The 225,250-nt window shown below is 37.1% G+C and overlaps 1 protein-coding gene and 2 pseudogenes across 5 annotated transcripts; 2 read left to right on the forward strand and 1 right to left on the reverse strand.

The window, feature by feature from the left end:
* Positions 1-20,710: 20,710 nt before the first annotated feature.
* On the reverse strand, positions 20,711-27,320 carry LOC101593455 (annotated as a pseudogene).
* Positions 27,321-28,753: 1,433 nt separating this feature from the next.
* Scn9a (sodium voltage-gated channel alpha subunit 9) lies at positions 28,754-193,973 on the forward strand. 5 transcript variants are annotated; one of them, XM_045147273.1, is made up of 27 exons: positions 28,754-29,029; positions 92,393-92,700; positions 95,717-95,835; positions 96,112-96,201; positions 96,742-96,870; positions 98,357-98,448; positions 99,399-99,608; positions 108,687-108,750; positions 109,903-110,044; positions 112,183-112,389; positions 114,257-114,544; positions 116,955-117,326; positions 120,340-120,469; positions 128,422-128,660; positions 130,227-130,400; positions 131,110-131,466; positions 136,566-137,042; positions 156,085-156,205; positions 161,845-161,999; positions 166,660-166,833; positions 173,051-173,173; positions 177,416-177,697; positions 178,725-178,778; positions 179,571-179,708; positions 186,897-187,001; positions 187,150-187,420; positions 190,349-193,973. In XM_045147273.1, the coding sequence occupies exons 2-27, from the start codon at positions 92,443-92,445 to the stop codon at positions 191,539-191,541; spliced, it is 5,964 nt and encodes a 1,987-aa protein (XP_045003208.1). In that variant the 5' UTR covers positions 28,754-29,029; positions 92,393-92,442; the 3' UTR covers positions 191,542-193,973. The 5 variants fall into 5 exon arrangements, with proteins under 5 accessions (XP_045003208.1, XP_045003210.1, XP_045003209.1 ...); XM_045147275.1 differs by having other exon boundaries at positions 116,955-117,293; XM_045147274.1 differs by lacking the exon at positions 98,357-98,448 and adding an exon at positions 98,564-98,655.
* A 1,527-nt stretch (positions 193,974-195,500) lies between these two features.
* On the forward strand, positions 195,501-201,388 carry LOC101608558 (annotated as a pseudogene).
* Positions 201,389-225,250: the final 23,862 nt, after the last annotated feature.

Here is a 225,250-nt window from a genome sequence, read left to right on the forward strand (position 1 = left end):
TCAAGGTCATTGTTTCTATCCATGGTCTTCAGTGGATAATCTCAAGTGTCCTGTCTATCTTCAAGTACACTTATTCTTTCATGCTCTGGATCACAAAAGTGTTGCAATGGGATGTTGAAGTTCATGCATAAAATTCTTCAGTTCCAATATTCACTTTTAGTCTTTTAAAATATATTTCATCTCAGGGTTGGAGGGATGGATTAGCAATTCAGGCATTTGCCTGCAAAGCCAAAGGACCCAGGTTTGATTCCCCAGGAACCATGCTAGCTAGATGCACAAGGGGTCACACGCATCTGGAGTTCAATTGCAGTGGCTGGAGACCCTGGCATGCCCATTCTGTCCCTCTCTCTCTCTCCCTCTTTCTCTGTCAAATAAAATTACACACACACACACACACACACACACACACACATATATATATGTATATGTATGTATATATCATATAAAATGGAAAGACCATCAGAATCATAGTTCACCATAATACTAAAAGAGAGGCATCCATTTTATCTGAAAGAAAATATTAATGTTCAGTTACTTATCAAGTATGAACAAAACAACTTTGAACAAATAGTGTCTACCAACCTCTGAGCAACAGGCTAATCAAAATGCTGAACAAATAAAAGTGGCACTATCTTTAATATAGTTAACCATTTCACAAGACATGGTTTCAATATCACAATGAAAAGGGAAAGTAGAATACAGGACTATATATCACATAAAATCACGTTTCAGTGACAGAGTTATATACCTATAGTATAGAAATGGGCATCCAGACTAATTATAATACATAAGTCAGCACAAAACAGGCAGTGTAGTATTAGGTACAAGAGAGATGAATTCAACATAGTTTATGAAATGACTCAAAGTATTCATGATTATATAAGTGAGCAAGACCATGGGGATGGAAACACATGCCTGTAATCTCAGCAGTAGGAATGTGGAGGTGGAAGGAACACAGGTTCAAAGCCACCCTGGATAATGTTGTAGTTATCTTTGTGTTGCTAGGAAAAAACATCTCGCCAAAAGCATCCTATGGGCAGAAAATTTTTATTTTGGCTTAAGTCTTGAAGGAAAGCTTCATGGTGGCAGGGGAAAGCATGGCATGAGCAGACGCTGGACATCACCTCTGCCACAATAGGTGGAAAATAGAAGCAATAGCTGAGATCTGACAAGGGGAACCTGAATATAACACTCTCAAGTCCACTCCCAGTAATATACCCCCTCCAGCAAGTCTCCACCTTCTAAATTGTCACCAGTTGAGATTCAAACATTGACAACACATGAGTTTATAGGGGAGCATCTGATTCAAACCACCACATAGTAAGACCTTATAAAGTCAACTAAAATTAACATAATAAAAGTAATATGATATTATAATAATTCCAATTAATGATTTCCGTATTGCTATTGTTGGAACTAGGCCACCTAATCCTAAAATTATATAAATAAGTCTAAGTATAGCAAAGATAATACTGAAAAAAATTAACCAATTATCTAGATATAAAGAATAGCTGTCCTTCCTTCTACATGTTTTTTCTTTCCAACTTCCATAAACTCAACTTATCCTCTCTGTATCTTCCTCATTTTTATCTTTCTTTCCTTGCTTCCATCCTCCCTTACGCCCTGAGTAATTTCCTTCCTTTCTTCCTTTCTCTCTCCCTTCTTTGTTCCTTCTCTCCCTCCCACCTTCCTTCCTTTCCTTCCTTCCTATGTGCCTTCCTTCCATTTTTGCTTGCTGGTGTAATGCAATCCCATAATGGAAAAGAGTGACTTAAGCCAAGGTATTGGAAAACAATCTTCCAAGTAGTAACCCCTCACATACTCCTTCACTGATTTAAATTATAACTTCAGAAATACTTTGCAGAAGCAATCAGTGTTCTTTGGCCAGCCATCAAATGCATTTATATTAAGAATTGTCTCTGAAGTAATACTTTTTAAGTAGTGAGATAGATCCCATGCTGGACTCTTGTTGAACTTATGATATAATGAAGTAGTAGCAATCAGATAGGTATCATTGATTATTAATATATTTGAGATTTAATAAATCATGTGCTAGCTCACTTTCTTGGGATAAACTTTTCTTAAAAATGTTTAATTAATTAATGTATTTGAGAGAGAGGGAAGGAGGCAGATAGAAAGAAAGAATGGGCACACCAGGAACTCAAGCCACTGCAAACTCCAGATGCATGCACCCCTTTTGCATTTGGCTTATGTGGGTACTAGGGAATGGACCCTGGGTCCTTAGGCTTTTCATACAAGTTTTATCCACTAAGCAATCTCTCCAGCCCAAGGAATAAACTTTTCTTATGTTAACCCTGCTTATGGCTTCATTTTATCCAGCCTATATAGTGTGATAAATATGTAAGGAACATATAATTTGTGGGTTATTTTTTATTAACCAAATTATTGACAAAAAGCTGTAGAAACTGTTTAAATAAATCCATACTGAATGCTTTGCATTAGATGTAAAGAATCATTAATACACACCATATTATGAAAACATTATGATTGTTTGAAAGTTGTGTGTTCTACACTCACTCTCATGAATAACCAGCAATAGTATCAATGATTTACTTGGTGTTTCATGTAATTGTAGCATTATGTGAAGAATTCTCCTGTCATTATCTTCCATAACCCTAGCAAAATCTTTGTTAAGTCAGTATTTTTTATGATTATATTAGATGATTCTCAGGCTTATATATTGCTGAACATGATTCAAACACATATAACTAGCAATATAGTGTTTCTAAGCAAAACAAGAAATGTTTCCATACTTGGATCTCTTGAATATGGAAAAACTTATATTTTCATAGATAGTTATTTGTATTCCATATGTTTCTTCTTTCCTGAGCCGAGTCAAGGGGACTTTCTAAAATACTTGAGTGGTGGGCTGCAGTTCTTGTCCCAGCTTTTCTTCACTCCTGGCACTAATGTCCTTAGCCTGTTGGTGCTGCAGCTCGTCTCACTCAAGAGTGAGGCAGGTTCCCATTTCCCCCCTGTCCTTGAGACCGAGCTTTGCTATGTGACTGGCTTTATCCTATATGGCCACCAAAATGGGTAGCCTTCAATACCAGTTTTTTTTTAAGTTATTTATCTGTGAAAGAGAAAGATGTATATAGGGAGAGAGAGAGAGAGAGAGAGAATGGGCAAGCCAGGGCCTCTAGCCAATGAAAATCAACTCCAGATGCCTGTGCCACCTTGTACATCTGGCTTACATGGGCACTGGGGAAACAAACTTGGGTCCTTAAGCTTCACAAATAAGTGCCTTAAACACTATACCATCCCTTCAACTCCTCAACACCATTCGGAGCCTAGGACACAAAAGCCCTTACACATTTGCCAGTCTATATTATTCGTGAGTCATAATCAGTTAACTTCTAGACAAGATTTTAAATCCAGTCCAGTACAAGATAAACATATATTGAGCCTCCAGTACATTGTTGAATGGAACAATAAGCACTAATTATCCTGTTCAGTGAGATTTTTGTGAAAATGCGTTATATATTATTGCTTTATTTACTATCACTTTGAACACTCACTCCATGGCACAGTATGTTAGGTGCTTAGTTATAGAGCTGCTTTAAAAACATAAGATTTCTGGGTGTGGTGGTGCTCGCCTTTAATCCCAGCACTCCGGAGTCAGAGGTAAGAAGATCACCATGAGTTTGAGGCCACCCTGAGAATACAGAATGAATTCCAGTTCAGCCTAGAGTGAAACCCTACCTCAAAGAACCAAAGACACACACACACACACGTGTATATACACATATACATACATATACATACATAGATATACATATACATATATTTATATACATGATTGCTACTCTTTTGGAGACTTTAATGAAACACAGAAAAAAAAATTACATGTGTAGACACAAAATACAGCTATCACTTCAAGGAGAATAAGAGATCACTTTTTCTGAACCAAATATGAGTTGCCATGCTGTAGTAATACAGATTCAGATTACTGAAGATAAGGTGTTCTATTATGGAAGTTGTTATATGAACTTTTATAATTACCAAAAATAAAAACAAATAAAGTCATAAAACAAAACATGTTTCAAATCCATCGGTGAAAGTATCAGCAAGCAGGTTACAGCAAAGTAGATAAAATGCTTCTATAGGTTTAGATGTGATCTGATTACATTCCTGGCTTCTGCGCTGGTGGATGATAGAGATCTGTGAATACATTCCAAAGCTTTTACATGACAGCTGAAAGGATGTTAGAATAATCATAGGGATGGGCAATAAATGGCTATTTTAAATCATTTTATTGAGAACTTTAATACATGAACACACTGTAATTCAAGAGCATTTCCATCCCATTACCCTCTTTTGTCTCCCTCCCCTACCCATTCCATTAAGCATCCTGGTGGGTCTAAGAAGTCCTTCCTCTGTTTTGATATCTTATTCCCTTTATCCTTCTTTGTCCTGCATGTCAAATGTTTATGGTTTCAGAATGGAGAAGATCATGTGAGAGTACCAAAAACCACTGTGCAGTCATTAATGCACTAATCAGTTCATGTCCAGTGGACGACAGTGCCCCAAAGTACTTCTTCCCCCACTGTGTCTCTCACATTTTGTCCACCTCTTTACACAATGCTCCCTGAGTGTTGGGGGTTGTAACAGAGATGTATCCTTTAGCGCTGAGCTATTAATGGCCTCATATGTTCAGTTTTGTTGACTTTTGTGTCTTCCCAGTGTCCACTGTGTTATTCTTGCCACCTCCTCTGCAATGTTCCCTAATCTCTGGAGGGTGTGGTAATGAGGACACTCCCACTGCTAAGCACTGGGCTTTCCCTACTAGACACATTTGTGAGCCTTGGCCATTTTGATAAAAACTAAGAGTTTTTTTTATTTTTTATTTTTATAATTGACCACAAGCTTATGCATTTGGAAGGGAATTTCATGGCTTTGATGTCCCTATTTACCTTCCCTCTAAGGCTTTTGTCCTCCCAAGCCATTGGCTTTTGACTTGATTTTCAGTACCTGGTGTGAATTGCCTGTCACTGAAAGGCTCTCATCTCCAAGTAGAGACAAGTTTTTTTTTTTTTTTTTTTTTTTTTTTTTTCTCATAATTTATGTGCCACTATGGCACCCGTTGACATATCCTGCCTGGCTGGTTGACTATGCCACTTGTAGGATCCACTGCTTGCTGTGACTGTTGATGACTTTTCTTCCCCAGCAGCTTATGCAGGACTTTCCAGCACCTGGCAACTAGCCAGCAGGGGGTGATTACCAGCATGTTTCCAGCGGATTTCTCAGTATCCTGCAACCCCAGCACATGCTGTCTTTAGCAATAGGGTCTTAACATGAAATTCTGGTACACAACCATGAATACTGGAAATTGTTTGGGTAAATTCATGGGCTTCCCTTACCAACAACTCACTGGGGGACATAGTAACCCTTGCCTGGCAACAACCTATGGCTTCAAGGTACTAAAACTAGCCTACCATTTGTCTCTGGACCTGCATTACCTCCCACCCCATACTTCATGATCACAGAATTCTGATCAGCTACTCATCTTTGTAGAATCTTTAACACAGCCATGGCTTTTTATCTAGAAAAAAGTTCACCTTATATGAACTCATATATCTATATGAGATGTCCCAATCTTAGGTATTTATGTAGCTATGATCTTATTTAATCCTCATGCACTCATAAGGCAGGCATTACTGTTTTATAATGAGAGAACTAGAACCCAGAATGTGTCTGTGACTCTTATGTCAAACAGTTGACAAGTGTCATTTAACTCTAGACCTAAGACCTTTTGTACACTATTAATATATGAACTGCTTCATGGGATCATTTTATTCTTCTTTCTTAAAATATTGCTCATTATGCTGGAGGTGTATCTCAGTAATAGTGTGTGCATAGCATTTCAATGGCCCTAAGTTTGATTCTCAGCACTGCAATAACAAAAACTAAGAATAAAAAATGTTCTTTGATAGCAGCCATAATTATATTCAATTTTGTGTAGATATAAGAATTTTGAACCTAAATGTAAAGAAGAAACAAGGTAAATTTGCACTACCTTGAAAATCATCATGAACTGGATTACAAAGTACATTTGCTGGAAAAAAAAAAGACAGCAAGATGATTGGGAAAAGAATGTTAAGGAAACAGTATAAATCAGCTGGTCAAAATTAAGTCCTTCTGTTTGCATTCATGAGTGTGTAAACTATATGTGGTATGGTTTGTGATATAATGTCTGTGTAAATGTGTGCAGATACATGCATCCCCATGCGGCATATGCTGAGACCAGAGCAGAACTCTGGGTCCTCATACAGAACGGGGGTTACATATTTTCATGACCATGCCCTGCGGGGCTCCTTCCAGCACAGGCAGTGCCGAGGGAAGGACCAGGCCTGCTGGTTCCTCCCTAGGGGTTGAGGGGATGATGAGCGTCGGACGACTCAGAAACCTCTCCTGGCCACCGGAGAAAAATCACACTGAGTTGGGAGTCTTTGCAATGCAGGAACAACTCGCTTTATTACTCTGAGCAGTTGCTTGTATCATGTTGGGGACGAAGGCGGGGATTTTAGGGTGGGAGAAGAGGTAAGGGCCAATAGTAAACTTTAACTATTGAAATGGTAATTACAATTACCATGAGGAAGTATCAGGCCAGAAGCCCTTAGGCATCCTGCTGAGTCATAGCTGGCCAGAGACAGGTCGCCAAACTTTAGCTAGGCTCAGGAAGTTCCACTAGGCCTCATGCCTGGGCCTTTCAGGGCCCAACATCTCCCCCTTTTGTTTTTGTAAGAGCATTAGTCACCGTGGCCCCTGTCTTAGGTTGTCCCCCTCTGGGGATCTTACCCGTCATTGAGTACCAGGTGTTTAGCTCACTGAGCTACTCTACGGCCTGTCTTAGGTTGTCCCCTCTGGGGATCTTACCCGTCATTGGTCACATGGAGGGAAGAGGAGGTGGCAGTGGGTCGTCTAAGGAACTTAATTCCTGAGTTGTCAGCCCATGATAATGTATTTCGGCCTGATGAAGTTTTATTGTCTCCAGCTGCTGGTGAATAAATTGTGTAATTTTGTTAATTACACAAGGCCTGACAGTGAGGAGAAGGAGAAGAAGGAGAAGAAGGAGAAGAAGAAGGAGGAGAAGGATGGAGAGGGGTTCAGGTAGAGGGAGGAGGTAGGGTAAGAAGTCATGTAAGCCCGTCTGTAGCAGGTTGTCTTGGGGGTCCCGTCGCCTCCTCTCCATGTCTTCCTGGGGCCTCTTAATCTTGTCCTGGATGATTCCCGATTTACTGGCGTAAAAGCAGCATTTTTCCTGTAAAAACAAACATATGCCTCCCTTTTGGCTGTTAGTAGGTCTAGTCCTCTCCTGTTTTGTAGGATTACCTTAGCCAAGGAATCTAGCTTCCAGAAATGATATCTACATCTGGGATTAAGGTGGCTGGGGCACAAAGGCCCATCCAATTGCTGGGCAGAAAGTTACAGGCCATTTTGCCTCTGCAAACATAAGCCATTCCAGAAAGCGGGCAGCGTTGAGCACTGGGCTCAGTTTTGTTAAAATTACAGAAGGAAGGATGAATGTATCTCACATCTATACTGGAATTATTAGGAGAAGGAAGGGCCCAAATGCCCAGAGGAAACATTGAGAAAAGCTGGACGGGGATGGGGAAGGTGGCTGAGCAGCTTTTTAAGGTCGTATAGACAACTGTACTGCAAGCAGCCAGAGAGGCCCAGATCGGAGGCAAAGCCAGCAATCCTCCGCAAGGGAGGGAGTTATTCAAGTTAGCAGGGTGAAGGACCATTTTAGGAACAGTCCTCAGGGGCGGGACACTCCCTAGAGAAGTGATTGTCAGTGTCCCCTTGTTCAGACAAATATTTTAGGTCCCTCGCTGGTACCCAAATGGGTCTTTTTTCATCTTGAGGGAAGACACATCCAAACCCTCTCCCTGCTGTGAGGAGCGGATCAGGTCCTCTCCAGGCCCCAGTCAATGGGTCCCTCCATCTTACCCAGATAGAACTGTAGGTAACAGATGAGGACCAATGTTTTTGAAACGGGGATAATTGTTTATTTTCTTTAGAAAAGTTTAAAATGTTTAGGGTAAATAATGCCTTTTTTAGTTGGTCATGTGGGGGTAAGGATTCCCCCTTTTGTTTTTGTAATTGAGACTTGAGAGTTTGATTATATCTTTCAACTATAGCTTGGCCCTGGGGGTTGTATGGGATGCCTGTGGAATGTGAAATTTTCCAGGTCTGGAGAAAATCTATAAAGGCCTTGCTTATGAAGCAGGGGCCATTATCTGTTTTTATTTGATCAGGTAGCCCAAGAGTGGCAAAACATTGAAGCATATGACTAACGGCATGTTTAGATTTTTCCCCGGCATGTGCTATAAATACTGCGACCTTACAGTACTTACAAGTCCAGACAATTTTTTTAAGGTTCTTGACTGGTACCTGTGGAAACATGTGCTTGAGACCTCTCCAGTTGACATGGGTCAATAAGTGGAAGCGTGTAGCTTCTATAATAGTATTACATTGAGGCATAGAAGCCATTTTATCAGCCAAATTGTTTCCTTGAGAGAGAAATCCCGGTAAGTTTTGATGACCCCTGAGATGTTGAAGAAAAATGGGATTGATTCTTTGTTTGAGTAGGGAACAAGCTTGAATCATCAAAGGAGATATAGGGTTGGAGTCCATTCTAATATGGGCCTCAACCAGGTTGGGTAATAAATTAACAACATAAAGGCTGTCAGGAAATAAGTTAAATGGCTCTTGAATAGTATCTAAAGCTAGAACGACAGCAAATAGTTCTTTGAATTGTGCTGACCCCTCAACCTCATGGGAGAGTGACTTTATGGGGATAGGCTCTTTTTTCTGTTTTAAAGGAGGATAAATGATTAGGGAAGCCCCCAGGTGCCCTCCATCGGTAAACACGGTAAGAAAGTCAGAGTTAGGTTGAGACAGAAAAAGCCTGGGGGGCTTCCAGTCTAACCTGGAGAAAGAACTCATCCATTTGTGGGGGCCATAATGGCAATCAATTTTACCTAGCAACCCCTCGAGAGCCGTAGCAACTCTGTTATTATTTCTCTGAAGCCAGGTGAAATCAGTTATCTTAAAGGGAGTGACAATAAGGTGAGGTTCTGTGCCAAACAACCGGACAGAGGTGTCTCTGCCCTTGATAATGCAATCAGCAACCTGGTTGGTTTTAGAATAAACTCTGGGGATCCCACCGATTGAGAGGTGGATCCATTGGATGGGCTCACCTTCCTGGGCCAACAGTGCAGTACATAATGTTTCCCCAGAGAAAATGTAGAGGGAGATGGGCAAATTAGGATTGAACCTCTTTAAGGTCACAGTATTTATAGCCTGTTGTACCTTATAAAAAATTTGTTGATGACAAGGGGACAAAATTACCTGAGAGGAGAAGTTAAGATCCTTTAGGAGGTCAAACAAAGGGGACAGTTCTTCAGTAGTTATGGGTATCCAAGGCCTAATCAAGTTAATTTCTCCCAAGAGCTTCTGGAGTTGAGGCAAGGTGTAAGAATCCTGAATATAAAGTTGTGGTTTAACAGGTGAAACTGTATCTAGGGTAAGGGTCAAGCCCAAGATCTTAAAGGGAGGCACAGTTTGAACTTTTTCAGGAGCTACTTTAAAGCCATGAGTATGAAGGATAGTTAGACATTGATGGGTAAGGTCCTGGAGTGTGGAGGAATCTAGGCACCCAAGAATAATATCATCCATGTAGATATAAAACAGGGTATTGGGGAGATTGAAAAGAGAAGAGAAAATGGATGACAGGTAATATTGACAAATGGGTGGGCTGTTAGCCATGCCCTGAGGTAAGACAGTCAATTCAAATCTCCTATCTGGGCCACAAAAGTTAATAGCAGGTACAGAGAATGCAAATTTTTCCATGTCTCCTGGATGGAGAGGGATAGAGAAGAAGCAATCTTTAATGTCAATGATAGTAATATAGTATATATTGGGAATAGCTGGGATCCATGGAAGTCCCCTTTGGGGGGTTCTAAAGGGGATCATGCGTTCATTGATCTTTCTTAAATCATGTAAAAATCTCCAGGACCCATTAGGCTTTTTTATGACAAAGACAGGAGAGTTCCAGGGACTAGTGGAGGGACGGATATGTCCGGCCTCCAACTGTTGATCAATAAGTATGTGGAGTTGGTGTACTTAGAAGAAGGGAGAGGCCACTGCTCAACCCATATAGGGTCCCCCAGTCTCCACTGGATTTTAAATGGGGGGGGGGCTGGGCAGTGGCCCTTAGAATTGGGGGTATTCATTGGAGTAATTAGGATGACATTCCCTCCCTTCCTTAAATCACTGTTGATATATATATTTTTTAATTTAACAAATCATTATAAAAGGCCTTATGGTCAGTAGTAATGAAAGCCTCGGCATCGCCAAGGATGTCTTGCCCTAGTAAGTTAGTGGTGAGTCCAGTCACCACAAGAGGGCGGATGTCTCCCCTGTCCTCATCTGGGTCAGTCCAAGGGGGCCACGTGGCAGTCTCCTAGAAGGTGGATTGTCCGTCATTTCCCAGTAGGGGAAGGTCAGGCACAGGCTGCCAAGTTGGGGGCCATCTATTTAAATTACCAAATTTTGCCCCTGGATCCCAATAGATTTATAATTATTATATATTATAAATTGTACTCAGTTTAATTTTAAAGGTCTCCACAGTCTTGACCAATTTAAGTTATTGAGATTTATAAAATTAAACAAGTTAAACATTTCTAATATATAAAGGCACAGAGTAAACATTTTTTAACTGGTATTAGGTATAGTAAGGAAAGACTAAAACAATGGAAATTGAACCATCATAACCTAAAATTTGTCTCAGCGCCTGTAACTTGCTTGAGGTGTTTTAGATTAAAATCTTAAGTCTCAGCCAGGCATGGTGATGTACACCTTTAATCCCAGTACTCGGGAGGTGGACGTAGGAGGATTACTATGAGTTTTAGGCCACCCTGAGGCTTCTTAGGGAATTCCAGGTCAGCCTGGGCTAGAGTGAAATCCTACCTCGAAAAACCAAAACAAAGAAAAAACAAATATTTAATTTTTTAATCCAGTATCTCGAGTAAAGCATATCAGTCTATTACAAATTTAAACTTGATTAAACTCTTTGGGCCTGGGCAGCAGGCCGTAGTCAGCCCTTATGCCAGTAGCCCAGCTCCAACGGAAGTTCCCTGTAGTCTTTCTTTCCTCTTAGAAAGCTTATAAGCTAAGCCTCGAAGTTTAATGCTGTCTGTACTTAGAATTTTTAAACTTTCATCTGAATAGTCCATAAAATTTGGTTTATCACTCCAGAAGACACATTTAGTTGTAAGCATTAAGTTTATGTCTATTTCTTTAAAATAAAGGCTCCAAAAGATTATCATCCACATGGTCAGGTTCATCTCAGCTCATCAGACAGCTTTAGGTTTGCTGAGATAAACTTCCCGACCAGGTACAGTTATGGAGGAAGGAATATTTACTGAAGGTTACAGATCCAGGGGAAGTTCTGTAATGGCAGAAAAAGCTGGCCTGCCTTCACAGGCCCAAGCAGAGAGAGAGAAGCACAAGCCTTTAGAAATACAAAAGCCACCGGTGAACCGAAGGTGAAGGGGAAGAGAAAGGGAACGAACAGATGTCGACAAGTAAGTACAGGTTATAGAAGTAAAGGTTAGTGCAGTAAATAGGAAGACTACCTCATAACTTATGAGGGTACGCTCACCCGCAAACACCGATTACCTCCTCAACGACTGCCTCTCATGGGGTGCACTAGTCTGTCGGGGTCCCAGAGCCACACGTTAGGCGCCAGATGCGGGGCTCCTTCCTGCACAGGTAGTGCCGAGGGAAGGACCAGGCCTGCTGGTTCCTCCCTAGTTGAGGGGATGATGAGTGTTGGACGACTCAGAAACCTCTCCTGGCCACCGGAGAAAAATCACACTGAGTTGGGAGTCTTTGCAATGCAGGAACAACTCGCTTTATTACTCTGAGCAGTTGCTTATATCATGTTGGGGACAAAGGCGGGGATTTTAGGGTGGGAGAAGAGATAAGGGCCAATAGTAAACTGTAACTATTGAAATGGTAATTACAATTACCATGAGGAAGTATCAGGCCAGAAGCCCTTAGGCATCCTGCTGAGTCATAGCTGGCCAGAGACAGGTCGCCAAACTTTAGCTAGGCTCAGGAAGTTCCACTAGGCCTCACGCCTGGGCCTTTCAGGGCCCAACAATGCCCAGTTATTTACATGGGTTCTGGGGTATCAAATTCAGGCATCCACAGTCTTATACTTTAGTTGCAAGTACTCTTACTCTTGAGCCAAGAATTTGTGTAGGGACCCTTAGAACTGACTGAATCAGTCAAGAAAAGTTCCAAGGCACCAATGACCATCATCTTAGTCTTCTTTCAGCATCAACTCCATTTTCATTCAGTGTGCCCTGTGAGTGTGATGAGTATGATGATATCCTTGATTGTGGAACCACAGCTGAAGAAAGCAGTAAACCAACTGTGTCAATCAGGGCTCAGTCTGCCCATGTCTGATGGCCAGGTTAAATTGGATATACTCCATGCTTTAATTGCATTACAAGGGCTCTTGTAAAGGGTCACATAAAGAGTAACAAGGTCTCCAGATGAGGAGCTGTCCGTGTCAGCCACAAGTGGTACTCAACAGTGAGGCGTTTGCCCTGGGTCTCTGCCTCTGGCTTCCACGCAACGGGGATAAGGACCTCTAGTGTACAGCCTTGCTAGAAACAGCTATCTTCATGACTTCCAGGACTCTCCAGGCCCCTCCCCAAAGTTCCTACAATCCTATCAATTAGCCAACTCTTTCTTTGGCCTGCAATAGTTTTATTTACTTCATTTGATTGAAAATTCAGAATAATAGAGACCATTTTTCTTTTTTTTTAAGTTTAGTTTCCTTTCTTTTTTTTTTTTTAGTTTTTGTTTATTTTTATTTATTTGAGAATGACAGACAAAGAGAAAGAAAGAGAGAGAGAGAGAGAGAGAGAGAGAGAGAGAGAGAGAGAGAATGGGTACAGCAGGGCTTCCAGCCACTGCAAATGAACTCCAGAGGCATGTGCCACCTTGTGCATCTGGCTTACATGGGTACTGGGGAATCAAGCCTCAAACTGGGGTCCTTAGACTTCACAGGCAAGTGCTTAACTGCTAAGCCATCTCTCCAGTCCAAGGATGTTTTACTTAAAACTCCTATAATTTTTCCATGATTTAGCACATTTGAAAGCTGGCTCCATTTTCTTCAACATTGCTATGCAATGTAGATTTGCTTTTGATACAAAGGAGTTGAGAAAGATTTGTATTGAGTTTATGAGAAGTACTCTCTACAATTATAGGTGAAAGGAAGCAAGGCTGGGCAGCAGAGATGAATGTGCAGTACATGTGCAGTAGCTTCCCCCATGGAGTCATGGGTGGGTCGAGCCTACATTCGGGCATAGGGACATTTAAACCCTTACATATATGTGGAGTCCAGAGTGGAAGCCAACCTCCCTTACTGTGCTCCATTTCCTCAAAGGGAAGTCTCTCATCTAACTTGCTGTTATGTCATGCTCACTGACCAACAAGCCTCGGAGATCATGCTGTCTCCATCCTTCCTCCATATTGGGGTACAGTGTGTGCAGCCATGTCTAGCCTCTCATGTGGGTGCTGCAGACCAAACTCAAGTCTTCACGCTTGCATGGAAAATACTTTTACTCATTGAGCTACCTCAGCCGCTTAAAACTGATTTGTCCACAGTGAAGACCAGTAATCCTACTAAGGAGGGTCCTCAGTGGAGTGGGGGTCAGGGAAGAGGGACATGATAGTACCAACATGTGATGTGTCCATACAAAGTTTCTGCTTAATAATAAACTGTGAAAAACTGACGTATATCTCTGTCTCCCCTCCTACATGTATCCAGTTAATTTCTTTTTCATTCTTTGCAATTATGCTTACTCTTTTGGTTCTTCCCATACTGCTTTATTTTCACTTCATTCATTTTTGTAAGTCTTTACTTCTTCCTCACAGCATTTTAAAATTTTTATTTATTTATTTATTTGAGAGAGAGAAAGAGAGAGAGAGAGAGAGAGAAAGAAAGAGAGAGAGAAAGAGAGAGTGAGAATTGGCATACCAGGACTTTCAGCCACTGCAAATGAACTCCAGATGCATGTGCCTCCTTGTGCATTTGGCTTATGTGAGTCCTGGAGAATCAAACCAGGATCCTTTGGCTTTGCAGGAAAACGCTTCAACTGCTAAGCCATCTCTCACAGCCTCCTCACAGCATTTTTGACAGAATAATTTTATTTTTGTCTCTTTGAGACATTATCTCATACCCCTGGCTGGCCTAGAACTCTCTCTGTACCTAGACTGGTCTTAAACTCATGACCTTCCTGCCTCAGCCTCCTGTGTGTCAGGATGATAGATATGTGTGGGTTTCTTCTTTTTTAAGACTTAATTTTATTTAGTTATTAGAGACAGAGAGAAGAGAGATGAGAGATTGAGAATGGGCATGCCAGGACTTCTAGCCACTGCAAATGAACTCCAGACAACTGCACCACCATGTGCATCTGGCTTATGTGAGACCTGAAGAATAGAACCTGCGTCCTTAGGCTTCACAGCCATGCACCTAAGCCATCTTAACCACTAAGCCATATCTCCAGCCCAAATTTCTTCTTCTTCTTTTTTTTTAAACAGGAATGATGCTTCTAAAATTCCTATCTGACAGAGACAATGTATATTTTAAAAATATTTTGTATGCCTTCCTTTCTGATCAAATACAAACAGCTCAGCAGGATACATTCAAGACCTCCTATGACAACATCACTTCATCTCTCTGAGTTGCTCTTCCCCTCTTTCCCAATTGCATTTTTCCTTTCATCTTCAATGAAACGGAAGTGCTCTAAGTTTTCACAAAGGTCTTTGTCATTGCACAATATACTCCTTCTGCCTTGAATTTCTCCATCCTCCAACTCCAGCCACCAAATTCTTGAAACAACTACTCTGGACTAGCTCAAGCATCATTTCTTTTTCTGGGAAGTCTTTGGCACTCAGGCAAGCAATTACAATAAAATGTGATGCATACTTTGATGAGGGGAAGCTTGGGGCATAATAGAAGTATAGAGGATAGGAATCTAACACATCTTTATGGTACAAGAGGGTTCCATAGTCTTACTTCTTACTAATTTCTGATTTTTAGTAAAAGATACATGGTTTGTCATCTTCCACCTCATCTACATTTACTAATCATGAGGTTTCACTTTCTCTTCTTTCTTTCAAGAGCAGAAACTAGTAGAAGTAGGAAAAGTGAGAGGAGAATTAAGGAATATGATTTAAGATTATAACAACTGGAAAGATAATGAGAAAATATACAAAGCCTTGTTACACCCAGGAGTAAACTCATTTTATGATGGCTTAGAATATGCACTGCCAAAGCCCTGCCTTTAGCTAGCCTTTTCTGGAAAGTGGGGAAACACTCCTCTCATGTACTCCTTAAGTGAGGGCTCACCTCTCTCATTACCTCCTTATCTGAAAAATGGGGACACACCTCTCTTATCTCCTTATCTGGAAAGTGGGACACACTTTTCCCATTACCTTATTTTAGATCTCAAATATACTGATTCTGTTCTGTATGTTAACCTTCTTCTATTCCTTGGCTATCTGTCTAAACATTGATTTTACCTAATACCTCTATCCAACCTCATTCTGAATTTCCTCCAATCTGTTTTATTGCAATGGAAGAAGTAAAAATGTTGTCATAAATCAAATTGCATTTGAAATATTTTATTTAATAACTAACTTTTCCTCTTGAAAATTTTATTTGCATTTAGATTTTCAGAAAGAAAATTTAAAAGAAATTTATCCCAATATCTATATCCATTCCTAATATTCACCAGTCATATGTCTCTTCCCAAATTTATGTGTATTTCTGAGATGCTGTACATGCTAGAGAGAGTATAATGATTATATTATTCATGATTATATGGGTCAAGGTAAGTTTTCTTGTATCATGTGTCACACACACACACACAAACCCTGATTTGTATGCAAATGTTTAAATAAAACTGCTGAGAATTCAAAACAAAAGATTCCATATAATAATGATATAATAATTACATGCTGTTGGAAACATCTCAAGGAGACAGGGGAGAGGAAGTCAAATCAGATCTGTGTAATATACTATCTTAAATTAACTTCTAGAAAATTTCTCTTGTCAACTACGTAATTGTTTTCATCTCATCTAAAACTTAATCTCAAGTCTGAACAGCAAAACATGTCTTCCCCTGCTTACAATTCATGCTACACAAGGTTATTTTACAAAACATTCCAATGTTGACCACCAGGGGGCAGTAGATTAAATATTTATCAGAGGAGCGTTTTGAACACTATTATTCAAAGCCCTGTTATATACAGTTTATTGACTAGTAGAATTTGTATTGAGAAGGAAACAACAGAGGTCAAGTGCTATTAGGCAACTTCATATTTCATCCAATGTCCTCGATTCTACTACAAAGTTTCCTTTGAGCATGTCTCTTAAGTTCTATCAAGTAATATGTTTTGACAAAATTCTATTTGATTTTGCTTTGAGTTAGAAACCAAAGTCCGAAAGATGGATACGCCAAAAAGTAATTTAACATACAGTTTCCCATTGTGTAGGAGGAAATTGTAATGCCAAAGGCACCGTAGTAACAGGCAGCTCAGGAAACAGCTTTTGGATTCACTTGTTACAATATAATTTGACTTTTACAACATACCTGACTATGATTACAAGGGTTATTTGAGAACAAATAACCTACTAATAGGTGTATGTATTGGGGAATTATTTTTGTCTTCAGCATATATTAAAATTTATCTTCAGGTAAATGGCCTGGCCAGAAATTTTGAATACTATATGACTTTATAGAATAGGCACTTCCCTATAGCAGCATGGTGATAAGTGCCTGATCCAAGTTATTTATGGGGGCACATGTGTGCTAGAGTGAGTTTCTAACCTCTGCTGTTTTAGGGATCATACAAAAAAAATGGGATGATAGCAAGAGCTGTTGTGTGAATTCATTCATTGGGTTCAGAAAGATTTTTATTAGAATCTTTGTACCCTGAGATAAATATTATGGCAGGCTAGTATTTTGGGATTGACTGCAGGAGGCCCCAACAGAGCAGGTTAAAAGAGAAGATGGAATCATGCACAATAGAGCTTCCACCACTCAGCTCAACTCAGCAGTTTGTGTGATCTCTGTGAGGTAAGGGTTAGAAAAGCAATAGCCAAATCCCCCAAAGAGACTAGCTTCAAGTGCCATGGTAGTCACGTTCTCTCTAAGTGCTGAAGCACCTGATCTTAAAGGATCAGCTATTATTTTCTCTTCCTCTGTCTGTCCCCCTGCCCTTGTCATAGGAGGAAACAGACTTGTTTTAGTGTCTGCGTTCTTCAGCACTTTGGTTTATATAGGAGCCTCCTGCTCTGCTCAGCTTACTGGTACAGCACTTCTGTCACAAAGTCATTCAGCTATCATTTTTATTTGCCAGAAGATATAAATAAAGAAATAATAAAGATATAATAAAGAAAGGGGCTCCACTAACTCTTGTCAGGTCTGGTGCATTTCACCTGTTGGGCAACCAGCAGTTATGCCTTCTGGATTCCAGTGTTTCATGATCTGCTTATTCTCTTCTTTAATTGCTTCAACATATTTTCTTGTACAATGTATCATTGTCATCAGAGCAATAAACACATTGGATAATGCCTTCTTATTCCTCATCATAAGTCTTACCTGTGAGAGATAACAGATATGATATGATCAAAAAATTAGACTATTTTTCATACCTTCTATTTTATAGCTATCCCCTCCTCCTCCATATCTTTTTCCTTTAATTTCTTTTGCTGACTTGTTTTTTTTTTTAATTATTTATTTATTAGAGAGAGTGAGAGAGGAAGAAGCAGAGAGAGAGAGAATGGGCACACCAGGGCCTCCAGTTGCTGCAAACAAACTCCAAATGCATGTGCCCCTTGTGCATCTGCTTATGTGGAACCTGGTGAATTGAACCTGGGTCCTTGGGCTTTGCAGGCAAAAGCCTTAACCGCTAAGCCATATCTCCAGCCCCTGCTGACTTGTTTTTAATCTGCATAACCTCACTCCATAGATATATTTCAGTTTGAAAATATGTCTTTATTCTTGGCACCTAGAATTTTTTATTCCCAGATGACTATCTTCACTGTGTCATATATAAAATATTTGTTCTCAGCCAGTTGGATTTGACTTGCCATTTAGATTGATATTTTCAATGACTATGAAAGGATCAAAAGGGGTTCTAGTCTCCCAGGTCCCCTGTGGTTTTTTCCAGACAGGGCTCCTGATATCCGAAGCTTTTTGTGTTCTCCAATTCATTGTCCTCACTAACTCTGGGGCTCAAGTGGAAGCTGTGGTTAGTCCTCTGTGTCTCAGTTCTCCAAAATATTTGGTGAAATTATCTTTTATATTATCTGTTTCCTGTGATCTGTTTCTCTATAAGAACTAATAGTAAAGTTGAATCTCTATCCTTGATAAAAGATATCTATTGTATACCACCTTCCTTTGTAGAAGGAAACATTACAGAAGGCATGGCCGATTAAATATGAGTGCTGCTCTTGCTTCTAGCCTGAGAACCTCTTCCCAGGAGACGGCAGTAGACAGTGAAGAAACTCAAAACTCATCAAAGCTGAAAATTAGAGGCATCTGAGAGCTCAACACTATAGGAGACTTAAAACATACCCTCCAAAGCTCAGGGAACATTGTGAAAGAGGGTGAGGAAAGAATGGAAGGGTGGGAAAGTACTCTGAAACATTGCCCCCCACATAGACTGACAGTTGCACCCATGACCCCACAGTAAATACTAATATACCCACTTTTCAGGGCCCTCAGCGGAACAAGGGAAAGGGAGAGGAAAGATAAGGTTATGATCCAATGGGAATATAGCCATTAGACAATATGTTCATATAATATCATACTCAACACAAAGTGAAATGGAATAATTCAAATTATCCCCACCATTAACTCTACCAGTAAACTTTCTGTTCTGTTAAACACTGCCAGTATCATTGCAGGATAAACAATAATATATACAACTCATTAACTTTTATATCTACCAACAATGAACTTTTGAAGAAGGAAATTCGGGAAAATAGGCCATTCTCAAGAGATTTAAACAAACAAAATATATAAAAGTAGATATAAACACATTTTGAAAAATCTCTACAATGAAATGGAAAGAATTGACACAAAATCATAAAAAGAATTTCCATGCTCCTGGATACACATGAATAAACCTTATATTGTGGTTGCCTTCATATTGCTGGCACAAAGCACAAGACCAAAAGCATCTGTGGGAGGAAAGGGTTTAATTTGACCTACAGGCTCAAGGGGAAGCTCCATGACTACAGGGGAAATACGGCATGAGCAGAGGCTAGACATCACCTCTGCCACAGCAGGTGGAAGACAGCAGCATGGCAAGGAGAAGCTGGCTATACCACCCTTAAGCCTGCCTCAATTCCCAAGTTGCTACCAGCTGGGGACCTAGTATTCAGAACACATGTGTTTATGGAGGATACCTAATCCAAACCACCACATTCTACCCACCGATCCTGTATACTGATAACCATCCATATTGTAAAATGTAATGCATTCAGTCCAAGTATAAAAGTCCTCGTATCTTTTAAATCAATCCCAGTACTATTCAAACATTGCCATAGTCCAGGGTCTCATAACTGTAAGCCTGTAAAACCAAAAGAACTTGATGGCACAGAATAGACATTCACACTGCAAATGAAGTCACTGGGTATAGCAAGGAAAGATTGAACAAATACAAGATCTAAAACAAGCAGGACAAACATAAAATCCTGTAGCTTCAAGTCAGACTTCTCTAAACAATGATGACTTCTCTGGAGTTCTAATTCTTCCCCAAGCCTAAGGAAAACGCTATTCTGAACTACCAGTTTTCCTTTGCAAGTGCCCCACAGTCCTGGCTGGGGTCCCCACTACAACTCATAATTCATCCTCATGGCTCCATCAGGCATCCACACAGGTATTCCAGCAAGCCACCTCAAATTTCCCAGTGGCCAGTTCCAAAAGAAATAACCCCACATCATAAATCTAATGACCCTCTCTTTCCTGTACTGTTACACTTCCATAGTACCAGGTGGCTGCAAATTTGTTAATTGATCTGAGAATAAAGCTGACTTTGAAGAGCAGGACACTCCTTCAGCACCCTCCCCCCACCCCAATTTCAAAAGAATCATCATTCTTTCTATTGCCCAATACAGCCCAGCTGGCCAATCTCAAGCAATTGCAGCTCAGTGGGTACTATCTCCAGCTTTAATCTTTCTGTTCTTTGTGCCATATCTATCTACTCACACCAGTACAGTCCATTTCCATACAATGTGGCTCTGCATATGTTTTCAGGACACAGGATGATGCAATAAGCCTCTCCCATAAACTGCTACTAGCCCAGTGAAATCTCTTACTTCCCCTCATAAGACAAACCTCACAGTCTACAGTTTTTACTCCACATAGGTCTTTCAACTGCCAATACCTTAATTTTCTATGCAGAAGATTTTCAATTTCATGTAATCCAGTTTGTCAAGTCTTAGGGTTATTGCCTGCTTTGTTAGTGCTTTGTTGAAAAAGTTCTTGCTCATACTTATACTGGCAGTTTCATTGCTTTGGATTTAAATTTAAGCCCATAGGATCCAGTTTTAATGAATTTTTTAACAGGCTTAACTCACTTTTATTTATTTTTCTGTATGAAATCCCTGTGTGGTACCCACAGCTGGAGCCTGGGTCCTCTGCACTGAGACGCTGGAGTGGGTTTTCACAAGGTGGTAAGTGAATTCCTGGTAGGGACACTTGGTGAACAGAGTCTCTTTCCAGAGGTCAGGGGTCAGATAGCTATAGGCCTTAAGAGATGAAGTCAAGTGACCTTAGCAAAGTTGCCCAGGGTGGCAGTGCAGTCCCTGGCTGAAGTGTAGCAGTCATAAATAACAGCCAGAAGCAGCAGCTTCTTGGGCACAGGGGCAGAGACAATGCCAGTGCCCCTGGGGGCAGGGATAAGGCTCACCAGCACAGAACCACAGAGGCCTGTCACTTTATAGGGGACTGTGTGGGGCTTGCCCATCTTGTTCACCCAGTAGCCTCTCCGGACAGGCACAATGAAGCTTGGCCAAGATGATGGCCACTCAGATGGCTGTGGCTACCTCCTTAGAGCACTTGACACCCAGGCCAACATGACTGGTGTAGTCCCCAATGGTGACAAAAGCCTTGAACCTGGTCTGCTGGCCACGCTAGTCTGCTTTTGCACTGGCATGATCTTCAGAACCTCATCCTTAAGGGATGCGCCTAAGGAGAAGTCAGTAATCTCAGACTATCTGATGGGCAGCGAGAACAGATAGATCTTCTCCAGGGACTTGATCTTCATATCCTTGACCAGGCTCCCAGCTTGGTGATAGGGATCCATTCTTGGTCTTCAGCTTTGCCTCCACAAGCTGAGGCCTTGGCCCCAACCACGGCCACTCCCACGACTGTCACCCCAGAGACCACTGCTGAATCTCGCGGAAGCCGCTGTGGCCTCCCAGAACCCAGCCCCTTAGAACCGGTCCGGGACTTCCAGGCCCTCCTGCTGCAACTTCTGCCACTTGGTGTTTACCCCAGGAAGAAGCCAGTTTGAATGAACTTTGTTTAAGGTGAGAGATATGAATCTAGTTTCATTTATTCTTCAGATAGAGATCCAATTTTGCCAGCATCATTTGTTTAGTACACTGGAATTTGTCCCCAGTATATGTGTTTTTACACTTTTGTTCAAGATTAGGTGTCTATAGTTTGTATGTTTCTGGGTCGTTTATTATGTTTCATTAGTCTATTTTTGCACCAAAACCATTTGTCACTATGGTTATATTCTGAAGTTTGAAGTCAACTATTGTTATATTTTTTTAATTTATTTTTTTGAGGGAGTGAGAGAGGGAAAGAGGTAGACACACAGAGAAAGGTGGGGAGGAGAGTGAGAGAGAGGATGGGTGTTCCAGGGCCCAGGGTCTTCAGCCACTGCAAACAAACTCCAGATGCATGTGCCACCTTGTGCATCTAGATTGCATAGGTCCTGGTGAATCTAATAGAGGTCCTTTGTCTTTGCAGGCAAGCGTCTTCACTGTTAAGCCATCTTTCTAGCCTATATTGTTACATCTTTATTATGCTTATGTTTGCTCTGGATATCTATAATCTTTTGTATTTCCATATGAATTTTTGGATTTTTTTTTTCAAGCTTGGTGAGGAATTTTGATGGGCATTACCCTGAATTTGTAGAATGCTTTTGACAGGGTAGCCATTTTCACCATATTATGTTGATACCTAGAAGTAAGGTTGTTTCTACTAAAAACTTGACTGTGGACTTTGGCCTTCTGAACCTGAATTGCAGGAGGAATAATATCAAAGGTTTTGAAGCCTTGGCCTAAGAGAAACCTTACAGTGCTGAAGGCAGAGTTTGCTAAATATTTCTGGTTAGTGTTGAAAGACCTACGTGGAGTAAAAACTGTAGACTGTGAGGTTTGTCTTATGAGGGGAAGAGATTTCACTGGACTAGTAGCAGTTTATGGGAGAGGCTTAATGCATCATCCTGTGCTTCTCTCTTTCAGATAGATGTGGATCCTCATGAGAGAGCCACCCCACCATACCTCAAAAGGGCCCCAGCTGAAACTAGGAATAATTGGCGAAACAAGCAAGGGTACTGTTTTCCTGGTGAACCGGATACCAGCACAAGGGGGAAGGACATCAACAAAGACAAACATCAATTCCTACCAAATCAGAGAGCGAGAGACCCAGAGGTTCCCAACACTCATCACTGAAGCAGACCAAAAATGAACCCAACATGGCTCAGGGAAATTTTGCAGAAGAGGGGGCAGAAAGAATATCAGAGCCACATGTTGGGTCATGACATGCAGAGATATTTATCGTATCCATAACTGTGGGCTAACGCCAAGAAGCACGACCCATATACCTCAACAAAGAGGGGCCAAAGTGGGGGTAGGTTATGGATGAGCCTAATAATGGTACCAAACTGACTGTATTTGCTGAATACCAAACTAATTAATAAAAAAATTAAAAGAATGGCAAAAAAAAAAATGAATGTGCCACTTCACATCTAGCTTTATGTGTGTGCTGGGGCATCCAAATCTGGCTGACAACTGGGCAAGTAAGAACCTTTAATACTGAGGGTCCATCTCTTGGCATGTCAAGATGTTTTAATCAAGAAATACTTCATAGGACATTTATTATGATTAGCAAAAGCCTGTTGTGTGAGGGACCCATCCATGGATGTCTGGTCTTATGGAAAGAATTCTTGATGCACAATTAATGAGCATTTACTATACTCATCACCAAAGAACATTTATTTTTCTTCACATGAGTTTTCTAAAAAAAAAAAAAAAAAAAAACAGAAATTACTAGAAAACGCCCTTATTTTGTTCCTTTCCTTTACCTGATTAGTACATTACTTGTTCATTTTAACATCTACATTTATGTCTGTTAATCTTCATAGAGCTTGATATAAACTGCCTTATAAACATTACTACATGAAATCACCTTATTATATTTGTGAACACTAGTTTCTAGTATGTATATGCAAGCTCAAAATGATTGCCATATGCTAAATAATGGAAAGCAAACATACTCTGGTAATAATCTTTATTAGGAAAAAAATCTCGATGCTGTAATGCTTTAATGTTGATTTAATAGCTGTCTGTCATTCTTCCATGAAAATTCAATAATTCTGAAACTTGGAGTGGCAAATGTGAAAAACATAGAACTGTAGATTTCTGAGTTATAGACAGCCAATTGTGAGTCTACTTAGGAACTTATTGGTCTTTGTATAGTCAGCTAGGTATCTTCTGCCTCTCACAATTCAAACCTCCCTTGAATGTTCTCACAGGCACTCTCTATATATCTACATGAGGTGCCACCCTCACTGTAATGTTCTAAAGAGATTCTGAGCCTTTCTCTGAGTTCAACCTGATAAAAATATCAAGGCTGCTGAAAGAGAAATAAAAGCACAGACAGCATGAACTAAAAGAAATATAGGATGCTCTAGGGACTTAAATGATAGATTATATAAATGTAGGAAATATAAATAAATAGTCGCAAGACAAAGACAACTGATGAAATAAGGATAATATTCATGATGCTTCTCCAGAAAGCTCATGAACAACCTTCTACAACCTATTTCTGACTCACTGAGAAGGTTTTGTACATGAATAACACTAAGAAACTGACATTTACAGCTATTACTGTAAATAGATGGCTAAAGTAGACAACATTTACAGAAAAATAGGTAGCTGATATTTTATATCTGTGTAATCTTAGAGACAAATGAAAAAGGGTACAAAATCTCTTTATTGTCCTCAGGTAGGAAGCACTTTTCTGTCCACTCAATATTAATATTTGTTTTCATTTTTTGATTTTTAATTTTTTTTTAGGTTGGGCCTTGATCTTATACAAGGCTGACTGATAGTTCACTGTGTAGTCTCATGGTAGCCTCCTGAGTACTGGGCTTGAAATCATGTACCACCATGCCCAGCTAATATTAACATTTATGAGAAAAATCATATTGATACCTTTTAAAATGTTTTATTTATTTAGAAAGATACAGACAGAGAGCGTGATGGAAAGAAAAGGAGAGAGGGAGAGACTGTGTGCATCAGGGCCTCTAGCCCCTGCAAATGAACTTCAGATGCATGTACCACTTTGTGCATCTTGCTTTATGTGGGTATTTCAGAATTGAACCTGGGTCATTAGGTTTAGGAGGCCAGAGCCTTAACTGCTGAGCCATTTCTCCAGCTCCAATACTGATATTTTTAAGTTGCTACACAGCATCAAATCATTGGATTATCCACCCCAATATTCTGTCTCTCTCTTAACTGATATTTTCGGAATAATGACATAGTGTTCATTAAATCTGACTCTAACTTTCTGTAATTCCATGTTACTATCAATTAACAATTGATCTTCAACCTATTTTTGTCATTATTATGTATTATTTCACTGAATAGTAAATTAAGAGATTTCATTTTACATCCCATGCATCATATATATGTAATAATTTGGTTTCTTTTGAAATTTGCTTTGATTTCGTGTGTGTGTGTGTGTGTGTGTGTGTGTGTGTGTGTGTGTGTTGGCAGCAAGAGCATATATATGTCACTTCACACATGATGATGTCAGAGGACAACCTTGTGGTTTTGGGTATTGATCTTCTCCTTCAACCTTCTTTGAGACATGGTCTCTTATTGCTGTTTTGCACTGGAAGGGCTAATCTAGCTGGCCTATCAGCTTTTGGGTTCTCCCTTCTCCACTTTCCATTGCCACAGGTATATTGGGATCACAAATGTATGTTATGTTGCATCTGGCCTTATGAGGGTGCTGAGTGCTCAAGTTTGGCTCAAAACTTGGTGGGCAAGCTTGCAAGGTTAACTACTGAGTTCTATAACCAGGCCCTAAATTTTTTTAAACTGTATTATGGGATTTATTGCTAAAATCTTTATCATATTTGTAAGTTTATAATTTTGGAAAGACTATTCATTTTTTTCTTAGTTGTCTTAATCAGGTAGAGTTTTATGTTCTAATTTATTCTTACCTGGATAGAAATAAACAACATAGATTTAAAATTTTGTCAGTTCTAGTTGTCCTAAGTCACATGCCCATTATTCCTTCTTGGAATGCAGATTAGAGATTAGTGAGAGAAAGGACTGATTGTGTGGCTCTTCACTATCGGTGACTGTGTGACATGAGACACTAGCTGCAGAATCTTAAGCAAGGCAGCAAGAACATGGCCACAAAAGTGAACTCAACATGGATCATAGATCCAAATGTAAAAATGCTAAAAAAAATTCTTGCAAGATGAAAAGAAAGAAATTCAGATGAGATTGGGTATGATGATGACTTTTGGGGGATGTCCAGTACCTCACATATGGTAAGCAAGTTATCTAATACATAGATATATTTACAGCCCACATGATGATACTTTTTATTTAACACAAATCAAAATCCCTGGAAGGAAGGAAGGAAGAAAGGAAGGAAGGGAGGGAGGGAGGGAGGGAGGGAGGGAGGGAGGGAGGGAAGGAGGGAGGGAAGGAAGGAAGGAAGGAAGGAAGGAAGGAAGGAAGGAAGGAAGGAAAGAAGGAAGGAAGGAAGGAAGGAAGGAAGGAAGGAAGGAAGGAAGGAAAGAAAGAAAGAAAGAAAGAAAGAAGGAAGGATGGGGAAAGAAAGGAAGAAAGAAAGAAGTTAGACCTTGTTTATATTTCATATTACTCTGTCTTCTGCAAAAAGCAATGGTATTGAGCAGGAGACAATAAGCCTACAGCCTGAAATAAATATTGGCAAAAGTCTTAAAGATATCTCAGGCTATGATGGCTAAAATGTACTGAGAACTCCTAAAATGCATCAAGGCTAAAACAACCTAATTTAAAAATGAGCCAAAGAATTTTCCAACACTCCATGGAAGATAAAGTAATTGACATAAGCATTAGGAAGGTGTGCTGTGCTATAGCATATGTCATTGGGGAAGTGCAAGTCAAAACAATACCTCTGGTGTCAACAATAGGCATGACATGTTACTCCATACCTCTTTGAACAGTCAAAATTCAGAGAACTGACAGCATCAAATGCTGACAGAAATGCTAGGCAGGAGGAGCTAGCCATCCCTGCTAGGAGGACTACAAACATGGCCCAGCCACAGAGGAATGGTGTGTCAGTCTCTCCTTGAATTAATCACTTAGTTTTAAATGAATGTTCATAGAATCTCGAATTCAAGTCACCAAAGCTTAGATGCAATCAAGATGTCCTTTAGTAAGTGAATGAGTAAACTATGGTGTCTCCAGGTAGTGGATCGTTCTTCAGCTTTATAAAGAAATGACATATAAGGCCATTGAAAGTCATTAGAAAGAAAAAAAGAAGAAGTAGAACTTTCTAAGTGAAATAAGTCAATGTGGATAGTCGTTTATTGTATTATTCCAATTATAGGACAGCTTGAGAAAAGCCAAATTATGGAAGCATTAAAAAGAACATGGTTGCAAAGGGCTCTGGGTAGGGCTGGATTACATGGAGTGCAGAACATATTTTGGGTAGCGAAGCGACTCTGTATGATGACATAATGATGGATGGTTCCTTACACATTTCCAAATCCACATCACGTTCACCAACAAGAGTGAGCCCACTCTCTATCATGGACAAGGCTTTTAATGGTGAGTAATGCAGGTTCATCAGGCTTAATAAATGCTCCTCTCTGGTGAAAGATGTTGATAAGGAGGGCATACTGTGCAGGTCTGGACACAAGCGATACTTAGGAAACCTATGAAACTTCATTTCACATTTTGCTGTGATCCTAAACCTGCTCTAAAAAAACAAAGATGCAAAACATAAAAATATGCATTGCTTGTCTAATCAAAGGCCTGTCATCCTTCCTCTAACAATTGAACTCTTGCTGTATGTGAAGTATCAGGGAAGAGACTGGCAAATGATTTGGAGAAATCCTTAAGTAACTACTCCACAGGATCACCTCCGAAACTGACAGTTTACTACCCTGAATAGCACATTTTACAGGTCAAGGATATGAAGTCTAAATACTCTTGGCAAATCTCAGCAGCTCAGAAAGCAGGGCAAGGTTGGAAATGGGGATTCAAGTCCTGAGTATTTAACACTGAGCATCATTTCCATGGCAGTAAATGGGGGCGGGGGCAAGGCAGCTGTAAGTGCCTCGCACTAGTGTTTATCCAGCAGTGCTCTGCCCTTACTTACGGCCCAGTCCTGAAACCCACCCGGGCCCCGGACCCCTCTGGGTGGGTATTTCCTTTTTCCTCAAGCACTGTGACTCCATTCTGTTTGTTATTCTTTCATCACGGTTGCTGTAGAACGCACAAACGCACAATGGAGGCACAATACTCACACGAGCGCGCGCGCGCGCGCACACACACACACACACACACACACACACAATAACATTTTCCCCCCACGTTCAGTCCCAGTCAGCTCTTAAATTTACAGTCCATCTGGTTGATTGTTTCTGGAGAAGAGAGGGTCCCAAGTCTGGGAAAATTTGCTTCTTTCCCTCCCCCCCCCCCCCACACCTGTATTCCTCTCTGCCCAACTTCTGGCTCTCACTCCACCTTCAAAAGAAAAGACATATTGCCTGCCTGGAAGGCTGCAACCAGGTCTATTATAAAATAGCAAAGAAAACATACAGCCTAGAGCTAGGTCTGAAGTGACCCCGCCCAAGTCCTCCCTGGACAAAACCCCAGGGAAGTAGTTAATTCCAGGACCAAGGAAGCAATTGGCGAGTGATGTTTGGCTCCCCACCCAGCCCAGGCCAGGCCGACCCTTTCCCATAGGTCTCCAACTCCTCCTCTTCTTCCTCCTCAGGGTTTTCTGGGGTTTCGTCACCGAGCCACACAAAGTAGCTTCTCGGAAACCTTGGTGGATTCTGCTGAGCAGGGAGGGAGGAAGGGGCGAGTGGGGAGGCGGGGTGAGGTGAGCCAGGGCTCTTCTGGCTGCAGGACACACAGGCGCACACACGCCCACGCCCCACCCAATGAGGTGGCGGTGGATGGTGGCTGCGCGACCCCCTCCCCTGGCGCCCGGTGCAGAGGACAAGGGATCGCCGCCACCGCCGCGTCCCTTCGCGCCGTCCCCGCCCGGAGCGACCTGCGGCAGTGGGAGGAGGGACGTGGGGTGGGGACCCGGGTGTCCGGGGAGCCGCGCTGGAGACGGAGCTGGGCGGGGTTGCCGCCTCCCTGGGCGCGTCTTGGCCGGAGGGGCGCAGTGTCAGTGCAGGCCTCCTCGGCGCTCCAGGGGCGGCTGCCGGCTTTCCAACCCCCTGGGCTCAGCTCCCCGGGCTGGGCTAGCCTGGGTACCAGCGGCTGGCATCCCTCTGAGCTACAGGATCGCGGAGAAAGAGGAGGCGGCCGCGGGAAGGAGACCTGGGGAGAGAGGGCGTGTTCCCTGCGCAGGCTTCTCCCCTGGGCCAGATCCTGCAGGTGCACCCACAGGTTGGGCATGTCCTGCGGGCCAGGTCACAGGTGAGTGCCTTTTCTCTTGCTTCTCTAGGGTGGCGGGCAGGGATGCTACTCGTTGCCTCGGTCTCCGCCTCAGCTGCCACACCCACCTGTGTCCCTTTTCACTGGAGTAGGACTTGGACAGTGGAGTGTGCGTTAGGACACTTGGAGCGCCCAGGAAGGAAAACCTGGCGCGGGTCCTCAAAGGACCAGCTGGAAGACCACTATTTCCATAGCTAGGCTGCTCGTCTGCCCGGTCTCATGGCGTGAGTTTGCTGCCATATTCTGAAAATGCGGAAAGGAAACCAACCTTAGCGTTCACTGTGTCTTTCTATGTACTCCAGCAGAGTTGTTAAATGGGTTTTTGGGTTTTAGTACCGGGACCAGCTCATATTTCTTTACTACCAAACACCATGTGGTGTAATCCGCATGAGCAGAGCCCAGAGCTCAAGACCAGTTTAGAGGACTGGCCCTGTGGGAGACCCGAGATGCAGGCAGGCATTGGCTTAGAGCTCACTGTTGCTAGGAATGGGTCAGCACGATCTCAACACAGTTCCTTTTCCACAAGACGGTAAGCACTTCCTAGTGAAATTCAGATCATGTTTAGATCATTGTGTTTTTGTACGACTGCATCTGAGAGTACCCTGCGCTGTGACAAGAAAACAAACAAACAAAAAAAGCCTTTTGTGTTCTTTGTACGAGGCAAAAGATTAAAACAAAATTTTCAAGTTAAAAACTTTATTGCCAGCTCTTGAGATCATAGTAAATGTGTTACACGTTTTTTAAGTTCTAGTATTCATAGTAAGTTATTATATTCTCTAAGGTAAGAGCAATTTTCATAAGAAGCTTAGAGTTTTTTGACTCTCATTTCAAAAAAGACAAAGACCAAATCAACATAAACTTTTAAACAAAAGATAGATTATGTTTTAGCTGCTAAGTGTTAAACCAGTGTGTGGGGGAGGGTTGTTCATTTCTGTTCAGAAATACTGCTAGTGGTCTGTCCTAGAGCCTCCTCCCATGCATAGGAGAAAAAAATTCTATTTCTATTTTGGTAATATAAATACATTTTCAATATTTTTGTTTTCACTACAATCAAACTTTGTTTCTATGCAAACAAAATTTTAAAGTAACAGTAGTGATTTCAAGGGAAGTTTCCAGTTGGAAGGAATCCAATGTCTAATTATTTTAACTGAGGAGGGGTGTAAAATGTGTGGTGATTCCCGTGTGCAGAGCTGGGCTGACAGTTGACCTGCTGCTTCAGAGCAAAGAAAGCTGAGTCAGATTTGGTTCTCTGCCAGGAGCATCCTGTGCCGCTTGATAACTCAGGGGCTGAAGGTAACCATAGGATCCTGTGATAACTCCTCTGTGTTTTTGCTGCCTGTTGCTGAGCTGAGTTGTGGCAGCCAAAAGAAAGTAAGAAATTCAGAGGAAGAATCAGTGTAGAACTGAGCACTTTATTTATTTATTTGTTTTTGATTGGTTCAATTCATTTCACCATGTCAGGAAAAGAACAACCAAAGTTTGCATTTTCAAAGACCATACAATTTACATTTATCTAATTTGTATTCCTGTTAGATATGCAAATGACTTTAAAGTGACAGAAGCTTTTGTATGGTATTGTTCTAAAACAAATCATGATACTTTAAAGGAGCTATTGTTTATTGAGGTAAAGGGTCAGCTTAGATGTCACAATGGAAGTAATTTGTGATTTCCCCTCAAACTCTACCTCAGATACTGTCTCCAAATCTTCATAAGTGGATCCCCATTCACCAGTGTCAAAATCAGTTATTCTCTTTTCTTCATGGCTCCATTTCAATCTTGTTGTACCTATAGAGACCTGTCAGTCTCCTAACCCAAACATATCGCTGTCCCATTATAATTTCTCATGGATCACAACCACCTTCTTTACAACATCTTCATAGCCACCAAGCTATTTCATGTCATCATCATAATTCCTTGAACTTTGCTGCAGAACTCACACTGGTCATTTTAATTCTGTAATTTGCTCTTTATAGTTCACTCTACCTACACTCAAAGACATACCATTATGTCTGGCCCCAAAAAGACCCACTGCCTGTGACTGCATAAAAAATCCAAAATGTGCACAACACCAAGATTGATTAGTAGTGGCATCAAAGTTCTCCGTTGGCAGGGAGTTTATTTCATGATATTTTTCTCATTTCCATCCTTAATGGAATTCACCTTCTAGTCATTTTCTGCTCTTGCTGCTCAGGTCTTTTAGTACATGGAACACAGGAAGGAATAAAACTCCCCAAGGACTTCTCAATTGCTGTCCTCAATGTTTGGGCTATCTCCCCCCACCCACACACACATGTTCTTTCCATGGCCAACTCTTTCACAAACTTTACACCTTAGATCAATGGTCTCAGTCTCCAAGAGATCATTCTTTCTTTTAATTTTTCCTATGATTCTTATTTTTGACGTTTTGTTTTTATTTTTTTTTATAGATTTTTATTTATTTATTTGAGAGCGACAGACATAGATAGAGAGAGGGAGAGAGAATGGGCACGCCAGGGCCTCCAGCCACTGCAAACCAACTCCAGACGTGCGTGCCCCCTTGTGCATCTGGCTAACATGGGTCCTGGGAAGTCGAGCCTTGAACCGGGGTCCTTAGGCTTCAGAGGCAAGCACTTAACTGCTAAGCCATCTCTCCAGCCCTTGACGTTTTATTAACAGCCTTCATTCACATACACAATGTACCTTGATCTTATAAGCCCCTCCTACCACTCCTTTGTCCCCTATTCCCTGTTCTTCCCCCACTGAACTCCTTGTTCTTTCCAACTAGACCCTCCTCTATTTTGATGTTATCATTATTTTGCCCTTACATTATGTAGGTCTTATGTAGGTAGTTTCAGCAGCTGTGAGGTCTTGAGTGCAATGACTACTTTGTGTCTGGAAGACAGCATTCCAAAGTACTCCAGCCCTTTCTTTGGCTCTTACCTTCTTTCTGCCCCCTTGTCCACAGTGGTCCCTGAGCAAGAGTATCATTTCACTATGTGAAAGCAGGTAGTCTGCACTTCATCTTGGTCTTGATGCTTTGTATTTTCTCTGAAGTGATTATACTATGCAAGGATTTTGCAGACTTGTACACCAAATCATTCAAAGGAAAGCACACACACGTGTGTGTGTGTGTGTGTGTGTGTGTGTGTGTGTGTGTATTCATTGCATCCATTAATATACAAAATTTATATGTCTTATGGTTTAGTATTTTAATTTACTGAATACACATTATGGTACAACTTTGGGCTTTGATTTTGAAAAGGAAAAATTAAAATATCCTGAGATCTATCCCCATATTTCAGCAGTGTAAACAACAATGTGTTCACAGATAAGAAGATTATAATGTATTCTTAGGAAGGCAGTGACCACAAATGGATTAAAATATATTTTAAGGAAAAATTAGAGTATATAAACTAATATGAATATAGTATGAGTGAATCCTAGTCTGCAATTATGACATTATTAGGTTTAAGTTCTCTATAACTATGGATTTGAGGGTCACTGAAATCACCAAGTTTAAAATACTGCTTTGCAATAAGTTCAGAGACCTAAGTGAAATCATGTCATCAAAGTCTAGTGAGAGGTTCCTGAGGCAGAAATTCAAGGTTTAGATTATCTGAGTTGGTGTTCACTCCATCTATAAATGATAACTCCAGTTATCAGTTATCTCATGAATCCAAAGCACTCATTAAGGAATGCTGAGGGAGAGGTGAGTTATAAAGACTCATCACTACTATGTCGGTGGAAATGAGGGCTTCAGCGTTTACACACATAACACATGCATGAGTACATATGACAACAACAAACACCCACACATTTTGTATGGCAATGAGCCTGCTACTACTTTATTTTGCTGAGAATTTAGCTTTGGATGACCAGGTCTAATTATATCATCTATCTCTATCTCTGTCTAATCTATATCTATATCATCTATATCTATATCTGTATCTATATCTATATATATTGCACACTCTGTTTGGTTGATTTTGAGAGACAAACTTTCATGATATCCCTGGGTATCCCTGGATCCTAGGATCCCAGCATATCCTTCAGGATAACCTGAAGCACTCTGTGGCACAGAATAGCTATGAACTCACAATAATCTTCCTACCTCAGTCTTTCTTCTGAGTACTGTGATGTAGGTATGAATCTCCACACCCATCTCCTGTAGATTTTTAAGCTGTTGTCTTGGTTTTGGTTGCATATTTACTTTTCTCTTTCATCATGCAGGACTACATTATTTCATGAGTTTTCACTACATATTTTGTGCAATTTGCAATGCAGATGGTCCTTGTTGGTGCAGTAGAGGGTAGTGTATTATCTGTACTAATTAAAAAAGTTCCTCCCTTTATACATCACAAATTACCTAATTTATTCTTATGTGGGACTGTGGTGATAGTTTCAGAACTATGTAGATTTAGATCATCACTCAAGAATGCCAGGTCATAAAAAAATGGAGCACATCGTCTTTAATCTCAGCACTTGGAGGCAGAGGTAGGAGGATCACTGTGAGTTCAAGGCCAGCCTGAAACTACATAGTAAATTCTAGGTTAGCCTGGGTTACAGTAAGACCCTACCTCAGAAAACCATATAATAAAAGAATTTTACATAATTTTATAACATATTATATATGAGGTGTCGTGGGAGAGCATAAGAGGGTGTATATACATTACTTTTTGGAATATGAGAGAACAGTTTGGGATTGTGCCATCCTCCATCATACAAAATGTAATTTCTTCATTGAAGGTTTTACTTACTCTTTCTCCTCTATATTGTTGGAAGGAAATGGCCTTGAGCAACAGGTAAAGCCATCAGCCTTTGGCAATGAAAGAGGAGAGAAATGTGGAATACTGAAATGCTTATGGTTGGTAAGGATAAATGCCAGGCCATGATAAAGAGGGAAGGAGGAAGGGATGTCTTGAACAGTGCCAGCACAATCAGACATAGATCAACGTGAGATGGCATTATGGATAAAATTGGATTCTGTTACACCTTTTCAGCCCCACAGTGGAAGTTTTCCTTCTTTCTTTAAAATTACAATGATTTTTTTGTAAAATATTTTTCTTGCTTCTTTAATACAGGAAGTGGAGTTCTTTTAAATATTAAAAGTGACATATAAGAAGGACCCACAAATATGATGTATTGTTGGTAAAACACATCATTGAAATTTCATTGCTACTTGTTTTTTATGATTTTTTTTTCTTTTGTATTTATTTATTTATTTATATATGATGTGTCCACGGTTTGAGGTTGCTACATCACAGATACAAGCAGGAAAAAAAAAAAATCAAAAACAAACACCACCAGCCAAACAGAACCACATGCAAGAACAAACTGGACAGTAAAACAGTAGGGGACAGGCAGTAAACACCAGGGACCCAGGCAGAGTTCAGAGCGTTATACATACCTTTAGACTGGAATCAGATCTTTCCCAAACAAACCTTAAGGCTGGAGGACCCCAGGATCCACCACCGCGTGACACCTCTTCCAGCTAGGTGGCTGGAAATCCAAGTTTTAGTAAAACACCTGAGTCTATTTGGGGTACATTCATTCAAAGTACCACAATAGTTAACCTCATTATTTCTGTAAGAGCTTTTACAAACATAACAGAGCTATAATAATCTACATTTGCAATTAAACAGAGCAAGCCATGTAGTTACAATACTAGAGGAAACAAGAAATATTTAATATCATGTAAATTTTCATTTTATAGCTTGATTATGGAGCATGTATTTAAGTTAATCAAAAATGGCAAGTTAGATTGAAATTTGAAAAAAAAAATCTGTGCCTTTTAAGTGTTTTTATGTTATATTAGAAGTTTCTTGGTCTGGGGTACCATTGTAGCACTCTGACTTGATTTTGCAATTATTAGAATATTTTCTTTGCTTTAATATGAAATAATGAAAGCAGAAAAAAGAAAATTCTTAACATAGGCCTGAGTTAAAGATACAAAATAAAGAACAGTTATATTAGGAAGGAGGATATGTATATGAAATGTTTATAGAAAAGTTCCCATGGAGAAGAATTTGGAATGAAGGCACACACAGAAGATATTGGGTAATAAGTGATGTAAAAGTAAAGGAAGCAGAATGATCATGCGGACGAGGGAAGAGGGAAATGGTTTGTTTGAACTATTCCCATGTTCTGAAAATTAAGAATTTAGAATTTTCATTAACAAAGCATAAATATGTATAGTATTATAAAATTGATATATTCAAATGTAGCCCAAACTCACAGGATTTATTCTCAAAGAGTAAGTTATTTGTGTCATTTAATGTTTTGTTAAAATTAGTGTTTTAAGATTACCCTTAAGAGTTTTTAAAGTATTTTTAGAAAATTAATTGATTCTACACTATGGGTATAATAATTATATGTGCAGATTATTTTATTTTGCTGTTAGTACTAGAATTCAAGGTCAGCTAGAGCCTAGGAGTGTGTACTTGTCTCCAACAATATTTTAAAAAGAGAATTGGACTTTTGAATTCAATGATATAGCTCAATCTTTTAGAGTAATTATGGGTTGAGTAGCTTATCTGCCCAGCTACTAAGATTTTACCAAAACCAGGAGGCTGGAGACATGGCTGAGTGGTTAAAGGCACTGACTTGCAAAGCCTGACAGCCTAAGTTTGATTCCCCAGTGTAGACCCAAGGCCAGATGCTCAATGTGACACATGTGTCTAGAGTTTATAGCATTAGGAGTCTCTGGTGCAACCTCATTTTCTCTGTGTCTCTCTTGCATTTTTCTTCCATCTCAAATGAATAAATGAAAATATTATTAAAGGGCTGGAGAGATAGCTTAGCTGTTAAGGTGCTTGATGATGAAACCTAAAGAACCAGGTTTGACTCCCTGGAACCCAAGTTAACCAGACACACAAGGTGACACTTCTGCACAAAGTCACACATGTGCACAAGGTGTTGCACACATCTGGAGCTTGATTGCAGTGGCTGGAGGCCCTGGAACACTAATTCTCTTTCATAAAAAAAAAATTACAAAGGAACAAAAAGAAATATGTCACACATGGTAAGGTAACCACAACAAAATATAGGTGAAGATATGGAGAAATTAAAACCTTTGCATACTATTAAGAGAAATTAAAATGATGTAGCCACCTTGAAACTAAAGTTACTATGTGAAGCCTCCTCAAGAAAGAAGACAGAGACAGGAGGATCCCTGGGACGTGTGGGCAAGCTAACCTAGCTAAATCACTGAACTCTAGTTTCAGTGAGAAAGCTTTTTTCCTGGGTTAGAGTGAGACCATACTTCAAAAAACCAAAATAATAATAATAACAATAAAGCAGAAAACAACTGAGGAAGAAAAAAAATATATAAAATATAACTATTACAATTCAGCACCCCAACCCTGTGTACATATCCAAAGAAATTGAAATCAGGATATCAAGAGATATCCACAGTCCTCTATTCATAAAAATATGTTTTTCACAATAGCACAGTATTAAAAAAAAGTTGTTGAGATAAATGGATAAAGGAGATGTGATATATACATACAAAAACATATTCAATTGAAAAAGGAGAAAATCCTAGTATTTCTGTCAATATGCATGAACTTCAAAGACATTTAAGTGAAATAGGTCAAGCACAGGATAAATACCACATGATTCCCATATACATGGCATATCTAAAATGATGAAAATTAATAGGTACCTAAAATAGAAAGGTGGTTACCATAGAATGGAGCTGGGAAATGATGTGTTAGTTTTTTCAATGGTTATAAAATTACTTACACAAGCTTAAAAGTTCTAGATGTCCACCACACTAATATACATATATTTAATATGGTGTTGCATGTTAAAAGCTGTTTGAAAGCCTATTGAGATGGGACTCGGTGGCTCACTGATTATGTAACAGTTATTAGACCCTATGTTTGATATACAGTATGGAGCAATCAAACCCATAAACCTTTTAATCATGATGTAATGGCACACACTGTCTTGCAAGCTACTCATGAGTCTGAAACATGAGGTTGGCTTCAGACTCTCAAAATTGAGACTAGACTGGGCACTACACTGAGACTTTATCACAAAAAATAATATTCATTAAGAGAGTATATTTATACCAAAATATGCAAGAATGGAAGAGTAAAGTAATAGAAGAAAACTTTTGAGTGTAGTGATGGTATGTTAAAATTGACATGTAAAATAATCTTGTAAATGGTGATGATATTGTAGAATAGAGATCTAAAATGTAGATTGTAAAATGTACATTAAATATGTGTTGCTTTTTCATAGTAATTATAACACAATAATTTTTAAAGGTGACCATACTTTGTTCCTAAGAACATTTCTTATTAAGCCTTACATGTTGTTCTTCACATAATTGTTCACACATAATACATATTTATTGTACAAATGTGTGTGCTCAATTTTTTACTTAAAATCATTTTCTTCACTAAAAGTTACTTTCTAAGAATGAGAGCAAAATATTGACACTAACTTTGTAACTATACTTAGCCCTTTTCCTTGTAAAATCCAGAGGAATTGAGTCATTTCATATTTCATACACAGAACAGGAATAGTGCTCCCTTCTTCATCTTGACTCCGATTATTCCCACCAATCCTGCATAACATTTAGCTTCCTTTGGACAAACATACAGTATATTTTAAAATGCACAGACGTTGGTGAATTAAAAAGCTAAAACACAAATCCTTTCCTAAAAGCAAGGTATTGGTGAGATGCTGAAGAGGTGGGCTAAGGGGTAGGGGAGAAGTGTTAAAATCTTCAGCTTGTCTTGGTCTGTGAACAATCATTAAGCCTCATCTGGTTGGCCTCCGAAATGAGCAGGTCAGGAGTTGGCATCGAGACTGGCACTAGTGCCATTGAGGTTTGTGGGGAAGGAAGCCCTGGCAGGGATCCCAAAGCTGGTGGAGTGCGGAGTCCCAGGCTCCTCAGGACATCCCACGGAAGGTTCAACATTGCTATTCTCAGCATTTTTTGTCCCCCTAGAGTTTAAAATAATCCTCGCCTTCCTTCTTCCTTTATTGCATATCTTTATTCCTTGAGGAAGTTTGTCCTGAGAAGCTAAATGGGCATTATTGTGGGCATGGTAGATAAAGCCAAGAGTAAAATACCAGAAATGATGCTGATTTTGAGAAAGATAAAAAGCACACTGATTCCTCACAGTCATATTATGATAAGTGCTATGAAGGAGAACAAGGCAGGACAAAGAACTGAAGGATGGATTATTATTTTTTTGAAGTAGGGTCTCACTCTAGCTGAGGCTGACCTGGAATTCACTATGTAATCTCAGGGTGGCCTCAAACTCACAGTGATCCTCCTGCCTCTGCCTCCCAAGTGCTGGAGTTAATACGTGTGCTACCACCATGCCTGGCTGAAGGATGGATTATTTAACAAGGTTGGTGTGGTAGTGTGAATGTATGGTGCCATAGACTCAGGCTTACAACTTGTGTCTCCAGTGGACATAGCCTTACTGGGGAAGAGGTGTGTCATTGGGGCAGGTCTTAAGTCCAATTCAAATGTGTGTGGAGCAGTTTGAGCTCTGGAGGTTTTAGTGGCCCTGGCTGTTGGGTGAAGCCTTTCTGCTTGGATCTATGGAAGTGAGCCAGCTTCTTCTGACATTGATGCTGTTCTCCTGGAATTTGTCAGACCAAAATAAACCCTTTCCTCCCATAAGCTGCTTCTGGTCAAGTGTTTGTCCAACAACACAAAGCAGACTATAAACGGGTGGTCAGAAAATCTTTGAGAAAGAACATCTAAGCCAAAGCACTAGGGAGGTGAGGAAGTGAGAGGACTCATTCAGCAACTGGAGAGTTGGCCTCCTCACAGGGAGCATCGATTACAAAACCCGTACAACATGTGTGACCTTTCACCTACTTGCAAGAAAACTAGGGTGGCTGACAGGAAGAGAGCCAACTGAAAATAATAGATGAGAGATTATTATTATTATTATCAATCTTGCATACTTGTTCCTTTGATCAGGCAGTGCTACATTGACAAACATGGGTCAAACCTCAGGAAGCAATGACCATGCCTTATTTTAGTTGAATCCCTTGGCCCTTGCTGGATATATGTAACACAATCAGATCAAATGTTTGATGAACTTCTGACTGTCTAATTATTTTGCTACTTTTTGATGATTCATATACAAATTTTTACCATCTTTTCCCATGTGCAATGGATTCTTTGTATGCTATTGTATGGTATGACAAAGGTTAGAATTACAGTAATCTTTGTTCAAATTCTGGACAGTAAGTGGTAACAGCAGAATGATACTTTGGACTGATTTTTATGACAGTGGCTTCATATACTAATGAAACACTACTGATCAGCAAAGATAAACCAAGAATACACACCTGCGTCTCCTCAGAGATGACCCATTCACAGGTGCAATGACAGGTGTCTTTCTCATACTAAAGATTACTCTCACACACACGTCTATTAATGTATACACATATCATTAAATTTACCATTGTAATCACTACTAATTTCACAGCACATTATTCTACATCATTAATGTCTATCCATCTTCAGACCTTACTCAGCATTCTCAACTAATTCTGTACAATCAAATAATCACTTCCTGTTCTACCCTGTCATCCACACCTAGTACCTTTAAACAGTCACTTTGGCACTTGGTAACCACTATTTTACTATTATTCTAGGTAACTCCTATAGGTGTAACCATACAGTAATTGCTTTGTATAACTGTGTTAGTTTCTTTAGTATCATATTTTCAAGGTTCGATGTGTGGTAGCATGTCTCAGAATCCCATTCACTTTTAAGCTTGGGTAATGTTCTGTTGCATGTACATAGCACATTTTTCTGATTCATCCCTGTTGATGGGCATTTGGGTTGTTTCCAGATTTAGACTATTGTGAACAATGTTGCAACAAACATCTGTGTACACATTTCTGAATGTGACCACATATCTGAATGTTCCTTAAGTTCTTTGAAATTTAAGTTCTTGAAATTTATAATCATATTGTAATTCTAAGTTTACTTTTTTGAAGAGCTATTATACTGTTATCCATAAAAGCTGAGCTGTTTTTCCATTTCCATAAGCAATAAATAAATGTTCCAAATTCTGTTCACTCTCTTAATAGCCATCCTAGTGGGAATGAAGTAGTTTCATCTTGATTTGATTTAGATTTCTCTAAAGACAAGGAATGTTCAGATATTCCCATGTTCTTGTTGATCATAGTTTAAAATATTTTTTGCTTCACGGTGTTTATAATGTAGTATGAGTGTGTATGTGTATATGTGTGGTGTGCAGTGTGTAGTGTGTTTCTGTGTGGTAGGCATGTGGTGTGTGCACATGTGGGTAGCCTTGTGGTGCCCCATGTGCTTGTATGTGGTAGAGTGCACTTACCTGCAGTGGTAGGAGCAGAATGTTAGATGTCCCACTCCATTACCCTTCACATAGTCTTATTTGAGCCAGAGACTCTTATTGATGATAGAGTTTTCCATATTGTCATGAGCTCTGGTGATTCCTGGATCTTTGACCCAATTATGGTATTGGGGCTACAACATGCTTGACATGGGTTCTGAAGATTTGAACTTGGATAGTTTCAGGACCCCACAAGCCTCTCATCATGCTTGTGCATAAAGTGCTCTTAACCACTTAAGCCATCTCTTCAGCTCAATTATTGTTTCTATTCTTTGGAGGAATATTGTTTCAGATACTTTGCTCACTTTCAGTCGAAATTTTTCTTTTAATGTTGTTCAGTTGTAGGAGGGAGTCCTTTGTATGTTGTTTATACTATTTGTTTTTATCAAATTTGCATATATCTTTTCCCTCTGACAGGTTGCCTTTTTACTTTCAGATAATGCAGAAAAGTTTTAATTCTGACAAAGCCAAATTTAGTGAATTGTTATTTGCTCACCAGTAATATTGGTCAAGTCTGAGAAATTATTACCAAATTCATTGGCGTTTTCTACATGTCTTCTTAGTTTTATAGTTGTTCTCTCCTATGTATCTCATTGGCTTGCAGGATTTTTTTTTAAATTCTATGAACATTACATATTCTGTAAATCTCTGATTTCTCCTAACTCAAAACTTCCAAAAGTTCTGGGTTTTAGTCTAAAAGTGTTACTTCCCTTTCAGTTGCATCCATTTCATTTTGTTTTATTTGTTGTAAGATAAGGTAAACATTTAAATTATTTAAAGAACAGGGAGATTCCTAGTCATAAACTCATATCTCATACTCTCCGATGGGGTTCATTCATGTATCTGATTAGTTCTATAAGTGAAATTGTTGGGGTTTGGTTGCATTGTGAGGATCTCTTGGTTCCTTGTCTAACCAGTGGTTTATTAAATGTCATGATTAAGGGAAACACACATTCTGACTTGCTATGGTTAAAATCCCCACAGACCCTAGCAATATGTGGCATTCAATTACATTTGAGTGAGTAAACACATGAGCCAGTTAATGAAAATGAAATACTACTTGTTTCCTTAAGTCTTAGAAAAACCAGTGATTTCTGCCCTTTGTCATCATGTTAGATTCATTGGAACAAAATTAGCACCTTCTTCTCTTTTTCTCTTAAGTCTTAATAACGATACTAATTTTTACCAAGTTTATTTAGAGGTTTTACTTTTTCAGCAAAGTTTACCACTGAGAATTAAAGACTGAATGTTGGAGTTTATACTCACACGTATTTATTGTCATGTTAGTCTTTGTAGAAGTAAAATTCCTCAGGCATTTACTTCCCATTGGCTGGATACTAGTAAATGAAAAATGGTGACTAAAGAAATTCAGCATCATTGGGCTGGAGAGATTGCTTAGTGGTTAAGCACTTGCCTGTGAAGCCTAAGGACCCCGGTTTGAGGCTCGACTCCCCAGGACCCACGTTAGCCAGATGCATAAGGGGGTGCACGCATCTGGAGTTCATTTGCAGTGGCTGGAGGCCCTGGCACGCCCATTCTCTCTCCCTCTCTCTATATGCCTCTTTCTCTCTCTGTCTGTTGCTCTCAAATAAATAAAAATAACAAAAAAAAATTAAAAAAAAAAGAAATTCGGCATCACAAAATTAAGTTTTATAATTTCATGAAAAATGGCTTAGCAATTAAGGCACTTGTTTGTGATGCCTAAGAACACAGGTTTTCCTCCCTAGTACTCAGCCAAATTCACATGATAGTGCATGTGCACAAAGTCACACATTCACACAAGGTGGCACAGGCATATGGAGTTCAGTTGCAGTGGTTGGAGGTCTTGGCATGTCAGTACCCTCTTTCTCTCCCTTTCTGTCTCTCTCTCTCTCTCATGCTCTCTCCTATAAAAATTAAAAATACAATATTAACACCATTTTTAAAATATTTTTATTAATTTGCAAGCAGAGATATAGATGGGCACACCAAGACCTTCAGAAGTTTGCAAATGAACTTGAGACACATGTGCCATTTTGTAGATCTGGCTTTACGTGGGTACTGGGGAATTGAACTCATGTGTCAGGCTTTGTAGACTAACACCTTATTCCATCTGTTCAGTCCCCTGAACACCATTTTTAAATCAACTATCCAATGTGCTAAATACAACAGTGATTAAAAGAAGCTATGTCTGTCTGTGTGGTGCTTACCTTCTCTTGCTGGGACAAAACCCCTGACAAAGATAGCTGGTAAGAGGAAAATTTTTATTTTATCTTACAGTCTTTAGGGGAATCTCCATGATGACAGGGGAAAGCATGGCATTAGCTTAGACATCACCTCTCCCACAGCAGGTGGACAACAGCAACAGCAGAGCAAGCTGAGCTCTAGCAAAGGGGACGTGGTTATAACACCCCTAAGTGTGCAACCAACAACACACTTCCTTCAGCAAAGTTTCACCACTCAAATTGCCACCAGCTGGGGACCAAGCGTTTAAATCACATGAGTTTATGGGGGACATCTGATTCAAACCACCACAACTCCAATCAGAAAGCAGTTGGTTCTTCCCATAACAGTCATGCTACTACAGCACCAGTTGGTACATCTGGCCTGGTTGGCCAGTTGTATAGCTCACAGCAGCCACTGCTGGTTAAAACTGTTCATAACTTTTGTCTCCCAGAAGCCATATAGAATATTGCAGTATTATGGCAGCTAGCCAACAGAGAGGAAGGAGGCTTCCAGCTCAGTTCCAGTTTTAATTTTCAGGGTCCTGCAACCAAAGTATGTGGTACCTTTAGCAATAGTATCATACCACCTAATTCTGGTGGGCCATCAAAAGCATTGGCAAAAACCAGAGCTGAAGCCACAGAGCAATTGGGGAGACCAGTGAGAGTGCTGCTCCCATGCTGATAATCATCACCAAGGTGAAGGAGATAGACCCTGAGGACACTCAGCGCCTAACAAAGCAGAGGTTCAGAGGCTCCTAAGAACTCATCACTGAAGCAAACTTAAAACACACCCACCATGGCTCAGAATTTTGTGAAAGAGGGGGTAGAAAGACTGTAAGAGCCACAGGTTGAGACATCATGCCCAGAAGCATTCCGTTCCCTCCAAAATAATTGACTATTGCTCTCACAATGCATAAACCACAACCCTGTAGGAAATACCTGCAACCCCACTGAGGAGCATCACCAATGGAATGAAGGCAGGGATGAGGGAAAAGAGGATACCAATACATCAAGTACCCATACAAATAATAATAATTTTTCAAAAAGCATTGGCAAGGTTTGTGTGTGTCTACCTGCCCATCAACCCACTAGGAAATATGCCAGTCTTGGCACTAATATTTTCTGTATGGCTTCTAAGAGCAGCATTATCTGCCTCTGCAGGACACTTTAGCCCAAACTCTCACTTTTTTAAGAAATATTTTTTTTATAGTTAGTTAAGAAAGAAGTAGTTTTACATATGGCTTCTAGCCACTACAAATAAACTCCAGATGCATGTGCCACTGTGAGCATCTGGTTTACATGGGCTCTGGAGAGTCAAGCCGGGACTCCTTATACTTGCAGGCAGGTGCCTTAACCACTAATCCATCCCTCCAGCCTTATTTTAGCTTTCTGATCAAACCCTACACTGATTTCTATAATGGCTCTATCCATTTACATTCCCACCAATAATGAATAAGGATTCCTCTTTCCCACACTTTTACCAGCATTTATTGTCATTTGATCTTTTAAAAATTTTTTTTGTCTATTTTTATTTATTTATTTGAGAGCGACAGACACAGAGAGAAAGACAGATAGAGGGAGAGAGAGAGAGAATGGGCGCGCCAGGGCCTCCAGCCACTGCAAATGAACTCCAGATGCGTGCACACCCTTGTGCATCTGGCTAACGTGGGACCTGGGGGACCGAGCCTCGAACCGGGGTCCTTAGGCTTCACAGGCAAGTGCTTAACCGCTAAGCCATCTCTCCAGCCCCATTTGATCTTTTTTTTTTTTAATATTTTTTTGTCATTTTTTATTTATTTATTTGAGAGCGACAGACATAGAGAGAAAGACAGAGGAAGAGGGAGAATGGGCGCACCAGGGCTTCCAGCCCCTGCAAATGAACTCCAGACACGTGCGCCCCCTTGTGCATCTGGCTAACGTGGGACCTGGGGAACCAAGCCTCGAACCGGAGTCCTTAGGCTTCACAGGCAAGCGCTTAACCGCTAAGCCATCTCTCCAGACCCCCCATTTTATCTTTTTAAAGAATTGTTTGGTTGGTTGGGATGTGTGTGTGTGTGTGTGTGTGTGTGTGTGTGTGTGTGTGTATTGTGCACTCACACATGTACCATGGCTACCACAGCCACCACAGCTTTTATGTGGGGTGTAAGAATCCGAACTCAGGTAGTGACAGATGCTAAGCAGGAACTTTATCTCTGAGTCATGAGTCATCTTTCCAGCCCAGTTTTTTTTCTTTAAATTAGAATTATCTTTGTGATGTGGATGATAGAACCCAGAAACTTGTACATGCTAGGCAATGGCTCTACCATTTGAGCTATACCCCAGTTCTTATCAATATTTAAAAAAAAAATTGTTCATTTTTATTTGTTTGAGAGCGACAGAGAGAGAAAGCAGGTAGAGAGAGAGAGAGAGAGAGAGAGAGAGAAAGAGAATAGGTGCGCCAGGGCCTCCAGACACTGCAAACAAACTCCAGACATGTGCACCCCCTTGTGCATCTGGCTAACATGGGTCCTAGGGAATCAAGCCTCGAACCTGGGTCCGTAGGCTTCACAGGCAAGCACTTAGCCGCTAAGTCATCTCTCCAGCCCCTTACCAATTTTTAATGATAGCACTACCAATCTGCATTGTGGTCAGATAAAATAAAAGGAGGTTTTCTTTTTATTCAATTTTCCTAAATTTGTTGAGACTTAGTTTGCATCCTAACATGTAATCTCTTTAAGAAAGTTTATAGGCTGCTGTAAAGAACATGTATTTTGTAGTGTTTGCATGGACTATTCTGTAAATGTTTGTTAGGTCTATTTTGTATATTGTGTAAATTGACTCCGTTTTTTCTCTTTTTTTTTTTTCTGTTAAGATGACCATCTATTGATGGCAATGGGACACTGAAGTCACCCACTATTACTGTCTTGTGATTTATATCTAACTTTAGTAGATTTTGTTTTATAAAATTAAGTGCACCTGTGTTGATACAAATGTGTTTAGAATTGTAATGACCTCTTGTCGAATTTTTCCCTTCATCAGTATGAAGTGACCTTCTTTATATTTTCTGATTAAGTTTGGTTTGAAGTCTATTTTGTCAGATTATTTCCTGGTACCATTTGTTTGGAATATCTTTTTTGATCCTGTAACCCTAAGGCTGTGCATTTCTTCAATGGTGAGGAGAGTTTCATGAAGACAGCAAAATGATAGATCTTGTTTTCTAATCCAATCTGTTGGTCTATGTCTTTGATCAGGGAATTGCGACCATTCATATGAGAAGTTATCATTGAAAGGTGTGAATTAATTCCTGTCATGTTAATGAGTTTATGAATTTTGTTTTTTATGGGTCTTGATTTGCTTGACAACTGTTCCAGCATTGGTATTGTTCTTCTTCTTCCCTTAGCCTGTTGAACATGCTTGTTACTCTCTTGCAAAGTGCTCCATTAAGTCTCTTCTGTAGGGCTGACTTAGTGCTCTTAAATTCCTTTTGTCTGCTTTTATCATGAAAAGTTTTTCTTTCTCCTTCTATTATGAGAGATAATGTGACTGGATATTGTAGTTTGGGTTGTCAATTGTGGCCAACCCAAAGCCCTTCTGGATTTTAGAATTTTCATTCAAAAATAGGCTGCTATTCTAGTTTATCTGCCTTTATATATGACTAGATATTTCTCTCTTTCAGCTTTCAGTGTCTTCTATATGCTTATTGCTTTTACTATTAAGTGACCTGTGGATTTTCTTTTCATGTACATTTGCTGTTATGTATGCTTCATATCTGGATAGGCATAATTTAGCCAATTTGGGGAACATTTTTTTCTACAATTTTATTCAACAAATTTCTATGCCATTAACCTGAATTTCTTCTCCTTCTTCTATGGCCATTATTCAAATATGTGGTCTTTTCAAGTTTTCTCACATCTCTCTCATGTGTATTTTAATTTCTCATTGGCTCTGACTAATCAATCTAATTCCTTTTCCTTGTCTTCAAGGCCTGATGCTGTTTCCCACTTGCCCGATGCCATTGGTGAGGCTGACCATGGAGATTTGTGTTTGACTTTTATTTTCAGGATTTCTATCTCCTTATTAAGTTTCATTTTCATAGCCCAGTTTTATTTCCTCATCTACATGTACTTTTTTTGTACTCTCTTGGAAGTCACATAGGCATTTATTTATGGCAACTTTAAATTTTATCAGGATTTCTTTCATGTGTTTAATCTATGTATGCTTCTAATCAGGTCCCAATCACAATGGTTCTAAATAATTTTTTTTAAAAAGTAATGGTGGTGTTTTATTCAATATTTTAAAAACAAAAACAAAAGGAGTAGATGTTTTGGAGAATAATACAAAGAAAAGCACGTGGGTTTTAGTGTATTCCAGATAAAGGTCAGGGTTCATAGATATTTTGACATGGTGAAAGCCTCTAGTTCAGGGAGGAAGCAGAGAAGTAGAAACATGAGAAATTCTACTCGCTATGGATGTAATAGGATGGAAAAGCCTTCCTTGTGTGTTCAAGTTTTATTCCATATGCTGTACCAACCTTTGATGAATATCCACAATAAACTGCCCCTTGTGAATCATAAAAACAAATTGCCCCTTTCTGCTATTGTTACGTATCTTGAAAGGATGTCTATACCACCAATATCATGAGAAGATGTAAACCACAGATAATACAAAAAAAAAAAAAAGTCCATGGGCAGCCAAGGTTTGCAACGCTTACTTTGACATTGAATATGATTTGAAATGGCCTTGAGTTTGTTGAAACATTTCTGGAATGCCAGGGATGTTTTTACAGCAGTTGTCACAGGTTTGGGTTTCATCTTGTCTCAATACTTTGCCTGCATTAACACTAACTTCTGAAACATTAATTGCTATTAAAAAAAAAAATTCTAGATGGGATGGTGGCCCATGCCTTTAATCCCAGCACTTGGGAGGCAGAGGTAGGAAGGTCACTGTGAGTTTGGGTCAGCCTGAGACTGTTTAATGAATTCTAGATCCATCTGGGCTAGAGTGTGTGTGTGTGTGTGTGTGTATGTGTGTAAATATATACATATAAACATATGTACATTTTTTCAGCAATTCAACTTGCTATGTAATTATGATCATACTATCATGCTATCCTGAGAAATTGTTTCTATTGAAGGATTAGCCATTTATCAACTTGTCATTTATTTTATTATGCATTTATTATTTCATTTTTGTTTTTTTCATATTCCAACACCTTTATATATTAAGCCTTCCAACACTGTTGGCATGTTTGTATTGACTAAGCCTGGCTGATTTAATAGTTTTCACCATTCAAGCCTGATGCATACATGCCCTATGTAGTGCACCTACTAGTAAACCGTGAGTTGGCAAGGACTAAAATGGCTGCATGCAACTTGTCTTGCCATCTGCTGGTAGGAAGTAGCAAAGTCTTGATTTTGCAGTAAGCATGGTTCATTCTTTAAAATAGCCTCATTTGACAGTTTCTTAGCATGCAATCCTAGCTACTGAGGAGAGAGAGGCAATAGAACCCCAACCCAAGTAGCCCAGATTACAGGGTGAGTTAAATCCCAGCCTGGAAAACTTTGTGAGATCTCGTCTTAACATCAGAACTTGAAAAAGAGCTAGCTGGACATCGTGGAACACAACTGTCATCCCCTTAGGGAGACAGAGGAAGGAGGGCCAGATCAAGGTCATCCTTAACTACATAGAGAGTCCATGGTCAGCCTGATTCACATAAGAACCTATCTCAAATAAAATTGGCCATGGATGTAGCCAGTGGTTAATGTTCTTCCCACATAAACATGCAGACTTCTTGGATCCTCAGTTCTGAAGGAAAAGGCTAGATATGGTGGCATGCACCTATAATCTCAGTACTGGAGAGGCAGACACAGGCATGCCCAGTGCTAGACAGCGAGTCACTGGCTAGCTAATTTAGCCTAAGTGCTGAGTTCTAGGTTTAATGAGAGATTCTGTCTCAAAGAATAAGGTAGAAAACAACAGAGGATGTTATCAGATGTAAATCTCTGGTTTCCATACACACATGTGCACCCACATACATATGAACATGCACATAAACAAAAAAGAAAAAGAATTAAAATAAAGAAAGGATTAAGGTATAGTTCAGTGGCAGAATACTTGACTAATATAGCATGGACAGAATCACAGTCTTAACCCCAATTTCCACAGTACCAAACAGAGAGAACAAGAGAGTGGGAGAGAACTGATAGAATGAAAATACTGTCAGCATTTATACAGATGCTCTTCAACTTAAGATGAGGTTAAGTTGTTAAGATCAACATAAATGGAAAGCATCCTAAGTCAAAGAAGTATCAGTGCCTCTGATGTCCTGAATATCACAGGCTGTTATCCCAGCATATCAACTTCGCTTGTTTTCCATCCTGATTGGCTGGCTGGGACGGTAGCTCTCTGCCCCTGCTCAGCATCATATAAGAGTAGGGTATCACATATCTGGAGCTCAGGAAACCAGAAAAAATTTCAAAACAAGATTTCTACTAAATACATGCCACTTTGTACCATCAAAAGTTTAAAAAAATCATAATCAACATTATCAGAACAATTTATTATGTATTGTGACTGACATTGTACCAGGAATTATGCTGTGATTAAAATGTAGTAGTTCCTATTTTTTTTTCATTTTCAGCCCCCTGTTTTGTAATGTATAAACAAAACATTAGGATAGAATTTGAATATAAATTTCCTCTTTGGAGATATATATATATATATATATATATGTATATATATATATATATATATATATATATATATATATATATATATATATATATATATTAACATGGTCTCACTATGCTGCCCTGGCCAGCCTTGAAGTCTCCATTCTCCTGTTCACCTTCATAAATATCAGACATTACAGGTACAAACAATCATGTTCTGTTTGGAGACACCAAGTTCGTACATGCTTTATTTCTTATTTTAGTGCAGATGTATATTTTAAATTATAACAAACAAATTAATTACAAGTAAGTAAAAAATACAAAATAAATAGCTGATATATTCAACTTAAGATTTTACTAATGTTTTACTTTTATTTACTAAGTCTCAGTTTATCATTTAAATATATATATATATATATATATATATATATATATATATATATATATATATATATGATGGATAAAATATTGCTGTATTTTTTCCTAGCTCAAGCACTTTACAAAAAAAAATGCTTCTACATGATAACCTTATAATTTATGTAATTTCTCTATGTAATTTGTGAGGAATCTTAATGATGCCACAGAGCTAGTTATATGGAGTCATCAGAAAATACAATGAGAAATCTATATGGCACAACTACTATTATTTCTAGTTTTCTAAATAATTCTGATGTTTTGGGGAGGGGTGGACACACATTGTAGCAGTTACTTTTTCTCATCAAGGGACAAAACACCTTATGAGAATAAAGGGTTTACTTCAGTTTCAAGGGGATATTTCTTTATGGTTTTAAAGTATGACAGAAACAGGAGGATGGTGACTTCAAGGCTGGCTTTGGACAGCACAGTGAGACCCTGTATAAAAAGAAAATTGCCTCAAGGGAGGACATTTGCATTCAAATTCTATCTTAAAGCTTTGTTTCAGTATTATAAAACAGGGATGAAAATGAGAAAAAAAAAAAGAGAGAGAGAAAGGAACCGTTAAGCTTTAATTGCCGCATAATTCCTGGTACACCAGGTGTCACAAGACATTATAAATGCTCCTGACCCATGACGATTGTGTGGCCCCTCCCAGCTGCTTATGTGGGCTCTGAGGATCAACCTTGAGCAGCCTTATCAAGCTCTCCTGAGTTCTCACATGTTATCTTAAAGACAACATAACCAGAAACATTCCTTGAAGCACAGGGATTAAAGGAAGTATTTTTCTGTCATTCATTGAACACTTTACAATATCATGGTGTATATTTGTGGTAAAAATGTCCAAAACAAATTTCCTGATTAAGGAGGTTGGAATCTAGTGGAAGGTGAAACATTGATGAAAGAAATGAACGATTACAGGAGCTATGGTAAACATCTTTAAGAGGGCCTTATTGGAAACTCAAAGCAGATAGGAGAGATGAGAAAAGAAGATGCTGATGAAGAGCTGAACCTATTAAGTAAAGGAAAGAAGGCAGAAGGCAGAAGGCAAGGTTCAGGTAGAGCTAAGCCCTGAATATGAGTAAAGATGTGGTCAGGACAACTGGCCCTGTTTGTAAGGAGAGCACCATGGAGGTGCAGGGATCCTGGCTGACTGCCCATGGAGGAATGAAATGATGACTCATGCTGCTGGAATTCACTTTGCCAAGTAGAGAAAGGGAGGAGACATCAGGTAGGAAAAGCCTCCTGAGCAGACTGACTAAAGGTATTGCATATTATCCTGTAAAAACTATTCAACCTTAAGTGTTTTTGTTGTTGTTGTTGATGATGATTATGATTATGAGAGAGCAAGAGAAAGAATCAACATGCCAGGACCTCCAGCCACTGCAATTGAACTCTAGACATGTGTGCCACCTTTTTTGCCTACGTGACCTTGTGTGCTTGTGTCAACTTGTGTGTCTGGTTTAAATGAGACCTGAGGAGTCAAACATAGGTCCTTAGGCATTGCAGGCAAATGCCTTAGCTACTAAGCCATCTCTCCAGCCCTATAAGTGATTTTTTTTTTAAATCATAGAAGACTACCAGATTTACCATTGTAGAAATAAGCTCTCTTGTTCATTGAACAAATATTACAAAATTGATTCAGTGTTCCTTGTTACTAGTCGACTAAATGTTATAAAACATCTACTTATAGGTAAATAGTCTACAATGCTATTTTAAATAAAAAACTAAAAAATTTGTAGATTATATTTTCAAGATTTATGTGTATATGTGCATAATTAATATGTCTGTGTATGCATTTGTGTATACATTGTGAGAGTGTGTATGTGTGTGTGTGTGTGTTTGTGTGTGTGTGTGCAGTTGTACCCATGCCACAACAGTGTGTATGTGGAGGTCAGAGGATAATCTTTGGTAGTGGTTCTCACCTGCTACCTTGTTGGAGACAGGTTCTCTTTGTTGTTCCTTGCTATGCTGTTGACACCAGGGTAGCTGGCCCATGAGCCTCTACAGATTCTCATCACTAGTTTCATCTCAGTGTAGGACTGCTGGGCTAACAGATGTGTGCTATTGCATCTGGATTCACATGGGTTTTGTGGATCCAAACCCAAGTCTTCACACTAGCATAGCAAGTCCTTTACCTATCCACTGATACATCTCTTTAGCCTTAAATCAGAATATTTTAATTAGTGCATTACATAAAAAATGTACTTAATGAAAACAAGTTATGGTAGAACTAACAGTTAATAATCTGTTATTAAGAAATTCCTATTTAAAGATATTCCCATGCTCTCATATAGAAATTAAGATGATTACTAGTGAAGTGTAGGGTTTCTTAGTTTCAGTTCTGCTGGAATCTGCATTCTAGTAGGGTTATTTTTAAAATTTATTACCATCATTAATTTGCCATACTATTTTATTTTTTAAAGTAACTTATTTATTTGAGAGAGGAGGGGAGAGAATGAGCATACCAGGGTCTTTAGCCAATGCAGACAACTTTCAGATGCACTTGACACCTTGTGTATCTGGCTTACATGGGTACTGGGGAATTGAACCTGGGCCCTTGGGCTTTGCAGGCAAGTACCTTAACCACTAAGTCATCTCTCTAGCCCTAATTTTGTTTTTAACTTTCCTAAGAGTTGTGGATTTGGGGTAGATTACTTGCTTAGAATACACACACAAAAATACAGAACAAGGGCTGGAGAGATGGCTTAGCGGTTAAGCGCTTGCCTGTGAAGCCTAAGGACCCCGGTTCGAGGCTCGGTTCCCCAGGTCCCATGACAGCCAGATGCACAAGGGGGCGCACGCGTCTGGAGTTCGTTTGCAGAGGCTGGAAGCCCTGGCGCGCCCATTCTCTCTCTCTCCCTCTATCTGTCTTTCTCTCTGTGTCTGTTGCTCTCAAATAAATAAATAATTTAAAAAAATACAGAACAATAATAAAATAAGTACATGAATAAAATATTTATAATAAAATATTATACATGCAACATATACATAGTGCAATGCTATTAAACTTAAAGATTAAGCAGAACTCATCTTTGCAATACATATGAGTGAATCTAGTGAGCATATTAAGCACGAGAAAAGACAAATCCTAAATGACCTCACTAATATAAAAGTCAAATATAGAAAATCAATATAGAAATCAAAATAGGGGCTGAGAAGGTGTCTCTACATTTAATGTTACTTGTTTGCAAAGCCTGCTGGCCAGCTACCATTGTAAGCTGGATATATAAAGAGGGATAAGCATATGATACTATTTTGCAGCAGCAGAAAATCATGGTGTACTCATGTGCATGTATTACATACACACACACACACACACACACACACTGCAATATTTTTTAAAGTTAATCTCAAGTATGGTCAATGTAAAAAGATTTTTATATAAGTGGATTGTTAGGAGGAGATGAGGACATATGTCTCAAAAGACACATAATTGCAATTAGATAGGAGCAATAAGTTTAAGAAATTGTCTAACAGGGCAACCATAGTTAATGACATCATATGGTCTTTTTTGAAAAATTGAGAGTGGCTATATCATTACCAGAAATTGTTCATTAACTACATGTAACCATCCCACAATATATTTATATTTAAAACATATTATTAGTAATTTTATCTGTTAACATACAAAGAAAAGTTATGTGAATTTTACATTTAATTCAAATTATGGTAGAACATTTACAAATATTTCAAGTTCATGGTATTATTTTCATTTTTTTTACATTGTATTAGTCTCTTGAGAGTATGAAGAAAATGAAAGACAATAAGGAAAAACTTATCTTTGTTGCAGCTTAATTTATGTTATATAGTGTTTTTCACTATATTTTATAATACTAAATGTAGTAATGCACTCTACTGGATGTACAGGATTTAAGCTTCTATTTAAGTATGCATTATTTAGCATATGAAAATACTCAAGCATGTCAATGGTCTTCAATGTGGTCATCCCTAACTTTGGAGTGAGATGGGTTCTTGTGCTAATTAAGAATGATAAGACATTTGCAGAAACTCTGCCCTCTGATTATAACATTGAGCCATAAGGGTAATAGGGAATGGGCACCTGTCTGAAGGCTTGGATGTGGAGAATCTGCAAATTCTTCCTGCACAACCCCCTAGCCTGATGACTTGGATGATCTTGTATTTTCTTGTCCACAGCAATGACAGATGGATCAGCCAGGGAATTCTTCAGCAGCACTGCTTCTCTGAAACCACAGTCAGGAAATGTAATGAGAGTGCTCAGCTGAACCAGAGCAAGAGCTTCCCTAATGGGAAGCTGTGACTAGAGAACTCATATCCATTAGATAAAGTGATTAAATATGCATCAGCCATTGGCAAGAGAGTCATGAAGATATTGCAGGAGAGCATCGCCACATAACCATCTATCCTGCTTGAAAAAGAAACATGTTTTTACCTTTGACATATGTCAGCTCTTAGCTCAGATGCTAGAAGCCATTTCTTATGAACAGGGGTGCACAGTTCCTGAAATTCTGTGAACGATAAAGTAGTAGTAATTGTGTGTTGATAAACATTTTAAGGGAAAATTTTCTGACTTGTTCACCACCTAAATATATTGGCCTTTGCTTTAAATTCTCATTGTTTCATTTCTTGAGGCAGAGTTTTACAGCCCAGCTTGGCATCAGATTTTGTTTCTCATGGAGGCTGGCCCCAACCTTCTAAACAGTGGGATTACAGATGTTTGCTACCACACTCAGATTTTCATTCTTGTTCTTTATGTTTTAAGTATTTCATATTCCAAATTATTTTGTTACGTTCTTGTCCTAAAGGCCCTTGTATTTTAAAATTAGTTTTTAAGGTCTTAGAAATAACATGTCTTAAACATTCATATATGAAAGTATAAGTAGCTGCATGAAAATAACTATTAGCTTTCCAGATACATCACTTTTTAAAAAAATAGTGTTTAGAAAATATTCAGTTAAAATGAATATTACCATAAAATTAGCATTTACACTGATGTTGTAATTCCAGAAATTCCTTGCTTACTCTTGTTATATTTTCTTTCAATACATGCTACCCATCCTATGTTAACACTGGCTACTGACCCACCCATGATGGAATACAAGCACTTAGACTCTTATTTCAACTATGAATAACCTTTTATTTTCCCCTCGTAGCCATCCACAAATGACTGTAAAATGACTATCAATGGATATTGATCATTTTCATCCAGAAGATGGCATGATGTTAAAAGTGCCTTCATAAAATACAGTCCCAAACCTTAATTTACAGACAGAGTCTAGGGATTTTAAGTAGATGTGTCTTAGATAATGCTAAATAAGTGATTGAAAATAACTCATTCAAATATGTCATTTGTGAGTTCTTGGAACACAGTCCTATACACAGTAATTCTTTTGATCTAAATCAAAACTTTGCCCCATATTATTGACTGTGTTCATTTTGAAGGCTATGGGAGATGAGGGGACAAGCCATTAACCTCTGAATTTCCTGTGTTTTGTATAACTGAGTTACAAGTAATAATATTTTATTTCATGAGACCAAGCTATGAGGGTATTACACAAGAAGAAGAAGTTGGCAGATACCTATAGCCCCGATAAGATGGAAAATGATAAACCTTCACTAACCTGTTTGGTAATTTCTCTAAATTTATAAATGCTCAACATGTTTGTAATATTTACATCCAGAAAAAATAGAGTCATAAAATTTTATTTGTCAAGTGAACTTATAGATATCCTACCTAAAACTATTCATTCTATGAATGATTTGGTGCCCAGAGATACTTTAGTTTACAGCATTGATCATTATCTGAAGATCAGGAACCAATAATTAAAAAAAGACTTTGACTGAAAGATATAGTAGATGAGATATGTTACCTTTTCTTTTTTTGAAACCATATCTCACTATACCCTTAGCCCAGGCTAGCCTCAAACCATTGATCCATCCTTCTATCTCAGTTTAAGTGTGGGATTACAGGCAGGTGCCATCATGCCAGCCTGAAATATTTCTGTGCGAATTGTAACTCTAGACTCCTACAGTATCCTGTTTCCTTTGTCTATATGTGTTTTTTAATAAAATTAATCCCTAATTTATAATATAGTGAGAGTATTTTAATTTGTAGAATTACTAACATTTTGACTTTCTCTTACAATTAAGGATGCTTTTATATTCTAATTGTAAGATAATGAAAATGTACACAGTAGATTGATAAAGCATATAATTCAATACAGAAATTGAACTTAGTGAAATTACATATTAATCAAAAAAAGTCCAAGAGCAAAAGGATGAATTTCTGAATTGTGTGACTTTAAAAAAAATTTTTTTGTTTATTTATTTATTTGAGAGCGACAGACAAAGAGGCAGAGAGAGAGAGAGAGAGAGAGAATGGCTGCGCCAGGGCCTCCAGCCACTGCAAATGAACTCCAGACGCATGCGACCCCTAGTGCATCTGGCTAATGTGGGTCCTGGAGAATCGAGCCTCGAACCAGGGTCCTTACTCTTCACAGACAAGCGCTTAACCACTAAGCCATCTCTCCAGCCCTGTGTGACTTTTTAACATTTTATTTCCACTTTATTTCATTAGGGTGTTCTGTTTCGAATTCTTACCTTTTCTTTCCCTTATATCTGGAGTAAGAACTGAGGGGAGAAAGAAACCCATGAGGAAGTATTTACTGAGTACCTGCTGTGTATGTGCTTTATGAAGTGAGAAATGGAATAAGATGCTCAGAGGCTGAGAGGTAGGCAGTTCTGTTGGATCATAATGAAAGTAACTGCTTTGGAATCAAGGGAAATGGTCATGGATGACAGAACCTCAGGACTCACCATCTCTGAATAATGAACACCATCCCTATTGAAGCATAGCCATTTTTCCAGGGTCTAGCATACTGTTATAGGTAGGCTGGTGGGAGTTTAGCAGAGCAGGGTTGGGGCCACTGAGAAAAGCCTTTGTGGGTTTTTCTCAAAGCTGTGTGGAGACCACTGCGACTTCTAAACACCGAAGCAGCATGATGAATTTTTAATTGCCACTCTGACAGCAAAATGTATCCAGTGGATAAGAGTAAAAGAGAATGAAAACCTAAAGATGAGAAGACACTGTGAAGTACTGACAAGAAAATAGCTACAGAAAACAGAAGGCATAGATTTGAGGATAACTTAGAAAGGACACTGAACAGGACTCATTGACTAGACAATAGTAATTTTCTTTGGTGCCCAGAGCATCTGTCATTTCTAGAACTGGCCATTAGCAAGTAGCCTAATAAATGAGTGAAGATCTAGAAGTATATGAATTTGATGGGCATATCTGAGCTAAAAGTCAGTCGTTTTCTTATTTTCACTACTGAAAATTCTCAGTTTGCAAGAAATAATCTGTATGACAGTCAATATACAATTATACATGAACAAAGGACAGAAATTAGCTCATTTTAACTGGCTCATGATTGACTGATAATGGTATCCTTTGACGCCATCCTTCCTGACAGTCACAGATTACCAACAGAGGAGTGATAAATATATCTTCTCCAAATATACACTGAGTGTGCATCCATACCATCTTTGCACAGGTGTATAATTTGTTCCCTTTGGACATTACTTATGAAAAGTTGAAAATTTCATTATGTAGCTTCATACTCAAGATTTGAATCAGCACAAAGCAATGAATTATATTTAACAATGGTATCCTGGTTTTCTTAGGTGTTCATGTTTTTCTGTGATTTTATGCTTCCAATATATAAGCTTTAGATTGGAATGTGTCCATACCCTTCAGTTATGGGGCATATGAAGAATAGGGATGGAGAAGAAATTTTACTAATTCCTGTATTGATTTATGGTGTTGTCATTTATTGCTCACTTCTCATAAAGCCTTAATGTGTTTGTAACTCAGGGAGAATGATGGAGTCACAGGTGTGTTTTCAGGATTGGTCAATTATGAAACACTTAGTTGAGAGACATTCTAAATGACACAGAAATCAAAGATTTTCTTCTCAATCAAGGATGCTGTTAAATAGCACTTTACTAAGCCAAGAGAAACAAACACAACTTGTGAATGATATGTACAACTTACTAAGAAGCTGACTTCCCAGAAAGATCACCTGCAAGAAAAATTATTGCCTGGATGTCAAGGGCTTTCTAAGGGCAATGACTTGGCATAATACCTTAACATTATTTTCATCTGTATTTTTAAAAGTTTAGTTTGCATGATTAAATTATTTTATATTTTGAACCAGGAGTTGTAGATGTTAGTATAAACAACAGAATACTCCAGAAATATTAAGATCATAGAGAAGAATCAGAAGGGGAGTTTGGCTGGGCCAGAAAGATAAAGAGAGTGATGGAACACTGCCTGGAGACTTACATTTAGTGTAAATACTATGATATCTATATTCACTTTAACACAACCATCACCATGTACACAAAAAACATTTCACATAAAAAGATCACAGCAAATCAATGTGAAGAAAATTGACAGATATATGGATGACACTGTTCTAGTTCTGATACCTTGTTCTATATTTCATTTGAAATACCCAGCTTTGCAAGAATACTGGGTTCTATTTAGTCCTAAGCTCAAATGATTTGAATGGTTGTCTTTAAACTGTTTCCCAAGGCCTGAGAGTATAGCCCATGGAAAGAAAGCTATCTAGCATAGACATGTCCTGGGTTTGATCCCCAGTGCTGCCAAAATAGCAACAAGAAATTACAGTGCACAGATCAATTGTCCAATATGTTTATGTCAGAATTTTACCTCCCCTGGCCTGTTCAGCTGCTACCAGAAATTATATGCTTTGTTATGTGCTCTTACATATCCCATGCATTTTCAGTGAGCCAGAGTCTCAAATGAACTCAGTCTATAGAGAGAACAATGCTAGGTTTCTCTGCACCTGCATCATGTTTAGTAAGCTTCTAACTCCTTTTGGTGTTGAACAATAGTAGGCATCTCTGTAGTCCCTTAGGTCACTAATGTTCCTGGCTTTGTTGGCATGGTAGCAGCTGAACAATATCTTTCACAAACAGCTGATAATTTTTTTTCCATCTTCAGAGAGCATTCATTAGGAGATTTGCCCCTGGAGGCCATGTAATGATATGGCTCAAGCAGTATATACTTTAAAGTGTCTAATATATTTTCTATTGCTTATTATTGAACTGTTTTAAGGCATGAAAATATTAATAAATCCTACTATGTTTTTGAGATGAATAAAATATCTTCAGATTTCCTTAGGCAAGACTAAAATGATCTGTGAGAAATGCCAATTCATGCTGGACTCATTGTGGCAAAGAAAAACAGCTCTATGACAATACTATGATCTTTGCTATTAGGTTTTAGAATTAAGATTAGCCCGTAATAATAAGATGAGGGTGAGCTATTCAATTTTATTATATCTGTCAACAAAGCCCATGCACCTTTTGAGAAACTGACTATGCTGACAGGGTATGGGGGAGGACATCTCTGACCCTACCTTCCTTGTTCTTCCTTGTTAATTTTCTCTTTTAAAAGTGGCAAGGCAAATTGCCTTTCTCAGTAGGCCATCTGTAGCAGGCAATTCCATAATCCCAGAGGAGTAGGAATATGAGACATTCCTTACCAATATCCTAGGGCAGTGCTGCTTCCCAAGGTGTTTTCAAAAGAGATGACAAAATACCTCATTCTGTAAATCTCAGCAGCAGATCTCAGGATGCAGAACTTTAGGACATTGTATGTGGTAGCTGTTTAAGTGCACACTAATCTTAAGACTCAGGACAGAGGCTGGGATCCCATAATTTTCCAGTAATGTTGGATAGTGATTTATAATGCCTGTGCTCAAACAGTCTATTTGTGTCTATCATGATATAATGTCTAACATAGGAAGATATTCTTTTGACATTCTAAGAAAAACACACAGGATAGACTCCACTCACTTTTCATGGTCAGGGAGATATGGTCGTAGGTAAAAGTATACCCAGTGACATAAGTGTGGTAGCTCACTGTAATCCCTGCACTCTCAGAAGGCCAAGACAATCAAGAGTTCAAAGTCAGCCTAGGATACATAGGGAGACTCTGTTTCAAACAAACAAGGGTACAGTCAATGAGACTATGTTCATTCCTAATTATTCTAACATGAATACTAGAAGCTCAGGAAGAGAAACAACATTCTATGAGCTATTTTGGCAAGTGTGTGTGTGTTCTGTTTATTTTGAAACAAGTATTTTTCATTGCATTTCCTATTATTTGTTTCAGGTCAGCCAACATTCTCTTTTCCCCTAGACTTGTTACTTTTTCAAGAACCAACTGATTTCAGCATGATAAAAATTTCAAAAGAGGCAGAACAGAGTTTAAAGCCAGCTTTTGTTTTCTGTCCAGCAGTAGCCAATGAGAATCTCTGAATTTGATGAATTGAATAAAGATAATAATGTGGGGTTGAGGTGGTGGTCCAGTCAGCAAAATGCATGCCTTACAAGCACAAAGCCCTAGGTTTGATTCCCAAATTCATATAAAAAAAAATGTCAAGCATAGTGGCATAGGTTTATAAGCCCAGGAATGGGGAAACAGAGATAGGAGCATTTCTGGGGCTTTGCCAGCCAATCTAGCCTAATTGGTGAATTCCAGATCTTACAAAACAGAAAAAGAAAAGAAAGAAAGAAAAAAGTAAAAGGTGGACAGAAGTTCTGAAGAACAATGTCTAAGGTTTTCCTCTGGCTTCTACATGCACACATATGCACGTACACATGTACACACACACACACACACACACACACACACACACACACACACGTGCGATAGATAATACCAACTCTGAAAAAATATATTAAGCTGGTATTTATCACAGGATAGTTGGTTTGTAAATATTGATTTTCTTATGGAGCACCAACCACCAAACCCACCTATCTAAGAAATGCCTATGTTCCTCACAATTTTGTAATAGCTCTTTTTCAATGTTCTGTTGTCTAAGCCATTCATACCACAAGACAGTCAAATGTTGTCATAAATATCCTAAACATGTCTTTCAATTAGAAAGTTCACGGATTAACTTTGAAAACAATTAAATCAAGGCCTATATTCTAGGGTAGAGGTTTTCTAACTCTTCTCTCACATTCATGATTAGCTAACAAGTCTATTTAGGCCCCTGAATGCCTCTCTTCCTGGTAGACTGTAATCTTCAAGCTTCTGGAGTAATTGGGGCATATTCACAATAAAATTAACTTAAATCTAATTCATCATTTTATGAAGTCTGAGATGTGATCAAAGCTCCCTTTTGGTGCCTTGAGAAAACATCACTTGCCAAGATAACAAAGGACATGACTCAAATACTTTCGGCCCTGAACTTCTGCTTCTTATCCAAGGCAGGGAATTTTATGTTTAGTGACCTTCTCCTCCCACATAGTTTGGACTTTCTCATCTAAAGGTGCAGCTGTAACATCAGTGATGGAAATTTCCATCTCTGAGGTGATTATCTTGATTTATTTTTTTTGTTCACGCAAATAATTTTAGGTGGCCTTCCATAAAACATACATAAAAATTATCACAAAAAGAGATTCAAAAGAACAGAGATGTGGTGGAGAGAAAAAAACATCATAGCAGTAGGTTTTGTGTCCCCCACAATGGGGAATAGCTACTGTGATGATTCTTTTTTGAAAGTTTTTTATTTGGGATAGGGAGAGAGGGAGGGAGGGAGGGAAGGAGGGAGAGAGGGAGGGAGGGAGGGAGGGAGAGAGAGAGAGAGAGAGAGAAAGAGAGAGAGAGAGAGAGAGAGAGAGAGAGAGAGAGAGAGAGAGATTGAAAATGGGCTCACCAGGGTCTCTGGCCATTGCAAACAAGCTCCAGACACATGTGCCCCTTGTGCATCTGGCTTATTTTGGACCTGGAGAATTGAACTGGGGTCCATAGGCTTCGCAGGCAAGCCCTTTAATCATAAGCCATCTCTTCAGCCCTGTGATGATTCTTTATAAAGCTCGGAATACTTTTACAATTTATTCTCTGGTTGCTTTTGACTGATGGCAGGACTTCTCTAAGACTTAACAGTTCCAATGACAAATTTCTAGAAAGAATTTTCTCTAAGCCAATGTAGAACACATTTTTAAGAAGATATATCTCAAAGGCTCTACTTTATGAATTCTTGTATTTCATATCTGTATTAACTCCTGGTGACAGTTGATATATTTTTGCAATCTATTATTCACTTTAAGCCAATGTGTTTCCTTCTGACTGGTGTAGTATGGTTAGTAATCTCTTCAGCTAAGCACTCTGAATCACTTAAGTTTGGCACAGTGGACTAGTATAATCCGGGAGCTAATGCATTAGGATGGACCCCTCAAGAACACTTGGCGTCTCTCCATGGAAATGTGTGTTCTGCTTCTAGGCAATTTTCCGAGACCCTAACTAGTTATCTTACATGATTAACACCCAGTATTTTAAGGTTTACTGTGTATAGGACATTTCTTACCCTATCTTCTTTAAGCATTTTACATTATGAAATATCTACATGAAGAAGCTTGTTTGTACATTATCTGTTGTAATGCACACAATCATATAAGGAGGACGAACACTATTATCTTCACATTTTAGATGAAGAAATTGAAGTGTAGAGATGCAAAGACATGCTATCACACACACCCAGTTCCTAAACCTGCATTTCATTTTTCAGAGCAAAAAACCTGCTCTCACTGATTTTCAGTTGTATAGAGATATGCTTTTATTTTTCTTCTATGAGCCTTGGAAAATGTATGACAAACCTATATGTTTTTTTTACCTTAACTATGCAAAATAAATAGCCTTGCAATCATTTATATGAATATGAATTTTTAATCTACACTGCATTATTTAATTTTGTAGGTTATGAAAAGGTTATTCAGGAGAAAACACTTCAATAATCTGAGTTTGAAAAATGTGAGTTCTAAAACTGAGTGTTCTCTGTATGCTAAGATGACTTTTCCAGTGGAATATACAAGGGACATGATTACTAGTTTGGTGGTGGATGCATTCTGTGAACTGAGCTGGATTTGATCTGGATATGTGGAAGGCAGTCTTTGATGTCCAGAGTTGAGCATTCACACCTAAGCAGGGTACTTGTACAGTTTCATTCATAATTATTGTCTTTAAAATCTTTGGGTGTTTATATATACTATTTTATATTTGATTCATTATACTTTAAATAACATATAAATTAGTATGTTGGAACATTCTCAATTTAGTATTATTACTACTATCTTCTCTTGAAAGATTAGTGATTAAAATAACTGGTGACTCTAAGCAGTAAGTATACAATCTTTACTAACTCTAACACACCCATTTTTTTAAAAAAGTAAATGAGTCACACTATAATTTAGTGATAAGAATTATTAACACAAGCATGTAATTATTATCAGTTTGAAGGAAAGGCAAGGAAACTAACTTCATTAATCACCCATGGGAAGGATAGGATGGTAACAAGTGACCAAGCTTGTAAAAACGTGAGTGAATTAGAATATGTCTATGTTATTCATTGAAGAGATAATTTTTATGTTTGATTGAAATCATGTGTGTTTCTTGCAAAATATCTAGAAATCAATAATTTTAAATCACTTTAAAAACAATGTATTCTGTGTATACAGTCTTCCATATATGCTCATATTATTTGTGTACTTTCTTTTCCATTTTTATTTGAAGGATGCCATAATTTCCCAGTCAGATACAAGACTTTGGAACAATATGGTGCATACATTCATTACTCAGTAGATGTTTTATCAAATATTTATGACACACACAGGATCGTCTGTGACATTTCCTAGCCATTGACCACATTATTCTCAAGTGTGCTTACCAGGCAGTTAAAGAATTCCTAGTCTTCTCAAAGTTCAGAACTAACTCTCCTCACATTTCCTGAATGAAATTACAGGTTTAATGTTATTGATGAAGTGATTATGGTTGTCTTCCTTGAGACACAAGCTATTAGTAAAAACCAATCAGGAAAATAGTGTATAAATGAAGCCCAAGTTCCTGTCCCTTCTCCACTTTTCCCATTCTTCTGCATTGTATCAGAAGCAAAAGTAATTCAATAGCCATAATTATAAGAAACCTTCCAGACTTCTTGTAATTGGATTGTTTATTTTTTCCCTACAACACCTGTGAACTAAGATTTTATTCACAAAGCAGGAGTAGTTTCTTTGCTTAACAGGTTTCCTTTGTTAGAATCTTAAACAAACTATCTTTTCCTTAGTGCCATTTTACTTTTTTCATTGATGATGATGATGATGATGATGATGATGATGATGATGATGATTAGTTATATACACAATGTGTATACATGTTGGTACCATTGTTAGCCTCCTCCCTGTCCTCCCCCTCTGCAGGAACCCTCCTTATTTTAAACTGTAGTTTTAATCTGTTGTTTCTAGTTATTTCATTTTAAGAATTGTGAAGTGAGAACCACTGGAATTCAAAGCTCACAACCTGACTTCTTGTCATAGTTTCATTTTTTTTTCTTAAAATGGTTTGTTGACCAAAAATGAACTTTTTAAGGTATAAAGATAAATGTTAAAGGCAGAGAGTCTATCTGTTCATTTTGTATTTCAGAGCATTGCTGTCTATAAAGTCCTATTAAAATTATAAGCTGGGAACTAGACTTGGTGGTACACGACTTTAATACCAGCACTCAGGAGGCAGAGGTAGGAGGATTGCTGTGAGTTCAAGGCCGCCTTGAGACTGCATGGTGATTTCCAGGTCAGCCTGAGCTAGAGCAAGACCCTACCTCAAAAAAACATAAACAAAATTATAAGTTGGTATATACCATATCTCATGTAGGTATGATTTTCTGTTATTCATGAATGTAAAATACATATTTTCTGGACAAAATTTCCTTCCATCATATGTATGAACAACAAGCACCTTGTTTTCCATGCTTATCAACATAAATACTAATTGCTGTTTTGAAAATGTAAAATCAATTAAGATGTATTTCCAAAGTAAAATATAATGACATATTCTGCATATGTTACTTAAATGGGAGAGAAATAAGTTTAAAAAAAAATAAATTCCTAGATTTTGTCAGTGTTAGTAGAAGACTTCCCCTTAAGAAATGAGTCTTTTTCACTACATTAGACATCAGAGGGTTTGTGACTACTTGTTCATACCCTTAAGGAAGTTAAGAACAACTTGCTTGTCATGTCAAATTTGATTTTTAAAGAGCAATGTGCCAGAAATTCAGCTTAAACAAAGAGACCAAATGTGGCTCCTTGGTTTGTGATGGGCAGGCATTCCTCAATTACATTTCTAGGGATTGTTTTATTTAATTACAAGGACAGCTCACCAGATAAACTAGTAGGTGATTAAATTTCTAAACTAAGGTCTGCTGAATAAAGGCAAATGAGTCATTGGTAAAAAACTTTGATGACTCAGATGGCAAGATCTTCATTACAGGTACATATATTAAGCAATGCATTTTCCAATGTAAGCTTTTAAATATGCAACCATCAATCTCCTAATGTGATATGTGTAATAGTGAACAAAGGGTCCCACCCTCCAGGAGACAGCTCAGGCTATTTGTGACTTCATTGAAAGGCTTGGTGTTTATTTCCTCTGTGCATAAGCATGGGAGAATGGTGCTTTAAAGCTAGATTCTTTTGGTGATGATATGTGCTTGATACCAGATGCATACCAATGTAAACCACTAGAGTAGAATAGAGAGTGTCAGCAAGCATTATTTGTGATATGACATAAACCCTCTGATGTCTAATGTAGTGCTGAAAAGACTCATTTCCTATGGGGAAGCCTTCTACTACCACTGACATAATCTAGGAATTTAAAAATTATGTTCAGAAAGTCTTGAGAAGAATTATTATAGAATAATAATCAGCATTTTTCCTTCACTTATCAGTAGGTTTACAAATTTTAAAAAATACCATCTGTTTCCATTATAGAATTTTAATTGTTATTGTCTATAAAACACTAAAATTCAAAATATGAACCTTAAAATAAAGTGAATATAAACCAAGATCATTCATGCCTTAGAGAGTAATGATATGGTGATGTTTGATGACCTAACTTATATTAGGACATGGAAAATCAGAAAGGCTTTTAAGGCACTAGTGTTTTCCTTTGAAAGTATTTACTGTGGCTGATGAAATGGCTTAGTGGCTAATGCGTTTGCCTGCAAAGCCTAAGGACCCCAGTTCGATTCCCCAAGACCCACATAAGCTAGATTCACAAGGGGGTGCATGTGTCTGGAGTTTGTTTGCAGTGGCTAAAGGCCTTGGCACACCCATTCTCTCTTTCTCTCTGTCTGCTTCTCTCTCTTTCTCTCTCAAATACATAAATATTTTAAAACTTTGACTGATCTTAAAATGCAGATAATGCTTAAAATTTCTCATGGATTTGTTGCATGTTGTTCCTTTCAGAATGCACAGTTTGAAAAAATTCAGACTGAGATTTGCATATAAAGTCAAGATGATTAATAGCTATTAAACTTCAGTAGGAAGTGACTGATGTAGTCATAAAGCATTTGAATGTTCTTTTCATTTCCATGTGATAAAATAGATTTGAAGGATGTTGATGGAAAATGTCAATTAGGAAGAATTATTTCCTTTAACATAGATATTTGTATACATATAATTTGGACTGTAAACAGTATAATTGCTGGAGTCTCATTCAAAAACTACCTCTTGATGGGTGAGATGGTAAATACCTCTAATGCAAGTATCTGGGAGCTGTAGGAGGGAGAGGAGGAAGGTAAGTTTGTTTCCTGCCTGGGCTCTACAATTGAGGGTTTGCCTCAAAAGCAGAAACTATCTCTGGATTCAGATATATTAATCATAAGTGTCTTACGCATACACAACAGATATGTTCCTGTGCTCTCTTCATACATCACTAAAGTTATAGTTGTGTTTTGCTTTTGGAGACTCTTGAAGTTGCTCAAGCATGGCACTATTTTTATACCCTCTCTACCTCATAACGCCTCTGCTCGTTAAGAGAAACAACCCCCATGGTACATGTTAAATAGTAAGATAACCTTTCACAATTGGGGCTATGAACTCAACTTTGATAACTACAAAGAAAATTTTTCAAATGGGTTTCAGTGCTGTACACAATGCTCTTAAGAATGCTTATATTCAAGGTTAAGTTTCATTTGCCATGGTTCACATAATTAATTATCAGTTAACTTGAAAGTTGTTCAGTATTACTTAACTGTTACTTAGAGGTAGATTCAGTTAGTAATGATAGAGATCCCAGCATTGTATCTTAAATTCTCAGATTTTTTGTGTGAAAGTTGGAGCCCAAAGTGGATATATAGTACTACAGGTGGGGGTGACCCAAGGCCATGGAGTAAACAATCTTTCAATCTGATCTGTTTCGTGTTCTCTAACCTGAGGGGCACACTGTGGTCCAAGATTGTTATTTGACAGCTAATTCCTAAATTAAGGGTAGTAGAAAGAAGAAGGAATTCTTACCTTCTCCCTTTAGGCATCTGTATGGTATTATATGTCATTCTTCTCTCATTCGGGTAACCAGAAGTTGTTGCTGTCCTGCTCAAGAGGAAAACTGATTGACATGGTTTTCTAATTAGCCAGCAAACTAGTCTGGTTGCTGATACAAGAACTAAATCCTTATAGCTAAATACTTTGAAGGAAAATATCTCTTGAGCTCACAGTTTTGGAGGCTGGTTGGTTGGTCTCATCTGTTCAGCCTCTGATGAGGGCCACCTTGGTGAGGGCCCACTCACATGTTCATAATATCTCAGTAAGGGCTACTTGCAAAAGAGCTCTGCTCAGAAATGAAGCCTTGGGTTCAGAGATTTTTTTTTTTCTTTTTGAAGTTATGTGTAGAGTATGTATGGTGTGTGTGTGTGTGTGTGTGTGTGTGTGTGTGTGTGTGTTTGCCAATGCAAGTGCTCCATATTCCTGTTCATGGAGGCCAGAGGAAAATGCTTGGAGCTACAGATGTGTGTGACATACCCATCTTTTTACATGGGTTCTGTCTGTAGCCCAGAAGGCCCACATACTTAAGCAACAAGATCTTTTTATTGCTGAGCCATTTCCCCATATTCTAAGCTGGTTCTTTCATGATAACCCTTTTGTTGTTGCTGATGATGCTTGTTTATATTTTGCTTTCTTTGAGAGAAGTCTTACTATACACTCCAGACTAGCCTGAAACGTGATCCCCAGTGCTGTGATATGCTACTTGTAAAGTAGCCTACTATATAATAACTTAATCTTGTAGGAACTATGTGGGGCCCTCTGTGGCACTTTAATCCTTTCAAAAGCAATGTCCTGATTATCTAATTACCTTTTACTAAGTCCTCTCCTGTTAAGTTTCCATCACCTCTTTTATTGCTATGTAGGTGAGTAAACCTCTAGTACAAGAACCTTTAAGAAACAAACCATATCTAAATCATGGGAGACAGATTACCCAGAATTCTCTTTAAAGAGGACTTCTAGAACATGTAGATTGGCTTCTATGCTAGGTAACAGGCCAAGTTTATGTGTGTTCTTAAATTTTTTAAATGGCAGTCATCTTACCAAATAATACCAAAATTTTATTAATCACTTATAAAAGCATTTATTTTTTTAACTTAATATTTAAACAATCTATAATTTATTTTACTGACTTTTTGTGGGAAGCTTTACACAAGACTTAACCTCTTAACAATTTTTTTAGTGGTTGTTTTTAATTAGTTTTCTATTCAGCAAATACAGGCAGTTTGGTACCATTATTAGGCTCATCCATGACCTACCCCCTCCCCAATGGCCCCTCCTTATTGATGTATATGGGTCATGCATTGTGGAGTTAGCCTACAGTTATTGGTACCATAAATGTCTCTGCATATCATGCCCCAACATGTGGCTCTGACAGTCTTTTCACCTCCTCTTCTGCAAAATTTCCCTGAGCCATGTTGGGTTCATTTTTGGTCTGCTTCAGTGATGAGGTGTTGGGGCCTCTGAAGCTCTGGCTCTCTGATTTGGTAGGAATTGATTTTTCTCTGTGTTGGTCTCCTTCCTCCTTGTGCTGGTATCTGGTTCATCAGGAAAACAGCACCCTTGCTTGTTTCACCAATTTTCCTTAGTTTCAGTCGGGACCCTTTTGAGGTATGATGGGTGGCTCTCTCCTTAGGATCTGCATCTATCTGAAAAAGAGAAGCAGATTCTCTAACGGAGAGAAAGTTAGCACCAGGACAAATGAGATAACCCTTACTTTTTTTTTAAATTATTTATTTATTTATTTATTTGAGAGCGACAGGCACAGAGAGAAAGACAGATAGAGGGAGAGAGGGAGAATGGGCGCGCCAGACCCTCCAGCTTCTGCAAACGAACTCCAGACGCGTGTGCCCCCTTGTGCATCTGGCTAACTGGGACCTGGAGAACCAAGCCTTGAACCGGGGTCCTTAGGCTTCACAGGCAAGCTCTTAACCGCTAAGCCATCTCTCCAGCCCAACCCTTACTTTTTTAATAGAGAGTTTAATAGGTGTAGGCCCTCTTGTAGCCCATGATTGATGGTAGCTTGATATTGGAGAGTGGGCTTATGTTTGGATATGGTTCTGACTTGTTTCCCACATTTATGGAAAGTAAAGTCTGTTATATTATAATTTTTTTTTTTTCGAGGTAGGGTCTCACTCTAGCCCAGGCTGACCTGGAATTCACTATGGAGTCTCAGGGTGGCCTCGAACTCACATCGATCCTCCTACCTCTGCCTCCCGAGTGCTGGGATTAAAGGCGTGCGCCACCACGCCCGGCTTATATTATAATTTTTTAAAGCAGATTGATTTAAATAAACATCTTGGACCAGAAAAGTGCTTCGAAGATCATCATCAAAATTTTACATTTTCTATGTGAGATAACTCACACCAGGGGAAGCAAGGTTACCTGCCCGGGGTCACATAGGTAATGCGAGGAAGAGCCAGGCCCTGAGTACAGATGACCTAAGGTTTGTCCACCACTCTTTCTGCTCCATCAAGGTGTCTTTAGTGACTAAGTGGTGCTGTATTTTGAACTTCGCTTATTTAAAATAAACTTTAGAGCATAAATATTTTAAGGTTGGTTTTAACCAGGTCAGCTAGATTTTTCTTTGTATGCTTCTTCATGGAAAGGAAAAATCTTGTCTGAAACTTAGCAATAGATTGCAGGTGTGGACTTATAAGACACTCAGAATTTAGAAGATATTTTCCTTTAGAATTATGTAGTGTTTCCATTGTTTAACATAAGAAACTGATTTGAACCTACATGTAGGTGATGTAGCATGTAAATAATACTGGTACAAAACCATATTCCCTTTTCTCTCTAATATGTTTTTAATGCCATCAATAGTCTGTTCAGGAATATAGCAAAGATTCAGTTATAGCCTTGTTTGATAAATATGTCAGACATTATAACACTAATACATGGAGAAGAGTTTTCCCCTGAAGAGAACAGGATTCCAAGAAAACATTTTAATAGGAAAAGGTAAGAATGATTGCAGTGGTCTGAGGAGAGCCAGAGAGATAGAAGCAGACCAAATGCAAAACATTACTCTTTCAAAGTTTGCTTTATTCCAGACATTCCTGCTGATTCCTAGAAAGATGGGAACTATCGACATAAAAGAGCTACTGAAAGGAAAAATCATGCAGTATGTCTCTCCCAGCTTAGAATATTTTTTATTAATCTTCTGCACTTTTTAATACACTTTGTTTTGTATGGCACAACTTGCTTTCTAGCTCAAGGAGATTCAAGTCCCTTAGAGGAAAATATTAACCTTACTCTTTTCCATCCCTCCTGACAATTGAATTTTCAGCTTATTTCTTAATTCTGTTTCCTTGGTAATAGGTAATTTCATATGTGGCAAATATATTATAAAGGCACATTGCTTGTGTAATAATTACTTCTGGGATATAGAGGAGAGCCAATAACCAAACACCATAGTAATCAAGAATACAGGAAAAATGGACGGGTAAAGTTAACATGACAGGGAAAATATCTTAGAAGAAGCTGAATTCCCATAGTCTCAGACTATCTTCTCCAAGATAAATAACAATATGGGGAAAGCTAGTAACTTAGTGAAGGAACTTGCCGTGTCCCAATTAAACAACTTGTTACCATAAAACTCTCAAGCAAACAGACTTATAAGACATTACGAGTCACTTCATATAATGCACTGAGTATACATAGTTTTGCAATATTCCTATCAAAAATTCAAAACCTTATTCTGATCATGAAATATCACTGGACAAACATAAATTAATGAGTATTTCACAAAATTAATAGTCTTCAAAAATATCAAGGTCATGGGGAAAAAGACTGAAGAATTGTTTCACCCAAAAGGAAAATAACAAGATCAAATGATTGAGTATGATAGAAAGTTGGTGAAATCCATGTCTGTGGCTTGAATAATAGTGTAGTACTAATTTCCTAAACCTGATAAGTATGCTATAGTTGTATAATAAAGAACTTTATTTGTTTATTTTAGAAAAGGGGAGAGACAGAGAGAGAGAGAGAGAGAGAGAGAGAGAGAGAGAGAAGTACAGAGACAGAGAGAATGGGTGGGTCAGGGCCTCCAGCCACTGCAAATGAACTCCAGATGCATCTGGCTTATGTGAGTATTAGGAAATTCAACCTGCAGGTAAGCATCTTACCACTAGGCATCTCTCTAGCCCAATGAACAGCTTTTAGAAAGGCTACTCCAAGCCTGTTCAATGAGAAGCTCATCTCCTTATCTTCAGATGAGCGGTCGTTGTGTGGATTACTGCAAAATTTTGGAAAACATTCTGGTTGAAAGAAAATACTTGAAACAAACACTCTATGAGCAAACTCTGATTATACTTCAAGTACTTCAGACTCTTTATGGATCATTAATCTCTGTATTCACTTGAGTCCTCTGCCTAGTTAGTAGATGATGACGATGATGATGATGACGAAGATATGTGCTTGATGCGATCATATTGGTTCAAGTTCACTTTTAATGGATTTATATGCATAAATTCATTTAGATCTGTAGTCTCCTTTGGTACCCATTTTTTCAGTTGAGTAAACTGAGTCATACAGTTAAACAACTTAAGATAATATACCTCTTTATTACTGGAAACTGGAAGCAAAAAGAAGGAGGCAGCCTAGCTAGACTAACTTAAGCCTTAAGAAATATTAACCCATTATACTCTGTTGGATTTTGATTCATCTTTTTAATTTTTTTTATTTTTCCATTTATTTATTTGAGAGAGAGAGAGAGAAATAGATAGAAAATGGGCAGGTCGGGGCCTCCAGCCAATGCAAATGAACTCCAGACACATGTGCCACCTTGTGCATCTGGTTTATATGGGTCCTGGGGAGTTGAACCTGGGTCTTTTGGCTTTGCAGGCAAATGCCTTAACTGCTAAGCCATCTCTCCAGCACCTGACTCATCTTTTTTATACTACCTAAACCAGCAGTTATTTTCTCGTGTTTCAAAGATACTTTGAATATCTTCCCATTAAAATTAACATGCTTTATATTATGATCATTTATGTTCAAGTCCTTCTCCCTCCCTTTTTCCTTCCCTTCTTGCTCCTTACTTCCCTTCCTCCTTTCTTCCTTCCTTCCTCCCTTCCTTCTTTCCTTTCTCCCTCTCTCTCTTCCTTTCTTCCCTCCTTCTTTTCCTTTTGTGTGGGTGTGTATAGTACTGTGGATTGAACCTAAGCCTTTTAGTTTCTAGGCAAGCACTGTACGTCAGAGCCACCGAAAGTGTTTTCTGTTTGCCTGGTTTTGAAGTACGGCGTTCCCATGCCATCCAGGCTATCCTACTTACAATCCACCTATAGTTCCCTCTCTAGTGCTTGGTGCACAGGTATTCACCATCATGTCCTGTTAATGTTCAGGTCTTTTTAAAAGAGTATTATACTTTGGGAAATATTCCTGAAATTTTCCTGGTTTATGTCAAATTGATCTTTGTATGTTGGTGACTCCAAAGTCACTTTTATAAAATTCAGACTCCAGTTTTGAGTTTCAGAGCAATATGGCTACTTTAAGCCTGTTTGGAACTATAAAGCTACAGAAGTCAGCAGGAAAGGCCTTCAGATCTAGATATGTTCTAAGCTTGCTTTCTCAGTCAGCATAGCCACCTTCTAAAGCCTTTTAGTTCTTGCTCAGGACAGAAGCAGCTGGCAATTTCTTTTTCTCTCCCCAATGTTCCTATAGAGAAAGGTTGTTAGATGTTCATTCATACATGACACAAGATGCGCTGTGATTATTTTAACCCACACACTGCATTTACTTTTCAGTGTATCCTAAATTTTCTGTGCTTTCATATTATTGCAATAAATTACAAAAATGTGGTAGTTAAATATATTTTTCTGCCTTAGTAGTATTAATTTCAATGGCAATCATTAGTAGCAATATACACTTCCATAAATATGCATATGTCTTTCCTGTAGTTGGGGCTAAGGCATGACCAGAATTTACTAGGTTAGGTTTAGAAATAATTAGGAATTATAAGGACTTATTTTTTTTTTAATATTCAAAGGGAGAAAGTCTCAGTAGGTAAACAATAAATCAACATTTGTCTGGGTCAGTGTTCTTGTGCTAAAACATCAGCCAATCAGTAAGACTTTTATTTCAGTGGTCAAGGTTTGAAAACAAGCCAGTCAATGACAGCTTCATTCCAAATGCTGTGCTTCTGAGAGCGAGTAAATGCAGGTCAACCATCTCCAGCTTCTGAAAGTCTATTAGTGTTGAACCTCTAATGCTAAAGGTCAACCAATCAGTAACAGCCTTCATACTTCCAGAGGTCAGCCAATCAGGAAATGCTTCACTCTGATGACTGTTTCTAACACCTGATAGAACAGTGTCTTACTTTGCTTCTATAACCTTGGAAACATACACTCTCCTTTCTTCCAGGAGCTTGTCCATCACAAGCAAAGCACTTTTGCATAGGCAAAGTTGATACCTATTTGTGCCTTATATTTTCAGTTCAATTCATTTTTAGTCCAAATGTTTAACCTGTTTTAACCAGCTCTACTTTGCATTTGGATTTGACCAAGGCTGTGAGATTATCAAGCTCAGTCTTGTCCACTCCTGCCTCGGTTACTGGATCTGTTTTTATTTATGCATATGTAAATATAAAAATGTAAAATTCTTTCGAGTTAGGGTCTTCCTCTAGCCCAGGCTGACCTGTAATTCACTATGTAATCTCAGGGTGGCCTTGTACTCATGTCAATCCTCCTACTTCTGCCTCCCAAGTGCTTGGATTAAAGATGTGTGTCAAATTATTAAAATACTTTATGACTTTCATGAAGGCTTTTGTGAAAAATGGAACTGTGCTAGGCAAAGAAAAATTCTTGAAGCTTTTTATGCAGTATGATTTTTCATTCAATACTGAAAAAGGTAGGAAATAGAATAAGCCAATATGACCAATAACAAACATCAGATGAGTGAGTTCTTTAAGCTTAAAAAAAAATAAATAAACAGGGTGCAGGGGAAGTAAAATAATGTTTTCATTAAGAGATATCAGATGAAGATAAAATAATCACAGCAAAAGTTACCTTCAACTTTGTAAGTCATCACCAGATGTTAAACTCAAATAAGAGCTGCTACAAGTAATTTTATTCAGGATTTTACATACATCTTCAAGTACCATAGAACAACTTAATACACTAAGGAGAAATGAAAAGCCCCATTTACTGTCACAAATATTGTCATGGGTCTAACGTTTCACCTTTTTATGGTTCAGTCATGAGCACAAATACTGACAATTTGAGAAACAATTCATTCACATATATAATATTTTTTCATGAAAATGTCTTGCTTACAAAGCTATTGTAACTCCCTTCCATATGCATCATCAAAAACAGAAGCAAACATTTTCAGTCTCACAGTGAGTTAGTAATTATAGTCAAAAGAGCAGGTGAGTTCTTTAGAACACCGGCAGTGCTCAATGTTATAGGCCCTCAGGTGAGATGATATTCTAGAAAGATTATCTTTCTCTTTCATAGCAACAATGTAAGTATAAATTTTGTGGTGTGTGCTTAAAATGCAGTGTTTATTTAAAGTCGAAGCCAAGCTTTACTCATTCTACAGTCACTCCTCCCATATTCAGCGTAGAGCTACTCACATAGCATGTGATGTCGTACCCATTTGTATTACTGTAGCAAAGCATCTGAGACTAGGTAACTTGTAAAGAACGTAAGCTCATTTTGGCTCCTAGTTTTGGTGCAAGGTTGAGAAGCTGTCTCTGAGCATGCTTATGTTTGCATGTGCCAAGAGAGAGGGGATGTACGTGTATGTTTATACTGCTCTCTGTTTTTGTCTATATAGCCACTAATATTTAATTATAGGTCTTCATCCTGATGCCCACTCCTGATCCTTGAGCTTCCTAGAGGCTTTACTTCCAAAGACCACAGTAAAATTAACCAGTTGGATACATCACATTACAGGCTACAACACGTTAATTTTTAAGGGACACACTTAATCCATTCCATGCCTATTATTTTGACAATTAAATATTTATGATATAATTTTTCTTTTATCTCAGGATTTATTCTATTCAGCCTGAACTATCAAGGCATGTTTTGTAATTTTGTTTCTCGTTACCATTTTAAGTTCTCGTGCTTTTCAAATATTTTAACTTTTTTAAACAAATATAGTTGAAAGAATTCCCAATTAATTCTGAAATCATACTTTAATGTGAAGAAAATTATCTCACAATGTTTTGTCCACTTTTAAATAACTCCTGGAATGAAGCCTATATATCTTTTAGTACACCTTCAGCCATAGGGCCTTACAAGTTAAAGAGTGGAGGTTATGATCAAAATATCCCTTTATTAAAGGGGAACTAGTAAAAATATCAAGAAAAATAATGGAAATTGTATTTCATAAATGACAACATTGTTTTAGAAGGAGCAGAATTATTTAGGTAGAAAGGAGGGAAAGTGCCTTATGATAGATGATGATTATGAAATATGTCTTGACTACACTTTAAAGTGACTCTTACCCCAGAAGAATTTTTCTTTTATGTGGATTTTATCAAGCACTCTTCATGCAAGGAATAAGTGGGATACTCATATTTAGCTAAAGAAGCAAAGAATACAATTTCACAATAATGTCCTTTTTTCAACAATGAACACTATTTTTTAAATGTTGTAGGGTGCCTGTCAGAGCTATCATGTATATATCAATACATGTTTAAAAACCCAGTTTACAACTATTGTGCATGTTTTTTTATCAATAAATGTTCAATGAGCAAAAGAATGAAATAAATTGAGCATGAGAACTATAAATGTGAGTGTGATATGCACCATAACTTTGATAACTTTTATAGACAAATTCTTAAAAACAAATTTTCAGTGAAAAAGTCAAACCACCAATGAAATATTCACAAGGCTGTATTTCATATAAATAATGAATAAATGAATTTGGGGGTTAAGAAAGCTCAGTACAATTATTCCAAACCAAAATATGTCAGGCAGTTAGAAATGACTCAGATTTATCTGAGTGTGTACTCCTACCTGACAGCTACGGCAAAATTTACTGTGACCCCAGGAAGAAGTACACTCTTGAGAATCATAAGTGCATCAGGATTTGGTGGTACATTCCTTTAGTCTCTGCACTTGGGTGGGAGGCAGAGGTAGAAGACTGCTGAGAGTTTGAGTCAAGCCTGACACTACAAAGTGAGTTCCAAGTCAGTCTGGGCTAGAGCAAGACCCTATCTCAAAAAAAAAAAAAAAAAAAAAAAGAATCACAAGTCCAAGATAGTGGGTAGTGGGATGGCTTAAAGGCTCAGGCTCTTGCCTGCAAAGTCAAATGATCCAGATTCGATTCCATAGGACCCAGATAAACCAGATGCACATGGTAGCACATATGTCTGGAGTTTGTTTGCAGTGGCTGGAGGCCCCAGCCCATTCATTCTTTCTCTCTCTCTCAAATAAGTAAATGCAGGAATGAAAGAGCAGTACATTATCAAAAGACGAACACAATGGGTAATTCACTAAGTAGTGGGTTTGATTTAAGTGAAAGCCAAATTTGAAAGTATGGCATGTCACTTTATCATTTATTACAAGATCTTACCTGCTGAAACAAAGTAGTCCTCATATTTATTGATACTGTAGGAAAACAAAACAGAACATACAAAATTATTTTCAGTAGATATTTTCACTTATACAGAAAACACAATTGAGAAACTATTAGACATAAGAATTAAATAAGATCACTGAATATTAAATCAAATCACTATGAGTCTCCATCCAAAATGTGTATTCCATGGAAGAACAAGGCCAATGGTGAAATAATTTTTGTCTGGAAAATTGCCATACTGGGAACAATTAAATGAGGGACAAACTGAAACAATGATGAGAAATAGTTTCAGGACCATAACCAACTCTAAACAATCTCGTGAACAGTCACAGGAGAAAGAAATGAGAGGCTGTAGAAATAATACAGCCTAGTTAAGTTGACATATCTTCCCCACCCAAGCCCCTGCCCAGGCCCAGGTCTTTCTTTCTGAGTCCAGGTGAGGTGCCTTTCCTGGTTGCTTGCTCTGCTCCCAGATGGCAGGATGGCTGAGATTGTTTACCTGCCCTCACTTCCCAGTAGACTACCAGCCCCAGAGGACAGAACTAAGAGAGCCTGTTTGCATTTGTGTCTCCTGAATCTGGCATTGAGATTGGCACTTAGAAGTCATTTAAAGACTGTATGTGCTGGTTTTCCCCAGGTCCCACATAAGCCAGATGCACAAGGTGGCACATGCATCTGGAGTCCATTTGTAGTGGCTAGAGGTCTGGACGGTCTCTCTTTCATAAATAAAATTAAAATATATAAAAACTAAAATAATAAAGAATAAAATAACTGTTGAAACTTAAATAAATGGAACATGCTAAAGGGTACCAGTATCACATGAGCAAAAACATGTAATAGTTATTTGAATAACTTTTTGGCGAGTGACCTTAATATTGTCTCATCTTGGCAAGGAGCACAATATGGGTCTACCAACCCATGGGTTTTCTTGTTTTGGTCTTTGTAGTTTCATTAAAACCCTCAAAGTTTGCTGTATTTATTTTACTAGCTATTATTATGAGATTTAAATTTTTTAGCAGTAATAATAATGTAAATAATTTAACAGATGAATAGTCATGTAAAATCTTTTAAAATTATTTTAGTTGGTAAAAGCTCTTTAAAAATAAGAATAAAGAATATTTCAAAGACATTCATTTTTCTACTGAATATTACATCAAATTAAATTTTGTACAGTTTTCTACACAACAGAGAAAATTTCCTTTGTAGTTTTTTTTTTTAACTTGTCAGAAATTACTTTAGCAATAGAATTACTGACATGGTATAGACGTAATTCAAAGGCAGAATAACCATAAAGTGATATGTAGCTTGCATGTACACACAATGACAAAGGGGTCAAGAAAGTACACACTGGAACTCATTCATCTTTTCAAAATACATTTTTACAGACACATAGATGTTTACCAAATTAATGCTCTTCATCATTTGGTGTCCTTTCGTTTAAAATCTTTGCCTTCTGCTACAAGAATTTTTTTGTTTGTTTTTTTTTTGTTTGTTTGTTTGTTTTAGTGTATTGTATGTTTTAGAGCAGTAATAAATGCTTCCATGCCAGTTAATGTACATGAAAAGTTTTTTTTTTTTTTTTTGGTGGTGTTTAAGAAAACTGACTACTGTAGCAACTATATATATATATATATAGGTATGGAGATTGTCCATAAGCTGAAAAATAGAATCATATGGTTTACTTGTTCCACTCCTGGATATTTACTCAAAAGAAAATGAATCAGCACACCACATTACCTGCTCATCCATGTTTATTGCTTCACTATTCACAATAGCTAGGTTATGAAGTCTACTGAGATATCCATTAGTATCTAGATGAATGGAGATACACACACACACACACACATACACACACATATGTAACACACCTAAAATGAAGTTTTATTCATCCATAAAGAATGAAATTATGGGGCTGGAGAGATTGCTTAGTGGTTAAATGCTTGCCTGTGAAGCCTAAGGACCCCAGTTCGAACTCAATTCCCCACGTTAACCAGATGCACAAGGGCGCACATATCTGGAGTTTGTTTGCAGTGGCTGATGTCCCTGGCACACCCATTGTCTCTCTCTGTCTCTCTCTCCCTCTTTCACTCTCTGTCTGTCACTCTCAAATAAATAAATGAATAAACAAACAAAAAATTCTAAAAGAATGAAATTATGTTATTTTTAGGACTAAGGATACAACTATGAATCATCATTTTAAGCAAAACAGGCCAAACTCAGAAAAATATGATATGTTTTCACACACACACACACAATCACACACACACACACACACACACCATGAAAATAGAAGAGTGACTATTTGAGAATATCAAGGGGGCCTTCAGAATTGGGAAGAGAGAACAAGAGAGTAATAGGGAATTACTATGAGCAAAGTTACATGGTATGTACAAAGATGTCATAATAAAACCTGTCATTTCGTGAAATAAACATACACTAACAAAATCAAATATTTTTGTACACCTTTTCTATAAAGTATAATACAGAAAAAAATTGAACCTAAATATGTAGTCCACTGAATGCTTCATAAGTAAACCAAGCCTCATAAACAGCTTGGATTAAACACAGGGAATTCGTTCACTCTAGAATACGTTCATCTAATTGTCTGAAGTGTCACAAACCAAAAAGACTATGAGATCAAATAATAAGTCTACTTTGCCTCTTACACTGCTCTCAGAGACATATAATTTGAATGATGGTTTAAGTAAAGCTTCCTAGTATTTGTGGAAGGAAGTTAAATGGCACCATAGAGTGGGGTGTTTATCCTTCATTGGGGGAGAGTTAGGTGTTCATGCTTCATGGCAAAGAGTGGTTTGTCCATTTTTCATAGGGAATGGTCCTTCCAATATTGAGAAAGCGTGAGACATGATTAAAATTTACCAGCCCAAGTAGGCAAGGAAGAGCTACTATGGCTGAAATTAGTTTCCTAGTGTAATATATTAGAAAAATTCATAGTAAAGCTAGCCATTTTCTGATAACAAAGTTATATTATATTGGACCATTAATTTCTGATGCCATTACAAGAAATTGTGTAAGGTTAGACGCAAACTAAAGTAGCATACTGAGGAAAAAGAGGCATGTAGAATTGATTAAAAAATAAATTGGCTTAATTTCAGGCTTCTTACTCCAAACATAAGTTTGGCATAATTTTAGGGTGGGTTTAAGCTAATTTTCAACTTAAAATAACAAATCAGATAGTATGGCCTTCAACTAATTCTCTAAATATACCAGATTATAACTGAGGGATTTGCTGAAGATAGGCTGGGCAAAGGCAACATAAAACATCTGATGGAGAACAACTGGAAATATGAAAATTTGTATAATTTTCAAAAATAATGGGCTCTGTTGAATCTGCCGTATTTTAGCTGTCTATATCTGAATAGATCATATTGTATGCATTTCATAAAAAAGAGCAGAAATTTCAAGACAGCAAATTAAAATGTTAGTCAAGAGGTTCACAGACCTTTCAATACATATTAAATATAATGAAAATCAATACTTGGATATAACCCAAAATCCTTCAAGTCTTTGGCCTGAAGTTGAGAATCTTGTGTTATCCAAACAGACCCAGGCTCTAAGACTCAATTTACACAAGGTAATAATTCTAAACACCAACCAGTGACTTAAGTACGAGTTGAGTTTGTATTCATGCTTGTGCTAATTTTAGCATTGTTATGCATCCACACAGGATAGCTTGTACAAAGTAAATCTTACTTGTGTCATGTCTTGAGGAATATAGTGATCAAAATGGTTAGTTTAATTAATATACTTCCTTAAAAAGAAATGTATTTTGGGGGCAATTTCTCCACAAGGCTCTCAAAAATAAAATGAACATACATTAAGATTGTCCCCAACAGTTTCCATGGATGCTTTATGCCTTCTGTTTTGGTCTTTTTAGTAAAGATTGCTTGTTCTGGACAAAAAAGTCATATATGTATGTATAACTCCAAGGATGCCATCAGATGTTATTGGGTATTCAGATCACAAAAAAATAGGAGAGATATGCATTAATTAATCACAACTCAAGGAGATAGGCTCAAACTCAGTCTTATATTATCTCTGTGCTCCTTATCTAAATTTTTACCTAATCACAGCTTTTTTGAATACTTCAGTTTTACCATATTTGGAAATGAATATGCTATTTTATAATCTTACTTTCACATCTATGTCAGTAGCTGTAGCATTTACAATATCCAGGAAAAGTAATTAGCCAAAATGGATTAAGAAGTGTGACATATACAAAATGGAATTTTAAGTGGCCATAAAAAATACCCAAACATGAAATTTGTAGGAAGATGTACACAACATAAGCTGTTAGGTGTAAGCCAAATAGGGCAGGCTCAGTAAGACAAATAGTGTGTTTTTCTCTCATATGCAAAGGGTCAGTTATTTGAAGATATATGGGTGTTTGCATGTGTGTGTATATCATGAGTGGATCAAGATAGGGAGGACACAAGTTCAAGAGAGGTGGAAAATAGGATAATGGACCATATGTAATAAGAAAGCAAAAGTTGGTACCAACTGGGGAATTACAAGGAACCAGCTTAAGTTAAAGCATGGGGAAGTGGGGCAGTGAGAATAAAGTGTAATGACGCATATGTATCAGGATGCCCTGAGGAAACCCATTACTTTTTATACTAGCCTTAAATTTCCAATAAATGGATATTTAAACAAATTATATAAATAGAAAGATAGAAGGAAGGAAAGAAAGAAGAAATGAAGAGAAAAAAAGAAATTCAATTTAGCAGCAGTTATTCCTAATATTCTGGACACACAAGATGGTGTCACCAAGTTGTCTAACTCCACAGCTCTCTTTCATTGTACCTGCTGTACAGACGTTACTGGTGATTTACCCACACATAACCCAAACAAATATTAGAGTGAGTGGGTGAACCACTTATGTAGCTGTCGCTTTCTTTTCCAACCGGAAACATAAATAGGTAAAGATAAAAAATATATATAATCTTGATATTCTCTTCAGGTGCCTTGGCTTGGCGTATGAAGGAACTGGCTTTTTCCTTTGGTGGAATAAGAACAGAAGAGCTTCAAAATCTGTCTAAAATGTTTTTATTTCATACATTATAAGTGTTCTTTAAAAAAAGAATGTTCCGGGCTGGAGAGATGGCTTAGCGGTTAAGCGCTTGCCTGTGAAGCCTAAGGACCCCGGTTCGAGGCTCGGTTCCCCAGGTCCCATGTTAGCCAGATGCACAAGAGGGCGCACGCGTCTGGAGTTCGTTTGCAGAGGCTGGAAGCCCTGGCGCGCCCATTCTCTCTCTCTCCCTCTATCTGACTTTCTCTCTGTGTCTGTCGCTCTCAAATAAATAAATAAATAAAAAATTTAAAAAAAAAAAGAATGTTCCATTTCTTGCCTTCTGTCATGGTGATTTTTGTCATTGGATTTTAGATATTATGTATAGAAATGATGTAAAGTGGGCATGTAGCAGTTATCTTCTCATTGTTGGGACAAAACACCAAGTCAGAAGCAGAAGGAAAGTGTTTATTTCATACTTATAAGTTAAAGGAAGAATTTCACTAGGCTGGAGATAAGCATGACACCTATGTCATGTCTTCATACATCAAAGGCGGGGTGGAAGCCTCGAGAGTGAACCCACTGTGCACATTCAGTGTGCCTCACTGATAAATCTCAGGGTTCACCCCAGCCATATGTCTGCTCCAGGAAGGCTCCACCTCCAAAAGCTCCACCTGCTGAGGACTAAGTAGAAAATGATAAAACAGGAGGCTATAGGGGACAATTTATATTCAAAGCATTATAGGGTGTCAACAAATATTGGAAAGAATTTTTAAATTCCACATTGACAAAGGGGGCTTTTTGGTAATTAGTATATTTTTGACAGTCAGAGAGGAGATGTCTGTCATTGCTCTGATGATGGTAACAGCTAATTGCAAAATGACAATTTCTGAGTCAAATGGGTTTATATCTACTCGGACTTCACAGTTCCCAGTATCATTAAAATGGCTATGTAATAAAGCTCCAATTTAGCAGCTTGATGTATTAAATATTTACTATTATTGAATGAGTTAAACTGTTTTAATTCCAAAAGAATAAAACACAGAATCCTTTGCAATATAGTTTTTAATGTACTGAGTCATAGTGACTCTCAATATGATTAAGACTCAGACAATATGACTCCAGTGTAGTTCTGCTTATAAGCTGTAAGCTCATTTCTGACCCTAGAGTGTGCATTTATAGAAAATTATCTTCCCAAGAATTATGACTTAAAACGTTGATCAGCATTTCTAATGGTTCTCTTATTGATCAAAGAAATTCTATTTTGTATAACATAAAATATAATTTACTGTATTAATTATAACTCAAATTAATTAAAGCATTTCAAATTATAAGTTAATTATCTGTTATATATCAAATAAATACAATATATGCATTAATAAACCTGATTGTATAAATTTAGTAATTTCAAAGTCACATGGACATTTTTGCTTGCTGTTGTCTTAAGAAAGGGTCTCATGTAGTTCAGGGTGGCCTAAACTTGCTTTATAGCCTTGGTTTGCCTGGAACTCATGAGCTTCCTACTCCACCCTTACAGATGGGCTTATAATCATGTGCCACAATACTGGGACCACTGGAACATTCTCAAATTTATATAATATTACTGGAGTTACACATCTTTATCTTTGTTTAAATAAACTTTTCTATTTGGGGGAAAAATTGCATTAAAATGTATAGATAGTAAGAAAGTCCCTGTATAATCTGTACTCAATTTCCACTACTATTATCAACATGCATTATTATGGTATATTAAGCATAATTAATGGAATCATATTACAGCTTCATTATCATTTACCATTGCCCTTTTGGTATTTAGTTTCTGTTAACATCTATACTGTAACACTTTCTCAAGCTTTCCTTAATTTGAATGATTTTAATAATCTAATACAATGTAAATCTAATACTTTATATAGTGGCCTTGAATGGGGATTAGCAGATTTTTCTTAGATTTTTTATTAGTTATGGACATACTCACTATGTAAACAGCACTTGTTGGTACTATCCTTATCCTCATCCTTATCCTTATCCTCATCCTCATCCTCATCCTCATCCTTATCCTCCTGTACCCCTTCTAAAGGGAGCCTTTTCCTTGGGGATGCCAGTTATCCATGTGGGGATGTGGGTCGTGCATTGTGGGAGTAGCCATTTGTTATGGGGAAGAGGCAATGTCTATGTGTAATGCCCCAGCTTGTGGCTCTAACGATCTTTCCACCCCCATCTTCCACAAAATTCCCTGAACCATGTTGGGTTTAAGTCTACTTCAGTGATGGGCTCTTAGGAGCCTCTGGATCTCTGGTTTGGTAGGGGCTGAGTGTCCTCAGTGTCTATCTCCTTCACCCTTGGGCTGATATCACAGAGAAAGCAGTGCTCCTTCTCATTTCCCCAGTTTCTCTATGATGTTTTTATCATGATCAGATCTAAGTGAAGAGTTCTGTGGGGAGGACCAAACAAATGGTGAACACACCATCACATCATATCAATGTCATGTATTATCCATGCAGGTTAGCATCACTGATGCTGACTGTAGTTTATTAAAGATGCTTAAGAACATTTCATATTGCTTTTAAAATGCTTTAAAAATAAATGATACCTTAGTCAAAATTTCACCTGTGGGGAAAGAACATCACCGTGTTACCAGAGAGGTAATATTTTTGAAGCAATTTTTCATTTGTCAATGCTGAGTGCTGTAGATATTTTCACATTGCTTGTGATGAACTGCAAAGCAGACAGTTCATAGGAGGAAAGGAATTATTTCAAGCTTATAGACACATGGGGAAGTTCCATAAATGGTGGACGAAGCTGCTTCCATGCATATGAGCAGAGAGAAGCAAACAGCCAGAGAACACTAACAAGCAGCAAGCAGAAACACCAAAGCTCAAACCTTTGGACTGGAATTCTGATACACCCCCAGGGACATCTCAGGGCTTGATTCCAGGATCTGCCCCCAGGGACACCTCCTCCAGCTATGCTGCTGCAGGTCCAAGTTAGTTTTAACACGTGAGTCAGTGGGGAATACACATTCAACTACCACACTGAGCTTCAGTAAAACATTTTTTCACTTATAATTTAGAATTGCCCCAACTCTTCAGAGTTTGGAAATTCTTAATATAGTTTATTTTACCACATTTAAGTTAATATAAATAAAAGTTAAGTTACCACAGGTTAAGAGACTCAATGGTGGAATATAAAACATTAGATTATGATGCAATTGTGAACTAATAACTGTTTTTTTTGCTTACTCATTGAAATAAAGGAACTATCATGTCCTAATCCTGTCATACATTCATAAGTATAGAAACAAGAAATATTGGAGGAAGGGTTGGGGTGATAGTTCAGTTGGTAAAGTGCTGCCTTGTAAGCATGGGACATGAGTTTGATCCTCAGACCCATGGAGTTGTTTGTTTGCTTGTTTGTGTACTTTTAAATTAAGCATCGTGGCCCAATTTTGTCATCACAATACTCGGGGTTGCAAAGAGAGGTGGATGCCTGCAGCTTGTTGGCCAGCCATTCTCCCCTACTTGGGACCTCCAGGGCAGTGAGAGATCCTCTCTCTAAAAAGGTGGACCAAGCCTGAGGAACAAAACTCAAGGTTTTCCTGTGGGCTCCCCATGCATATACACACACAGATGAAGTATTGGAACACATATACATATATGAACACATACAGAACTGCGCATACACACAGATGAAGTATTGAAATATAGGCATACATGTGAAAACATTTAGACATGCATATGCACACACACAAATGAAATATTGAAAGTTGTTAATTAAAACTTGTTTAAAGGTATTGAATGGGAAATGTTTTTCAAAGAATAAATTATTGGATCAGATAAATCACTCAGAGTTTCAAGACACTTGCTTGCAAAGCCTGCTGATCCAGGTTCCCCAGTACCCATTTAAAGCCAGCTGCACAAAGTGGTAAATGAGTATGGAGTTCATTTGCTATGGCAAAAGGCCCTGGATTTCTCTCTAAAATTAAGTAAAATATTTTTTAAAAAGAACAAATTTGAAATAAGCAAGTGTGCTGCTTTCTTAGTTAAACTGATATCAGCACAAGGGTGATGGAGAAAAATACTGAGGACACTCAACACCTACCAAACCAGAGATCTAGATGCTCCTAGATACCCATCACTGAAGTAGATTTAAAATGGTCCCAGCATGGCTCGGGGAATTTTGGAGAGAGAGAGCAGAAAGATTGTTAGAGCCACAAGTCAGGACATTTTTCACAGAGATATTGCCCCCCACACAATGCATGACCCACAATCTACATGAGGTTGACCTGCACCTCAATGAGGAAGGCTTCTTCAGAAAAGGGACAGGAAGGAGGAAAAGGATGGTACCAACATGTGATGTTTATATACAAAATATGCCCATATCTAATAATAAAAATACATTTAAAAAGAACAAATTCATTTTAAGATATTGAGTTTTATACATAAAACACTTTTCTGGTATTCATTACAAAAGAAAAATTTCCATTTTAAATTGTATGGCCAGAACATGGATATATCATACCTGAACAACAATACAGTTGGCACTCTGATATCAACAAGTCACTTGGGAATTATAGTTTATGTTTCTATCATTGGGTATCAGCTATTGGCCAAAAGGGTAGTTGGAACTATTGATATGAAAATGGGTACAGTTCAAGTTTTTCTGTTTCAGTCATTAGGGTAAGTATTTGTGTGTGGGATCACTGCTACATTTTCTGGGAAAGTCATAATCTGGATTGCCAACATCCAGGAAGAACCCTCCCCATAGGTGTTCCATAATTGAGCGGTTTACATACAACCCTGGAACTAAAGGAGTTCCTAAAGAAAGTTCCTGAGGGCTGCCTCCAGTATTTGACTTCTGACAGGTTATTGTAAGAACATTATGTTTAGAGCCATTCCAAACACTAAAGTCCCTAAAACTCTCTGGAGATTTGTGATATTTCTAGTTGAAAGGAGTCCTTCTTGTACTGTGTTCAGAGATTCCATTAGTGATACTTAGATGCTTCTCAGAAGGTGAGCCCAAGTGTTGAAATTCATTTCCTTTTGAGTTCAGATATATTGATTCAATTTTAAAATGGAGCCAAAATCTTAATGAAAGTTCCTGAACCACATAACTTTATCTAATTAAAATTGTATTTCCCATCTGTAGGTAAAATAATGGGAATTATAAAAGCAAGCTAAGCCTCTGAAAAATCAACATTAATCCTAAGGATGATTTTGTAGTATATAACAAGGTATTTTATGAACTAGTAAGTTTTGAAGTGCTTCCACATTTTTTAGTCAAAGACAAGTATCATATTTACAATACTGATGTTCACAGAGCCAGTTAGCAGTGAGCCCATGATTCAAATCTCATTCTTCCAAGTGAGCATCTTTAACCACTGAACTATCTTCCCATTTTCAATTTCAATTTCTAGCTCAAAAACTTGCTATGAATAACTACGTTAAATCACATCTATAATTATTATTTTACATAGATGTAGAATATTTTGTGTATTAACAAAACTAACAAACTTGTATAAGTTAAAAGCTCTTAAATTTATGGCTGGAGAGATAATTGTTAAGGTACTTGCTTGTGAAGACTAAGGTCCCATGTTCAACTCTCCTGATCCTACGTAAGCCATGCTCACAAAGGTGAAGCAAGCACAAGGTCTCATGTGCCTACTAGGTGGCACAAGTGTCTGGAGTTGGATTGCAGTGGCTGAGACACTTGGAAACCAATTCTCTCTCTCTCTCTCTCTCTCTCTCTCTGTCTCTCTAAAATAAAAAAATGCTCTTAAGTTTAGCATAGTTCATAGTTTTTGATCATGGAAACATTAATTTTATGAAATAAAGTGAAAATTTCATACAGAAAGGAGAGATGAACTAAGGACTCCATTCGTGCCACTTTGTAAGCTCTACAAACTAACTTCTTGTGCATACTTTTCTACCCAATTGAACCATTATTTGATGTTCAAATTAGTTGTTGAGTTTGAAAGAAATGATGTCCTCTGCATTGAGCCAATGATCACTGGTCACTGAGCTACTGAAACCAATGTGAATGTTCCTGTCTCAAATGCATTCTAAAGTCCACGTTTATCCCTGATGGGTTTTATCCATTTTTATTGAATAAAAGAGAAATTGAGCCATATTTGCATTATTTTAGAAGGACTCAAAATTAAAAGGAAGTTACAGAAAATCATTTAGAGTAAAAATTTATCATTTACAAAGTTATAGAAATTCCATAACTGCTTCTTAAAGACTACAATATGTATCTTCCCTGCTTTAATTCGATGGCCAAATTCATTCCATGTTTTGATTTGTTACCTCTTTGGAAAAACTATCAAAGTGTACAGCTATTGATACTTTTTGGAGAAATTTATTTTCCTATTTTTACACTGTTTGTTAAATACTCTAATTTGAACTCTCTTGTGCTTGATGTACTTTTTAATTTCAAAGTGTTTTTACAAAGAAAACCCAAAGTGGAAATAAATTTTGTGCATCTTTATATCCCAAAAGATATTACATTAGCTATCTCATTTGAACACAGGCAGCATAATATTAGAATTTGATTCAAATAGTTCTAACAGTATGTCAGAGTATCAAGGGTGGTTGGAGAAATTTTAATGGTCACCTGACTGCCTGAGGTTTATTCCTTGGCATTGTCATCAGATTGCTGAAGCTTGCAAAATCTTGTCTTTAATACTGAATTCTTAAGTTTTCAGTAGAATGGGGCTTTTGAATAGATCCTTTGTCCTTTTGACCTGGTAAGTTTAAAATTCTTTTGTATCATTTTTACAATGATTTCCTCTCTCCTTTTCATTGCTCCCCCTATTAACACTCATGTTACTGATGCCAAACACCTTGGACTGGTCTTTGTTGCAGGGAGTTTGAGTTTTTCTTCATACTTCCTCCTCTCCTTTTCAGGAAATAAAGTATACAATTCTGACATGTGTATGTTTCCATGCAGATATAAGACAGATTAAGAGAGAGCACATCCAATACCTGAGTGTTGTTAGCTCATTTTGTTCTACTGAAGATAACTAATTCTAATTTCTTTTTTTTTTTTCTCCAAGAAACATTATACTGTTCTCTGTGTCTGTCTCCTTATATCCAAAGACACAGAGGCACCCAAGTTCTCAACACAGAAGCAGACCTAATATGAACCCAACATGGTTCAGGGAGATTTGCAGAAGAGGGGACAGAAAGAATGTCAAAGCCACACGTTGGGTCATGACACACAGAGACATTTCCTCCTACCCAAAACCTCACAACGCACAACCCATATACCCCAACAAGGAATGTTCCTATGGAGGGGGGAGGATAAGGAGGAGTGTAACAATGGTACCAACTTGACTGTATTCACTGACTACAAAAATAACAAAAAGAAACATTATACTGAAATTCCATTTTTACCATTATGCCTTAAATTATCAAGAATTATGTTTTGGGGCTGGAGAAATGTCTCAGTGGTTAAATGTACTTGCTTGTAAAGCCTGTCTGCACAGATTTGATTCCCCAAACAGCCACATACAACTGGAAGGGCTTTCTTACATATACATACATACATACAGACAGACAGACAGACAGACACACATAGATGCATGCACAAGGAAATAAATTAAAAAAATAAAAAAAGATAGAATTGTGTTCATATTAATGTTGGTTGTGTATTCTATAATAAATTTTCCAATCCCTTAAATTTCTCCACATATCTTTGGATACTTGATATTTGACATTGCTTCAAGTGCTTATTAATATTTTATTTTGAATTTATTTATTTTATTGATAAGTCTTATATTTATATGTGTTATGATTTAACTACCTTTTTTAAGGAAACACTTTCATCTGTCATTTCTATTGAATTTCTTTTTGTTTTATAAACGCTTTCTAATTTTCAAAGATGTGAGATGTGACTTGCTTTTCATTATAGATTCTTCCTTTAATTCAATGCTTACAAGTGCTTCTGGAACATATTGTATGTGTTCATTTCCTTTAGAATTTTTGAGTTTTGTTTTTTATATTTAAATACTTAATCTATCCAGAAATCCCCAATGTTAATCTGGCTGCATGATTAAGCATCTACCAATATAGAGGAAGGAGAAACAGCTACAGTAACAGATGAGCTATACCCTATTTTTGCCACCCAGTCATCTCACTGGATTACTGTACAATAATTCAGATACCAACTAGACCTGCTCATCTTGAAAGATGTCACATTAATAAAACAGAAATCTTGAATTCCCTTATCTAGATGAGAATGATGGAATCCTATCATCATCTCTGATGCCCACTTTCAAGGCCTTTATATAAAATAGATGTTTAGTGTCTTTCAGTTATTTCTAGATATTTTTATCTTTATTTTGTTAATTTACTTATTAGAGAGTAGGGGGAAAATGGGCACATCAAGGCCTCTAGCCACTGCAAATAAACTCTAGACACATGTTCCTCTATGTCCATCTGGCCTACATGGGTACTAGGGAATTAAATCTGGGTCCTTAGGCTTTGTAGGCAAGTGTCTTAACTGCTAAACCATCTCTCCAGCCCAGTCTTTTTTTTTTAATTATAAAAATATTTCTTATGGTACTACAAGCACCAGTACCTAACCTTTCCCTACCATCTCCTCTGCTGGCATTTCCTCTAGTCATTCAGGGGCTACGGCATCAGGGTGCCCATGATATCGTAAGTGGGGCTGGGAGGAGGGAAGGAGATGGGAGTATTGACAGTGGACCTAGAGGCAGGTGTCCGAGGTTGTAGTGCTTACCTTCTCCATGCTGGGAAAAAGCACAACACCTGACCAGAAGCAGCTTATGGAACAAAAGGATTTATTTCAGCTAACAGTTTCAAGAGGATGTCTTATCATGGTGGGGAAATATGCAGAACAAGCAAGTGGAGCGTCATATCTTGCCACAGCAGCAGAAAAGGAAGGACTCCGAGTGAGCCATCTCTGAATAACCAGGAGGCCTGACACTAATAAACTCGGGGTCCATGTATGTCAGCGACACACCTCCTCCAGCAAGGGTCCAATAACTTTCCCAAATTGCTACCAGTTTGGCAGAAAGTATTCAAAATAGATGAACCTGTAGGGATCATCACTTCTATTTACATAGACGTCTGTCAAATCATAAAAGAGGAATAACAGTACACTTTCCTGTTCTCCGCAGAAGGCACAAAAACATTAATTTTTCAGCCATTTGTCCCCATGGGCCCAGGTATGTCTACACTGAAAGTCTATTGAGGTAGGAAACCCAGCTCCTTTGGGTTGTGGGTGGTTTCCACCAGCGCTGAGGAAGCCTCAGTACCGGGTTCTCATAGGCCTAATTCTTGGATTGATTGACTAAAGCACAAGGGCCGCTGACATCTGAAATCAAGACAAGTTTGTAACCAAATTCTCTGCAGCGAAGCAAACCAGCCCAGAGTCAGCAGAGTCAACTTTTCCACTTGTCTTCACAAACAAAGGTAGTATCCAATGCCTGTGCCTAGTAGAGCAGACGTGCTACATTCTTCTTGGTTTGTGATTTGAAAATCCCATCATTCTGAGTGTAATTCCCATGTGTGTCCTTGCCTGCATGACTTTGATGTAATCTCTCCTGTGAAAACCTACTACTTGACTGCCAATTGGTTCTCCAACACTGCAAGTGAATAGAGAAAGTAAACTGTCTTCAGCAGTGTATATCATAAATGCAGAACATTTGTGCAGAGAAAAAAGAGCAATTCACCACTTCTGTTACCCACGATAATCCCCAACACATGCCGACATCTCCATTTCAGTTTCTACACGAGGGTAGAAAAAGAGATGTGAGAAATGCTGATTGTTTTCTTCTTTTACTATAGTGCAACCAGGCTCGTGTAATTCAGCGTGGTGAGTGTCCTTTGTAACAGCGCATTTCCTTGAAGACCACACTGTACTTTACTCCTGCAACCTTAAATACCTGAAACAGGAGTCTTAGTATTTGGTAAACCACTTAATGTAAATGAAGATTGGCTAGTAAACTGAGAAGGAAATGTGAAGATATATAGTGTGTCAAAAGCCATAGAAAACATTTTTTTCAGAGAAGTTGAATTTTTTTCTAAATCTTAAATGTCACTATATTTCAACATTTTTTTTCTTTTAAATGTATAGTCTATCATCTGTTTTTAGCACATAAATATCTGGTAATGGATTCTACTTGTACTGGCCCTCATGTCTCAGGAAAAGTACTCACTGTTATTTAGTTTGATGGTTGAATGAGAGAAATCTGGGGCAAAATTGTTTCAACAATTTCTCTGCTTATATAACTCTTATTTTAACTACTATAATTTATATAATATTTATATTGAGCTTGCAAATAAAAGAGAAGAGTATAGCATGACACCTCCTCTTAATTTACCCTCCCTCTATATGTGAAATATCCTTGTCAATCTGTTCACCATGAGATGGCATATTGGATGGTTGAGTCCCAGGAGCACATTGAACCAAATATTAATTCATATTTAAAATAAAGGGAGCTATTTTTTCTTCAGGAAACTGTCATTTTCACTTTTGAGCAGCAATAGATACAGTTAAAATTTTTTATTAAAAAGTTAGAAATCATGGAAAAATGGTATATATTGTTTAACAAATAGTAGCATTTAATAATTTACAAACACATTGCCTCTTATAATTAAACTTGTGGTTTTATTATTTGTTCTTAGTGCCTTGAAGCCAGAGCCTTGAGCATGCTGGGCTTGTGATATACCACTGAGCATATCCCCTGCCTGCCATTAGTCTTTAACTTGCCTTCCCTACAAGACATATATCTCAGCCTTCATGTCTTTGTTTCTGCATAGGCCTCTTGTATAAGGAGCAAAGGAGGCAATAAAATCTACAGGATGCGAAGATGGCAACACTGCCTCCCCCAGGACCTCAGAGCTTTGTCTACTTCACAAAGCAGTCTCTTGCCCTCATTGAACAACGTATTTCTGAAGAAAAAGCAAAGGAACCCAAAGAAGAGAAAAAGGATGATGAAGAAGAAGGCCCCAAGCCAAGCAGTGACTTGGAAGCAGGCAAACAGCTGCCCTTCATTTATGGAGACATTCCTCCAGGCATGGTGTCAGAGCCCCTGGAGGACCTGGACCCCTACTATGCAGACAAAAAAGTGAGTTATGGGGGCACCTGTGGTGGACCTCTGTGGGCTTCCTTCCACACAATATGTATATTTAAATTGAGATAAATGAATTCAGTGTCTTCACATTGTGAACATAATATTAAGTGGAATAAATATTAAGATGTTCATTATATATATACATATATATATATATATGTATATGTATCATATTTCATTAAAATTGTTTGTGGCATTGGTAGGCTAGATTGATTTAATTAATTTTTTAAGATGTTCAATATATTGCTTTGCCTTTTGAGATGTGGCATACTGACTCCCAAAGTTTCATGGTCATGGTTATAATTAACTCTTGTATGTACAATTTTAAAAATTCCTTAAAAGCGGGCTGGAGAGATGGCATAGCGGTTAAGCACTTGCCTGCAATGCCTAAGGACCCTGGTTCGAGGCTCGATTCTCCAGGACCCACGTTAGCCAGATGCACAAAGGGGCACACGCATCTGGAGTATGTTTGCAGTGGCTGGAAGCCCTGGTGCGCCCATTCTCTCTCTCTCTCTCTGCCTCTTTCTCTCTCTGTCACTCTCAAATAAATAAATAAAAATGAAAAAAAATTCCTTAAAAGTTTTAATGTAAAGAAAAACTGCTAATTTAAATGTTACACCAAACTAATTTTTGTTAGCTATTTTAAAGTTTTAACTACAAGTTAGCTTGATCTGGCTAAGGCTATGTAATAATGTTTGATTTTCATGCTAGTTTAGACTTCATCCATTGCATTTTTTTCCTTTATTTATTTGCTTATTTATTTATTTATTTATTATCAATTAGTTTGTACTCAGTGAAAACAGGCACCATTTTTAGATTCCTCCACGTCCTGCCCCCTCCTCCTGGCCCTCCTTGTTAAGGTATATGGGTCCTGCATTGTGAAGTTAGCCCACAGTTTTGGGTAGGAGGAAATGTCTCTGCATATCATGACACAATGTATGACTCTGACATTCTTTCCACCCCGCCTTCGGCAAAATTTCCCTAAGCCATGTTGGATTCCTTTTGGGTCTGCTTCAGTGATGAGGTGTTGGGAGCCTCTGTGTCTCTGGATATGTGATTTGGTAGGAGTTGCATTTTAGGGCATAATATTTCATTGCATTTTTGAGAAAGAACAGACATGAGTTTTTAAAAGCCCACTTTGTTGAGATTTTTGAATATTTATTGCTTTTATAATAAAGCAGTTGTACCCTTAGATCTTCTTTCCCCCACTATAATTCTGCTGAGGGTCTTGTCCTGGTGACCAAGAGGCCTAATCAGTCTCTGGGGGTGGGGAGGAGACTGCCTCAGGCTATTCTCACACAGCCTAATGCTCTTAGAATCTTTTCATCTCTTCTTGAGTGTTCCCAGAGCCTTGGTGGGCAAGACTGGGATCTGATTTTGTGTTGCATTGTCTTTACCCTCTGGATCTCTGATTTGATGAGGTCTGAGTGACCACAGTGTCTGTTGCTCTCTCCCTGGGACTGGTTTCCAGGGTAGCCATGAGGACTTCTGAGACTGGCTAGATGAGGTGGAGATGACACATCTCATGGTGGACAATCAGCTCTCTCTCCTCTCCTCCATCTGTAAGATAGATTTTTTAAAGTTATTCTTAGGGGCCAAGTATTAATTTTAAAGCTAATTTTCAATTTAAAGTAGATTGTATGTCAAATTACATTAAGACGACACTGGCATAGCCAAGGGAACAGGATAATAGAAGAGGAATTGAACAAAAAGGAGATTCTGGTTTGTTTTCTTGAGGCAATACTTATAAGTATAAATAAAAACACAGACTCCTGAACTTAACTCCCTAATTTGGTTTAAAAAAAAAAGGCTTAATGATCAAAGCCTGTTTATAAACTTATATAAAACTCATATAGCAAAAGGCCAAGGCAACATCCCCTGGGTAGCACAAGTGCTGACTGCTGAAAGCCATGATGTGGCTTCAACTTGTCTTCCTGATTGCCAGCAAAATCTTTGAGTTGTTTAATCATTTGTGGTGACTAGTTTTGCTTAAGTAAATTCCAAAGTCATTGGTGGTGTCGCTAACATACTAGCCAATGTAAAATATTTAATAATATTTAGTACTACTTGTATTATTTAAGAAATTGTCAGGAATATTAGCAAGCAAATAATTTTGTAATCCATTATAGTATTGTACTATGGAAACGTCACAGTTTAGTATTTGTCATAGGATTATAGTGTTTATATGGGATTATAGTATTATTACTATTATAATGCTACAACTAAAATCTGGGAATTATACTGATTAGAAGGATACTTCCAACTCCGCTATTCCTTAAATTAAAAAAAAAAAATTCCTGAAAAATCTCACAAATATTCTGACAATTACTAGCATGTTTTAAAATTCTTCAATGTGTTGTGGTAAAAATTAGAAATCGCTTGTTTCTAGCCAGTTTGCTTAAAATCCAATGTGGAAAAACAGACAGAAGATATTTTTTAAATCAATTTCCATTATCCACCACTGAATAAATATTGTGGAGAGGAAATAATATTTTGGAAACTTCTCACAACATGTGCTTAAAAAATAACACAATTGGGGCTGGAGAGATGGCTAAGTGGTTAAGGTACTTGCTTACAAAGTCTAACAACCAGGGTTTGATTTCCCAGTACCCATTTGAAATAAGATGCACAAAGTGCTGAATGCATATGGAGTTCGTTTGCAATGGCTAGAGGCCCTGGCATGCCCATTTTCTGTCTGTCTCTCTGTCTCTCACACTCTGCTTGCAAAATAAGTAAATGAAAAAATATTTAATTCATTAATGAAGGTGTCAAAAATAAAATTTTAAGTATTTGTAAAAGAAAAAAGCAGTTCAATACTTAAATTATGAAAAAGAATTGAACTTAAGTTCATGGGTCAGAGTGGCTATTAGCAGTATCAACTGTGTTGGACCTGCAGTGCATCAGTATGAACAGATGGTCCAAACATGAGGAGGAGTAAACTGTGGTCAGAGATGTCTGGGTTTGAATATTTGGATTTTGAGCTTCATCCTCTTTTCTCTTCCTCCTGCAGACTTTTATAGTACTAAACAAAGGGAAAGCAATCTTCCGGTTCAATGCTGCACCTGCTTTGTATATGCTATCTCCCTTCAGTCCTCTAAGAAGAATATCTATTAAGATTTTAGTGCATTCATATCCTTCTCAAAATGCTTACCTGAAGCTGTGCTCTAAGTTTTTACTACTGGGTACAATTCTAAATACTGGCTCATTTACATCTTAAAGACTTGGTTTTGGTTTATGGATTTCAACAGAAGTTGGCATAGACTCAGCAGAGAATTAGAAAATGGCATTTTTAACATTTTAGAATACATTCCTCTTATTGCATTTGCTCAAAGAGCCAAGAAAGCAGTGTATAAAATTATTTACATTGCTAACAGTCCCTGTTCTGGTTCCTTGACTCTGAGCTACCTTGTTCAGTATGCTTATAATGTGCACTATCCTGACCAACTGCATCTTCATGACCCTGAGCAACCCTCCGGACTGGACCAAAAATGTAGAGTGAGTGTGTGCCAGTGTATATTTTAATGTTCTTTACATTGACGTTTCCATCTTTTCCTATCAGGAAGTGACCTTCAGGAATAAACACTGTAGTTGATCTTCCCATGCTACCACCCAATTGCTTTTTCACTTCTTGTTTTCTTCTTGTGCTCTTAATCCACTGGGGACAGATCCAAACAATTAGATGTTCAGTGGTTTTGAAGGGGGAACTCATCATATCCTTCCTTGTTCCTAAACTTATCATAAAGCTCTTTTGTTACCTATATTGCTGTTAGGAACAATCTAGTAATACTCTGGGAGGATTTCAGACCCAGGTTCTCAATTATTTTAAGTGCCTTAACTTTCTGTGAGTGTGTCTGAGATGCATATTTTAAGATGTCCTGAAAAGAACATCAGTGTAGTACATTCCAACACTTGGAGTGGGGCTATATACTAACAGAACCTTCCTATAAATGCCTCCCTTTGATGAATCGTAGAGAATAAGCTGTATGAGGCTGTATTCCTGTTACACCTGATATTCCAGTGGTTGTTTGTGTTTAGGTACACTTTTACTGGGATTTATACTTTTGAATCACTCATAAAAATCCTTGCAAGAGGCTTCTGCATAGGAGAATTCACTTTTCTTCGTGACCCATGGAACTGGCTGGATTTTATTGTCATTGTTTTTGCGTAAGTATTCTTGTTTTGTTTTGTTTGTTGACTAGCAAATTCATGGAAGTATAAACGTAGAAGTATTCCAGTAAACATGGCACATGGAGTCTGATGTTTTTAGCATATTACAGATACATTTAAAAGAAAATGAAGGTTGTATGAAAGATACTCAATTATGGTCAAATATTAAATTTACCAAAAAGAGTATCTCCAGCATGAATGTGTGAAATATAGAAATTATCTTTCCCTCTGCTCAGCATTTGAGTTGGTGAAAGCTCCAAATGCTTGCACCACCTTGTGTAACTGGATTATATGGGTCCTGGGGAATTGAACATGGATCCCTTGGCTTCACAGTCAAGTGCCTTAACTGCTAAGGCATCTCTGCAGCCTGACACATCCTTTTTCAAAGTTCTACACAATGTGTGAGAGGCATATACACACACTCCTGAAAGAGTAATTCATTCTCTTTTTATTAACCTAATACTATTGCAATGCTCTTAAGTATATGAAGATATTAAATTAAGTGTTCTCACATGAGTTATCATGGCACACTAGACATAACATTAGTGCACCATATAGTTATTTCATATGTAGCCACAGTCTACCTTCAGTGTTCTTTTACTCATTATTGCTATTTTTGCAAATGATCTGTCAGAAACTTGTTTTAAAATCTTAAACCTAGACATTTTTACTGTCTCAAGTTATAAAATTAACCCATGTTTATTTATCACCCTCAGACAGTTACAAAAGGTCTTAAGATTGATTTCTAGTCACCAGTTCCCTCAATGCTACCCAACTTGCCAACCATGCCCCTGCTGTTGACTCACATATGACGTTGTAGTACCGCCTGATTCCGGCTGACGAGCAAGCATTAGAGCAACATGGGGTTCTCTTCTCTGTCTCTCCTTGTTAGTACAATTCAAATATCATGAAACCTACCATATTAAAGTATGTAATTCACCACTTTTCACTGTATTCACAAAATTGTGCAACCATCATTAATTTGAGAATGTTTCTTTCCCAATCGAAAGCTTTCACTGGTTAATAGTCACTTAGACTCCCCCAACCTCTTGAAAAGCTCGGTCTTGTATCTTTTTCTTTATGAAAGCATCCTATTATGGAACTTTTTATGAATGGAATCATTGAGTATATATTTTTTGTGTGTCTGACTTCTTTGACTTAGCACAATGCTTTTAGTATCTTATTGGGGATTAAAAATCTGCATTGCTGTAGTAAAAGAAAAGTAAATAATAGAAGCATTTAAATATTTTGTCATTTAAGAATATGGACCATAGTAATAATATATTATTTGTATTTTGATTGTATCAAATGAGTCAAAACAATGAAACAGATTAAATTATTTAAGATAGAAAAAAAAAAAAAAAGACTTGCAGCACTACATTTTAAAAAGAAGTTCCAAATCTAGAAAATACCTTGACTAATGGCACAGGTAAGTATTATAGACTCTACCAAAATTCTGAATAACTCTGATTTAATTCTACAGGTATTTAACAGAATTTGTAAACCTAGGCAATGTTTCAGCTCTTCGAACTTTCAGAGTCTTGAGAGCTTTGAAAACTATTTCTGTAATCCCAGGTAAGAAGTAATCAGTGTGGAGCATTAGGCCACTTGTAACCCCAACTGTTTGGGAGTTGTACTTTGCCTGTGTGTGTGTTGTCACTGTGTTTGTGTATGGACTCCCCTATTACAGATATGTGACAGAGTTTGTGGACCTGGGCAATGTCTCAGCGTTGAGAACCTTCAGAGTTCTCCGAGCACTGAAAACCATTTCAGTCATTCCAGGTGAGAGCGGGGTTAAACACAAGGGCTGACTTTGATCTTGTGGAGGAAAGACAAATATTCTCTGCTATAATTTTACTCAAATTTATTTCTGTTTTTTTCACAATAACTCTTAAAAGTCAGCCCTTGAGTTTAATCAATTGCATGGGACTTGGAGGATGAAGATGACTATTCGGCTAGTATCTCCACTTGAAATTTTCCCTCCTGTCTAAGGGCTTGTTTTCCTCTTCCTTATCCAGGAAGGAAACTTTCAATTGATTAGAATTGATTTTATTATAATCAAGAAAATAAGTTAAAAATATCAGCATGGGATATTGCATGCCATTGCAGCTCTCTCAACAAACCATTTCTCATTTGAAGATTCATTTAGTATGCATAAACAATGTATGCCCAGTTCAGTTTCATATTTGTTTTGGTGCCATTATAGAGAAGTGGTTTGCTTGACAAGAATTTATTGAATCAGTGATTATAAAAATTATGTTTACAAGTACTTGTAGATGTAGCACAATCATCCAAATTATTATGTGATTGGAAATAGTAACTATTTTTAATCATATTATGTAGTCTTAGAGACAAGGTGTAGAGAACATGGTGAATTCACCATTCTGAGATGGTAGGCTTCTCTCAATTAAATTGCTCAGGATGATTAGCATAATGCATGCATTTCTAGGAAAGCTTTTGTTTTGATTTATTTCTCAACCAGAAGCTTTATGTCAGTAGGAATGCCTCCTTTCTTCTGTTCCCAGGCCTGAAGACCATCGTGGGGGCCCTGATCCAGTCCGTGAAGAAGCTCTCTGACGTCATGATCCTGACCGTGTTCTGTCTGAGCGTGTTTGCTCTGATCGGGCTGCAGCTCTTCATGGGCAATCTGAAGCAGAAATGTTTGAGGAATGGACTGGACAATGAAACTGTACAGAGAATAATGCAAAATATGTTGAGCGAAGAAGAGTTGAGAAGTAAGAATGTCCCTGTAGTCGATAGCAGGTCACAATAATGTGAGAAGGATTGCTCTCTAATGACAATAAGCTTTCACTTTAAGTATTTCAAAGTTATGTGACTATACAAAATGAAAGCTGCAGCAGAGTGAGTTTTTAATTATATTACAAATGATTTTTAGAAATCTTCCTGCTTCATAGTGCTCTAGTACTTCTGACAACAGGAATATAGGTTACTTCCATAACAAGTTCTATAAGAAAAAAAAAAGGTTAATGTGCCAAGGAACAACATAACTCATAATATTAACTATTAAACCTACATGTAGGATATATATTTCATAAGTATAGTTTAGCTATATTATAATTCTAACATTTATACGATGTGACATATTCATAATGTAATTATATTTTATGCTTAGATTATAATTATAACCATGATATTTATAGTTAAGATAATAGCAATTTGACCAAATTATCAGTCTATATTTTTCTAGATTTTTAAAAACATTTTTACTTGCAAGTAGAGTAAGAGAGTGAATGGGAGAGAGAGACTAGGCATGCTGGGGCCTCCAGCTGCTGCAAACAAACTCCAAATGCTTGAACCTCTTTGTGCATAGGGCTTTTCCTGGGTACTGGGGAATTGAACCTAGGTGGTTGGGCTTTGCAGCAAGTTCCTTAATGGCTGAGCCATCCCTCCAGTCCTCCATAGGTTTTTATAAAGCAAAATAATTCACTCAACATTATAAAAACTATCTGAACTAGCCCACAAAAGTTTGATCAGTTTAATATGCTGTTTCTTTTTCTTTGTATGTGCATATATGTGCGTAATGTATATTTTGCCCATGTACCTGTGTGTGAGAGTGTATATGAATGAATGTGGACACATATTGGTGATCACAGGATGGCTTCAGGAATCAGTCCTTGTTTTTTCACATTTCTCGAGGCAGTCTGCTATTTGCTGTCATCTATACTAGGTGACACATAATTCTGTTTGTCTCTACTTCTCCACTCACCATAGTACTGCTACATGTTCGGCTTTATGTGGTTCTAGAGATGTGAATTCAGTTCATTATGCACGCACACCAAATGCTTTATTTTATGCAGGGAGCCATTTCTCCACCAGTATGGAGCTATTTCTGGTGTTATTCCTGCTTGTTAACAAACAATAGGATTAATCAAAGATAATTGATGTATCAGGACATTATCTGCATATAATCTCAGAAGTGTGCTGAATCCACATGTCTATGTTATAGCCTCTAACATAAAGCATGAACTAAATGCCCTGTAAGCAATTTCCCCCTTATGGAGAGTTTTTCATGACAGGCATTGATGAGAATGAATGATGAGATGAAGAATGTGCTTCATGTTGACACTTGGAATGTGCACATAAGACGTTGCCTAAATGAACAAATAAACATGAATTGCTAACTTGATCCTGGGGTAAGAGGAAAAAGAAAACAAACTTCCTAATTTACATGCTTATGCTGAAAGAAAATGGAGAGCAAATACCAATTTCCCCTTAGATAAAAATGTGCAGTATACATTAATTTTTATTTTATTTATTGATTGATTGATTGATTGATTTTGGTTTTTCGAGGTAGGGTCTCACCCTAGCCTAGGCTGACCCAGAATTCATTATGGAGTCTCAGGGTGGCCTTGAACTCACGGCGATCCTCCTACCTCTGCCTCCCGAGTGCTGGGATTAAAAGTGTGCACCATCACCCCCGATTTATTTTTATTTTTTTTCTAAATGTATGTTTTACCATGAAATAAAAAATAAACAAAACCTAGCCTATATAGGGAAAGACTGAATACAGAAGACACAGGAAGATAAAGCAAAAGACTAAAGCTACAAAACTAAAAGTTTTTAGTAAAATATTTAATATTTATTCATTTACTATAACACTATACCATGTGGTTAGAAATATCACATGTTCCCTTCATTTATTATATCTTGACCTCTATAGATTCTAAATGTGTGTGTGTGTGTGTATGTGTGTGTGTGTGTGTGTGTGTGTGTGTAGTTGTGTGCTTCCAAAGAATTTTATTTATTTTTGGTGTGTATGTAAATTGCACAGTACCCCATATGCACATGTACATAAAACAGAGGAAGACATCAGAGGTGCTTCTCTATCACTCTTCCACCTCAGTTCCCTGACATGGAGTCTCTCACTGAACCTGGAGTGCCCCCTCCCAGTTTTCAGTTACATTGCCTGGTGAGAGAGTCCTGTGAGCCTCCTGTCTCTGCTCCATTCAGCTGGTATCACAGGCAGTAATGTCCAAACCCTGCTTTTAATGAGGGTGCTAGGGATTGAACTCAGGTCTCATGTTTGCACAGTAAGTGTTCTTGCCCACTAATCCACCTCTCTAGACAAAGAATTGTACTCCTTAGTTTGGGTGTTACATACACGATGTATACAATGGGTAATCGTTGATGTTTATATTCAGTTCCATAAATAATTTATAATTATTATTTAAATGTAAAATTTTACTAGTATCATTATTATTACTTTTATTATAATTCTTGATCCCATTCCTAAATTCATAATTTGAGTGTTTTTGAGACCTTGCTTAAAGGAAAATATAAATTAAATTTGCAGAATTTATTTGAACCGAGCATAATATATGAATCTGGCAGACTTCAGAGCCAAAAGAGGTTCTGACAGCTCCATCTATCCACATAGTCAAAATTTGGAGACACAAAAAGAAGTAATGTACAGAAACAACTTTGATTGGCCACAGATTAGCATTCATCTTACATGAACATGGTTGGATCAGCTGGCAGCTGTGGTGAGATGAAGTTTAGCTTATGTTATTGGCTTGTTGCTAGAATATACTCTAAAACTGAGTTACAGACTGTTTATATGCTATATTAGTTATAATATTCTATGTATAGAGGCAGCTTTAGGCCCAATCTAATATAAATTTCTACTTTGGGTCATTCTGGTGGTTTTATTCAAACCACCATAAGCTCGTATATTTTGAATGCTTAGTTCCCAGCTGATAGCAATTTGAGAGGTTTAACCTTGCTCTAGGAGGTGTGCTGTCAAGGACAGCCTTAGGGTACTAAAGCCAACTTCTTGACAGCGTTTCACTCTCACTCTTTCTGGTGCTAGTTTCCACCTCCTGTGGCTAGGGGGTGATGTCCACCCTCTGAGCTACCTTCTTTCCCTTGCCATCGTGACAGGAAGCCAAAAATAATTCCTCCTATCAGGTGCTTTGGGTTGGATGCTTTGTCCCAGCAATGAGAAGATAACTACAAAGGTCACCACTCAATTCTGATAGGTTAATTGCAAACATGGGCATTGGTGAACCTGCCTATCACCATCACAGTGTGGAAGTTGCAATTTTCAATGACTGGTCTGATGAATATTTCTGTATGGTCTGTTTTTACAAATGTTTATATTATTTTACCTATAAACTAAGTCTGTTTCATGTATATTTGGTTGTTTCATTGAGTGTTTATGACTCTTAAGAGTTTATAGTACACCAAGGAAATTATTATGGTGATTATCAGGAGATAAAACCAAGACTAAAACAGGACTTCTCACAACTGAACTGATAAAAATCTAATACATAAAAAGAGCCAGAACCACGCAGGATGCTTTTGTGTTACTTATCTTTTTACTTTTATTAGTATATTAGTATAGCTACTACATTTGATCCAAGACTGAGAAGTGATTTCATTTATTCAGGGCCTCACACATACTAGGAAAAGTGCTCTACCTGAGCTATATTAAAGTATAGCAGGAGATATTAGTTACTTGTTTATCTATATACCACAAAGCAATCTACTATATAAAACAGATTTTGAAAGGAAATTTAAAGATGTTTGCTGGACGACAATAGCCTCAGTAGACTATGCTGTAGTACAGATAACTGTGTCTATATTTATGCCAAGTTAAGGAAGCAGGATATCCAGTTCACAGGATTGTGCTTGCTGTTCACATTCTCTTTATTCTATAGTTCGAATTCAGAGGAGAAAAACTAAGCCCATTTTTACAGATTGAAAGTGGAAGCATTAGCAATTGAGTATTGCTCATACAGCTGCTACAATGATCATTGTATCATTAAGTCTACTAAAAATAGAGTTGTATAGCATGAAGGGGTTCAACAGATTGTTCTCTACAAGATGGCATTAGCAGTCACCAGTAAGTAAGAACTAGTGACATTTATCAAAGGCTCCATTATGAAATCTCTGCAAGGTTGTAGGCTGCCAACAGCTAAGGGGTTAGGGCAATCTGTTAATTTCAAACATTCCAATTACCCTTTTTTGCTGTTTTCTTATTCAATTTCTGGCCTAATATAAGCACAAAATCTTCACTTTACAATTTGCACACTCATATTTAAATGAAGAACCCGAACACATGAATCTGAAAGCCTAACCCTGAGAAGATAAGATGTGCACTTTGAACCAACAGTCACACTTGGAATATCAGCAGTGAAATTTGCTACAGGGTGCACGAGAGAAACTCTTAAGGTCACATGAGGGTTGAAATTTCACATGACATATCCAACCTTCAGGTAGATTCTCTGCAGAAGCCATCACTTGTTGCATTCCAGTTGTCATTTTATCTTGCCATGCCCTAACAGAAAATATAAACACAGGTAAAAGGAAGAGGGACAAAGATTTGACCATGACAGAAGAGAGATTTCATCTATAATCTTGGGAGGCCTGTCTGCATCTATGATGCCATCTGCTTCTGAGGAGAAACCATGCTGCTCAGCGTTAACCTTTGTGTTTCCAGTGCATACACAGTTCCAAGTGTTAACAGGGGCTCTCCAAAAGCAGACTTGAAACTCTAAAGTTTCATTGTGGTGTGGGTGTGGAGTCCCTTCCAAGCAGTGCTCAATGGCAGTCTTTTCCCATTGGTGTTGCCCAAAGACCTAAGGTCTATATTCTGGATTACAAATGGCATAGCTGCTGTTGCTTTGTGAAATGTACTTAGGCATCTTGCCTTAAAGTCATGTAATTCTAAATTATGTCAGAGTTTACAAAAAATACGTGTGATTCTATTGTCAAGGGAACAGAACTTCATGTGACTACTTTATAACAGGGTAAGCTGTGGTTGGAAATCTTTTCCTATAGAGACCAATGTTAATGCCGTTAACAAAGGCAAACCACTTTGTTCAATGCCTACTGTCATTGCATTTGCAATACCTCATTTAGCTGTTTGGTAACTTTTATCAGTGGATATTTCACTACAAATTCCTCATGAGGGAAATATATTTTCAAGTAAGATTTCAGCTACAAGTATCATGGCTTTCTTTCATGGGAAGGGTTTTAGACAGCCAGAAAAGATGCAGAGAAAGTAGCATTTCCATCATTGAATATTCAGCTGACACAGCAGATACAAGAGGCATGTCACCACGGTGTTTTATTGTCTTGTCAGATATACAGATTTCACAAACAAAACATTAGCTTTAAAAGGTTCTAGCACTTTTTGTGAACTCAGCAACTAGTTATATATGTTTACCAATTCTTTCTGCTCTATGACAAATAAAAGAATGCAGAGCTTTTATGAAAGGAAACTAAGAGTTAGGAAAGAAGCAATATGCTATCCAGACTACCCATATGTCCATAGCTGATAGTGGCTTTACATCTTTTTAAACATTGCTTTATCTAAATTAGGCACAGAAAAATATTTCTTAAATTGGTAGTTCCTCTGTTATTCGACTTGGATCTAGTGGCATGCTTTAACAATTAAATGTAGGCTGACTTAGAATGAAAATTAGACAAAGAATTTCTTTGCTGTTTATTTCTCCTGTTTGAGGCTGGGATGAGTTTTATGAAACAACACAATTTCTTCATTAGATTTCAAGAATTATGATACTGCCCAATCAATAGGATAAGAAATTCTCAGATACCTAAGAATTGTATACCCTTTCTAGAATTCATCAATAAAATATCCATTTAACCATTACTCAAAGAAAGCTGAGCAGTACCTGCTATACTTAGCAGTACTTAGGTAATTTATAAATCAGATTCATCTAACTTAAAGTGTGTCTTTGAATAACAGAAGATTTCCTTTTGAGATGACCAATGGTACCATCTAAAAATAACTCCAAAACTAACTTGACAGGAAAAATATTTAGGGGACTAGGAAGATTGAGTTTGATAAAATACTTGCCATGCAAGCGCAAGCCCTGAGTTCTGATACCAGGAACTAACACAATATGGGATTTGACAGTTCACATTCTCACTGAAAATGCAGATATGGGGATCCCTTGAACTTGCTGGCTACTTGTTCTACTGAACTGGTGACTCTGGGCTCTATGAGAGACCCTGCTTCCAAAACAACATTGAGATGAATTGAAGAAGACCCCCATGCTTGACTTCTGAGCTTCATAAGTACACACATGTGTGCCCACATGTGTACAAAAATATATATACACATGCATACTACACACACGCACACACAAATAAATAGAAATAGATTAAGATTTAGGTACCTGGGGAAATGCTTCTTTTAGGATAGTGCTTGGTTTTCTAACCAAAGAACAGAGTTTAATCCCCAGAACTCATATTTAAAAAGCTGGGTAAGGCCAATGATGGGGAAACAAAGACAGGCAAATTCTTGGGATTCAAAGGTCAACCATTCTGCATATGTGGAGAATTCCAGTCCAGTTAGAGACCTTGTTTCACCAAAAAGGAGACAGTGCCTGAGAGAAATGACAACCAAGGATGTCCTCTGGCCTCCACACTTATCCCTGTGTATGTGCATGCACACACACACAAACACACACACACAAAGAAAAATCTTTAATGTAGTATGTTATTTTTAATTTTTCCCAAAATACCAAAAGTTTTAAAGCATTTAATCGAAACAGTATGACAAGCCAATTGAAAAATAGGAATGATAATGTAAAAAATTAAAGACAAATTTAAGAGGTATATATTTATAGAAAGACTTTAATTATTTTAATAGAGGATATGCTTCTCTGAAGACATAAATAGCCAAATGAAGCAAAACATCAACATAAACTACAGATAACTATCTTGGTAAAGCACAGAATTTTTGTTTTCTAGGCCAATTGCCTAAAAGGTAAGAAAAAAAAAAACTTTTCATAATGTTTTATTAAGAAACTAAAATTCCAAGAAAGCCTAGTTTTTCTTTAGCAGAGAGGCCAAAATTCTAATTATCAGTATACACTTGACCTTTAGGTTCAATTTTTAGAAAAATATAAGAGTAATTCCCTTATACACTTACCCAGCTTATCTACGCACAATATCTCATTCTCATGATTTACTTTGTGGACATCTATAACTTAGTAACAGTCCTCCAGCTCTTTGTCTGATACTATTCCACTTTCTTGTTTTGAAACAATAAGTTATCTACTATAGGACAAAGATTATATACTATTACTGCTTCAACAGAACAATATATCTCCATATCTTAAAGCCTTTCTTTATCAAAAACACAGCTGAACTTCACAGTGGTGGGTACTTTTAATATTAGCAACTAGGGAGAGTGAGGCTTCCCCATCCCTGTAATAAAAAAAAAAAAAACATAGGGCATATATATTATATTCTTCATATACTGTGATATGAAATTATTTTCTTTGTATACTAGGAAACAAGCAAAGATGAGCCTTGTCTTACACCACCAAGCTATAAATTAGTAAATTATGAATCTTTATTCCCATACGCATATGTTCTCTCATGGCATAGCTTTTCAGTGTGTCACAAAACAATGGGATGTCTTCTGTTTCTAGCTGGAGCAGTGGATGGGGGAAAGGTTTGAAGGAAAAATTCACCACTAACTACAGTGGAGATATCTTGAGATGGCCAAGAGGACTTATGAAGTTGTATTAATCGTGTCAAGCTAAGGATGGTTTTAACAGTACTCCTGGTGCTCCTTTAGACACCTCATCTCAGGAATTGTCACCACCAACTCCCTATACCTTCTATCCCATGCATGTACCACATATTGCCTTCAACAGTTTTTGCCCATTTGTTTCCATAGCCCTCTCTCCAATTCCTTAGCTCTTTTTATCATTCTAATTCGTATTATAACCATTTAACTGGTCTGTCTGCTTCCACATGTGCTATTATATTAATACACTGTTTACAAATCAGCCACAGTGGTCTCAAAATATCAGTGATATCTATGCTTCATACTGCTTAACTTATAAAAATACTTAAAATAATATTCTTATATATTACACGCATGCATATGATGTGAGCTTCCTTATCTTGACCACAATACCCTACTCATCACTCTGTAGTCCCACTGACCACCTTGCCGGTCCTTCCACATCCCAAATTCTCTTGCTTGGAGTCTTTGTTCATGTTTTTACTCCTGCCCAAAGCCTTTCACCATGGACTGTCCATTTGGCTTGAGTTTTGGAAGTTTCAGTTTATAATAACTCAGCGTTTTTGGTTCAGGTCCTATAGTGAAGTCGAGCACCGTATGAGGGCTAGTATGGTAGGGTAAACTCCTTGCTATGGTCTGCAGGAAGGAGAGACAGACATGCAGAAACAGAGACATCAAACAAAGAAAAAGAGAGTGAAACACATACCAGGCACCAAGTATCCCAGTGACCTATTGCTTCCATAAGGCCCAAACATCCCATGAAGTGTCCAGCATCTCTCAGTAGCTCATTAAGCTACTGAGAATGGTTAAATCCATTCATGAGGGGAGAGCCATCAAGAATTGATCAGTCATTTCCCAAAGCCCTTACCTCTGAACACCATGCATTAGAGATCATATCTTCAACACATTAGCCTTCAGGGAAACATTGAAGATCCAATCTGAAGCAATAACTTCCTGAAATTATCATGAACATGTATTTACATTTTAATGTCTTTTTCCACATCCCACTTTCATGCTCAGCAGACTTAAAGGAAACTCCACAATCTTAGTGGTCTTATTTGTCATGCACATCATTATTATTCATTTACTGCCTAGACCATAAAGAGTTACCAATCAGTATTTAATGAACAATGTATGAGAATGTAGTGAATAAATTAATGCTCATTGCCTGTGATCAGACCTAGATGTCTGTGTCTATGTCTGTATTCATTAACTGACCTGCTATATCACTCTTAAAGGTTGCACTCTATAATGATATGTTGCTCAAATTCTTTCTAAACAGGATACTATTACTACTTGGAGGGATCCAAAGATGCTCTTCTTTGTGGTTTCAGCACAGATTCAGGGTATGTAACATTTGCTTTGTTTTCAGTATAAAGCCTACAAAATTTAAAAGTAAAAAGTGCTCAGTTAGTTTGTAGATAAGCAGCTTCGTTTCTGCATTGCTTCCAGATGTTTCATGGAATTAACTTATTCTGTCTAACAGTGAATCCTGACTTGAAAATGTTTCCAGTTAGTGCATACTCTAAAAAGTAAGACCTTGCAGTAGTTCTTAATTAAAACCAGATTCATGTTTTGAGATAGCACAGTTACTTATGGAAACCCCGTTGAACTTTGGTTGTATTGTTAGAGACCTTACTTCCTCTTGGAAAGAAGAATAACAAAATCAGTATTTCTTTCCACTACAAAGTTCTACTCAGTGTATAGTTACGTGTGACTCATAGGTAACTGAGTGTACTGCTTTGGTCACTCTGTGCAAAGGAACCTATAAACTTGTGCAAAGACATGTTAAAAACCTCATGTCTGTACAAATATCCATGCCACTCTCTCTCCCATCTACCAACTTCACTTTGCAGCAGAGCATTTGTTTTGGCTCTTTGTCCTGGGTTAATAACTCTTGATTATCACTTGGAAACTTAAAAATCAGCAAGATTGCCTGTCCCCAAAGCTTTGGAACCTGGTGTTTATCCAATACCATCATGAAATACCACCTCACTTGTCTTAATAGGAAAAATGTCAAAGTTCCAAATTTTTATGAGTTTTTAAAAATGGTGTGTCATGATAACTCTTGATTACAATTCATACCCAAAGTAATTTACAGAAAGCAATTTTAGTAGAGACCTCCATATCAATGCTTACTGGTCAGAGATGACTGTGATAATGCTGCTAATAGCATCTACCACTGACTAGATGCTAGGTGCAGGAGGTTAAAGGACACATTGTAGTTTTTCACTTTAATATTACTATTAACCTTCTGGGTGTTACTATGCTGTTGTCATGGGAGGAACTGTATAAGTACTTAAGTAGTTTTGTAAGATCATCAACTAGTAATTTGAGTGGAATCTAAACCCCATTTTTTTTCTCTCAAAATTTGTTCTCCCAGTCATTGCTAGAACTGACCCTCTAAAAAGGAACCTTGAGCTTGTAGTGTTCCTGTAGTGCTCCCTAGCTTGTCTTTTGATAACATTCTGACTAGTAATATTCGTTTTTATCTGTAGTCAGTGCCCAGAAGGATACACTTGTGTGAAAAGTGGCAGAAACCCTGATTATGGATACACAAGCTTTGACACTTTCAGCTGGGCCTTCTTAGCCTTATTTCGGCTCATGACCCAAGATTACTGGGAAAACCTTTACCAACAGGTGAGTGTCAAGAGAAGTAAACATTTTTAATGACACTAAGGCCCAGTATATGTACTTTGCTGCATTATGAAGTTTTATTTTAATTCAACTGGGAATATGGGAAGCCTCATTTATATTCCTAATGTTAGAATTTTCTCCCACCAATATTACAGAAGATAGTTTTGAACAATAAGTAGATTTTTTTATACTTTCTGAGAAAATTAGATTCCTAGGTCTTTTCCTTCAGTCAATAATACCATACCATTTGGTAAGAGCAGAAAACATCCTCTAATGTTTTCTCAAGCTACTTCTGTATATCCATGCCTTTCCTACACATTGGGGTTACCCTGAACTTGTGAGACCACTAGGTTTATGTGCTTATCATGTTTTGCTTTTGAATTCCTAAAGACTCAAATAATTACCTAAAATTTCTTCTTCCAAGTCAATTGCTTCCTCCTCTGGACTTCCGTAACTCTGGATCTCCTTCAGTTTGTAGCATCAGTCTGTTGTTCTATCCCTGTTGGTCCATGTGACCATCTACTCTAATGTGAACCTCCTATGGTTGTGTCCCAAAAGTAAGGACAATGAAATGATTTTTCTGTTAGTACACATAACAGTGAATCCCTTTTCTCAGAATTGCCACGGGCCTTTCTTTGTCTTTTTTATACTTATTTATTTCTGAGAATAATGTGAATGAACACTAAAAATGGGGAAAGGTACTATTCACAGAAAAAGAAATGAAAATAATTTGGGCAGGGAAGAACCAGAATGCCACCACAGCTGATCTGGAATGTCTGGGCTCAAGTGATATTCCCGACTCACCCTTTAGCATAGCTGGAACAACAGACATGCACCACCAACCAAGCTCCAACTATAAGTATGCAAAAAGAAATCATCCTACCCCAAATTAAAGGCATACAAATGAAAACAATGGTGACATAATTTTTTAAATGGAAAACTGAAAAGTGATGTATTTCTTTATTTTTTTTTATTTTTATTTGAGATAGGGAGAGAGAGAGACAGGCAGAGGGAGAGAGAGAGAATTGGCATGCCAGGGCCTCAGCCCCTGAAATCGTACTCCAGACGCTTGTGCCACCTAGTGGGCATGTGCCACCTTGCCTTGTATTGCCTTTCTACATCTGGCTTATATGGAATCTGGAGAGACAAACATGGGTCCGTAGGCTTCACAGGCAAGTGCCTTAACCACTAAGCCATCTCTCCAGCCCCAAGAGATGTATTTTTTTTTAATTTTTTTAAAATTAGTTTTCTATTCAGCAAATACAGGCAGTTTGGTACCATTATAAGGCCCATCCATGACCTACCCCCTCCCCATTGGCCCCTCCTTGTTGAGGTATATGGGTCGTGCATTGTGGAGTTAGCCCACAGTTATTGGTACGATAAATGTCTCTGCATATCATGAACCAACATGTGGCTCTGAAACTAAGGCATTGAGTGAGAATTTTTTCTCATATTATTGGAGAAAGTAACATGAAAATTTCAATGAAAATTAAAGTGAATTTATTCATTGACTTAATAATTCCACTATTAGGAATTTCTTCAAGAGAAACCATTGGTAAATTCAAATTCATAGAAAAGGGAATTGAATAGCTAGGCATGAGAGATTTGATAACTTTTATTTAATATTCCTATAGTATTAATCTGTATAATATTAATAATTTGTATTAAGACTCACATAAGTGGTTAAGTGTATTTTAAAATTATTACTGGCAGTGTTAATAGATTCATCCCACAAGGTCTTATGTTATGATTTAAAACTCTCAGTAATACTCAATGTTAAGTAAAGATAGTATCAGTAAGGTGAACTGTTTAATGTTTCAAAACTTGAAAAATTAATATAGGGGCTCATCATTAGTAATTATCAGTAATAATTTTCAGCATATTTTAAAAATCAAGGCTCATTATGTTATTTTAATAATAATGAAGAATCAGATCTTAATACAGGTTTATTACATTGCTCTATTCTCTGTGTTAAAAATGTGTTTGTTTTAAATATTGATGGTTTTCCATAAAATATTTTTATATTTTATGTAAAATAATGCTATGGAAAATATCCAGTTAACATGACCTTATGTTCTTCATACAGATAAACACACTAAAATTCTTTGTCTTGTTATAATGACAATCTCCATTTTTCCTAGACTCTCCGAGCTGCTGGCAAAACCTACATGATTTTCTTTGTAGTTGTGATTTTCCTGGGCTCCTTTTATCTGATAAATTTAATCCTGGCCGTGGTGGCCATGGCCTATGAAGAACAGAACCAGGCTAACATCGAAGAAGCCAAACAGAAGGAGTTAGAATTTCAGCAGATGCTAGATCGGCTCAAGAAAGAGCAGGAAGAAGCTGAGGTATTGTTGATTTAAAATTTTTCCTACAGGTAGAAATGCCAAAGGTAACAACAGAGGCTTGTGATCTATACTCAGCCTCTCCTGGGTAGATTTTTTCCTTATGAGCTTTTCTGTACAAATTACACCTTCATCTGGTGTGGCTGAAGGAACCAGCTGTGGACTGAGCTAGAGCCGACACTTTCCACATAACCCATCATGGGAGATGTTTTAAGGTTGTGGCTTAATACCTGCCACTGTGAACGTTTCAATATTAGGGTTATAAAAAGTGCCAAAGTATAAATGATTCATTTACTCAGAGTAATAATTGTACCTAAAAATTTAAGGACAATTATTTCAATATTAATGTTAAGTCTTTGAGATAGAAATCAAAATTTGCATCATTCTCTTACTTTAGATAATTCCTAAAAAATAAAAAAATCATACTATTGAGGTGACTTCTGAGGAGTGTTACAGATCCCTGATAATCCTTTCTACAAATGTACATTTTAGTAGAAAAGCCTGAGAAAGACTTACACTGAACGAAACATAAGTTTAAATATATAGCATATATTTTAGAAAGTTTTTGGAGATTTTATCTAGTTAAACCTCTTCAATGTCTCTAACATTATGAACACAAGGTAGTAATATGTGATGCAGAGACACTAAAATGCAAAAACATATGATGTAGTTAAGTATTTTAATAGTGTTAAAACTTGGAAAATATTACAATTAAAAAATTAGAGTAGCCGGGTGTGGTGACGCACGCCTTTAATCCCAGCACTCGGGAGGCAGAGGTAGGAGGATCACTATGAATTCAAGGCCAGCCTGAGACTCCATAGTGAATTCCAGGTCAGCCTGGGCTAGAGTGAGACCCTACCTCGAAAAACCAAAAAAGGAAATTAGAGTATGCATGAAGATTATAATATTTTTATCTTATTTAGAGTTTTGTTTAGTCATAAAATTAGGTGTTTTAAGACAATTTTATGAAGCAAAGGTTATTAACATACTCAGACTTTAAATGATAGGATATAACACAATTTAAAATTATATACTATCTAAAATACTAGAAGAAATATTAACAATGCATGTTTTATGGATAAGATTGTGGTTTTTTTCTCAGCTTTTAATTTAATTTTTTTCCATTTTTTATGAGATTTGTTTGTTAGCTCAAATTTTTTTATGTGTGATGAGATGATAAAGGAACTGCATTCTCCCAAGCATAACCTAGGGTTAAGACTCTTGAGTCTCAGTTTTCTTGTGTGTGTGTTTGTGAGTGTGAGAGAGAATGTACATGCCACAGCATACATGTGGAAGTCCGAGGACAATCTTGGACTAGCCGGCTCATGTACTTGGGAATTCTCTTGAGTCCACCTCCCATTGCAATGAGCACATTGGAATCACAGAATCTTGAGCCACTTGTGTCCTGCTTTATGTGGGTTCTGGGTATCTGGTTTCTGGTTGCCAGGCTTAGATAGCGAGGGCTTTTAACCACTGAGCAATTTCCCAAGCCACTTACAGTTACTTTTTAAGGTAATAATCCCTGACCCTATGATTAAGATACCATTGTGTTCAGTAATCCATTTCCGTTTTCAGGTAACTCAGTCTCATTAAGTGATGGAGTATCTGACTGGTAATACTTAGATTTGTTCTACTGTAAGTAGATCAATAACAGTAACCATTGAATTTCAAAGATCACGGAGCATCATTACAGTGTGTGGGATTCAGTAGCAAATATATGCTTTGTTTGCCTTACGGTTACTGTACAATCAAACCTGTACTATTTTGTGTACAAGGAATGTTATTAAATGGATGGGAAATGGGTGCCCTGTACTAAGACTTCCTAGAATTTGAGAACAATTTATATGCTGGAAATGTGTTGGTCCAACAGGCAATTGCAGTAGCAGCTGCTGAATACACGAGCATTGGACGAAGCAGAATTATGGGCCTCTCAGAGAGTTCTTCAGAAACCTCCAAACTGAGCTCAAAAAGCGCTAAGGAGAGAAGAAACAGACGGAAGAAAAAGAACCAAAAGAAGCTCTCCAGCGGGGAGGAAAAGGGTGATGAAGAGAAGGTGTCGAAGTCGGAATCAGACGAAAGCATCCGGAGGAGGAGCTTCCACCTGGGGGTTGAAGGGCACCGACGTGCTCGGGAGAAGAGACTGTCCACCCCCAACCAGGTATCAGTGGGCACTGTCTCATGGCCTCACCATCATGAGAGAAAAAGTGCAAGGTTTGATTCTGGGGTCAGGACTCCAGGAGCAGAATGCAGGGCCTTCGTCAGCATGTTTCATTTAAAACATTATTTCTTGCTGGCCATTTATGAAAAAGAATAGAGGTGTGCACATTTTTAACTTACATTGTTCACTTTCAAAACAGCTTAAAGTTTCAGAATTTTCATGTCTTCTTTAATAAACAAAATTTCTAAAATACAGTGTTCTTGAAAATCACAGTAGACATGAAGAGACTGTTGACTCTGCTGATAATTTTTATAGCTTTATTTAGTCTGTATTTTCATACCTTATTAATTGAAAAAAAAACTTAACCTTATACTAGTTTCTCTTCTTTATTCACTCATATGAGCAATGATGTCAACAAAGCATCAGTCCCCAATTTGGAACTAAGTAAATGCTTTTGACATCCTTCCCCAGCCACAGACAGGTACTGATCTATACTTTTCTTGTCTATAAATTCTGCTCACATGGAATTTTTCTTTCTCTTTCTTGCTTTCTTCAGTAACATTTCACATCTCGGGTCTTCCTAGCTGCAGTTCTACATTCAGAATCATTGCTTCTTCACACTTTCCACTGTCACACAATGCATATTCCCCACCCATCATAGTAAAGACAAAAACCTAGTTATCACTCTGTCCAGATTGAGAATAAAGGGAAAACAGGAAAATCCCCTCCTGAATAAACATTAAGAACAAGATTCACATTTTTTAAAAAAATATTTTTTATTTTTATTAATTTGACAGAGAAAGAGGGAGAGAGACAGACAGACAGAATGGACACACCAGGGCCTCCAGCCACTGCAAACGAATTCCAGACAGGTGTGCACCCTTGTGCATCTGGCTAACGTTGGTCCTGGGGAATTGAACCTGGGTCCTTTGGCTTTGCAGGCAAATTTCTTAACCACTAAGCCATCCCTCTAGCCCAAGATTCACATTTTGTCCGTGCCTCAAACTGTCTGTAGCTTCAGTTTCTCATCCTTCTTTGTCTTCATGAAACTGCAATTTGCCTAACTGAAGTGCCACCTCTACTATAGGCTTTCATGTCTACCTTGCCTTTATTGCGTAGTACACACCTTTCATTTATTCATTCATTCTTTCTTTCTTTTTATTTATTTTCTTTATTCTCCTCCTTCTTCTACTCCTCTTCCTCCTTTTTGTAAGGCAGGGTCACATAAAGCACAGCTGGCCTGAACTTGCTGTGCATCTGAAAATGACATTGAATTTCTGATCTTCCTGTCACTACCTTCTAGATGCTGGGATTACAGGTACATGTCACTATACCCAATTTATGTAGCTCCAGGACTAGAATTTTATGAATGCTTATCAAGCACACTACCAACTGAGCTATACCCCCAACTAAGAAAATTCATTTATAACTGAAAGAATTTTCTCATCATGTTCTCCTGTCCTAGAAGCACTATTTTTTTTCCTTTTAGCTCTAGTGCCTCTCCTCTCCTACAAATATTCCTCTGTTCTCTCCATTCTCTGCCTTGTCTATGCCTCTCCAAGAATTACTACCTTCATCATCTTTACTTATACTAAAAGTTTCTAAGCCCTACCACACAGGTTTGCAAGACTGCTAGATAAACCTAGAAATTAAAGACAGAGTCCATCCCTACCTGCTGCAATTTCCTAATCTAGAAGAAGAGGCAAAATGTGAACATACATGACATTAATGAAAGGGATATTAGGCCAAAGATCTTTTCATGTTCATTTCCCATTATTCACAGTGCCTGCCACTCATCCTTTATATAGCCAGCAGTAAAGTTCATCAAATTTGATGCTTCCAAAAAAATTTGCCTTTATGAAAACCATGTATAGAAACAGTTTTTCTTAGACAAACTAAAGTGGAATTTCCCCCATACAGACTTTGTCATGAACTGTTTATTTCCACGTTATAATAGTCCATTACTATAAACTCTGAGTTTTTAGAAAGTTCTTTAAAACACACCCACTAGGGTGAGCACATACATTGGGAGTACAAGAAGTTTAACTAAAGGAGTTTTGGGATAGTCTTTGAACTTAATAAAGTTTTGATTTCTTGTGGAATTTAGGAACTGATAAATGGAAAGGCTAAAAAACAGGTTTCAACATTCAGTTAGCTTTTAAATTATAGTCTATGATACAAAATGAATAGTACAGATTTGTACAGGTCATTTTCCTGGTTTTGAAGAGTGGATTTCAGCCTTCATTTGTTAGATTGTCTTCTTGATGATGTGCTTTGCTTTAAAACATATTTATTTTAAATAAGCACAGGATCCCCTAGCCCAAACAGCCAAGACACAGCTGCTTGACGTTTGCTGCTGTTTGTAAGAGCTCCAGCACATACATGTCATCCTTCTTCTTTCTCTCCACAGTCACCACTCAGCATCCGTGGCTCCTTTTTTTCTGCAAGGCGCAGCAGCAGAGCAAGTCTTTTCAGTTTCAAAGGTCGAGGAAAAGATATAGGATCTGAGACTGAATTTGCTGATGATGAGCATAGCATTTTTGGAGACAACGAAAGCAGAAGGGGTTCACTGTTTGTGCCCCACAGACCCCGGGAGAGGCGCAGCAGTAACATCAGCCAGGCCAGTAGGTCTCCCCCAGTGCTGCCAGTGAATGGGAAGATGCACAGTGCGGTGGACTGCAATGGCGTGGTGTCCCTGGTTGATGGGCCTTCATCTCTCATGCTCCCCAATGGACAGCTCCTGCCAGAGGTGATAATAGATAAGGCAACTTCAGATGAGAGCGTAAGGATGTTTTCCGTAGCTCAGGCATGAATGGGCTCTTACCTCTGCATGAGTGGGCCTCTCTGCTGAAGGGCCTGCTCTCTTGCCAGTGAATGGCTATGCATTTTGCAATTCATACATTGTAGAAACACATGTTTTATTCATTAGTTTAATCTTCATGCAAGGTATGGTAGGTGCCCAATTCAAAGTTACTTTATAACTCATTTTGGGAGAAAGATATTCATATGTTAATGTTATGATTGAAGATTATGACTCATCCCGTTAGTGAAAAATTTATAAAATACTATCTATACCAGCATGAGAAAATTCAGTGAGAATGCTGGTCTTAAAATATCAGTTCTGTAAAGAAACAGACTCTGCTATCTACTACTATCTTTTCCAAGTAACTTCTAAAATATACTTATTATAAAGGGTATTGAATTGTTAATAATAATAATAATAATAATAAAAACTATTTAAGATTTTTAACCTCCCTATAAAATGATCTATCCAGCATTACTGTTTACAAATGAGGGAAGTAAAACGGTTTGCCCACATTTAACTCTAGCTTATGAGCTGCTCTGACATTTATACAGGCCCAGAATATGCTCTTAACGTCATCCCTGATGTCTGTGCAATAGAGAATAGGCTTCTGACCTTACATATAAAGTAGAATGGGGATGTTTAATTCTTGCACATAAATGAAATGTGCTGTTATCATCTTTAAAATAATATTTTGTTGTCAATTATTACAAATAAAATATCCAAAACACATGCATTGATACAAAGAAATATAAATTTTACAAAAATTGTAACTCCTTCAGAACAATTTCTAGTCTCTAGAAGCTGACTAAAGTGTCTAATTATGCTTGAAATGAGAACTTTCTGGATTCTGAACCCTCTAGGACATATCTTTATTCCCAAGGATTATATTAACTGCATTACTAAATAACTAACCCAACAAGTTTCCAGTACAAGCTACATATTCATAAGTTCATATCAGCAGGCTCTGTAGTGCTTCAGAGGAGAGTAAAGTTCCATGGAAACCATGGCCCCACACACTTTCCAGTTGAAGGAACGAACACATGTGCTCGGGGGTAACTTGTGACCTCCCTGCTTGCATGATTCAGCTTCACCCCTTCTGCCAAGGTGTATATCCTTATAAGTCAGCATGCTAAATTGCTGTGTGGTCGTGGTTGCTTTTCTTTTCAATGATGTAATTATGTCAGATTTAAAGCTTCGTGTCTTTTTTTTTTTTTTTTTTCGAGGTAGAGTCTCACTCTGTAGTCTCAGGGTGGCCTTGAACTCATAGCAATCCTCCTACCTCTGCTTCCCGAGTGCTGGGATTAAAGGCATGTGCCACCATACCTGGCTAGTGCAGAATTTTTAAATGAAGTGTTTTAATGTGTTGATTTTTCACCAGAGAAAAACCAAAACACCCAAAGTTACAAAAAGACTATAAAACTAAAATTATTAATAATGCATTTGCTGTAATATGTAATATACAGCTTATATAAAAATTGCATATTACAGACCAAAAATATAATTTCTATATCTGAAACATAAATATTTTGGAAAAATAATTTGTTTGTATAATGAAACAAATTCTTAATCTGTTTCTGGTAAATGTGTGAATTAGAGAGTATAGTAGAAAATACAGAGAGATCTCCCTAAGAAGTCACAGCTATATGTATATGTATGTACAGGTACACATGCATATTCACATATATGAGAACACATTTATGCCTGTATGATATTTTGATATACAAACAATATCTATACAACTATACAACTTTGCAACCCAATGATTATATTTTTATGCATGTGGATGTCAAATTATAAAATATCTATCCATGGCCATGGAGAGATGGCTTAGCCCTTAAGACATTTGCCTGCAAAGCCAAAGAACCTTGGTTTAATTCCCCAGGACCTGTGTACATTAGGTGGCACATGTGTCTAGAGTTCGTTGCAGTGGCTGGAGGCCCTCTTCCTCTCTTTATCTCTCTCTCTCTCTCTCTCTCTCTCTCTCTCTGCCTTTTTCTCTCTCGCTCTCTCAAATGACACAAGCAAGCAGGTAAATGACAGATGTCAAGTTGTATAGTTGTTTGCATGTACCTGTTTGTGTAGAAATGAGTGGGTGTGTTATTGACCTGCAATGAGCCAGTATAGTGTATTAAATTTACATTAGCTGCCATGCTTTAACTGGAAGACATTCTTACTTAAAAAATGAATATGCCTGGAGCTCTGGAGCATATTCCTGCAGGCCAGTGGGTTTTGGCTGAACAGTGGCCACTTCTTTGAGAAGGAACTCATATTCTTTAGTCTCCACAGTTTCCATCAGTTATTTATCATTATTTACTCACCAGTTCACAATGTTTCTTCTTGACAATCAAAAATAACTGTCATAGTAACTTCCATAAATATTGATCCCGTAACAAATAATAGTTAAGGTTATTAGAGAAATTTGAGCTCTACCCCTTGGGACACACAGCCCTTTAATTCTTATTTTTTTTCCAAGGTAGGGTCTCATTCTAGCCCAGGCTGACCTAGAATTCACTATGGAGACTTAGGGTGGCCTCCAACTTACAGTGATCCTCCTACCTCTGCCTCCCCAGTACTGGGGTTAAAGGCGTGTGCCACCACGCCCAGCTACAACCCTTTAATTCTTATCTAGGTGTTTCCATGTAAGACTATTCCTTGGTAGATACCTGAATAAGTAGTGAATATATGGGGAGCTCATAATAGTGCCATAATAAGAAAAACAGCTATTTTGCATTGCATTGTGAAGAACTCATTCCACCTACCCTCAAATAAGAGTATGCAGAAAGTTCTATCATTAGCCTCATTTTACCCATAACGAAACACAGCTAAGTAACTCTCCCCTGGTATGTACTTAAGAAGCAGCCAAGCTGAAATTTGAACCAAGCAATTGAATCCTTACTTTTGATTGTCTACTATAGCCACTTAAGCAAGATTTTTATAAAATTTTAATTCTATTTTTAAAACTTTAATTTAATCATAGTCATTTTCTTAGGTAACAACCAATCAAATACGGAGGAAAAGATGTTCCAGTTCTTATTTCCTGTCAGAGGACATGCTGAATGATCCGCACCTCAGACAAAGAGCAATGAGTAGAGCGAGTATTCTAACCAACACTGTGGAAGGTATTACAGATGCTTCAATTATTATGATAAACTATAATTATATTATTATTTAAATAAATTATAAATCATTATAACCTATGGTAACTTTTAAACAGGTGCATGAAATTCTTAGGAAGAGTTCAAAGCACACATTGTTCTTTAGCAAGAACAAAGATAACAAAATAAAATGAAATGGATGGGCTCATTATATGCTAAAAATAGATGATTTTATTTGTGATTAAGCAGTGTAGGGTTAAATGGCATTTCAAAGTTAATTACTTATGGCAATTGATTCAGAAAGCTACATTACTCAGAGTTGTGTGATTGTCTCACTGTGTAATCTTAAAAAAAATCTCGGGCTGGAGAGATGGCTTAGTGGTTAAACGCTTGCCTATGAAGCCTAAGGACCCTGGTTCGAGGCTCGATTTCCCAGGACACATGTTAGCCAGATGCACAAGGGGGTGCATGCGTCTGGAGTTCGTTTTCAGTGGATGGAAGCCCTGGTGTGCCCATTCTCTCTGTCTACCTGCCTTTTTCAGTATATCTATCTGAAATAAAGAAATAAAAATAAAATATTAAAAAAACAAATCTGGTGTCCAAATTTCTCTCCTCTAATGAGCAAAATGTCAAAAGGTGACAATTTTTAAAAATGTTCTGGGTCGACTTCCGGATAAGATGGCAGCATAGGTACCACACCAGAGCAGCCTTTGGGGGAAAAAGACCAAAATAACACAGGCCGGCAAAAGCGGCCCCAGCAGCTACACCAACCACGGTGGCAGTGGCGCACCAGAAAGCCGCCAGGCTCCAGCCCCAGCTGCAGGAAAAGCCAGGTGTGGGGAGCTTCCACTCACACGGGAGCTCTCCGCAACTCAAGAAACATGAAGGGAGAGCAGCAGTGAGCAATGGAGGAGCAGACCACAAGGTAGAAGAACACGTGGAACAGTGAGAGAACTAGAGCAGCTGGGGCTCCCTCCCCTCCCCCACTGCCTGAGCCCAGCTCCAGCGAACAGAGCAGGTCCCAGGACCGGCCACACCAACTTGAGCCAACAGCAGGACCCAAGCAGGAGCAGGGTATGGCAGCAACATCAGCGGCTCCAGCACAGGTAACAGTGGCCCCAGCAGCAGTTCCAGCATCAGCAGCAGTGGCAGAACCAGCAGCGGCAGCTTCAGTGGCAGCAGCAGCAGCAGTGTACCCAGAAGCATAGCACTGGCTCCAGCAGTGGCAGCTCCAGGAGCAGCAGCAGAGGCGGCAGCAGCGGTGGACCCAGCAGCAGCAGCTTCAGCAGCAGTGGCGACAGACCCAGCACTGGTAGCTTTAGCAGCAGCAGTTCCAGCAGCAGGTGTGCTGATCTGCAGGGCCACAGTCGCCAGACTCGGTTTGCCCCACAGGAAAAGCCAGTGCCCAGCTCCAGAAATCAGAACAGCAGCCCGACGACCCCGGCAGCAACTTGACTGAGACCAAAATCATCCAAGGTAACTGGGATTGCACCAGGGAAGGATCTCACTTGGTCACAAGCTGACTTGGATCCCTCAACAGACCAGAAATCTTAACCTCTTTATTGATAGAGGATCTGGTTGTTATAATAACTACTCTTGCATAAATACTTGCGGCTGTTTTTGATTGAATGTGTACAGTGTTTAGTTAACTTTTAGAATCTACCTGTATTTTATTCCACTCAGCCTACTTGAATACTCCCATAGCAGGGAAACTCAACCCCTAGGAGCACCTTTGTAGATACTCTGAGAGTCTTAAGAGCCACACCTAACACCTTAAGCTCCTACCCTGAAAATATATAGCATCAAATCAATTGATACAGCTAAGAATACCCAGCTAGCTAGAAAATCCAAGCATTAACTTAATCCAAGATGCAAAAATATATACATTATAACAGAAGAAACCCTAAAAAGCAAGATGATATAAATCCACCTAAAAGTATTAGTGCATCAGAAATGACCTCCAGTGAGAACGAGTTAGAGGAAATGCCTGAGAAAGATTTCAAAAGAATGATTATAAATATGTTCAAAGAAGTCAAAGAACAAATCAAAGGAATCAAAGAAGAAATCAAAGAGGAAATCAAAGAGGAAACCAAAGGAATCAAAGAGGAAATCAAAGAAGATGTACGACACCAATTTAATGAAATTAAGAAGGCAATAAAAGACATAAATAAGGAAATAGAAATAATAAAGAAGAACCAGTCAGAATTACTAGCAATGAAGAACACAGTTAATGAAATAAAAAACTGTAGAAAATCTCACCAGTAGAATGGATGAAGGAGAGGACACAATATCTAAGCTAGAAGACCAGGTAGCAGATCTAAAACAGCCCAACAAGGAGAAAGACGAACTTATAGAAAAGTATAAGTTGGAATTTCAAGATATTTGGGGCACTATAAAAAGATCAAAAATAAGAATTCAGGGCATAGTAGAAGGAGAATAATTCTACTCCAAAGGCATAGTAGGCATCTTCAACAAAATCATAGAAGAAAATTTCCCCCAAATTGGGAAAGAGGTGCCAATGCAAATACAGGAAGCCTTTAGAACCCCAGCCAGACAAAACCTGGAAAGAACCTTTCCTTGCCATATTATAATCAAACTTCCAAACACACAAACCAAAGAAAACAATATTGAAAGCAGTTAGAGAGAAAAATCAAGTTACCTACAAAAGCAAACCCTTCAGGATTACCACAGATTATTCAACAGAAACTTTAAAAGTCAGAAGGGCTTGGAATAATATATTCCAAGTTCTGAAAGATAACAACTGTCAACCAAGGTTACTTTATCCTGCAAAGCTATCCATTCAAATAGATGGAGAAATAAGGACATTCCATGACAAAAGCAGGTTAAAGGAGTATTTGAAGACAAAACCTGCTCTACAGAAAATACTTGATAGAATCCTCCATGCTGAAGAAAAGGAAAAGCGCACATATAAGGAACCTAGAAAAAAACAAGCAATACTCAAATACTAGTTAACACAAGAGAGCACAGGTAGAACCAGAACCACAAAAAAAAAAAGGCAAACATAAATACACACTTTTCAATAATATCTCTTAATATCAATGGCCTCAATGCCCCAACCAAAAGACATAGGTTTGCAGTCTGGGTTAAAAAGCAGGATCCTATAATTTGTGGTCTCCAAGAAACTCACCTTTCTACAAAGGATAGACATTATCTTAGGGTGAAAGGTTGGAAGACGGTGTTTCAAGGCAATGAGCCTAGAAAACAAGCAGGGGTTGCAATCCTAATATCTGACAAGGTACACTTTAGTCCAATGTTTGTCAAGAAAGATAAGGAAGGTCACTTTATATTGATCAAGGGCACACTCCAACAGGAGGACATTACAATTCTAAACATGCACCTAACATGGGGGCTCCCAAATTCATCAAATGAACACTATTAGAACGAAAGTCACAGATAACACCAAACACAGTGGTGGTGGGTGACTTTAACACCCCACTCTCATCAATTGACAGGTCATCCCAGGAAAAAATAAATAGAGAGGCTTCTGGACTAAATGAGATCATAGAAAGAATGGACCTAACAGATATATACAAGATATTTCATCCAAAGGCTGCAGAATATACATTCTTTTCAGCAGCACATGGAACATTCTCTAAAATAGACCATATATTAGGATACAAAGCAAATCTTAACAAATTCAGGAAAATTGAAATAATTCCTTGCATTCTATCTGACCACAATGGAATTAAACTACAAATCAGTAGCAAGAAAGGCTAAAGAGCATACACAAAATCATGGAAGCTAAACAAGACACAACTAAATGATGAAAGGGTTAATGAGGAAATCCAAAAATTTATAGAGTCAAAGATAATGAGAACACAACATATCAATATCTCTGGGACACAATGAAGGCAGTTCTAAGAGGTAAATTTATACCTTAAGTGCCTATATTAAGAAACAAGAAAGGTCGCAAATAAACAACCTAATGCTTCATCTTAACGCCTTGGAAAAAGAAGAACAAGGCAAATCAAAAATCAGTAGATGGGAAGAAATAGTAAAGATTAGGGCAGAAATTAATGAAATAGAAACAAAACAAAAAAAAAAAAATCCAAAGAATTAATGAAACAAAGAATTGGTTATTTGAAAGGGTAAACAAGATTGATAAACCCTTAGCAAATATGACCCAAAGAAAGAGAGAAGAGACACAAATTAATAAAATCAGAGATGAACAAGGTAACATCACAACAGATTCCAGAGAAATTCAAAAAATCATAGCGACATATGATAAAAGCATATACTCCACAAAGTATGAAAATCTGAAAGAAATGGATGATTTTCTTGATCTATCTGACCTACCTAAATTAAATCAAAATGAGATTAATCACTTAAATAGACCTATAACGAACGTGGAGATCCGAACAGTTATCAATAATCTCCCAACTAAAAAAAGCCCAAGCCCAGATGGATTCACTGCTGAATTTTACCAGACCTTTAAGAAAGAGCTAAAGACCATTGCTTCTTAAGCTTTTCCAGGAAATAGAAAAAGAAGGAATTCTACAAAACTCCTTCTATTAGGCCAGCATCACCCTAATACCAAAACCAGGCATAGATAGAACAATAAAAAGAAAATTACAGACCAATCTCCCTCATGAATATCGATGCAAAAATTCTCAACAAAATATTGGCAAACAGAATACAAGAGTATATCAAAAAGACCATTTATCCTGACCAAGTAGGCTTTATCCCAGAGATGCAGGTATGGTTCAATATATGCAAATCTATAAATGTAATACATTCTATAAATGGGTTGAAGGACAAAAATCACATGATCATCTCATTGGACACAGAGAAAGCATTTGACAAAACCCAACATCCCTTCATGATAAAAGTCCTACAGAGACTGGGAATAGAAGGAACATATCTCAATATAATAAAAACTATGTATGACAAGCCTACAGCCAACATATTACTAAATGGGAAAAAACTGGAAGCATTTCCACTAAAATCAAGAACAAGACAAAGGGGATGGAGAGATGGCTTAGCGGTTAAGCACTTGCCTGTGAAGCCTAAGGACCCTGGTTTGAGGCTCGACTCCCCAGGATTCACGTTAGCCAGATGCACAACGTGGTGTAAGCATCTGGATTTTGTTTGCAGTGGCTGGAAGCCCTGGCACGCCCATTCTCTCTGTCTACCTGCCTACTTCTGTATCTCTCTCTCTCAAGTAAATAAATAAAAATAAAAAATATTAAAAAAAGAACAAGACAAGGGTGTCCACTGTCCCCACTTTTATTTAGTATAGTTTTGGAAGTCTTAGCCATAGCAATAAGGCAAGAGACACACATAAAAGTGATACAAATTGGAAAAGAAGAGATCGAGTTATCATTATTTGCAGATGACATGATTCTATACGTAAAGGACCCTAAAGACTCTACTAGCAAACTGTTAGAGCTGATCAAACCTACAGCCATGTAGCAGGATACAAAATAAATACACAGAAATCAGTAGCCTTCATATATGCTAACAACAAACACAAACAGGATGAAATCAGAGAATCACTCTCATTCACAATTGCATCAAAAATAAATAAGTAAGTAAGTAAATAAATAAATAAATAAATAAAGTACCTTGGAATAAACCTAACGAAGGAAATAAAGAATCTCTACAATCAGAACCTTGAAACACTCAAGCGAGAAATTGCAGAAGACACTAGAAAGTGGAAAAACATCCCTTGTTCCTGGATTGGAAGAATCAATATTGTGAAAATAGCAATCTTACCTAAAGCAATCTACACATTTAATGGAATCCCTATCAAAATTCCAAAGGCATTCTTCATGGAAATAGAAAAAACAATCCAAAAATTCATTTGGAATCACAAAAATCCTCGAATATCTAAAATAATACTGAGCAACAAAAATAAGGCTGGTGGTATCACCATACCTGATTTTAACCTATACTGCAGAGCCATAGTAACAAAAACAGCATGGTACTGGCACAAAAACAGACATGTAGGTCAGTGGAACAGAATAGAGAGCACAGATGTAAGCCCAACTAGCTATAGCCACCTGACATTCGACAAAAATGCCCAAAATACTCATTGGAGAAGACAGCCTCTTCAGCAAATGGTGTTGTGAAAACTGAATATATATCTGCAGAAGGATGAAAATAGATTCTTCTCTCTCGCCATGCACAACAATTAAGTCCAAATGGATTAAAGACCTTAACATCAGACCTGAAACTCTGAAACTGCTCGAGGAAAAAGTAGGGGAAACCCTTCAACATATTGGTCTTGTCAAAGACTTTCTGAATACAACCCCAATTGCTCAGGCAATAAAACCACAGATTAACCACTGGGACCTCATGAAATTACAAAGATTTTGTACCGCAAAGGACACAGTGAAAAAAGCAAAGAGGCAACCTACAGAATGGGAAAAAAATCTTCACCAGCTATATATCTGATAGAGGATTAATATCTGAGATATACAAAGAACTCAAAAAGTTAAATAATAAGGAATCAAACAAGCCAATGAAAAAATGGGCTATGGAGCTAAATAGAGCATTCTCAAAGGAAGAAATACGAATGGTATATAAGCATCTAAAAATGTTCTACGTCACTAGTCATCAGGGAAATGCAGATTAAATCTACATTGAGATTCCATCTCACCCCTGTCAGATTGGCCACCATCATGAAAACAAATGATCATAAATGTTGGTGGGGATGTGGAAAAGAGGAACCCTTCTACACTGCTGGTGGGAATGCAATCTGGTCCAGCCATTGTGGAAATCAGTGTGGAGGTTCCTAAAACAGCTAAAGATTGATCTACCATATGACCCAGCTATAGCACTCCTAGGCATATATTCGAAGGAATCATCTCATTTCCTTAGAAGTACATGCTCAACCATGTTTATTGCTGCTCAATTTATAATAGCTGGGAAATGGAACCAGCCTAGATGTCCCTCAACTGATGAGTGGATATGAAGGTGTGGCACATTTATACAATGGAGTTCTACTCAGCAGTAAAGAAAAATGAAGTTATGAAATTTGCAGAAAAATGGATGGACCTGGAAAGGATTATATTAAGTGAGGTAACCCAGGCCCAGAAAGCTAAGAACCACTTATTCTCTCTCATATGTGGATCCTAGCTAGAGATGATTGGGCTTCTGTGTGAGAAGGAAAATACTTAGTAGCAGAGGCCACTAAGTTAAAAAGGAGATATAAAGGAAAGAGAAAGGAAGGGAGGAGGGTACTTAATAAGTTGGTATTGTATATATGTAAGTACTATGATTGAGATGGGGAGGTAATATGATGGAGAATGGAATGTCAAAGGGGAAAGTGTTGGGGGAGAGGAGGGAGGGTATTACCATGGGATTTTTTTTTTATGATCATGAAAAATGTTAATTAAAATTAAATTAAAAAAATGTTCTGGCTCCCTCCCTGTCCCACAGTTGACTCCACATTCAACCTTATCCATAAGTCAATCCTGCATTCTTACATTCCCACCATGGACTCAATAATTTTATCAGCCCTGTAAAGTTATACTGAAAAGTAGAAGGGCTACTGAGGTATAATTGTATTTCAAGTGTCTTTCTTAAATTATTTCTAGTCTTTTGTTGCAGGCTTGTTTTCACCTGTATGCCTGCAAAAGTCTTTTCTACATAATTATTAGAACATAATTATTTTACTATGGTCCTGTGCTTTAAAATACAGGGGAAATATGTTTATTGGTAGAAAACAACCATTTTTTTTGAGGAAATACTGTATCTCTTTTTCTCTTCTGCGAGATTTTCATGAGTCTATTTTTAGTCATTAATTTCTCTGCCTTCCCCTCTACTGGATTTCAACAGCAAATATGTGATAGAAAACTTTTTTATTTAGATTTCTGTACTTTCAAAAACACTTGGTGGAAAGTTTTTAACCACAAACCCTATTTGAACACAGTGATTTGAAGATTTGCTTCTGATAATAAATACAACAAACAAATGAGTGATTTCATGCTTTCTGTGTTTCCTCCCCACAGAACTTGAGGAGTCCAGACAGAAATGTCCACCATGGTGGTACAGATTTGCACACACATTTTTAATCTGGAATTGTTCTCCAAACTGGATAAAGTTCAAAAAGTTTATCTACTTTATTGTAATGGATCCTTTTGTAGATCTTGCAATCACCATTTGCATAGTTCTAAACACACTATTCATGGCTATGGAGCACCATCCCATGACAGAGGAATTCAAAAATGTGCTTGCTGTGGGCAATCTGGTAAGTCTCTGCTAATGAATCATGAACTGACAGCTTCTCTCTTCCACTATCAGCATTGGCATTTTGTTTTCCTTTCCTAAGTGGATGGATCACTGAGGAGTAACCATGCATATCTAGAACTTTCTACATTACTGAATGTACAAAGTCAATTTTCCAGTGTTATATAGCATTTTAAAATATTTTTTCACTGGTATTGAGTTCTATAACTAACAATACTATTTGTATACATGTCATCATTTTAGAAATTAGTAGTGGTTCTTTTCTGCCACCATGTCTGTCAACACTATGAAATTTTGATAGGTTTTTATAAATTTTAAAATTATATTGCACAAGCCAAGTGATTAAACACTATGTATATTTTTAGAAAATCTATTGTTTTGGCATGGCAGTATGGAAGTATCTGAGACTTTATAATCTAAGACCTCAGTTTAAATCCTAATTCTATCTGTTATTAGTTATGACCCTGAGAAAATACTGTGAATTTTCTTTAAAAGTTAAACATTTCAACTCTCTGAGTTAGTATTCATTTTTTGTTCTATTCATCTTTAGAAGAAGGCAGGTCTGTTTAGTATGTCTACATTATGTGATTCAGTCCTTATTTGGGAGTTTCCTATGTCAATATGAACTCAAAGGATTCATAATATTTTCTCTCTACCACCATAACCCCAAGTTCATAAGGTTCTTGTTGACATCTTCTTGGAACATTATGTTAAAAAAAATATTTCACCATTTCCCTTTAATCCATCTTTATTTGGTTAAGTTTCTTGAGTCAAGGAGACCCAAATGAGTCATAAACAATGTTTGCACAGTTAAGCATGGTTTCAACTAGTACCTCTTGAAGTGAGTCTTTGATATCTGTGTTATGACTTAATTATGCTTTTCGATGAACTTTTTGTGTCAAAGCTTTAGAAATCTGACTCTAATTACTGTTGGGTCAGTTAACTACTTTATTTTTTTTTCTACTGATAAATCTTTAAAGCATGAGTTCTTCATAACTCTGAGAAAGAAGTCAGAATAGAAAAGACTAGATCAGAAGCTGGGTGTGATGGCATATGCCTTTAATCCCAGCACTTGGGAGGCAGAGGTAGGAGAATCATCTTTAGTTCAAGGCCACACTGAGATTGACTAGTAAATTCCAGGTCAGCCTGGACTAAAGTGAAACCCTACCTCAAAAAACAGCAAAATACTAGATCAAAAGTTCAATATCCATCTATGTTTTCTTTGCATCTTCTTACAACAACTAATAGCGTATTTGGGTGGAGGTCAAAGAGTTATTTGTTAAGTATCAGAGGTTTATTTACTTGGAGTTTTAATATGGTCCTCTTAAATGTTGTCTGCAATGATAAAAAACTGACAGGACAATTAGAGCATTTCAAGATTTTTGTAAGAATAGAAGGGATAGCTAGCTGCAATTTGCTTATGAGATTGCATGAGGCAATGATATCCATTTGTGGAAAGTCTAACCCATTGTCTGGAATACAGAAAATACTAAGCAAATAATAATTATTACAGTTAAATTGATTCTATACTTTCTAATAACAGAAATAAAATGTGTTTCTCATTTAGATCTTCACAGGAATCTTTGCTGCTGAAATGGTCTTAAAATTGATTGCTATGGATCCATATGAGTATTTCCAAGTAGGCTGGAATATTTTTGACAGCCTTATTGTGACTTTGAGTTTAGTAGAGCTTTTTCTGTCAGATGTGGAAGGATTATCAGTTCTGCGATCATTCAGATTGGTAAATATAATCCTGCTTCACCATTATATTGAAAGGATAGTTCTCTTTGGGCTTTGCATTATTATTCCCTTATACTTTGAGGAGTTGATTCCAAGACACTGTCAAGTATTAATATTTAGTACAATACATTCATAGCTTTATAGATTTAAAAATTAAAGATTAACTCACTCACAGAAACAATTTCTGATATAACAATATTAGAGAGTATTATACAATAGCATTAGAAATAAAAAATTAAACCAGGCGTGGTGGCACACACCTTTAATCCCAGCACTCAGGAGGCAGAGGTAGGAGGATTGCTGTGAGTTCGAGGCCACCCTGAGAATACAGAATTAATTCCAGGTCAGCCTGAGCTAGAGTGAGACCCTACCTCTAAAAACAAAACAAAATTAAACTGCTAAATTTAAAAACAAAAACTAAAACCATAAGAAGCTTCTATTAAAGTTACATTGTTTCAAGCATTTAAAAAATAACTATGAATATTTAAAATAGACAAAATGAAAAATACGATAATGATTTAGGCATTAGATAAGAATAACAATAATAGAGAAGGTTGGGTCTGCTTTAAATTATAAATAAAAATCCAGATTGGAAACTTTGAAAATGTTTCATAATGATTTATATAGGCCCATGTGTGTATGTGTGTGTGTGTGTGTGTGTGTGTGTGTGTGTGTGTATAGATATATAGATATATGCTTTTTTTTTTTAGCTCCGAGTCTTCAAGTTGGCCAAGTCCTGGCCCACACTAAACATGCTGATTAAGATCATCGGCAACTCCGTGGGCGCCCTGGGCAACCTCACCCTGGTGCTGGCCATCATCGTCTTCATCTTTGCCGTGGTCGGCATGCAGCTGTTCGGCAAGAGCTACAAAGAATGCGTCTGCAAGATCAACGAGGACTGCACGCTGCCGCGCTGGCACATGAACGACTTCTTCCACTCCTTCCTGATCGTGTTCCGCGTGCTGTGTGGGGAGTGGATCGAGACCATGTGGGACTGCATGGAGGTCGCTGGCCAGGCCATGTGCCTTATTGTTTACATGATGGTCATGGTGATTGGAAACCTCGTGGTATGTACCAGATGCTATATATTTAAATTTTTACTGATATTATTTTATAATATGACCTTTTATTTTTGCAATATTAAAATCCATTTTATCTAGAATTATTTTTATAATAAATACTAATATTTTAATATGAAGGTTAAGAGAGATGAAAACAAAATAATGTCTGAATTTCTCTGCTCAGATAACCTATATTTATACTTCCAAAACTCTCCGTTTAATGCAAAATTCTACTTTATTCTTATTTTGATAGTGATGTCATATTATAATATCTTAACATATGGTTTTCCAGTCTCTTAAAGATATGTAATCTCAGATCTAGAGAGATGTCTCTCAGCAGTTCAAAGCACTTGCATGCAAAGCCTGAGGGGCTCAGGTTTGATTCCTCAGTACCACAAAAGGGCACATACATCTAGAGTTCAACTGCAGCAGCTAGAGGAGGTCCTGGTGCAACTATTCTCTCTCTCTTTCAAGTAAATAAATATTTTTTAAAAGACCTGTAATCTCTTCAGATATGAAGCCATTCTAGTATAAAACATGATTAAGCTAACAATAAAAGTGAAGTTACAATGGACTGAAGCACATCAGAAAGCTGGTTTCAGCTCTTTGTCGTCATAGACTGGCATCTATGGCAAGAATGAACACATTGTGGCCTGTAGGTTGAATCTCAACCAGTGCTTGCTTCATTATGATGCTGTGAGCTAAGAAGAAATGTTTTAGGTTTAAATGGTTAAGAATCAAAGAAGAATATTTGATGACACATGTATATTATGTAAAATTCAAATTGTAGTGCCCATAAACAGTTTTAATGAAAAATAAACATATTCATTGACATTGATATATGGCTACTTTGATGCCCAGTGGCTAAATAGAGTGGCAAATAGAAACCATATATCCTATAAAGCCTCAAATATTCACCTTGCCCTTTACAGAAAAGGTGTGCTTCTCTTTTGCATAACAATCCCCATAGAATTCCATTTAACATATTCTTGGTTTCTGTTTTCTGTTTCTTTCTTAGTTTAATGGTTTGGTTAGATAAGTTCCTTTGGTTTAACTGGTTCAAACTTACCAGCAAGGGGAAATTAGAGTAAAATGCACTTCCATGTGACACTCAACTAATTTTTCAAATCCAGCATCTTAATGACCCACTGAGCATCATTCATCAGGTATCTTAGAAGGTACAATGCAGTGAAAGCTCTCTGGTAAGTACTTTCTTGTCACATTAGCATGGGAACAAAACTGCTAAATATTTTTGTCCTTGAAGTTCCCACATAAAAACTGATTAAGAGGTCAGAATAGAAGTCTACATTCAAGCCAGGCATGGTGGCACATACCTTTGATCCCAGCACTTGAGAGGCAGAACTAGGATTGCTATGAGTCTGAGGTCACCCCGAGACTACATAGTGAATTCCAGGTGTGCTTGGCCTAGAGTAAGACCCTACCTCAGAGTAAAACAAAATACAACAAAGCAAAATAAAACATAAAATGAAATGTATATTCACCAGGTCACATCCTAAATAAGAGTGTTCCAAAAACATACACTGTAAATTATACAGTGTAAATTCAGGATTTTTACTGCAAAAAAATAAAAAAAAATACTCATCATGAAATGTCATCTGTAATTCCTTATTATTCCCCTGTAGCAAAATACTTTCTGATATGCAACAAAGTACATACTTTGCTTTCTTCTTTTAACTTTATAATTATCCTGTATCAACCTCACTAGTGGTGGGGCTGCTAGAGTGTACCACCATTTCTGTTATAGGTGCTAAAGTATTATATGTTCCTAAGATTTACTTGAATACTTTCTCTTGATTTTTAAAATTTTACTTGTATTTATTTGTTTGAGAGAGATGGAAATAGAGAGAGAGAGAGAGAATGAGAATTGGTGTACGAGAGCCTCCATCCACTGCAAACAAACTCCAGACACATGTACCCCCTTGTGCATATGGTTTACTTGGTTCCTAGGGACTCAAATCTGAGTCTTTAGACTTTGCAGGAAAGCACCTTAACCACTAAGCAATCTCTATAATCCATTGAATTTGTTTTTAATGTTTATTTGTTTCAAGAGAGAGGCAGAGGGGTGGAAGAGAAAGAGAGAAAGAATGAGGCCTAAGTGGGGAGAGAGAAAGAGAATGGGTGCACCAGGGCGTCCAGCCACTGCAAATGAACTCTAAACACAAGTACCACCTTGTGCATCTTGCTTATATGGGTTCTGGGAAATAGAACCTAAGTCCTTAGGCTTTGTAGGCAAGTGTCTTAACCATTAGGCATCAGCCTCCATTGAAATTTTTTGACATAAAACAGTTGAAGGAGCAAATTGTGGAAGTGTAACACTAAAGCCAATGTCATAAGTAATTTCAATACTTATTACTAAAGTACACACAAACTGCAATGATTCCTTGGGCTCTCATCAAAGTATTCCATATTCGAATGCATTCTCTTTAAAAAGAAATATATTTGGGTATTGTTTAGGTATTAATTACGTAAGAAAACAAAAGCTGCCTATGATTATGCCTGTAGTCTATTAGGACAGAAAAAATACACAAAAAAGTCATTATATAAGGAAGAAGTAATAAGAAATGAGTTTAAAAGTAATTTCTCCTCATACAGAAAAGAAAGAAAAAATTTAGGATGGGCCTATAGGAAAGTTTTGAAACAGGTCCTTAAGGAATACATAATATAATATTTGGGCATGAGCACCGGTGTGAGAGAAATCTTTTTCTTGAAATTCAACACGGACTTATACTAAAACCAAGTGGGATATGTATATATATATATATATATAAATGAAAACTTAATCTAGATAGGACTCATATTGGCATTCATTAATTATTGAGTTATGATAGTAAATAAAACAATTTTAAATCATAAAGTTGATAATCAATCCTTGAATAAGGAGCTACCACTAATGAAGATTTTGCTTGGAAAATATATTTCTGATGTAGGACCTCTTGTATATATATAGTTATCTGCATATAGTAAACTGACATAGTTTTACTAAAAATGTCCCACATTATTTTTTTTCAAATTTATGGTTAAGTTAGTTTAAGTTTAATTAAGTAAAATTAATTAATAATTTTAGAGGGAAACAGAAAAATATATTCAAATGAGATAAATATACTGTGATTTATGTATTTTAATGAATATTTCTGTGATTTCTCAATACAGGAATAGAAAGTAAATCAACCTTATTTTCATTTGTGATATTTGTTGAATTATGATAAAATGTGATTTTTTTTTTTTTTTTTTACTGAAAACCTTAATATAGGAACCTACCATAATTTTTTCATATTCTGTTCCCATTGTCCTGTTTTGGCCCTTCTCCTCAGCTCCCATTCCACAAAAGACCCTTCTTTCTCCAAGTAGTCCTTCCTCTGTTTTGTTGTCTCATTCCTTTTGTCCTCCACCATCCTTCACATCAAAATGTTGATGGACTCACTACAGGGCAAGTTTTGTGGAGGTAGTAGCAATCACTGTGGGTAGTATTTTTTAATAACTTCTGTTGCAAGTTACATGATCATATTATCTGTTCTCAAAGAAGTAACATAGCATGAGCATGCTGTTTGAATGAATCTTGCTGGCTTTCTAAAAGGCTGATGCAGTAAAAAAGACCCTAGACCTTCCTTATTCCTATTGAAACACAAACATGTACTAGCATATGCTTATAATAAAATAGTACAATTAAAATAAAATAAGTATCTTAGTGATTACCAAAATTGATTTCTATAATCCTGTGACAATCAGACTTTGCATCCTTATAACAAATACTTGTGCAAAACGGTTTAAGGGAGGAAATATTTATTTTGTTTCCATTTTAGCAGTTTCAGCCCAACATGTCAGGGAAGGCATGATGGAGCCAAGTAGCCCACAGCATAGCTTTCTCCTTTTGCTCTTTCTGTTCCATCCAGGCTCCCAGCATAGGGGATGGCATTTAAGGCAGGTCTTTTCCCCTTTATTCCACCTCTACGAATACCCTCACAGGCACATGTAAATTAGTAAAGCTGTGCTTTACTAATCCCCTGGGTACTTCTCAATGCAATAAAGTTGACTTTCTCAATTTACCATCACAGATCCCTAAGCCCTTTTGTAGAATGTTCTATCACATACAATGTTAACTTACTTTCTTATACATCTAACAAATTTTATTCAGATGTGGCCAAAATCACCAGTGTAATTTTGATTTGTTAAAAACCAGGTACATAATTTTGGCCATGAAGAGACATATCAAATTGTAACTTGATTATGTTTCCTCTATAAAACAAGTTTTATTAAATATAGTTTACATGCTTTCTGCTTTTTGTGAAAATTCTTTTTTTTTTTTTTTGATACCTGAGATTCATCTGGATCCTTAATTTAGAAAAGAAACACAGAAATGGTATTGCTTTCAAATAGGACTTATTTTTAAGAGTGTTAGTTGTGCTGACCTCTTGGTAACTTCTAGAACCAAAGTGATGGACAGTGGCATGGCCATCCATGTCATTGTAATACATAGTTAAATTCATTAGGTTTAGTGCACTTAAGAAGCCACCTCAAATTTCAAGATGGTACTGTAGACAGAATGTTTTATTAGACAGAATGTTTTATTACAGGAACACCAAGTACTATCTATTGTACTTGTTATAATATGTAATGTTTATTTTCTGGGAAAAGTGAACTATTACCTGAGCCTGAATGACTCAGTACAATAGACAATAGTGAATCTTTACTTGTATTTGTTTCTCACAATTAGTAAGTCATAACCATAGGGGAGTGTGGGATAGCTTTCTAGAATCTTCCAAGGGGATTTGACCAAGGAACTTGTATTATAGAAGTCAACAGACCAACATCATACTGTTAATAGTGTGGGATCAGTTTATGCTCTATATGGTAATTTGTCATGAGCATGGCTGGCTAGAGTCCTCAGGTTCTTACATGAAGATAGTGTTGAGACATTCAGCATCTCTTCCCCCATTCTCTTCTGTACTTGTCTGTGTATTAATACATGCTTCATATTTTTCTTAATCGTGAGCTTGTATTATAGCCTATATTTAACTAAATGTGCTTTGTGTTTTTATATTTCTTCTCTCCCTATTTCTCTCCACCCCATGTCTACCTTGCTACAGGTTCTGAACCTGTTTCTGGCTTTACTGTTGAGTTCATTTAGCTCAGACAATCTTACTGCAATTGATGAAGACACCGATGCAAACAATCTCCAGATTGCAGTGGCCAGAATTAAAAAAGGAATAAATTATGTGAAACAGACCGTACGTGAATTTATTCTGAAAGCATTTTCCAAAAAGCCAAAGAGTTCCAAGGATGCAACAAAAGCAGGACATCCAAACAACAAAAAGGAAAACTATATCTCAAACCGTACACTTGCTGAGATGAGCAGAGATCAAAATTTCTACAAGGAGAGAGACAAACCCAGTGCTTTTGGAAGTAATATAGACAAAACCTTGATGGAAGAGAATGATTATCAATCATTTATTCATAACCCCAGCCTCACAGTGACAGTGCCAATTGCACCTGGAGAGTCTGATTTGGAAAATATGAATACTGAAGAACTTAGCAGTGATTCAGATAGTGATTACAGCAAAGAGGTAAGGTTGATTTATATCTATTGCTTCATATTATTAACTTATATGTGATGAATCAAATTTTCATATGCTGTTATCTCAGTTCTTTCTAAGAGTTTGTGTATGTTGACTAAGAGAACTTCCTGATGGGTCATTTGATAAAGTTTTCTTCTACTCTTAGTAATTGATCTTGCTTAGCTACATTTGAATCTTCCCATCCTTCATTCCATGGTGGTCAGCAGTCATGAAGTCACACAATGTCCTTCCTCAGTCCATGGAATCCACCTGTCTCCTCCATCGCCATTACCTTTGCACTTATTACCTGACTAAACATTGTAAGTGGAGTCACAGCTAGTCTCCCTGTCCATCTTCCATCTACTCTAGTTTATTTATTTATTTATTTATTTATTAAATTAAGGACAAATCAATCTTAATAATGTTACTGCTTCATAGAGTCATACATTTTTCTGAAATATCCTAGAACATATTGTGTGTAAAACCTTCACAAAAGTGCCCCAAACAGTGTTTATCAATGGTGTCTCGCTGTTCACATGGGAAATCATGACCTCTGCCAAAGAGGTTTCCTTCCAAGCCATAAATGCATTCCACCTGTGTGCCTTTGCTTATGATTTTCCTCTGTGGCCCAAATCCTGTAGCTTTAAAAGTGCAGTGTGTGAATTATTCAGCTATAAAATTATTAGTACTTAACTCTAAGCTTATACTATGTGCAAATTGCTCCAAGCAGTCAAGTGTTACATCAATCTTAACCTCTGCACAAGTGGGTAAAATCTCTCATTTTCAATCTTGCATGATCATACACTGAGTCCTATATTTATTATTTGATTTAGAATTAAATTCATTTTGGTGAAATTATAGGACACATCAAATAGCAGTATAAACTGGGAACAGGAACTTCTTTCAAAGTGTTTTTATATATTCTTTCCTCTATTTAACCTGTGTATTTCTATGTAAGTCAAGATATGTGCTAAATTATATTTTTATTTCTGTGAGTGTCAATAATCATAAGTGAATGTCATCACTAATTATCATTTGAAAATGATTTTCTATAGCTCTTGTCTGAAAATAATTTTTCTTTATGTATGTCATGTTAGAAATTTTTCAACAGATACTATGCAACTGTTATCTGTTTAATCTTATTCAGACTTGTCTTCCATAAATTTTTGTGTATTTAAAATAAGGTTATGTGGAATAATCATGACTCCTACATATGATCTATATGAGTGCATACATATATGCATAAATAGATCCACCATCATATTATAGAAAATTTTTATTTATTTTATTTATTTATTTATTTATTTTTGATTTTCGAGGTAGGGTCTTACTCCAGCCCAGGCTGACCTGGAATTCACTATGGAGTCTCAGGGTGGCCTCGAACTCACGGCAATCCTCCTACCTCTGCCTCCCGAGTGCTGGGATTAAAGGTGTGCGCCACCACGCCCGGCTTAGAAAATTTTTAATACCTGCTTGCCAAGAGAATAAATAGTTAAATAGGTGTATTATGAACATATATATCTCCAAATTAAAAAAAAGTTTCTTTCCAATGGCCAAGTAAGAAAGAAAATCCTTTGTACATTTTTCAAACCCTCTCTATTGAATAAGTAATTCTCAAAAAATGTGCTCTCAGTATAAATTAGAAAATTCAATTGCATAAACAATTTTTCAGCAGCATGCGTCTGAACTTAGTCTCAGACAGAAAGAGCAACTACCTGACTGATCTGTTTTTTTTCATAACAAAGATTAAAGTTATAAGGTCTCTATTGCCTAGCAGACAATTGCTTTCTAAAATAAGCCTGACATTCTAGGTGTTAGACAGTTTTACAATGTGGAGAAGGTCAAGCAAAGATTGTGAAGTCACTTATTAACTTGTGGGAAGATTGCTTTTTCACTTGTCTCATTTTATGTGGCTTAAAGTTGGCCTAAAGTGGTTGACCTTAGCCACTGATAAAATCCTTATTCTGAGTGTACATAATTATAACATTTTAACCAGAATTTTATTGATCTTTAAATTTATTACTTAATTTTCTAACTAAAACAACAGATTTACTAACAGGAAATGATATTGTCTGTACTTGCAAAGCTAGTGTAAGACAGAGCACCAGTTCCACTATTGAAGCTCATAGTTCAGTGGTATTTCTGCCACCTTACTCCCATCTTGTCTAAAAATATAAGTTTCCATTGTGTTAGTACCCAATTTGTTTCCCCTGAGTTCCAGGACCATCTGTCTGAAGAGCAAGCTTATTCACTGCGCTCTTTAAAAGGTCACAGTATCTTAAGGACCAGCCATCTTTGATTAATTCATTCTTAAAATATTTGGTAGCATTTTTGGTACATATTTTAAACATATTATTTGACTATCCATAAAGTTATTTGCCACCCACTCCATCAGTATTTTAAAAATGACAGTTTTGGTCCGTATCAGCTGAGCTGTCCAAAGACCAGGTGACACTGGCACTGTAATCTTCTTGCTTATTATCTGTTTCTTTCTTCTGAACAGCACAGTCATATGCTCAAAATCATGCATTCTTTTTCTCTTACAGTTCTGTATTCAGCACAGAATACAGGAGTGTGTGGCTACCTTGGGAGATTTAGTAACAAACTCATGAGCTAGTATTTTTAAATCGCTAAGCATAGCATAAGAGACAGTAAGCCCTCAAAACATGAGCTATCTTATCAATGAATTCATAATCAGTGCTATCAACTAAGAAGTCAGTTATTTCCAGGCATGGTAGCACATGCCTATAACCATATCACTTAGGAGGCTGTCAAAGGTTTGTCAGCAGCTCGTGGCCTACCTGGAACATATGATGAGACATTATCTCTCTGTTCTATCTATCTATCTTTGACATACCTATCTATCATCTATCTATCATACTCTTTCTATCCCTCTCCCACACACATCCACAAAAAAATACAGGTCACTGCCTGCCAGGTGTGGTGACATGTACCTTTCTTTAATCCCAGCACTTGGGAGACTGAGGTCAGAGAATCACTGTGAGTTCAAGGCAAACCTGGGATTGGGACTACAGAGTGTGTTCCAGGTCAGCCTGGGCTACTGTAAGACCCTACCTTGAAAATCGATGTCTATACACACACACACACACATATCTGTGCAATTAGCACCGACATAAAATTATGGTCTGATAACTTGACCTTTTGTGGCATGAAAAATTTTCTATTTGATAACTTGCCCTTTTTTTTGCATGAGAAATATTCTATTACCTATCTTGAAGTCTGTCATTTTTTTTTTTTTTTTTTTTTTTTTTTGGTTTTTCGAGATAGGGTCTGACTCTGGTCCAGGCTGACCTGGAATTCACTATGGAGTCTCAGGGTGGCCTCGAACTCTCGGCGATCCTCCTACCTCTGCCTCCCGAGTGCTGGGATTAAAGGCGTGCGCCACCACACCCGGCCAAGTCTGTCATCTTTGACTATGTTCCAGCAAACTCAACAATATACTGATAGTGTACAATCAAGATTCAAGATCTAGTTTATGAAGTGTTAAATATCTCCAAAGTATTGAGCTATGGTAATCTGTGAAGTTCTGTGAATCTCTATGTCGGGTCTATTGTTTCAATTTTTTTGTTTTAAAATGTTCCCGCTATGATGTTCGACTTTTTGTTTTCATTTTTAATTAAGACAGTAAGAAATGCAATTTTTCTTATCTAAAGTATGTCTCACTTTTTCATACAAATCTTCCTTGCTCTAGTTCCCATAATCTTCAGCTCCTACTTCAATTTCCAGATTCTCAAAATGCTTATTTTTTTTTCCCTTGGTATTATTCTTCATTTTCCATCCTTAAATACTTTGAACTAGTGATTGTCACATTCCCAATGAAATTTAATGAGCCCAAAAATCAGATATCAATTATCTCAGAAGAGGAATTCAGTTCGATGCTACTACATGTTTCATCTGTTACCTGTTTAAGGACTTGCACTTTGAGCAAAGAGACACACCATCCGTAACTCTTGACATTTCTCCCTCTTTGCCTTTCCCCCTTTTAAAATTCATCTCTTAATAATCTTCCCTCTATTTCCCGGTGTACTTCAGATCTTTCCATCATCAGCCCTCACATAAACAGTTTACCTTATTCAGACAGTGAAGTGAATATTCTAGAGACAAGTCAAAATATTTTAGAATTAAAACAGCTTTCTAGAAAATGGACAAAGAATGAGTTCAAATAAAGTGTTTTGTAAAATGTCCTAGACAGTTCTGAGTAAACCACTGACACATTTCTCTGAGGATACAGTTCACTTCACTGAGTCAGAAAAAATATATTGACATTTCAAATGTGCTCAAGAAAATAAAACTGTCACTGCTTCTCATAATGTAGACATTGGATTGATGGACCTTAGTCAGCCTCCTCCTGAGGGCCAATGAACCCTGTAAGCGCCTGGTGAACAAGAACAGACTTACAGACTTCTCCCATTAGCACTGAAGTGCTTCCTCATTACAAGCTTCAAATGAAGCATGAAGTGCATCCATTCACTCCATCAATATTTATTGCATTTTACTATGTTTCCAGCACAGTACTGAGTAGCTGAGGGAGAAAAACACCTACCCTTACTCAACTGGAAAAAAAAAAGTGGAATGTCTGGCTTAACTTTTATATTAAAATACAAAGAGCTCAGGATGAGGATGTATTAGGTCATGTACTATCTTAAGTGGTTTTCTAGAGCTTAAGAAACAAATTTCATGGCTCAAAACAACAGTAACAGTTATATCAAAGTACTTGAGGCTGGAGGGTCACCCTGTCTCTGAAAACATTATGGAAGACTCTTCCCTTGATTCTTCCAAATTTCTGGTCGTTGCTGACAATCCTTACACCTTGCAGGTGCATGCTGCCATCTTCACTGTGGTGTTCCCTCTGAACATCTGTCTTCTCCTCTCCTTTTAAGGTAGCTGCTCTAGTCAGTTCCAAGCTGCTGGCACATACATCCAAAGGAGGCATAGTTTAGGGGAAGGAGGGATTTATTTCAAGTTCACAGATCCAGGGCAGAGAAGTTCCTTCAGTGGTGAAAGAAACTGTTTCCAGAATAAACCAAACAGCCAACAAAAAACAAAAGCAGCAAGAGGGGAACCATCAGCAAATAGGACACAATCAAAGCTCAAACCTCTCTGCATACTCTGCACACCTTTGGGCTGTAATCTGATCTGCCCCCAAACACACCTTAGGGCTGAACCCCACGATCTTCTCCCAGTGACACCTCCTCCAGCCAGGCAGCTGGAGGCCCAAATTACAAACCTGACTGAAACATTTGAGTCTGTGGGGGACAGACATTCAAACTGCCAACAGAAGGAGTTGTATTGGTTAGATCCAAAATAATGTCCCCATCTGAAGATGACTACATATCTTTAAAGCCCCTCCTTCCAAATAAGGACCCATGAAAGGTACCAGAGTTAGGACTAGAAATATCTTTTGGGGATAGAGCCACTTCATGAAAAGGCTTAAAGAAGGAATGAACAGCGATTCCATTAGAAATATAGAGAAGGGAAGTTACAGAATATACATGGATACATCTCAGTTTTCTGAGCTGCTTGAGGTACATCCAAATGAAGCTGAACATTCAGTCTAAAGGAAAGAAGAGAGGTTAAAGGGGCAGGGAGGTTTGAATTGTTTGTGATACATTATGATCATCGTGGGATTGTTCATAGAGATATATCTGTATGTAGGAGACTTAATGAATAATGTTCTCAGAAATAACACCTGACAGCTACAAGAAATAAGATATGTGACATTATTGAGAAGAGGGAGCTGTTGAGCGCCTGCAATGGCTACAGATGTCTTGGCTGAGCCCATAGCACTTCTAGTGCTAAGAATATACTCTGGAGTGGTCTCAAGTTGAAGAATATGGTCAGGCAAACACCAGACCAGTGACAGTCTGCAGGTTCTCCTTCTTCCTTTCCATCAGTGGGACACAACTTTGGGCAAAGCAGCTTCCACAGAGGAACTTAACATTGAGCCCTCAGCAGACAGTACTTCTAGAAGGTAGAAAAATAAGTTGAGTGGCTCAACTGTGATTGATATCTGGACAATATTCTATAGTAACTACAATTCCACAGTGGCTCTAGGAAACAAGAGGATCCACAAAAGCAGATGGATAAAAAGAAAGGAACAAACACACACACTCCAGTGGGCAAAATATATGTGTATGTATGTATGTATATATGTATGTATGTATGTATGTATGTATGTATGTATGTATGTATGTATATCACAGGCCATAGATAGAAAGGCAAGAGATTGAGTTCATATATCTTTATTTTCTGTTACTCCTCTGAACTGGAGCAATTCAGAATCAATTTTTTTACAATGGAATTGCACATTTGCTGATTCATCTGTGGTCCTAAAATTCTACTCTTTTTTTTTTGTTTGGTTTTGTTTTGTTTTGTTTTGTTTTTGTTTTGAATCAAATTTATTTTCTTTTTTTTTTAATTTTTATTAACATTTTCCATGATTATAAAATATATCCCATGGTAATTCCCTCCCTCCCCACCCCCACACTTTCCCGTTTGAATTTCCATTCTCCATCATATTACCTCCCCATTACAATCATTGTAATTACATATATACAATATCAACCTATAAAATTCTACTCTTAATTGGACTTCTTACCCATTTTTCATGCTAGTTTACTGGGTTATATTCTACTTTAACAATAATTCTTTATCATCATATTTTGTGTGCTTAAATTTGTTTTATTAAACTGCTTTATTCCCTTATGTAGTAAACTGATTTTTACTTCGCAAATATATTTCTTTCACAACACAGCTCTTTCAACTTCATTCATTTTGTATTACTTGTCGATATTTATAGTTTACATATTTACATTTATGTGCATATCTATTTGAACAAAGTATAATGGTGCCTTATAATAAAGCATCCCTATATTTATAGAAATTATTGATAAATATGTCAACCTCTCACAGCCCTTGTGGTTACTGCTGGGCACATGTTCTCATGCTTAGGTAACTATCAGGTTCTTAATGGCATTAATCCTTGTTCTGCCTTTTTGACTTCACAATGACACTGGTAATGTGAATCAAAAGAATCACTAAACTCAAGGTCCTTTCTCTTCCTAGCCTATTACCTAATGATAGGAAAACATTAATTTAGCTTCACTTATTTTACACTAAGACATATTGCTTTTCTTCCAGTATTATGTCCTCTTAGAGAAATATGTTAAGTAGACTTGATGTGTTATTAATATATTATTTTCCTTTCATGCTATATGGATAATATATGCTATATTAGAGTATGCTTACTGCAACACTAAGGCACTTCTGTTCAGAGCCTAGTTATTTGAGTAAATCTGCCTTCAAGAATATATGAACAATTCCCATATATGCAACTTTTGCATTTTGTTTATATTTTTGTCCTGCATACATCAGGATTTTGTTTTCTGTTCTGCCAGGTATAAAGTATGGCTTTCTTATGTCTTAATAGTATGACCAGAGATGACTAATATAATATACTTTATAACCAATTTCCAGCAGGAAAGATAAGAAGTAGAAATATGTAAAAGTGTTGCTTGTCACACTTGCCTAAAGAAAGCTATTTCTTTCAAAAAACCTTAGTTGCATCTTACTAACAAGGACAGAAAGATATGGCCATCACTAATTAAGAGTTGGGATGGAAGTATCAGGACATTTTTCTGGACACATTTTCATCTCACATAGGAGTTGAACTCTCTTAGTAAAATGTATGTAGTATCTGATATTTTTATTATTTTTACTATTTTTGATATTTCTGGTATCACTTTTATGAAAAGTAATATCCTTATGAAATATTTATTATTCCTTTATAAAAACATCAAAAGGGGCTAGAGAGATGGTTTAGCAGTTAAGGTGCTTGCCTATGAAGCCTAAGGACCCAGGTTCAATTCCCCAGAACCCACATAAGCCAGATGCACAAGGTGGCATAAGCATATGGAGTTCTTTTGCAGTGGCTAGAGTCCCTGGCATGTCTATCCTCTCTCTCTTACCCGCCTCTCCCTCTCTCTGTCAAAAACTAGATAAACTTTAAAAAATCAAAAGCTCAATAAGGTGCTAATATGTTTTAACAGACATACATATTGGACATAAATTGGGGAAAATATATTCTATTATAATGTCTTATGTTGTAATCATGCAATATAAAATTACCAAGAAACAAAAGTAATTTTATTCATTGAACTAGGAAAAAATATACAAAAATAGGGATATGTGAAGTTGAACAATAAAATCTGCAAACATTCAACCAGTTTTCATTTTACAAAGTAGCTTTATGCATTTCAATAAAACATGAAGTCAAAAATGTCAAACATGAACTTAATCCTACAAGTATTATGCTCATTACTTAATCGCCTAAATACCAGTTAATTGGCTATAATTATTTCATTCATTTCTTGTATTCATTTTTCTATAGTAGAAACTAGATTAAACTTTTCTATTACTATATACTTAGCAAATTTATTATAATTATAGACATAGAGCTCTATTTCCTAAATTATAATCATTAAGCACATTTGGCCTCTTATACATATTTGGTTTTCAAATTAATACATGAAGATGTCATGTACTTAAATGTAAATAGCAAAAACTAATTGATGTTAAGAATTTTATTATGTAATAGCAGTCCCTTGTCTCATTTCAAGGTCTTTAGCATTCCACTGAGAATTTCCTAAATAAGGGAGGTTGTCTGGCTGAAAGCACATGAAAAGAAGTAGAACTGAGCCACACTGAAGTATGGAGATAAATTCACTTAGCAAGTATGGTGCAGAAGGAAATCTCAGGCAGAGGAACAAGCACTCAATGTTCACTGATTCACTCTTCCATTTACCCATCCACTGATTCATGTGTTTACCGGATACATTCATTGTATTAATTTTAAAAAGTTAACTATTTATGGTTATGATCCTTTTAGTATAATGTTATTAATTGTATTGTTATTCCAGAATATGTATTATATTATATTGTATATTATATTATAATTAGTTTTATAAATTTGGCAGGTATATTAAACTTTTATTGGCTTTTTTCCTAAGAAAGATAATTACTTCCCTTCATCAAAAGTAAAGTTTAGATATTTTTCTTATTATTGAACTTTATAAAAAAAATTATCTTTGGGTTGCAGAGATGGCTTAGCAGTTAAGTGCTTGCCTGTGAAGTCTAAGGACTCCAGCTCAAATCCCCAGAACCCACATTAGCCAGATGCACAAGGGGGCGCACTTGCTGGAGTTCATTTGCAGTGACTGGAGGTCTCTCTCTCTCTCTCTGCCTCTTTCTCTCTGTCTGTTACAATCAAATAAATAAATAAAAGTAACAAAAAAATCATCTTTAATTTGTTTTACAGATATGCACTAGCGTTGGCATATTTTCAGTTTATTCATTCCAGTTATGTTTTGAGGAGACGCTAGCTTTAGATCCTATCTTTTATGATTCCTTAAAACCATCGTTACTTTTCTATAGAATTTTACTCAGATCAATTCTTTTCTACAGGTTGGTTCCAAACTCTGAAAAAGCCCTTCATCTTTAGTGTGTTCATTTGCCTAAAAACAATGAAATATTTGTTTGATATACTTAGACTAACCTTTCTTATTCCTGTTTTGAGGGATTTGGAACTCTCACTTTACTGCAATGATGTTTGAACACTCAAAATTAAGCAAACATGATAGCTCAAAGCAGATGACAAAATACCAACCATAGAATATATCTTTTTAAAGGATATGCGTTTAATGTTACCTGATTCCCATCATGTAGTACTTGTTTGTGACTATTGATTGTATTGAAGGGCAAACTGCATAAACTTTGCTTAGCATATTGTAGAGTTTAAATTCATTTGCTAAGTAACAGAATTACATAACTGGCTATTTTTAAATCTATGTTGCATGAAATATAATGAATTTACTGTCTTTTAAATGTAGTACTTAACATGGTATGTAGCATTTATTCTCAAATAGATAATAAATTTCAAATTGCAGGTACTTGATGCTGTACACGGTGTAGGTCACAGTTTCCTATTTCAACTACTGCTTTTACAAACTGTGGAAGCTAATTTTCTCACTTCTCACAGGAGTAAAATCACAGAGGATCAATCAAGGATGCAGCTCTGTGCTTTATCCAGGCAGAGACATATGTGACCACTTTCACACAGGTTACCTAAAAAAGTCATACATATATGATATTTTTCAATGTCTTGCATGCTGTTCAGCTATAAAATCTGCCTGATCCATTGCAAGAAAGTAGCTGTATATATAATTGTTCCATGACCAATTGACATCACAGCATGTCACTGGGGTGATTCCATCGTTTTGTGACTTTTTTGATGACTTTTTGGTCTATCTTTCATGTCGTTGATGATTGATTTCAAATGCATGACATATGTAATTTTAATGGATGGATTATAAAAGTAAGATACAGTAAAAAAAAGCCATTTAATCAATATTTAATATGAAAACATTTATCAAAATTAAACTGAATAGATTAAAATGCTATCAAACATTAATTTTGTGGGAGAGAAATTTTATTTATAAACATAAAATCTCGAAGGCTGGAAAGGATTCTCATTTTTCTAGCTCTATATTCACAGATGAGGAAAGTGAAATTCATATAGCATTCACCTGCTTTTCGTAGTACCCATCTAGAAAGTTTGTGACTGATCCAAAGTTCCCAACTTCCAGAACTAAACTTTGCGTACATTTTGAAATGATTTTAGAACAGTGATTACCAGGGTCTTATTTTTCTAACCAATTTAACCATTTAAATTTGATTGCATTTGCTCATAAATCAATAATAAGTAAAATTAATAACCTCTGCATAAGTAGTAAATGGTCAAAATGTTTCATTGGATAGCAGAAGTAAGATTACTCATAGATGAGCACAGGTTTCTGATTATATGCATAGAGCTGCCTCTGTGCACTATGTTTAAAGGAGACATTATAAAGTGAGCACCACATCCATGTCAGTAAGATAACACTTTTTCTAAGATTGGGAACTGTAATGTGGGATTCTTTAATATTGCTTGAAAGTATGAAAGAAGGATCTACTACACAGGAATAGATTAATATTTTGTTTTAATTTTAGTTTATCTTTTTGAATTACCAAATTCTAATAGTTATATGTATTTACTTGTAGAGAGAAACCAATACTAAGAATCTTGCCTTTTTTATAATCCAGTTCATATTTTAAATTTCTCCATTATTGTTGAAGTGTTTGTATTATTTGTTATCCATTGTGCAATGAGGAAAGCAAAGCTTTATCTTGAAGTTGTCATACATTAGGACAAAAATGCTAACCATTTACATTGAAATAAACAACAATGCTTTAGTGTTCAATGTACTTGAAGTTAATGTTAAAATGCCCTCAAATAAATATTTTTTTTCTATTTTAAATTGTTAGTAATGAATTTGGGATATTCTGAAAGAGAACTATTTCAAAATGTAAACTTCCTTCTATTAGATCCTAAGTAAACAAATAGACAAAAGCACATAACATTTGAGAAGGCTGTTTTCAGAAATATATGTACATATCTGTATGTATATACATATGGATAGTGTATATATATGATGAAAATTCATAAATAAGTGTTCTTTTACCAAAATATTATAAAAGCTGAGTTTCATGTTAAGAAATTACCATTTCTTCAATAAAATAAAATCTGCAGAGTTAATTTGTGAAGAATGATTTGAAATATAGTATTTGAGTTCTTTGTAGAATCTAGATATTAGACCTTTGTCCGTGGTATAGCTGGCAAAAATTTTCTCCCATTCTGTGGATAATCTATTGGCTCTGCTTAGGGTATGTTTGTGCAAAAGTTTTTTTGGTTTCATGAGATGCATTGCTTGAGAGAGTGTTTAATTCCCTGGGCTACTGCGGTATCATTCAGGAAGTCTTTCTGCATTTCTATATTGTGGAGAGTTCCTCCTACTTTTTCTTTCAGTACTTAAAGAGTTTCAGGTCTTATATTGATGTCTTTAATCCACTTGGAGTTAATTTTTGTTTATGGTGAGATGAGTGGCTCTAATTTCATGTTTTCTACATGTGGTTATCCAACTTGTCCAGCACACTAATTTTGAAGATGCTGTCTTTTCTCCTATCTATGTAATTATTTGGCCTAAGATCTAGCTCTTTAAATCTGTTCCATTTGTCTATATTTCTATTTTTACACTAGTACCATGCTGGTTTTTGATAATATATGTTTGTAGTATAACTTTAAATCAGCTGTGGTAATACCACCAGAGGTGTTTTTTGTCATTGTTGTTGTTTTTGCTGAGGATATGTTTGGATATGTGATGCCTGCTGCCATTGCATATGAATTTTGAGATCATTTTTTCTATCTCTGTGAAGAATGATGCTGGAATTTTTATTGGTATTGCATTAAATCTGTATATTGCTTTTGGTAGAATTGCCAATTTCACAATATTACTTCTACCTCAAGATCATGGGAGACCTTTCCATCTTCTCAAGTCCTCCTCAGTTTCTTTCTTGAGTGTTTTCATTGTATAGGTCTTTCACTTTCTTGGTCAGTGTTACTCCAAGGTTTTTAATTTTTTGTGACTATTGAAAATGGGACAGCCCTGCTGATTTCTTTTTTCTGTGTATCTGTCCTTTGTATGAGCTGGAGAGATGGATTAGAGGTTAAGGTACTTGCCTGTGAAGCCTAAGACCCGGGTTCAATTTGTGTGTTGATTTTGTATCCTGCCACTTTGCTGAAAGAATTAATCACCTTTAGAAATTTTGAGATGGAGACTGTTGGGTCACTTATGTACAGGATTTGATAAAAGCTGCCTACACGAAGATTAGCAGAGGCATATTTTGTTCATATTAAATACATATTTTATAATGCATTTTAAATATTTGAAACCATATGTTGAAAAGTTGATAATTAGTCTTCTGGCCACCCTTTATTTATAGAACAATGAAAACATTCAAAGGTAATGACAGGTTTTTTTTTCAATTTGTTTTACAATTCTGAACTAAATGAAATACAAGATTAAATCTTAGAAACTACAGTTGGATCACGCTTTCTGCTTTCATCATTGTTTACATGAAATTCTGGATTATCCACATATTATGATTTTCAGGAGATGAAGTAGCAGCAATGTTTGTTTCTAACGTTTTTAGAATACTTTTGTTTTGCATCACAGTAGTTTAGCTATTTAATGATCAATGCTCTTCAAACAGTCTGCAGAGCATTCTTTGATGCAGCCCAGAAGCCATGTATGTGGATGATTATCATGGTGAAGTCCCTTTTCCTTTTAGTTAGGAGACTCCAAGACTATAGCAGAAAATTTTGACAAGAAATAGATCATCTTCAAACTCCTATGTTGTCAAACCATGTTGCTTCTCTGTGTTCTTGCCATTTAGCTGCAACAGTTGTTATATTATTGGATAAAAAATACTTTAGGTAGAGGAGTCTAGAAAGATCAAGAACTAAATTAAATCACCGGCCACTAGCCTCATTATTGCTTTAGCAACTAAAACTCCATGACATATTGGCCTTGTAATGGGGGAAGGGATAGCTAAGTGCATCTCCTTCTGAATTTACAGCTATTTTCCAAGAGCAAAAGTTGCTCATAATTAAAATGGGAGCCAACATTTTACTGTAATTTAAATGTACACTAAAAGTGTTCTGCTATGTTAATGGAAGTAACATGGAAATCTAGACAATTCTACTGATTTTTCCATTGATTAGGAATATATAGAGTAGTGTTTGCCTTACAACATCAGTTTTTAATAAACCATAATCTTGGGAAATTTCTGACAGGTCAGAAGAAGATTGAAGTTTTAGAAAACAAAAGTCAAAGAAACTCAGGCCTGGAAAGACAGATGAGTGGATAAAGTGCTTCTGGGCACAATCATGAGGAGCTGAGTTCAGATCCTTGGCCACCACAGAAAATACTCGGTGTGGTGGCAGGTGTTCCTGTAATCCCTAGACAAATGGTGTACTCTGGGCTTAGTGAGAGATGCTGTCTCAAAAATGTAAGGTCAGGAGTGATTGAGAAATAACCCCAGTGTTGATCTCTGGCCTCTACATGCACATGCTTCCAGACATATTCCCACACATGCACATACACATGCATGTACACCATACACACAAAATGGATCTAAATGCCATTGTACTTAGGATGAACAGCCCAAGTAGTGCTATCATTAAAGACTTATTATGGTAGCCGGGCGTGGTGGTGCATACCTTTAATCCCAGCACTCGGAAGTCAGAGGTAGGAGGATCGCTGAGAGTTTGAGGCCACCCTGAGAATACATAGTGAATTCCAGGTCATCCTGAGCTAGAGTGAGACCCTACCTTAGAAAACCAAAAAAATAAAAAATAAATAAAGACTTATTATTATTATTAAAGACTGTAGAGAAACTCATGTTGGCTTTTCTGTAGAAGGCACATTTCTATATTTCAAAAAGATCTTAAAACATAGATAAAATTTACTCAGAGTCTACAACAAAGAACCAACTATCACAAAATAAAATGGTGAATTCAGGAAATATTGTAATCTTGTTACTCATGCAAACAGGAAACTGTGTAACTTTTGCCCTAAAGTCCTAGGATCCTTTATTCGGAACTTTACTGTTTTACTCCTTAACTGTTCAGGAAGTCCTTTAATGATACGAATTATGCAATTAGACTGCTAGTTGAAAGATGAAGGATACTAGTTAAATTTAATAAAAGTCGTGCCTTGCTGATTGCCACATGATGGAACGGAGTTTACAAATACACCTCCTTTGGTTTTTCTGCTCTACTTCCTGGTTCTTCTTTGACTCCTTTATCTCTACCTTCTTGCTCTCAAACATGTGTCATTGCTTTGATGCTCAGGTGAAAGAGCCTCCTGGGCTCTGACCAAATTAGAACATCTTTCTTTTCTTGGGAAAGGCAAATAAATAATTTTGCAGTATGTACTTTAATGGCAAAATCTTTGGGATATTTTCAATGTCAGCTATATTCTTTGAAAAAGGTTCTGATGGGTTCTATGGAGGGGGGTTAGTGGTTTGTTTGTGCATATACATGCAAGTGTGTACACAAATGTGCAGAGCATGTGTGTGATATGTAGTATATGCACATAAACATTCATGAGGAGGTCAGAGGATGCCTCAGTCATTCATCTGTGTATTTGCCTGGAATCTGCCTCTCTCCTTCAACCACAGTGAGCCCCAGAGATTCTCAAGTCTTCACCCCTTTGGGAATCACGGTTACAGATAGGCACAGCCACATCTAGCTTTTAAAGTGAGTTTTAGGTAGATGAATGTGGTAAACTCTCATGCTTAAGCTACAAGTGCTCATAACCACTGAGCCATTTTCCCAGCTGGAGTTCCATGTTTCTTACAGTACATCTACTACCTCATTTTCTGCTTTTGAGCGTCAGAGTATTGTTATTTGTCATGCTTTATACTTCCTGGCACAAGAAATGATTAACTAGCATTAACTACTATCCAATTTAACATGAAATGGCCTTTTAGTGTTAAGGGCTATATCAAAAATAGTTAGTAATAACTTTGCAAGTGATAAACATAGAGCATTTCTAATGTGACATGTTTAACAGTGTTTTCAGTCACACACGATGTGGATATCACACTTGAAGGCAACCTGAAAGAAAAATCATGAAATACAGTTTTTAATTTGATTATGGTTTCAATAGTAAAAGGAGTTTCATAGGTACACAAGTTTAGTTCATAGTGGTAATAAGGGTTGTATTACAACTACTAAGTTCTAAGATGCAAAAGAGAATATATATGCATGCATGTATAGGCATATGTTTAGTATACTGCCAATCTAAAGGAAGATGAATGAAGGAAGCAATGGAGATACCTTTAATGTTTAACTGTGCACTATTTTAAACTTAAATGAATAATTTTGAGGCATGTCTTATGTTTATAGAAAATGACCAGAATAGTAGGATGTACCTATACTCAAAATTAATTTAAAGGAAACTCAGGCTTACTATGGCACTTCCTAATGTTAAAATATCAGTCTATGAGAGATGCTGTCTCAAGAAGAGGTGGCTTGAATTTCTAAGGATGACACTCATGGTTATTCTCCGGCTTCTACTCACACTCACACACATATTCAGGCTCACCTCCCCACATACATACACTGTACACATATAAACATACATGTATGCATGTCCACATACACAAACACATGCAAAAGAAATGAAAATTAAACCCATGTGAAAATTATAGCTTGGCCTATGTACAATAACAAAATTAAATGTTTTCACACTAAAGTACTTATTTCACTAAAGTAATTTTAATCATTTTTTTCATTTCTAGTACTACAAAGAAAATTAAACAAATATGATCAAATTATAAAAATGGGACAAGTGGTTAAAATAATATTTTCTGCATAGTAAAAATAAATAAAATATTTCAATATTTAAGTCTGAAAATGTCTGTGTATTTAAGTGAATTTCAACTCAAGAGAAAATGTTTATTATACACATTAACCTTCCTATTTAAAGATATTTTAGGACATTGTAAGGTAATAGGTTACAAAATCTGGATAGATTAGAATAAAGTTCTCAATATTTAACCATGCACATTATGTGTACTTAATTTTATACAAAATACAGAAATGTTTGCTATATGAATACTTAATGTGTTCCCAAGAATATATTAAATATCACAATAATTTTACTTGTGATATTAATTAATTATAATTTTTCTGTCAAATAATCTATTCTAGTGGACAATGATGTTGTATATCTTTTATTTCTGAGCCAAACTGAATTTAAATGAAAAAACTATCATAAAGGAAGCTGGGCATGGTGACACATGCCTTTAATCCCAGCACTCAGGTGGCTGAAGTAGGAGAATCACCATGAGTTCATGAGTTCAAGACCACCTTGAGATTACATAGTTAATTCCAGCTCTCGTGGACTAGAGTGAGACCCTACCTCAAAAAAACAAAAACTTTCCTAAAATTTATATAAGTAAAATAAGGTTTCAATTATGAGAAACACTACATAAAAGTGTCTGAGCTTTTACCTGCTCTTAATCTAACATGGCACAGATCTTTATCAGTACTATCTTAACCAGTGGGCAAGCCAAAATTGATTTTTAGCATTTCCATTAATTTAGCCTATCATAATTCTTCTAATGAGAATCCCCCCCCTTTTTTTTAATTTAAAAGTTGTTACCAACAAAGGGAAAGTTATTTTATTTTCTATTTCTATTGTTAGTGTCTGGGCTATTAGCAGACAAGTGCTTTGTATTATTTCTCCCCATAATCCTTCCCACTCCTGGTATCAAAATGCAGGCTAAGGACTTCTGCTTCAAGTCTGAAGGGTGTGGCCTCATCTCCACAAAGACAGGCTTGTATTTCAGATACTCAGTTACAGTTTGTTGCAGTGGAGATGTCAAGAACTGAGAGCACCAGATAACTGTTATTTTTAGATATAGTACTACAATTTGGTTTTGTGGAACTTGTCACAATATAAAATATTAATAGTTACAAGTTTCTCCAGGAAAGTATTATTCCCTTGGATAGTATATATTTGCAAGCCTTAGGTCTTATAAAATATTTACTTATAATTAAATTAAACATCCCTGACTTTCTTAAAAATATTTTAGATAAGTGCAATCAGTTTCTATAAACCATTATTAAATGAAACCTCATACTTACTGTCCTTCATAACTATCAACACACCTCAAGGTAGTAGGAATAGCACATCTATCACAACATAGGCTGCGCAAATCTCTTTAGTAGAATTTATAGTTCTCTGGGTATAAAAGGACTTCACTGAATCGTTACATATAGACAATGTATTTTCAATGCTGTTTACACTCCTGTGGGTTGTATAATGATTGCGACACTGAGGGTTATTGTAGTACTCATGGAAATTCTGAATCTATAAAAATCAATGCATTAGATTGAGGATATGATATTTATAAAAGTTTATAGATTAAAGAATTGACAGAAATGAGTATTTGCTCATTTTTAAAAACTTTTCTCTGTAACTTAAGCTATCCTCTTGGTAAGACAAGTATATATTATAATAACGAGTAGCTTTCCATAGTTGCATGTGGTTTAGCAAATGATAATGAAAATGGGCATTTCCATTGAAGTGATGCTCTACCGTTCTATAAGCCAAGAGTAGCAAAATTTGGCTGAGTTTTGTTACAAGCACTGTATGTATTTCACCTAAAGCCTTCCGTGTATGTGTGAATGTCTGTAGACATCATCTTGATCATAAAGTTTGGGAAGAAGAAACTTGTCTGTGTTATGATCCACTGTGTGATCATAATATGAATGAACTCATTGCTCTCATGTGTAAGTCTTCCTTGGTTAATTTCATTGAATTTTTGTTCCAGATTTTGCATGTGGTACTCCCCAGTAGCCACTCTTCACGTTGAAAATATTACTTTATGAACACTTTCATATTATACAATTTAGATGAAAAATGGTAGTATTAATAAAAGACATACATATATATGTATGTATTATAGAATGGGTGCTCTTTAACATTTTGTTTCCAGCATAGTAATTGATTTTATTTGGTCTTGTTTAAAGATATTCTATCTACATCATCCTGCTATATATTCTGCAACATAAGAGATAATAAAAACGTACTTGAATTTTTTTTGTATATATTTCTTAAAATCTTAATTGCAAACTCCTGCCAGCTGCCAACAATGAGATCTGACTTTTTAATCACCAGCCTTGGCAATTTGAAATGTGTTTTGGCTCACATCTTGGTTTTCCCAAACTAATATTTGTATAAAAATTTGTGTACATGAATTAATAATAGATATGGCCAATAAATTACCAAATTATAGTTAGCATCAAAATATTGTTGCTTGTTGATTTTATCCAAATATTTACTTACTAACACATTAAAGCTATGTGTGTTTTTCACAGGATGTATAGATAGAACGATCAGTTATGGATGTGCTGCAGGCTTACTTGACTTCAGTATATGTTTATACATCTTTATGGCCATCATACTGTTAAATTTTTTTCATAACAGTTTGCATGACTGGCTATTAAATGAGGCTGGACGACGGTACTTGAATGAACTCTGAATGATCTGTTTGGTGTGGGTGGTGAATTCCTTTGTAGAGAATGACCCGATCAAGCTCCTCGGAGTGCAGCACGGTTGATAATCCTATGGCAGGAGAAGGAGAAGAAGCAGAGGTTGAACCTGTGAATTCAGAAGAGCCTGAAGCCTGTTTTACAGATGGTAAGGGAAATTGTAGCCCTCAACATTGATTAGGGTTTGGGGTTTTGTCTTAGTATGTAATGCTAATGGGAGTTATTGACCAAAGTGCCCAAAGTCTTCATTCCATGCTATTCCAGGTATGACTCTATTTCTAAAGCTCCCAAGCTTGTGACACTCTAACAACAGTAATTTCCAGTGAGAGTGCATCTTTCCACAAAGTTTTCTGCTAGTGTAAAGCAGTCATACTTCTTATTCATTATTTTTAATTCAGAGTCCTGATATGATGGAACCATTACAATCGAGGTTAATGGGACAGAAGGCATTTTTGTATTTTTTAATTAAAATTTAAAATATTTTACCAATATTTGATAACTAATCTAATATTGCTATCTCTAAACTCTTCTTTAATTTGATTTCAGAGGATACATTCTACCATGTCTCTTTTACTAGTCTAAAAGCACTACAAAAAGTATGTTCTGCATTTATCAGTATGCCATAAGTAATGCCATGATTCACCACTTTTGATACTTGGTTACATTCTCTTATTCTGAAGATGTGAGAGGCTTCTACCACATGTGTGGCTTGGATAAGCATCTCTGTATAATTGCATCTTAAAATCAGTATCTTTATCCTATCCTTAAACTTGTGAGATAATTTGCCTAACAGAGCACTATTGGTTGTCTATGCCTATTGTTTAAAATATCTCAAGCTTAATAAGTTTAAAATGAACTATAGTGTGATCTACCTTACCTATCTACAGCTTTTACTAGTCTTTATCTCATTCTGTAACATCGTGATCATTCCTTCAAAATGCTTTGAAGCTCTATCCACTTCTGGTTTCGTTAGAAAAACTAAGGTAGGGTCCAAGTCATAAAGAAGATCCTAAAAGTTAAGAGCTCTTGAGCAATAGAATTAGAATATGATGCTTGTAGCTTGGTGTGAAATGCCCATTACATTTGGCCAGTCAGTTTGTTTCTAATAGTACCCCTTTCATCTCTTTCCACTTTCAGCCATACTAAACCGCTTACTACTTTTAGAATTTTCTAGACTTTACTCAAAGTAGAAACTTTTATGTGACCTAGGGACATGCATAGTATTATCTAAATAATTTTCATATTATCTCAACAAAAAATACAAATGGAGGAGAAGACTACAGTGTGATATAATAATGGACAGTACAAGCTTTAGTCTGGTAAACATGAGTCTTAATTTTATTACCATTGACAGTCTCTGAAAATGACCATATGTTTAATATCTGAAGACTTCAGATGTAAAATTGTGTTAATAATAGCATTCACATTGTAGAAACATTGAATGAATGAGGAAATAATGATTATGAACAGAGTATCAGAATCTCCCTTTACCTTCTAATTTTTTTCACAATCCTACATAGAAACTGTGCTCACACTGATGCTACTGACTCAAAATATATTACCCAAAACATCATTATTTTTTGTAGAAATTATGACTTACTTTTTTTCTTCAAGATTTTCTTACAAAGTATTTAAGACACTCATACATCAAACAAGGTACCTTAAAAATAAAGGTATCTACAAACTGCAATGAGTACATGGATTTTCTTTAAATACACATTAAATTTCTTTTTTATGAAAAGAGCATTATGCTCAATCAATATGTTTGTGTTTGCTAAATATTCCATGGAATAGAAGTATTCATGTTAAAAGCATTTACAAGGTCTTGAATGCCTGTAATCCCATCACTCTAAAGTTGAAGGTAAGAGTGTCAGGAATTCAAGGTTATTCTCAGCTACATACTAAGTTTGAGCCCAACCTGAGCTGCAAAAATACTTGTCTCAAAATCAAATTAAAAGAATCTAACTCCTATAAGTGGCCTGTTTCTAACTTGATTAGAAACCCTGTAAAATTAAATTTGTGCAAATACTGTTCAGATGCCCCTTGGCCATTTTATGAATGACCCCTACTTCACAATGCAGTGTAACTGGAAAGAAATGAGCCTAAACATTAAGTCTCCAAGCCAGAAAATAACCTTAGAAAGATGTTAAACTGCACATAAAAAAAAAAATAGCATTTGCTATTTCTAACTTTAGGTGCTATCTTACTTAGAATTAATAAAAGTTATTTTTAATCCTACAAGACATAAATGAGTATATTTTTGTGATTATTTTGAGATTTTTTTCATCATTTATAAATTGAGACCAGTATAGAAGATATGTTATAGAAACACATTTCCAAATCAACCTGGGCCTGTACCACTGAAACCTGACTGAAAGAATATATCTGTGTATTACATTGCTTCCATGCATTCCACTAGATACTTTATATTGTCTACAGACCTGTTGAATTAAATATCTCTGCCTGGTAAATGGAATAGACGAACCTATTTGCTCAACCTTGGAACCTCTTGTTACCTTATTCATTCTTTCATCCAATTAACAAATTATTATTAAATACCTTTTGTGTTCCATGTTCAGTTCCTGGCACTGTGCTAAGATAGAACTATGAATAAAATAACATCTGTTATCTATCTAGACACATAAGCATGGAGAAAGCACAAGGAAATGGTAAACACTAAGGGTGAGATACTAACCTATCATATAACTGTCATGGTTGGTGAAGGCCTTTAGGTAAAGGTGACTTGAGCAGAGACTGAAGAAAACTGCAGTAGTCTATATGAACATATGAAGGAAGTATTGTTTTTAGGTAGAATAACAAAGACACTGCCCGAAGGTAGAAATATGCATATAATTTGAGGAAAATTAATATGCAAATGGAGATAAAGCTGAAAGATAGGAAGAATGATAAAAGTTGAGATCACAGACATAACAGATGCTGAGCCATATGAGCTCTGAAGGGTCATGTAAGGATCTGATGACAGTCTCACAACATGCAGTCTTGAGAGTGGAAGGGTAGATAGCAGTGGCAGAAGCTTGGAGATTTTTTGGAGGTTCCTACAGGAATTGAGGTGATGGCACCCTAGACTAATGTGGCAGAGTTGGGGATGGTAAAAATGTGAAATTCTGAGTATATTTTGACACTAAACTAAAGAGATTTGCTGTTGACTGATATCCTGATTCAGTTCAATCTCTGTCTCTTCCAGGAAACTTCTTCTGGCCTTATCTTCTCCATAACCAAGACAAGTTAGATACATTTCTTCCATTCTTCTAAAATGCCATCTACATATTTGTCATTTCAGTTGTCCTAGCTATTATAATCAATGATTTCCATATTTTTGACTTAGCCAAAACCAGGGAATTTGCTTTTGGGTTTGGTTAAGTTAAAAAGAAAATCCCTGGAATCTAGTTAAAGACATTGCAAATGCCTGATGGAATGAATTAGCTTGTATTTTAAAGGATGATTTTCTTCAGTGTTTCATAGAAATATATCTTAAAGCTAGAAATATCAGTTCAGGACTTTTTAACATATAGCACATAAAAGAGCCTCATTTGTCTCTTTGCAATGATAACGTATGTCTTTTTTTACCCTAAGTTTGTAACCTTCCATTAATTTTCCTAATTTTGTTTACTGTAGTGTTTCTTCAATACTTTGAACTTTTTATTGTGTGTAGATCTAGAGTTCATAGATTTCATTATGCAATTTTCAAATACAACTTATTTTAGGTGGTTCTTCTCCCAATGTCTTCACACAGCTCCTTTTCTCCCTTATGTCTGCGACCCTTCCCTCTTGCTTTATGTCACAGTGTCCCTTCATCCTTCTTCCTACTTCCTTGTCACCTCTTTGTACCCTCTCTTAGCCACCTTTCTAGCTTTTGAGCCTTTACCCATGTTTGCCCACACACACTTTATATATATGCATATAAGTAATAAAAGCTAGGATCTACATATGAAAGGGAAAATGTGGCTTTGCTTTTTCTGAATTTGGGTCACCTCAATTATACATGTTTTTCTAGATCCACCCATTTTCATGTAAATGTCATAATTTCACTTTTAACTGATGTTTAAAATTCCATTGTGTATATGTAGCACATTTTCAATGTCTGTTCACCTGGTGGGCATATAGGCTGGTTTCATTTCCTTGTAATGAATATGGAATCCTTTGGGTATATGCCCAGAACTGGTATAGTTGTCATAATGGTAGTTCTATTTCCAGTTTTTAAAGAGACTTCCATACTGATTTTTGTAATGGCTGTACTAGTTTGCACTCCTACCAGTGGCAAATAAGGGCTTCTCTTTCCCCATATCCTTGTCAGCATTCATTAGTTTTCTTGAGGATAGCTTTTCTGACTGGAGTGAGATGGTATCTCAAAGTGCTTTGAACTTACATTTCCCTGCTAGCTAGGGATGTTGAACAATATTTCAATACTTATTGTCCATTTGTGTTTCTTGTATATACTGTCTATTTCACAAACCCAATTGGTGATTTGCTGGGGTTTTATTTCTGATGTATAATTTTTAAAGTTCTTCATAAATTTTGGCTATTAGCCACTTATCTGAAGTATGGCTGGCAAAGTTTATCACCATTTCTGGAGGTTCATTTTGTTGACAGTTTCATTTCCCTTGTAGAAATTTTCTGATTGCACAGAGTCATATGTAGTAATTCTGGGGGCAATTTCTGATGCTACTAGAGTCCTATTAAGGAAGTTCTTCCCTGTTGCTTATATCTTGAGTCATATTCCCTTTTGGTCCTCAAGCAGTTTCAGTATTTCAAGTTTAAAGTTAATGATTCTGATTCACTTTGAATTGATTTTTATGCAAGGTGAATGATATGGACATGATTTCATCTTCTCAGATGGAAATCCAGTTTTTGCAGCACCACTTGTAAAGTGGCTCTTTTTACTTAATGTTTATGACACATTTGTCAAAAATGACATGATCAAAGCTGAGTGGGCCTATTTCTGTGTCCTACATTCTGTTCCATTGGTTATATGTCTATTTTTGTGCTAATATCAAATTATCTTTTGTAGTATAATTTGGGGTCAGGTATTGTTGATACCTCCATCGCTTGGGATTGCTTTGTCTATTTGTGGTCTTTGGTGTTTCTATATGAACTCTTGGATAGTTTCGTTTAGTTCTTTGAGAAATATATTTGGAACTTTTGTGGGAGTTGTGTTGAACCTTTAGCTCAGAAAATTTTTGAGAAGTAAAGCCATCTCAAATTATATTACCTGTCTTCTAGCAAAGAAGGTGTGAAATTCATTTCTGCCTTAGAGTTTGTTTATTCATTTAATTCATCTATTAAGCAAAACATTATGAAAGAAATAAGGAAGAAATCTGGGAGTTAAAAATGACTATATTGGGCTGGAGAGATGGCTTAGCGGTTAAGCGCTTGCCTGTGAAGCCTAAGGACCCCGGTTCGAGGCTCAGTTCCCCAGGTCCCACGTTAGCCAGATGCACAAGGGGGCACACGCGTCTGGAGTTCGTTTGCAGAGGCTGGAAGCCCTGGCGTGCCCATTCTCTCTCTCTCCCTCTACCTGTCTTTCTCTCTGTGTCTGTCGCTCTCAAATAAATAAATTAAAAAATTTAAAAAAAAATGACTATATTATATTCTGTCAAAACTAAATAGAAAATATTAAAACACCATAGAAGTTAGACATTGAAACCAGATGGTATCCTGAAAGTTTGGGGGATCAAAATTATGTGGCTGTGGAAGGCAGTTAGTTGTCCATTGTTAACACATTTTAAGCTCATTATCAAGGTTTTGTATGCATGTCTTTCTTGCTAGGTTGTGTACGGAGATTCCCATGTTGCCAAGTTAACACTGAGTCAGGGAAAGGAAAATTCTGGTGGAATATCAGGAAAACCTGCTACAGGATAGCTGAGCACAGTTGGTTTGAGAGCTTCATCGTCCTCATGATCCTGCTCAGCAGTGGGGCTCTGGTAAGTGACCAAACACTTGGGTTAAATGACTTATTTGCACATTGTTGTGATAAGATATGTGGTCAGAAGCAACTTAAAGAAGGAAAGATTTTAATATGACTTAGAGTTTTCAGGAGAAGATTCAACATGGTAGAAAGGTAGGGCAGGGCAGGGGTAAGAATCTTTAGTGACAGTGCAGCATAGGAAGCAGAGAGGAACAGGATGTGGGGCAAACTCTACAACATCAAGGCCCAACCGCAGTGAAACTGCATCTAATAATGTTCCAGCTGCTGAAACTTCCACAAACTTCCCAAACAGCACCACCACCTGAGGTGCAAGTATTCAAACACATGAGCCAGGGAACTTCCGGCCAAGATGGTGACTGCCTAGCTGCCCTGTAAATACCGGGAAAAGAAAGGCAAGACATTAAGGGTTTTCTGGGACTTCTTTTCAGTGGGAGGGCACAGAGGGCAGGAACAGTGAATCGTGGATCCCCTCATGAGCGGGTAGACCACCCCAACACCAAATAGCCTTCACACCCCGCCGCCAAAGCCCCAGATGCCCCTCCACGCCTGCCGCCACTGCCACACCCGCTTCTGCACCCAGATCACATGCACAGATCGATCCCTGCATGCGGGAGCTTAAACCGCTCTGCACACTTGCCCACACTACTGTTCAGCGAGCCCAGTCCCACAGCAATTGCCACACAAGCCCAGAGTGTCTCTCGCTTGTGCCAGCTCAGGTGCCCTCTCCTAACTCTCTGCCCACCCGCCATCCTACATTCTCCTGTGGCAGGGGACTGCAGACTGTTTTGGGGACCCAGGGTTCCCAGCCAGAGTTTGGGCTGCTTCAGGGCTTTGTAACTCAGTCCCCCTCCTAGCTCGAAGGCAGGCAGCTTTGGTGCATTACCGCTCCAGAATTCAGGCAAATTTGGCACCCCCGTCAGGTAGCAGATAGGTGGCTTTGGCAAGTGGGAGCCAAAGTCCAGGCAGCCTGACAACTGCCCCAGGCTGCCTCAGATTTCCATTGCGCTAGAGCCCAGGCTGATCCACCCACTACCTGCCCATACACTGTCATGGGCAGACCACAGCGCAAAAGAAATAACATGAAAAATCAAATGCAAGAAAACCCAGTTAGACCACCCAGTCCTACAATGAATGCATCTAACCAAAACATAGGATCCAAACATCAAATTGAAGTAATGAGCAATGCAACCCCGACCAACCTACTGATAGAACTTGCAGGAAAGCAACAAAGGACTGATAATTGTGTGGATGCTACCATCACTAAGCTAGAACAAATTGATAAAAAATTGGAAGGAGTTCAAAGAGAGGTAATAGATTTGAGAGAGAGTGAAAAGAAGAGGACCATAAAAATCAGCTGGCCATATTAAATGAAGACATAAAGAAATGCAGGAATGAATTCCAAGAATCATCAAGAAAATCAGAAAATGATGTGAAAAGGGAGCTTGACAGAGTGATGGAAATGATACATAGAAAAGTAGTAGAGAATGCAAACTTAATTGAACAAGCCCAAAACTCTCTAGAGGCTCTCAATAACAGAGTCTGCAAAGCTGAGGATAGAAACTCTGATCTGGAAGACAAGATGGAAGAAACAGTTCGAGAGTTCAAAAACTTCAGTAAGTTCAAAAGTTCCTGTGAACAGAACATGAGGGAATTGTGGGATACACTTAAATGTCCTAATATCAGAATTATTGGAATACCTGAAGGAGAACAATTTCAGACCAAAGGCATGGAGAACTTATTTAACAAAATAATTGAAGAAAACTTCCCCAGTCTCTTAAAAGAAAGGCCCATCAAGATACAAGAAGTAAACAGAACACCAAACAGACTGGACCAAAGGAGAAACTCTCCAAGACATATTATCATTAAGACTCTAAACATTGACACCAAAGAGAAAATCCTAAAAGCAGCTAGGGAAAAACAGTGCACCACTTTCAAACACATGAGCCTATGGCGGTGGGGGGGGGGGGACTTTTTACATTCAAACCACCAAATGAGTCAAATGGACCAGAAGATGAACATATCAAAGTGGATTTTATTGAAGAATTAGTCTCCCTTATTACCAAAACCAAATATTTTTAAATATTACTTTTTAATTTATTGATTTTTATACAAAAGTTGCCCACATAGATCCCCCCATCCCACACCCCAATTCTGCTGAGGGTCTTCTGTGGGGTTACTGAGATTCACTGTGGGGACCAAGAGGCTTCAGTCAGTCACTGCAGGAATGGGGGAAACACAGTGTCTCAAGCTATTCCTACACTGAGACTCCTACATTCTTTCTGCCACCTCTTCGGTGCTACTCCCTGAGCCTTGGTGGGCAAAGTAGAGATCTGATTTAGTGTGCCTTCTCAATAGACTTTAGACCTCTATTTTTATGAGACCCTACAGTGTCTGTCACCATTTATCTGGGACTTGTTTTCAGGCTAGCCACGACAACTGTGTTGGTATCACTACTTCCCCTATAAGGACTTCTGGGCCTGGGCAGAGAAGGTGGAGATGACACATCTCCTAAAACCAGATTTTTAGTAGGGCTCAAGGAATGTTCCTTGAGTACTCCTACAGGCCAGGCATTATTCTTGTTTCTATGGATCCAAAGATAATTAACATCTAGATACTATTTCAAGGAGCTTAGCAGATAATGTGGAAAAGAGAAATGCAAATAGTCATTATGGAATTGAGCTGCATTTGCAAGCAAAGCATATACATTTAGCTCTATGATAAGAGAATAATTCTCTCTTTGAGATTTTAGAATAGTAGAGGGTGTTCTCCAAAGTGAAGAAAAATAAATGTTACACTGAAGAGAACAAGTGTGCGAAGGAAAGGAACCATAAAACATCATGAGATGTTCAAGAATTGAAAGTTGCTAAACTGTAGAGAATGCTGTGAGAGGAAAAACAATCACACAAAGTCAGAGATATGATACAGATGCGGAGTGTCAACACAAAAATAAACAGCAGTTTTTGCAAAGGAAAGCACAAAGTAGTCTTCATGCAGAATGAGACCATTTTCTAATTTTTGTGTACATACACCTTCTATGAAGGTTAAAATAGATTGAGGATAAGGTACAATCTCCATGAAGCTTTTCATAATTGTTTTTCCTGCTGACTGAAGACAAGGAGCCATTAGAAGCTATGATAAACTAAGATTCAGTCAGGTATTCTACTAGACATGACATTAGATTAAAAATGGAATACTCAAGAAATTTGTATATTGTCTCATAAACATGTGTCTAGGATCTGAGTTCATCTGCTCTGAGGCTAGCATGCTAACCAGCTTCTTTAGTGAATGTTCTCTGAGAATATGAGAAGCTTAGGCCCAAGAAGTAGTGTTAACAAACTTGGCCCTGGAATCTGGGACCCCAGAAACTGAGTCCCGCACCTGGCTCAGTCAGTCAGAACAAGGGGCACTGTGGCAGTTTCTGATTCTCATCACTGACAATTGCTGCTGGCCTGCTGTGACCCTTTACCCAAATTCCAAGATCAGACATCTTGCGATTAGTCCTCTACCTTGTCATATTTTAAAATCAGGGATTCTCTTAAGGTGATCTGCTTGCTTCCTCTAGATGAGGACTTGGAGCAGGGAACAGGACAGTCTTGAGGGCTATAAGCTGGAAGTTTCACTTTGCACTTCAAGCCTACTGACTCAAATCCTTGACCAGCTACTGGAAGCCGCTTTGTGCATCTTAGATCTGCCTACTCTATCTGCCCCAACTTCTCTGTTTTATTCAATATTTATATCAAATATGTGGGAAAATGATAAGGATAATTGTAAAAATGGTGGCAATAGATTTACGGGGGAAAAATGAAAATGGCACGAGTCCATGATTGTGGACAGGTAACACAACATTAGCCACTAAAGGTATAGGTAATTTAGCTTTTATTTCTTCCAGTGATAAGTAGGGCTCCAACATGAAACATAAAATCTAATGATTTAGAACCATTTTAATCAGTAATCATTTCCAGTGAGCTCAGATTTTTACATCCATTTAAATTATTTCCCATTAGACTTCTGGCTATGACCACCATGTCATTCTTACTTACTTAAAGTTCTTAGGGAATATAAGTGTCACATGCATGGGATGAATTTAGCAATAATTGCAAAAGGAGAGCTTTTGGTGAATGATAAAACATAATTCAAAGGGGAAGAAAAAATGCCCTATGTCCTGTAGCCCTGTGAGGCTATTGCAATCATTCATTTACCAAACCTCTCCTCACCGCTCGTGTTCTTGGCATAATGCTGGGAACCAGGACGCACAACATGTAAGAGGAGGAGGAGAATTCCAGATTCTATAGGTGGCTGTGATGGAGAGTGGAGGGTTGGAAAGGTTTGTAAGAAGAACCGGCCCTAGAATGAGGCCTGTAATGATCTTTACATTGGAATGGAGAAATGGATAAACAGATGACAGGTTTCAAATATCATGATTTTTCCAGTTGAATACAAGTATTTCCATTCTTTTCCCTCTCACCTTGCCTGTGCTAATATTGGGCAAGAAGGATAGAGTGAAGTGTTACCCAGGAGTTGTAAATGAGAAAGATAGCCAGCTTCCAGCAGTCCTATTTTCAGTGTTCTCGCCATCAGGTATGTATTTCCTGCTTCTCTTACAAGTCATCACTTGCACTTGTGTATGAATTGAAGTTTGAATATTATTTCTACAGGCTTTTGAGGACATATACATTGAGAAGAAAAAGACCATTAAGACTATCCTGGACTACGCTGACAAGATCTTCACCTACATCTTCATTCTGGAAATGCTTCTGAAATGGGTGGCCTATGGTTACAAAACATACTTCACCAATGCCTGGTGTTGGCTGGACTTTTTAATTGTTGATGTAGGTACTTAGAAATACATTTTAAAAGATTTATTCTTTCAATATTCTGAAAAGTGATTGCCAATGTTTCATATATTTATCTTAATGTACTTTTGAGCAAGATGGTCATATTGTTAGCACTTTTAGTATAACAAGTATAATTATGAGTACTGGAGCCGGGTGTGGTGGCTTACTCCTTTAATCCCAGCACTCGGGAGGCAGAGGTAGGAGTATTGCCGTGAGTTTGAGGCCACCTTGAGACTACATAATGAATTCCAGTTCAGCTGGGCTAGAGTGAGACCCTACCTCAAAAAACCAAAATAAAGAAAAAAAGAAAGAAAGAATTATGAGTACTATAATGGAAATCCTACAACAAATGTTCATGTTCCACAATATTGTAATCTGCTTTTGCATATGATTTTCAAAATCAAAGGAAATTTTATGTTTTAAATATTTATTTATTTGCAAACACAGAAATTAGAAAGAAAGAAAGGGAAAGACACAGAGAGAGAATGGGCATACCAGGACCCCTTGCCACTGGAAATAAACTCCAGATGCATGCAACAATTTGCACATCTGGGTTACATAGGTACTGGGGAATTGAACCTGGGCCATCCAGTATTGCAAGCAAGCATCACCAATTTAATTTTTAAATCATATATGCATCATAATATCATTCCTGTTAAGTTAACAAAAAATGAAAACTAGATATTCCTTTGGGGAAAGTTATGAAAAAAAGGCAGATGTGTATTTCAAAGAGAGAGAATATTCATTTTCATGCTATAATATTAGGAGATAAAAGCGGGTTTGTATCAAGTCATCTGACATATTCTCTTGAATTTATACAAAAATGATAGCATTAACAGTAATTTTATGTTAGGAAGAAGGAAAATTATAGAATTTCTTAATGCTCAGCTTTGTCATAATTACAGGGAAAACCAAAATGAATTACATTTGATCCTCATGTCAACCATGCAGCTGCCCTTTATCTCTAGAAGGCAAGGAGAACAAAGGCATACTCATTAATAATTAAAATTATAAATTCTAAGGACTGTTCAGTTCTTGCATGATGAAAATGGATAAAAATACTTCATTTTATACATTATTTTTTAAGAAAAAAATATTTTTAAGGTCAGAAATCAAATGATAGAGTGCTTACCTACTATCCATTTAGGAACCAGGGTCAATTCACAACATCTAAAAGGAAGGAAGAAGAGGAGGAAGAACAGAAGAAGAAAATGAGGGAAACAAGGGGAGAAGGAGAGATGGAGAGAAGGAAAGGTTACAGAAAGGAAGAAGATAGGAAGAAAGGAAGGAAGGGAGGGAGGGAGGAAGGAAAGGCGAGAAGGAAGAAGAAAGGAAGGGAGGAAGGGAGGAAGGGATTGTTTTAGTGTTCTCATTGAGATAGGAATGGTAAAACCTGAAACAGAATTTAATAGCATAACACCCATTATTATCCACTGATTCTTTTCAGTCTACTGTATTTTATATTTAATGACAAAATTTAATAATGTATTATTGAGCATTTATTACTTTAAGAGGCTTTCTTAAATTAACTCATGACCTTGATCTCCAATTGTTTTGAGGTAAGGGGTTCCTATTTAGTCTTTGAGTAAACTCCTGAGATTGATAGAAATCTAGTCTTTGAGGTTAGAAGTAGCACATGGTCAGTCATAGCTTTTAGAGAATTGTTTTGTCTGTGAAGCCTTGACTAATTAGGGGTTACCTTCAAAATTTCTTGCTGCCAACACATGTATAGATGCAGGACTAAGGATTTGAATCACAATACTTTAGAATATAAGTTATATAATTAATAATATAACAATCCATAGCTAAAATTAAAATAATGACCACATATAACAAATTATTACTTGAAATTAAACAAAAACTCTTTTGGCAGTATTGTAGATTAATATGTATTGGAGATTAATATTTTTAATAAGGAAATAAGGCCATTTAATAATAGAAATAATGTCAATTTATATTAGAAGATGTCAACTGGTGATTCTCAATGATCAAAACACCCTTTTATGATAAAGTTGTACTCATAGAAATGTGTAACTTCAATCAGTAGTGTCACTTAGTTTTATGAAAACGTAAAGATATGTGTATATGTATAATAACATATAATGTTATATAACATATAATGTTTCACAATTCCTAACATTGAGAGTGAAAGTTCACAGGCTATTCTTGCTGATGAAAATCCAAATCTAGGGATGTACATTTAAGGGAGGGGGCTAAAAATTATTTTATAAAACTCAAGAAACTTTATATTACTTGTTCTCCAAGTGTGATCTTTGGATAAGAAACAATGGAGGTGGGAAGGCACTAGAAGTACAAATTCTCAGAATTCCCAGACCTGGATTTGGAATGAACCACTGTAATGAGCTTTACTGATTTTTTCCGCTGCTGATTATTTCACTCACAATCACTGACCTGATTTCCTGTGCAGAATGTAGTCCCTGCAGACTTCTATAAGCCTTTTCATTCATTCAAATTTATTTGATCAAAAGCTGGGTGTGGAGCCTGGCATGGTGGTGCATGCCTTTAATCTCAGCACTTGAGAGGGAGAGTTAGGAGGATCACTGAGAGTTTGAGGCCACCCTGAGACTAAATTAATTCTAGGTCAGCCTGGAACAGAGTGAGACCCTACCTAAAAAAAAAAAAAAAAAAAAAAAAAAAAAAAAAAAAAGCTGGGTGTGGTGGTGCACACCTTTAATCCCAGCATTTGGAAGGTAGAGGTAGGAGAATTGTTGTGAGTTTGAGGCCAGCCTGAGACTACATAATGAACTCCAGGTCATCCTGGACTAGAGCAAGACAGAACCTCAAAAACAAAAACAAAAACAAAAACAAAAATATTTGATCAAACCTAATTCACTAGTATGTATATGTGTTTGTATGCATACAAATGTATGCAAAAATGCATAGATATATATAATCATATTTACATATATATTCTTGATTATATATTATACGGTGCTTTTTCTCAAAAATATTCATATGCTCCAATCATAACATTGACTTCTAGTTTGAAGACTCTTCTACTATTTCTTGTTAATTATTATTCTGAACTTTTATTATATGAACAAATCACGTGTTGGTAACATTCCCTCATGTTGTTCCCTTATAGCTCTTCTCTCCCATGCTCCTGTTACCTTGGACCCTCCTCAGAGGGGTGATGGGTTTTTAACATGGATCATGAATGCATTAGTCACTCTCTGGAGGAGGAGAGAGACAATGCATAATGCTATTCCTTCCTGCCCTGTGGCTCTTACCGTCTTTCCACCCCTTCTTCCAAAATATCCCCTGAGCTTTGTTAGGGTATTGTAAATATAGTGTGGAGCTCTCTGCAGCCTCTAGCCTTCTGCTTTGATTAGTTTTGAGTGTCCTCAGTCTCTATCTCCACAATTCTACAATTTCTTTATGGGTTATTCTAGTTGTTTTCTTTTTGTTTGTCTTTTTAGAAAGACGGTGTATCTATTTTAAGTGTTCTTAAGTAAAAAATGATGGTCACAAATGATTGAGTTAAGAGTTAGCAGAGGAGCAATAGATTCTACTAGTTATAGACAAGTAAAAAGAAAAAGAATAATAGTACATTTAGTGAGATATTCTAAAGTAACTCTATGAAACAACCACTAAGACACCTCCTATTTTGTGTGATTGTTTATCTGCCTCAGAAAACAGCAGCAGTGAATTTTTGAGCATTTTAACTCCCTAAATAGCTAAATATCGGAAATTGACCCATATCAACTCTTCCCTAGAAACACTAAGTCTTTTGGTCATGACATTGAGCACATCCCAGACATTGGTGGTAAACACTGTCAACTGCTACACAGTATACAATAATGAATATTTTAAATGAAACTTTTCTGAGTGAATGCACTTACAGATCCAAATCCTTGGTCATTGAGGAATCCATTGCTCAATTAATAAAATGTACATTGATTTTTTTCCATCCAATATTCCTTCTTTTTAGATTATTCATGAAAGACAAAAAAATTCCTATAAGAAGACCATTATGGCTGGCATAAATAATGATAAAATTAGTATGTATTTAGGTATAGTGTGAGTGAGATTACCTAGTCACATTTTCTTTTTCTTTAACATAACTGCAAGAGCTTTGTAGAAGTAAGTAGCATGTAGATTTTGAACCCAATCTTGACAAACTAAAGGTTAGAAGTGATCTTGTTAGGAAATTTTTCCCATCTCAAAGCCATGGCTCTTTCTACTGCTTCTGAATAAGGTTTATATGATGGCTTAGATTCAGTTAGGTTTTTGCTCCTTTACTTTTATTACAGCTCCAGAATTGAATTTTGGTGATACTGCTGTTTAAATTTTCACATTTAATAAGCATTTTATTACAAAATATGAAAATCATATGTGTCATTTCTATTTAGATATATTAAGTATTCTCTCTCTCTCTCTCTCTCTCTATATATATATGTGTGTGTATGTGTGTGTATATATATATATATATGTGTATATATATATATATATATATATATATATATATATATATGTTATTGACAACTCCTATACTTACAACAAACTCCCTCCCCTCCCCCACCTTTCCCTTCATAACTCTGCTCTCCATTCATATCCCTTCCCTTTCTCCATTACTCTCTCTTTTAATTTTATGTCATCATCTTCTTCTCCTATTATGAGGGTCTTATGTAGGTATTGGTAGGCACTGCAAGGTCTTAGATATCAAGACCAATTTCTGTCCATACAGTTGTACGTAAGGAGTGGTCCTTCCTTGGGCTCTCACATTCTTTGTGCCGCCTCTTCCGCAATGGACTCTGAGCCTTGGAGGGTGTGAGATGTTTCAGTGCTAGAAACTACTCTGTTCTTTCTTCTCAGCACTACATTGCCTTTTGGGTCATCCCAGGGGTCATCGCCATCTGAAAACAGAAGCTTCTCTAGCCAGAAGTGAAATTAGCATTAATATATGAATATGAACATTAAGTGTAATGCTTTAAGGGCAATTTGATGAAAGTAATATATGCATTTATCCAGACAAGAGCAGGCTTTACACTCCTAAGGCTCATGACCTCCTCTGTCATAGGCTTTTTGATTAGGTTTTCAGTACCAGGCATGTATTCCCTCCTATAGAGTGGGCCTTCAGTCCAATTTGAGAGCAGTTGGTTTTCCCCAGAGCAGACATGCCATTATTGTGCTCGTTCAATCATTTGGCCTGTCTGGCCAAATTTGAGGCTTCCAGTGTCCACTGTTTTCACCGCTAATTACTTCTGTCTCCCATAAGGTTGCATACAGTGCTGCTTTTTCCAGCTTTCAATTGGCTGGGCTACAGGGAGAAGGTTTTCTGCTCAACTCCAACTTGTTTTCTCAATGACTTTGCCACTCAGTCATGTGAAGTCTTCAGCAATAGTGTCTTACCATCTCTATCTCACAGGAAACCAAGGGCCCTGGCAATGCCCCATAATGTTGTAGAGGCAACAGGGACTTCCCTGGCCAACAACTCACTGAAAGTCCCATCCCTGGCATTGAAATATTTTTAGTAACAATCTATGGCTTCTGGATGTGCCATTATTCAAGAAAGTAGATATTCATACATCTGATTCAGAATATCTTGAATTTTGATTGACCCTCCCCCCACCCTTCTTTTATATAGTCTCTTCCCCTGACCTAGCTTAGGCCTTTCCCCTCCTTGTAATGTGTTCTTCTATTTACCTATATACAATACCACCCCCCCCCCTTATAGCCTTTTTCTAGCTTATGGGCCTCTACTACTTCTTATGGTTCCAGCTCATTCACAGATCCATACATTTGTACTTAGGATCCACATATGAGAGAGAATGTGTGACATTTGGCTTTCTGGGCCTGGGTTACCTTATTTCATATAATCCTTTCTAGATCCATCTATTTCCTTGCAAATTTAGTAATTTTATTTTTCTTTACTGCTGAATAGACTCCATTGTGCAAATGTACCACATCTTTATTATCCATTCATCTGTGGATGGACATCTAGGCTGGTTCCATTTCCTAGCTATTGTGAATAGAGCAGCAGTTATCTCTTCTTTTTGTTTAACCTTCTTTGAAATCTGTTTTCTAACAAAAGCCTCTACCTGATCTATTTGGGAGTGAACTACATAGATAACTGTAGAAAAAAGAAATGCATTTTTCTTGTCAGTTTTTTTTTTTTTCCAGTGAGCTTTGTTTTCTATGTATGCTTTTGTCATTTTACTATAGTAATTAATGAAAATGTATTTTTTAGGTATCTTTGGTGACTTTAGTAGCAAACACTCTTGGCTACTCAGATCTTGGCCCCATTAAATCTCTTCGGACACTACGAGCTCTAAGGCCTCTAAGAGCCTTGTCTAGATTTGAAGGAATGAGGGTAAGAAAACAATATTTCCTAACCTAAGACTCTCATTAGCTATAGTGTGAAGATATTCTAAAATGAGCATGTTGTTTTCATAGACTGTTGATATATACACATGTACAAATACATATTTATGCATGTATTGGTTGCATATACTTATGCACATATATGCAGTTATGCACACAGTGTTTCAAAATGAATATTATTTGACATAAGAATAATCAAGGGCTGGAAAGATAGCTTAGTGGTTAAGCGATTGTCTATGAAGCCTAAGGACCCCGGTTCAAGGCTCAATTCCCCAGGAGCCACATTAGCCAGATGCACAAGGGGCACAGCATCTGGAGTTCATTTGCAGTGGCTAGAGGCCCTTGCTTGCCTATTCTTCTCTCTTCCTCTCTCTCTCTCTTTCTCTCTCTCTGCCTCTTTCTCTGTCTGTTTGTCCTCTCAAATAAATTAAAAATTTAAAAATAAAATATTAAAAAAGAATAATCAATAGTCTAACCCAATATATATATATATATATATATATATATATATATATATATATATATGTTCAAATGACTCATATAAGTCTCCTTTCTCTTTTTACATGGAAATCCTTCCAATGCTAGAAACTGAAGTGACAGCAGTTAAGGCTAACACCACCTCTCACACACATATCAAGGGTTTACCTATATTAGGTGTTTCAATTATATATAGTTAACGAACTCTCCTAATACTTAGGGAACATAAAAAAGGACAGGAAAGTCAAGAAACATTATCTATCATATTTGCATACTCAAAATTAGTACAATTATATCAAAATTACATTTAAAGAAAATCAAACTTCTAAGAGTCTAGGTTCATTTACAGTAGACTTTCCAGTTCCCATAAAGAGAGTTATTTAGTAGAGGCAAACACAGTGAGAAGATAGCAGTGTGCCAAAATCCTAACTTTAATGGCTGAACAAAATGATCAAGTTCTTGATAATATGTGTAGGAGACAATGATTTTGTTTTCTGCAATTAGTCCATTTGAATTTACCTTGGCTGTCCAACACATAATATACCCTCCTCTATGACCAAATATGCCAAACCTTCATCCTATTGTGTTGTACTTATTTCTTTCTGTGACTACCTCTCCATCTTTAGTTTTCGAGCAATTTATCATAGAGATTGATCTAGCTCACTTGTTCTCTAAGTATGGTTACTAAGTAGCTACGTGTATCACCTGAGAATTTATTAAAAATGCAAACTCCAAGCCAAGTGTTCCTAGCTGCCCAGAACCAGAGGCAGAGGGATCAGAGGCTGCTCTAGGCTATCTAGTGAGACCTCATCTCAAAATATCAAGAGCTAGGAATACAGTTCATTAAAAAAAAAAAAAAAAAAATATATATATATATATATATATATATATATATATGCTGGGCTACAGAGATGGCTTAGTGGTTAAGATGCTTGCCTGCAAAGCCTAAGGATACATGTTCTACTCTCCTCAACCCACTTTAGCTAGTCACACAAAGGTGAGGCAAGCATAATGTTGCACATACCCAGTAGGTGGCACAAGTGTCTGGAGTGCAATTTCAGTGGCTGAGGCCCTGGCATGGCACAACTCTCTCTCTGTCTCTCTCTTTCTCTCTCTCTCTCTCTCAAACTCTCTCTCAAATTAAAAAATAAAATAAAAATAGAACACAGGCTTAGCATGTGTATGGAACCAGGTTTGTCTGTCTCCAGCAAACACACACGCACACACACACACACACACACACACACACACACACACACCCCTACCTCCTGGGCCTCAGTATACATCCTGTTGAATGAGACGTTATCCAGCCTCATGTGAATATTAGAGACCTCATACAGCCTGGCAAATCCTTACTGTTAGCCATTCTAACTGAAGTATAATGTAATCTTTGACTGTTGAATGCATGCAGTTAATATTGCTGCCAAGAACATGAGAAATCACAATTATATAAAAATATTTCATAAGAAAACCTTAAATACTGTCAGAAAAAAAAATCCATTTCATTTTGTGCATCTAGGTGGTATTATGATTTTTTACCTTAACTTAGTTTTATGAACATTAGCAGAACATTACACTGTATTCAGCCCTTGAATTAGAGCTCTGGGTTTTCACAAGCATAGTATGTGCTTGTCACTAGAAAGCCACTTCTTTTGACAGTTAAGCCACTTATACTCTTTTTTTCTCATTTATAATACAAGTGAATTGAATTCAGGAAAGTGTTCTAATATATGTGGAAGAAGAGTGTGTTTATTTATGCTTACTATGAAAAAGGTTTTTTGGGAGAATAAGCAAAAAAAAAAAAAATACATTAGAGTCATGAGGCTTTTAAGTCTATTGTCTTCCCCACCAGAGGGATAGATTCCATCATCCTGCCATTATGCGTTCTTAGCATGAACTGTAAGATAGCCTTTGTGCTATAAGAAGCATGGACTATAACAGACCCAATTCCCCCAAAGTAAATAGAGCAAATTGTCACAGAACAGGGAAGCAACATTCTGTGGTACTTTCTATTTAAAAATAAAACAACAGTAAGTACACAATAGCACAGGAATTCCACATAACGGAGGCTGCCTGAAGAAATCTAAGTACTGTCTGTGAAAAGCCCCAAGCAACAGCAGGAAGTCCTTCCAGGCACAGAGGCTTTGTAACAAGGAAGAGAGTTGATCACACAAGGCTTTGGGGATCAGTGTTCTCAGGTGGGAAGCACAGTGAGGAGAAAATGTGAACAGGAATGTAGGCTTGATGAAGAGCTGGCCATTCTGAATTCCTTCACTTCCTGTTCATCTTAATGTTTTTGGACATCATCTACAATATATGTCCTGATTAAAGTATTCCATCTTTTCAGATTTTCACATCATTCCATGTTCTGCTGGAGACTCTAGAGTATAGAATAATGATCATTGTTCTGACTTAGGGGGTTAAAATAAAACACCACTCAGGAGCAGATCAACTATTTTTATGAAAAAAAAAATCATCAGAATACAGTCATGCCCATTTATGTATGTATACCATGTGGCTACAATGGCAGAGCTAAATAGCTGCAATAGAGAATACCCCACACTGCCTAATATACTTAAGAATATATTTTTCTGGGATAGAGAGATTGCTTAGTGGTTAACGCACTTGCCTGCAAAGTCAAAGGACCCATGTTTGACTCTCCAGATCCCACAAAAGCCGTACACTCAAAGTGATGCAAGCACACAAGGTTGTGCAAGCATCGGGACTTCAATTTCAGTGACTGGAGGCTCTGGAGTGCCAATTCCTCCCCCCTCTTAAAAAAAGTTTTAAAAAATAAGAATATATTTTTCTAATGTCTATTCTAAACTACCTTATATATAGTCAGTGATCCCCAATGTGTCTTGAGAGCATGTAAAACATTCTACAATGGAAGTAGGCATACTATTATGTTTTCTAACAAACTAACCTTTAGCTCATTCACATACAAATGTGGACTAGAACTAAGGGGTACCTAGAGGTAGGTTTCTGAAAGATAAGATAATTAAGAAACTCAGGGGAGTGAAAACATTGACACAAGTTGTTATGAAGGAAACCTGAAGTAGTAAGATGCTGGATCAACTTATAGGAAATGCTGCAAGGCAGAGAAAGGAAGTGTTAAAGATAGACTCTGCCTCCTTTTTGTTTTAGCCAAAGCCAGTGCTATCTATATTTGGCTAAGCTCTTACATAAAAACTATTTTTAGAGTTAAAAACAAATAAATTCAAGAACATCGATCTCATTTTGAAGAACCGCCTCAATCTCAAGAGCTCAAACCACTACAAGACCAATGTTAACTCCATCTGTGATCTACCAGCAGTCTCATGTATGAGGAAAGGAGCCTTTAATGCTGGTGGTGCTTCTGGGATGGACAGATATTAATAGGCATCGTGGTGTTTTCATTATTATTCATGTTTGTCTCTCTCTTTTCTGGACTGTGCAGATTTTATGACTCCATCATATCAATATCAGGTTTTTGCTTTGCTGGGTTTTTTGTTTGTTTGTCTTCATTTATTTGAACTGTCATTTAGTCTCGTATTTTTGCTAGTAGTCATAAGATGTCTACACCCATTAATTTCAAGATTTGTGTCTCCTCTAGTCTTCCTTGACATACTCAGCATAGGTAGCAGGCATTCCACTCATCAATGTCAGGTGCTTGACTCTATGTCTGATGCCATCATTTCTCCAGTGCTTCATAGATGTCTGTCTGACCTTTCCTAGGGAACCTAATCAGTCTCTGCTTTCCTTTGGACACTAGGTGGTGGTAAATGCCCTCATTGGAGCCATTCCTTCCATCATGAATGTGCTGCTTGTGTGTCTCATATTCTGGCTCATCTTTAGCATCATGGGAGTAAATTTGTTTGCCGGCAAGTTCTATGAGTGTGTTAACACCACAGATGGGAATCGATTTCCAACAACTCAGGTCGAAAACCGTTCTGAGTGTTTTGCCCTTATGAATGTCAGTGAAAATGTGCGATGGAAGAACCTGAAAGTGAACTTTGATAATGTTGGGCTTGGCTACCTGTCTCTGCTTCAAGTGGTAGGTGACTCATTTCATAAATACTTGGTATTTTGATATATACAGAATAAAGGATGTAAGTCGTTGTTTAAGCAGTCTACTGGACTGGGGAGATTGCTCAGTGGTTAAGGTGCATGTCAGCCAAGCCTAACAACCTGGGTTCAATTCCCCAGTACCCACATAAATCCAGATGCACAGAGTGGCACATGTATCTGGAGTTAGTTTACAGCAGCTAGAGGGCCTGGTGCACCCATTCTCTCCCTCTCCCTCTCTCTCTCTCTCTCTCTCTCTCTCCCATTGCAAATAAATAAAATATTTTAATAATCCATTAACTAGAAATAAAAGTACCATGTGACATTTTAAGTAGAGTTGATTTTTTAAGTATCATCCAAGGTTTCTTTTGTTTGAAAGGTCATTCACTTTCTGCCATAGAATTGACTGTTAAATTGTGTTTGAAATTCTTTTCCTACATTGAGATTCAACTGGGCTGCCAGTTATAGCAGCAAAAAATCAGTATGTTTATTCTGTCTTTTCCACACTGGAAATATATTACATCATCTGAAAGTTGCTTGCAATGACGTAATGCATGTCTGTCTTGAATGTTGCTGGTCTTTCTTTAAGCATGCACCCTGGAAACATGGATCAGAAGCACAAGCTTGCTGGATTTGAGAATGATTGATCCAACTATTTCAGATATCTTGAACTCCCTCCATTGCAACATCTGACTATTGCTCAAAAAATAGTAATATTTGGACTTCTATGTGTACACTTCAGGGGAATGAAAAGAACTTTCTAATAGCACAGAGAGTCCTTGAAAAATGGATAAAAATTGTTCCCTTCCCTAATAAAATATCTTCCACTTTGGGAAAGTCCAAGTTGAAATGCAATATTCATAGGTCATTATAACAATAGAATATCGTCTCTAAAAGCATAGCATCTTTATATTAAGTTGGTGTTTTCAAATATAGCAGAACTATGTGATGCTACTTAAAAAAATAACTTTAAATATGAGCCACTCACTCAACTTATATAAATATTATATTTACAGGCAACATTTAAGGGGTGGATGGATATTATGTATGCTGCAGTTGATTCTGTTAATGTAAGTACAGATTAATCTAACAATAAGCCTTATGATTTAAATTTTTTGAAAAGCATCACCCTGGAGCCCATGAATGTACAAATAGTTTAAAACTTCTGCTCTCTAGGACCCTAGTGCTTATGAGAGCAGCATTGGGAGCCATAGCCTAATGCAAATTCTGGGACTACCACATTGGACAAGTTTTGCAATTGACTTTGGGAAAAAAATGCTTCTCTTCTCTGAACCTCTCTCATAGGGTAGTTGTGAGAATTTGGCAAGAAAATTCAAATGCAATGCATCACTAAATATTAGTTTCTCAAAATAAGCATAAGATAACTTTTACTCATTGTTTTTACTGTTTTTATAATTTGAAGCACTAGACCTTCTAGGAAATAAAATCCATGCCCAGGAAGCTTAAGAATCACATGCTAGTTTGTGTTGTTATGAAATCCAGTGAAAAACTATGAAATCCAATATAAAAAGAAGTAAAGTTTATATAAACATAATATTATGTCCTATATGGGTTGGGGGATTAAAAGGCATCCTTTCTGTCATTTAATTATTAACATGTCCTCTCAGTATGAGATCAAGTACTACATATGATTAGGTCCTTAGTAAATCATGTAAAGATTATGTGTGTGTAGATAGTAAGCAACTATTAAATACTTCCTTGTTATTGAATAAAATTTAAGAACTAGTAGGCCTCAATATGCTGAGGCTTCTGAAATACCAATTATACCTAATATAACACTGTCTGATACCTTGGCAAACCTACTGAGAATGAAGATGATGATTTTTTTTTCTCATTTGTAGGTAGATGAGCAGCCCAAATATGAATATAGCCTCTACATGTATATTTATTTTGTCATCTTTATCATCTTTGGGTCATTCTTCACTTTGAACTTATTCATTGGTGTCATCATAGATAATTTCAACCAACAGAAAAAGAAGATAAGTATTTCAAGTGTTCTCTTCATTGCACTGAAAAGAAATGGATGATTATTTTCCTAACATATAAAAGTTAATTTGATATAGTTAGAAGTAATTATTTTATGAATATTCTATCTTTAAAATATTTGGCCAAGTATGGAATTGCATGTGTTCAGTCTTACTCAGTTTTGTGCAGAAAATTTCCAAAGTCATACTTTTTAATCATGTTTATTCTCTTTTTGTTTTTTATGTTAACTTTAGAGGACTGAATAGTAAAGAAAAATCATTAATTCAAAGCAGTGAACAACTTTATTCACAGTAGTTTTACTTTTTACCACAAAAGCAGTTTCTTTATTTTCTTGTGAGCCACTATGCTGAACTGCACGTGTGGTGGATAGCACTCGACTGAGAATAACTTACGGCATGGCGCCTGAGTTCAGGGCATTTATGTCACAGCATAAGAGAAGATGTAACTAATAAAACATGAAATTTGCTGCATGCTTAAAGTCAAATGCTCTCCTAAGATTTTTACTCTATTAATCTTCAATTCATACCAAAATACAATGGCTTAAACAAAAGCAACTTAGAAATCCAAAATCACAGTATTGGAAATGCTGAGTTCTTTTTTTTTTAATATTTTAAATGGTTTATTTTTATTTTTATTTATTTATTTGAGAGCGACAGACACAGAGAGAAAGACAGATAGAGGGAGAGAGAGAGAATGGGTGCGCCAGGGCTTCCAGCCTCTGCAAACAAACTCCAGATGCGTGCGCCCCCTTGTGCATCTGGCTAACGTGGGACCTGGGGAACCGAGCCTTGAACCGGGGTCCTTAAGCTTCACAGGCAAGCGCTTAACTGCTAAGCCATCTCTCCAGCCCTGCTGAGTTCTTTTTAAGCCTCTAGCCAAGGAGCCTTTCTGATAAGACCCATCTCTGTTAACCCAAGGCCTTCCCTGTCTTATGGCCATATGATTCCTGTTCTCTCTGTGTACTTCTCCCCTCTTCTAACGACACCAGTTATACAGGATTAAGCAACCACCTCACTTCAGTATGTCCTCATCCTCATTAAATAATATTAAGCAACAATAGTATCACCAAATGATCTCATATTCTGAGGTACTAGAAGTAGGCTATGTACATATATATATATATATATATATATATATATATATATATATATATATTCAATATATATGGTGGGGACTGAATTCAACCTGTAAGATCAACTATAATGTTATTATTATTATTATTATCCCTTCCCTTAGAAAAGAGTAAAAGAGAGTGAGACTTTAGCATAGTAATTGGGTGTTTACCTAACAAACACAGAGTCCTAAGTTTGGTCTCCAGCACAAGAAAGAAAAAAAAAAAGGGAGGGAGGGAGGGAAGAAAGTAAGGAGGAGGAGGGAGGGAGATAAAAAGAAAGGAAGAAAGGAAGCAAGGAAAGAAAGCGGGAGGGAGGAAGAAAGAAAGGAAGGAAGAGTTGATAAAGAGAGAAAAAGTGAAGAAAGAAGGCAGGTAGAGAAAGAGGAGGAAGGGAGGAAGAGGAGAAGAGAGAGAGGGAAAGGTAAAGGGATAAATAATAAAAAGAAAATAAAGCAAGGGAAGGAAAAAGCACAATGAGAGTAATTGGTAGTATGGCCCATGTATCTTGAGTATTTTGTCTATAATTTCATGCCATCTACTATGCTATATCTTTAAATATTGCACATTTGTTTTAGTGATCAGTATAGTGAGAAAAGTTAGCAGTATACAAGCTGGGCATGGTGGTGCATGCCTTTAATCCCAACACTTGGGAGGCAGAGGTAGGAGGATAATCATGAGTTTAAGGGCCCCTTGAGACTAAATAGTGAATTCCAGGTCAGTCTGGGCTAGAGTGAGACCCTACCTTGGAAAACAGGCCCTTGGTCATTGTATAAGTATGAGACATCTCAAAAGGCCTGGTAGGAAGAAGACATGCAACAACTGGGAAGTCAAAGGATGGACAAGCCACATTAAGGGGATGGAAGTGTGTGATCATGTCTAGTGCTGAAAAAGGAGGAGGCAGCCCTTCAGAAGAAATGACAGAACATCCATATTTTATGGATTTTAGCTTTTAGAAAGAATAGCTTTTAAAATGGTGATGCTTTGGTCTTCTGGAAAGTTTATATGAAAACTACATTAGATACTCTTCAGTAGAATCTAATGTATTGTTGAGGTATTTTGAGCAGGGAATAATATGTAAGCAAGACACTGGTGTTGATTAGAGCTCTGTTATGTATGACCTTCACGTGTATAATTAGAAGTTTTCCTAGGTAAGTTCTTAGAAAGGTCATGCTATTTGTATGCAGTCTGATAGCTAAACCTAGCTGCATTATAAATCCAGCCCCAGAGTTCTTTTACCCAAAGACTATGAAACTGAGCTTTAATGAACATTACTATATTAGTGAGGTACAGAATGACTAGGAGAAACCAAGGTTAATTCAGATCCTGGTTTACCTGAAAGCTTAGTCACACCTAGAGCCTCCAAATTAGTTCACTATGACAGTGGGAAATAGGCATTATATGCAATCAAGGTACTTTGTTTTTAATCAGTGTTACTGCTTGTGATTTGCAAGAGAATAGTCTCCCTCTTGGATTTACTGTCAATTAACTGAGTTACTCTGGGTCAGGCACCACATGTAGGTAAAAGAGACCCTTGTAGATTGAGGAGTGGATTACTAGAGAAAATTAACTCATCTAAGAGGACAATGCATCTCTGCTGAAATGTAACTAGTGCTCAGATTTCATTATTCCGAGTCCAGGAAAAGGTCTCTGTGGTGCAAAGCCCACATCTTTTTGCCCATGATGCAATGTTACTGTTTCATGATTTTATACTTAAAATACTTTAATTTTAGCTTATAGCTCTACCCTCTCCCCTTTGGAATAACCAATCCTATTTAAATAGTTTTAACAGCTTTTTGCCATATATGTGAGTACAATCACTCTCTTCGTCTTTAGTACGTTCATGGTGATATGGGCTGTCTTTGAGAGCACTGCAGCCTGATCTTGGCTCTTGAGTGGGTAGGAACTTGGGAACTGGAGTCAGAGAAGACCAACAGTCACACGAAGCTCTCTGAGGCAGTGGCCTCCCAAATCATTGTCTTTATGAATTTTGATATGGAATCCAAGGAACAAAGGGTAAAGTTTAAAAGATTTTATTATAGTTGAAGTGAGGGGTACTATAGCATTAAAGAAAATGAAAGAAGCCGGGCGTGGTGGCGCACGCCTTTAATCCCAGCACTTGGGAGGCAGAGGTAGGAGGATCGCTGTGAGTTCGAGCCACCCTGAGACTCCATAGTGAATTCCAGATCAGCCTGGGCTAGAGTGAGACCCTACCTCGAAAAACCAAAAAAAAAAAAAAAAAAAAAAAAGAAAATGAAAGAATGCAAGGGTTTCTGCCCAACTGGAGTGCGGATTCTAGAAAATGGGAAAAGCTCACCTGCAGACCCAGTTGGGGGTCTTTCATGGGAGCCCCCAAGATATGTTTAGGTCAGTTATTCCTGACTTCAGGAGTGTAGAATTGGGTTTTGTGGAAAAGGACAATCTTTCTGGGAGTGGTAAAAGGGTGGCAATCTACCCTAGGAAAGAAGTCCTTTAAAGAAGAGATGATAAAAGGCTAGACCCTTCTGCTTTTTTTTTTGAGGTAGGGTTTCAATCCAGCCCAGGGTGACCTAAAATTTATTATGTAGCCTCTCAAACTCATAGAGATCCACCTACCTCAGCCTCCTGAGAGCTGGGATTAAACGCCTAATATTATATATATATATATATATATATATATATATATATATATATATATATATGTATATATATATATATATATATATATATATATATATATATATATATATATATATTTGGTTTTTTGAGGTAGGGTCTCACTCTTGCTCAGGCTAACCTGGAATTCACTATGGAGTCTCAGGGTGGCCTCGAACTCACGGTGATCCTGTTACCTCTGCCTCCCGAGTGCTGGGATTAAAGGCGTGCGCCACCACACCTGGCCTGATATTATTTTTGAAGTAAAAAGACCAGATTCTCCCTTACAAGCTAAAGAATGCTTGCTTCCATTTGGGAGGAAGGAACTGTTACCCCCAAACTGCATCAATGTGATCATTGAATTTTTATCGTGAAACATAAATCACACTACTGAAAATAAGAACATACATAATTAGTAGATTCAAAAATTTTGTACTATATTTATATGGATGCAAAATGTATATCTGGCCACTGAAGAGTAAATTCTAAGTAACAGCAATCCTTATGAGGAGGCTAACAGCTACTATCTGTGTTATAACAGTTGAGAATGCTTTAATAGGACCCAAAGTGTTTCAGATTTCAGTTTTTCTGGGACTTTCTGATTATTTACATATATACAATAAGCTATTTGGGGAATTGGAATCAAGTTTAGATAAAAATTGCTTGTGTTTCATGTACAAATTGTACACATAGGATGTAAATAAATTCCTGAAACATTTTGGTGTGCCTACGTTTTGACTAATTCTCAAAGCATTAGGTCAGGGATGAAATTCTTCCCTGTTTGTTTCATGTTAATGCATAGAATTTTTCAAATTTTGAAACATTTTAGATTTTCTGAGTAGAGATGTTCAACCTGTACTAATTAACTTTATGAACTGTTTGCCATATATTAGCATTATGCTAGCATGTGGCATGGATTGTGTCAACTAACCCTGTCAGCAAATGGATGTCATGCTCTATAAAAATAACATGATCTGTGCTCTGGGAAATACAGAAACTTGTCTAAGGGTCAGAAAGATGATATATGAACAAAGATAATCTAGAACTAGGATGGATGACAATCTTAACTAATGTACACTGTAGTTCTGTCATATGCTGACATGGTGAAAGGTAAGCCTGACCTACTAGTAGAATTTCAAAGAGTCCATTTTTTTGCAAGGATTATACAATATATAGTAGAACAAAACAGCACAACCTTCTGTATTGGAATATTTAAAACAACCCTGTTGGTTGAAACCCACCTTTCTGCATTTTAACAATCAGTAGAAAACAAAATATACAACTTTGACCTTCAGAATTCTTTCCTCAGTATGTTCTTAACTACATTGGATAAGTTTTGGATAGCATAGATAGTCAGCTGCCACTAATAATCACTGAAGGACCTGGATTTCCCTTGACATTGGCATCAAATCTCTATCTCAGACCTCACATAAACAAATCAGATAAACACCAAAATTACTTAGGACTATAAATCAACTGTCAGAAAGATGAATGACAACTCTATAATAAAAAGGAAGTTAGGAGGATTTTAGGTCAGCTGGGACTAGAGTGAGACCTTAGCTAAAGAAATAAATGAAATATTTTTTTAAAAAAGTTGGCTGTGGTGGCACATACCTTTAATCCTAGCACTTGGGAGGCAGAGGTATGAGGATTGCCATGAGTTCAAGGCCACCTTCAGACTACATAGTGAATTCCAGGTCAGCCTGGGCTAGAGTGGCACCCTACTTTGAAAAAAACAAAAACAAATCAAAGCAAAAAGGAAGTTAGAAGATCACTAGGTATTGGTCAAATGGGAAATGCAGCCAGGGAGGTGGAGAGATTGCTCAGTGATTAAGCCTTTGGATGCAAAGCCTGCCTGCTTGGTTTCAATTCCCCAGTACCCACTTAAAGCCATATGCACAAAAGTTTCCTGTGTCTGGAGTTCATTTGCAGTAGAAATAGGCCTTGGTGCATCTGTACTTACTCTTTCACTTTTTCTCAAGAAAGTAATGCAGCCTGACATGAATCTTAACGTCACTTAATCTGAGACAACTATAGGGAATCATAAACGTCATCTTCCACTCCAGGGTCCACAAGTTAAATAAGAGATTCAGAACCTTAAGTACCCAGAAATGAATCTTTAATGGATCATTTGCAATTATATTATGACTTTTAAAAAGTGATATTATAGGAGGGATGGCTTAGAGGTTAAGGCATTTGCCTACAAAGCCAAAGGACCCAGGTTTGATTCTCCAGGACCCATGTTAGCCAGATGCACAAGGGGGAACACACATCTGGGTTTGTTTGCATTGTCTAGAGGCTATGGCATGCCTGTTTTCTCACTCTCTCTCCCTCGTTCTCTGTCAAATAAATAAATAATAAAAATAAAATATTAAAAAAGTGATATTATAGACCAAAGTGGAATATGCATACTTGTATAAAAATTATACATACTTTAAGAAATTAACAGGTCATTAAGAAATAACCAAAACATTTAGCCCTCCTTTTTGAGATGTCACCTTTCTACTGTAGAAGGATTGAAATACTCATCCAGATGTTAGTTTTCTGAGGCATCTTAGTGATTATGTTTCTGCTTTTTTTAATTTAAATTTTATTTTATTTTATTTTTGTTTATTTGAGAGAGATAAAGAGGCAGACAGACTAGCCAGAGAGAGAGAAAGAGACAAAGGGAGAGAGAGAGTGAGCACACCAGGGCCGCCAGCCATTGCAAGCAAATTCCATATGTATATGCCACCCTGTGCATCTGGCTTACATGGATCCTGGGGAGTTGAACCTGAGTCCTTTGACTTTGAAGGCAAAGGCCTTAACTACAAAGCCATATCTCTAGCCCAGATTATGGTTCTTTTAACATAACCAGTTGTAATGTCTTTCAGGTCCCTCAAGCTTGATGACTTACTTTCTCTGTATGTAGAACTTTATCATGTACAGTATTGCTATCCATCAAGTATTTGTGTATAAATTAGGGGAGAGGGTGAAATTAAGAAAGCAGAGTTTCTTGGCATCAGTCTACATGTACATAGGCATACAGATATTGATAAAGAAACATGTATTACATATATATTACTTTTTGCTTATTTTCCTCCATTACAGCAATGGATATCAGAAAAATAAATATAATACATTATTTAATAACACACAATAAGTACACTGAAAATAAAACTAATATAGTTTTAGGTATTGTTTGAGGCCCTTACTCTTTATTAGAATCCAAAATGTTAGCCAAATTATGAAAGAGGATAATTTTATTACTTTTATAAAACTTAATTTTATAAATGTTTATTTAAGAGAAAATTTATTTTTATTTAGTATAAATGTAAGAAAAGCAGCAAAATGGATTTCATTTCCTCTTTTATATATTTTAACCTAGTTTGTGGATCTGGAGGAGAAAGCTACATGCTGATTCTGCTTTTAACTAGATCTATTTTTATTTCTTTACCTTGGAGGTCAAGACATCTTTATGACAGAAGAACAAAAGAAATATTATAATGCAATGAAAAAACTGGGGTCCAAGAAGCCACAAAAACCAATTCCTCGACCAGGGGTAAATTTGTTCACACACATGTACACAGACATATATATTCCTAAGGATGTTAATTTTAAAATTATTTTAATTTCTCCAGTAATGCATATATGAACTTATGTATAAAACTTGGAAATTTTAGTATATTTCCTGTATATTTTTCTTTCAGAACAAATTCCAAGGATGTATATTCGACTTAGTAACAAACCAAGCTTTTGATATTTCCATCATGGTTCTTATCTGCCTTAACATGGTAACCATGATGGTAGAAAAGGAGGAACAGAGTAACTACATGACTAGTGTTTTGTATTGGATAAATGTGGTGTTCATCATCCTTTTCACTGGAGAGTGTGTGCTGAAACTCATATCCCTTCGACATTATTACTTCACTGTGGGATGGAACATTTTTGATTTTGTGGTTGTTATCCTCTCCATTGTAGGTAAGGACATTTAATTAATCAAATTTTAGTTTGGATAAATTAAACTTCACATGTTCCAAAAGAAGTATCTAACCCTTGAGTGTAATTTTACTTTTCGATAAACTAGAATAATGTAAGAATGAAGAAATTTTAGAAAGAAAAGAAATTATTTGTTTTAAGTATTTCTGTGTGGGTTCATACCACAGGCCTAAAAGTCAACAGTTCTTATCTCTTGGGGAGACATAATGTCTGTTGACATTAGATTCCAAAGTTGGCTCTACAAATCTGGCTAACATGTACATTCATAGATGTATCTTATAAGCCAGTGTAGTACCTAAAATTACTTCCAAAATTAGCACGTATGAAAACTATTTTTTGATTAAACTAAACAATGCCAAAATATTTGAGATTCAGGAAAATCTTCCTAAATTCAGAGTCTCACAAAAATGCCAGTTTTATTTCTTAAAGTTTAGTGCTTAACCAGTCTATAAAATAGTTATTTCACAACTAAGTCATTCATGTCTATGAACCATACAGTATGATTTTATATTTATGTTCCTTTTATTCTCATAGTCTATTATTTTTCATTATCTTCACACATATCTAAGATTTTAAAGTTATGTTTATTTTAAGATGGGACAGTAATTAAACAGCACCCAAAAAGTTAAAGGTTATATAACCTAGAACCATAATACTTAGTCCCACATGGTATAAAATCAATTTTTAAATAATATTATGACCATAACTAATACTAATTTATAACAAACTAAAATTCAGGTAAGAATCCAGGCCTAATAACATGAAATATAACAGTGAAAGAATTAAAATTAAAACAATGGATTCTTCTATCACTTATATTTTCAATAATGCTGACCAATGCATTTAGAAAAGAAAACAAAGAGGCACACCCTCGCCATATCGTGATATTCCTCTGAAAGGAAAGAGCTGTGTATTCGGTGCACACATAGGACTAAGGAGGCTGAGATAGGAGGATTTGGAAGTTCTCCATGATTCTGACTAGATGCCTGATTAAATGCTATCTCAAAAAAATTAAATTAAAAATAAAATGGAGAAGAATCAACTGACAAATTTAGTCAGATAAGAAAGGTAAAATTTTAAAGTACATAAGAAAATATTAGTAACTGTTTGAAATGTGGACAAAAATAAGAAAAAATTATATTTGGAAAATAGTTTATTCATAATTATAATAAAAATGAGGCTAAAAATCTAATAAGAACCCTAGCATAAAATATATAATATTTCTATTGAAAAACCAAGTACAAAAAAGCTGAAATAATCAAAAGACTTATCTTGTGATTAGATAGAGATTCTCATTAAAATTATGACTTTTTAAGTTAATTTATAAATTCAATGAAATTGCCTGATTATAAACTGGAGATATAAGTCTAAGCAGTCAAAAATTCATCTGGAGGAACTAGAAAGATGGCTCAGTGATGAAAGGTGCTTGCTTGCAAAGTCTGCCAGCTTTGGTTCAATTCTCAAGCCACCTACCTAAGCCAAATGCAAAAAGTAGTACAAGCTTTTAGTGTTTGTTTTTAGTGGCAAGAGGGCCTGACATGCCTGTCCACACATACACATGTAAATGAATAAAGAAATATAATTTGTCTAGAAAATAATTAAAATAATAAGATATGATTACTTTATGGCCTGCAAAACATACAAACCCACATTTGATGCCCGAGGACCCACATAAGCCAGATGTACAAAATGGCACAGGCATCTGGAATTCATTTGCAGTGGAGGCCCTGGCATGCCCATTCTCTCCCTCTCCCCCTTTCTCTCTCAAATAAATAAATAAATATTTTGTTTTAATTTCTCTGTACATAAATTATATATATATATAGTGAACATCCTAACTAAAGAAATAAGCAAAATTCTAATTTGGCCACAAAGAGAAAAGGGTAGAAATGACCAATAAGGATATAAAATATCTATATACAAGAAATATGTAGCTTCTTTTTTCAACAATGGAAATTACTCAGAATAATAGATGGATTTAAGTGTCATAAATAATTTCTGGTAAATACTGCAAAGAAGGATAGTGTTCACTACTGGTCAGCATAGGTAGAGGCAACTTCATAAGCTGCTGTGAAGTATTTTAATTGATCTAGGCTTTCTTGGATATAAGTTTAATAATATATATTGAAAATTTTATGGATTCATCTACTTATTATCAGAATGCATACTGATTCAATTAGGAAAATGTACTGTTTATATATTTATTTTGGCTAAAACGAAACTGCAACTAACATAACTATTTGTCTACTTACAATTATTTAGATAGCACACACACTACACAGTCATAAGAATTGTCATTGGTTTGGAAATTTCTTTATGACATAAGATTAAGTGACTAAAACAAATTATTATGAAGAAAAGTTACAAAATCTTATGACATGATACTTGGACATGTGCATGCCCTTGCATAGAAAAACACCAGGAATGGTACTGGAGCTGGTTCACATGTTCTCATCAGAGGTGAGGAAGTATAGAGAAACAGCTGAGTGCTGCAAGTAAGGTTTGGCTATACACCCCGAAGCCCAGCCCTAGTGACACTTTTCTCCAGCAAGGCTGTCCCTCCCAAAGGTTCCATAACTTTCCCAAACAGTGCCACAAACTGAAGATTCAGATACATGAAGCTGCAGCAGGCACTTTACATTCAAACCATCACAATGGGCTACCTGTACCTCTGTACCTAGAGACAAAAAAAAAAAAAAAAAGATTAAAAAATCATACAACAAAGGAGAAGTCCATGACCTTACTAAAGGGGTGGGGGAATGTGACAACGAGTGAATTGTAAAATGGAATTTGAAACAACATAACGGTTCTGAATTCATGAGATATGGTGACATAAAGTTATTTAGAGTCATGATATTTTGTAACATGAATATATAACATTTCCTTTTAATGTTTTCCCTCTTTATATAGGTATGTTTCTGGCTGAGATGATAGAAAAGTATTTTGTGTCCCCTACCCTGTTCCGAGTGATCCGTCTTGCCAGGATTGGCCGAATCCTCCGTCTGATCAAAGGAGCCAAGGGGATCCGCACGCTGCTCTTTGCCTTGATGATGTCCCTTCCTGCCTTGTTCAACATCGGCCTCCTGCTCTTCCTCGTCATGTTCATCTACGCCATCTTTGGCATGTCCAACTTCGCCTATGTTAAAAAGGAAGCTGGAATTAATGACATGTTCAACTTCGAGACCTTCGGCAACAGCATGATCTGCCTCTTCCAGATCACCACCTCGGCAGGCTGGGATGGGCTGCTGGCACCTATTCTCAACAGTGCCCCTCCTGACTGTGATCCCAAAAAAGTTCATCCAGGAAGTTCTGTTGAAGGAGACTGTGGGAACCCCTCTGTGGGGATATTCTATTTTGTCAGCTACATCATCATATCCTTTCTGGTCGTGGTGAACATGTACATTGCTGTCATTCTGGAGAACTTCAGTGTGGCCACTGAGGAAAGCACAGAGCCTCTGAGTGAGGATGACTTCGAGATGTTCTACGAGGTCTGGGAGAAGTTCGATCCCGATGCCACCCAGTTCATAGAGTTCTCCAAACTCTCAGACTTCGCGGCTGCCCTGGATCCTCCTCTTCTCATCGCAAAGCCAAACAAAGTCCAACTCATCGCCATGGACCTGCCCATGGTCAGCGGAGACCGGATCCACTGTCTGGACATCTTATTTGCTTTTACAAAGCGGGTTCTGGGTGAGAGTGGGGAGATGGATTCTCTTCGTTCACAGATGGAAGAAAGGTTTATGTCTGCAAATCCTTCTAAAGTGTCCTATGAACCCATCACAACAACACTAAAAAGAAAACAAGAAGATGTATCCGCTACTATCATTCAGCGTGCTTACAGACGTTACCGTTTAAGGCAAAATGTCAAAAATATATCAAGTGGATACATAAAAGAAGGAGACAGAGATGATGAATTGCCCAATAAAGAAGAAATAGTTTTTGGTAATGTTAATGAGAACTCAAGTCCAGAAAAAACAGATGCAACTCCCTCCACAGTCTCTCCACCTTCATATGATAGTGTAACAAGACCAGACCAAGAGAAATATGAAACAGACAAAACAGAAAAGGAAGACAAAGGGAAAGATGGAAAAGAAAGCAAACAATAGAGCTTCATTTTTGATATATTGTTTACAACCTATGAAGGTGATTTGTTTGTGTTAATGAGACTCTAATAAGGAAGTCTATGCCAAACTTTTTATCAAAGCATTCTCAAAGGCAGTGTATCCACTAGCTCTGATTCACTAGGGTGAGAGAACAGCACTCACATCTGGCTATTTTTGCATTGGTGAATGATTCTATAAGAATTGTCAGAGTAACTCTATAGGGATTACTGATTATAGCAAAGTAAATTTAATTTTTTAATAAATCAGAAAACCATGTAGACAATTTTCACATCTCCTTTGTTATCTTTTAATTAGATTGTAATTAGTCATGCCTCCCATGTAAATATAAAAGTCCAGATACACAAAGATACATGTTCACACACACACACACACACAGGGACACAGAAAAATATTTATCATTTAGAAATCAGTGAAAGTATTTTGCCTTGAGTTTGCAATGAAACTCCTGATAGAAGTCTTGGGCATTAGTAAAAAATGGTTTGTCTAAACATCTTATTAAATAGGGAGCTAGAATCTGTGTTTATGTACAGAGAATATTTTATATTTGAGGTGCTTAAAATTACTCTACACTGCATCAGAACCAATTTATATGTACCTATTAAATGCCATAGGACTAAAAACATATAGACTATATCTTTCATGAGATGCCTTTCATTACCCTAGATTCATATTCATGTTTAATTATAGACTCATCTTGATTTTGCTTCACAAAATATAGAGTTCTGTTGTTGCTTTGTTTGTTTTGTTTTTGTGTGTGTGTGTGTGTTAAGACTGAGTGAGCTGTGTTGCCCAGGCTGATGTCTCATGCCTGGGCTCAATTGATCCTCACACCGCACCCTACTGAATGACTGGGACGTCAAGCACACACACTGTGGCACCTTACCTGTCGTTTTATGTCCCATTTCTCTCAAACAATAACCACAGATTTTGAAAGTTTATTCAAAGTAAATTCCTCAAAATAGAAACAGTGAAAATACTTAAGAGAAAAAAAGCAATAAACAAAAGCTGTCTTTAGTATTATTAATTCAATCTAACATTAACCCAAAAATACTGATGATAATGACCCAGCTCTGAATCTCTTTTGCCACATCTATCTTCTTATGTAGCTTTGGTTTGTTAACATTTAGCTTGAAGAAAATTGAATATTACCCTTCAGTGAAATGTTTCTTGATGTGCAGTTGTCTGTTTGACACCATAATATTTGTTTAAGCAGATGACATGGGCACAATTTGGCTACATCATTTATATAAGGTCCTAAATGTGTCTGGTAACCATCCAAGTTATAATAAACTGTGGGCTTTTAATACTTGCTTACCAGGTGTTTAGTATGGGTGAAATGGCATTCAAATTGTGATTTTTGTCAGCTAAGTTTCTTGTCATTAACTTGCTTTTCTAACCTGTGGAAGGAATTCTTTTGGGCATGTATTCTTTCATCTATAAAATGTGGGGGATGTTACTATGTCCTTTATAATCGAACCTAGTAGTTTTTTTTGTTTGTTTGTTTTTGTTTTTGCATTGATCAATAAAGTAGCCTGGGCTTATAATTTTAAAAGTACACTCAGTTTGCTCTAGATATAACCATCTCATCAGGATTGGGAATCTAGTTTATTTAAAAGCCCTTATTAAAAATAAATGACCTTCATGCATTTTCTTATGAGTCCATTCCAGGAACATGAAAACTTTCTTCCAACCAGTTACCCACACATAGGCAGAAAAGGAGCTATATAAGAAAAATGTGGTTCCTTTTCAAGCATTTCAAAAGAAATTTTGAAACAAACACATAAAATATATTTCATCAGTCTGCTTCATAAATCAAAAAAAATACAAGTCATATTTTCATAAGTAATTAAAACATATATTCTATGTTTCCTGCTCAGTTATAAAGAGAGGTTTAAATATTTCTAGAAAGTTGAAGAGACATGAAAACAGACAAATGAAAAGGGAAACACTAAGAAACACAACTGTGAGAAAAATAAGACAGACATATTTATGTAGAATTTTGTATTCAGAATGTTTTCAAATTGTGATGCATTTTACATCGAGCCAAGAGATTCTCACTTCTACACATTTGTACTACTATAGCTAGGAAGTTAAATCTAGAGCCAAAGGTTCTTTACATCTGTGTTTAATCATTCTTCTTAGGTTACTTTAACCACATTTAAATTTATTATGGAAAATACTATACAGTGTTTGCCTAGACTATACAGAACACTGCATTGCATACCTCCTAGCTGATAAAATTAGGCTTCAATCATCTGATTATGGAACCACACAAAACATAGTATATTTTAATGCATTTGGTTAGGAAGTTAATATTCCCTTAAACTTGAATTCAGTTTATCTTTTTATTTGCACCCATTAACATATAACTGCATTGTGAATTTTTATATGATGTAGTATGAAAGGATATTTGGTAGTCGGGTTTATCTGTAATTTACTATTAATGTTTTCACATTGCATTACTTTTATGTAAAATTTAAAAAAATATATTGACAATGGGTTCCTTAACTCAATTTTTTTAGCATTTAAGAAAGAGAGAGAATTACAAAGTTGTTCTTTGTTCTACTTCATATTAAACTCTTTCATGCCAAACTATAACATTTTTAAGTATAACACATTTTATACATATATGCTTTGCCCCAAAATAACTACTTATGACATTTATCAGTTAAAAATTGTTTGAAACAAAGAGATCATTAAGCAAAGCCAAAAATAAAATTAGCCCTCTTTTTTCATGTAGATTATACTGATAATAAAATATCGTCTGTCTGAAGACACTATAATAATAATAATCTATGAACTGAAAAATCATTAAAATTAGTTTACCCAATTCTAGGTGAATATTTGAAAACAAATATGCATTAGAATAAAGTGGAGGAAAATAGATTTAAACACAAATCCAGGTGTATAATTGGATGACATTGGGATAATCTCATTTTACTCTTTCATCTCTTACCTACTTCATAAAAGATTTTAAGTGATTTGTGAGCTACTTCTAAATACTAATTGTCACAAATTACAATAAATATGTTTAGCATTATTTTATAGAATTTTTATAGTTTTATTTAAAAGATTGAGAATCAATATGCACAATTAAATAAAGCAGTCCTTACAAGCAAGCTCAGAAATTGTCAATGGGAGTGATGAAAAGAGGGCTCCCTAAATTAGGATGGTCAAGAATTAGCCTGGGTTTAGAACTTAAATATAGAGGCTACCAATATTTTTTTTGATATATCTGGTTTACTATGTGATTAGTTTCTTGAGGAAAAAAATCAAGAATTGCTTCAAGAAAAAATAAATTAATAGCCATGAATATAATAATACCATTTATATAGAATTCTTTACAAATTTCATAAACATATGAATGCTCAAAATGTTTGAGTTTGTCAAAAAATATATTGTAGTTATACTTGGACTTACACATTGTTGCTAGAATCCAAAATAAATGTCATTAAAACAAAATCATATGTGCATGTTTTTCTTTCAGTGAGAATATCATTTATGAAGGTAAATCCATTGCATCTCTAATAGAAACTGGCCATCTTATTTTTTTTTCTTTTTATCATGTCCTTTCTTCTTTTCAATGCTGACAGCTTCAAATGTCTTCTGTAACAAGCTTTCCTAAAGAAAAATGATGAGTGTAATGAATATAAATGTCCAAAGGAATTCATTAAAACCCACAGTATGTTTGTGTAGGAGGAATAAATTGGGACATAAAGTGATAATATGCAAATTTTTTTACCACAGAGTCATGTCCTTATTGTTCTAGCATTGAAAGGATAGCAGAGTTGTGCTGCTAAATAAGCATGATTCTCCAAGTCTCCTTAACCTGTAAGGGCCTCAGGTTTCCTATCTGTAAAATGCAGGCTAGTACTATTTCATTATGTAGTAGTAAAATTAGAATCAGAACCTTCCCCCCCCCAACCGAAGTAACTAGAGCAATGCTCAGCAACATAGCAGGATCACAAGTAGAAGTAGATGGCACACCATTGGCTGCTAAGGATGGTGAGACACCTAGCCATAGTGCAATCCACATAAATGTTAAAAATTATAATATATCATCTCTTTCATATGAGTGACTATAAATATAGTATCCAGAAGAGTCTCATGCTCCTTACTGGAAAGAATAAATATTTAGTTATATGGAATGAACATAAAATATTAAAAATTAACTACTTTTATGGGCTTGAATTCAACCAACGTGCAATAATCAAGACACATGAATTTACAAGTGTTTGACCTGTTCCAACAAAAACCGTTTGGGTAGTTTTCCTCATATTTAGTGAAATCATTTATATAAATATTTTCCTTTAGCTGTGAGCATCAAATCCTTTTGACGGTTTTCAAGTACTACACAGTAAGCACAGTGGCAACAATGTCGGCATATTGTTTCAACCATTGGTATTAACATAATGGCATGTAAAGAATTATAACATGTTCCTAGGAACCTCTGTAATGATAGTTGTCATAGCCACTCTGAAAAATAAAATAAATTAAGTCCTTCTATAATCTATATCACTAGCTAAAAGGCACAGAAAATTTCTATAGCAGAAAGCTAAATTCTTCCATGCTACAGAAAAAAAAAATAGTCCATAATTCAAGCAAGGTGGGATATAAGAGTCCTTGGCAATCTCTCTCAAGGGGAGAAGAAAATACACCCCAGCTAGAGCAGGAGGGGCCTTTGCTGAAATAGCATTTGATGAGTACAGGAGAGGAGATATGAGTGATTGATAATTATAGGCCAGTGACAGAGCAAACATGCTTCACTTAACTTTATTCTTTACTACTCTAAGAGTTCTACTTATATGAAAAATTAATCTGTTGGTGAAAAAGCTACATTTTAAGAGATTTGAGAACCATATAGAATATTTATGTTATATAATATAGCTTGAATATCCCCTAGTATTTTATATGCAACATGTCATAATAAACAATGGACCATAATTATATAGAAAATATCAGAATTTGTTAACAATTTTGAAAATCTAGGAGAAATGAGAAAAAAAAAAACCTACTCTTGTTCCAAATAGAATATTTGCTAACATTTCCTAATTTTGAGATTACTCCTATATAAACAAAATATCTTCAAATTACTTGTAATACTTATTTTCTGAAATACAATTCTCTAAAATACTGTCATAGTTTATTTCTATTTCCAGCAATTTATAAAATGTAGAATTTAGTTAAAGTTTTCATTAAATTATAATTATTTAAAGTACTTTAAACTTAACTTCTATGTGCTAATTTAAAGAAAAAATTTTTTTTTTAATTTATGACTAGCCCCTCAGGTGTTGAACCTCAAAATTTATTCTTTGAATATTTTTTATAGAGAAACTAAGTTTTTATTAACCACAAAGGTTTTAAATTCAAGGCTGCATTGACTAATATTTATTCCAGGGTAATTTGAAATCTTCAGTAAGTTCGTTTGTGTATTTATATTTTACCAGCTTACAGAATTTCATCACTACATCAAAGTAAAAAAAAAAAAAAAAGTATAGGATTTTTCCAGAAATATTCATTAGATTATACCTTTTTCAGAACACAGAAATTATACAAGTCACTTTTTGTACAATAATATTTGGCAATGTTGTTAAGATGCAATGGCATTTCATTTATAAAAACCATCTTCAATTACAAAAAAACCCCAAACACACCCCAAAAACATAGCCAAAAAAAAAAACCCTCAGAAACTCCATTGGTTTTAATCTGCTTTTATAATTAGCCAAGATAGTGGCTAAATTATAAGATATTTTAAGATATCTTGTCTATACATTTCTGGTTTGGTAGGAGTTAGTTCTCTGTGTCTATCTCCTTCACTCTTGTGCTGGTACCAGGTTCAGCAAGAAAACAGCACTCTTGGTTATTTCCCCAATTATTCCTAGTTTCAGCTTAGGCCCTTTTGAGGTTTAATGGCTACCAAACCAGATATCCAGAGACACAGAGTCTCCCAAGACTTCATCACTGAAGCAGGTCTAAAATGAGCTCAACATGGCTCAGGAAAATTTGCAGAAGACAGGGTGGAAAGAATGTCAGAGCCACATGTTGGGTCATGATACACAGAGACATTGCCTCCTACCCATAACTGATGGTTAACCCCACAATGCACAACCCATATTCCCCAACAAGGAGGGTCTCTGCAGAGGGAGGAGGGCAGAGAGGAGGCTAACAATGTTACCAATTTGACTGCATTCACTGAGTACAAAATTAATAAAAAAAAAGTATATTTTACCTATGCAAAATGTTTTAATCCAAGCAGATTAGTCCATTATAAGTTTAATCTTGATCAAACTTTCTAAGAATGGGCAAAAGAATGCAGCCAGCCCTTGTACCAGTAGCCCAGCTCCAACAAAGTTCTCTGTAGTCTTTCTTTCTTCCTTGAAAGTTCATAACCAAAGCCTCCAAATACAATTCTCTCTGCATGTTGCATTTTCAAACTTTCACCAAAATAGTCCATAAAACTTGGGTTACCCCTCTGGAAGGCATCTTCAGTTGCAAGTACCAAATGCTTGCTCATTCCTCCAAAACAAAAATTCCAAAAGACGAAAATCCACATGGTGACTTTCATCAGGCAGCAACAACTCATTCTTTGGTACCAATTTTCTGTCACAGTCAGCTTCATGTTGCTGGGATGATTGACCAAACCAGGCACAGTTTATGGGAGGAAGGGATTTATTAAAGCTTACAGGTCTAGGGAAAGATGGAAGAAGCCGGTCCGTTTCACAGATCCACACAGAGAGAAATACCATCACCAGCACCATAAGCAAGTACACTCTAGGAACCCCAGGCAGAACTCTAGCACTCTACATACCTTTGGGCTGGAATTTAGAAGATCTGACCCAGTAACTCTGGGCTGGGCCACAGGATACACCAGCATTGATACCCTCCCCAGCCAAGCAGCTGGAGAACTAAGTTAAAAGCTTTAATAAACTACTGAATCCACTGGGATTATCCATTGAAACTGTAACAGGGTCTTACAATCTGTTTCTGGTGAGCAGTCATAATCTTAATCTAATTATATGTTTAAAAGTATAGGATGTTCTTTTCCCTGGTTACTGTGCTATTCATGTCCATTTTGTGCGCCCTATTCTTGGCATAAAGTCACCTTATTTAATGTACAATCATAAGACAAAGAGAATCAACACTCAGAAGTGATATTTCCTCAAGGTCACTGAGAATATGAAGTATACCTGACCCACTCGTGTGTTAAAACAAATCCAAAGATATAGCAATGTACCCCAAACACTTCATAAAAGTGTTCATAAAAGTGGATCATAAACTGGGTGTAGTGGCACACACCTTTAATCCCAGCACTTGGGAGTCAGGGGTAGGAGGATCGCCTAGAGTTTGAGGCCACCTGAGACTACATAGTGAATTCCAGGTCAGCCTAAACTAGCATGAGTCCCTACCTCAAACAAACAAACATACAAAAAAAAAAGTGGATCATAACATATTTGCATATTATTACATTTAAGGAAGGATACAAAGTATATGTACCTATTAAAGTAACTCAGCATATTTCATGCTCACAGAAGACACAATATTTTTGATTCAGAAACAAAAATAAATTGACTGGAAGTAGTAGCCATAGCTGGAGTATTATCATGTTTGTGTTGGTTCCTGTTTAATGTGCTTAGATTGCCATAACAAAATGCCATAGAATGGTTATAGGCACATGCAACAGAAACTTATTTCTAATACTTACAGTGGTCTAAGATCAAACTGCTGGCCAACTTGGCACCCAAATATTGTTCCTTTCCTGGCTTATAGATGGCTTCATTACTGCATCTTCACAGGAGAAACGTTTTGTCTGGTTTATCTCTTCTGATAAGACTACTAATGTGTGTGTAAATACACAAATCCACATATAACATATATTACCTGGTGACTTGTTCATGCTAATAACTTTGCTTCCCTCTCTGCATTCATTCACTAAGACTGTGCATTTTACTAGCTAATTGGAATATAAATCCTTAGCCTACCTCTAATGTCCCTTGCCAGCCTCTAATAACCTGTCACCCCAATCCAATTTGTCATTTTTTTCTCACCTCTTTAAAATACAGTACATTGATTTCTTTATTCCATCTCCCTAAACTCATTCTTGTCACACTTCCAAGCCCTTGTCTCGGCACAGCACCTAGAAAAGAGTTTATACAACTGTGCTATTTCTGAAAATATAAATAGCTTGAAAAATTTGTGTCACTTCCCTGCTTGAAGCTCTGTAATTTGTCTTCATTGCTTTTTTGATAAATTCTAAGATCCCTAACAAGTATTTTCAGTGCTCTACACTATTTTACCAACAAACAAATTCTACTCAGCCTGTGACCCCCCTACCATGACTGATTCTCTTGCCTTTCGCATTGCCTCTTTATCTTGTTCTGTGTGCTTCAATATCGAAAGACTTCCTTCAGGTTGTATGGTTTTAAAACAAAAATACAGTGAATGCTTATATTAACCAAAATAACAATGAGAGAATTTCCAAAGAATAATGCCATTTATGAGAAATAATGGAGCATTACATTGAGACTACATATGCATAACACTGTGAGTACACACAGACAGACTTTGAGGCAAGGTTTTAAAGATAAAGCCAAAAGGATTAAATAGTATATTTGTAAATAGCAATCCTTAAGTATAGGCTTAATAAGGGTGCTGCTACTACATGAATAAACAGAAGGTTTCTAAGCAAATATCTTTGCATTAGACTTGTTTTGTAGAAGACTATGGTAGCTTTCCTATTAAGCTGTGATCTGGGAGAGTCTTTGGGAATACTTTCATCAATTTTGTCCAGAACTCTTCCTTTATATATATTTTGATCAAACTAATACAAGTAATTCCATTTTGATTCTCACACCTTCACACTTAAGTAGTCCAGATGCTCCTACCTTCTTTCCTGGAAGAAAGAATAAGGTTTTCACACAATAGGATGAATGTATACATGGACTACTCATAGAATGAGTAAATATAACTGACATAATTACAAGGACTCAGTAGATCTAAATGCAAGTACAAAGCAAAAGCAAGTAACATCAGGTAGAAATAATAACTTTATAATAAGAGCAAATTTATGTTTCTAGAGAATTTCTTCGTCGAGAGTCACCAAGGTTTCCTGCTTCAACAGTGCTTGAACGGAACCCGGAGCTCGAACCCGAACCCCGGCCGGCGTCTCACAGTCAGAGCCCTTCGCCAGCACCTCGCAGCACCCTCGGATCACCCCGAGGCCTCCGCCGCAGCAGCTCCAGCACCGCCCGTACAGCCGCAGCCATGACCACCACGTCCCCCTCGCAGGTGCGCCAGAGCTGCCAGCAGGACTCGGAGGCTGCCATCAACCGCCAGATCAACCTGGAGCTGTACGCCTCCGTCTATCTGCCCATATCTTATTATTTTGACTGTGATGATGTGGCTTTGAAGAACTTTGCCAAATACTTTCTTCACCAGTCTCATGAGGAGAGGGAGCACGCTGAGAAGCTGATGAAGCTACAGAACCAGCGAGGGTTCAAAATCTTCCTGCAGGACATCAAGACACCAGACCGTGATGACTGGGAAAGTGGGCTGAATGCAATGGAGAGTGCATTCCACTTGGAAAAAAGTAAGAATCAGTCACTACTGGAACTGCATAAACTAGCCACTGAGAAAAATGACCCCCACTTGTGTGATTTCCTTGAGATTCATTACCTGAATGAGCAGGTGAAATCCATGAAAGAGCTGGGTGATCATGTAACCAACTTGTGTAAGATGGGAGCCCCTGAATCTGGCATGGCGGAGTATCTCTTTGACAAGCACACCCTGAGAGACAGTGATGAGAGTTAAACTGACTTCTCCAAAGCCATGGAGTGACTGACTCCCTGGTCAGGAAAGCAGTGCATGCACATTGGGACTACCTTTACCTTTTCTAAAAGTTGTACCAAAATATCTGCTTAAGGTCTTTCATTTGTACCATTCCTTCAAATAAAGAAATTTGGTACCCCCCCAAAAAAATATATGTTTCTATAAGAAGAGGATTCTTTTTTAATTTTATTTTTATGAGAGAGAGAGAGAGAGAGAGAGAGAGAAAGAATTGGTGCACCATGGCCTCTACCCATGCAGTTGAGCTCCAGACACATGCACCACCTTGTGCACCTAGCTTATGCGGGTTCTGGGGGATCACACCTGAGTGAATAGGCTTCGCGGGCAAGTGCCTTAACTGCTAAGTCATCTTTCCATCCCAGAAAAAGAATCCTTAATGTCTGTATTGCTTACTCTGAAGTTGGATAATTCTTTGTTCTGATACATTGTGGGATGACTAATCATATTCTTGCTCTCTAGGCTTTAAATATCAACAGACATCTCTTTGTCATGAGTTATTCAGAAAATACTGTCTCCTTTTTCTTAGGAACAAAAATCTCCAGTTGAGGACAGCTGCTACTGGTGTTGCCAATGCAAGTATAAATTACATTTTAAAAATTTATTTATTTATTGTTATCTTAGAGAGAGGAGCGAGGGAGAGGACTAGCACACCCGGGCCTCAGCCACTGAAACTGCGCTCCGCATGCTTGTGCCACACTTGCTAATAAGTGCAGAGAGTAGCCACAGAGGCAGGGTCACGTTTCAGTTAGAGTTTTGTGCTTTGTCTTAACTTGTCCCTTAAGATAATTAAATAAATTTTATAAAGGGGAAAATATATTTTATTAAGATCTAAAGTATTTCAAATCACCATTTTATTGTGATTGAAGGTATTGTGTTTCATTAAATGTGAATATCCACGTTTAGATTTTTCTGATACTTTTGGTGAAAAATAGCAACTCCTTCCTCAACTTTCTCGAGATACAATTTCATCTCCAGCAAGGAACTTACCAAGAAGACTTTGATTTAAATGGGTGTGCTAATAAGTGGGTGGAAATTCTACTTGGGAACAAGAGGCAGCTACAGACTTCTCAGGGCCTGAAATACTCTGTCGAGGCATGCTTTTTGAGATTTCATTACCTGTTTTCGTGGGGGGAGGGGATTACTTAGAAGCATTTTATTCTCAACTATTTCATTCTGATGTGACTTAGCATTAGTTATTTCACTTTGACAGTTTTGACCAAAGTCTTAATAAAGTTGGTCCTGAAGAAATCTGTGAAAATATTAAAATAAGGACTCTGAGAACATTCTTTACTATTGTCAATAGAAATTATGGCAAAAAATGTTTCAGGCAACATTTCAGAACTCTGGAAGTTAGTTAAAGGTGAATCTAATCAAGGAAAATGGCTGACTCTCAATAAGAATAATAAGACCAATAGTAGCTTTAGAAACCAATATAACAGTGAAATCCTGAAGCCTACAACCCTCTGGAAGGACAGATAGGTTTGAAGCTAACATTGATCCATCTGGTCATTCCTTGGAAAACACATTTGCAAGGTTATCTTTTTAGCCTGACTTAAAAGCTCAATCAAGCCAGACAGACAATCTGGGAGTGTTTACAGAGCGTTAACAATGAAGCTATGAGAGGAAGTGGTAAGAATGAGAACAAATAAGGTGATTAACATTTTTTTTTAAGAAAAGCTATGGAATGAGATGGCCATGTATATTAGTAAAGTTTTGGTTGCTGGGACAAAGTACGTGACAAAATCAGTTTAAGAGAGGAAAAGTTTATTTCAGCTTACAGTTACAGAGGGTGGAGCTCATCATGGAGAGAAAAACATGGCAGGAGCAGGGAGCTGGCTACACATCGTCATGTCAAAGGGTGGTATATAGGTGATAAATACCAAATGCTTAACTAGCCTGCTCGGTTTTAGTTTTAAGTGTTTTATTTGTTTATTTGGAAGGAGAGAGAGAGAAAAAAGAAATAATTAAGTGAGAATGAGGGAGAGGGAATGGGCATTCCAGGGCCTCTTGCTATTGCAAACTCCAAATGCATGTGTCACATTGCACATCTGGCTTTACATGGGAACTGGGGAACCAAATTTGGGCTATCTTTGCAAGCAAGTGCCTTTAACTGCTGAGCCATTTCTTCAGCCCAGACTTTATCCTTTTTATATAGTCCAGAAATCCAGTCCATGGGATGGTGCTGCCCACAGTTAGGGTGGGTCCTCCCACGTCAACTAAACTAATCTAGAAAATCCCACACAAATATTATGACAGATTTGTTTCCATGGTGATTCTAAATCCTGTCAAGTTGACAATCAGAGATTAACCATCATACCATACTGGATTTTATAATTTCCCAACACGCTTCTAGGAATTAGTAAATCCAAATGCAAGCACTGGGCTAAACTGTGCATGCGTTCTAAGTTCACACCTCTGTTTGAACTTGAAGCACTATATAAACAGAATATGGAGAGTTATGAACTTGCATGGCTCCTAGACAGTAGGCATATCCCCTTCACAAAGTCTGCGAGATCGATTGGTCCTGGGTTTCTAAAGAAACATCCATGTCCACACATGTTAAGGAAGCAAGACAGAACTAATTAAGTCACTGAAAAAGCAAGCAGCAGCAATCATCAAAACAGAGAGGATCAATGAGCACCCAATGGGGAAGGAGGAAGCTGATTGCACAAGCTATTGCACTATATTATTTGAAATGGCCACATTTCCAGCAATCAATTGTGGCATGGGCTGAAGAGATAACTTAGTGGTTAAGGTACTTGCCTGTGAAGCCTCACAACCCAGGTTTGATTCCCTAGTGCCCACATATGACAGATGCACAAGGTGGCACATGCATCTGGAGTTTATTTGCAGTGGCTAGATGTCCTGGTCTATCCTTTCTCTCTCTCTCTCTCCCTCTTTGTGTGTGTGTGTGTGTGTGTGTGTGTCAAATAAGTAAATAAATAAAATATTTAAAAGGAAAATAGAACAAATACACAAACACATAAAAAATGAAACAAAAGGGCTGAAGAGATGGCTTAGTGGTTAAGGTGTTTGCCTGCAAAGCCAAAGGGCCTAGGTTCATTTCCCCAGGACCCATGTAAGCCAGATGCATAAGGTGGCACATGTGTCTGAAGCTCATCCAGCAGTGGATGGAGGCCCTGACATGCCCATTTACTCTCTCCCTCTCCCTCTCCCTCTCCCTCTCCCTCTCCCTCTCCCTCTCCCTCTCCCTCTCTCTCTCTCTCTCTCTCTCTCTCTCTCTCTCTCTCTCTCTCTTCCTACCTCCCTCTCTCTGTCTCTTTCTCTCAAATAAATAAAATTTAAAAAAAATTAAAACAAAATCAGCCAATGGTAAATGTACCTAGGTAATCCCAAATTATTTATATATTAGACCATATTTGAACTATTTCTGAATTCTAGGTTTTAGTAATTAAGAAAAAGTATATCCTAAAAACCTATTTTAAATATTCTCACTAAACTAATGAAATCATGTTTAAAGAGCTCTTTTCACATAGAGAATAGCAATAAATAGACACATATTTTCTAAACAGACCAAAACTGTGTTAGAAAATTATAATAACTAAACTGAGAATTTATTAGAGTGCCCTGAAATCAGATTTTAACTGGTCAAAAAAAAAAGAAAATTGAGGGCTGGAAAGATGGCTTAGTGGTTAAGCACTTGCCTTTGAAGCCTAAGGACCCCGGTTCCAGGCTCAGTTTCCCCAGATCCATGTTAGCCAGATGCACAAAGGGGCACATGCGTCTGGAGTTCGTCTGCAGTGGCTGGAGGCCCTGGGGTGCCTATATTCTCTCTCTCTCTCTCTCTCTCTCTCTCTCTCTCTCTCTCTCTCTCTCTCTCTCTCTCCCTCTTTCTCTCCATTGCTTTCAAATAAATAAATAAATAGAATAAAAATAAAAAGGCATGTGATCAGGTAGAAATTTTAAAAAACATAAAATTGTGACAGTGAAATTAGGTCAATTAGAATTATCTAATTTAAGGACTAGGTAGATAAAAAGAATGAAGAAAACTAAACAAAGCTTCAGACACTTGTCAAAAGTCACCAGGTATAACAACAAATAACTTATAAAGGTTGCAAAAAGGAGATTTGGATAAATAATAGATAAATTTTCTTAGATTTGGTGAATAGCATGAGCCTACACATTCCAGAAGCTCAATGAAGTGTATGCAACATAAATTCAGCAACAAATCTAAGCTCATGATCATCAGACTGTCAAAAACCAGAGACTAAGTCAGCATCCTAAAACTGAAAGACAGGACTCATCACATGCAAGGAATCCTTAGTAATATTAACAGCTTATTTATTTAACATTACACATATCAGGGTTAGTCAGAGGGCAGTGGAAGAGCATGTTAAAGCACTGGGAGACAGCCATGACTTCTATACTCTGGAAACCAACTTTGAAAAACTTTAGGGTAAATTAGCACATTTTGAATATGTGAAAGCTGAAAAAAATCTATTGCTAACCTTTCTATAATGTAAGTAATAATGCTGCAGGGCATACTGTAGTACATAGTAACTTGAAACTACATAAAGAAATAAAGAGCACTGATAAAATTAACCATAATAAATATATGTGAAAATGAATGTTCACTGGCATCAAAAAAGCCTACATGTCAATGCTTCTAGATTCTTGATTCATAATAGTCTCCCACAAGAAATAACCTACTTCTGCACCAAAATTATAACATTGTAGTATAGGTATCCAACAAAATATTGTGCAGGAATAAAGTCAATTTATTTATGTATCCAACAGCATGCAAAATTTCATAAATAGAATAGTGAACAGGAATTAGCCTGAAGATTGTGCATTGTATAAAGTGAATTATAAAATTTAATAGCAGGCAAAATTTATTGAAGGTGCTAGAAGTCAGAAGAGTGGTAACTTTGGCATAGTAACTGATACAGGAGAGAGGGAAAGAACTTTAGAATTTATGAATGCTTTATATCTTACTCTGAGTTTTTTTTTACACAAAATGCAAATATGCACTTTTGTTATGTACAGGTTTCTCACTGCAGTGTGTATTTATTATACCTCAAATAGTGGCAAACAGCTTTCTAGTTACAGAAGCTCAATTCCCAGGCAATACAACTGTGACATCATCTGATCATTTTCTTACTGGCCTCTTTGGTTTTACTCATGGAAATTTCTTGTAATTTCTATACAATTAGTCTTGAATTAAGAAAAAAAATTACTAAAGTTTTCCCACTGATATTTTAGACCAGATTTTTTTTTTTTTCAAAATGCCTGGTTATCTAGCTATCAGGCACCACATGGACAGTAGATGATTTCCCAGGAGTCTCCTGGAACTTTGCCTGTAGCAAAAGTTGGCCTTTGAAAATAATTTTGTTTCCTTTTGTTTTTCCTGAAGCCTTCCAGAGAAAACTGAAAATGGCTAGAAACTAGAAGGGAAATTTAAAAAAAAATCAGGAAGAGTCATTAAGCTTGAAATTTGTGTTTGTACAATTTAGATAATATTTTAATTCTTTTATGTGAGAGTAATTTTCTGTAATCTAGTTAAACAATGTTTTCTACTGCACTGGTAGTGTATTTTGCTAATGACACAAAGATTTAATATATTAATATTTATCTTCAGAGAAATGGCTTGAAATTAAAGATGCAATTTTTACTCTTTTGCCAACTTACAATAAGTGTACAGAATGTTCTTACTGCTTGGAGAATTCATTCTCTTTATAAGCTACCTTAGACTGCAAATAAACTAATATACACAACTGGAAATATATTTGCACTTTTCCCAATATTAAAAAATCCTCAGCTTTTTGTTTTTGTTTCTTTTTAAAAATTTATTATTTTTATTTATTTACTTATTTCACAGAGAAAGAGGGAGAGAGACAATGGAAGTGCCAGGGCATCAAGCCACTCACTGTAAATGAACTCCAGATGCATGCACCCCCTTGTGCATCTGGCTAACGTGGGTCCTGGGAAATCAAACCTGGGTCATTTGGCTTTGCAGGCAAATGCCTTAACCACTAAGCAATCCCTCCAGCCCAGTTTTTGTTTCTTATATAAGCATTTTCTCCATCAGTAAGTAGTTTTTCCAACCTTGGAAATATAACCCTAAACTACCTACTTCCTCTCCTCTGTACCACCTTCATTCTAGTCTGTCACTACTGGTGTCACTGGTGTTACCGTCACCACTTACCTATTCTTTTGGCTTCCCTTTTGATTTTCTGTTGCAGCCAGCACATGCTCAACACAAACCTGGAGTTTTGCAAAACCCTGACCTCAGCCAGCTTGAAGTAAATGAAAACCTCTAATGGATTTATTCCATGAAAATGTTGATGCCCACACACAGTTGCATGTCGCCTCTTCCATAAGTATAAATTTACAACAGAAGTCCTGAGAGAACGTGATGACTACTTGATGAGAGAGGGACCTATGGAGGAGCTTTTCTGGGCCCTCCTTTGAACATAACATCTACCTGGGCTATGCTTTTCTGATTTTTATTTTTATATTTTTTACTTTGTACAGGTTAGTACCTGCAGGCATGTACCTTGATGCCTAGTGTAGAGATTAGAGAACAACTATTTGGTGTTGGTCCTCACTTTCCACCTCCTTTAAGGCAGGGTCTCAAGTTATTCATCACTAGTTTCTCACCTGGCTTGTTGGCCTGTGAGCTTCTGGCAAATTCTCATGTGTCTGCCTCTTTTCTGGCACATAGATGAGGCTAGGACTACAAACACCAGCCACAGTGTCCACCTTTTTATGAGTATGCTGGGGTTCCCAACTCAGGTACTCATGCTTGCACTGAAAGCATCAAGCCATCTTTCCAGTATCTGCTTTGCTGTTTTTGTTTGCTCCATATAATAAAAGTAAATGCCCATCTAAACTCAGCCCCTGATCAGATGATGACAAGAGATGTGACTATCAATGGTATGCTGGAAACTATTTAGTCCCCAGGTCTCCTGAAGGATAAAGTATTATTTGCATATTTATTAAGTTTTTGTTGCAATACTGGGTGTTGAACCTGGGATTTCAAATGTGCTAAGCTATAAAGCTTTTATTTGTAAAGTGATAATTCCTGTCATGCAAATACATCAAGTAATCCACTTGAAGTTGTTGGGTGTGAAGAATGGAAGCTGCCCTTCTCCAGCTGACCCCTGCACATCTACCCTGTGCCCACAGGAAAGTAGAGCTTTTTATATTCAGTCTCTCTTATCTTAGTTCAATGCTGTGAAGTTGATTTATTTGTCACATGTCAGAAATAAGGAAGTATTCTTGGGTAAATTACTCAAGAGTACACATCATGAAAGATGTAATGCCAGAGTTCAAACTCAGATATGTCCAACTCTAAGGAATTGCATCTTTTGTTGTTTTCGGAAGGTAGTACTCAAAAAGAGCCAACAGTAGCCAACAAAACAAGCACAAACAACAAATTAGAGTTTTGTTAAGGGTTGAGCTTCTTAGCATCATGGCTATCTTTTTATGAAAGATATGTTTTAATAGAAGAAAAAAATCAATAAATCGGAAAAATCCAGCATGAAGTGAAGCACTGTTGTTTTGTTTCATTGGAGGGGGCTCTGTCAACACCAATTTAAAATAATAAGTTCAAAGATGTGATCCCTGGTTGGTGTTCAGATAATTACTATATTTATGTTGAGTAATTTTCAGCTATTAAATGGAATACAAAGTGGCAAGTGAAGATAGGAAGCTTTGACTCTTAATGTCCCCTTTCCTATATATTTGTAGTTCATCCTTTAATCACTGATGGGATATAATGGTTAACTACTAAATGCATGAAATAGAAGTAATCCTACCTGCATAATGCATGCCTAAATAACCAAAACATTTTGAAAATTTTTCATACCTTATACAGCATAAACTCATCCACAGAGAGAGAGAAGGGTGGTGGGGGTGCAGAATTTGTCTCATTTCCCTTCCCAAATATCACTGAAGTGAAGGAAGAAACACAAACAAACAATATCATTCATGTGAACTGAGCACAGGGATGTATGTCAGTAATCCCAGCACATGAGAGACTGAGCTAAATGGTGTGAGTTTAAAGTTAACCTGAACTATTTAATGAATCAAAGCAGGTTTGTCACTATCTTTCTCTCACACACATATTTTTCATGCTAATAATGAAAATGTAAATGATGACACCATAGACGAGAAATTTCTGTGAATCTTCAGAATACAAAAGATTGACCAAATCCTATTAAAAGAAAAAGCCAAGGTAAGAGAATCCCAGAAAGTCAGCTGCCATCATATCACTGGGAGATCAGTGAATTGCTGGCTGGTTATATGATTTGGGTTAGTTCTTTTCTGTGTAAGCATCCCACTGCTTTCCTACTCCTTGAACTTACACAGAAACTGATACCTGTATACTTTTGTTACTGCTTAAGGTACCATACTTTTCACATAGATTTATCCTTGAAATGCCACTAAGATTTTGAAACTGTTTTTTCTTAATCTGAATAAAGTCTTTCTTTCATTTACATGTTGTTATTTTCCAACTCCATTTCTTATTTTTCATTCTCCGAAATGCTTCATGTTGTCTCTTGTATCTGTTCTCTAGATTCTCTCATCTTTCTCTTATGTCTTGCACTTTTCCCTGTCTTTGTTGTAAATCATTTCTTCTTCTTGACATTGTCATTACAGATGTGGCTGTGAGATATATCTGGACTTTTACCTTTTTCAGGTTATATATTTTATTTTATAATTAAGAATCATGCTGGGTGTGGTGGCGCATGCCCTTAATCCCAGCACTCGGGAGGCAGATGTAGGAGGATCGCTGAGAGTTCAAGGCCACCCTGAGAATACATAGTGAATTCCAGCCTGGGCTAGAGCAAGACCTTTGAAAAACCAAAAAAAGAAAAAGAATCATGACTTAAAGGATTTTCTTTTTTGTACTGATGTTTTTATTACATATATATATATATATATATATATATATATATATATATATATATATATATTATTACTAGGAATGGTCATATTTTGTATGTACCATCCTTTCCCTCCTTCCTGTTCCTTTTGTGAAGAGGCCTTCCTCACCAGGGATGCAGGTCAACCCCATGGATATTGTGGGTCATGCACTATGGGGCAGCAGTCAGTTATGGGAGAGAGGCAATGTTTCTATGCAAATGTCCCAACTTGTGGTTCTAACAATCATTCTGTCCCCTCTTCCACACAATTCCCAGATCCATGTTGTGAGCATTTTAAGTCTACTTCAGTGATGAGCACTTAGGAGCATACAGATATCTGGTTTGGTAGGTGTTGCATGTCCTCAGTATCTTTCTCTATCACCCTTGTGCGGATAGCAGCTTAACTGAGAGCACAGCATTCTTGCTCATTTCCCCAAATTCTCTGTGGTTTCAGTTGGGGATGGAGTGAAGAGTGCTGGGTTGTTTATATCCTAAACTCCAATTCCCATCTCAAAAAGAGGAGCAGTTTCTCCAACGGATACTGAAGTCAGTACCAGTTAAATGGGATAGCTACTATTAATTTACAGAGAATTATAAGGATTTAGTTAATGGGAGCTTGACAATAGAAAGCAGAATCATTATCTGGGTATGATTCTGGCTTGTTTTCCAGTTCCAGATATGGTTTCCTTTCCACTGAGTGGATCTGTTAGCCAGTCCAAGAGCAGTTGGTCACCCACGATGGCTGTGTGCCACTGATGCACTGTGTGAGCATCATGAAAGATTGTTTGCTTCTGAATAGCTTAGACTTTTTATTGTTTGGACAGATGTTGGCCACTTTCCCCTGGTAGCTCGTGTAGCACCTTGCAACACTAGATGGGCTAATTATCTGTGGACTGGCTCTCCTCTGGATTCCCATCATGTCTCTCCATCATCCATGCTGACAGCAATTGGTGTCTTCAGCAATAGGATCTTACCATTAATCTCTGTTGGGTAATCAAGTGCTCAATCAGAAGTCTGTCTTATTTGTTTTGAGAGATCTTATATGTCTCTCTAGTCAACAGCTCATTGTGGATGTAGACCACATCCTGGTACAAGGGATTACAGGCCAGCACCAAGGGAAAAGACAAAAAGCAAAATCAAGAGAAGAAAGAGAAATAGGAGAAATTTGAGGTTAGGATTCATCTCACTCTCTCCAGGTCCCTTTGATTCAGGTGCTCCCTCTAATGTTTGCTTGAGGGTTCCACCTTTTAGTCTGATTTCCAGGATATAGGATTATATGGTACCCATTCAATTTGGGCTCAGATTTTGTGTCCTCCCCCCCACCCTTTCCATTCCCCCAAGCCCTGCCATCCCTGTTGTCCAAGCCTTAAGATGCTATTCAGTTATGTCATCAACTTGAGCTGACCTGGGTTAGGAGCTGCAGATGATTGAGATCATGCAATGACTGTGTTTCTGTGATTGTGTAAGTTCACTTAAAATTATCTTTTCCATGTTTGACCATTTTTCTACAAATTTCACTGTGTCATTTTTTTTCTCACTGCTGAGTAGAATTCTATCGTGTAGATATACCACATCTTGGTCATCCATTTATCCAATGATGGGCACCTGGATTGATTCCAGTTTTTCACTATTATGAATTGAGCAGTTGTGAACATATTTGAGCAAATATCTCTGAACTGAGATGTGGAACTTTTAGGGTAAATGCCCAGTAAGGGAATAACAGGGTCTACTGGTAACTGTATATTCATCCTTTTCAGGAGTCTTCAAATTGATTTTCATCAGCATACATTCCCACCAACAGTGAATGAGAGTTCTTATTTCTCCACATTCTTGCCAACATTTGTTTTCAGTTGATACTTTAATTTTCTTTAATGCTTGCTAGCCTTATTGGGGTAAAGTGGAATCTCCCAGTTGTTTTAATTTGCATTTCCCTAATGGTTATGGATGTTGAACATTTTCTTAAGTGTGTGTTAGCCATTTGTAATTCTTCCTCTGAGAACTCCCTCTTTAGTTCTCTGCCCTACTTATAGATACTTATAGATAGAGTGGGTTATTTGATTTTTTATTGTTTAGTTTTTTGAGTTCTTTATAGATTCTAGATATTAGGCTTCTGTCAGTCTTATAGCTGGCAAAGATTTTCTCCCATTCAGTGAGTAATCTATTGGCTCTGCTAATGGTATGTTTGTCTATGCAAAAGCTTTTTAGTTTCATGAGATCCCATTATTTGAATGCTTGTGTAATTTCCTTGGCTACTGGAGTTTTGTTCAGGAAGTATTTCCCCAGTCCTATATCATGGAGTATGCTTCCTATTTTTTCTGCCAGTAGTTGAAGTGTTTCCAGTCTTATAATGAAGTCTTTAATGTATTTGGACTTGATTTTTGCATATGGTAAAATGAATGGGTCTATTTTCATTTTTGTACATATGGTCATCCAATTTGTCCAACACCATTTGTTGAAGATGTTGTCTTTCTTCAGCCTACATTATTGGCACCTTTGTCAAAGATCAAGCAGCTGTAATTATTTGCCCTAAGGTCTAGGTCTTCAATTCTGTTCCACTGGTGTGTGTTTCTGTTTTTATTCTACTACCATCTGTCTTTTTGTGATTATGGATTTGGCTTTATAATATAGATTTAGATCAGGTATGGTGACACCACCAGAGGTGTTTCTTTTTCTGAGGATATGTTTGGATATCTGAGACCTTCTGCCATTCCATATGAATTTTGAGATCATTTTTTTTCAGTCTCAGTGAGGAATGATTCTGGTATTTTTATTGGTATTGAGTTGAATCTGAATATTTCTTTTTGTAGAATTGCCATTTTCACAATATTAATTCTACCTATCCAGAAACATGGGAGGTTCTTCCATCTTCTTAAGTCCTCCTCTATTTCTTTCTTAAGTGTTTTTATATTTTTATTATATATTTCCTTCACATCCTTTGTTAGTGTTATTCCAAGGTATTGAATTTTTTTTTGTTGCTATTGAAAATGGGGCAGTCTCACAGATTTCCTTCTCTGTATATTTGTCCTTTGAATATAGGAAAGCTAATAATTTTGTGCATTAATTTTGTGTCCTGTCACTTTGCTGAAGGAATTTATCTCCTTTAGAAGTTTTAAGATGGAGACTTTCAGGTCACTTATATATAGGATCATGTCATCTACAAACAGGGCTAACTTACCTTCTTCCTTTCCAATTTGAAATCCCTTTTATTCTTGGGCTAGTACTTCCATACTATGTTGAAGAGCAGTAGTGAGAGTGGGCACCCATGTCTTGTTTCTGATCTCAGTGTGGACTCCTTGAGTTTTTCCCCATTAAGAAGTATGTGGGCTTTAGGAGTTTTATATATAGCCTTTATTGTGTTAAGATATAAATCCTCCATGTCTATTCTTTCCAGTGTTTTGATCATGATGTGGTGTTGTATTTTTTCAATGGCCTTCTTGGCATCAATTGAGATGATCATATGGTTCTTATGATTCAGTTTATTTATGTGGTTTACTACGTTAGCAAATTTCTGTATGATAAACCATCCCTGCATCCCTGGGATGAAGCCTACTTGATCAGGATGGTTAATGCTTTTGATGTGTTGTTGAATTCGGTTTGCAAGGATTTTGTTTAGGATCTTTGCACCTAAGTTCATTAGGGATATAGGCCTATAATTTTCTTTTCTTATTGCATATCTGGCTGGTTTTGGTATTAGGGTGATGCTAGCTTCATAAAAGGAGTCAGGGAGGACTCCCTGGTCTCCGATTATGTGGAACAGTTTGAGAAAAAATTGTTTCAGTTCTTCTTTAAAGGCTTGATAGAATTCAGCTGAGAAGCCATCTGATCCTGGACTTTTCTTTTTGTTTTTTGACTACCTTTTCAATCTCCATGGATATAATAAGTTTGTTTAGAAGATTAATCTGCTCTGAGTTTAGTTTGAGTAGGTGGTATGTGTCTAGGAATTCATCCATTTCTTCCAGATTATATCATTTTGTAGAGTGGAGGTTTTGAAAGTATGCCTTGATGATTCTTCCAATTTCATTGATGTCTATAGTGATTTCTCTTTTTTCATTTCTGATTTTGTTAATTTGAGACTTCTCTTTTTTTGTGCTTGATCACTTTGGCCAGGGGTTTGTCAATATTATTTTCTTCAAAGAACCAGCTCTTCATTTCATTGATTTTTAAAATTGTTTTCCTAGTTTCCAAGTTATTAATTTCTGCTCAATCTTGATTATTTCTTTCCATCTGAAGCTCTTTGGGCTGGATATTTCTTGTTTTTTTCCAGCACCTTTAGATGGACAGTCAGTTTATTGATTTTTGACCTCTCTGTCTTTGTAATGAAGGTATTTAGAGCAATGAATTTTCCCTTTATGACTGCCTTCACTGAGTCCCATAAGTTTTGGTAGGTTGTGCTTTATTATCATTCAAATCTAGGAATTTTATAATTTCTTTTTATATTTCTTCCACAATGCCTTCATTGATTAAAAGTATGTTGTTTAGTCTCCAGGCATTGGTGGCATTCTTGATGTGTCTCTTATTTTTAATTTCTAGCTTTAAAGCATTGTGATCTGACATGGTGCAGGAAGTTACTTCAATTTTCCTGACTTTATGAAGGCATGTTTTATGGCCTAATATATGGCCAATTTTGGAGAAGGTTCCATGGGCTACTAAGAAGAATGTGTATTCTGTAGAGCTGGGGTGGAAAGCTCTATAGATATCCATTAGGTCTAGTTGATCTATGATGTGGATGAGCTCTATTATTTCCCTGTTGATTTTCTGCTTGGATGATATGTCTATCAATGATAGTGGAGTATTGAAGTCTCCAACTATGATGGGGTTGGTGTTTATTTTTGTTTGATTGTCAAGTAATTTTTGTTTTATAAACTGTTGTGCCCCCAGTGTTTTGGGCATATATACTTATGATTGTGATGTGTTCATGTTGGATCATTCCCTTGATGAGTAAGAAGTGACCTTGTTTGTCCTTTTTGATTACATTTGGCTTGAAGTCTATTTTATCAGATATTAATATAGCAAAACCTTCTTCTTTTTTATTTCCATTTGCTTGGAATATCATTTTACAACCTTTCACCCTGAGGAGGTGTTTATCTTTAGTGGTGAGGTGGGTTTCTTGAAGACAGCAGATAGAAGGATCCAGTCTTTTGATCTATCCTGATAATCTGTGTCTTTTGATGGATGAGTTAAGTTTATTAATATTTTAGGTTATTACTGTGAGGGTTGAATTAGTCCCTGCCATGATTAGGTGGTTTATGTGGTTGGGTGCCTACTTGTGTTATGTACTGTTTTGAGCTTGGTATATTTTGGTTATTGTGATCTTCTTGTTGGCTCCTGAGATTGGTGTTTGACTCTTCTGTGTGGAGTATTCCCTCAAGTATTCTCTGTAGGTTTGTCTTTGTGTTCATATAACTACAGAGTTGACTCTTTTCATTGAAAGTTTTTCTTTTACCATTTATTATGAGGGATACTTTTGATGGGTAAAGTAGCTTGGGTTGGAAGCCATAGTTTTTCAAACTTTGAAGAGTTCCATTTCAGGCACTTCTGACTTTCAGGGTTTCCATTGAGAAATATGATGTTATTCTAATGAGATTGCCTTTGTATGTTGTAAATTTCTTCTCTCTTGCTGGTTTTAATACTCACTCTTTTTGTTTTCATTGTTAAGCATTCTAACTATGATGTGCCCTGGAGAGTTTCTTCTCTGGTCTTGCCTGTTTGGTGTTCTGTGGGCTTCTTTTATCTAAATGGGCATCTGTTTTGCAAGATTCAGAAAAATGTCTTCAATAATTTTGTTGAGTATGTTTTCCCTGCCTCTGGCCTGTATTTCCTCTCCTTCTGGTATGCTCATGATCTGGATGGTTGTTCATTTTAGTGTGTCCTGCAGTTCTGTTCACTTGATATTTTTGAACTCAGCAAAGTTTTGGCCTCCCAGTCAATTCCTTATGTCCTATCTGCCAGTCAGGGGATCTGTCTTCTACATGAGTAACTCTGTTGGTGAGTGGTTCTAGAGAGGTTTTCACAAATTCCATTTGGTTTTGGTTTTCTTTGTGATGTTTTGTATAGTGTCCATCTCTTTTTTGAGGTATAATTTCAATTCAAATTTTGATTTCCTTTATGCTTCTTGTAGTTCATTCTTACATTTGATCAAGTCTTCATTAAGCTTAATCAACTGGTTGTTGAGGTTGGTCTTCCATTTCTCGACTTACCTTCAATTTATTCATAACTCTTTGGAGGGTTCTAACATTTTCTTCCCTCAAATTAAGCTTACTGTCAAAAGCTGAATGCTCTAGGAGATGATTCTGTTCAATTTCATTGATACAATTGTTGATTCTTAGACAGTTTCTTTTTTTTTTATAGTTTTTCCAGGGTCTTGTTGGCTGCTGTGTTTTCATTTTGGGAATGAATTTCTGTTGGTTCCTCTATGATTTCACTGGAGATTTCTGAAGTAGGACTAGGCATCTTTGGTGGAGACCTCTCACTTTTCTGACTTTTGTTGTCTTTTTTGCATTGTTGTCTACCTATTTTAGGAAGAATCTTTATTTTATTGAGGAGAAAGCAAGTTTGCGTCCTTTGGTCTATTGACCCTCTCACTCTGGTGAACAGGGATGTTGATACTTGCTGTCTAGTTAAGAGCAAACGGCCTAATTCCACAGTGCACATAGGAATCAGGCCTCCTCAAGCAAGGCACAGTGGGCATTACCAGGACCAGGTGACTAGGAGGAGTCAGGGAACAGGGATCTGGCCTACTTCATGCTGAGCCCTCCAGGACATGGACCAGTGCAGGCAACCTAGACTGAGGAGGTGAGAGGAGCCCACACACTGACCAGGCAGGGTACTCAGACCCAGGTGGTAGGAGGGGATAGAAATGGGTCTGGCCTACTCACTCCAGACTGCCATGCCCACCCACACACTGACCAAGGAACTAAGACTTGGGCTGTGGGAGGGGGAAGAAATGGGTCTCACTCACTCCAGACTGCTGAGCCCCTATTTTTTTAATATACCAATTTTCAAATTTTATTCCTGTCATCAACAGTCAGTGAATACAATTGTAAACAATTAGTTGGAATTAGAAATCCTAAAAGTACAAAGTCAGAGTGCAAATAAACTCTTTAAAACTCTCTGTATTCCCGTTTCTTCCCTACTTCAGTAGAGCCTCTGTTTTTAATATTTTATATAAGTATTTGAGAGAGAGAAAGACAGAAGAAGAGGCAGAGAGAATGGGCACACTAGGGCCTCCAGCCACTGCAAATGAACTCCAGACTCATGCACCCCCTTGTGCAAATGGGGGTTCTTTGGCTTCTCCAGGCAAACGCTTTAACTGCTAAGCGATTTCCCCAGCCACCCCCCCTCTATCTCTCTTTCTCTCAATCTCTTTGTCTCTCTTCCATATATGAGCATTCTACACATCTGTGGGAACAGATGCTGAAAGAAAAGGCAGTGAAAGAAGTTAGTTCAGGTGATTCTACTGCACACTATGTCGTTAATGGAAATTGTTTCGGATTCCTATGCCTGTGGGATCTTTCTATACACACACTGAATTGCTCTTGCTGAAGCTGACCTGTCCAGTTTCAAGTGTGTGCTGAGGAGTAGCATACCAGTTGATACATTCAATACACTGAACCTTCACCATGTGGTATGGAGTTCACATTTTAGGTTTCTGTTTCTACTATTTAACTAAAATGTGAGCTTACTGAGTTGAATATGACATTTAACTTCTCTAAATGTCCCTGTTCTGGGTAAATATAGATTATCATGAGCAGTAAAAAAAAGGGGGGGGGAGACACTGAGAAAATATTCAGGAAAGGTTAAAGTCACAGAAAAGAATTTGGTTTCAATGATTATTATGACAATGGTATTTGTGCATGCTATCCTCAGAATAAAAAAATATTATAGAGTCTCCCTATTTCAAAATAGACTCAGGTTACCTTGTTTTCTCTCTCTCTCTCCCTCCTTCTCTCTCTCTCTCTCTCTCTCTCTCTCTCTCTCTCTCTCTCTCTGTGTGTGTGTGTGTGTGTGTGTGTGTGTGAATTTCAATAAGAAAGCTGAGCAGTAAGGCTCACCTCCATAATTCTTGTACATGTGGCAGAAGTAGGAGCTGATGCAGAAGACTTGCCTCTACTTTGATGCCAGACTGGATGATACAGTGAGTTACTTGACAGTCTTAGTTAGAGAGCAGGATACCTTCTCAAAAAGGAGGAAAAAGGGGAAAGGAAAATGAGTATGTCGAAAAATAGCTCAAATTCTTTGTTTGGTAAGTTTTCCCTTGGTCCGATATAACTTGGAGTATTGTAACTCTATGATATCAACATGTAACAACTTATCCCTTATTGCAGTCTTTACTAAAGTTTACCCAATGAATACAGAAGCAATGAGCCCTCCATATCCACACCAAGTGCCAATTACCTAATATCATGATACTATATTACTTGTCTTTACATGACATTAAGAGCAAGATGATGGGTGATTCCTCTTCCATAAGATGACTTACAGTAACCATTTAGTAAAGAAAGAAACTTTGCTTCCATTTTGGCCTACACACTTTAAAAATTCTTTATCTAATGTCTCCATCTACTGGGCAATAGAAGACTTCAAAATTGATAAAGAAGGAAGGTTTCATGTTCCACCAAGAAATCAGTCTACTGTGAGTCCAAAAAAAAAAAAAAAAAAAAATTAAAAGGTTGGTTGATTGTTCAAATTGTTCAAGCTGATCTCTTTCTTCCAGCACTGTATGTGTGGGCATGTGGTGCTGGGATTTCTCTTGTCATCACTCCCCAAGATAGATACTGCTGCTGCCACAGTCCTTACACTTACCCACCTCAACTGCCAGTAAAAGACCTCAAACGTACAGAAGGTAGGTGCTATGCAAGACCTTGAGGTTCCTTGAACAATGTGGCAAAATAGGCTAAGAGAGACAAAGAAGACAAGATGACTGGCCAGGCTTGCCTGTCCCGGAGCTGGAGCAGCACTGCTCACTCCTGCTACACAGGCAGCACTAGAGCACAAGCTCCCGGGCATGCTCACAAGGAAATCCTAAAGGGAATGTGATATGAACGGTTCCAACATCAAAATGATCATGTTTCTTTTTGAACCACCAGTGGATACGTAGTATTTTTACCATCTCACTAACAAATTCTTATGCTTTCTGAAATGATATGTTTGCAAAATGATGGTCAATAATTTTTACTGATAACTTATTCAATACTGAATTTATATTCAATAGAGATCTGGTAAGTATGTATTGATTACATACTAGATGTTAGATATTGTTCCAGGTACTGAGGAAAATGGTAGTGAATGAGCAGGCAATCATTCCAGCCTCTGATAACAACAACAAAAATAACAGCAGTGCCTGTACTTAGACATGTACACAGCAGATTCTCAGTGATGTCATGTAATTTATTCCTTGATCAGTATTTAAAACAAATTTCTTTTATACCTGATTCTCTTTGTCTCTTCCTGTCTCCCATTTATACTAAAAAATTTCCCACCTTCAAAGTTATTAAAACCAGTATGCGGAGTTCAAATCTACATGTGCAAGAAGTTGTTGATAGTGATCTTCTGATCTGAACATGATGCTCCTGAATCTTCCCTCTCACTTTGTGTTCTCAGAACAACACTTAGCCTTCCTCATTTTAGGGGCATGCATTTCTTTTTATCTTTACATGATGTTTAGAAGAATCTGCTGAGTTATAAAGAAAAGGTAAATAATGGACCAACGGCAGCAAGACAGTGAGAGAAATCCAGTCAGGCACACTGGAGAGCCTTAGGCCACACACTGAAAAGAGTCACTAGCAGGGTTGATAGTGAATAGAGTGAAAATGCATAGACTTTAGTGAACAAAGAATGATATAACAGCTAGGATGTAAGTCTAGAATTATGACTTAGTCTTCAAAAGTATAAAAGGTAGCCAGTCCACAGCTATGGACCCCTGTGACCTCATGGGGTGCTGATTCTGCTTCCAAGTGGTATTCTTAGAGGATATTTTAAGAGGGAAGAGGGCTCTGGGAACTGTCATCTTTCCTTCATGCCTGGTGTTATCTGTTGTGGCTGTTCTAGTGTAGTCAAGCAACCATGGATGACTTTGCAGTATATGTTCCCTAGCCATTGATGATCACAGACCATGCCTTTATAGTCTGGTCAGCTCAGGAAACTTCCTCAAACACATTTCACTACTCCAAACTCATCATGTTAGTAATTTTGGAAGTCTGCAGAGACTGCTGTATTTGGGACATAGTGTGCACCACCAGGCCCAGCTAAGTTCTATTGTCAATTTGATCTGGTTAGGAATCCACAGACATTCCTTTTAGGAGGGTCTCTGAAGTTGCTTCCAGGAAGGATTAACTGAAGGAGGAAGTCCTTCCATCAGAGTCCTCCTCCAGAGTGGGTGGCTCTTCAGGAGGTAGGCTATATGTAAGAAAGCTCTGAGAGGAAACAGTCCCTTTTTCCCACCTGGTTGTCTATGCTTCTTGATGGCAAGTACCTTCACTTGTATATACATCTATCCTGTACAGCTATTCCTCATAGGCATTTAGAACTTAGTTCCTCACCCTAGTCCAACTTGGACTGAAAACCAGCAACTCTTCAAGAAGCCTTTAAGCCTACTGTGCTGGATTGGGACTGCTGAGGCATCTAGCCATGCAGACTGAGCATCTATCATATTTACTGACTGTCAAACCCTGCAGGTAGCTATTGTTGGACGGCCATGAGCTAATCCAATAAATTCCCTTTTTAATACCAATTTGTTGTATTGGTTCTTTGCCTCTACAAAACCCTGACTGATGTACATGGAGACAGAAAAGAGGGAAATATTCACTGGGATAAGAAATATTTTGTGGGGCTGAGAGGTGGCTTGGCAGTTACATGTGCTTCCTGCACAAACATAAGGGCTTAAGGGGGCCTAACATTGCCAAATTTCAAATCTCTAGATCCCACATAAAACAGCTGGGCATGGTCATGCACACCTGTAGTCCCACCCCCAATAGGGAACAGAGTATGAGGTGCTGTAAGGGCACATATATGTGTATAAACCACACACACACCATACAAGGTGTACCAAAACACACACAAGCAAAAGAAAAAAAAAATCATTGTATTTGAATGTATCTCCTGCTAGTTGTTTTCCTTATTCTGATAAACAAATTTTGATATTTATGTTTTTATATGGTCTTGTGAAGATCATGGCATTTAGTTTGAAAGCATTTATTCCTTAAAGCTGTTTGATGTCAACTCAGGGCTACAGCTGGTTCTTCTTACAGACCTCTATTCACTTTCTCAGCTATCTTCAATCCATCTCTCAGCAGGAACAGCACTGATCCCGTGCTGTGCATAGAAGCTATGCTATTCATTTCATTACAGCCAACAGGAGACTAAGGCTGAATTTTATGTGCTGCTTCTGAACAGTAGCAAAAACAAAACCATCAGGTGGCTCTGCTCCCAAATGTCAATTCTAACAGGGAAGACACTCCTAAGTAAAACGTGTACAGAAATCTCTATCACCAACATTGTTTGGATTAGCCTTGTGATCCTGAAAGGGGACTACCCTTCCCATGAGGTTTAAATTTCCACTGTAAGATGCCTCACCCAATATGCCCATGCACTGTTCCTATGATCACAATTAGAATGCTTGTGTGTATGCATTGAAAATAGTTCATATCAGAGCTAGAGGAAAAGACTCAAAAATGTTTCTACATAGTTTAGCCATTTTTCAACTCTTTAAAACTCTTAGAAACTTATGTATGTGTCATTTATAAAAATATTCAGAAACACTTTAATATAGTAATCTCTGTAGATGATAATTGAGTATATATTCACTTATTCTTTGTGCTTTTATAAATTTCTTTTATGTGTGAATTTTTTTTTTGTTTTTTATTGATATGAAAGAGAGAGAAAGACTGAGGCAGATAGAGACATAATGGGTGTGCCAAGGCTTATAGCCACTAAAACTGAACTCCAGACACAGACACCACCTTGTGCATCTGGCACACCAAGGGCCTCCGTCCACTGCAAATGAACTCCAGACACTTGTTCCCCCTTGTGCATCTGGCTAAGGTGGGTCCTGGGGAATCAAACCTGACTCCTTTGGCTTTGCAGGCATGCACCTTAGCTGTTGGGCACTGCCAAGCACAGGCTGGAGCTTTTAGGAGAGGGGTCTGAGCTGCCAGGCATGACTAAGGACCCCCAGGCTACAGGAGGCCACTCCTTCTCCAAGCACAATGGCACTTAGGCTCTGCTCATAGCCCTGTAATATTTGACCAGTTGCCTAGGAAACTCCTTGTCAGCCTTCACACAGCCCATCCCCCGGTACCCTAGATCACCTGACACCCCCTGCCATTGCCCACGTGCTGAAATGAATGTTCCCATAGGAACCATGTACATCCAATCCCTTTAGGACCCTCCCCCCATCCTCAGATTCTTATAAATCCATTTCCCTGACAATAAAACAAGAGTGCTATTCACACTGAAATCCCTCCAGAAAGTCTTTGTGCACTCACCCACCCCGGTTGCCTTGGTGCCTTTGGGGGGACTGCCATAGGTCTGGAGCAAGAACCCAGGAAACCACACTTAGCCACTAAGCCATCCAGCCCTTATGTGTGAATTTTTAAAGACTAATTATGAGTTACTTTGTTAGCAACAAAAATAAACATTGTACCTTATTTTAAAACAATTGAAAGATTAACTTCAGCCCAAATACTTCTGCTGGCCACAAGTATCCCTGTATGGTGCATGGATTGCAAAGCATGATGGAAGAGCAGGGATGAGTGAACCCAGATTTCTCTCTAATGTTCAAGACTAATTCACATGCTCTGTACTCAAGAGCAATGAGAATGAAAAGTACACAGAATATGTGTTTCTGACATGACAGTAGCTTTTTATTTGACTAGACTCACTTTGAAGACTTATGGGTTTTCTTTGCATGAATCAGTGGATCATGAGAAGTGCTCTTATAAACTACAAAGTGACTAGGTATAGCACACACTACAATGATTGCTATCATATTTCTGAAAATATTTGAAAACAATGTGTTCAGGAAGTCTTTTACTATTCCTATATTATGGAAAGTTCCTCCTATTTTTTTTTCTTCCAGTAGTAGCAGAGTTTCCAATCTTATATTGAGGTCTTTGATCCATTTGGACTTGATTTTTGTGCATGGTGAGATATGTGGATCAAGTCTCATTTTCCTGCATATGGATATCCAGTTTGTCCAGCACCATTTGTTTGAATATGCTGTCTTTTTCCGAGCCTACATTGTTAGGGCCTTTGTCAAATATCAAGTAGCTGTAGTTACTTGACCCAAATTCTGGGTTCTTGATTCTGTTCCATAAATATATAATCTTATTTTTATGCCAGTACTGTGTTGTTTTTATTACTATGGCTTTGTAATATAGCTTTAGATCAGGTATAGTGATGCCTCCAGAGGGTTTCTTTTGTTGAGGGTATGCTTGATATACAAGGCCTTCTGCCATTCCATATGAATATCGAGATCTTTTTTTCTATCACTGTGAAGAAAAATGGTGGGATTTGATTAGTACTGTATTAAATCTGTATATTGCCTTTGGTAAGATTGACATTTTCACAAAGTTAATTCTGCCTATCCAGGAGCATTGGAGGTTTTTTCCATTTTCTTAGGTCTCCTCAATTTCTTTCTTGAGTGCTTTTATGTTTTCCTTGCATAGGTCTATCACATCCTTGGATAATGTTATTCCAAGGTATTTTTGTTATGTTGTTGCTATTGAAAATGGGAAATAAAATTTATTCCTTTCTCTGTACCTGTCTTTTGCATATAGAAAGACTACTGTTTTTGTGCATTGATTTTATATCCTGCTACTTTGCTGAAGGAGTTAATCACCTTTAAGAGTTTTGAGATGTGTTTAACCTAATTAGCAACAAATAACCAGATGTGATGCCCACACAAGTGCAATAGTGGTACACAGCCATGGTGAGGAATCAATTGCTCTTGATTTGGCTAACTGATCCACTCAGTGGTACTAGACCCATAGCTAGAGCTGGGAACAAGTCAGAACCATACCCAAACACAAGCCCACTCTACAATATCAAGCTACCATCAATCATGGGGTATAAGAGGGCCTAAACCTACCATACTGTCTATCAAAAAAGTAAGTGTTATCTCAATTTTCCGGGTGCTAACTTACTCTTCGTTGGAGAATCTGCTTCTCTTTTCCAGATATATGCAGATCCTAAGAAGAGAGCTGCCCCAACATACCTCAAAAGGGGCCCAACTGAAACTAAGGACAACTGGCGAAATAAGCAAGGGTGATGTTTTCCTGTGAACCAGATACCAGCCCAAAGGGGAAGGAGACCAACGCAGAGAAAAATCAACTCCTACCAAATCAGAGAGCCAGAGCCTCAGAGGCCCCCAACACCTCAGCACTGAAGCAGACCAAAAATGAACCCAACATGGCTCAGGGAAATTTTGCGGAAGAGGGGGCAGAAAGAATGTCAGAGTCACATGTTGGGTCATGATATGCAGAGACATTTATCATACCAATAACTGGGGGCTAACTCCACAATGCACGACCCATTTTCATTAACAAGGAGGGTCTAATGGGAGGGGGTAGATGACAGATGAGCCTAAATAATGGTACCAAACTGCCTGTACTTACTGAAAAGAAAACTAATAAATTAAATTTAAAAAAAAAAAAAAGAGTTTTGAGATGGTTGTTCTCAGGTCTCTTTCATATAGAATTTGTGGTCTGTGAATAGGGTTAAGTTAACTTCTTTCTTTCCAGTTTGTATCCCTTTTATTTCTTTCTCCTGTCTTGTTGCTTGAGCTAGAACTTCCAGTACTATGTTGAAGAGCAGAGGTGACAGTGGAAACCCTGTCTTGTTCCTGATCTCAATGGGAATTGCTTCAGTCTCTCCCCATTAAGTATTATTTGGGCTTTTAGAGATTTATATATAGCATTTATTATGTTAAGATATAAACCATCCATGTTTACTCTCTCCCA

This window comes from Jaculus jaculus, chromosome 4, assembly GCF_020740685.1.
Source record: "Jaculus jaculus isolate mJacJac1 chromosome 4, mJacJac1.mat.Y.cur, whole genome shotgun sequence".
Taxonomy (NCBI): domain Eukaryota; kingdom Metazoa; phylum Chordata; class Mammalia; order Rodentia; family Dipodidae; genus Jaculus; species Jaculus jaculus.

Excerpts from the sequence above, each read along its gene's own strand:
- Scn9a (XM_045147273.1), top strand. The coding sequence starts at position 92,443 with ATGGCAACACTGCCTCCCCCAGGACCTCAGAGCTTTGTCTACTTCACA. Across the intron at positions 92,701-95,716 it reads CCTACTATGCAGACAAAAAA|ACTTTTATAGTACTAAACAA; the intron begins GTGAGTTATGGG and ends TTCCTCCTGCAG. Across the intron at positions 187,002-187,149 it reads AACCAATTCCTCGACCAGGG|AACAAATTCCAAGGATGTAT; the intron begins GTAAATTTGTTC and ends TTTTTCTTTCAG.